Source organism: Hyperolius riggenbachi, chromosome 6 (genome assembly GCF_040937935.1).
Source record: "Hyperolius riggenbachi isolate aHypRig1 chromosome 6, aHypRig1.pri, whole genome shotgun sequence".
In the NCBI taxonomy this organism is placed as follows: domain Eukaryota; kingdom Metazoa; phylum Chordata; class Amphibia; order Anura; family Hyperoliidae; genus Hyperolius; species Hyperolius riggenbachi.
The window spans coordinates 285,010,221-285,254,013 of NC_090651.1; the positions used below are offsets into that span (position 1 = coordinate 285,010,221).

The 243,793-nt window shown below is 44.0% G+C and overlaps 1 protein-coding gene across 1 annotated transcript; it reads left to right on the top strand.

The window, feature by feature from the left end:
* The first annotated feature begins 114,307 nt into the window (after positions 1-114,307).
* Positions 114,308-238,790, top strand: MCAM (melanoma cell adhesion molecule). The gene is made up of 16 exons (XM_068240969.1): positions 114,308-114,407; positions 167,730-167,851; positions 169,052-169,268; positions 184,902-184,966; positions 186,479-186,566; positions 189,660-189,839; positions 193,279-193,400; positions 201,123-201,255; positions 203,511-203,626; positions 204,070-204,211; positions 212,158-212,282; positions 214,824-214,983; positions 219,651-219,689; positions 222,066-222,207; positions 225,211-225,322; positions 235,040-238,790. Exons 1-16 carry the CDS (start codon positions 114,362-114,364, stop codon positions 235,064-235,066), a joined length of 1,836 nt encoding a protein of 611 aa, XP_068097070.1. The 5' UTR covers positions 114,308-114,361; the 3' UTR covers positions 235,067-238,790.
* The last annotated feature ends 5,003 nt before the right edge of the window (positions 238,791-243,793 follow it).

Here is a 243,793-nt window from a genome sequence, read left to right on the forward strand (position 1 = left end):
AGAGAATAGCTTCTTTTCTCTCCGGAGTATTGTAAGCGATTTCCTGTGGAACAGTATAATACAGGCTTTGCAGGACATCTTTTGTTCATTTTCAGGATACTTCTGCAGCTGCTTAGAACTTGGGTCGTCAAAAGAGAAAAAGCAGTTCAGTTATCTTGTGTACAAGATATGTGATGGAGGCAGTTGAATGGCACAGTGCCACGGATCAACTGTCACTGAGCTTCTGTTTAATGCAACTGAATTGGGGTGTCCACATGTTTAATTAGGGCTAGTGATAATTGACACATAGTTAAAGGGGCACTACAGTGAAACATTTTAAAATTTAAAATATGTGCAAACATATACAAATAAGAAGTACACTTTTTCCAGAATAAAATGAGCCATAAATTACTTTTCTCCTATGTTGGTGTCACTTACAGTAGGTTGTAGAAATCTGACAAGTGACAGGTTTTGGACTAGTCGTGCAGAGTGTGGTTGAGGATGACAGCCTTGTGGTAGCTTGAATAAGGCTGTTCCACCTCTCGATCTGGTTGAAAACCTCTGTCAGGAACTGCCTCTGCACTGCAGGCTTGCTGTGGGGACGGTTCCTGACATTACTATTGCAGTATAAGGCCAATTTTTGAGGGGAGCCAATGAACCTATCTATATGTTTCCGGGATGGGGAAGGAAACCAGCATCGTATTGAATAGGTTGCCGTGAGTATACCTGTAGTAATGAATGAATTAATAATGAATACATTTTCCAGCTCTCACATTCAATAAAATGCTCACATTTGATGTAAAAACAATCACAATTAATCAATCATTCTTAATTTGTCAGTTTGTTTTTGCACAGGAGCGATCCTTTTATTAAATCCTAATGGCCAGGCCATTGACAGATTGTGATTGAAACATGCGTAGCCAGCATTTCTGTCCAATCAGACCTCCTCCCAGGGTGAGGGGTCTTCTTTAAATAGCCTGTACTTATGGGTTATGCAAATATTTCCTTTTTGTTGGCAGCATTAGCTGGATTTTGTAAAGCATCCTTTAAAATATGGGCAATGATGTCTGTTCTTAATATGGCAGTTTTCAGAGTTTTCTTTTCTTTCTTTTTTTTTTTTTTTTTTTTTTTTTTTGGAGCACTACAGTCTTCATTTCTGTCAGGCACTTATTTAACTATCCCATAGTCAGATTAAAAGTCAGACTATTATTGGATTCTGTATGTTAGATAGTACAGTTCAGTGCATTCAGTATGCACATTAGTTAAGGACTTGTGCTGCAACAGAACAACTGGGCAGGAGGGCAGACTCCTAGCCAGCTGTGTGAGGACAACTTAGAATGGGAATTTCATCTCACGGAGGGGAACTGCGTTCTAAATGAAGCAACTCTTAACCCTGAAATAGAACTCCGAACCCTGAGAAAAAGTCCAGGGCTCATGAGAAGAGTCGTAGCTTCACGGAGAGAGGGTGCACGACCCCTCCCATCATTTCCCACCTTCCTCTGGGGATTCAGAGGCAAGTGCTTCTCTGGGAAACAAGGACTTCAGTTTCCAGATTGCTGAGTGACAAAAGCAGCTGCAGAGGCTTCAGTGAGGAGATGCAGGAAGAAGGGCGAGGGGGTGACCTGGTTTACACTAAGAAAAAAGAAAGAGGAAATGGGGGAGGAATTGAACTTGATATCACATTGTAAGTCAAAGCCTAGTGGGGGAAAAATGTTATCATAAATGTTCCTATGAAAACCACATTAAATTCACTAGATAATGCTTAGTAAACATACGGCTATTGACAGGGCCGGCGCTACCATTAAGGCAAAGTAGGCAGCTGCCCCAGGGCCCCAGAGCTTGTAGGGGCCCCCAGTAGCTACAAGAGGAAAAACATTTTTTCAAATTGGCCTTATAGTTTTTGAGAAAATCGATTTTAAAGTTTCAAAGGAAAAAAAAATACACATTTAAAAACCTGCCGACTTTAATGGTTAATAGCAAATCCACCTTAAATGCTAGAAACCCTAAATTTGCAGGATATGTTAAGGAGATCATTAGGAATAAGAGGAAAAAACAATTTTTCAAAAAGACCTTATAGTTTTTGAGAAAATCGATTTTAAAGTTTCGAAGGAAAAAAGTATAGTTTTAAATGCGGTAAATGTTACTTTTAGTAGCAAACCTAACGGTAGTGTAATTTTACATGCATCAAACGAAAGCGCAATAAATTTCCTGACGGGGTTTCCAGGGGGTCTATACGCAGCCGCAGCGCTTTGGCCAGGGATCGCTATACAGCCGCAATATGGCTGTATGAAGATCCCTGGCATTTTTTCCTATTTTCCCAATTTTTTTTTTATGTTTAGAGTGTGGGAATTTTTTTTTTTTTTTAAATTATGTGGGGTCCCCCATCCTGAAACTTTTTAACCCCTTGTACCCCATGCAGGCTGGGATAGCCAGAATGTGGAGCTCCGACCGATTGGGACTTCACACCCTGACTATACCAGCTGCAAAAAAGGTCCCCTAACGCCGATTTTTGTTCCGGGGTATATGTTGGGGGGGCCCCCAGGTTTATTTTGCCCTGGGGCCCCACTGTTGCTTAAACCGGCCCTGGCTATTGAGAAAATATATGTCAATTAGAAATATAAAACTCAGGGGCAGTTCACACTTTGTGAACCTGCGTGCAACTTTTGGGATTTGTGTGTATCGTGCAGAATTGCAATTTCCCGTTTATCGCATCTAATTTATTTTCAATGGCATCGCATTTGATCCACATTTTTCTTACTTTTTTTTTAGCATTTTGTGATTTTTCTGCATTTTTAAATAGCGCTGCAGTGATACTTTTTTTCTGTGTGTGAAGTACAGCAACGTTTGCTGATTGGAGCTGTAAGCTGGGTGCACACATAACATAGCGTGACAGGCTATGTTTTATGTTAATGTTGTGTGGATTTTTTGTGCATTTTTACTGCATTTTTTGTGCATTTTTACTGCTTTTTTCAAGCGTTTTGTGTGTGTTTTAATGCATTTGCGGTTCGCATATACAAAACGTATATACGTTTTCCATGCATTTTTATATGTCCATTTATGCAAATCACTAGGAAGACAATAGGAAGCTGAAATACAGCAAACAAATATATTTTTTGGGAAAACTCATATAAAAATGCATGAAAAAACGCATACCATTGCATTCCCATCGACTTTCATTATGTGCGTTTTTGCTGCGTCTATGAATACAGGTAGTCCTCGGGTTACGGACGCCCGCGTTATGAACGCCCCGCTGATACGAACAGCCCGCCAATAGCTCCACCCCATCGATGACGTCACCCCGAGTGCGGAATTGCGGCGATTTAAATGTTTTTAAAGTACATTTACATTGATCAAAAGACGCCATGTGTTTGTAGGGAGGTGAGCAGATACATACCCACACATCTCCCATGTCCTGGCGTCACCCTCCGCCTCTGCAAAACACCTCCGTGTCATTAAACAGATCCGTGCCCTCTGCCGCAGGCCAGGAGGCGACCTGGCATACTGCGCATGCGCAGCGCAGTACAGTATCCGGGTCAGAGGGCGCGGATCTGTTTAATGACACGGAGGTGTTTTGCAGAGGCAGAGGGTGACACCAGGACATGGGAGGTGTGCGGTATGTATCTGTTCACCTCCCCACACACACATGGCATCTTTAGATTAATATAAATGTACTTTAAAAAATTTAAATTGCAGCAATCCGGCGCTCCCTGTGCACTGTTTCGACTTAAGTACAGATTCAGGTTAAGAACGAGCCTACAGTCCCTATCTCGTTCGTTAACTGAGGACTACCTGTATTATGCAACAAAACCAGCGTTTTGGTTTTTTTTTAACGCAGGTTAGAAAATGCATATAAAACGCTTACGCATTTTTTAAATGCATTTTTTCCTGCAGCCCATAGACTTCCATTAGCAGCAAAACCGCAGCATTTTATGCAATGGTAGCGTTTGTGATATGTGTGCACCCAGCCTCACGGAGGATATGCTGGGATATCATTAGCTCAGCTTTCCTATAAGGGAAGTATCTTCTGTTCTCTTTGTAAGAGTTTGCCATCAATGTGATGTATGCACAAAAATATTGCATACAGTAAAATGCAGAATCACAGTGGGAAAAAATCAAAGGACAAATCCGAAAGATCACAATTGCAGAATCAGACGTGTGATCACTGCCAGAGTTTTCATTTTTTTTCCCCTGTGTGCATGATGTGTGGTATTAATTTACAAAGATTGCCAACAGGCGATATGCATGCTGCTCTGGTGTCTAATAGAATGCGCGCCGAGCTAGTGTAAAGATCTGTATTAGGTTTTCATGGCCAGTGTGTATCCCGCCAACGTCATGTGGTATAGGTTGCCAGGGAGACGCCTGGACACATTGTCTGTTGTCAAGTGCTATTACACCAGATAATTAAAGAAATACTGTAGGGGGGTCGGGGGAAAATGAGTTGAACTTACCCGTGGCTTGTAATGGTCCCCCGCAGACATCCTGTGCCCGCGCAGCCACTCACCGATGCTCCGGCCCCGCCTCTGGCTCACTTCTGGAATTTCCGACTTTAAAGTCAGAAAACCGCTGCGCCTGCGTTGCCGTGTCCTCGTTCCCGCTGATGTCACCAGTAGTGTATAGCAAAAGCCCAGTATGGTCTGTGCTTGCGCAGTACGCTCCTGGTGACATCAGGGGAAGCGAGGACACGGCAACGCAGGCGCAGGGGTTTTCTGACTTTAAAGTCAGAAATTACAGAAGTGAACCGGAGGCGGGGCCGGAGCATCAGTGAGCGGCTGCGCGGGCACAGGATGTCTGCGGGGGACCATTAGAAGCCCTGGGTAAGTTCAACTCATTTTCCCCCGACCCCCCTACAGTATCCCTTTAAGCATGTAGTTTCCCTCATTATTCCTAATACGCAATGCATGTACGGGGCAGGTGTTATTTCAACCGCTGTTTTCTATTTAACTTTTTTTTACAATGGCACATGCAAGAGATGATGTGGCTGGACATTCTATCCATTCTATCTATGCATGATGCAAACGTATAGGCATGAAGTATTACTCTGCTATGATAGGAGATTGATGTTGATTTGCTAACTATTGTGAAGTATTTTGCTTTTTCTGCATATGCATTGTTGTTGTGATATGTTAGAGTTGCTGCACTACTTTCTAATCCTAATCCTAACATTTGTATAGTACTTTTCAATATTATGAATGAAGAAAGAGGAGCGCTGGAAATATTTATTTAATAAAAGGTTAGATCTTTATGCCCCTCCACGCACCCTCCGCTCTGCCAACAAAATGAAGCTGGTTATTCCCAGGATACACTTAACATTTGGTGCTCGGGCCTTTTCCTGTGCAGCCCCTACTCTATGGAACTCACTTCCACAATCAGTATGAGAGGCTCCTTCTCTGGACAGCTTTAAAGGACCACTATCGCGAAAAAAGTAGGCAGTTAAAAAATGTGACAGATGACACGTTTTGGGCCAGTCCATCTTTTTAAGGGGGATTCTCAGATCTTTCTTTGTTTTCAACAGCATTTCCTGAACAACAGTTGCAAAATCTAACTGAAATAATAGTGTGCAAGTGATTAGGGAGGCCGGCTGGTATCTTGCTATTTTGGCAGTTAAACTGCTGTTCAGGAAATGCTGCTGAAAACAAAGAAAGCCCTGAGAATCCCCCTTAAAAAGATGGACTGGCCCAAAACCTGTCATCTGTCACATTTTTTAACTGCCTACGTTTTTCGCGATAGTGGTCCTTTAAAAAAAGGCTAAAAACTCACCTCTTTTTCCTAGCCTTTGAGACTGCATAATGCAGGGTCACAGCGCTTTGAGTCCCCAGGGAGAAAAGCGCTATATAAATATTATTGTTATTGTTATCTTTATTGATAATAAGTCACAGTATTAAGCAAATTAAGTGAGTACAAGCACACTTCCATACATACTCCACATACACAAGTAGCTTCCTGGTTCTCCCTTAAAAAAGATAAAATTGTGGTTAAAAAAATGAAAAAATGGGAAATCAATAAAATGGAGAGAAATACTCCTAAAAAGATCTCCGTATGTTTACGGTATATGATATATATTCAAAAATGACCCATTTTCTTATAACACCAGTTGTAAGTATAATATTTGCACACTTAGTAGTTCCTATGCATAAGCCAGCTATTGCCAGAGATATACTGTATATCTCAATTGCCTTATTTTTCAGGTGATTTTAGTTAGCTAAGTATGGGACATCTTTAGTGTGTTGTATTTTCCCATTCTCGTACTTGGCTACATAAAAACACCTGAATAAGGCAATGTGTTGACTAACAACTTTCCTATGTTCAGAGGGACAGAATGAACACCCCAGACCCAAGAGCAGGAAATACACGTAAATCAAATATCCATTGGTATTCCCGTTGTTTCAAAAGTCGATTGGGTTGCCCCCCGTAATAGATCTGTGGATCCCTTGCAGACTCACGAAGCACATACTGTATCTCTATACTCACCACCTTGGGCAACTCTAAAAAAAAGTAAAAGAGTACAGAAGTAAAAAAAAGAGTACAAAAGTAAAGTAAAAAAGAGTATAAAAGTAAAGTAAAGAAACAGACAGTAGTAGGGCCTAAAGACATGTAAATGCTTCACACATTGTACAATCAATCAACAACACAAGTACAAAAAGTTTATGTGTGGTAGAAAAACTTCCTGCAATATAGGTACATCAGTATTCACCAGAACAGCAAAGACATGAGGTTTTACATGGCATAAAGTTTTGATCAATAAAACATAACCTTTAATGCATAAAATATTAAAATCCAAATGGACAAGTAAGTAAAAATACACAATACATCACGGTAAGATCATTGAGTGCAGCCTGACATGCATTTCGCGACCATGGAAGTTCACTTCACCAGAAGCATACATTACAGATAAAGGTCTCCATGAGTGTATGACACATACGAAGATCCCTTCATAGAAAAGAACAACGAACATCCACCACAGTCAAATAATTTTACAAGGACAATTCCAAAGGGGAAATACCCAGTTATGGATAAATGCATGAATACCACACCACAGGAAGGGATTAATACTTTCATCATCCTCAGGACATGACGTGAAGGTGCAGAGTATGTGGCATGCAGAGGGGGGGGACCATTTGTTGGACGGATCAAAGCCACGTACAGCTACACAGGTTCATGTTAATGGGATAGGACAACGAGGTCCCTGCCCTTCGGAGCTTACAATTTATCTAGGGGATGTTTATTACAAATTGACTCCCAGTGTACTGTAAAAGTGTTTTTACATGTTTGCACACAAGTCAACTTTTTCAAGGACATTAAGTGAAGTAATTAAACTTGTCAACTGAGGGAAAGTTATTGATAAAATTCTGGATTCATATTTTACAAGAATTATAGACTCAGCACAAAGTGTTCTAATGCTGAGGATGCCAGATTCATATTGTCAATATTTATGAACTGTTTTGCTGCACATATTGTTTGCTGCACTATTTGAAGCACAGAAGCAAGTTTTCAAACACTCATATAGTAAATTATTCCTGTGATGTCCCTATATTCCTTATGGGAGGTCGTAATACTCCTATGAATTGTACAGATGAGCTCTGCTGTATGCTTCCCTCATAAAAAGAACTGCCAAAAAGCTAATTAAACTGAATTTAAAATCTTTTGAATACAATTGTGAGGACTGAGTGTCAAACTAGAAAACATTTCAGTATGTATTCTGTGTGCGTACATTTGATTGTAGTTAAAAGTACAGCATACTGTAAAGATTCCACAGTTACACAGGGTCTTTCGTGACCATTTTTGTGTTATAGGGATGCTGCTCGATATCCCACTACCACTACCACTATATTGCTTATAAAGAACAACAATTTGTGTAACAAATCATACAACTGCTTATCTAAAACAACCAAATAGACCAGGCTTTTTCAACCAGGGTTCCTTGAGGACTCTGCAGGGGTTCCTTGGCCTTTCCCCCCATCATGGGAGAAGTATAATTGAGCACATTGTAATAGGCGGTACTGCAAAAAGAAGCACTAAATTGGGGGTCAGAATAATAATGAGCATTTATAAAAAATCACTAGAATAAGGAGGCAGTATAATGAGTGGCAGTTTAAAGACCATGCCTCCTGCAAAATAAATACAGGGATTCCTCAAGATAAAAAAAAATGTTTGCAGGAATTCCTTGAGATCCAAAAGTTATTTGCAGGGTTCCTCCAGGGTAAAAATGTTGAGAAAGGCTGAATTAGACAGTGATAATATCCCGGACAAACCCTCAAAAATGTAATGATGTAGGTGGAAATATCTAGGAATAGTTTACAAGGCAGATTTTCAGTATATATTGTTATACATATTTAAACACATACCTTTAATACTATAGAATGCTATTTCTGAGATTGGTCAAGGAAGTTAAAAAAATGCAGCAAAACAATAAATGCAGGATGAAACTCTGACATAGCATTCAACATTCCTACTTTTATTACCCATACAGTTATCATATTTGCTTCTGTGTACAAGCAATTTCCTTTGTTTACAAATTACAAGTTCCCAAAGTGCAGTTTATCTGCTCTGAAAGCTGCCATTGCATTTTATTGCATAGCTGCTATATTTTTCTATTAAAAGTTTCTAGTGATCATCTCTCTCCTTTTGCAGCTTCTATGAAGCATGCAGCACTGTCAGGGAATTTTACTAATTGTGGCTGATAAAGAAACATAAACAAAAGACAATGTAATCACTTCCTCAGCATAGGTTGATAAGCATCCCATAGAAGAAGAAAGTGCTGTGTTTAACTGTTTGATGCTGTTCTGTTCCCATTTTTTTTCCTATTAGGTTTTATGCAGTTATTCATCTTTTAGAGCATAGAAGAAATGTTCATATCAATTTAACATGATCAAACACATGCACATCATCATATCTCTCTCTTCATTAGTTTAGTTGACTCTTATATCTGACTGTTTAAGAATTGCAGTCCAGGGGGGATAGAGGAGAAACTATACTGGTCATCTTAGCTTGAGTTGTAAAGTAGAGCTGATATTTCCATAAATGTAAACCTCACCTGGTCAGAAACTCTTCTTTACAACCCTGGCAGTAAACTGAAGTTTATATGTTCCTGGATCAGGAGATAGCACCGTCTCATCGCACACCAGACTGTGCGTGCAACAAAGCCGGGTGGCTTCGGAGCAGGAGAGATGATTTATTTTGACATGTGGTCTCATCTCTCTCCAAGTCCTGCAACCCTTAGACCCTTCTACTTTTTTTTATTGTTTCCTGGTTATTGTTTACTGAACCACTTTTCAGGAAATGTATCTAAAAAGTCAACCAAGATTTATTTGAATTATTTGTCAAAACAAGTCAAAATGTATGGGGAAATCATTACAGACTAAGAATAAGAACAACTATTCAAATAGATTTCTCAACAGAAAATGGGTACAATTACTGTATAATGTAGTACATCCAATATAGGGAAATAGTTTATTGTATCATAAAAATTTGGAACTGAAGGGAAAATAATGTCATGAATAAAATTGTTTATTTTTGTTTTCATTATTTATGCCTAAATTATTTAGTCAGTGTTTTCCTGTTGGAACTTTTTTCCGTGATTTACATTCTGAAGTATCAGAGGTGGCGACATCTTTACTGCTGGCAAGGAGCATCACTGTGGAATGGTCGGGTGTTGTGAGTTTTCTCTTAGGAGATAATTTTTCATTGTCTATTTAAAATTAAACTTTCCAACACTTTTTAAATTATAAAGTAACGAAGAGTAGGGGAAAAAGTGCTATCAAAATTATTTTTAGTATTTTCTTACTTTCTGGTGGCTTGAAATGCATTTTATTGACAAGTTTAAAGGATACCAGAAGTGACATGTGACATGATGAGATAGACATGGGTATGTACAGTGCCTAGCATACAAATAACTATGCTGTGTTCCTTTTTTTCTTTCTCTGCCTGAAAGGGTTAAATATCAGGTATGTAAGTGGCTGACTCAGTTGTGACTACAGTGTGACCTTCACTGATAAGAAATTCCCCTTTTTATCTCTTTCTTGCCCTCAGAAGCCATTTTCTGCTAGGAAAGAGTTTTATAGTTGGAATTTCTTATCAGTGAGGGTCACACTGTAGTCACTTCCTGTCTGAGTCAGCCACTTACATACCTGATATTTAACTCTTTAAGGCAGAGAAAGAAAAAAGTTATTTGTTATTTGTGTGCTAGGCACTGTACATACACATGTCTAGCTCATCCTGTCATATGTCCCTTCGGGTATCCTTTAAAAATATCACCTGGGAGAAAACTCAGGAGATAAAGTAAATTGCATATGGGGCTTAGTCTCCCAGAGTTCTGGACATCACTGAGGGGGTTGGGGCTACACGCCAATATGCAACAATATTTAGGTATAGGAAGGGTTTATGGTGCTGAAACCAGGACAATTACCGTAAAAGTGGGTATCCTGAATAATTTACTGTATTCTATGGTGTGTCTATACAGTGCCTCTTTAATGTATAATGCATAGTTTAATTCATAACTGAACTTAATATAACCCACCACTTTATAGTAGAATCCTTGAATTACCCGTATATTCCGGCGTATAAGACGACTGGGTGTATAAGACGACCCCCCAACTTTTCCAGGTAAAATATAGAGTTTGGGATATACTCGCCGTATAAGACTACACCGCTTCCAACGCACAGCAAATTAAAATAAAAATTAAAAAAATCATGTACTGGTGCTGTGCTGTATGTGTTACCCAGTATATAACAGTATATAGGCGATTGACTTGTTGCATTGGTCAACTCTCCTTAAGTAGACTGGTCAGCTCTCCTTGTCTACCTGTTTATCAGAGCGTTATGGAAGAATAGATCTGAGAGGCGGTAACAGGATAGGGCGTATCACCCGGCATCAATGACACCCGGCGTATAAGACGACCCCCAACTTTTCAGAACATTTTCAAGGGTTGAAAAGTAGTCTTATACGCAGGAATATACTGTAGTTATTTTTACAGTGTTAAGATTATAAAGAATTTATCTAAGTTTAAAGGGAACCTCTGAACTTTGTTGTGGCTAAAGGGAAACAATTGGTTATTCATGTCCATCGTGATAGGGGATGGTCTCTTGTAAAAAAAAAAAGTTTAACCACCCTGGCGTTCTATTAAGATCGCCAGGGCGGCTGCGGGAGGGTTTTTTTTAAATAAAAAAAAAACTATTACATGCAGCCAACTGAAAGTTGGCTGCATGAAAGCCCACTAGAGGGCGCTCCTGAAGCATAATTCCGATCGCCTCCGGCGATCAGAATTAACAAGGAAGGCTGCAATGAGCAGCCTTCCTTGTTTTGCTTGCCTCGTCGCCATGGCGACGAGCGGAGTGACATCATGGACGTCAGCCGCCTCCGATCCAGCCCTTAGTGCTGGCCGGAACTATTTGTTCCGGCTGCGCTGGGCTCCGGCGGCTGGGGAGACCCACTTTCGCCGCTGCACGCGGCGGATCGCCGCACTGTAGCGGCGATCAGGTAGCACGCGCGGCTGGCAAAGTGCCGGCTGCGTGTGCTGCTTTTTATTTGAAGAAAATCGGCCCAGCAGGGCCTGAGCGGCAGCCTCCGGCGGTAATGGACGAGCTGAGCTCGTCCATACCGCCAGGATGGTTAAAGTAGTATAAAACCCTGACATAATATTCAATAAAAACATGTTTTCCTACTTTTTATATGCCATACGGTTATCATATTTGCATTTGTGCATAAGTATTATTATTCATTTAGAAATTATAGGTTCCCAAAAGTACAGTTTTTTGCTTTGTAAGCTGACTTTGCATTTTATTAATAACTGGGTTTATTCATTATGTATTGAATTCAGAAATGCTTTGAGTCTCTGTCAGTTAGAGAATGTGTCACATTCCTCACTTGATACATTTAAGTAAACACAAGATAACATAATCTACACTTCGGATGCGTCCACATTTAGAGCACTGAACTTTCCAGCCCTGTGTGTAACCCTTTGAATGCTGGTCTAGTAAAAAAAAAATGCTGGTTGTATATAATATGCTGTAAATAATTTTTTAGAGCAAAGAAGAAATACTGGGTTTTATTCCGCTTTAACCAGTTAATGGCATCCTGACTTATTAAAACGTCCCGTTTGAGCCTGTTAACGGCAACAGGACGTTTTAATAAGGACGTTTTCCCGCCGCTGCTCCGCATGTGTGCGCACCGTTCCGTCGGGATTCCATGTTCAGTGATTGGGGAAGAGGACCGAGGGGTCCTCTACCCTATTGCAATGCCTGGAATGAATGGACTTGACCGTGATCAGCGGCCACATCCATTCATTAAACAGGAAGCCATCACAGTGTAGTTAAAAGAAACAAAAAAGTGATCACTTCCTATCAAACGGGAAAGTGTTCGCTAGCACCACCTTGTGGCCAAAAAGTTTAATTACACATACAGACACTACAGACACATACATACACAGTATTAATAAAATTAATAACTTACACTTCCAAAGCCCCCCCCCCCCCCTCCAAAAAAAAGACACTTGGAAAAAAATACATAAATAGTTGCCTTAGGGACTCAGCTTTTTTAATCTATATTTTATGAGGTAATATTACTATTACTTTACTACATAGGGGCTTATAATTATGGACCAGACCAAAAAAAAAAACAGAAAAATAACACCTATATTTCCAAATAATATAATGGCCTCAATTCACTAAGCTTATCTCCTGTCTTTAATAACTCTTCTAGAGTTGTTACCATGGTGATAAGGCATGTAGTATTCAGGAAACATTTTACCTCAGGCAAACCTAAAGTTAACTCTTCTGTCTTTAAGTTAACGTTTTAATCCTTAAAATAACTCCAGAGTTAAAGACAGGCTGTTCATTAACTGCGTGTGAAAATAACTACAGAGGAGGTAACTTAACTACAGAGGAGGTAAATTAACTACAGAGGAGGTAAATTTACTACAGAAGAGGTAACGTAAGGAATGAAGAGATAAGATAACTCTCTCACTGTGTGGAGGTAAGTTTTCTCTTGCCTTATTATCTCCAGCATGATCTTAGTGAATTGAGGCCATTGTCGCCATACATTGTGATAGGGACATAATTTAAACAGTTTAATAATCGGGTCAACTGGGCAAATAAAATGTGTCAGTTTTATCCACAGGAGAACGTTTAATTTTAAAACGGCCGAAAACTGAGAAATAATTAATTTTTTCCCATTATTTTCCTTTTTTTCCCATTAAAAAGCATTTAGAATAAAACAATTCTTAGCAAATATGTACTATCCACAGAAAGTCTAATTGGTGGCGAGAAAAACAAGGTATGGATCATTTTGTTGTGATAAGTAGTAATAAAGTTATTGGGGAATAAAAGGGAGGAGCACTGACAGGTGAAAATTGCTCTGGTCTGTTAGCGTAAAAACCCTTGAGGGTGAACTGGTTAAAAATCTTCAGCCTCTTGCAAAGCACCATTGTACTAATGTTATAGAGGAGCTGTCAGTCATACTATCTCAGAAAAAAACCCCACATATATAAGTAGATAAATACTTGCTCTTACATAACATACCGGTATGTATTGCACTGTCCATGTATTGATTTAAGTGTCTTTTATATAGTAAAAAAAGAGAAAATCCTCTCCCTGATAGTGTATGCATTGCCGCCCTCCTCCCAGTCTTCAGACACTCCCACCCAGATGTGTAGTAGGAAGTTTATTGTCATAAATCATTATTGTGTGACTCTGCAGAGCTGGTTTATTTGTATGGGTTGGATTTCAGCAGCTGCTGCAGGGGGTTAGTCATTTTCTCAGCATGGGAATTTTTGGCCAATCAGAAAGGTACAGTGGTGTAGGAAAGGAAAACGGGAGGGAAAGAGGCTTCAGCCAATCAGGCTGCATTAGTTATTTCTGAGGGGAAAAGAGGAGGAAAGTAAAGAAGAAAAAAAATAGCATGCACTGCAACTTCCTTTGTCCATCTGTGTACCAAGTAAGAGCCAGGGGACCTGGGGAATGATGTTCTATGTAGAAGAAAAGTAAGATTGATTTTTAACTTTTGGATTGCCTGGTTAGCATCCTTACTACTTGATTACCAGATAAAAATAGATAATATATTTTTGATTTTATGCCTGACAGTTACTTTTTAAGTACAATTGGCTATTCCCTACACCTAGTGGCCAGGAGATGACAGTAATACAATGAAAGGGGTTATGGTGCTATCTTGTCACCTCCTTAATAAAATAGCCACACCCGTTCAGGTCAATGGGTATTAGAGGTCATTTCTGACCTTCTGCTTGTTTACTACAATGGACTAAACAGCAAAAAAAATCCTAACGAAACAATCACACTTGGCATTATAAAACCTTTATTAAAATCCAGCACTTCAATCCACACTTATTTTCCAAATACGGTACTTGTTCTCCTGTTCTTCACCTGTGTTCTCCTGTTCTTGGTTCAATTTCCATGTAGAATACCGCCCTGTCATCTGCACTCACTGCATCCCCACTTTGCAGTTACTGGGAACCCCAGCACTGGAATGTTTCCTGCTTCATTATCAGTACTTTAGAAAAAGGACAGGTGAGACTTTATCAACTATGGAGGCATTTCACTGCAGGAACAAATTATGCAAGAATACTTGAGGCAGAGAAGGCTAAGAGCTAATGTCAACCACTCTTCAAATATGCACATTGTGGTTTTAGGCCCAGCAGGAGTACTCTAAATCAGACTTTTTCTTTACTTTTGGACAAGTTGCTGAAAAAGTAACTAAATATAATGAAACTAACCACATATTTGTTTAATTGACCTTAAAAAGTCTTCCGAAGACATGTAAGCATGGAAGACCTTGGAAGACCTTGGAAGGCAGACATGTCAAAGCAAGGTCAATAGAAGCTTCTGCGGGAAACTGAAAAAGGACAGCTGCACTCATTCACTTACAAAAGATGACACCTAAAAGATTGCAATGTATTCTGTACTCTTTACATCTCACAAACATACTAACAAGTTTGTTTGGCTCCCCGAAGACTATGGTAGAAAGTAGATGGGGAGCAACAAGGTTCACGCAGTATCCATTGTGTTATGTTATAATGCTTATTGTGTCCCAGCTATCGCACTGGCCATATGATAGCCCACCTACAAATTTTTCTAAATAAATGTGCGGGGCCTGGCAATGCCATGTCCTGCAATCTCACTTTCCACACCACTCTCCCCATGGGTGCCTCTAAGCATTGTGTCAAAAGTGGAAGCAGGAAATTTGGGCGCATGAGGCAGGTGGACAAAAAGGGCGCCGCCATTCACTCCCATAATAAATATCGTTTAATCGGCGCCCAACAGGAAAAAACGGCGCCGGAGAAAAATAACGTTTTAAAAGCGGCGCCCGGAGACTTTAAATGTTTTATAACTGTTTCTCATGATTACACATTATTTAATGATTTATAATTTTTTAAACATTATTTTTAAACGAAAAACAGTACAATATTTTTTTTAAAACATTACTTTTAAACAAAAAACCGTACAATTTTTTTTTTTTTTTTACATTTTTAAACGAAAAACCGCACCATATTTTTTAAAAACGTTATTAATGCTTATCACAGGGGGGTCTTAGGTTTAGGCACCACCAGGGGGGTCTTAGGTTTAGGCACCAACAGGGGGGTCTTAGGTTTAGGCACCAACAGGGGGGTCTTAGGGTTAGGCACCACCAGGGGGGTCTTAGGTTTAGGCACCAACAGGGGGGTCTTAGGGTTAGGCACCACCAGGGGGGTCTTAGGTTTAGGCACCAACAGGGGGGTCTTAGGGTTAGGCACCACCAGGGGGGTCTTAGGTTTAGGCACCAACAGGGGGGTCTTAGGGTTAGGCACCACCAGGGGGGTCTTAGGGTTAGGCACCAACAGGGGGGTCTAGGGGTTAGGGATAGGTACAGGGAGGGTTCTGTGTGAGAGTAGGGTTAGGTATAGCTTTAGGAAAATTTCGTATTAATGTTTTATAAAACGTTATTATAAATTTCAATTTTTAAACAGGGAAGATTAACGTTTTTAAAATTGCCGATTTTATACACATTATTTAATGATTTATAACTTTATAAAACATTATTTTTAAACGACATATAACACAAATTTTTTTTAAACGTTATTCATGATTATCTTTTAAAACCCTGCGCCCTTTTTTCCCGGCGCCCTTTTTTAACGTACGCGTCAAAAGTAGGCCTTTTAAAATAAAAAATAGCATGCTTTATTCTAGCCCCATTCAAGTCATTTTTTCCATGCAGCTAGGAAAAACACAGAGACTGCAAAGCCCACAGGTGTCCCCCCCAAACACACATGATCCATACTATTTGGGTGGTGCAACCTTAAAACAAAACCACACATAAGCATTCTCCCTTTGCAAATTGCTCTTGTATTGCTAATGGGTACTCCCCATTTTATGCAAGAGGAGGTGGGGTAGCTACGACCATGCATGTGAACGTAGGCCATAGAAGGAGCTTATGTAAAGATCTGGGAGCCCCTTTAATAATAACAGATATTTAAGACAAATATTAATAAGCACTCCGTAGTTTAAATGTAAAGGTTCGTACACACGCTTGACTAAAGTCGGCTGAGGCAGCTGATAACGACCATCACAGCTGATAATCAAGCATGTGTATGGCAGCCCCCAACCCACGAGCAATCTACCCAGTGGATCAACTCACCCAACCAATGGCCTAACCCCATTGTTCACGCCACTCCCTCACGTGATGTCACGCACTCACCACTCCATTGTCCCTCCGCCCCTCCCGCATAGCAACAGAATGCATCGTCAACTACATAGCTGACACACGTCTGCACTGGTCAGCCCAGCGATGTCACCCAACGGAATCGGGTTCCAAACCCTGATGGGCTAGGCAGCGTACACAATGCTTTATATAGTAATGGAGTGACTGAGCGTTGGTGCACTACAGATCCCAGCTATATATACACTGATTGGCAGCGTACACAATGCTTTATATAGTAATGGAGTGACTGAGCGTTGGTGTACTACAGATCCCAGTAATATATATACACTGATTGGCAGCGTACACAATGCTTTATATAGTAATGGAGTGACTGAGCGTTGGTGCACTACAGATCCCAGCTATATATACACTGATTGGCAGCGTACACAATGCTTTATATAGTAATGGAGTGACTGAGCGTTGGTGTACTACAGATCCCAGTAATATATATACACTGATTGGCAGCGTACACAATGCTTTATATAGTAATGAAGTGACTGAGCGTTGGTGCACTACAGATCGCAGCAATATATACACTGATTGGCAGAGTACAGAATGTTAAATAGCAATGGGGTGACTGAGCGTTGGTGTACTACAGATCCCAGCTATATATACACTGATTGGCAGAGTACAGAATGCTAAATAGTAATGGGGTGACTGAGCGCCGGTGTACTACAGATCGCAGCAATATAACACTGATTGGCAGAGTACAGAATGCTAAATAGTAATGGGGTGACTGAGCGTCGGTGTACTACTGAACGCAGCAGCACACACACTGACTGGGGGGGACCCTGGCTAGCCTGGCTGGAGAGCGAGAGAGACTCTATCTAACCTGCCTGCCTACCCAAAGCTAATCCCACAGACAAATGACAGGGAAATGACGCGGATCGGGTATTTATTTACCCGACCCACGTGACCCGTTCGGCCAATCAGAGCGCGTTCGGGCCGAACCACGTAACCCATTCGGCCAATCACAGTGCTAGCCAAATGTTCGGGGGACCGTTCGGCCATGCGCTCGCAGTTCGGCAATATGGCCGAGCTTTTGCCCGAACACCATGAGGTGTTCGGCCGAGCCCGAACGGTGCCCGAACACCAAAATGTCCGTGCAAATCCGAACAGTGGCGAACACTGTTCGCCCAACACTAGTCAAAGGTGTGTACGCACCTTAAGATATTTTATTTAAGTGTAAGAAGTTTTATTGATTCAACCCTTTTTTCAAGGTAAATATAAACTAGGTGCATATTTCACCCTTGCTTAAAAGGACCCTGAGCAGACGCCTATTTGGTAAAGTGGAGACACTCACCAGCCCCTTATTTAAGCGCTCCTACTCCCGGGTTGGCCCCTATGAATTTCATTGGATCGCCAACTCTGACATAAAGTCGCGCTGTGACCAGGAATAGGAAGCCTGCTGGTCCTCTCTGCGCATGCACAAGCTTCCTGACTTTCTCCCCTCCGCACGGGAACCACTACATGACGCGCGGCAAAGGGAGGAGGAAGAAGCCAGGACGCCTGCGTGTGCGCAGAGAGGACCTGCAGGTTTCCTATTCCAGGTCACTGTGAAACTTTATGTTAAAGGCGCTGATCCAATGTAGTTTATAGCGGCTAGCCCGGGAGCAGGAGAGTTTACATAAGGGGCCAGTGAGTATATCCAAATAGATGTGGGTATGCATATATACATACCCATGGCGTCTTCTCTGGGTCCCTTTAATCTCACATTCATGTTCAGGGCACTGTGTATGATTTTACTGCAATTTCATGAATATGGCCTTTAGTTCTAAATCCCACCAAGTCATGCTGATGGATACAACAGTTCTCTGGCTTTAATACAAAGTTTCTCCGGGGATTCTTTATTCTTCAGAAGATAGGATTTATTGTAAGTTTAATATCTTTAATGGGTTTTGGTTTTCAACTCTAGTTTTCTTGGTATTTTGACTTCTTTCCCCTGTTAAAAATAATGGTTGCTGTCCGTTCCAGCTTTTTTTCTAAAAGTGGAATCAATAAGTTCCTTCCTCATTTTTTCTTTTGGCAGTGATATAGTCTAGGATTGACTTTTCCTTCCTTGCTGGTTTTTTTTCCTGCATTTCTGTGCCTGTGGGATTTGTGTATTTGCAGTAGCCAAATTGTTTGCTGCACACAATTGCACTTTTCTTTCTACATTGCCATTGCTGTCTTTATCCTCTTCAAACTTTGACTCAATATATATTTTTTACTTGCCTGCATTCTCACTCTTACAATAGATTATGTCAGAAGTGATTGTTTCATTGAACTATTCCTGTTATTTTTCTAAGAATTGGGTCCTAGCATTGACATTATCTGAATCTTGGACAGAGTGTTACATTTCTACTTGTAAAAATCATCATTTTTTGTATTAACCTCCCTGGCGTTCTATTAAGATCGCCAGGGAGGCTGCGCAGCAGTATTTTTGGGAATTTTTGGGGGAAAATCATGAAGCTAGCCTAGCGCTAGCTACATGATTCCCCCCTCCCTGCCGCATCCTTCCCACCCCTCTGATCGCCGCCGGTGCGCTTGCCCATAAGGAAATCCCATTCTGAACGGGATTTCCTTTAGGGCTTCCCCTGTCGCCATAGCGACGAGCGAAATGACGTCATCGACAGGGAGTCCCGATCTACCCCTCAGCGCTGCCTGGCACTGATTGGCCAGGCTGCGCACGGGGTCTCGGGGGGGGGGGCCCTGTTACGCGTCGGGTAGCGGCGGATTGGCGGTGAGCGTTCCTAACACGCAGCAAGCAAAGTGCTTTCTGCGTTTTTAAAAAAAAATATGAAAATCGCCCCAGCGGGGCTTGAGCGGTGCCCTCCGGCGGTCATGGACGAGCTGAGCTCGTCCATACCGCCAAGAAGGTTAACAACATACACTGTTCCTGCCTTTAAAGGACAACTGAAGTGAGAAATATATGGAGGCTGCCATATTTATTTCCTTTTATACAATACTAGTTGCCTGGCAGTCTTGCTGGTCTATTGGGATGCAGTAGTGTCTGAATGATGCCAGAATCAAGCATGAAGCTAATCTATCAGATCTGACAATGATGTCAGAAACACCCGATCTGCTACATGCTTGTTCAGGGTCTATGGCTAAACATATTAGAGGCAGAGGATAAACAGGATAGCCAAACAACTGGTATTGCTTAAAAGGAAATAAATATGGCAGCCTCCATATCCCTCTCGCTTCAGTTGCCCTTTAAGAGTCTTTTAAATTTATCGCTACAAACCCACACCACATTTTACACACAGAGAAAGTGCTACAGTCAGTGGCCTAAAAAAGCTAATAAATCAACCACAGAAATAACCAATGAATAATTGCATCATGTGCTATTCCCAGTGTGCTATTTCTCGGTGTGTAGCCGTGAATATTGTGAATTTTATAGTTCAAGCATGCTTGAACTACATTTAACATTAAACCCACATCACATTTAACTCAATGGGCCCAATCCAATTCACTTTTTCTCCTAAGTTATCTATTTTCACATCTTATCAATAAAATACCTTTAAAACACCAGCAAGCAAGAAATTAGTCTGAATAATTTTGACTACTTTTTCACTTGATTTTTCAATTGCAGAGTGCGGAAAAGTTAGTTTAAACAGAAGATGAAAATTATTATTAGGAGAAAATTATTAGAAGAAAACAGAGGAGAAAAAGTGAATTGGGTCAGACTCAATGGGCCTGATTCACAAAGCGGTGCTAACAGTTAGCACGCTGGTGAAAAGCCCTTTATCACACCTAAACTGGCTTTTCACCAGAGTGGTGCAATGGTTATCATGCCTAAAGTCTCTAACTGGGTTAGCACCGCTTTGTGAATCAAGCCCAAGGTGTGATAAGTTTAGGCATGATAAGTTTAGGTGTGATAAGTTTAGGCATGATAAGTTTAAGCACCAACTGCGTTAGCACCGCAGTGCACAGCTGATCAAAAGTTTTGCGCTAGCAAAGTCTGGTGCACTTCGTATAGAATTTAATGGCGCTGCTTTGCGTGCGGGACTTTGCACACTATCTACACTTATCTAAACTTAGCATGCCTAAACTTATCACACCTAAACTTATCACACCTAAACTGGCTTTTCACCAGTGTGGTGCAAAGGTTATCATGCCTAAAGTCTTTTAGGTGTGATAACTGAGTTATCACCGCTTTGTGAATCGGGCCCAATGTGTTTTTGACAAAACAGAATAGAAAACAGTGGCGTAGCAATAGGGGTTGCAGAGGTAGCGACCGCATCGGGGCCCCTGGGCCAGAGGGGCCCCATGGGGCTCTTCCTCAACCAAAATATTAGCTCTTTATTGGTCCTGTGGTGGTAATAACAGTGGCGCAGCAATAGGGGTTGCAGAGGGTGCGACCGCATCAGGGCCCTTGGGCCAGAGGGACCCCAAGGGGCCCTCCCTGAACTGCATTATTAGCTCTCTATTGGTCCTGTGCTCGTAATAATCACTTCTATAGATGCTTTGAATAGTAGTAATCATTAACAAACTGTTCCCCATCCACCTCTGATACTGTAGTTGCCATTGGCAGGTTTCGGTGCACTGTATAAATTGATGTGTATAGAGTGCTTGGGGTGACCTAGTGTAAAACTTGCATCGGGGCCCACAGCTCCTTAGCTACACCACTGATAGAAAAGAAAATGGTTTCTAACTAACTCCATATTAGGAATGGTCAATGGGATGCAGATACTTTTGAGTTGATGCAACACTATACAAATTTTGTATGCAAATGTATGCAGCTTGAAATTGAACTAATCAAATCCTGCTGAGGTACAATTTGATTGGTCCATTTTCAAGCTACATACATTTGCATACACAATTTGCATAATCCTCCATCAACTCAAAATTATTTGCATCTCATTGACCTTGTACTACACACGGCTTTGGCCCTTCTTTTTTTGCTTCAGTGACTGCAAGTATTTTCGCTCTTTAAAATCCCAACACTAATATATGCCCCTAACATCCCATGTCCCATATTTTAATATAATTTTTTTTCCAATCCAGGTAACATCCAGTGAAATAAATATTTTTGCTTCTTGATTATTACTGTTTGTGAATATATATAATGCATTGATGCACACTGGACTTGATTTTGAGTCTTTGGCCCATATGCAATTCACTATTTCTCCTGAGTTTTCTCCTAGATGATATTTCACAACTAAAATGCCTTTTAAACCACCAGCAAAACAAAAATTTGCTTTCCTAAAACAGAAAGAATTTGCGATAATTCAGGTTGGAGTGAGCTCAAGATTTCTCTCAGAGCACCACTGCTGAATATATGCAAATTAACCATTGTACCCTTAGAAGCTAAACACACCTCCAGAACCGCTGGAATGCAATGATGTGTCAGCTTGTTAAATTGTACAGAGCCATAATAATCCAACATGCATACAGACTGTTTCGGATTGTTTGATCCTCATCAGTGCATGGCATGGATTAATTTGGCTGTATGGAGTAGGGCTTGTAAACCGAGAGGTACAGACTAACCAGCAAGCTCATGGTGACCCAGAACTCATTGGAGTGTGTAAGGGACTACAATGGTCCTAAAAGCCCCCTTAGGACCATTTGTAGTCCCTTACACACTCCAATGAGTTCTGGGTCACCATGAGCTTGCTGGTTAGTCTAAACCACCAGCAAGCAAGACAATACTCATAATAGTTAAGATAGTACTTTTTCCCTTACTTTTGGTGCTTTTTAAGAAGTTATTTTACAGAGAAGATGAAAAATTATCTCCTTGGAGAGAACTCAGGAGAGAAAGTGAATTGCGTATGACCCTGTGTATCCTTGTAATGTTTGGAGAATGCTAGTATGACACAGGTCAATGTAAAGTATATGTTTACCTGTTAAGCATTGAGAGTTCCTCAGCCTATTAAAGTTTCCTAGTTTGAAGATCATTTTGTGAGTTCACACAGGATAATTCATCCTGCTCTTAATCTGTATCAAATTCCTGATTCCCTGGTTTCTGACTAATAGTTTGTTCTCAACTCCACATCATGATGATCCTTGGTACTTCCCTGACCTTGTGGTCTTGCCTTCTGGCTATGCATCATTCTAATCCTTGCTACTTCAATGATCCTGTGTTCCAGTCCCTCTTGCTTCTTACTCCTGGCTTTTTTCTTATTGTGCATTGTCCTAATCCTAGGGGCTCTGCTCATCCTGTTTCCTGATCCTGATCTGGCTTCTTCTACCAGCTTAACCTCTATTGATAACTTCCACTGTGTTTGCTATTACTGTAAATAGGTAACCACATAGGCCTTACTGTATTTACATTACCTTTATATTACTTGTGGGGAGTCCAGGATGACCAGGCCTAACCCAACATAAAACAGCAGATCAATTGTTTTTGGGAGTTTGAAATTGATTAAAATTTATATCTATTACCATATATTGTGGTGGTTTATTTTTTGTAGGGAAGGCAAATCCACCAGTGCCACCTACATTTTATTTGGTTTTAATTGGCATCATTTTTATCCTGTTGGCGCCTCTGTTTTTCATAACCCAACATAATGATCTAGAGACACATTAATCCCCAAAGATCTCCAGCAGCCAGTCTTCCTGCTTTGGGTTTTGGGAATTCAGCAATCCTGCTTCAGCGTTTCCAACATTGAGGTCCTCCTGTTTCAGAGTTCCAGCATCCCAGTTCATCTGCTTCTACGTTCTGGCACACCACTCCTCCAGCTTAAGAGAGCCATCATATCACACTTCAGCATTCAAGTTTCTACATTATAGCCCAGCAACCTTCTGTATTTCAAAATGTACAAGCTACGTGGGGTTGCAGCCCAACAAACAATCCATAATGAGTACATATTAAAACAGTCTGTATTTTAAAAGGAAAATATTTCCCAGTGCATCAATACAGAATTCCAGATATGAAAATACTAAAAGAAGATGGAAGCATATGGAAGAAGATAATGTTACAGGGATCAAATACAACAACAACAAATAACATTTGTAAAGTGCTTTTCTCCCATAGGACTCAAAGCGCATAAGCACGGCTCAGGCCAGAAATTGGTTGAATGGTAAATTTTGGTACAGAGGTAGACTTCTACAAGTCAGCAAATGCCAGGCTAAACAGGTGGCTTTTCAGTCTGGATTTAAATAACTCCAGGGATAGGACTGTATTTACTGCGTGTGGTAGGCAGTTCCAAAAGGTAGGGGCAGCATGACAGAAAACTCTGGCTCTAAAGGTTTTGAGGTGCACTGTGGGAGTGACCAAGATTCCTTGGATCCTGCTACAGATAAAGACAGAAAGTTGCAGAAGAGATTGCACCAGAGCTGGATCAACCACAAGGCAAACAATGTTCCTAAAGATCCACAGACTGCTCCACACCTTACCAAGAATGCCAGGTGACAAGCTGGAGAAACCAAAGCTTGTGTTTTGCTGGACCAGAGGTTTAAGAAGATGGATGAACTAGATATTATGATTAGGGATGGTTGGAGCAATTAAGCGGAATAACCTTTTCCGAGTTTTTGATCAGAAATTGTCTTTCCGCAGCGGTAATCAGTCTTAAGCTCAACGCACACCATACAATCTTGGTTGTACAAATTTACCAAATCTATGTAGTATAAGGGCCAACAGATTAAAAATACCTTGAATGATTGATTGGATAAGCTCTTATACTACATGGTGGTAAGATTGAACAACCAATATTGTATGGTGTGAGTTGAGCCTTAGAGTCGGTATTCCACAGAAATTTCACATTACCGCAACTCAGAAATTTTAGCCCAATCACAGGATGCAGAATTTTTCTGCGGAAATCGTAATACTGCAGAAATTGTAGACCAGACACAATACTCGAATACTATCACATTTTACTGAGTTTGGTGATCGGCCTAAAATTTCTGTGGTATTCCGATTTCCATGGTAAACCTCCACATTCTCTGATTGGTCCAATACACCAAGTAATTCTGAATTCTGACTCTTATGATTGGCCTAAAATCAGAAATTTTAGGCCAATCACAAGGCTCCGAAATAGTCAGTAGTATTGGACCAATCAGAAAATGCAGAAGTTTACCTCGGAAATCGGAATACCACAGAGATTTTAGGCCAATCCCTAACACCGTAAACCTCGGAAGTATCCGAGTCTTCTGATTGGTCTAAACTTTCTGCGGTATCCAGATTTCCGCTGCAAACTTTTGCATTCTCAGATTGGTCCACTACTTCTGACTTGGAAGTATTGTTCCAGTTAGAGAATTCGGTAGTGTATTGAGGATGTCTGCATGATTGTGGACATCTGCTATATTTTAGCAGATTCCTCAAGAACAACTTTTTTTTTTTTTTTAAATTACATAGTTTTATTCTAGATTTGATATCAAAATGGCAAACACTTTACGTGGAAATCAGTAATCGGCATTTCTGCGGAATCGGAAATCGCAAGTTTCGACCATCCCTAATAATGATTTCCCTTTAGTGACAGCTATGCAGATAGGGTACGTCTTTCATCCACCCTAAAAAAGATGTTAATGTGGTCAAAATATACATATGGTACACAACTATAGCACCTTCTATCATTTGCAGTGGGAAGCCATTGTTTAATTTACGTGAAATGTTTTCCCATCTTGCCCTATTATAAACTCTTTGCTGTGCTTTCAGAAGCTTGTTACGCTCGTTTCACTACACTACACACAATACTGATAGTACTTGTTTGTATGTACTCAAAAACTTGTAAAAAAAAAAAAAAAAAGTGCCGTTGTGGGGTACTTACCTTGGGAGGCGGAAGCTTCTGGATCCTAAAGATGCTTCCCCCTTCCTCCTCAGTAGAGGGGATCCAGCACTGGGACCCCCAAGGATCTTTTTGTCAGCCTTTTGTCAGCATGCACACATGTGCAGTGGCTGTTCTCCGCTCGGGCTGCAGCTGAAATGGCAGAGCCCAATCCGGTCTGCTCTACTGCACAGGCACATATGGCTTGTGTCTGCACAGTATAGCAGACCCGATGTGGCTCAGCTATTTCTGATGCGAGACTGTTCAGGGAAGCCAGCACTGCAGCCGCTGCCTGAAGAGGACTGAAGAAGCCTCATTAGGATCCAGAGGCCAGAAGCTTCCCCCACCTGAGGTAAGAACCCCCCACAGGCACTTTTTTTTCTTACAGGGGTTTAAAAAGAAAAACATGAAAGATGGTTTTCACTGGAGACTGCTTAGAAATTCACCCTGGCAGAGGCGCACCTAGAAATCCCCAGGCCCCCCTGCAAAAAAAAAAAAAAATCCGGGCCCCCCCCCCCCAGGGCCCGCTCAGGGACTTTTGGGGGGCAGGAGGGGTCGCAGCATAAGAGGAGAGTGTGGCAGATCGGTGGGGAGGGGGGACATTCCCCCCCCCCCCTCCCTCACCTCGGGCTCTCCTCTCAGCGCTCCCCCTTCTGCAATCATTGGTGGCAGCGGGCAGCAGCGGCGGTGGCGGCAGGATAACACATTACCTCCTTGTCACTGGAGGTCTTCCGTTCTCTAAGTGCTTCATGCAACTTCCTGTGTAAACAGGAAGTTGCTCTTAGAGAAGGAAGACCTCCGGCGAGAAGGAGGTAATGAGTTATCCTGCCGCCACCACCGCTACTGCCTGCTGCCACCAATGATTGCAGGAGGGGGAGCGCTGAGAGGAGAGCCCGAGGTGAGAGAGGGGGGGGGAATGTCCCCCCTCCCCACCGATCTGCCACACTCTCCTCTTATGCTGCGACCCCTCCTGCCCCCCAAAAGTCCCTGAGCGGGCCCTAGGGGGGTCCCGGGCCCCCCCTGCGATGGCAGGGGTCGCTCCCCTATTGTTACGCCAGTGCATCCTGGCTGTATTATGCTGTATGGTCCTGCTCTGATGGGGCTGTTAGTATTATCAGAGAGGAGCAGCAATAGGGAGAGAAGAAGCCAGAACTAACCACCAAGTCTTGTCAAGCCAGGGTCACTTGAGGTCATCCTCACTTGCTGCAGCACTTCACAGCCAGGCCGTTGTTACATACAAGCAATATCAGATTACAAGCAGAGCCTGAAATGCGAGCTGACTTCCTTGGCTGCATTTTCAGCCAGTTATGGAACTCTTTTACATAATGCAAAAACAAACATCTGAATGGCTGAATATCCCTATCTGTGATGGCGCATTCCAGTCTGGCAGACAGCTTTCCAGGCAGTTCATACTATATTGCAACATACTGAAATGATGCATAAATTGAGAGAGAGCATTTTAGAGAGTGCAATCCAAGACAAATTTAAGTACTCTGAAATAAATGATGGGAACATATGCAAATCAAAATCACAACTGGGACCCTGGGGTACAGTGTGTCCAATTTATACAAAAAACTTGTCTCAATGAAGTGATGAGAAACTGGAAACTGGAAGGTTTAGCTGTTTATTGTGTACAGCAAAGAGTATCTGTGTTGGACTCCTCTATCCCTGGCCTTCTGTGTGGTCTCACCCACATGAAGCAGGCCACCAGGGCTTCGCAATATGTGAGAGCAGAGCCCTAACATCAAATCAGCAGGTACAAGATCAAAGCCTCAGATTCACTGCAATGGACCTCATACGCCCCTTTCCCTACACACCTAGGTGCATGTGGCAAAAGCTCTGAGTTTTATCCTTGCCATGACTTCCAAGCAGACGGCTGAACTGCTCAACAAGTGCGCAGTTCACCCGTCCGTCTGAAAAATGCATAAGTGGAATCATGAATTGGCACATCAGGGTAATGATAGTTGATGCTTCAAGCATCAAGAGCTGGTTAGGTAATCCAACTGGTGGCCATATATTTTATGACTATGCAATTATATCTATTATACACGTAGGGTTCTCTCTCCACCTCGCCAATGCGGCACTGTGTCTTCCTTACGCTTGTCACAATGCACCGGCATGAGACCCATGTCGCTGCAGCATACAGACATTCCTCAGTGGTGCAGCACACCATTATTACATTATACTTAGCCTTCAATGGTTTTCTAAAAAGAGGAACTTTACTGAATACATCTTAGGTAGGCTCCTGAGAGGTAAATCCGGGCTTGCCTGGCAGACTCAACGCGCCAGAGCTGCAGCCACTAGGCAGTAGCAGTGTTAGAGAGACTTGCCCAAGGTCTCCTCACTTAATAGGTGCTGGCTTACTGAACAGGAAGAGCCAAGATTCAAACCCAGGTCACCTGAGTCAGAGCACTTAACCAGTACATTATCCACTTTTTCATGTGTTGCTCCCCATTTTCAGCCTCCTCTTTCATATGTAGGGACCCCACTTTCATGTCCAAATGCCCCCTTGGGCTGCAGCCGCCCAAGTCCCGGGCCTCTGCGGCCTTTCCAGAAATCGGGCCCTGTCGCTCACACTATAAATATTGTGTTAGACAGTAACACAATGTGTTATTACATGTGAACACACTGCCCATGCAAGCGCATGTTCACATCTCTGCATTGTAATGGATCAGATTAACCTAACGCACTGGTGACACTGCATTTCTGGATAACATGTGCGAAAACATGGCGTTCTATAGCAACTGACAAGACTATGAGGTTAGGTGTGCAGTTTAATGTGCACCGTATGCACATTTTAGTTTGCACAGTTTGCATAGAGCATTATGTGTGCATTATAAAGCGTGTGTTACGCTAAGTAATTATGGTGAATGCAGCATAACTAATCCTGCAGCAAGGTCAGAGTTTCTGGAAAGACTCGTAGCAGCTGTACTCCTAAAAAAAATAAGTAAACAGAGTACTGTGTCTGCAAAGAAGAGCGCAGCCTGAGCTTACTGCCATTATATAAATAATGAATGTTTATAGCATGGGAAATCAGAACAGGTGCATCTGGATTACGCTTGTTTTAATCACTTCACAAATCCACCACAGATGCATTAATGAACCAATCTCCCCACTGTTCTTTCCAGCACAGACACATCATTGAAAGCTTTAACAACATAAAAGACCACGTATAGAATATCCTTCCCGCAGATTCCCAACGGAAAATACAATGCGAAATCTTTGAAGTTCAATTAAGTACTGAGCTATGCTGCTGCGCAATGAATCGGCGGTTTTTAAGTCACTGCACATCGGAGTATACTTACAGTATTACTATTGTCAGTTTTGTTATTTACACTTTTTAGAAAAATGAAATACACTTGTCACATCTGGGAGACTAAAAACTATTTGTACATGTCTGGGAAATAACCCCATGATTAGATCTACTGAAGCCAAGTAGAGCTTTACCTTCAAAAGCTTTAAAGGCCTCGTTGACAAGGAGGAGCTTCATCCTGTCCTGACACTGCTCTAGTTGCTCCTTATTGTATCTTTGTCTGAGGAAGCGGGTTTACAGGCCCGCAAAATGCGTTGCATGATTTATTGGAGTAAAAAATAAACGATTATACATCTTAATTGAAATCATACTAACCCGCCATTTTTAAACTGGTTTTAAAACATTTTATACTCTACTGGCGCTTCTGTTTTTTCCCAAATAATCATTGACAGGGATGGCTGACTTGCAGTACATCCACCACCTGTTAGCTGCTGGACCCATTGGATGGTAACAAGCACTTAGCACAGGCAGTAGGGTGATGTCCTTCAAGAGTAACTGTCAGGCTGCAGAAGCTAATTTAAACCTCTATTCTCCTGTGTTAAACAGTTTAGAAGGAAGCCCAAAAGCAATTAGTGAAGATAAAAATCTCAGTTACCTTTGATGTGTGCTTATCAGCAAGTCTGTTATTCTTAAGAAGACGCAAGCCGCATACCATACTGCAAAGCATTCTGGGGCTCTCCCCTCGGCTGCTAATGAGACGTTACAGCAGCTTGTAATCGCGTAGCACTGATAAATCTCGGGCAGAGTACACTGCAGGAGTCAGCTATTGTTCCTAGCCACATGGCTCATTAATATTCACTGCACACTGTGTTGTTCAAGTACGAGCTTATCTGTGATCAGGAAGCAGGCAGGACATGACGACACATTTGACAGAAAAACATGGAGCCTGCCATGAGCTGTCAGGAGCATCTATCTCTGCATATACTATATACAAATTCTGTGAAATCCAAACGTGGACAGTGAAATGCATATGTAATGTAAGTACAGCCAATCTTTAGCTACTGATATATGTGTTTATTTTCTCTGAGACCTTATACCTAACAGCTCCTCTTTCAGCAATCACGAGGTGGTTTTCTGCTACTTTGTAACCGTACCTTGTGTCAACCACTGGCACACACATGGTTATAAATTCTGATGTTTATTTGCATTAAATTGCTGCCAGAAGCAATTGAACAGTACAGCCGACCAATAGAAAACATGCTTTGTTTCATGAGATCATATGCTTTTGAGACCAAACAGGTGAAATATCTGCCGCTTTGAAACTTTTCGTTTTTTGTATACTTTCTAACAGTTATATTTATTCAATGACAGTAATGTGTGATCAGTCTAAATTGCAGAATTTTTCAGGCCTTAGTTAATGGGCAATTTGAGGTTTTGTACATCTGTCATCTCCACTGCATCAGGCAAATAGAATATTAGAGATTTAAAAATAAGAAAAAAATATATCTAATTGCTATATTTCTATTTTGGTTCCCTAAAATCAAAATGACATCATCACAGCAGTGGTTAGAAAATGTCTATGTGGGAGTGTGCAATTTCTCTTACCAGAAATACACATTAACTATTGATTGTACTAATGAAAGGATTTTATCATTTGTGATTTTGCCCAAATTAACCATTGCAAGCTATGGTTTTAAGTAGAATTAGATTTTATTTCTGACCATAGCTTCTGATGGAAGATATTTCACCAGGACCTGCATTGGTCTAGGATAGTAGCCAAGTGGTATACATTAAGTGGGCCTTATTTAATTAATCATAGCATCTTTCCCTTCCAGATAAATTGGTTTATAATGGATTGAAAGTTGTTTACAAAAGTAGCAGGTAAAGAGACCTACTGCATGAATATCACAAAGAATAGTTCATAGTAAAAATAGGTCTTTGTACAATATATTTCACCCACAAATAACGATAATAATAATTCTAAAGACATAGAAATTAGCATTAGTTATTTATAAAATGGCAGCATCACAGGTGTCTGAAGACAGAAGGGTCACTTGCTATTATCTGTTAACTCCACCTCAGTCACTTGTCCTACTCCGCACAACTACGTGCTACTATGCTGCTGCCTGTTACACCGAGTTCTCATTAGACTTTACCAGCGGATCCGGCCGTACAGTTCCATTGTCCATACCGCTGAATGGACAAAACAATGCTGCAGGCACAGGGAGAGCCAACAAACATATCCATGGGTCCTTGGGGACCGTGATGTCTGTCTGGGCTCTAATGAGCTGGATAACCTTGTCCTAAAAAAGTTGAATTTCAGGGCAAGTCCAGAATAAGAGATGCATAGACCCTTGGTCTCCACATTGTCTTCACCATGCCGGGGGATTGAGGGGATCCACTTATGTAGACGCACTGGCGTTTTGTACCACAATAAGATTTTATATATGTTCTCTTTTGTGTGTTTGCATTAAGATGTTTTAGCATAGGTGCCAAGCTTGCAGACTTGGACTAAACAGATACTCAACTAATTCGCTTGAGGAAGTGGGTTTGTTCCTGCGAAACGCGCCGCACCTGGAGTTATTGTCAAAAGTGAATTAAGAGTTGTTTTTTGAACTTTGACTCATCAAGTCTATCTTCATAGGGGTAAGTCCACGACTACCTCCTTTTTTAATTGGTTTTAGTACATTTTATTCTTTGTTGGTGCCTCTGCTCCTCCATATTGCACATATCGCAATCCCAAATCAGCTGATTTCGGCGCGTGGCTCCGAGAGCCGAGCGCCAAAACTGGGCGCCCCATAGCAGCAATGCTATGCTGCAAGGGACGCGTAGCGGTAATTCGGGCTTCGGCGGCTGCCAGACCCCGAATTACAACTCCCTCCGAGTTGCGACAACTCGGAGGGGGAATAGTATTTAAAGCTGCCTCGGAGTTTAGCGGCAGCGGTGAGAGCCATCATTCGGCTCTCACCGCGCCGAACTGAGCGGCGCCAAATTAATATGCACCCTTGCAATCCACCCTTGGTGAAGGAGTGCTTCCCCTGGTTTTTCAACACTACAGAGAGCAACTTCTTAAGCCTGAGTGGGCGCAGGTCATAACTCCCCCACCTGCATGTTTAGTGGTTGCCTGGGTGGTAAACCTTGTTTGTAAGGATTACACTTTTCAAGTTTGTTCAAGTTTGTTCAAAATCACCAATTCTGCACTTAATGCATTATATTGGGCTCTTGGTATTTACCTCTGTTTTGTTTTACTAAATGGTCCTTCACATGGGGGGCTGCGCTGCAAGAGAGAGAAAGAAATGCCCACCTTACCTCTCAGACGACCCTCATCCTGTTAAGGACAAAAGACTTACCTAACCTTGGTGCCTAGGAGGATGTTGGGATACATCCTGGTGCAACTTATTGTGTAAATCGGGAGATCCCTTTAATAAGAAGTGTGCATAGGGGTACATTAGTACCCCTTAACCATTCCTGCAAAGAGCTAAAACTACAAAAACAGACCCGGACAACCTAAAAAACACTTTAATTAAAACAAAAGAAAAAAACGATTGATATATTTCCAATGAAAATTGTTCCTGACGATTCTCTATGATAATTTCAGTCGGGCTTTACATCGGATTCAAACATATAGTTTGCTTTTACTGCATGATATTGAAGTAGACTCAGCAGAAGCAATAGAAATTGGCCGTCAATATATTTAAAATAGTATCTTAAAGTTTAAGTCAAATACGTTAATGCACCATTATTATTATTATTTATTTGATTTATAAAGCGCCAGCATATTACACACCGCTGGCCAATAAATACACACAAAGACACAAAGGATGACAGACGTAACAAGGTTATACAACATGGGACAAGGTTATACAAGGCAAACGGTACAAAATACATGGTCATGTGATTTTATGCTGGTTAGGTAGACCCAGTAATACAAGTAAGAGACGGTCATAGGAAAGGAGCACAATGATGGGGGAACACCATCATGTAGAATACACTAGGGAAGGGAGGACCCTGACAAAGGCTTACAATCTAAGCCACAAATATTATTATTATTATGAATTTATGTAGCGCCATTATCTTCCGTGGCACTGTACAGAGTAAGAATAAACAAGAGTATATAAAGATACAGGCAATGTTGTACATAAAATTATAGACATTGGTATAAAATATAAAAATTGTAGACAATAAATAATAAGCTATAGTGACAATGTACAACCACCTACGAGACAGAAAAGGGAGAAAATACAGATTAGTATCTGCCCCAGGATGGTAAACATTACAATGGGCCATTCTTGTTGTTTTTTGTTTTGTTTTTTTAATAGATGGTAGAGATACCTTTTAGGTGTTCTTTTGATGTTTTTTATAAGTTGAGATGATGTAAAAATCAAAGAAATGTCTTCTTTGAAGTGGATGTATGATTAAAACTCTAGTTTGAGGTTATGATAATGTAAGAGCCGATAATAGGCACTAGACTCATTTGCAATACTCTGTGGATTAATTACTTTGTTACCTTCAGCATCTAATAGATAAGCAATTTTGCTTTTTTTTTTGCATTATGCTTCTTAAGCTGTTTAACTGGTAATTCCTCGACTCTACTGCTTTGAGAATAAGAATCCCGTCCGACCCTCTTCAAGGTTCTTTCAAATTGCTGAAAGAAATAGCTGCATTTCTTAAAGAACAAGCGACACCCATGCTAACCTAGAAATAAAAACACATGTATAAGTAGATAAATACTTGTTCTACTTACATAACAGATGTATTGTGCTATCCACGTAATGATTCCTGTGAATTTTAGAAAGGAAAAGCAGAAAATCCTTTTAGGCAGTGGCCATCTTGCCAAGCTAATGCTGACATCATATCCTCCCTGACTCTTGTCCCCCCCCCTCCCTTCTCTTGCTCATTGTGTATTCATTAGCTGCCCTCCTCCCAGAGTAGACACTCCCACTGAGATGTATACTAGGAACTGCACTGTCTTATCCTCCAATTGCTGAGTCACCTCAGCCTTGCTTGTAAACACAAGTGAGCAGAGGTGTTTTAGATAAGAAAACTAGGCAGGGAAATAAATGGAAGAGGAGGAATATATTGTAGAAAAAAATAACTCCCAGCATTCAACTCTTTGGCACTGTTTGGCACTAGGGCCAGTGCTCATAAAGTATGTGATAACTCCAAACCATAACAGCAGAAAAAGTTTTGCAAGTTTTGAATGCAGGATTAGCATCTTTATCACTTAATACACTCAGACCAGTTGCTGTTGAAATTTGATTTTTATGGTGACAATACCGCTTTAAATCAAAAGCTCATTATAATCACCCTTTCACTTATCATTTGTTTCTTTGTGAAATGTGTGTTTAAACAGCTTCCATGTGTTATTTGATTTCTTGACTTCATTTTGTGCTATCTGCATGGTCAGTAATTTCTGGATGAACAATGCATTTATTTAGGGAGGCTTACAGGGGTGTGACACTATGCTTGTTTCAGTTATTATTACAGTGGGAGTGTGACTTGGTCGGAGTTACCTCATTAGCTACACCTATCTAAACACCGTTTGTATTTCCTGTGTCTGAGCAAAACTGGCATTAGTCCAGTCATGAGTGTGTTTGTCTGACAAGCAGATACTTGTTAAGCCAGACATACACTTTTAAAACATTGTAAATAAATGCTATGTACAGTACCTAATCACAATCCTTTACCACCTTGCACTGCTTATTAGTAGAACAGATCTCAGCAGAAATCTGACCTAGTATCATGACTATTTACCTGTCATTTGTATTGCTTGATGTTGCACTGGTACCACTTTGCTTGTGGCCCACACTCCTGGCCATATTAACCACTTCACCACTGAGGGGTTTTACCCCCTGACCACCAGAGCAATTTTCACCTTTCAGCGCTCCGTCCATTCATTCGTCTATAACTTTATTATTACTTATCGCAATGAAATGAACTATATCTTGTTTTTTCCGCCACCAATTAGGCTTTCTTTAGGTGGGACATTATGCCAAGAATTATTTTATTCTAAATGTGTTTTAATGGGGAAAATAGGAAAAAATGTGGGAAAAAATTATTATTTTCAGTTTTCGGCCATTATAGTTTTTAAATAATGCATGCTACTGTGATTAAAACTCATGAAATTTATTTGCCCATTATTCCCGATTATAAAACCGTTTAAATTATGTCCCTATCACAATGTTTGGCCCCAATATTTTATTTGGAAATAAAGGTGCATTTTTTTCAGTTTTGCGTCCATCCCTAATTACAAGCCCGTAGTTTATAAAGTAACAGTGTTATACCCTCTTGACATAAATATTTAAAAAGTTCAGTCCCTAAGGTAACTATTTATGTTTTTTTTTTATTGTATATATATTTTTTTTTTTTAAATTACAAAAAAAAAATTTGAGGAGTGTGGGAGGTAATGAGTTAATTTATTATGTAAAACAATTTATTTGTATGTGTAAAATGCATTAGGGTGTAGTTTACTATTTGGACACAAGATGGCCACAGTGAGTATGTTTACATGCGACCTGTAAGCGACCGGAAGGACGCTTACAGGAAGCAGTAGGAGGCTGGGAGACTCACAATGATCGCGCTGTTTCTGAAAGAAGCAGCAGATCATTGCGGGGGCTTAGATCAACGAACGGGAATGGATTTTCCCGTTCATTAATCTCCGGGCAAGCGGGCGGCGGCGTGCACGAGCGGCGGGTGCGCGCGCACGAGCGGCGGTAGCGCGGACAGCGGCAGGAGCGCGGAAGGTACAGATTTCTCCGTCCCTGGTTAAAGATTAAGCATAACGAGCGGGGGGGGGGGGGGCTGGTTATTCTTTTTTGATCTATCTTCTTGAGTGGTTTAAGAGGAAACATTTAAATGTGTTGGAATGGCCTAGTCAAAGTCCAGACCTCAATCCAATAGAGAATATGTGTGTAGACTTGAAGATTGCTGTTCTCAAGCGAAAACTATCCAACATGAAGGAGCTGGAGCAGTTTTGCCTCGAAGAATGGGCAAGCTCATAGAGACTTATCCAAAGTGACTTACAGCTGTAATAGCTGCAAAAGGTGGCTTCACAAAGTACTGACTTTAGGGGTGTGAATAGTTATGTACGTTGAAGTGTTTAGTTATTTTGCCCTACTTGTTGTTTGCGTCGCAGTATACCAAATAAAACAAAAATCTTGAAAGTTGTATGCATGTTCCATAAATGAAATGGTGCAGACTCTCAAACAATCCATTGTAATACATACACTAATACACAATACATACATAGACATGACTATGGTAGGGATTAGATTCTGAAATCTTGCACCCTGAGCGGAGGTAAATAAAGCAAATCTGGACTTACCTAGGGCTTCCACCAGCCCCCCCTCCCCCCAGTAACCCTTGAGGTCTTTCGGTGTCTGTTGGGTCCCCTCCGTGTTCCCAGTGGTGGCTCCGTAAACCTGGTGACTTTGGCTGAAGTTGCGCTTGCCCAGGCATCATTACTCCCATTGCCATAAGGGTCTAGCACATGCACGGTTCCGTCTTTCGAGTACTGCACATGCACAGGTCCGTGACGGGCGCAATGATACGCCAGGTGCCTGGACAGGTGAATTTAGCCTAAGTTCCCAGGTTTACAGAGCCGCCAGCAGGTCCACAGAGGGGACCCAGAGGACACCAAGGGAGCTACGGGGGCTGGAGGAAGCCCCAGCTAAGTCCAAATTTGCTTTATTTACCTCTGCTCAGGGTTCCTTTAAAGATCCAAGACTTCAGATCTTCAAAAGAGTAATGGCAGAATGCATTGTTCTCCTTATTTCAACTGCTGAAAATTGCTATGTCATTGCACTGCGCAGTCATCCCCCTTTCTCTCTCCATACGCTTCACTCAGCTGTAACCTAGCAACGCATCTGTACAGCACTCCAAGCTGTCGCTTGTGGCACTGACAGTCATTCTGATTGTTATTGTGAAGATGGAAGAAAATCAAGAAATACAGCTCACACAGGTCATAGCAGCTCAAAACTGAGGAAATGAAAATAAATGGTTTCCTGAATAAATGCTTCTTTCATCTATGCATGATTCCAAATTGATACAACAGTTACAGGGTATGTAGGTGTTGATACAGTACTGGGGGCACAGAAAAAGCAAAAACATGATCATAAACCAAAACACAGCACAAGACTACACCCCATTCCTGCCCGAACAATGCCTCTTCATATCAACAACACACTAGGAAATAAGGAAGGGTGGTGTAATGTTTCCTTTTATACAGTGGTGACCAAACAGTGCTCAATATCTCTCATTAGCTACTGGGAAGGGCACTGGGAATTAAGGAAGTCTGGAAAGTCTACCAGACAAAAAAAAACATGAACTGGAGAGGGAAATGTTGAAATGTAAATCTTCAAATGTAAACTACTATAATACAAAAAGAATCCAGGCCTTTGAAATTTTGAGGTTTTATTCTTCTAGATCACAAGTGTCGAACTCCAGGCCTGGAGGGCCAGATCCATGCCAGTGTTTAGGATGGGCTGAGAAAGAGAGGAATGTGTTCTACCTGATGGACCACACCTTTCCTAATTCAGACCCATCAATTAATTTGAGCTGTGTCAAAAATGTGTTAGGATCTGGACCCTCATTGGACCGGTTTGACATACCTGTTCTAGAACATTGAAACGGAAGACACCCCCATTTCAGAATTTCTTGAATCATTTAATGTAGAGTAATTAATGACATGCCATGGGAGTCCCCACCCATCAGGTGTGTAACAATAGCCCCTGCAACCCCCGTCCGGGGTGGCACTCCTGTACCTAATGCAGAAAAGCTTTATACATTACCTAGGCTAAAATACAGATTTACTTACCTGGGGCTTCCTCCAGCCCCGTAGATGTCTCAGTGCCCCTTGGCACAGTTCCGCTGTCAGCCACTCCTCAGGGTTCCCCTCCATAGTGGGTGCCGGCCCAACCAGATCGGTGGCATCTGCGCATGTGCGAGTTTGCTCTCACTCCGCTGGCGGTTGTGCTCCCATAGCCAGGAGCATTCTGCGCAGGTGCAGGAGCAGAACGGCCACTGGATCATGAGAGGAACTAGGGCAGAACTGCGGTGAGGGACACACATAGACTTCTAGGGGCTAGAGGAGGTAAATGTGCAGTCATTTTTTTGCCTCATGTATCCTATGTATGTACAGGAGCAGGCTCCTCTAAACCCCTCTTCCCCCGTTATGGAGGTTAGCTAAATTGGGGGGGGGGGGGGGGGGAGGAAAGTCCTTTGCGACAGCGTAGTTATGCCCCTGCCACCCATTCCAGAATATGGAAGTGGGGCTTGAGAGTCTGTAATCAGCAAAACGCAGGCTCAATGTCTACTACAGAGTCCCAGGAATATACCAGACCAATGTAAAAATTACAATGTTATAATATATACAGTATCAGTTGTTTCTGACATTGTTTATTGAGCTGGACTACAATTAAATCAGTGATTATGAATTGGGAAAAACAATATGTCACAGATGTAAATAAAGAAAGTTACTTGATTAACAAAAAGGCATTTTTTTACACATTTTTTACACAGTTCTGTATGTCCCCCAATATCTAAAAGCTTGTGACATGCCTTCTCACTGTCAGGTTCTCTCTGGCTTCAGCAGTCTTCGGAAGCAATCGAGCTACCGAAGATGGGCCGCTCCGTACTGCGCACAGTACAGAGCTGAATGTCTTTGGAAGCCCGAGTGCTTCCTAAGACTGACGACATCTACCACGGCGGGAGACTTAAACCGTGAAGCCTACGGGTAAACGATGAAAGTTTTGCAGGGTGGCCCAGTGCTTTCTAGTTACGCCCCTGTTCCCTCTCCTTAGGTATCTGTTTTATATTTTAAAATAGCCTTCAGATTCTCTTCAAAAGGCCACCAAGAAGGGCCTTTTTATACTCGGTAAATGGCTGAAATTGGCAACTAAGGTTCATTACATTTTTTTAATGGGGTTTGGTTACAATCATTAATGGAGCCTACCAGATATAGTGAACAGCCCAGTACAGATGCCCCATGCCAGTTTTGTTGTAATTGTTTGTAGCAGCAGCTCAGCTGCACTGATTCACATGTGCCCTCCTAATTTCTTCTCACCTTTGCAACCAAGGCTGATACCTCTCTTGCCTCTGTCTAGGTCCGATTGTGCAGAAAGGTGGAGCATAATCACCTGTGTAACCTCAGGCCTATCTCGGGATGGTCATAAGGAAGGAAATACTGTGCTTGTTTTTAGTGCATCCAAGCTTCCATATACATCAGCAAAAATGCTGATCACAGTCTGCTCTGATATGTTTTTCACCCATGGCAAAATAATCTAAAAATCATTTTTGTCACAAAACATTTGTAAATACAGTGACTTCAATTCATAAAGGCCTGTTCGATAAAAAAAAATAAATCAGGTTGTTTAAATACCGCATTTGGGGCTTGATTCACAAAGCGGTGCTAACTGTTAGCACGCCTATGAAAACCCCCTCTAGCACGTCTAAACGAGCTTTTTGCGCGCAAAACTTTATGCGCAGGGCGCTCCACGCGAAGTGCCCATTAAAGCCTAACCTACTTAGCACCCTGGTTAGCGCGCCTAAAGACTTTAGACGTGCTAAGTAGGTTAGCACCGCATAGTGAATCAAGCCCTTGGCATTTTAGACTTTTTTTCCCCAAATTCTTAAAGATTTTCACAGTTGCAATAAAAGTTGTGTAATTTACCGAAAAACATGGTTTCAATTCACAAAGACATTCCGTAAACAGCAGAAAAGCTGTGGAGTAGGTCTCTGTTCTCCCACTTCTGTGCAGTGACCGCTTTACAATAAATAGTAAGAGGCATCCCTGCTATCCCTTTTAGATCCACATGTCCCCTTCTAGTCCCTCTGAATATGTCTATTAATGTCTAAAGGGCTGCAGGGAAACCTCTACTGTGCTGGCTCTCTTCTCTGCTGCCTGAGAGGGATAGAAACGTGTCCCGTCCTAGCAGGGGCGTAACAAGGTCCCACTGCAGAAATACTGAGCGGGCCCCTCCCCCCCTGGGGCCCACTTGGGGCCGTTTTGGAGGGCTGGAGGGGTCGCAGCATGAGGGGAAAGCCATGCTGCACTTCGGCCGGGAAGGGGGAACAGTCCCCCCTCCCTCACCTCGGGCTCTCCCCTCTGCGCTCCCCTCCAGCGTTGAATAGTTTGTGTATGCAGGCGGCGAGCAGCGGCAGATACAAACCTTCCGTGCGCTCCAGTGCGGATGTTTCTCCCTCTAGTGTCTGACGCGACAGGGGCAGAGGCTGCAGGTCTTATTGTTACGCCAGTGCGTCCGAGAGTAAATCAGCACCAATTGAGGGAGTAGCAGGAGGGGGAGGCTCTTCCTATTGCCTCTCTGCTTTAGTCTGTCATATGTTATCACATGCTGATAGCTAGTTTCCAACAGATCAGAACTGGTCTTAAATATTGAACATTTTATTGGGCTTTACCGTATGCTCTAATGTTTGTGAATTGACATTTACTGACATGTGTTGAGGTATTTATCGCACAAGTCGGTAATTTACCTCACTGGTCGGTAATTTCAGCTTGCCATGCAGTAACAGCCTTTCTGAATGGACATTTTACTATGTTTGGTAAAATAAGCTGTTTTCTGCATCACTGCTTAAATTAGAGAAATAGCGCCACTCATGTCTTCCAGCAATGCTTCCTGTTTCTCATTCCCCACCACAAACAAAAAACTTGCTCTGCAAATATCATATTTTTGTCAATTAGCATGTAAAAAGGTTTTCAGTTTTTCCTCTTAAATTTTTGTAAAACTTAATTCATGTGTTTCACTCATCTTCTCCAATAAACACAGACTGCTGTAGTCATGGCTAGTAATCCATTTATAGAAAGACAAGACTTTCCATCTGCTCTGAGAATGACTCACTCTCTGCATATCTGAAAGCCTCTAGTGACACTTCAAAGGGTAAATGTCTTTCACTATTTATTTCAAATATGTAAGTATGAGTATATTTATTCTTCACAGATCTTTTATCATGAATCATATCAATACTAAACAATTACCTTTCTTTATGGAGCTGGGGGAAAAAAAATATTTTTTGCAGGCCTAGCACTTGTTAATCAAGGTGCTTGCATTGCTACAGGGATCATATTACAGCACACTGACTTCCTAGAGCAGTGATGGTGAGCCTTTCAGAGACCAAGTGCCCGAATAGCAACCCAAAACCCACTTATTTATTACTGGGCAATTTATACTGAATTTTGGAGTTTTAGTTTTGAAAAAAAAAAACCTGTCTGATTGCTGAGTTTGTATTTGAGCTATATAAGCGGTGCATATGAGGTGATGAGTAATTCAGTTGCAGCCCATGTTGGTGAGCGCTTGCTTTGTTTTCTGCTGTGTGTATTGAATGTAAGTTACACATTTTAGCGTAGCTGCTCCCAAGGGTAAAGACATTTGCTTTTAACTTAGGTTAGTTAGTGTTAGGACATCTGCTCTGGAGATTTACCTCAACGTTGGTGCAGATGATCAGTATATTATATTTTTGCATGCAAGACTATGATGGAAGCTAAAATTTCTCCATAGACCAGTATTGCATTGTTTGGATGCGGGCGTACATTTCAGTCCAGGGGGGGGCGGTGTGCGCCACAGCGATTAACCATTCAATTGTACAGTATTGGATCAGGGATGCGCAGCCTTCTACCTTTACTTTGTTTCCATAATTCTGTAACTACCAGGCTAGCAGCACCAATTGTGCTATCCTGTTTTGCATGGTACGTATTTAGTTATGCATATGTTTTGCATCTGTCTGATTGTTGAGTGTGTATTTGAGCTATATAAGCGGTGCATATGAGGTGATGAGCCATTCAGTTGCAGCCCATGTTGTTGAGCGCTTGCTTTGTTTTCTGCTGTCTGTATTGAATGTAAGATACACATTTAAGCGTAGCTGCTCCCAGGGTAAAGACATTTGCTTTTAACTTAGGTTAGTTAGTGTTAGGACATCTGCTCTGGAGATTTACCTCAACGTTGGTGCAGATGTCCAGTATATTATATTTTTGCATGCAAAACTATGATGGAAGCTAAAACTTCTCCATAGACCAGTATTGCATTGTTTGGATGCGGGCGTACATTTCAGTCCAGGGAGGGGGGGGGTGTACGCCACAGCGATTAACCATTCAATTGTACAGTATTGGGTCAGGGATGCGCAGCCTTCTACCTTTACTTTGAAAAAAAAACCCTCATACATTAAAGGACACTGTAAATTTAACATTCTGCGGTTACCCCACATTTGGAATGCAGCATTCACCCCACATTTGAATTACAGCAATTACCCTACATTTGAAATGCAGCAACCACTCCACATATGCATACCAACAATTACTCCCGCAAATGAAATGCAGCAATTACCCTCCTACAGGTAGTTGGCCTAATACCTCGTGCAATATGCACGGCACCTCTCTGCAATCTGTGCTTTAAAGTGGTGGTGGCTGGCAGCACATGTGCCCATAGAGAGGGCTTTGAGTGCCACCTCTAGCACACATGCCATCGGTTTGCCACCACTGTCCTAGATAATATAATATGCAGTATTTCTATTGGCTGGCAATTGGAATCCTTATTTTTGCAATAATGGCACCCAGTTAGTCTTAGTTATTCTTACTGTAACCCTCTCCAATCCTTTGATTCAATCACCCCTGTTTCCCCAAGAAATTAATTTATTCTGGTGTGCTGGTGGGTGTGGGGAGGGGGGTGGGCGTGGTGATCTGGAGAGTATGTAACTCCTTGCACTACAGCGTTAGTGATGGGGCCAGCACCAGCTGGTGTGCTGTAACTCCGCCCCCTTGCACACGCACCAGGTTCATTTTGTTATTATTATGCGGCGCTGTGTGCTGCTGGAGAGGATCGTGTAATCACAGAGGAAGCGATTCCCCTAGTGATTGGGCCACAGGCACCCACATAATATATGCATTATGTAGTGCAGTGCCACGGAAAGGGGCCTGGGGCAATCATAGTGTTGAACATAGTCTGAAGAGGACGACGATGTTCTGTGTTTTCTCTGGCAATGGTGCCATCTTGTGGCATCCCCCCGCCCGATTGCTTTTTCATTGCCATTATCCAGGGTTTGTGTAAAATTCATCAAGTGTAACTTATCTTATTTGTTTGAAGCACAATGCCACCCCCTTCCTCCCTAATTCTTAATGGGCAATTAAGTCTAATTAGAATAATCTTTATCTGCCTTCCATTTTCTGTGGCTTGTGGACTGAGGAAGTAGAGGAAGTAGAAGAATACTGCCTGTAATTAACCCTTAAAGGACATCCAAGGTGAAAATAAACTAATAAGCTAAACAATTGTATCTATCCCCCTCCTCCTAAAAATGACTTTTTTTTAATCTATCTACAGTTTTATTTTATATTTAAATCTACTTTTTAAGTGTTACTGTTTCATTGTCTCTGCTCAATTACACATGAAGCCATTTTCTGCCAGGAAAGTGTTTTATGGCTGTAATTCCTTATTAGCAAGGGTTACGCTATATTCCGACCCAGTCCCGACCCAGTCCCGACCCAGTCCCGACCCAGACAAAAACTGTCACTTGCATACCTATTTTGTAACTCTTTCAGGCAGAGAAAGAAAAAAAGGAACACAGCTTAATTATTTGTGTGCTTGGCACTGTACATACACATGTCTATCTATCAGTCAAAATCAGTCTTATCAGTCTGACGACAGCCTGTACTCACGTGGAACTGTCGTCAGAATGACCACCCCGGGGGCGGGTCTGACGACCCGTAGTTTGAAAAAGTCTGGTGTGTGTACGCGTCTTTAGCTTAATGCCACCATAGAGAGATAACTATCCTTCTACGAATCAGTTCATCTTGGTGCACGATTCTGAAAGCAATGCTATGATGTGCGCCATGCGCAGCGGTAATTCGGTGGATGCCACACCCCGAATTACATCTCCCTCCGAGTTGCAACAACTTGGAGGGGAAATAGTATTTAATGCCACCTCAGAGTTTAGCGGCAGCAGGGAATGCCAAACTCATATGTACCCATCCTTCTATCCTGCTAGAGATTCCAAGAGAAAACAGAGGAATCCTCTTTGTGCTGAACATTCGCTTCCAGAGCCACACCCACAGGAACTTCATCATTATGACCTTTTTTTCTGTCATAAATTGAAGAAGGGAGATAAAATCACATGACAATACCACTGTTTTAAAACCATGTGCATAGCACAAGTCAGACATTACATAAAGTGATGAAAGCAGAATTCAACACTTCAAGGAAAAATATGTGATTTAGTAACAGCCATCCTTTCAAATGTTGTTGTAACTAGCTTACAGGCACACTTGTGGTTGTCACACTTCTATGCAATATATGTAAAGCATGGTGGTTACACTTGTTATGTAAGGGACTATGACAACTGCACTTGATATATGGTAGATATAAGACCTGTACTTGCTATATAGGGGCATGGAGACATTCCGAATGCCTTAAAGCTTGTACTGTTATGTCCTATGGGAGAAAAGCACTTTACACTTTATTGTATTGAATTGTACTTGGTTTATGGATAGTGTGTTACATCTGTTATACAGGGAATATTACAGCTGCACTTGTTATACAGGTATATTATGGGAGCTCACATTTTAGGGGAAACACAATGATCGCACTTGTGTGGGTGGCATTATCTCTGTATTGTTGTTTAGCTCACATTATGGCAGCACATATTTTAGAGGGGACATACGGTAATGGTTGCACTTGTTCTGTGGGGCACTGGTGCACGGAAGGGGGTGTTCCGGGTGTCTGGAACCACCCCCTCGCACCGAGACCGGAAGTGCCTCCTGAATCTGAGCAGCGGCAGCCACGGATGTTATAGCGCAGCTGCCGCCTGCTCATATGTGTGCGCCGGGGATGCAACTCCATCGGCCGCAGGGGGGCCCGGGGCCCGCCAGCCGTGTGTGAGGGGAGTGCTGACGCCCTTCTGATTGCGGGACCCCCCAGCCAGGTGTAGAACTTCTTTCCTGCAGCCTGCACTCTCCCGGAGGCACAGTAGGGCTACGGCAAGATGACTGCCGAAGCCCTGCACTGGAGACTATTTGTGTCTCCAGTACAGGGCTTCGGGAGCCATCTTGTCATAGTCCTGCACTCTGCCTGTCAGCGCAGGAAATGTGCTGCAGGAGGATCGTCGGGGAGCTGCGTGCCAGATGCCGGGAGAGGAGACTTCTGTCAGGTGAGTGATTTGTTTTTTTTCACAGGTGCATTTTTTTCCTGGTGCCTGCTGCCCACATTGCAATTTTCTGGTGACTGCTGCCCACATTGCCATTTTCTGGTGTCTGCTGCCCACATTACGATTTTCTGGTGACTGCTGCCCACATTGCAATTTTCTGGTGTCTGCTGCCCACATTACGATTTTCTGGTGACTGCTGCCCACATTGCGATTTTCTGGTGCCTGCTGCCCACATTGCGATTTTCTGGTGACTGCTGCCCACTTTACGATTATTTTCTGATGACTGCTGCCCACATTACGATTACTTACTGATGGCTGCTGCTCACATTGCGATTATTATCTGATGGCTGCTTCCCACATTACAATTATTTTCTGATGACTGCTGCCCACATTACGATTATTTTCTGGTGACTGCTGCCCACTTTACGATTATTTTATGGTGAAATGCTGCCCACTTTACGATTATTTTCTGGTGAAATGCTGCTCAATTTATGATTTTCTGGTGAAATGCTGCTCAATTTATGATTAATTTCTGGTGAAATGCTGCCCAATTTACGATTAATTTCTGGTGAAATGCTGCCCACTTTACAATCATTTTATCGTGAAACGCTGCCCAATTTACGATTCATTTCTGGTGAAACATTGCTGCATTAGGATTATTTTATAGTGAAACATTGCTGCATTAGGATTATTTTATAGTGAAACGCTGCCCCATTACGATTATTTGGTGCCTATGTGGAGGGCCCCATCCTCATTTTCGCAGGGGGACCCAGTGATTTCTAGTTACGTCCCTGGGGGAGGGTCTCTCTAACTGGCGGTATGAGAGCGGGGGTACTAGGGGGGCAGCGCAGAGATACATTACCTTTCTCGGCGGCGGTGATGGCGTCCCAGGTCTCCATGGCTAGTTGGCTACCTTTTAATCCTGGCTCTAACGTGACGTCACCACGCCATCGAGCCGCAGCGGCTGCGCTCCTCCCCCTGAAGGCCATTGGACATCAGAGTATGCGTCCATGGAGAGAGAAGTACTGCTGCTGGATGAGCTGGAGTCTGGATAAGGCAAGTGCAGCCAGGGCTCACTGAGAGGCAGGGCGGGGTGATGTTTGGAAGCCAGCCAGCCAGCCATTCCATGATCCACCATATGTAAGAGGGAGAGAGGAGGGGGTTCATCCGGCTAAATATACAGGGGGGATCTGACTATATACACTGGCTATATGCAGGGGGATCTGACTATATACACTGGCTATATGCAGGGGGATCTGGCTATATACACTATCTATATGCAGGGGGCTCTGGCTATATACACTGGCTATATGCACAGGGATCTGGCTTTATACACTGGCTATATGCAGGGGGATCTGGCTATATACACTGGCTATATGCAGGGGGATCTGGCTATATACACTGGCTATATGCAGGGGGATCTGGCTATATACACTGGCTAAATGCAAGGGGATCTGGCTATATACACTGGCTGTATGCAGGAGGATCTGGCTATATACACTGGCTATATGCAGGGGGAGGCATCTGGCTACATACAGTGGGTATATGGCTATATACAGGGGGGGATCTCTGGCTATATATACAGGGGATCTGACTATATACACTGGCTATATATACAAGGGGGATCTGGCGAAATACAAGGGGGAATGTACTGAACGGGGAGTCATCTGGCTATATACTATAAATGGGGATCATGTGGTTACCTACCCTAACTAGGGGGGGGGCCTCATCTGGCTACCTGTGTGATAAATGGGGGTCATCTGGTTACCTATACTAAAGAGGGGTGGGGTACTTTCGTTATCCATAATAAAGAGGGGTTATCTGGCTACTTAATCACTGCCACATTATATATATTTTAGCGAAACACTACTGCATCATGTGTATTTTGTAGGGAAACACTGAACATTGTGTGTATTTTGTGGATAAATGCTGTGCATCATGTGGATTTTGTGGGCAAACGCATGCACGGTAGTGTGTGGCTTGCCAAAAGAGACCTATCAGGAATCCCCCCCCTTGAAAATCCTGGATTTGCCCCTGTCACTCTCACTGGCGCACGGAAGGGGGTGTTCCGGGTGTCTGGAACCACCCCCTCGCACCGACACCGGAAGTGCCTCCTGAATCTGAGCAGCGGCAGCCACGGATGTTATAGCGCAGCTACCGCCTGCTCATGTGTGTGCGCCGGGGATGCAACCCCATCGGCCGCAGGAGGGCCCGGGGCCTGCCAGCCATGTGTGGGAGGAGCGCTGACGCCCTCCCGATTGCGGGACCCCCCCAGCCAGGTGTAGAACTTCTTTCCTGCAGCCTGCACTCTCCCGGGAGGCAGAGCAGGGCTACGGCAAGATGGCTGCCGAAGCCCTGCACTGGAGACTATTTGTGTCTCCAGTATAGGGCTTCGGGAGCCATCTTGTCATAGCCCTGCATTCTGCCTGTTAGCGCGGGAGATGTGCTGCAGGAGGATCGTCGGGGAGCTGCGTGCCAGATGCCGGGAGAGGAGACTTCTGTCAGGTGAGTGATTTGGTTTTTTTCACAGGTGCATTTTTTTTTCTGGTGCCTGCTGCCCACATTGCAATTTTCTGGTGACTGCTGCCCACATTGCCATTTTCTGGTGTCTGCTGCCCACATTACGATTTTCTGGTGACTGCTGCCCACATTGCAATTTTCTGGTGTCTGCTGCCCACATTACGATTTTCTGGTGACTGCTGCCCACATTGCGATTTTCTGGTGCCTGCTGCCCACATTGCGATTTTCTGGTGACTGCTGCCCACTTTACGATTATTTTCTGGTGACTCCTGCCCACATTACGATTATTTTCTGATGACTGCTGGCTGCTGCCCACATTACAATTACTTTCTGATGGCTGCTGCCCACATTACGATTATTTTCTGATGACTGCTGCACACATTACGATTATTTTCTGCTGACTGCTGCCCACATTACGATTATTTTCTGGTGACTGCTGCCCACTTTACGATTATTTTATGGTGAAATGCTGCCCACTTTACGATTATTTTATAGGTAAATGCTGCCCAATTTACAATTAATTTCTGGTGAAATGCTGCCCAATTTACGATTAATTTCTGGTGAAATGCTGCCCAATTTACGATTATTTTATGGTGAAATGCTGCTCAATTTATGATTAATTTCTGGTGAAATGCTGCTCAATTTATGATTAATTTCTGGTGAAATGCTGGCCAATTTACGATTAATTTCTGGTGAAATGCTGCTCAATTTATGATTAATTTCTAGTGAAATGCTGCCCACTTTACGATCATTTTATGGTGAAATGCTGCCCATTTTACGATTCATTTCCGGTGAAACGCTGCCCAATTTACGATTCATTTCTGGTAAAACATTGCTGCATTAGGATTATTTTCTAGTGAAACATTGCTGCATTAGGATTATTTTCTAGTGAAACATTGCTGCATTAGGATTATTTTATAGTGAAACGCTGCCCCATTACGATTATTTGGTGCCTATGGGGAGGGCCCCATCCTCATTTTTGCAGGGGGACCCAGTGATTTCTAGTTACGCCCCTGGGGGAGGGTCTCTCTGACTGGTGGTATGAGAGCGGGGGTACTAGGGGGGCGGCGCAGAGATACATTACCTTTCTCGGCGGCGGTGATGGCTTCCCAGGTCTCCATGGCTAGTTGGCTACCTTTAATCCTGGCTCTAACATGATGTCACCACGCCATCGAGCCGCAGCGGCTGCGCTCCTCCCCCTGAAGGCCATTGGACATCAGAGAATGCATCCATGGAGAGAGAAGTACTGCTGCTGGATGAGTTGGAGTCTGGATAAGGCAAGTGCAGCCAGGGCTCACTGAGAGGCAGGGCGGGGTGATGTTTGGAAGCCAGCCAGCCATTCCATGATAACCCATATGTGAGAGGGAGAGAGGGGGGGGGTCATCTGGCTATATATACAGGGGGATCTGACTATATACACTGGCTATATGCAGGGAGATCTGGCTATATACACTGGCTATATGCAGGGGGATCTGGCTATATACACTGGCTATATGCAGGGGGATCTGGCTATATACACTGGCTATATGCAGGGGGATCTGGCTATATACACTGGCTATATATGCAGGGGGATCTGGCTATATACACTGGCTATATGCAGGGGGATCTGGCTATACACTGGCTATATGCAGGGGGATCTGGCTATATACACTGGCTGTATGCAGGAGGATCTGGCTATATACACTGGCTATATGCAGGGGGAGGCATCTGGCTACATACAGTGGGTATATGGCTATATACGGGGGGGGGGATCTCTGGCTATATATACAGGGGATCTGACTATATACACTGGCTATATATACAAGGGGGATCTGGCGAAATACAAGGGGGAATGTACTGAACGGGGAGTCATCTGGCTATATACTATAAATGGGGATCATGTGGTTACCTATCCTAACTGGGGGGGGGGGGCTCATCTGGCTACCTGTGTGATAAATGGGGGTCATCTGTTCACCTATACTAAAGAGGGGTGGGGTAATTTCGTTATCCATAATACAGGAGGGTTATCTGGCTACTTAATCACTGCCACATTATATATATTTTAGCGAAACACTACTGCATCATGCGTATTTTGTAGGGAAACACTACGCATTGTGTGTATTTTGTGGAGAAATGCTGTGCATCATGTGGATTTTGTGGGCAAACGCATGCACGGTAGTGTGTGGCTTGCCAAAAGAGACCTATCAGGAATCCCCCCCCTTGAAAATCCTGGATTTGCCCCTGGTGGGGGATAACATTGCTGCATATATTATATGATAGACATTATAGCTGTACTTATAAAATGGGGTATAATGCACTTCTTTTATGGGGAGCATTATGACTGCAATAGCAATAGAGGCATCATGAAAGCTTCAGTTATAGGTAGGACATTATGGGATACTGTTACAAGGAGGGCATAGTGGATGCTCTTGCTAAATGGTACACAAAACTGCTGCACCAGGGCGGATATTATGGGTGCTCTTGGTATATAGAGAACACTATGATTACATTTTTATATGTTGGTCATCTGCATTATATGAACTTTTTATAGAGGTGGCATAATGCTGACACTTGTTATATGGAAGATATGAAAGTTGTATGGAGACATGATGGCTTAACCACTTCACTTCTAAGGCCTTTTTTAAACACCAGAGCAATTTTCATATTTCAGCGCTGTGTCTATTCATTTGGCAATAACTTCATCGCTACTTATCACACTGAAATTATCTATACATAGTTTTTTTTTGCTACAAATTCGTCTTTCTTTGTGTGGTAGTTTTTGCTAAGAATTATTTTATTTTAATGCATTTTAAAGTGAATAATAAGAATAAAAAATTTAAAAAATCATTATTTCTCAGTTTTCAGCTAATGTAGTTTTAAAATAAAACATACTACCGTTAAAACCTATATATTTAATTTGCCCATTTGTCCCAGTTATTACACTGTTTAAATTCACTGTTTAAATTATGTCCCTAGTATGACAACAATATTCTATTTGGAAATAAAGGGGTATTTTTTCCATTACATGATTTTGGGTATTCTGTCAATATTGTAAGCCCTTATTTGCAAAAATAACAGTAATACACCCTCCTAGTATACATATTTCAAAAGCTGAGTCCCTACTGTAACAATTTATGTATTGGCTTTTAAATTCCGTCACTTTATTTTTTTTTTTGTTTTTTTTTACAATTGTGTTATATGTGGGCAGGGAGGGAGCATAATTAATTAATGGGCTTGTTATAGGGATATGAAATGTATATATATATATTTTATTTTAATATTCTTTTTGGCCACTACATGTCCCCACACATTTTTCTGTCTAGTTAGAACGCAGGTCAATCTGCATTCCAGCCAACAGGAAACAACAGTAACTGTCATTTACAATGAATTGATTACTGTTGCTCATTGCAACACTAATCATTTCAACTCTAAACACTTAAATTAGGTTTGGGAATATACAGTGCTGCCGATAATTATTCATATCCCTGGCAAATTTAGACTTAAAGCTACCTTTATTCAACCAGCAAGTCATTTTTTGACGGGTAATGAGATAGGTGTCTCCCAAAAGATATTAAGTTGATGTACAAGAGGCATAATGAAAAAAAAGCAATATATGAGGATTCTCAACGACAACACCTGGTGGTCTGCAGTGAGCATTTCAGCATGACAATGACCCAAAACACATAGCAAAAGTGGTGAAGAAATGGTTAGCAGACAACATCATTATTCATTAACGTTTTGGAGTGGCCCAGCGAGAGTCCTGACTTGTGTCCAATTGAGAATCTGTGGAGGGAGCTAGAGATCAGGGTGATGGCAAGAAGACCCTCCAACCTGAAAGATTTGGAGCTCATTGCTAAAGATGAATGGGAAAAAATACCCTTGGAGACATGCAAAAGCTGGTCTGCAATTATAGGAAGTGTTTGATTGTGGTAATAGCCAATAAAGGTTTTTCTATTGATTATTCAGAAGGGTATGAATAATTTTGGACTGGACACTTTTTGCTCAAATGTAAATAAAAGCTGAGAAATGTGTTTTTTCCCCCCACAATAATGCTTCTTGTACATTGTCTTATTATCTTTTGGGAGACACTTATGTCCTTTCCCATCAAAAAGTTACTTGCCAGGGGTATGAATAATTATGGGCAGCACTGTATGTTCTATTTCACCAATCTGTGCACTACCGCGGAGGGCCTCGGGCATGCTACAGGAGCAAACAGACAAGGATGAGCTTAAGTGAGATTTTCAGGGACGTAGATACTTGTCCCAGAGGTGGGTAACTGGTTAAATTGTTATAGGAGGGACAATATGTGTACTCTTGTTATATGAAAGGCCTGACTGCTCTTGTTCCATAGGGAATATTAGGGCTGATTCACAAAGCTTTTTTGTTGACTTATCTCACTTTACTTATTAACTCACAATTTACCTCACCTTAAATGACTTAACTCATGAGTTATCTCCCCTTTTCTAACTTGACTCATAATTTATTTCTCATTAACTGCTTAACTGACTTAACTCATGGTTTATCACTTCTTACTTGTTTAGCTCATGCATACACCTTGGTTGTATTGGGGAGTATGAGAACTGCATTGGCTTCATTTTAAGCTCCAATGACATAAATACACATTTGTAGCCAAGTGCAGCAGAGCAAACCTAAACAGCATTCCTCTTGATCAGCACACTGCTTTTGTATTTTTCATTATGGAGAATGCAGCATTCCAGTATAAGTAACTTCCTATGTATGGCTAAGCAGTCCAGGATCTGCTTTGAGTAATGTGTTTATTCCAGCTTTGAGTAATAAGGTAGCCAGTGTCATAGCTTCTGCCGCGTTCTGTCTTCTACCAGACAAAGCACACCCCACACAGAAGGTAAACTAGCCTGTTTCCTAATGACATCTCTGCATGAGACTTCTCTTCACACAAAGCAGATACCAGGTTGCTCAGCTGCACAGAGCAAGCTTTTTCAACAAGAAATTATGCCAAGTACATATTTTGTCTTCTTTTTTTTCTGAGCACAAGGATATAAATGCAGGTTGATCTAAAATTATGTAAAGACCAATCAAAGAAATTCCCAAGAAGGCTAGAAACACATCATGTTGGAGTTCAATTTAGTGGGTATTCTAGCACAGAGCGCTTACATGCATGTCTAACCAACATCTATCATCCATTTTTATCTGCAAGATCCATATGAAAATACCAGTGTCCCACTCTACAGTCTCCTACACCCAACCTAGTCCCCAAGAAAACCAACATGCTATGATTTGGTTTGGACTTCTTATCGTTTCAGCTCTCTAGTTTCCCCAAATATAACTCAGATTTTTTTGTTTGAAATACCACTCTGTGTTTTGTATTGTTGACATTACTGTAAGAATCTTTTAGGTGTGTTTTTTTTTTTGTCTTTTTCAGTGTTCAAACTTTCTAAAGGCAACAAATACCCTAATATGTCCTTGTTTATAGCAGATGTAGGTGGATCAGGTGAGAGATAGTGTTTAGGTATAGCTTTCTCTGTGGCCAGCAAGATCATGTGATCAAACCCAGAAAATGAACTACTATATTTGTCTTCCAATGAATGCGGGCTGTGAAATAGACATACACTTGTGATTCATTTTCCCCAAAATTTCGAACAATCAAATAAAAATTTAAGTTTTTATATTTTTCAACCACAACCGATCAGATGTTTATCGCAAAAAAAAAAAAAGAAAAATCAAGTTTTCTCTTGGTTGAATTTTTTTTCCTCAATTTCTCTTATACAATTGATCGTTTTTGATGAAAAAACTGGAAAAGCTATCGATTTACTTGTATTGTGTAGGTTAGATACCCTGTCAATAAGGAGAATTTTAATTGTATGTTTTGCCACACATTGTGGTTCTGTACTGCAGCTGCTATAATTTTTTTTTTTTAAAAACATTCTTGGAACTATGGTAACATAGCTTGGAGTTAAAACATCCAGAATTCCCCTCCCTTTTTGTTCATACAATCTATTTTCACTAAAAAAACCTCATCCGAGACCATCAATTTGAAGAGGGTAACCTTTACAAATGTTTCTTTAATGTTGTACAATTTCTGCTCTCTTGAGATATTCCTCCTGCAAAATGAAGACCGCATCGGCAGGTTAGAAAATATATACAACATTGAGGGCTGGAACCCACAGGAGCGCTTTTGGCAGCGTTTTGGCAGCGCTGCGATACGCTAGCACTTTGCCAAAACACTGGGCTAATGTTAATGGATGGGGCAACTTCCACAGGAGCGTTTGCATTTCCCAGAAACGCAAACGCAGGACCTGCAGCATTTTGGGAGCGTTAGCGCTTCAATGTAAAGTATTGAAACGCTAGCGGAAACGCTCAGCAAAACCTAAACTGAGCGGTTTTGCTAGCGTTTTGCGGTTCAGCACACTGTAACAAAATGAAAAATAATTCACAGGACCAATCAGGATAAAAACGCGAAACGCGAAACGCTACGCAACCGCTGAGCAAACAAATACAATGTTGCAAAACGTGACCGAAAACGCGCATGAATCCGCTTGCAAACCGCTCAGACAAAACGCTAGCGGTAGCGTTTCGCGTTTGCTGATTTCAGTGGGTTCCAGGCCATAAAGTGACACAAGTTATGTGGTTGTGGATTTCAGGTTCCTCACCTGCTCTGATTGTGTTGAAGATAGTTTATTGGTCTGTGAGATACATACAGCTTATGGAGCATCTAATTACCTTGCTTGAAGTGTTTTTGTAGTGTTTTTGCGTTGTTTTGTCTTTATACCTAAATAAATATATGTTAATATATACTAGCAATGAGAAATAAAGCAGTGATACATACAGGGGAAACTCCAAAAATTTGAATATCATGCAAAAGTCATTTTTTTTCAGTAATTCAACTTAAAAGGTGAAACTAATATAATCCAAAATACTTTGCAGGCGTTTTGATTCATTAACTTATTAGAGTCTGACACTTTGAGCATCGAATATTACACATTTTCACAATATTCTAATGGTCTGAGATTTTGATTTTGGGGTTTTCATAAGCTGTAAGCCATAATTATCAAAATTGCAACAAATAAAGGCTTGAAATGTTTTGCATGTAATGAGTAGAGATGTGGCGAACGGTTCCCGAACCGTTCGCCGGCGAACATCTCTAAATCCATGGGCCTCTTACTACTTCCGGTTTGCAATGACCCGGAGTAGTACGCCTGCGCTGCCCAGCGGAGCGCGTCCTAGATCGCGCTCCCGTTGCCGGGCACTCTCTGCGCATGTGCGTGACGTCATGAGTGACGTCACGCTCATGCGCAGAGAGTGCCCGGCAACAGGAGCGCGATCTAGGACGCGCTCCGCCGGGCAGCGCAGGCGTACTACTCCGGGTCATTGCGACCCGGAAGTAGTAAGAGGCCCAGAGAGGTTCGCCAGGCGAACTGTTCGGCCCAACACTAGTAATGAGTCTATTTTCTACATTAGTTTCACCTTTTAAGTTGAATTACAGAAATAAATGGACTTTTGCGTGATATTCTAATTTTTCAAGTTTCAACTGTATTTATCAATGCATTATTTATATTCTTGCCATTCAGACAACTCAGTTGCAATGAGCTCTTCCTGCCATATTTATTTTCTTTTAAACAATGCAAGTTGCCTGGCTGTCCCCTGACCCTGTGTCTCTCATACTTTTAGCCATAGGCCCTGAACAAGCATGCGGTCTGACTCAAGTGTGAAGGGATTAGCCATGTGCTTATTTCAGGATTGTGACATTACTGATGAAGATCAACAGGACTGCCAGGAAACTGGTGTTGTTTTAAAGGAAATAAATATGGAAGGGTTCACTTTAACAATGCTGAAAACAACAGATATCCATTTCTTGTTCTAAATGTTGTTTCTGCTTGGATTTGGCTTTTAGGAAAACACAGATATAACTGAACTGTGTCTTCCTCATATAGTGAGGTGGTTTGCTAATTGCTGATTGCTTGGTGGGAGTGTCAAAGTATGAAGCTGCACTGAGGTCTTGTAAGAGACAGTACCAGAGCCAGGTCATCCTCAAAGGAACCTGAGCAACTGCCCATCACCTGGCAGGTGCCCAAACTCCTCTATGGCTCTGCTCCAGCTCATCTTTTCAAGAAGGGGGGTTGAAGCCAAAATGTCTGTTATGTATTGCCCCGTTTTACCTTAAAGGCAAGGGCATAGCAATAGCCATAGCAGCCATGGGGCCCTGGAGCACAGGGAGCCCAGGTGGTACTTAGTGTCTTCACCGCTAAAGTGGATCCGAGGTGAACTTTTACTCATTGCATAATTGTGTTCCTTTCCTGTTGTTTATAGGGCATACCTCAAGCCAAATACTTTTTTGTTTTAATACTCTAATTCCCTATAAATTAAATAAACCACGTCCTCAGGTTTTCAGTGAGCCTTGGCAGTAGCAAGGGCTCATGGGAGCTCAGTCTGGGCAGGAGGAGGAGGTGTTACTAGCCAGAGATTTCAGAGGCAGAGGGGAGCAGGGAGGAGGGGGATTAGGTTTTTTTTTCACAGGCTGAGTGCTCAAGATAAAGATAAGCCTGCCTCTGTGTAATGTTTACAAACAACATGGCTGCTGTCATTGTATTACAGGAAGAAATAATCATGTTCTATTAAAGCTGTTTGCAGCAGGACTGGCCCACCCATGAGGCCGGGTGAAACTTTTGCCTCAGGCGGCACTTCTGGGGGGGTGGCACCCGCCCGTCCGTGGGTGTGGGAGGCCGCCCGAGCTGGAGGGGATAGCAGGCAGGAAGGGGGTATTGGGCCTAGCGGCGGGGAGGGGGGTCGGACCCCCCCTCCCTCGCCTGGGTCCCCCGTCCTCCACTCCCCTCCAGCTTTAAAAAGTGACGTCGCTGGCTGCAGCTATAAGAGGCAACGGGAGGGGATCACTCACCTCTTCCTCGTTCCAGCATGCGCTCCACTGACGTCACTTCCTGCGGCGTAGCAGGAAGTGACATCAGTGGAGTGCAGGCTGGAACGAGGAAGAGGTGAGTGATCCTCGCCCGTTGCCTCTTATAGCTGCAGCCAGCGACATCACTTTTTAAAGCTGGAGGGGAGCGGAGGACGGGGGACCCAGGCGAGGGAGGGGGGGGTCTGACCCCCCCTCCCCGCCGCTAGGCCCAAATACCCCCTTCCTGCCCGCTATCCCCTCCAGCTCGGGCGCCCCCCCACACCCACGGCTTGAGGGGGGGGTGGCGATTTCTTTAAAGCTTGCCTCAGGCGGCAAAAAGTCTAGGGCCGGGCCTGGTTTGCAGCTAGATTTGCTGTGTAAACTATCTAAACTTTAGATAAGATATATAGACAAGTTACTTGTTATAGTTAATTTTTCATCTCGGATCCACTTTAACTTTCTAGTGTTTCTCCGTCCTATGACTTTGTCTTAGTGCCCATGAACTATGTGCAGTGTTTATTGCATGGAAATGTAAATTGCCCAATAAAGTTATATCCATAGGGTAGGGGCAGGTGGCATTGTTTAAGAGTGCCTATATCCAAGGGCCCCATGAAAGATTTGCTATGGAGCCCCATGATCTCTAGCTACACCACTGCTTAAAGGAAAACTGTAACCAATAAAAACAAAAAAGTTAGATACTCACCTAAGAGAAGGGAAGGCTTTAGATCCCTTAGAGCCTTGCGCGCTCCCCTCTGTGTCCCCCTGCATCTTTAAGCCTCCTCAGAAGTACTAGGGTCTCAAAGTACTTCCAAAGACAATCGGCTCTGTACTGCACATGCCCGAGTCCTTGCTCATGTGTGTGCAGAGTGGAGCCGCTCAACTTCGGAAGGATGTAGAGAACTGAGTACTTCTATGGCCTCTTGAGGAGACCTGAATGCCTCTTCAACATCATAGTCAAAGGCAGGAATGGGGGGGTCAGCGGTGGGGGGATGTAGAGAGGAACGGGAAGGCTCTACAGGTGACCATACATCAGGCGACATGACGGCCGATCGACCATCCAATTAGATTGTTATAATGGAATTGGATTAAAATTGGTGCCGCCAAGTGCATGGCCAACCCAAAAAGCGACCAATTTGGGGATGGAAATTGGTCACATCGTGGATCGTGCATGCTGCAAGATGTCGAGCCGAAATTGGTTGGTTGGGTGTGCGGCCAAAACGGCGTTTAATTTCTAGACGATCTATGAAACCATTCGCTGCCTCGCCGCTGTGTAATGTAATTTCCCCCCGTGCCCCGTGCTAAAGTATACGTTACCTGCCCATGGCCTCCACTTGTCCCCAGGAGGCTTCCAAGATTCCTCTTCCGCATATACGGACGCCCCATGTGGTTTCCTGGTAAGGGTGTGCGTGTGACATCACACACGTGAGCCCTTACTAGGAAACCACGTGGGGCGCACGTGTATGTGGAAGAGGAATCATGTAAGCCTGTGGGGGACAAGTGGAGGCTGCGGAGAGGTAATGAATACACTTTGGCACTGGGGGGACATTACTTTAGGAGGGCACATTGGCAAGGTGGCACACGGGCGATTCTGGACCGATTTTTATGCTGAAATTGTTTGGGAATCGGCCTGTGGTGAGCTGACAGATCTTTCTCTTATTAGATTCGATAAGAAAGAGATTTTTCTCTTGGTCGAATCTGCCCATACATCGCTAGATCTATGAGCTGTGAAGAAACGCGGAAAAGCCGCCGCAAGTGTTCAGGGTGAGGCGGCTGTTTCCCCGTCCAACATGGCGGCACAACGCGAAGAAACCGACGCATGCCGCATAGGCAGAGCGGTGGAGTCCACGTTGGACGCGGCGGTTTGTACGCATAACGATACCCCTGACATGGTGGTTGGACGCGGGGAGTCCGCTGCTTGCTTGGAAAGCGGTGCGGCCGCTCCCGCGCCCGAATCAGCTGATACTTTGCAAAACATGTCTGGGGTGGCTGGGACTGCTAGTCCACACAGGTTCAGAAGGACGCGCGCTGAGAGGCAGAGCTTATATGACAGCCAGAGAAGAGTCAGCTGACCAAGCTGGTCAGCTGACATTTTCACCATCCTCCATTGGTCCAGCACTTAGGGGTGGCGCTGGAGAGCGCTGTGGTATATATACTGGGTGCTGGTCATTTCTCTGGTGTCTGGCGTTGCAATCACTACGTGGTAGCACTTAGTGTTGGGCGAACAGTGTTCGCCACTGTTCGGGTTCTGCAGAACATCACCCTGTTCGGGTGATGTTCGAGTTCGGCCGAACACCTGGTGGTGTTCGGCCAAACTGTTCGGGTTCGCCCGAACGGCTCAATGCCTGGCCGAACAGGGCCCCTGTTCGGCCGAATACGGCCCCCCTATGGGGTCGCAGGCATAAGGGGGGAGCATGCCCCGATCGCGGGGGGGGTCGGAAATTCCCCCCACCCCCTCCGCTAGCGCTCCCCCCTCTGCCCGCTTCCCCATACAAAAGTTTAAGGAAAGTAAAATAGTACCGGTGGTAGTGGCTGGCAGTGGCACTGTGAAGTGAGTGAGGAGGAGGAGTCCGGAGAGTGACGCGTTGAGGGAGGCCGGGCAGCGGGCGGTTCAGCGGTAGTACCCTTGTGGTACTTCCGCCCTTTCTCTGACCTCACGTCCTCTGCGTGATGACGCATACGAGGGTACGCGTGATGCGTACCCTCGTATGCAGAGGACGTGAGGTCAGAGAAAGGGCGGAAGTACCACAAGGGTACTACCGCTGAACCGCCCGCTGCCCGGCCTCCCTCAACGCGTCACTCTCCGGACTCCTCCTCCTCACTCACTTCACAGTGCCACTGCCAGCCACTACCACCGGTACTATTTTACTTTCCTTAAACTTTTGTATGGGGAAGCGGGCAGCGCTAGCGGAGGGGGTGGGGGGAATTTCCAACCCCCCCCCCCCGCGATCGGGGCATGCTCCCCCATTATGCCTGCAACCCCATAGGGCCCCCAAAAGCGGGATGTTCGGGGAGTTCGGGGTTCGGCCCGAACATGCCGAACATCGCGGCCATGTTCGGCGAACGTTCCCGAACCCGAACATCCAGGTGTTCGCCCAACACTAGTAGCACTCAGACCTTGTCTGTATCTGTGTTCTAGCATAGTTTCCAATATTGAACTGTATTATTTGTTATGATCTTCTGCCTGCCTGACTATCCCTCTGAACTCTGATTCTGTACCTTGCTATTTCTGATATCCTGTTGCCAAACTCTGCTCGTTCCTGGACTCTGTACCTGCCTCCTGATTCTGTACCTCGTTATTCTGATACTCCGTTGCCTAACCCTGCCTGTCCATTGGATTCCGAATCAGTCTCCTGAATCTGTACCTTATCTGTCTGTGTGTTAACGACCTGGCTTGCCCGACCCCGAGAACTGACCTTACTGTTAGAGGCAGTTCCTAGACCTGTTAGTGACACCATCCCTGGTGTCACTCACACTCTGTCCTTCCTACTCTTAGTCTAGCTCCTCCCCCTGGAGAGTCTAGACCAGGGATCCCTAAACGTTTTGGGTCGAGGGCCAGGTCAACATACTTCAGACTGCTGGGGGGCCGGAGTTATATAAAATGATGTCTTTGCGGGCCAGACAGTGAAGCATACCCAGGTGACAACATGAAGTCCAATTGGACAGCAGTGTCACCTGATTTGATTGGAAACCAGCGAATGACTGCTTTCTGGCTTCCATGTGGATGGGTGGTGCCAGCACTGCTATTCTATTTGTGGACCACTAATATTTAAAGATTAGCTGACCGCATCTATAAGTAATATATTTTGTGTGTTGGGGGCCAGTAAAAAAGCCTCAGGGGGCCGCATTCGGCCCGCGGGCCTTAGTTTGAGGACCACTGGTCTAGACCTTCGGAAGGAACATAGTTCTGTGCAGTACTCAAAGTATCGCTGTTGCACTTAAAGAGAACCCGAGGTGTGTTTAAAGAATATTATCTGCATACAGAGGCTGGATCTGCCTATACAGCCCAGCCTCTGTTGCTAGCCCAAACCCCACTAAGGTTCCCCTGCAGTCTGCAATCCCTCATAAATCACAGCCATGCTGTGAGGCTGTGTTTACATCTGTAGTGTCAGTCTCAGCTGCTCCCCCGCCTCCTGCATAGCTCTGGTCCCTGCCCCCGTCCCTTCCCTCCAATCAGCAGGGAGGGAAGGGATGCAGGCGGGGACTGGAGTTCTGCAGGAGGCGGGGAGAGCATCAGACTGACACTATAGAGATAAACACAGCCAACTCTGACAAGCTGTTTGTCAGCAGCACGGCTGTGATTTATGAGGGATTGCAGAGTGCAGGGGGACCTTAGGGGGGTTTGGGATAGTAACAGAGGCTGGGCTGTATAGGCAGATCCAGCCTCTGTATGCAGATAATATTCTTCAAACTCACCTCGGGTTCTCTTTAACACTCACTTACTCGTTATCTCAGGTGTCCAGAGGTTAGTGGGTATATCTGATTATCGGTGATACTGCAGATCATCGATAATCGGGTATATTCTGTATTCTCGGTGATACTGCAGTTCACCGATAATCAGACCCACTCTGTGTTACACCGATTGTTACAGAACACCAGACCAAAATACAAATGGACGCACACTCTGACCGTCTGGGTGCACTTGCCACTTCGGTGGACAACATCAATCAAGTGCTGGGTAGTCACAAGACTATGATTGAAGCCTTGTCTGGTTCCTTACAAACCCTCCAGACAGCAGTGGATGAGGTGCGATCCCCTCCTAGCTCTGACATGCGTTTGCCTGTACCTGCGAAATTTTCTGGTCACAGATCAGACTTCCGAAATTTTAGAAGTAGAGTGTTATCTTACTTTGAGTTGAAACCCCGATCTTCGGGAACTGTGGCCCAAAGGGTCACATTTATTAAGACTTTGTTATCAGGCGATTCTCAGACGTGGGCGTACAGTTTGCCCACCAGAGACTTAGCCCTCACCTCAGTGGATGAATTTTTTAAAGCTATGGCAGTAATTTACGACAACCCAGACCTTGCTGCGACTTCTGAGCGGAAGCTCAAGCTTTTGCGTCAAGGCAAGGGTCTGGTCGAGGATTACGCAGCCGAATTTAGGAGGTGGTCAGTTTCAGCCAGGTGGGACACCTATGCCCTCTTAGATTGTTTCTAATCAGGGTTGTCAGATGAGGTCTCAGATCTCATGTTAGGTCTGCCTGAACCTAAAACAGTCGATGAGGCCATTTCATCGGCCATTCGAGTCGACCGCAGGCTGCGTTACCAGAAACAGACCCGGGGTAGTAACCGTGTAAGAATGGTGTCCTACGCTGCGCCTCCAGTAACTCCACCTCCTCCCGTCTCGCCTCCACCGGAACCAATGCAAATTGGTCGGTCGAAACTATCTCAAGTGGAGCGAAGACGAAGGATGTCTGAGCAGCTGTGTCTTTACTGCACAGAGGGGGGTCATAGAGTACGTAATTGCCCTAACAAGTCGGGAAACGCTACCGCCTAGGAGTTGTAGGGGGTAACACCCTAGGCACGCGACTTTTACCCCTAGAAGATAAACGATTACTTCTTTCTTGTACAGTTACATGGGAAGATAAAACTGAGGTTTCTGAGGCTTTTGTTGATTCAGGCTCTGCAGCTAATTTTATGGATTTCGAATTTGCTAAGAGATTGGGTATTCCGCTCACCCCGGTGAAACCACCCATTCAGGTTACGGCAGTAGATGATTCCTCCCTGCAAAGTGATCATCCACTGTCTCAGACACCCGAGGTGGAGGTCACTATAGGGGTGTTGCATACAGAGAGACTGCAGTTTTTTGTGTAACACATGACCACCTCCACAGTCATCCTTGGCATGACATGGTTGCGCCTTCACTCCCCACAGATCAATTGGGATACTGGTCAGCTAACTAGCTGGTCAAATCATTGTTTTCAGCAGTGTTTGGGGAGGGTGACACTGAGCCAGGCCAGGATTCATTTGGAAGGGGTACCAGTACAATATGCTGAATATTCTGATGTGTTCTGTCCCAAGGCTGCTGATAAATTACCTCCACATCGCCCGTTTGATTGCCCCATCAATCTCCGATCTGGTTGTATGCCCCTGAGGGGTCACCTCTACAATCTGTCTGGGCCAGAGAAAGTGGCCATGCAGGAGTACATTTGTGAAAACTTAGCCAAGGGATTCACTCGTCCTTCCCGGTCGCCCGCTGGCGCAGGGTTTTTTTTTGTTAAGAAAAAAGACGGAGGCCTGCGGCCATGTATTGATTACCGGGGCCTGAATAAAATCACAGTGAAGAATCGCTACCCTTTGCCCCTGATAGATGACTTGTTTACACAGGTTACCGACGCTAAGATCTTTAGAAAGTTGGATTTACGGGGTGCATACAACCTGGTGCGGATTAGAAAGGGCGATGAATGGAAGACGGCCTTTAACACGCCCGATGGGCATTACGAGTACCTGGTGATGCCCTTCGGGGCTGTGTAACGCCCCGGCCGTCTTCCAAGAACTAATTAATGAGGTATTCAGGGAGGTGTTGGGCAAATTCGTGTTAGTATACCTAGATGATATACTTATTTTTTCAAACAACCTCTCTGAGCACAGGACACACGTCAGATTTGTATTGGACAAACTAAGGCAGAACATGCTTTACGCTAAATTGGAGAAGTGCATTTTCGAGGTAACATCTGTCACCTTTTTAGGGTACATAATTTCCACCTCAGGCCTGTCTGTGGATCCTGCCAAAGTCTCGGCCGTGTTGGAATGGCCTCAACCAGTGGGGTTAAAATCTCTGCAGAGATTTTTAGGCTTTGCCAATTACTATAGAAGGTTCATAAAGGGGTACTCCACTGTCATTGCACCCCTCACCAGTCTCACTAAAAAAGGGGCAGATACTACCCACTGGTCTCCAGAAGCTCTGCATGCATTCTCCACCTTGAAAGACTTGTTTTGCTCTGCACCCATCTTAAGACACGTTGACACCTCCTATCCCTTTATTGTTGAGGTAGATGCCTCGGAGGTCGGGGTAGGGGCTGTGCTGTCCCAGCGGTCAGGGTTGCAGGGTAGATTGCACCCATGTGCCTATTTTTCTCGTAGGTTCTCTCCAGCAGAGAGGAACTACGATATAGGCAACAGGGAGTTCCTGGCCATCAATTTGGCCTTTGAAGAATGGCGTCATTGGTTGGAAGGAGCAGAACACACAATTACAGTTTACACTGATCACAAAAATTTAGAATACATCGAGGGAGCCAAGAGATTAAGCCCCCGTCAGGCTCGATGGTCAATATTCTTCTCGAGGTTCAGATTTATAATTACGTATACTCCAGGTAGCAAAAACATTAAGGCAGATGCCCTGTCCAGATGCTTTGAACCGGAGACAGCACAGCCCTCCGCCCCAGAGACCATTGTCCCACAAAAACTGGTACTAGCAACAACTGAGACTTGGGAAGACTGGATAGTGACTTTAAGCCCCTTCCAGCAGGACGTCCCGGAGGGGAAGCCCGAGGGGGTTATGTTTATACCACTACCATTCCGTCTTCAGATATTGCAAATGTTCCACTCACACAAGAATGCGGGACATCCTGGGGCCTCCAGAACACAGGATCTGGTTGCCAGGTGTGCTTGGTGGCCGTCTTTGGCAACAGACTGTAAGGAGTATGTTAGGGAATGTGGGGTGTGTGCGAAAAGTAAGCCCTCCCGGCTGGCACCTGTGGGAACGTTGCAGCCCTTGCCCACCCCGAGTTAACCGTGGACCCACTTGTCCATGGATTTTGTGGGTGAGCTTCCCAGGTCTGAGGGCATGTCGGTCATTTGGGTGGTAGTCGACCGCTTTAGTAAAATGGCCCATTTTGTGCCCTTGAAAGGACTCCCCTCAGTCCAGGAGTTGGCCGATTTGTTCATCAGCCACGTTTTCCGATTGCATGGCATCCCGGAAAACATAGTGTCAGATCGGGGGGTCCAATTTGTTTCGAGATTTTGGAGGGCATTTTGTCACCAAATGGGCATGGAACTGTCATTTTCGTCGGGCTACCACCCACAGACCAATGGTCAGACCGAAAGGGTCAATCAATCATTGGAGCAGTTTTTGAGGTGTTACGTTGCAGAAGCACAGAATGATTGGGTCAAGTTTTTGCCCTTCGCGGAATTCGCGTACAATAATTTGAAAAGTTCTTCCTCGGGATTTTGTCCATTTCAGATAGTGACCGGGAAGTTGCCCAAATTCTCCCCATTGCCAGTCGCCTCCACTCTGTTTCCAGCTCTGGAGGCCTGGCAAAGGTCATTTAAAGACATGTGGTGGATCGTGAAAAATTATTTGGAGAAGGCATTTCAAAGTCAGAAAAGTCAAGCTGACAAAAGACGTTCCTTGGAGTGGAGGTTTCAACCAGGAGACTTAGTCTGGGTATCCACACTTCACTTGACTTTGAAACAGCCCTCAGCCAAGTTGGGGCCCAGGTTTGTGGGTCCATTTCCAGTAACTAGAAGGATCAACAATGTTACTTATGCCATTGATCTTCCTGCCAGCATGCGGGGTGTAAGATCCTTTCACGTGTCCCTGCTTAAACCAGCAGTCCATGTGGGTCCCACTCCTCCTCCTCCCGTGATGATAGATGACCAACCTGAGTACGAAGTAGAGAAAATTTTAGACTCACGTATAGTTCAGAACTCAGTACAGTATCTGGTTCATTGGAAGGGGTATGGTATTGAGGAGAGATCATGGGTACCTGAATGTCGCATGCATGCGGATAAATTGAGAAGGGAGTTCCACGCATTGCATCCTGAGAAGCCTGGTAGGAGCTGTCCGGAGTCCACTCCTCAGGGGGGGGGGGTACTGTGAAGAAACGCGGAAAAGCCGCCGCAAGTGTTCAGGGTGAGGCGGCTGTTTCCGCGTCCAACATGGCGGCACAACGCGAAGAAACCACCGCATGCCGCATAGGCAGAGCGGTGGAGTCCGTGTTGGTCGCAGCGGTTTGTACGCATAACGATACCTCTGACATGGTGGTTGGACGCGGGGAGTCCGCTGCTTGCTTGGAAAGCGGTGCGGCGGCTCCCGCGCCCGAATCAGCTGATACTTTGCAAAACATGTCTGGGGTGGCTGGGACTGCTAGTCCACACAGGTTCAGAAGGACGCGCGTGCGCGCTGAGAGGCAGAGCTTATATGACAGCCAGAGAAGAGTCAACTGACCAAGCTGGTCAGCTGACATTTTCACCATCCTCCATTGGTCCAGCACTTAGGGGTGGCGTTGCAATCACTACGTGGTAGCATTTAGACCTTGTCTGTATCTGTGTTCTAGCATAGTTTCCAAAGGTGTTGACGATCAAGGAACTCACACCTTAGCGTCAGGAATATTGAACTGTATTATTTGTTATGATCTTCTGCCTGCCTGACTATCCCTCTGAACTCTGATTCTGTACCTTGCTATTTCTGATATCCTGTTGCCAAACTCTGCTCGTTCCTGGACTCTGTACCTGCTTTTGTACCTCGTTATTCTGATACTCCGTTGCCTAACCCTGCCTGTCCATTGGATTCCGAATCAGTCTCCTGAATTTGTACCTTATCTGTCTGTGTGTTAACGACCTGGCCTGCCCGACCTCGAGAACTGACCTTACTGTTAGAGGCAGTTCCCAGACCTGTTAGTGACACCATCTCTGGTGTCACTCACACTCTGTCCTTCCTACTGTTAGTCTAGCTCCTCCCCCTGGAGAGTCTAGACCTTTGGAAGGAACATACTTCTGTGCAGTACTCAAAGTATCGCAGTTGCACTTAACACTCACTTACTCGTTATCTCAGGTGTCCAGAGGTTAGTAGGTATATCTGATTATCGGTGATACTGCAGATCATCGATAATCGGGTATATTCTGTATTCTCGGTGATACTGCAGTTCACCGATAATCAGACCCTCTCTGTATTACACCGATTGTTACATGAGCACCTTAAGAGATCCAGAGCCTTCCCTTCTCTTAGGTTAGTGTCTAATTTTTTTTTATTGCTTACGTTTGTTCTCCAATTCATCTTTGGTCTGGACTATGAAGTCCAGGCATGCACACTGGTCTCATTATACACAAGATCCTTCTTTACCACTACATGGAATGGATGGTCAGGTTGAGTAGAGGGTGTGCATTGAGGGGAGCAGTTAACAAAATTAGTTCTCTTCAGATGATGTGCTGGTGCTTTACAAACCAAAGACACGCAAAGAGATATCCTGAGGCAGCGCCAATCAAGAGAAAAGTTTATTCTAATATCAACCTTTATTGAACATTGGTTCACATATAATATAGTAAATACAGTAAGTATTCAATGATAAATATCAATAACCCACAATTAAGAAAGAAACCTACCACATAGGGTGGAATCTGTCTATCAGAATGAAAACACATAACAAAATGAGGTCTCTTCAGGCAATGATGCTTTATTCTCATGCAGCAATACAGGCCTCTATTAATAGCTACTAGCAGACACAGCTATGTGTGATTAACACCGTCCCAATGATTAGTGATCAGCTATAAATCAAATGAGATGTAAGTGTTGCAACAGAGCTGATAATTATATCCATTTGCTTTAGCCCTTAAAGTGTAACTTCATCGTCATTAAAAATAGATATAACATGTATCAGTATTACACAAGTCAATTTATAATTGAATTGTATTTAAAAAATACCTTTCCATTTCAGTCTGCAGCTGTTGTAACGTGATACTAGCAAGAATTTCTACTAAGCCTGCTTGAAGCCATGGCAACAGTATATGATCTTTTATACATATGGACCCCAAAGTATTCTCACTGCTCTGTTTAAGTTATGAGTCACACAGAAGAGTCACACAGAAGTCACCAGAAATCAGGAACTAACATTCCCAGCACCTAATTGTCTCTGCATTTACTACAGTGACCAATGCACTACAATGGGAAGGAAAGGATGTCCTATTTTCGGTACTCACCAGCCATTTCCACGCACTAGTACATGGTCAGCTTCATAGCACAACAAGCAAACATGTATTTCAATGTAACACAGTATGTTAAAATGCGGTACTTGTAATACATAGAATCTCGCCAAAGGACCAGCACCACTCGATGTATTTTGAAGCTCTTTATAACTTTATTGGCATCAATATGATAGCAATGACAGACGCTGTTTCGGCCCCCATGGGCCTTTATCAAGTTGCACAGGATCATCAACTTGATAAAGGCCCATGGGGGCCGAAACAGCGTCTGTCGTTGCTATCATATTGATGCCAATAAAGTTATAAAGAGCTTCTAAATACATCGAGTGGTGCCGCTCCTTTGGCGAGATTCTATGTTGTGACCCCTTGGTACTGGGGTGAGGACCTAGGCACACTTTCCTGCATTAAAGCCACTGTGAGTGCTCCTGGGCACTTGGAAGGTACTTGTAATACATGTAACCGCTCTGCTGAGTTGATTCACAAAACTCTCCCTTCTGTGTGTCAACCTCAAAAGAAGCACCAGCGTGCAAAACAACCGTCAGGCTTCCGTCTTGTGCAGCGCCCACTGCCATTACCTTGATTTGCTTGTACGGAAGGACCGAAGTTTGCTGTGTATCCTTCCTATCTGTATGCAATGAATTATGCATCACATGAATAAATACAGAGTGGGCCATTTGTATGGATACACCTTAATAAAATGGGAATGGTTGGTGATAATAACTTCCTGTTTGTGGCACATTAGTATATGTTAGGGGGGGGGGGGACTTTTCAAGATGGGTGGGGACCATGGCAGCCATTTTGAAGTCGGCCATTTTGAATCCAACTTTTGTTTTTTCAATAGGTAGAGGGTCATGTGACACATCAAACTTATTGGGAATTTCACAAGAAAAACAATGGTGGTTTTAATTTAACTTTATTCTTTCATGAGTTATTTACAAGTTTCTGACCACTTATAAAATGTGTTCAATGTGCTGCCCATTGTGTTGGATTGTCAATGCAACCCTCTTCTCCCACTCTTCACACACTGATAGCAACACCGGAGGAGAAATGCTAGCACAGGCTTCCAGTATCCGTAGTTTCAGGTGCTGCAGCTGCACATCTCGTATCTTCACAGCATAGACAATTGCCTTCAGAAGACCCCAAAGATAAAAGTCTAAGGGGTTCAGATCAGGAGACCTTGGGGGCCATTCACCTGGCCCATGAGGACCAATCCACTTTTCAGGAAACTGTTACATAGTTACATAGTTACATAGTTATTTTGGTTGAAAAAAGACATACGTCCATCGAGTTCAACCAGTATAAAGTACAACACCAGCCTGCTCCCTCACATATCCCTGTTGATCCAGAGGAAGGCGAAAAAACCCTTACAAGGCATGGTCCAATTAGCCCCTAAAGGGAAAAATTCCTTCCCGACTCCAGATGGCAATCAGATAAAATCCCTGGATCAACATCATTAGGCATTACCTAGTAATTGTAGCCATGGATGTCTTTCAACGCAAGGAAAGCATCTAAGCCCCCTTTAAATGCAGGTATAGAGTTTGCCATAACGACTTCCTGTGGCAATGCATTCCACATCTTAATCACTCTTACTGTAAAGAACCCTTTCCTAAATAAATGGTTAAAACGTTTTTCCTCCATGCGCAGATCATGTCCTCTAGTCCTTTGAGAAGGCCTAGGGACAAAAAGCTCATCCGCCAAGCTATTATATTGCCCTCTGATGTATTTATACATGTTAATTAGATCCCCTCTAAGGCGTCTTTTCTCTAGACTAAATAAACCCAGTTTATCTAACCTTTCTTGGTAAGTGAGACCTTCCATCCCACGTATCAATTTTGTAGCTCGTCTCTGCACCTGCTCTAAAACTGCAATATCTTTTTTGTAATGTGGTGCCCAGAAATGAATTCCATATTCCAGATGTGGCCTTACTAGAGAGTTAAACAGGGGCAATATTATGCTAGCATCTCGAGTTTTTATTTCCCTTTTAATGCATCCCAAAATTTTGTTAGCTTTAGCTGCAGCTGCTTGGCATTGAGTACGATTATTTAACTTGTTGTCAATGAGTACTCCTAAGTCCTTCTCCAAGTTTGATGTCCCCAACTGTATCCCATTTATTTTGTATGGTGCAAGACCATTAGTACGTCCAAAATGCATGACCTTACATTTGTCAACATTGAATTTCATCTGCCATGTATGTGCCCATATAGCCATCCTATCCAGATCCTGTTGCAATATGACACTATCTTCCTGAGAGTTGATGATTCTGCACAATTTTGTATCATCTGCAAAAATAGCAACATTGCTCACTACTGCATCTACTAGGTCATTAATAAATAAACTGAAGAGCACTGGACCCAGAACAGACCCCTGTGGGACCCCACTGCTAACAGTCTCCCATTTTGAGTACGATCCATTGACCACAACTCTTTGTTTTCTGTCCATTAGCCAGTTCCCTATCCATGAACACAGACTCTTCCCCAGTCCTTGCATCCTCAACTTTTGCACCAGACTTTTGTGGGGAACAGTGTCGAAGGCCTTTGCAAAGTCCAAGTATATCATAGTATGTTCATCTAGGAATGCTCGGACCTGACACCCAAGTGGGTGCACCACCACATTATGGGTGTCAGGTTGTAATGTGCCACAAACAGGAAGTTAATATCCCCAACCATTCCCATTTTATTAAGGTGTATCCATATAAATGGCCCACTCTGTACATGCACACTGCAGTGCCGCACTGAATTACTGTTCATGTCTTTCGAGGTTTGATATTACCAGGCCAGGATTTACTGAGGAATTTCTTGCCTGCTCGTCGCTTAAAAGGAAATTTATTGATAAGATGTAAAATATCATCTAGGAGAAAACTTTGGAGAAAAAGTGATTTGGATTAGATCCCTTATTTGTTTATCTCAGGGATTATCCCTCCCTCACAGTCAGCGGACACATGGCAGCCAATCAGCTAGCACCCCTACCTGGACCACCCACCACCCTACTAAAAAGCAGTTGCGGTGGCCATATTGGATTCATTCTCTGCTGGCTGCTGACTGTTAGTGAGAGCAGAGTCAGACTTGCTGCAGATAACGAAAGCATTAGCTAGGCCTGTGTTCTTGTTCCTCACTTGCTGTGAAAGTACCCCAAACAGCCCTTTTGAGGACTAGTACATCAGTCTCCTGTGGTTTTTTTTTTGTGTGTGACGCTCCACAGCCCACTGACACCCAGAACTGTGTGCCCACTACTGCTGTTGCTACATTAAGCTGCAGGCACAGAACCACTTGATTGCATTATTATTTCACTATATTCTGATAGTTCTATGGCATTTCTCTGTGTGTGATACTCCACAGCCCACTGACACCCAGAGCTGTGCACAGTACTAATGCTATTGTTGCTACATTAAGTTGCAAGCACATCACCACTCTAGTGCATTATTTGTAGGAATGTAATGTGATTTCTGCCCTTTAGGGATTAAAACCCGACTTTGCGTCATGGATCCCCCTCCATCACTTTTGTGGCCAGAAACAGTCTTTGTAGGTTTTAAAATGTGCCCGCCCATTGAAGTCTATAGTGGTTCACCGTGTTCGCATGTTCTCAAACATTTGCGGAAGTTCGCATTCGCTGTTCGTGAACAGAAAATTTGATGTTCGCAACATCTCAACTGTTCTTCAGAGAGACTCACAATCTAATCCCTGCCATAGTCATATGTCTATATCATGTAGTGTATGTATTGCAGTCTAGGGCCAAATGTTAGGGGGGAGCCAATTAACGTATCTGTATTTATTGATGTGGGAGGAAACCACATTGTCTAGAGGAAACCCACACAGACACGGGGAGAACATAAAAACTCCTTACAGATAGTGCCCCAGCTGGGATTGGAACCGAGGACCCAGCACTGCAAGACGAAAGCGCTAACCACTACGCCACCATGCTGCCCTTATCTGTTTATCTCATTCATTTTCTCTCTTTACAGCTAAGGTGAAAATTAGGGTGAGATAATTCTTGAAGTCTTGTGAAACATTTTGGTAATGCTTTATTTTTCTTTTTAATAAGAAATGTGGAGTTACACTTTAAAAGTCATTAGCAAGCTCTGTAACCTCATTGCACTCACAAGCTATGGAAACGATTCAATAATGCCATTAAGATATTGTTGATGAACAAGAGGCTCAAAGGAAATGTACTTCCATGCATTGAGGCACAGTGGAAATAATCTAATGAAAAACATGTCACTCAAGACTTTGCTTGAAGAACAGTCACAGAGAATGAGAGTCTGTGCCATTACATCAGTCACTGGTTAATCAGTGCTTGCAGCATCACACCGTAATGTGATTTGCTATGGAAGCACTTCAGTTTAACAGTGGGTCTGGCAACTGAGGCATTGTTCAAATTAGCGAGGCCTCGTTCAGACTATACGCGCTGCCGTGCGCATTTTTGCAGCGTGTATAGTGTGCGATGCGCAAGAACGGTAGAAGGGCATAGACAGCCCTTCTACCGTTCCCATCATATGCGCTGAGCAGCAGCGCGATTGCGCTATCGCGTGCTGCACGCATTTTTGGGAATCGCAGCGCAGATCCCATTCATTGTATTGAATGGGATCTGCAGCGCAGCGCACAGTAGCGCAGATGGCGTGCGATCGGTCGCGTTGCGTTCTGATCGCACAGCCATCTGCGCTAAATGATGTGAACGAGGCCTTAAACTGTGTGCGCTGTTTTCCAGTGCATGAAACATGAACAGCGGCATGTCCAAAGTTAATTAATGGGCACATAAGGGCCCATTCATTAGGGCTCATTCAAACTAGTGCGCTTCTGTCCGTTTCTGTCCACTTTTCAGCAACATGTATCAATCTGTAACACCGATGTGCTGAAAAACAGCAGATAGAAGTAGACGAAGTGTGAATGAGGCCTTAGTCCTTAATCAATTCTGAAATTGATGCACTGTGTGTGTGCATAGGCTTACCACACCTCCCGTGTCCCGGCGCCAGCATTCGTTCATCTGTAACCAGCCTAGTTCCAAGGACCTGGTTGGCGGGGTCGGCCCAGGCTCAGTACGCATACTCCTGCGGGAAGATGTAGCCAGCGCATGCCTTCTGACCCGCATTTGCACTCCGACCCTGCCAACCAGGGCTTTGGAACGGGCTGGATACAGATGAACAGAGGTAGATACCAGGCCATGGGAGGTGCAGTAAGCCTATGCGCACCTCCCCATACACACAAAGGGTGTCAATTTCTGAATTGATTAAGGAGTAAGGTATCCTTTAAAATGGGTTACTTTTTCTGTAAGTAGAATATCGCAAAATGTACTGATATACTACTATCACTTTACCCTAGCTTAACTCTCACATTACCCCTCCCCTTCCTATGCCTAACACTACCCCCTCTACCTATGCCTAACACTAAACCCTTTCCCAGCCTACACCGAACACTAACCTTTGTGCTATAGCCACAATTTTACCATCACCCAAATTATCACCCCGGTGTCACTCCTGCTTCAAAATGTTATCGTATAGTGGGACTCCAGCACCCACCATAGCTGCAATTTACCAATGCCTGATTTAGCAGCAATTAACCTGGTGCCCAAATTACCCCCTTCTCCTGGCACCAGCTTCAGCTGCTAAATTTCAACTCTGAAGTTCTGATCAAGTGGAGTGGAACTACCTGCTGTAGCAAGCAAGAAAATACTTTTGATAGTACTTTTACATCTGCTTTTTGGTACTTTTTCAATTGCAAAGTGCTGTAAAGTTATTCTAAATAGAAGATGAAAAATTATCTCCTAGGAGAAAACTCAGAGAAAAAAGTTAATTGCATATGGGATAGGGAGTCTCCCGCCAGGTCCAGATTAGAACACAAGAACCCCCAGGGCCAAAACACAACCTTCTCATTTTATGAAATATGCAGAGGAAAGGTCAGAAGGAACCCAGGTAAAGTGAAAATAACATCCTATACAATAAAATCCCTGTGTTGCTGCGTCCAGCTGTCCCTGTTTTTTGCTACTGCGCATGTGCGCAGTAACGAACAGCTGGACGGGACCAGGGAGCTAGGCGGGTGGGCGAGGTGGGCGAAGCGGAATGGTGCGGGCGCGCGTGCGGCGGGCACGCGCATGCGCACTGGCGGCGGCGGCAAAAAACAAGACCTAGAGCCCGTTTTTAAACGGGTTTGGGTCTACTAGTAGTAATAATAATAGTGAAAATAGGTCTCCATTATCTTGAAAATGCACCCATTGAGCCAAATTTATAAAAATGTTATGGATATTGTCCTTTTTTGTGGTTCAAATAGCCATTGAATAGAGGTGATCCACCATTCTCATCCATTGTTTAACAGTTGGTATTCTGGGAGATTTCCACCATTGACATTTTAAGTTATTCTAGCCTTATTGGAAACAATGACACTTTACAATGCTACCACTAGTTTTAGGCCCAGTGCACACCGAAATCCTCTAGCAGATCCGCAAAACGCTAGAGGTTTTTGAAGCAGATTTTCAGAGCAATTATAGGCATGTTTAGGGAGATTTTCTAAACATTCCTAGCGTTTTTTGGAACGTTTTTGTGTAGCAGATTTTATATATTGAAAAAAAGAAGGGAACACCGAGAGCCCAATATAGTGTAGTATCTACAGTAATGGTTAATAAGAGGTATATAAATGAATATACTCCCAAGGACTTTACGCCAATCGGTGTTAGGCAATCCTGGGGCTATTTTACTATGCCCCATCTGCTGCACCCGCCTGGCACAAACTGTGACAAATCTCACATGCCCTAGCAGAGTAGCAGTGACTCTCTTTTCTGCATCCTCATGGGCTGGCACCACTCTGCTCATTGTCCTATCCCACACAAATGGAATGCAGCAAACATTCCCCAACACAGTGAAGAAAAACTAGCCCCACATATGAAATTCAGCAAACATTACCCCCACATTTGAAATGCAGCAAACGTTACCTCACATGTGAAATGCAGCAAACATTTCCCTACATATTTAATGCAGCATACAGACCCCCATATATGTAATGCAGAAAACTTTACCTCACATATGAAGTGCAACAAATATTCCCCCTCATATGTAATGCTGAAAACGATCCTCCACTTATGATATGCAGAAAATATTCCTCCCACATATTAAATGCAGCAAAAATTCCCCCACATATGAAATTAAGCAAATGTTACCCATCATACTAAATGCAGAAAATATTACCTCACATGAAATGCAGCAAACGTTTCCTTACATATGAAATGCAGCAAATGTTACCTCCATATGAAATGCAGTAAACATTCCACACATATGAAATGCAGCAAATTTTACCTCACGTATAAAATGCAGCAAACACTACCCCACATAGGAAATACTACAAATGTTACTGTGATGATTCGCCATTCATAGATTCGCCGTTTGCCCGCAAGTAGTGCTCAAAGACTTTCCAGAGTTCCTTAAAGAAAACCTGAACTGAAAATTAAAAGTCAAAATAAGCATACACAAGTCATACTTACCTTCCATGTAGTCTACTCCTCAATCTCTTTCTCCTTTCCCGCGTCCTGTTTGTTCACTGTGATCAAGGGAATTTTCCGTCCTCCATTTTGAAAATGGCCCTTACCCATAACAGCTTTCTGGTCAGCACACAGTTAAACTGTAACAACGCCCACTTGAGCCATAGGGAAACATGGACATTACTTGGTACATCAGTTTTCCTCTCAGCTATAACTGACAGCAACTGATATTTTACTGACAGCAACTGACATATTTCAGATCTGACAAAATATTGTCAGAACTGGAAGGGATTATTGTCAGAAGAAAATGGTGAACTTCTAGTGAGCTTCTGAAAGGAACTGATGACAAGGTAACTATGTAATGTTCATTTGAAGTTACCTCATGTGTTTATTTTAAATATTTTTACTCAGTACAGGTTCTCTTTAAGTTTGAGCTTTATGTAGAAAGAGGGTATACTGTATCTGCCAGGGATGACATCCCAGAGCTTTCTATAAGAAGTGTTTTATTTTACCAGAAAGGTGACAATCAAGTCATAAAAACCTAACAAAGCCAACTAAGCCATATCCTGGAGCCTAGCTGGCATCTCTGATATGGGGATCACAGAGAACACTGATAAGGTAGATTCCAGAGCTGTAAATCTCCATCAAACAGCTTCAAAGAGAGTAGCTAATAGATGCCAAAGGGGGACAAAGGGAGAGAGGATTTAATGTTGGTTTTAAACAACCTAGGAATAAACAATATACATTTCTATTGTTTATCCATGCTTTGATTAATGCCAGTCATATGAAAATTAGCAAGATTGACGCTGGACACAACATGAATGTGTTGGGGGATATAAATGTCATTCTAGCACATTCTCCCACAGACATATGGGTCTCTCTTATTATGCAACATACTAATTATTTAGAAAAACAAAAATTTGCTTTCCTAAAACAGAAAGAATTTGCGATAATTCAGGTTGGAGTGAGCTCGAGATGTCTCCCAGAGCACCACTGCTGAATATATGCAAATTAACCATTGTAATTATTTAGTGTTTGGTATCTATGAACACCAGAGAACCGGATTAATGCACAATTATTATCATCTCCACGGTCTGATGAACTGTTACAGAAATATGATATTTCCAGATATTTCATATCTCTTTCTGCTCTAAAGAGGAAGGTAGAACTGGATCATGTTTCAGAGTCTGCCCATCTCTCATTACAATCTCCACCTCAATAGAAAGAGGGTTAAAAGTATGTGCTGCAGATTCACAAGTGTCCTTCTATGCTGATCCATCACGGGACCATCTACTAGCCCAATTGAACCTGGGCTGTTTACTTTGGACTAACAAAGAACTTTCTACCAACATTCTTGGACTACAAATGCCAAAGAACACAATATTTCCATAGACTTCTTCATTTTTTTTGTAATATTTTACCATATCAATATGTTTAACCATGGTTTAACAGGTACTCTGTGTTTTTGAACAGTTTTGTCTACACCTTTCTTAAAGTTATAACTAAAACAATAGCAAGAAGTTTGAAATATGTTGTGTTAAGTCTATCTGCATCCATACTGGCTATCTCCTTGTCTTCTACAGATATTCCGACAACAACCACAGCTGTCAGATATATCACAAAAGACCATGTACTTTGCAAGGAAACACATAGAGATAAAAGTGTTTGCCTAAAACAGTCCTAATATCAATGATTTTGCATCTGCCAAGTCAGTTTGCCAAGTCACTGTGCCAAAAGTTACATTTTAATGTGTATGTTTCAGTTTTGTTTTGGTACACTGTATTGAATATTTTCCTTCTGCTGATAAAAGAGGAAACACAGTAGCTGTTAAATAGATAACAGCTTAGCATTTTTACTCTTATCTGCTTATAATAACAGCAATCCTGTCTTTGTATTGAAAATGGGAACATGTGAGCAAAAGTGTGCTCATCCGAATACAGTATAACTGTATAACTTTATAAAATACCTTGAAAATTGTACAGGAAAAAACACAAAAATTGTTTCAGTCCCATCATACTAGGGAGAATATTGCACCATGCCAAAATGCTTTTTTGAACTTGCGAGCAGTGGCGATGTGTAGCAATAGCAGATGCAGAGGTTGTGACCACACCAGGGCTATTGGGCCAGAGGGGCCCTCTTGCAACTGCAGTATTAATTCATTGTTGGTCCTGTGCTGGTAATAATCACTTCTATAGATGCTTTGAATAGTAGCAATCATTAACAAAAAGTTCCCCACCCCCTTCTTGCTCCTCTGACACTGGTTGTCTTTGGCTGGTTTATGCGCCGTATCAATTGTTATGTATGGAGTGCCTGGCGGCCCCAATGTAAGATTCGCACTGAGGCCCATAGCTCCTTAGCTATGCCACCGCTTATGAGAACGTTTCCAGTTCCAGCCAGGTATGTTTTCATTTTTTTTTTTTTGTTTTACTAATATTTATTAAGAAAATTTTCATAACAGAAAGAAAGGAAAATCAAAGAAAATACAAAGAAAATACTCAGTGTTGAGCGTACATATTAATCATGTCAGGGGTTAACAGCGCCTGTCAGGACAGGTTCATGTACTGTAGGAATGTCCAAGGTCAGCTCATCTCTCAGGCTTTGGTCCAGCTTGGATAGAAATCTGACGTTTTGGGGCTATGAAGAGACTATTTCCACTCATTGCTAATAATAAAATATATTCTTAGTCATCTTGTACATCCAATTCAGAAAGGTAACGGAAATTATATAAAACAAAATAGCTGACATAGGTAAAAAATATACACTGACTCTGTTAGTCTAGACAACACTGAAACTGGGGGAATAACAATAACAATATGTGGGGTCACACCAAAGATTAATGGCTACTGTGGGGAAGGCCTATGAGTGGGAAGTGGGAGAGGAATACTAGTGGCCTTCCATTGGGACTGCGGATGTAGGTTGTATTTATGTATGCAAGGGCTTAAAGATACATATTTGAGTATTTGACTCTTTAGTGATAGGAAATTCCTGGCCGGTTCATGTTTTGTGGGGAGATTCTATGAACCGGAATAATGAGTATAATTCAGGGGGGCCGTAGGTCAGGAGAGGATAGGGACCAGGGGCTCCAGACTTTATGGAAGATTGATTCATTGTCTCTTAGTGATGCTGTCATTTTTTCCATCTCTTTGGTCCATTCAATTTTATGTTTGACCTCTGCCAAAGTCGGGGGAGCAATGTTTTTCCAGGATGAGGCAATTGATAGACGAGTGGCTGTTAAAATGTGGGTGATTAAGCGTACTGTGTGTTTGGGGGTGTCTGGGGGGGGTTTACCAAGGACCATATATATGGGGTCAAGAGGGATTAATATCCCAGTTTTTGATTGGATGAGGTGTTGCACTTTAGACCATAGTGGGGAGATCTTTGGGCAAAACCAAAAGATATGTTCCAGGCTACCCTTTTCATTGCAACCTCTCCAGCAGAACTGAGAGGCTTCTGGATAAATTTTTGATAGCTTAGTTGGTGTAAGGTACCACCGGAACATAATTTTGTAAATATTTTCTCTTATCTGTATGCACATAGAAGAGTGCTTGGCGTTTTCCCATATCTCCTCCCAGTCCTCCAATTGTATAGTTTGAGATAGAGCGGATTCCCATTTGGACATATATGTGTGGGCAGGAGTGGCTAGCCCTGATTTGGTGTGTAACAGAGTATAAATCTGGGAAATCAGACCTTTTTGGTAACCCTTAGAGTCACATATATGTTCAAATGGTGTTAGGGGGGGGATAGAGGCGGAGGGAGAGTGTCGCAGTAGGGAGAGGAGAAAATGCTTTGTTTGGGTGTACTCTAGTATGTTTTGGGATGAGAATGGTAGTTTATCTTTTAGGGAGGCCCTAGTATGTAGAAGGCCAGTGAGAGGGTCTTTCCAGTTTAGCAGGTTAAAGAAGTTGAGATTATACCATCTGGACATGAAGTCTCTAGACAATCCAGGGGGGAAGGCAGGGTTGCCCAGTATAGGTGTTAGTGGGGAGGGAGAAGTTCTCAGGTTAGCTGATGTAGCTGTAGATCTCCAGACTTGTACTGTGAATTTTATAGTGGGGAGTAGTTGAGATAGGGATATTTTGGGTGGTTGGTTGGGCCAAATCAGGGCCGCCAGGGATATTGGGAGTAAAGTGAGTGCCTCAATAAGGCCCCATTTGGTATAAACTTTAAGGTTGGTCCATTCACGCAGTTGACGGAGGTGTGCAGCTTGGTAATAGAATCTAAGGTGGGGTAGTCCCAAGCCCCCTTGCTCTCTAGGAGATAAAAGGGTTGAGGCTCGTATTCTTGGTCGTTTATGATTCCAGACAAACTTAGCAAAGGCTGCTTGTAACATTGACAACTGAGAGGATGGGACCAAGACTGGCAGGGTTTCAAAAAGGTATAAAAGTCTAGGGAGTATGTTCATTTTTAAAGTATAGATCCTTCCTATCCAGGAGATCTTATAGGCGGTCCACTTGTGAAGGTCTTTAAGTATTTGTTGGATGAGAGAGGGGTAGTTGTGTTTATATAGGGTAGAGTATGTGGGCGTGAGATGTATGCCTAGATATTTTAGGGATTGGGTTTGCCATTTGTACTGATAATTTTGTTTTAGTATGTTTAGTAGATCGGGTGTGATTTTAATGGGTAATGCCTCTGTTTTATCCTGATTTAAGCGGAAGCTTGAGAGTGATTCATAGGCGGAAATGGTGTCATGTAGATTTGGCAAAGAAATAAGGGGGTTTGTGATGGTGAGCAGGATATCGTCCGCGAATAGAGAGATCTTGAATTCATGTTTATCTATCTGGACACCTGAAATGTTCGTATTTAGTCGTATGGCGCTGGCTAGAGGTTCAATGCTGAGGGCAAAAAGCAGAGGGGAGAGGGGGCAGCCCTGTCTTGTGCCATTACGAATCTGGAAGGGAGTATGTGGGGCCATGGGGAGTTTTATGTTAGCTGAAGGAGAGGAGTATAGAAAATGAATAATATTCAGGAAGGGTCCATCAAATCCTTGATATTGGAGGACATGGAAGAGAAACGGCCATGAGAGACGGTCAAATGCCTTCTCTGCATCTAGGCTAAGAAGCAGAGAAGGCCTACCTGAGCGGGTCATAATGGAGATAAGATCTATGGCTCGTCGGGTGTTGTCCCCTGCTTGTCTATTTAAGATGAATCCCACTTGGTCATTATTTATTAACCTTGGTAGTATGGCGTTTAGTCGACAGGCTAGTGTTTTGGTGATAATTTTAAGGTCTGAGTTTAGAAGTGAAATAGGCCTATAGCTCTGTGGAAGCTGTGGGTCCTTTCCTTCCTTGGGAATTACTGTTAATAGGGAGTTTAGGAAAGTGGAGGGGGGAAATTCACCTGTCATGATTTTATTTGCTAGAGATGTCAGATAAGGAACCAAGACCATTTGGAAGTTCTTATAATAAGAATAGGGAAGGCCGTCCGGGCCTGGTGACTTAGAGGAAGGAAGAGATTTGAGTGTTTCTAGAATTTCTTTGCTAGAAATTGGAGCGTTTAATGTTGTGCGTTCTTCATCTGTCAATTTAGGGAGTTTCAGATTTTCTAAAAAAGAGGAAACTCTGTCTGTGTATGTGGGGTCCGTTGAGGGGTCAGGTAAATTATACAGCTGCTCGTAATATGAGGTGAAGAGTTGTGCTATTTTAGATGGGTTATAGTGAGTGGTGCCTTCAGTATCTTTCATGGCGTGGACTCCCTGAGAAGATCCCCTGGGATTAAGTTTACGAGCAAGTATAGTGTGGGGTTTATTTCCCCGTTCAAAAAACAGCTGCCTGGTCCATTTCAAGCTTTTCTCTAGCTGTGTGGTCTGAAGGGACCTAATATCAAGCTTTAATTTTTGGATATTAGAGAAGAGGTCTTGAGATGGAGATTGTTTATATAGGATATATGCTTCTTTGAGGGCCTTCGTGAGCTCGGTCAATTTCCGTGAGGAGATCTGTTTGCGTTTGGAGCCCTCAGCAATAAAGTGACCCCTAACAAAGGCTTTGTGTGCTTCCCAGGCCATCCCCAGTGAAGAGACAGAAGGGATATTGGTGGTAAAGAAGGACTGGATTTCTTCTGACATTTTGGTGTGAAATGTTTTGTCCCTTAGTAGAGATTCGTTAAGTCTCCACTGCATAGGTTTGTGAGGCGTGTGTAGCCAATCAAGTTCAATTAGGACAGCATGATGATCTGACCAAGCAGTGGGGGAAATGTCTGCTGTGATCAAGGATGGCAGAGTAGGCATTTTGGCAAAGAAATAATCTATGCGGGAGTGTGTTGCATGGGGGGGTGAGAAAAAGGTATAATCCCTGTCTGTGGGGTTCGCAATTCTCCATAAATCTAGGAGGCTATATTTACGGATCAGGGCCCTGAATTTCCTGGAAAGACGGTCATGTGAGGGGTATGATGGTGCGTCTAGGGATATTGATCTGTCATTAACAGAGGAGAAAGCTAGGTTAAAATCCCCCCCTAAGATAAGGGTCCCATTAGTCACTTTAAAAAGTTTAACGAGAAAGCTTGTCAGGAAGGGAATTTGGTTGGAATTTGGTGCATATACATTGGCCAATGTTATAGGTCTACCCGATAGTGTGCCCAGCAAGATCAAATAGTGACCTTTTGGATCTTTGATGATTTTGGTTATTTGTAGCGGGAGGCCTTTTTTATATACAATTGCTACCCCCGCCTTTTTTTTGGGTCCCGATGCTAGATACACTTCCGGGTAAGCTTTATTGTAGAGACGCACGGAGTCCTGTGAGGATATATGTGTCTCTTGCAAAAATGCGATATCACTCGCCAGTCTCCGCAGGTCCCGCAACAAAGAGTTTCTTTTTTGAGGTAGATTTAAGCCCTTGCAATTTAAAGTAAGTATCTTAACCATTGTCTATGTGAAATCTGTAACTATCTAAACAAACATTAATCATTTGGCGTGAAACAGTAGAATAAAACAGAAGGAAGGAACATAAGATCAGATAAACATTTGCGTAGTATGGGAGGAGTGCAAGTAGGTAGCATAAGCCACTGGATGTAACGTGGCTACATATTGCAGCAACTAAAAGTAGTTGCACTATCAAGAGTCGAGTGAGAGTTCCTGGTTCCTCCCGGGACCAGATGGCCTCAGGGTCGACTCTCCTGAGGAGCATGAGGGCGAAACAATTAGGTCGGCACATGACTCAAGACTGGGTGCCCGTAATGTTAAATAGCGTGGAGAATGAAAGGTTAGTCCGGGATCCTCTATTCTGGCCTGTGGCCTTTACTCACAATTGACGAGTAGCGTATATGCATCAATGGGATTTTCAAGATGATTGGGAATCCATTCTTTCCAGTGGGTCAGGGTAGGTAAGGCTTCGGGTGGGTGCATTTGTTGAGTGAGAAATATGGCGCACCTTTCTGGGTGGAGAATTATCAGAGAGAGAGCGTAAGTATTCAGTGGTAGTGTTACTTGGGGGTGGGCGGATTCCCATCTGCTTCAAGAACATGGGGGCATCATCAATGTCCGAGAGCGTGAAAAAGGATCCATTCCTGTTTACCATTAAGCGGAAAGGGAAGCCCCACCTGTAGTCGATTCTCGCATCTCTTAGGAGTTGGGTGATAGGCTTGAAAGCCCTGCGTTTTGCCAGGGTGATGAGAGATAAGTCTGTAAAGATGGAGAGGTCATCCCCTTTAAATGACAGCGGGGACGCTTTGCGGGCTGCTTTTAGAAGGGCCTCTTTTGCTTCATAGTAATGCATGCGGATTATTACATCTTTAGGCCTTTGTGAAGCAGTCTGTCTCTCTCCTAGTGAGCGGTGAGCTCGGTCCATTCTCCAGAGTTCAGTTGGAATGTCAGGTGCTAATGTTTTAAAGAGATCAGTCAGATAGTGGCTTAGCTGGTCCGGATTAACAGACATAGATATACCTTTAATTCTCAGGTTTTGTCTCCTATCACGATTTTCCTGGTCTTCTTGTGCGTTTCTTAAGAATTTAATGTCAGACTGCATCAGTTTCTGATCTTCTTCTAAGTCCTTGTGTTTTATAGTAAGTGCGTCCATTTTCCCCTCTACTGTACTGGTTCGCTCCCCTAGGCTATTCATGTCCCTTTTTAGGTCATTTACTGCTGTGAGGATTACCTGTTGGAGGGAGTCATGGAGGGAGCGGTAGTGTCTCTCTAGAGTGGCCTCCAGAAGATCAGCCGTCAGGGGAGCCGAGGATGGGAACTGTGGGGCCTGTGAGGCCTGCTGTGAGAGAGCTGCGTCAGGCTGTTCAGCGTGGCCGGCGCCATCTTGGCTGTCTGGGGTGCGGAGGTAGCGTTCCATGGCGCCTGTCTGCGGGGCCGTTTTGGAGCCCGTTTTCGCTGCCATCCGGCTGCCTGTGTGTTCGGAGGGGGATCCCGGGTCTGTGCCGCGCTATTGAGGCGGAGAGGAAGCTGTGGGCGGCGGTAAGTGAGCTGCGTGGGACCGGAGCTCCGGGTCTATGCGGCCATCTTGTTGTTGCCGCGCATGTGTCCTTATGTTTTCATTTTTTAATTAAGTTAATTCCCCCTTTCCCCCCATCCTCAACGGAGCTAACAATGTACCCCCCGCTCCCCTTACCCGAGCCCCCACCTTCCAGCCCACATACTCACCTACAGAGCTCACCTCAGAGCCACTTGGCCTGAACTGTCCTGCAAAACAAGGGAAAGTGATGCCCTTCCTTTTGAATACTGTTGTTTTCTGGGGTGTTTTGGTTTTTTAAAGGGGTTCTGTAGGGGGGGGGGGTAAAAACCGCCACTTACCTGGGGCTTATATCAGCCCCCTGTAGCAGTAAAGTCCCACAGAATCCTCCTCTGATCCGGCATTCCACGCCGCTGCCACCGGGCAATTATTCGGCTGACAAGACGAATAATGCGCACTGCTGCTCGCGTCATCGGAAGCTTGCTGCGCAGGTGCAGTACGAAGTTTTCTTGTACTGCGCCTGCGCAGTAAGCTTCCAATGACGCGGGTGGGAGCGAGGAAGCCACAGTTGGAAGGCATGCCGCGCTAGACCGGGGCCAGGGGCGGAGAACGGCGGATCGGAGGAGGACGGCGTGGGACTTTACTGCTACAGGGAGCTGATAGCTGCTACAGGGGGCTGTTTTTTTTCCTCAGCACCCACCCACAGAACTCCTTTAAACTTAATTGAATGACAAATATATTCATTGCATATTGCCTGCCAGAGTTGGTTTGTGATATCATTTATAACTACATACAGTAGCTAGAGACAAAATTATAAACTGACACTTACTTCTGCTCTATAAATATGCTCCTTGGGGGTTTTGTTTATAAAAGTGCAGAAAAGACAGAGGCTGCTGGGTTAGCATTTTCTGTGTGCTCTGTGTTCTAAAGCTCACTGCTGTTTCCCCACTAAAGTTTTCCTCCGGCCTAGTCAATGCAAATCACGGGGAGAAGCGATCAACTGCTCTCCTACATCACAGACACTTTTTCATATTTTCCCTTTATTTTCACTGCTTTTAAAACTATTGTTCTAACAATTTTTTTCTTTTTGCTGTTCATCTCTTAATAATACATTTTAATTTGTTTCAAAGTAGGATGAGTTTATAAAACCAGTGTCAGGCCTGGAACCCACTAGAGCGTTTTTTTTTTTTTAGCATTTAGGGAGCGCTTTGAATCGCTAGCGATTTCCCTAAACTCTCTGCATATGTAAATGGATGGGACATATGGGGGAGGTAGGGGGGAAAGCACTAAATACTAGGGAACTGTATAGGGGAGGGTGGGGGACACTAGACACCAGGGAACTGTATAGGGGAGCGAGGGAGGACCACTCCGGGGAACTGTATAGTGGAGGGAGAAGAACCATTAGACACCGGAGAACTGTATAGGCATTGAAGGGGAACCATTAGACACCAGGGAAACTTATAAAGGAAGTAAGGCGGCTATTAGTCATTGAGGTTGGTCCGTGACTTGGTCCCAGTGTTCGATTTCGGCCCACTTTGTATTTGATTTTGACACTCCTGCACTAGAGCGATTGCGATTAAGCAAATTGCAATCGCAGGACATGCAGTATTTTGGAAGCATTTCTATTCCCATTCATTGTATAGGAGCAGGGAAATGGCTCCCAAAATCGCTAGCTATTGCGATAGCGCTTTCTAGTGGGTTCCAGGCCTTACAGGTAACCTGAAGCTAGAGGGTTATGGAGGCTGCAATATTTATTTCCGTCTAAACATTACCTGTTGCCTGGCAGTCCTGCTAATTTGGCCTCAGCAATGTTTGAATCACACACCTGAAATAAGCATGCAGCTTATCTTGTCAGCTTTTTGTCAGAAACATCTGATCTGCATGCTTGTTCAGGGTCTATAGCTAAAAGTATTAGAGATCAGCAGGACTGCCAGGCAACTGGTACCTGCTTCATAAGTAGACCAAGGGCTTGCTTCCATTAGACCAGCTTTGATCAGATTTCTGAAGTGTTCCCCTTTTGCTGCCCATACAATTTATTTTGATAATTTAAACTGTAGTAGTGCTCTGCTTGCACTAGTATGGTGTGATTTCTATGGAATCACAAACGCAGTACATGCTGCATATTTGGTGTGATTCCATTTCTCTCGCGTTCATTACAACTGAATGGAACATTGCAACTGCAACAAGATAATGTAACAAATACAGAGAAAAAATGCATGCATTTGTGTTTGTAAACTGGCCCTTGAAGTGTAACTGGCGGGCATAAAATCAAAAATCAATTCTTTGTTTTTTTCTGGTATACAAGTAATAAAGATGCTAATCAGGCAATCCAAAAGTTAAAATTACTATTACTTTTCTTGTTGATAAATGATCATTCCCCAGTTTACCTGACTCTTATTTGGTACACACAAAATTTGGTACACAAAAAGGAGGTTGCAGGGCATGCTGGGTTGTCCTTTTTTGCTTCTCTACTTCCCCTCAGACTTAAAGGGGAACTGAAGCAAGAGGTATACGGAGGCTGCCATATTTATTTCCTTTTAATCAATACCAGTTGCCTGGCAGCCCTGCTGGTCTATTTCTCTGCAGTACTATCTGGATAACACCAGAAACAAGCATGCAGCTAGTCTTGTCAGCTCTGACTTTAAAGTCTGAAACACCTGATCTGCTGCATGTTTGTTCAGGGGCTATGCAGGGCCGGCCCTAGACTTTTTGCCGCCTGAGGCAAATTTTTTAAAAAATTATTGCCGCCGCCCCCCATACCCCCCCCCCCCCCCGTGGGGGGGGGGGGGGGCGGCGCCGCCGAGCTGGAGGGGTAGCGGGCAGGACGGGGGTATTGGGCCTAGCGGCGGGGAGGGGGGTCGGACCCCCCCCCCCCTCCCTCGCCTGGGTCCCCGTCCTCCGCTCCCCTCCAGCCTTAAATACATCAGAACTAGCGCAACTCATAAGAGGCAGTGGGCGGGGAGGACTCACCTCTTCCTCGCTCGATCCAGCGTGCGCTCCACTGACGTCCCTTCCTGCAGCGCCGTCCATTTACAATACAGTGGGCGGCGTGCAGGAAGGGACGTCAGTGGAGCGCACGCTGGATCGAGCGAGGAAGAGGTGAGTCCTCCCCGCCCACTGCCTCTTACGAGTTGCGCTAGTTCTGATGTATTTAAGGCTGGAGGGGAGCGGAGGACATGGACCCAGGCGAGGGAGGGGGGGGTCCGACCCCCCTCCCCGCCGCTAGGCCCAATACCCCCGTCCTGCCCGCTACCCCTCCAGCTGGGCGGCCGGCTCCCCGCACCCTCCGACGGGCGGATGCCGCCCCTAGAAATTTGCCGCCTGAGGCAAAAGTTTCACCCCGCCTCATGAGCGGGCCGGCCCTGGGTCCGACCCCCCTCCCCGCCGCTAGGCCCAATACCCCCGTCCTGCCCGCTACCCCTCCAGCTGGGCGGCCGGCTCCCCGCACCCTCCGACGGGCGGATGCCGCCCCTAGAAATTTGCCGCCTGAGGCAAAAGTTTCACCCCGCCTCATGAGCGGGCCGGCCCTGGGGCTATGGCTAATAGTATTAGAGGCAGGGGATCAGCAGGGCTGCCAGGCAACTGGTATTGCTTAAACATGGCAGCCTCTATATACCTCTCTCTTCAGTTCCCCTTTAACTAATGCAGTCTGATTGGCTATAGCCTATTTCCCTCCTATTTTCCCCTCCCATACCTCTGTTCCTCTCTGACTGGCCAATATTTCTCATATAGTGAAGGGTGGGCAAATCAGGCAGAGGAAAGTATAGAAGAAATGACATCGGGATTGGCTTCAAAATAGCCACAGTTAAAATGGGAAATGCTAAGAAGGAATTTCTTTTTTTTTTACTGTAGAAAAAACACTAAAATCAAAACATGGACAGTGCAATACATATGTTATGTAAGTAGAGCAAGTATATATCTACTTATATATGTGTTGGTTTTTTCTGAGATAGTATGGCTGACAGCTCCTCTTTAAAGAAAACCTGAACTAAAAAATTAAAAGTTAAAATAAACAAACACATAGGGGCCTGATTCACAAAGCGGTGATAACTCAGTTATCACGCCTAAAAGACTTTAGGCGTGATAACCTTTGCACTAGCAAAGTTATCACCGCTTTGCGCTCTAACTCGCGCGAAGCTACCGCGCGTACGCGCGTACGTGCGCGCGCAAAGTCCCATAGGGCTTAATGGGCGCTTCACGCGAAGTGCGGTGCGCTGCGCGCGGGAGTTCGCGCGAATTCCTTCAGATCACGCCTAAACTAAGTTTAGGCGTGATAAAGGGCTTTTCACAGGCGTGCAAAGTGTTTGCACCGCTTTGTGAATCAGGCCCATAGTCATATTTTCCTCCCGCATAGTCTGCTTATCAGTCTCTTTCTCCTCTCCCATGTCCTGTTTTTCACTGTGATTGATGGAATTAATGGAGTGATTGATGACCCCATAGCAGCTTCCTGGTCAGCACACTGTTAATCTGTAATATTGCCCACTTGAGCAATAGGGAAACATGGACATTTCCTTGCTCATCAGTTGTCCTTTTAGTTAACTGGCAGCAACTGATATATTTCAGCTCTGACAAAATCTTGTTAGAACTGGAAGAAAACATTGTTGGAAGAAAATTGTGAACTTCTGAAAGGAACTGATGTGCGGTAAGAACAGTATGTAATATTCATTTGCAGTTACAGCACATGTTTAATATCAATGATTTTCCTCGGTTCAAGTTCCCTTTAAGGACTTGGTGTGAAAATGGAAAGTCTTTGGTTGATAGTGAGCTGCTTCTGGCTTCAGATGAAGGCTATCACAGTGTCATTTTATGTTAGACACTGTGGCCGAACACAATACAATAAAATGTTTGATTTTCCCATTTTTTCAATATTTTTCAATTGGCCATGGTGGAAAACTGGTCATATTTTTAGAAAATTAAATTGTGTAGGATAGATTGTAAATTTCTTGATATATGGTCTTAAAGAGACTCTGTAACATTAAAAAGATCCCCTGGGGGGTACTCACCTCGGGTGGGGGAAGCCTCCGGATCCTAATGAGGCTTCCCACGCCGTCCTCTGTCCCACGGGGGTCTCGCCGCAGCCCTCCGAACAGCCGGCGACTGTGCCGACTGTCAGTTCAATATTTACCTTTGCTGGCTCCAGCGGGGGCGCTGTGGCGACTTTCTGCACGGAAATAGACGGAAATACCCGATCTCCGTCGGGTCCGCTCTACTGCGCAGGCGCCGGAACCGTGATCGGGTATTTCCGCCTACTTCGGCGCCGAGAGGCATCAGAGCGCCTGCGCAGGAGCCAGGAAGGTAAATATTGCGTCACGGCTGTACGGAGGGCTACAGCGAGACCCCCGAGGGACGCAGAACGGCCTGGGAAGCCTCATTAGGATCCTGAGGCTTCCCCCACCCGAGGTGAGTACCCCCCAGGGGCCGTTTTGTCGTTACAGTTCCTCTTTAAAGTGGTCTGACACTCTGACATAACATTCCATAAAAATGTGTTTTTCTCCTTTGTATTATTCATACAGTTATCATATTTGCTTTTGTGCATAAGTAATACTGTCTGTCTACAAATTACAAGTTTCCGAAGTGTAATTTTTCTTGCCCTGAAAACTGTTGTTGCATTTTATTCCAACTGCTTTTTATTATATCTTAAAATCTTCTAATAAATTGTTCTGAGCTCTGTGTGTGCCTGAAGCAGAGACAGCTTCTCAGAAAGTGTTTTTTACTTGTTACAGACAAATGTATCAACACTGGAATGTAAACAAATATATATCCAGTTTGGTGCGGATTTGAAGCTGAATAGCAGGACAAAGTGCTTTGTTTAACCATTTCAGGGATGTTCTGCTAAAAAAAATTCTGGGATAGTAGCTTTCAAGCTGTGGGGAATCTTTTAGAGAAAAGTAGAAAGGCTGACTTTCAGACCACTTTAAGCAATAATTCTTTAACAGTGGGGAAAATTGAACAAACGTGTCATACATTGGTCATATTTTTTTACATTTACAATCAATCAAAAAAAAAAAAATATAACACATAATTCTCTAAATGAAAAAATATAAAATGTTGTATCATGTGTGACACACGTTATAAGTCCCAAAGGCTATAAAGACCAAGCTAAAGGAAGCACACCTGCAAACATATTTTTGTGACAATTGCCTAGTGGGATCAACACAACAACATTGTTTTTACTGTTAAGGTGGCCACACATGATACCATTTTTTATTTTTTATTTTTTTATTTGAAGATTATAATTTATTTTTTTCTGACTTAATGCAACTTCTAAAAAATATAACTGATATACAGTATTACATACATGTTTGTTCCACTTTTCTCCGGTTATGATAAAAAATATCGAAAAACTCCCCAAAGATTGGTTGGATGTATACATTGAGAAATTTACAATCCATCCTATACCTTTCAACTTTCTGAAAAAATGATCAGAAGTTTCCACCATGGCCAATCTAAAAATATTGAAAATTTGATTACATTGCTTGAGCAAAAATAATAAAATAAACAAATTGTTTTTATTGAAAAGATGGGAAAATTGAAGGCTATGATTGTATTGGGTGTGGCCACCTTCAGGGCTTAAACTAGCATTTTTCTCCTGGTTACATTTACCATGCATAGACTTGTATTCACTGTCTCTGCATGCCCACTTACCCGAGAGAGATGACATCATACCTCTCAAACGTTCCTATGCTGACCTCAATACAGTTTCTCTATTATTATTATTAATTGGATTTATATAGTGCCAACATATTACGCAGCACTGTACAATAAATTAGGTTACAGACATTGATAATAGGGGTGAATGACAACACAATACAGGTAATAAGCAGTAAGACACACAATGCCAGATCATACACTGGAGTAGTAGTCCAAGTAATGCAAGTTCATGTTAATCCATGAGCAGGATGCATGATCAGGTAGGATACACAAGGAGGGAGGGCCCTACCAAAAGCTTACAATCTATAGGAAGGGGGTGTGACCTGATAGGGGGACTGCATTGAGATTCCATGATGGTCTGTCTAGGCTGGGATGGTGTTTAGCAATCAAACCGAGGTTATCAGAGGAAGTTACCTTGAGGCTTCTTTCACACTAAGACGTTGCGTTGCTATGTTAAGGTCGCATAACGTGCACCTAACGCAACGCATGGTGGTGGTGGCAGAGGACGTTAGCAAAGAGCCGCGTTAAGCGGCTCTTTGATGTGTCCGTGATGCGTACTATAGTACGCATGTGCTGGTGGAGACCACGTGAGCGGAACACTCCGCACCACGTTGTCCCACCAGTGACGTCAGCACAGTGCAGTGAACATTAATTAGCCATGTGGCTAATCACTGCGCCTGTGCAAGCAGGCTAACGCAGCAAAGCCGCTCTAACGCCGTAGCATGCTGCACTTTAGATTGATGTGTAGCGTTACAATGTAACGCAACGTGGGCACTGTGAACAGCCCATTGCAGTTACATTGCTGTGCGTTGGGGAGCGTTACAGGCTGCACTAACGTGCGCCTGTAACGTCTTACTGTGAAAGCAGCCTGAGTGTATTTCAGAATTGTGTTGAATTGCTGGTGAATTATGGTTCATTTTATTGTTCCACCCTTAAAAATGCGACCCTTTAAAAAGCGCACCCAGCTGACACGTGACGTCACCCAAAAGCTGACGAGAGGCCTTTCTTATCTAGTCAGCCAAAGCAATGTCTAATGCCTAGGCAAAGCTCTCTGATGGAACTGCTCAGAAACCCTCTTACTGAAGAAACATTTTTTTTTGTGCAAAAAGAAAATGTTTAGTTTATATTGTGATGCATTTCGTCTATGCAGACTTGTGGGTTTCTCAACATTTTATTGGTATGTACCCCGTTAAAACCCTGTACTCACCAAGTACCCCCTAGCCTAGTAAACATTATCACAAGTACCCCTTCACAAATATATATTTAATTGTAGTACATGATAATTGGTTCTAAACAATTTCCAAACATTTACTATTGCTTCTACTAAACTAAAATACTTCTTTGGTGTTGTTTATATAAGATTTATTGTTTTCTAAAACTCTAAATTTGTTATTCTTGGTTTAGTATATCAAGCATGAGTACCCCCTGGATCCATCAGAAGTACCCCCTTGGGTACACGTACCACACGTTGAGAACCTAGGAGTGATATCTCTGTTTTAAGTTGATAAGTAAAATCACTATATCTGGAAATGTACAGCATTATTTGACAAATAAGGTTGTGACTCACACCAGTCCACACACAATGCACACCTCTGGAATTTGACACTCATGACATCTTCATTTGTTTTTTTTTGTGTGTTTTTTTTCAATGTTGGAACAAATCAATAGGTTTCCTATCCTAAAGATGAAGGAAATGGGACAATATGCACAAATAACTTTGGGTATGTCTTACGTGTAAATCTTGTGTGCCGTTAAGGCATCATGCTATTGACATTTCCTTCCTGAAACAATTGTTCTTCTGAGTGAAGGAAGGAACTTTTGTTTAATCTTTCCAAAAATCTCCTTAAAAGGTGCTACTGGAAAGCATTGTAATGTCAAGTTTCCTAAGCTCATTTAAACTTTGTTTCTATACAACAAAGAATTTCATGTTGACCTCATTTTTAAAAAAAAATAATGACTCATCCATCATGAGGCATGGTCAAAATATTGTCCTAAATGGGACTTTGTTTGTGATACTTTATAAAGGAGACATATCACAGCACGGAAAACAATATCTCCAGAAAAGTCCACTTAAAATACGCTTCCTTTAAGAAGTTAACGATCAGTGATCATGCAGGAGACTTCGGCGAGGAAAGTCCCCAATAACTGCACATTTTTGGAGGACACTGTGATTTCTCCCATTCTTTTTGAAGTGGAAGGTTTACTAATCGCAGCCAGAAGGGCTGTCAGGGTTTTGATAGCAGTCCAACTTTGCTCTGAAAGGGTGTTAATCCTAAACAGGAATGAGCATGGCAATTTTGCAGTCTCAATTTTTCAGTGATGCCAGTCATTGTAGGCACAGTGTTCACTATAAAGTTTTTGGTAATTATTTTCTCCTGTGAATTCCATTATTGGGGTTTGGTGTTACCCTTTCCCAGTGATCAAAGTACTGAGTGAAACATAGGAACGAGCATTCAGGGCTTACCGTACTTCTATGTTACTTGGTTTTATTTGATTTATTAAAAAAATGTATTGTCTTGACTAGAGATGGCCCGAAAGGTTCGCCGGCAAACTTCCAGGGGTTCGCGATCGCAGAGAACCACAAACTTTTCCGGAAGGTCGATTCGCCCCCATAGTGCATCATTAGGGTCAACTTTGACCCTCTACTTCACAGTCAGCAGGCACATTGTAGCCAATCAGGCTACACTCCCTCCTAGAGCCCCCCCCCCCCCTTATAAAAGGCAGGCAGCGTCAGGCAGTTCACTCACTCGTGGGCCTGCAGTAATTAGAGAAAGGAGAGCGGCTGCAGAGATATAGAGAAAGCTTAGTTAGGCTCTTGTAGGCTTGTTAGCTTGCTCTTTTCTGATTCTTATTGCTAAAAAAGCACCCCTCAACCGCTCTTTTGAGAGCTAATCTTGTTCTTGTGATTTATTTATTTTTGTTTTGTGTGGCCCACTTGCATTATATACAGCCCGGTCATTTGCAGCTGGTCTTTGGCCCCTTGGTGGTAATTCCTACTGTGCCACTGCCAGGCCCAGCACATTCAGTGACTACCTGTGTGTCTGACAGGCAGCTGTACATTTGTAATCCCAAACACTGCACCTGTTCACTGTTCAGCGCACCTACCTACCTACGTGAGTGCATGCATTGTTAATACCACCAGTCATTGCACCTGTTCACAGCACCTGTGTGTGACAGGTGCACATTTGTAATTCCAATCAATGCAGTGCATATCTGTAACCTGTTCAGTGCACCTACGTGAGCGCAAGCGGTGTAATATACCACCAGTCATTGCACCTATTCATGGTACCTGTGTGTGACAGCTGCACATTTGTAATTCCAATCACTGCACCTGTTCACTGTTCAGTGCACCTACCTACCTACCTACGTGAGCGCAAGCAGTGTAATATACCACAAGTCATTGCACCTGTTCACGGTACCTGTGTGTGACAAGTACACATTTGTAATTCCAATCACTGCAGTGCATACCTGTAACCTGTTCAGTGCACCTACGTGAGCGCAAGCAGTGTAATATACCACCAGTCATTGCACCTGCTCACAGTACCTGTGTGTGACAGCTGCACATTTGTAACACCAATCCCTGCATACCTGTTCACTGCACCTGTGTGACTGCACACTGTTTAGTATACCAGTTCGTGCATACCTGTTAACTGCACCGGTGTGACAGCTGCACATTGTGTTGTAATATCAGTCACTGCTACCTTTCACATTGTATTAGTCAAGTCAGTGCATACCTTTCACTTCAACACCAACCTCCCCCCCCCCCCTCCCGATAAGGACAAAACAACAGGCAAAGGCAGAGGCAGACCCAGAGGCAGGCCACCCGGCAGGTCTGTTCGAGGTCGTGCTGACATGATTTCGTGCGGCCCTATACCAAAGTACAGTGCTTAGAAGAAGGTACGTCCCAACAACTCCCACTGGCAGTGTCCGGCGCAGTGTCCGGCGCCATGTATCGCCACCTATGGACAGCCAGCCAACATGCCCTTCAACATCAGCTGCTGACGCCACCATAGTGCCCACACCCCAGGGTGGCTCAGCGGTGTGGAAATTTTTTAGTGTGTATGCCAAAGATCAGAGCAATGCCATCTGTACTCTCTGCCACCAAAAATTGAGCCGTGGAAAGGCCAACACCTACGTAGGGACAACTGCCTTACGAAGGCACATGCAGAAAAGGCACAAACTGCAATGGGAAGACCACCTGAGGAAAAGCAGCGCAAAAAAGCAAAGCCACCCTCCTTCTCCTCTTCCTCCTTCAGGTGCATCATCTTCAGCCGCTTTCTCCCTTGCACCTTCACAATCACAGCCACCCTCCTCCACTCTGCCTCTCACCTTGAGTGGTTCCTGCTCCTATGCCCACAGCAGCAGCCAGGTGTCCGTGAGGGCAATCTTTGAGCATAAGAAGCCAATGTCTGCCAGTCACCCCCTTGCCTGGTGTCTCACAGTTGGTTTGGCGGAACTGTTAGCTCACCAGCTGTTACCATAGCCAGCTGGTGGACTCTGAGGCCTTCCAAAAATGTGTGGCCATTGGGCACCGCAGTGGAAGATACCAGGCCGCAATTATTTCTCCAAAAAGGCGATACCCAAACTGTACCATGAAGCTAAGAGGCAAGTGGTGTCATCTCTGGCACACAGCGTTGGGTCAAGGGTCCATCTGACCACGGATGCCTGGTCTGCCAAGCACGGTCAGGGCAGGTACATTACTTACACAGTCCATTGGGTCAACTTGGTGACCGCTGGCAAGCAGGGAGTACATGGCTGTGCAGCGGACCTAGTGACACCTCCACGGCTTGCAGGCAGGCCTGCTGCCACCTCCTCTCCTCCTGCTACATCCTCTTCGCTGTCGTCCTCCTCCTCCTCATTGGCTGAGTGGCAGTTCAACTCTACTGGTGCTGCGATCTCCTCTCCAGCTACACAGCCCCAGCTCCCCAGGGCCTATGCTGCATACCAGGTACGACGGTGTCACGCCATCTTAGACATGTCTTGCCTCAAAGCGGAGATTCACACTGGAGCAGCTCTTCTGGCTGCTCTGAACAAACAGGTGGATCAGTGGCTGACCCCGCACCAACTGGAGATCAGCAACGTGGTGTGTGACAACGGCAGCAATCTCATTTCTGCTTTGAATTTGGGAAAGTTGACACATGTACCCTGCATGGCACATGTGCTCAATCTCGTAATTCAGAGATTTGTGTCTAAGTACCCAGGCTTACAGGACATCCTAAAGCAGTCCAGGAAGGTGTGTGGACATTTCAGGCGGTCTTACACGGCCATGGCACGCTTTGCCAATATTCAGCGGAGAAACAACTTGCCGGTAAGACGCTTGATTTGCGATAGCCCGACTAGCTGGAATTCGACCCTCCTGATGTTTGACCACCTGCTACAACAGGAGAAAGCCGTCAAACAGTATCTCTACAACTACAGTCAAAGGATACAGTCTGGGGAGATGGGGATGTTCTGGCCGAAGTACTGGACACTGATGCAAAATGCCTGCAGGCTCATGCGGCCGTTTGAGGAGGTGACAAACCTGGTGAGTCGCAGTGAAGGCGCCATCAGCGACTTTATCCCATATGCTTTCTTCCTGGAGCGTGCCGTGCGTAGAGTGGTGGATCAAGCTGTGGAGGAGTGTGAACAGGAACAGGAGGAAGAGTTGTGGGATCAATTCTCAACAGAAGCAGATGATTCCTCAACACCTGCAGCCGCACAGAGGGGGGAGGAGGAGAAAGAATCGTGTGGGGAAGAGGAGTCAGATGATGAGGAAGGTGTTGTTTTGGAGGAGGAGGAGGCGGAAGAACAACCACAGCAGGAGTTGCAGAGGGCTTATGCTGCTCAATTTTCCCGTGGTATTGTTCGTGGCTGGGGGGAGATGGAGAACTTAGCTGACATCACTGAGGAAGAGCAAGAGGAGAAGGATAGTACGTCTGCATCCAACTTTGTGCAGATGGTGTCTTTCATGCTGTCCAGCCTGTTGAGGGACCCCCGTATAAAAAAACTCAAGGGGAATGAGCTGTACTGGGTGGCCACGCTACTAGACCCTCGGTATAGGCACAAAGTGGCAGAGATGTTTCCAAATCATCAGAAGGCAGAAAGGATGCAGCACTTGCAGAACAAGCTGGCAACTATGCTTTACAATGCGTTTAAGGGTGATGTCACAGCACAACGGAATAAAGGTACCACTGCCAGTAATCCTTCTGACATGTCCACGCAGTCAAGGACAGGACACTCCAGCGATCTCATGGTGATGTTGGACATGCGGACATTCTTTAGTCCAACGCCTCGCCTTAGCGCTTCCGGATCCACCCTCCACCAACGACCTCGACTGGCAGGTAGCCGACTACCTGGCCTTAAGTATGGATGTAGACACTGTGAGCTGCGATTAACCCTTGGACTACTGTATGCGCAGGCTTGACCTGAGGCCAGAGCTGTCACAATTTGCCATCCAACTTCTGTCTCGCCCTGCCTCAAGTATCCTATCAGAAAGGACCTTCAGCGCAGCTGGAGGCATTGTCACTGAGAAGAGAAGTCGCCTAAGTCAAAAAAGTGTTCAGTACCTCACCTTTATCGGGCTACTGCCCGACCGAAGACTAAGTCAGTCCCTGCACACAGCATCTCTGCCTGCATGTACGGTGGCGTAGAGGTTAGCTCACTCGCCTTGCAGCGCTGGGTCCCCGGTTCGAATCCCAGCCGGGGCACTATCTGCAAAGAGTTTGTATGTTCTCTCCGTGTCTGCGTGGGTTTCCTCCGGGCACTCCGGTTTCCTCCCACATTCCAAAAACATACAGATAAGTTAATTGGCTCCCTCTAAAAAAAAAAAAAAAAAAAAATTGGCCCTAGACTACAGTACTACACTACATAATATTGACATATGGTAATGGTAGGGATTAGATTGTGAGCTCCTTTGAGGGACAGTTAGTGACAAGATATATATATATACACTGTACAGCGCTGCGTAATATGTCGGCGCTATATAAATACTAAATAATAATAATAATAATAATGCCGTGTGACTGCCTGCCCCATGACTAAGTCGCTCCCCACACAGCATCTCTGCCTGCAGGCCGCTTGACTGCCACCACCAACAGGGTCCACTAGGACTCCAGGCAGATTCCTGAATTTTTAAAGCCGCCGCTATAATAATTTTTCTGATGCGTGTACATGCCTGCCTCATTTTTCTGGCTGCACTGCAGCTGCAACAACAAAACAAAAGGCATGTACATGTGTCAATTCCCCTTCATGATCGTTACCTTGCTGCGGTGGAGGGGCTTGCGTATCACAATGAAGCAATGACCAGCTAAATGAGTGTGCTGGGGTTGGGGGACACACCTGACCCAAGAAGATAGATAATAAGGTCGTTGCTTCATTGTGGACAGACCAAATTCGATCAGCTGGACACTCAGTCACTGTTGTTCTGTCATTCAGCCACCTCAGCCCGACCATATGGGCTTGAAAGCCGCCACGGCCTGCACTCTCGCCATGGTGCGCACCAGTCCAGCACAGCCGTCACAACACAAACAGCTGTTTGCGGTGCGTTACACAGTGAGTTTGGTCTGTCAGTGTGAAGCAGTACTCTAATTACACTCCCTGATTGATGTATACACATGCAAGATGTTTTAAAGCACTTTAGGCCTACAATTTAGCATTCAATGTGATTTCTGCCCTTAAAACGCTGCTTTGCGTCAAATCCAGATTTTTCCCGGGACTTTTGGCATCTATCCCACTCCGCCATGCCCCCCTCTAGGTGTTAGACCCCTTGAAACATCTTTTCCATCACTTTTGTGGCCAGCATAAATGTTTCTAGTTTTCAAAGTTCCCCTCCCCATTGAAGTCCATTGCGGTTCGTGGTAAAGTTTTAATTCTCAGGCTAAAATTGAAAAAAGATATATAATCTGGTCTTTAGCAGGTACTAAAATTATTTAAGGCTTACCTTAGCTGTAAAAGTAACATGCTACAGATACTATTGCATGGTTATTTATTTAACAAAAAATAATCCAAAATTAAGAGAACATAAGATTAAAAACACCTCAGAAGCTTGTCTCTTACATCAATGTCATTCCTATAGTGTGGTGCTCAAAACTGTATCCCATGCTCCAAATGTAAGCTCACAGCTAATTTATACAGAGGGGGTACAGCATGCTAGTATCATGGGATTTTATCCCCTATTTTCTGCATCCCAGATTTTTGGTTGGCTTTAGGTGCTGCTGCTTGACACTGAATACAGTTGGCACTATGGTGAACAACTGTAAAATGTAAAATTCATATGAGAAGTACATTTGTCCCTGAGTAAATGCACTATATATATTTTTTTATTTTATGAAGCTGTCACCTACAGCAGGTATTATAATCTATTAACTCAGAACCTCTTACCAACAGGTTTTAGACTAGTCCATCTTCTGATTGGGGAGTCTCCGGATTTCTTGTATTTTTAAAGGTACTCCTTACATGATGGTGGTGACATTGTCCTCTGGTGTCCATGTCATGTCCACCAGAACGTGTGTCTGTTCCTCTGCCATCTGGCTTTTTCCTGCAGTTTGAACTTTGTCCTGCAGTTTGAACCTCTTACCGACAGGTTTTAGACTAGGCCATCTCCTTATGGGGATCCTCAGGATTTCTATTGTTATCAAAGGCCCTCCTTGAATGGCAGTGGTGCCATTGTCCTCTTATGCCCACTGGCACCTGTGCCTGTTCTTCTGCCAGCTGGATTTGTCCTGCAGTTTGGCTTGTCTCTATTCTTTTATCGGATTCAGTATTAAAATCTTAGAAAGAAAGAAGCCATAGCAGTTACAATCTTTGGTACTGAGCCTGTATTTGTGTGTTCAACACCTGCTGCAAGGCCCCCAGCTTGTTTGACACATGAGATGAAATTCCAATAACTGTCAGAGCATCATTCTAGGGTACATGCTGCTCCACAGTACGCTGTTATTTGCAAGTTCCTGACCTGTTTAGTGATGTACAGCTCTAATATCACTGTCTTTAGTAACATGCAAGGAGCAATTTCCTATCAAGATGAATGTTTTTAATCTAAATTTAGTCAAGGTATGTAATAAAAAACCGCAATGAAAGGTGTAGACACTTTCCTACTATCATCAATGGCCGTGAACTGCTGATGATGGTTATGATGTAGTAATTATTACATTACAGGTCACACGATCACACCCATCTTTTCCCTATGTTGAAGCAGATTACTGTAACTTTTTGTGGCCAGCTACAGTTCTCCCCTGCTCAGTGTGCAGTAAATCTTCCACAGTTGAGTTAGCACCATCAGAAGTGTATATAAAGCTCTTTTATTGATATCAACTTACACAGCTTGAAAAAGGTATGGTGACCGAAACAGCGGAGCTGTCACTGCTGGACAGATGATGATCATGCTGCTTTTAAATCAATAAAAGAGCTTTATATACGCTGCTGATGGTGCTGACTCAACTGTGGAGGACGTTCTGGAGTGTCTGAGTGTGCAGAGACACTGGGAGTCATAGCACATCACACATCCCCTGCTTGGGTGCTTGCTATACACTGAAGATTCAGTGTGCAGTAAAGAATTTTATCCTCCCTTCACCTTCCCCAGTTTGTCTATTAAAGCCATGTTTACCTCTCACCATGCAGCCCTATCCTGAATAGCAAATCATTTCTCACCATGCTATCATTTAATCCTTTTATAAAGTTGCTCCGGAGTGCGTGGAAAGCTTTGTGTTTTTTTGTTTTTTTTACAGGCATCTGTAGTGGTGCAGTACTGGCCACAAAGAGTTAATCTCTTAGGAAAAAGAGGAGGTGGTCTGTGGACACAGGATAGACTGGCTGTTGGTTTGGACAGTTGCCTCTGGAATACAATTGCAGTGCCACCTCAGCAGAAAGTGAGCTAAAAGGGCCAGCAGCCAAGTATTTGGACCTGATTTGCTAATAAATGATTATTTACTGTCAAATGATTAAAAATAGGGCCTTAACACTGACCAGAAGGCTTCTTTTAGATTTCTTATACTCTGCTCTACTCTGAGACTTGGTATGCTGAGCCAAACTCAGTAAATCCTTAAAAATGTACGTTTTAGGTTAGCCTTAGCTGTGTTACACAGTGACAGGCATAGGCAGTGATGGGTACCTTTGCATGTAGCTTGGAATAGGGCCAATCAAACACATTTCCTGCTGATTTTGATTGGCCCAATAATAAGCTGCACTCAATGCAAAGCTGGAGGTTTTTTTTTTGTATCTCAGTGACAAGCTACTGCTTGTGTGTGCCATGGGGATGTGCTGTGTGTGACCTCAGCAGCCAGAAAGTGTCTGTGCAGCTGCAGCCAAGATAGCAATCAGCACTAGAACAGCAGTTGGAAGCTGCCATCAATAGTCTCAGTCAACAAGCTTTGAAGGTATTCCTTCCTCCCTGTTAACACCCACAGCCAGCCAGGACCTTTACTGCTGATAAGGTCAGCAAGGAACTTGCCATGCCCAGAATTCTAAGCTAGTGTACACTATAAACCATAGCTCCCAACTGTCCCTCTTTTGGAGGGACAGTCCCTCTTTGGGAGCCCTGTCCCTCTTTCCTCCTCATTTGCCCCTCTTTCAGGACTTTGTCCCTTTTCTATGTATATATAGAAATATATCTATTTCTCTACTAAAAATCTGTTTGACTCTAAACTTTATTCCCATCCTTTAAATTGTTATATTACTAATTTTAAAATGTTAATACGAAGGAAAAAGAACCAGGATAGAAAGGACCAGTGTGGTTTGAATTATAAAACAACGTACTTTTCTTATGAAATCTTTATGGCATGACTAGGGGTGTGACGGGGGCAAGATCAGGGGTGTGTGTCCCTTTTTCTCAACTCAAAAAGTTGGGAGGTATGTATAAACCAAACTACATAGTATATTCAAAATATGCAGTGTATGCATTTATTTACAATTTATTTAACAAACGATGGTTAATGATCTTCAATTTAGGATTATTTAGCTAAAGGTGGCCATACATCTAGCAATGTATGGAGATAGATCTGTCAGCTGCCTATGCACCGCAGGCTGATTCCCGATCAATGTCATGCTGAAATCGACCCGGAATCCGCCTTGTGCGCCGCATCCACTGCCTTGCTGCCCCGACGCTGTGCCCCCTAATCTAAATGTTCCCCGTGCCCAGTGTAAAGTATACATCACCTGTCCGCGGCCTCCGTTTCTCCCCCACTGGCTTCCGGGATATCTCCCCTGCATACATGTGCACCCCGCCGTGGTTTCCTTGTAAGGGCGCACATGTGTGACGTCACACGCACACCCTTACCAGGAAACCACGTGGGATGTGCGTGTATGGAGAGAGGAATTCGCCTGGAGCAGCGGAGGGACAAGTGCAGGCCATGGACAGGTAATGTATACTTTACATGGGGCACCGGGGGGGGGTCATTTACATTAGGGGGGCAAAGCGTCAGGTGTTTTGTCGATCGTCAGGCAATTGCACACACCCAATCGAGCAAGTCGGCCCAACATCTTGCAGCATGCGCGATCGAGAATGCGACCATTTTAGTCCTGACATTGGTCGAATTGGCGGTCGGGCATGCACTTGGCAGCACCGATTTTCATCCAATTCACGCTTCACTGTTAAACGGGGCCATATTAGTATTTTTCAACAGATCAGCACATTTTTTTAAATGAGTAATCAGCTCTTCCTTGAGATTGCAACTTTAAAACTGGAGAACGCTATTGACTTCAGATCGAAAAGATTTTTTTGAAACACCCTTTTGCCACTTTTGCTGCGGATCATCAATTCTAAGCAAATGAATGTGGCCATTTATAGCTGAGAATCAGGATGATTGCCACTTCCAATCAAGGGCTCTATGTAAGTGGATCACCACTTTAGGGTAGTTAAAGTAGACGATCAAAGCGCTGAATGCAGCCATAACTCAGCAGGTCATACCTTTATTAAGCAATCTTAAGAACTGAACGAAAATCAATCGAAAAAAAGATAAAAAATCGTTAAAAATTCAGATTGGACATGTTGGAAATGATCAATCTGGCAGGTAAATCTGCCAGGAAATTGTATGGTGTGTACCTAACATGAGGGCATGTACACACTGAATATCGTCAAGCGCAATCGCAAATGCAATGCAATTTTAAAATTCATATGGTACAATTTAGAATTGCATGCTTGCGTTTTTGCAATGCATTTACTTTTTTTGCTCGTGTTTTTCAATGCTTTTGTGTTTTATCATGTGATTGGTAATTGGCTATAAGTCCTTCAACAGGAAGTTGCAAGGTCTCCTGGGATTTGACCTTGAAAGAATACAATGCAATCACATTGCATTTTGTGTGCGATGTTTCAAACGCAGCACTCAAAAAGCGCTGCAGCCATTGCGATTTTCTAAATCCGCATCGCACCACCAAGTACATTCCATCATGATTTTCATTATTTTTTGAAAAGCTTTGCAGTTGAAAAAACACGTGATTATAAAAAACGCAACGCAGCCACTGTATACAGGCCCTAAGGTAGGGAATAGACCGTGAGCTCTGAGGGACAGTTAGTATCATAAATTGTTTAAAGTATTTTGTAAAGCACTGCAAAGAATGTCAGTTCTATATAAATAAAATGATTGTGTATTTCTGTAGCACTGACATCCTCCTCAGCACTTTAGTGAGTATGTAGTTGTGTCACTAAGGGCTAGTTCACAGTGCTCAGAATAATTCTGCATGCCAACTAACTCCCCATACAATACTATGGGCCTGTTCACAGTACTGAGTTGTAATGGATCGCACTATTCTAACTTGCTGCATGCAGGCTTTGAAATTAAAGTCTATCCATTGCAGTTCACATTCACTATAACGCGTGCATTATGCAACTGACCACTGTGAATCCAAGAGATCACTGTCTAATCTCCCATATCCATAGTCTAGTGTTCCTACTAGACGAGTAACTAAGGAGCTCGGGGCCCCAGTGTGAGTTTTACATGGGGCCTCAAGCACTCTATTGATATGGAACCCCAAAACCTACCAAGGACAGCTGCAGTTTATTTAGAGTAATAATAATAACCCGAACATTTGTATAGCGCTTTTCTTCTGTCGGACTCAAAGCACTCAAGACCTGCAGCCACTGGGACACTCTCAAGAGTCCACCCTGCAGTGTTAGGGAGTCTTGCCTTGAACTCCTTCCTGAATAGATACTGACCCTAGCCAGGACTTGAACTCTGGTCTCCCATGTCAAACCAGTACACTACCCAGCCACTTCTAAGGAGTAAGGAGTTTGTGAAGAATTACCACTATGCAATACATATATAGAGGTGTTCATTTCCAGCACAGCACCAATGAAAAGCTAATAAGATGGATAAAGAAGGGCCCCTACTAGGCCCCTCTGGTCTAGGGGTCCCAGTGAGGTTGCAATCTCTGCATCCCCTATTGCTACGCCACTGAGTGTCTCTATTGAAGCCGGCAGATTTGGGGCTCGGGTACAGATTATGGGGAGAGGACACAGCAGGTAATTATAACTTTTCCTTTATGGAGACCCGTAGAATGTGCAATTTTCACTGGAGGTCTGCTTTAATTTGGAAGCCTAAAAAGGCTGAAAGTCAATATAAACAGCAGAGCTAGTGTTCACTAGCTCAGCACTGCCCTTTATGCCACAACTGCCAGACTGCCTATTTACCGTAATGTTTTGTTATGCAGCCTCCTTCCCCGGGTGCCTGTTTCTCTAATCAGAGCTCAGAGGAAAGTAGCTCTTCTGCTGCTTCTGGCTGGCCAGGGGCTGGGCTGCCACCCATTAAAGCTAGGTGCAGGGCCGGATTTCTGGCAAGGCCGCATAGGCCATGGCCTAGGGCACCAGAAGTTTAGGGGCGGCTCAGTGAGTGGCAGTAAAGCTGTTCTATGCAGCCATCCCTATCTACAAGGACAGATTTAACCTTTGAACTCTCTGTCCTGTACTTGTGTTGTCCCTGCAAGATATGTAAGCTCTATCCTGCACGTACACATCAGCCTAACTCTCATGGTGACACATTGGGTCCATCATTAACGAGATGGCAAGCATACCATAACATACTATAACATATAATCTATACGCATATTACTAAAATAGCTATTGTCTGTGACACCAATGATTGATGGAAAGTAAGGATAATTCACGTTGGGGCACACAGAGCTAACAACCATACAAACAATATAGTTGGCCTTGGGCGGTAAAAAGTACAAATCCGGCCCTGGCTAGGTGGTGTGTGCATGTGTGCGCCACCTAGTGTTAACTCACAGTGGAAATCGTAGAGGAGCTGCAGTCTGAGCTCTGGTATGTGAGGCAAGCACAAATGCACTATGGGAAATAGCATGTCTCACAAACAAGCAGGGCAGTGCTGTACAAATCAGCACTGATCCTGCTGCTTCCTTTCTTCTTTGAGCCGTTATTTGTGTTTAACAGCTAGATAAACAAGTGAGCAGTGTGCAGCAACCAGTGAATCACAGTAACTACAGATAAGTAGGAACTAATCTAGCACTCATGAGCTTTTGCTGGCAAACGCTAGAAATCGACAGCTGTCTTCACATCTTCACAAGTCTGTGGTCTGTTCTAACTCCACTGACAACTGTCCGCTCTAATTGTGCCTGGAAACGAACATTATCCTCAGCAGGGCCTCCAGCCTATGCCAGCCTTCACTTGAGCTGCAGAAGCATTGTCAGTGTTTACATCCTGGCACCATATTCCTTGCAACAGGAGCTCCTGCTGTATGTCACTGTCTGAGGGAGAGCAGGTGCTGCGTCACCAGTCCTTTTACCCCCAAGCCTTACATATTCACCAGTAAACAAGGACAGATTAATACTTCTTGTGCCCCAAGGCCAAGTAATTTGTGACTCCACTTTCTTGTGCCGCAGTGCCCCTCCCATTCCATGTGCAGCCCCCTCTTCCATGTGTATCATCCATGTACAGCTGCCCCTCTCTTTCATTAACAGCTCCCTTGAGCATCAGTTCGATTTTTCATGTGTTACTCCCCATTTTCACATGTGGCAACCCCTCTTTCATGTTCAGGTGCCCCTTGCCCTGCAGCCGCCTAAGGCCCAGGCCTTTGCGGCCTTTCCAGAAATCCGGCCCTGCCAGTAAACCCCTGATTTTCAAAAGAATCATAAATCATCATATATAATAAAAGACCCCGGACACCAAAACCATTACCTACGTGCGAAAGCCACCTGCGGCCAAAGCCTGCATGCACACACCACAACTGCCGCCAACAACGCGAAGGCCACCTGCGTCCAAAGCCTTCTGGCGCACAACATAACCACTGTCTACAACGTGAGTGCCACCGCCACCCAAGGCTTGCACGCGCACCCATCACAACTGCTGCTGTGCATCCATGCATAATTACAACCTTCATTCACTATATAGGATTCCTGGCAGGTCAGCTGTTGAATGAGTAGTTGCTGTTTGTTTAAGGTAGCCACTAAAGGTCTTACCGAAGAATTGCTAGAACAATTAGATGAATGCGATCAGAAATAACATTTCGTAATAGGTCGATTATTTCACTATCAACAAACCAATTTGTACTTCCTAGCCATCACAACTGACAGTAAAACACGTTTTCCAATTGACAAATTTAATTTTGAGCGATTGCTTTGAAGAGAAACTGTAACCAAGAATTGAACTTCCTCCCAATCAGTAGATGATACCCCATTTGCCATGAGAAATCTTTTTCTTTTCTCAAACGGATCATGTATGGTATGGCTCTGTATGGCTGATATTGTGGTAAAACCTCTACCATAGTGTGATGTCAGGACCATGGTCCTGACAGTTTCCTGTCTGTGAGCCTTGTTGCATTGTGGTAAATAACAGCTGTTTACAGCTGTTTCCAACTGCCAAAAAAGCCAGCAGCATCTCCATCCACTGACATCACCTGCCAGCAGTAAAAATGTCACCATGTGATAAATGTCAGAATGTAAATCAGGGAGAGGAAAGATTTTACAATGGACAAACACTGACTAAATCATTTATACATAATTATTTTAAAAATGAAGAACTTTTTATTACATTATTTTCACTGGAGTTCCTCTTTAAGAATCATTTGGAGACTATTGGGAACATCAACAGAATTTATTTTCTGCCAGAATACAATTGCTTGAATGCTGAAAATTGGACAGTTAGTGGCCACTTTAACTGTGCAGTTGAACTGTGGACTGGTCACAGTGTATCCATGCCATGCATAATTACAACTGCATATCAGTATATGGGCCCGTTTCCACTAGTGAATGGGAGCCGAAGGGATGCGATGCGACTAGGCATCACTTCCGCTCCCATTCGCGTCACTTCTGCATCAAAAGGTGCGGAAGTGTATAGGAAGAGATGTCTGGCGCGTACAGCTGTGCAAGAATTTGCAGCATGCTGCAGATTCTCTGATCACTCCGCCCGCTCCACAAAACCAGCATGCAATAGAAACTGTTCCCTTGCCAAGCATTGGTTACAGTACAGCCACGGTGCAATGTGTCTATGTAGCCGTATTGCACCGCATTTAATGGAAACGGGCCCTAAACTATACCAACTGCTGTCAAGTCTGACTCTGGAGATGGCCATCTGCAACATTTGGTGAAAAATAAAGTGTAACTGTGATGTGAAAAGGTGAGAGAAATTAATGCAAGCAACGTATCAGGACTGGTGACCTTTCCTCTTACAGTCTCTGAGCACCAATGCATGCTGCACATTTAATATAGCAGAAGGAGTGAGACTTTGTTGTGCAGAAGCCAGGAATTAAATTGTGGAGATCCTGTTAATGAAGTCACTTGTATCTGAAAATAATGAATCATTACTGAGAAGTACATAAGAAGAGTACCGGGAAGGCGGGAACCGATAAGCGCATGCCTAGAAAGGTGATTATGTGCGACTCTCCATACAGATGCTTTTTGTAGTATTATCTGATTTTCTACTTTAACACATTCCGCTATACTGTGTCAGGTCACATGACCAATTGTTTCATCTCTATTTTCGCTGCAGAAGCGTCTTTTGCTGAAAAGATAACCCTGGGACACCCTGATTACAACGTACTAAGCCATCAGATGATATATTTAGATGTGAATCCTTGATATTCCAGTATCAATTACATGACTAATGCCCAGGCATCTGGAGAGGAAGTGGGGCAAACTGCCCAGCATCCATGTCATACCAAGACTTTCATTTCCCTTCTGTCCTAAAAGGACCCGTCGCTGGGATAGGAAGAGCTAAGGAAGTCTTCATGACTGTGACACCGACAGTCACACACCTTGAGATGCGATCATACAACCAAACTATTGTTTACAAAAACAAAAACCTGTTGCATCTATGCAACTTAAAGGGGAACTGAAGTAAGAGGTATACGGAGGCTGCCATATTTATTTCCTTTTAATCAATACCAGTTGCCTGGCAGCCCTGCTGGTCTATTTCTCTGCAGTAGTATCTGAATAACACCAGAAACAAGCATGCAGCTAGTCTTGTCAGATCTGACTTTAAAGTCTGAAACACCTGATCTGCTGCATGCTTGTTCAGGAGCTATGGCTAATAGTATTAGAGGGAGAGGATCAGCAGCTCTGCCAGGCAACTGGTATTGCTTAAAAGGAAATAAACATGCCAACCTCCATATATCTCTCTCTTCAGTTCCCCTTGAAGTATACATGTTAGAACACAAAATAATTATGATTTTTTTTAAGTGACAGCAATCACGTGATTGAACAACAGAACCAAAACATGTCAAATGATTGCATAGAATCTTGTAAAAGTATCACATTAAAGCAAACTGAGTAGTGCAAAAACAAACCTCCCCATGAAGGAGGTCCATAATGGTGTGTGCCATTGGAGGTTTCGGCAGTTGGGGTTGCGGCGGTACTTACTGACAGTGTGCTGCTTGTATAGCGCCGGCATTTGTAATTCCCGGTGCAATCACACGTGTGTGGGAGATGTAGTACCTGAATACAGCTCTGTACTTGCATCTTCCAGACTACATCTCCCAGTATGCATTGCGGCGTGCCCGTGACTGTGTGGGAAATTATAAATGCCAGCCTAAGCTGATGGTCAGTTGAAGAAAGTGATGCATGTTCTGTGCTCTCATCCCTTCCCTCCCAACGGCATACACCAAACAAACTTCCCTTACAGGGAGGTTCATTTTTTTGTTTTGTTTTTAAATCCACTGCTCAGTTATGTTTAAAGCCCTTGACCACCCGCCTACATTTTTCACTGTTAGTAAAGATAGATAGGGAACATGTTATTAGTCACATAACCTGCCAAAAAAATTCCTCTAGAAAAGACAGTCATGTGACCCAGGATTGTTAAAGTGAACCAAAACTAAAACAAAACAAACAAAAAAAAAAAAAAAAAACCCCAACTTTAACTTACCTGGGGCTTCTACCAGACCCCTGTAGCCACCCTGTGCCCGTGCCATCACTGAACGATCCTCCGGTTTCCCGCAGTGCCCTACTTTCTTCTGGTTATGTGGCCCCTATCCTCCTGATCGCACTCACGTGGAGTGGAGCACTCTGTGCATGCGCAGTATGAAAAATTCTCTACTGCGCATGCGCAGAACGCTCCCGGCTGGCAGGAACGTGATCAAGGACATGCGCGGCCACAGCTGTCCCTGCGCAGTAACCCGTTGATTCGCCAGTCAGCCGTCCGGAAGAGGGTCACTGTGAGGGTGGCACTGGTGAAACATTGAGCGACATCCCGGGCACTGGGTGGCTGCAGGCGGCTAATAGAAGCCCCAGGTAAGTTAAACTTGTTTTTTTTTATTTATTTCATTTTAGGTTTTCTTTAACACACTGGTAGATGCTGAGCATTCCCCAGCTAGGAAGCAGCCCTCATTTTTCTGCTAAGAGCCATTGACTGACCCACCAACCTCCTCCCTCTGTTGTTTACAGGTTACCTGTTTGTGGTGAGCACTGCAGCTCAGCTTAGTCTCATCCTCTTCCTGCCCATGTCCTCCCTGGTCAGTTTGTAATAAAACATTGAACATTTTTTCACATCCTTCCCAGTGTGTTTATAAAAGCCATGTGTACCTCTCATCACCATTTGAAACATAACAACCATTTTTTCGCTGCTCTTTTATTTGACCTATTTTAAAAGGCACTGTATAGGATAGGGAAGTGTTAAATGCTGAGCAGGTATCAGGAAAATAAATACTCTGCTGAGCTGTAGCTGCAGGGCAGGCTCCAAAGAGTTAATCTCACTCTCAGCAGCAGAGGGAAGAGGTGGGAGGATTCAGGTCATCAGCTCTGTGCTCCTAGGGAGAGACTAGCTGGTGCCCCTCCAATCTTTTCCCTGACAACTTTGCCCAGGTGATGATGAAGAAGTGAAGTAAATAGCAATAAAACTGATTGTCGTCTGAACAGGGAAAGGAACTACAGGACTCTGCCAGATACTTTTTACTACAAAAAGTACAGATAATACAATTCACAAAACTTTGTTCATTGCTATTTGCTAATTAATGCAAATCTACAATCATATGCATTAAAAAATGGGAGCCTGTACTAGTGCTTTCAAGTGTATCCGAGGCGATATGTGAAATGATGAGAGAAGCATGTGTATGCAAGTACAAAACATATTAATAACCAGGCTGTTTCGTTTGCCTGAAAGAGTTAATTTTCTAGGCATGGAAGTGACAGTTTCTGTCTTGTCCTTACCATGTTGGGAATATATTAAAAGTCACTGATAAGCAAATTACAGCATGTCACAGGGCCCCTAGTGGCCGGACCGCAAAATGCCTTCCAATCGATTTCAGCACACAGACCATGCAAGCTGTGGTCGCAATCGGTGCACAGAAACCGCTGGAATTTTGGCAGCAGACCGACTAGAAGGGAGCCTGTGAGTTACGGTAATTACAAATTACACACTATTTCAGGGTATAACTGCCACCACCTCTGTTACTATGGGGCAGAGGAGCCCACTGACTGGCTGAGTCTAGACCTGCAAATAAAAGCGGTTAAACACACTCTATTCTGTCTAGCTAGCGACAATAGTAGCGACTCTTCAGAGACCAGGGTTCAGTTTGTGCGGCTGAATAGCAGGGTAACTGGATAACTAAAGGACGTTTAGCATCGTTTATTAAAACGCAATATAAATAATTAATATATACAGAAAATCATTAAAATCAACAATTATAGAAACATTAATAGCCAGTATGAAAATAGAAGGGAGGAAATACTTAGAGTTTGTGGAAATATGTCCTTCTGGGAAAACTCATAAAGTTCTTGGTTTCAGTTCAGTTCAGTTCAGTAGCAAAGTCCAAACAAACCAGGTGCCAGCAAGTCCTCAAGCTGGCAAGAATGTAATCAGGATGATGTTCAAAGTGGAGGACTAAAGCCCGTCTGCTAGCAATGTGCTTTTGATGAAGCTGGTTTGGGGGTGTGGCAACGCCTGCCCCCTCTGAACTACAAACCAATCACAGTTCATTCCCTCTGAGAGAGATTTAGGTTTAAAGAGACACTGAAGCGAAAAAAAAAATATGATATAGTAAATTGGTTGTGTACTATGAATAATTACTAGAAGATTAGCAGCAAAGAAAATATTCTCATATTTTTATTTTCAGGTATATAGTGTATTTTCTAACATTGCATCATTCTATAATATGTGCAGATTACACAACACTCAGCATTCAAAATGATTCTTTCAGAGCAGTCTGTGAACTAATGACCTCTCCACTGGCAGAGAAAAAGTAAATAGTTCAGGAACAGTTGAGATAATAAAAGTCAGAAAACAGCCCTCTCCACGACTTTGAAAGTCGTAGAGCTTAATGGCTTTTTTGTATAGAGATAACAACTGGAGTTTCTTAACTCTTCCTGTACTGGAAACAATTACACTGATGTATCTGATCTTAATGTTTTATTTCTTAGCTGTACTACACATACAAATCATAATATCATAATTTTTTTTCGCTTCAGTGTCTCTTTAAACCTATAAAACACTGTAATTCAAAACCGATAAATGCCAAATTGGCGCTGATAACAGATTAATATTCCTCAGATGATGACAATTCCTATAACATCAGACTTGATTAGGGTCGTGGGTCCAGTTCCTAAGAAGTTTAATAACTTGGTTGTAGGGGCCCCTGGCCCCTCTAGACTGGTATCAAGAGATTCAGCACGACTCTACAAATCCAATGATACTGCTCTCATAACTATCCTATTTACGGTATTCCGTAAATATGCAAAAAATCATTTAACTCATGCATCTGAATCTGCCCCTAGCGGTGCCGCACTGGCTAGCTCGTCCAGGCCACCTGAGCAGCTAGGTTGCTGGCTTCCTTTCAGGCAGCCATATGGCTGAGCAATTGACACCTCTGTTAAGGCCCAGATTCCAGTCATATGCAAATTACAAATCACAGGCATCCTGTACCTTAGGTTACTGAACTATTTCTCTGCTGAGAGGAGGAGAGATCACAGACAGCCAATTCAGATTTTATCTTAATCGCAATCGGTGCAGAAAATCGATTGCGATCGTATTTTGTCACGGGCGGTTCACGGACGTCGTCTGCAGCCACGCAACCGTCCGTGACACAGCAATAAAAGTTTTTTTGCAGAATACAACTTCTGAGGGCAGGGAGAGATAAAATACATGAACTATTGGCCTTTATCTAACTCTGGGACACTTAACCTTCCTGGCGGTAAGTCGCGCAGGAGGCGTTCTCAGGCCCTGCTGGACCAATTTGCATAATTTTTTTTTGCAACACGCAGATAGCACTTTGCTAGCTGCCTGTGCACTCTGATCACCGCCGCTCCGTGCCGATTACCCACCGCTCGCCGCGCCGTGCCGCCCCCTTCAGACCCCGTGCGCTTCCTGGCCAATCAGTGCCAGGCAGTGCTGAGGGATGGATAGGGACTCCCAATGACGTCACGGTGTCGATAATGTCGGTGACGTCATCCCGCCCGTCGCCATGGCGACGGGGGAAGCCCTCCAGGAAATTCCGTTCTTTGAACGGGATTTCCTGATCGGAGATCGGCGGAGGCGATCGAAGCGGGTGGGGGGATGCCGCTGCACAGCGGCTATCATGTAGCAAGCCCGGGGCTCGCTACATGATTTAAAAAAAAATTTTTTAAAAACCTGCTGCGCTGCCCCCTGGCGGTTTTTAATAGACCGCCAGGAGGGTTAATAGGCTGTCACTGATTAGCGACAGTAAAACATTCAACCTACTTTGTAAATGTTTTAGAAAATCATGGGATACTTAACGACTTAAGGACCAGGGCTTTCTGCAGTGATCGGTGCTGCATGGGCTCCCCAGCCCGCAGCACCGATCAGGATTGAGCCTTGGCGATCAGACTTCCCCCCTTTTTCCCCACTAGGGGGATGTCCTGCTGGGGGGGGGTCTGATCGCCGCCGACTGTTTGTGATCTGCGGGTGGGCGCTTCAAAGCCCCCCTCCGCAGCATTTTCGGCGCTCCCTGCCTTCCCGTCCCTCCCTCTCCCTCCATGGGCTGCGCAGGACGGATATCCGTCCTGCGCATTGAAGGATAGGCTTCAGCCTATCATATGCCGACGATCCCCAGCCAATCAGAGCAGCGCCGTATGATGTAAACAGCGGGGATTTCTTCCCCGTGTGTTTACATTCCGCTGGTGAGCCGCGATCGGCGGCTCTCCGGCTGTTCACGGAGAAAGCCTCCGTGAACTGGCATGAAAAGGCCGCTCGATCGAGCGGTTGTTTCCATGCTATACCACTAACGACCCGCCGACGCCTATCGGCGTTAGGCGGTCGTTAAGTGGTTAAACTACTCAGACATAACAAAGTGAAATATAATCTGAGATAAAATCCCAATAAAATTACTTTGATGTGCGATCAGGGGCGTGCCTGGTTAATTTAGAGCCTATGGCAAACATTGAAATTGCGCCCTTCTCCCCTCTCGTGTACATGTTATGGTTGCCTGTGTTTTTTTGTTTTTTTTTAGGCTTGAGATATTGCTGACGTTATTTTTTGGGAAATATCTCTGCTTATTCCCTCTCTGCCATCTATCCTAACAAATATGCCAAGCATGAACTACATACATAAGTTAAGAAGCCATGTTCCCCAGATAACATAAATAATCTGGCCTAAGGTCTGAGTGATAGGGGTGCAGCACAGGGGCAAGCATGGAGCCCATGTTGCTGTGGCGCCTATGGCACCTATGGCATGAGCCATGCCTGTACCCCTCTAGATACGCCTCTGTGTGCGATTGTGTGTGTTCTGATCATGTACAGTGAATATTTTGTAGAGGTCATTCAATACATTTCTGCTTCAAAGAAAAATTATTTCCTGATGCCAAATCATGCAGAAAGTACCAAATGCTCGATTATTAATTATGTATACCTTTCAGTCTCATATCAGTAGCACATCACTGTGCCTTATTTTAGTGTAGTCCAGTGGCAACCCAGGCAGGAATGACAGGTTCTCAGACTTTTCCCCATAAATTAGAGGTAGAGGTCCACTTTAAAACATTAGCATTATACATTATCCATGAGCCTTTGTTTCTCACTAAAAGCTATCAGGCAGCACTTCAGAGCAGATATATATTTACATTACTAAATAGCGGTTGTACTGTGTCCTCAGTAGGAAGCAGTGACGCATCTCAGAACTGCTTTACACCAATTTGGTGTCCAGCTATCTTCCCACCACAGTCAGTACTATTCCATCTACAGTTGGGGGTCTACTTATGAAAAAGGGGAGAAGACAAAAAAAAGCAATTTTTTGTTGTCTACTTATTAAATATGATTGCCACTTTCTTTTACCCTATTTATAAAATAATCACATTTTGATAATTGGCAATCTGAGTCTGATTAGCTATCTAATACGGCATCCCTACAGTATATTGGGGGGCCAATTCTGGCTGCCTAAATACTGTGGTTTCCTCTGGCTACCTATAGTGGAGGGGTAGTTTAGAATGTAGAAAAGGGTGGCGTTGGGGCCACCTACTATGCAAACTGCTTTTACAAATAGCAAGTGTGAAGCCCTAGGGTTGGGGGGGTCTTTAGGGTTTGGCGCCGTTGGGGGGTCCTTAGATTTCGGCACCACCAGGGGGGTGGGGGGTTAGGGTTAGGCAGCACCAGGAGGAATTGGTTAGTGTTATGCATCGAGAGGGAGGGCTAGTGAGAGGGTAAGGTTAGAGTAAAATATTGGTAAAGATTAACAATGTTTTATTAACAGAATGAATTGGTAAAATATTGGTTATTATTTATTCTATTACCGATGCCCTGTTTGCTGGGGGCCTTTTTCACAAGTACATGGGGCATGTGGGGTGGAGGTGGCTACCTATACAGAATCACATCTGGCCACCTCTGGGAACTTCACATCATCCTCTGGGAACCCCTGGCTACTACATTGCAACAGTGTTCCCAAATCTGTTTGGGGGGGGGGGGGGTAAATTACACACCTGCCCTGCCCCTGAGAGCTACCCCTAGCCTAGAAACTGTCCGGCATAAGAATATGACAATGGTAGTGATTAGACTGCAAGCTCTTTTGAGGGACAGTTTAGTAACATGACTATGCTGCAGATGTCACTAATAATAATAATACAATTGGCCTAAACAATAATAATAATTATTATTATTATTTAAAATGTATTCTTTTAAACTGACTGCCACTGACTGGTGATATAAAAAGTACCTCCATTTTTGCATTTATAACACCTTTTTTTACCCCCAGCAAACTGCCTGCGGCTGCCCATCCCTTCATAAATATCCCCCTATTATAGTTTATTAAAGAACGGAAGCTGAGGGAAATGATCAACAACTGCAGTTTATATTAACAAAGGCAGCAGCAGCAGCAGCTCGAAGCTCGCAGGGTCACATCTACCTCCAGTCTCTTTCATCAACACCACCCCCTCTGTCACTGTCTTCCCACTCACACCCTCTTCCCTCCCTCTTCACCTGACGTCAGCTGCCTCCTTCTCTCAGTCTTTTGCAGCCTCTGCAGGGTGCTGTGCACTGTAACAGGACCATGTCTATCCTGATTCTGCTTTCCCTGTGCCTGCTCAGCTGGAGAGGTAATTCATACACATTTTATTTCTACCAGGAATTCAGACCCTGCCTTTTGCTATTTATACCTCTCCTCATAAGTGCCTAGCTGTTATAGTGGATGATAAACATGTTTATACTATACTAGACTATACACAAATGACAGATGGCTAATATGTTCATTTCTGCTTAGCAAGCTAAAGAAGGCATGTGCTTGTTTGCTGTCCTTATAATGTATATAGGTGTATGTGTGTGATTTAAACCCACATTTTATATTAAGCAGCGAATTCAGAATTGGGGATGAATGAATGAGGTGTTGCTGTTATTGACTTGTGCTAAACTTTTGAAAGTTATATCCGTAATCCAGTTGAATATCATTATAAAGGCATATAGAAATGGTATACCTTATAACCCATACAGTTATATATCAGCGCAAATCGTTAAATATTAAATGCCATGTTCAAAGCTTTCCAACATGTATCTATACTCATTTCTTGTCAATTTTTTTCTTTTTGTATGTATTAATTCTCTGCTTACATTTATTCCCACTTGCTTTAGATAAGTTGACAAGCTCCATGCTCATGATAAACTAGACCCCACTTTTAAAGCTGAGTGAAATATAGTGTTACATCCAGAGAGCAAAGAATCCAGCAATAGCAGGCATGAATATTTACCTTATTTAGTAAAGTCTGCAAAGAGCTCATTCTAAACAATTGAAAAATCTTATGCAAGCATTTTAAACATGTGGATCTGTTAAGACTAATTATGGGACGCTTTAGTGTGATATATGATCATGTGGCTGTTACAGATATATATATATATATATATATATAAATTGCAGAGGTTTTTTTAGGCTTTTATTGAGTCTGTGTGATTTTCTGGTAGATTGCAGTAGATGGGTGTGTATGAATTTGAGAGGCTATGTAGAATGAATGCATCTGTCACTGTACTAGTGATGGTAGTCAAGGAACGACCCTAAAAATGTCCCCTCAACCTCTGCTTATGCTCTGTGTAAACACCACAAGGCGAGCCTGGCTCCATGGATTCCTGCTAGGAAACCCCCAAAGTGGGTATCCCATTCATACAAAAAAATGAGCACTGACCCCCTAACCCCGCTATCGTCATACCAGCCAAGCTTATGGGATTTAATGAGGTCAGTCTTCCCACCATCTTCAGGAAATTTGTGTAAAACAATAGATACTTGTTGAGACCCCATAATGCACTTATTAACACAGAACTGTATATATTGAATGAATAAGTTAGGCAAGGAATTCCAGTAATCCACAGTTAAGATGAAGTAGAAATCGGGTGAATTGTGTCTGCCTCTTGAAAACGCTTTTTAAACTTCTGTTAAAAAAGAAAATGAGATTAGAAATAACAGACGGAGGATAATTCAGATCTGGTGCTGCGTAGATGCTACTGTTTGGCAGATATGGAAGCACTGGTTTTGAGAAAAGGATGGAAAACCAGTGTTATGTGTCTTTCATAATGGACAAAATGGAATAAACAGACACCTGTTTAGGAGACAGTTACAATGTTCAGTGATTTCAGTTAAAGTAGTACTCCACCCTCTTGTTCAGTTTAGGGCAGAATGAGAAGACTGTACATCCTACAGCAGGTTTTTATTACCTTCTGTGTCTGGACTGGCTAGAATTTCCCTACGTTCCAGTTCCAGTGACCCTCTGTTATAGGGCAGAAAGTGGAATTTCTTTGAAAAAGATCAATATATTCCTCAGAGAGTTGCTAACTCTCCACATAAAGTAAAAGTGTGTCTTTTTACGTCTATGTCCAGATTGGTCTCACTTTTTGTTGTCATGGCCATCTATCACTAGAGAGGAAGGGTGGGTCTGCTGTGGAGACAGGGCTGGCCCTGGACTTTTTGCCGCCTGAGGCAAATTTTGAAAAAATTGTCGCCCCTCCCCCCCTCCCCCCCCGCCGCCAAGCTGGAGGGGTAGCGGGAAGGACGGGGGTATTGGGCCAAGTGGTGGGGAGGGGAGTCGGATCCCCCCTCCCTCGCCTGGGTCCCCCGATCTGCGCTCCCCTCCAGCTTTAAATAGCGAGTAAGCAGCCGTCCAGCCGACAGTAAGAGGCACGGGCGGGTGATCACTCACCTTCCTCGTTATAACGTGCGCTCCACTAATGTCACTTCCTGCAACGCCGGCCACGTACAATACAGTGGGCGGCGTTGCAGGAAGTGATGTCAGTGGAGCGCACGCTGGAACAAGGAAGAGGTGAGTGATCCCTCGCCCGTGCCTATTACTGTCGGCTGCTTACTCGCTATTTAAGCTGGAGGGGAGCGCAGTTCGGGGGACCCAGGCGAGGGAGGGGGGGATCCGCCCCCCCTCCCCACCGCTAGGCCCAATACCCCCGTCCTGCCCGCTACCCCTCCAGCTCGGCGGCCGCCCCCCCTCCCCCCGCATCTCCCCCTACCCCCCCCTCCCGCACCCACGGACGGGCGGATGCCGCCCCTAGAAGTTTGCCGCCTGAGGCAAAAGTTTCACCCCGCCTCATGAGCGGGCCGGCCCTGTGTGGAGATATGGATACCCGTAAAAACGTGACAGAGGTTTTACCTCTTACCCACTCTAGTAAGAAAAGTGTTTTTATTGCTGACTGTGTTCACACAATACTCACGTTTTCTCCTTGTGGCTACCTGGCAATGGAACTGGAGGTAGGAAAACCCACTGGTGCAGGACATGAAGAGAAAATGTGCAACAGGCCAACAGACAGCAATACCAAGAAAAATCTGACCAGAGATTACTCTAACCACAACTGTATTTATTTTAAATGAAATGAGCTACAATGACATTTAGGTTTTTATTTCTTTCTGCGTCCCTGCTTGTTTTCTTCCAGCCACTTGATGCCAACTCTTGATCAGGGACATATAAAACAGTAGAATAGACAGCATTTATAAAGATTGCATAAGTCATTAATCTACTATTTCTGTAGTTTTTTTTTCTGCTTTATGTTTGTAAAGGAGTGGTTACTTACTGGTTGGTAGTTAGTGTTGATTTACTATTTGGTGGTGAGTGATGGCCTACTGTTTGGTGATCGGGGACTAACTAATGGTGAGTGGTGACTTACTAACTGATAGTGAGTGATGACAAATTAACTGATGGTGAGTGGTGATCTAGTAATTGGTAAAGAGTGGCGACTTACTGACTGATAAAGAGTGGTGATGAACAAACTGATGATGAGTGCGACCTACTAATTGGTGTTGAGGGGCGACTTACTAATTGCTTTTGAGTGGCAACTTACTTATTGGTGGTGAATGGCAACTTACTAATTGGAGGTGGGGGGTGAATGACTAATTTGTGGTGACTTACTTATTGCTGGTGAGTACTGACTTCCTAATTGATAGTGAACAGCATCTTTCTAATTACTGGTAAATGGTGAATTATTAATTAAGGTGGCTGCACTCTTTACCATCAGATTAGCTTGCCTATATTCAATGACTTCACCGATACGTTTAATACAGTGAAAATTTGTTGTCTGTATAGTGTCTCATTAACTGCATTACATGAAAGGCAATACAGTCAGTGGATATCAGTGGTGTGTGTCATCTTCCAGTGTATTCTTATGTTATACACTCTCAATGAACTCACACAGGCTTTTTTTTAATTCACTTGAATTGGGGTTGGACTTTTAGCCAGAGTTGTTACCGTTATATTGCTTCATCATTGCATTAGGAAGCATGGCCAAAGTCCCACAGGAAGGAGTCCTACATCCGCCTAAGCCTTCAGCTCCAGCATTTTTGGACCAGTGGAAGACAGAGCACCACACAGAGCTGTCTAATATTGCCACACATGTTCTGCAATAGATGTGTGCTTTCTAGTCACGTTTATGAGGGTCGTACAGAAACCACTTGGACCACTGAGGATACTCTTCAGCCTCTTTCACCTACTTGCTCTGGAATCCAGTTTACAATTGCCATCTCTGCAACAAACGTGCAAATTGCTTGAGGAAACCAATGTTGAGGGGTGCTACACATCCACTCCCTGACAGGTGCTTGTAGGGCATTACTGCATAGGAGCTGCTCATTGCAAGGTGATAGCCTTGCTTTCCCACATGAACATAATGGGATATCATTGGAATGTGAAAGAAGGCCAGGTGGTTTTTTTTAGGGGAATATTGACTAATTAAACATTAATGGAGATCATGAGTCAGGTCACTTGTCCATAATTAAAATGCTTAAACTTTATTGAAAATTTAAATTTATTGACATTAGGCAATAATAGCCAGGATATCATAAAACCAATGCGACACAGCACACTTTCCCATCAGCATAATTAAGTAAAGAATTCATAATTCTGTCATAAATGTAATGCAGAACATTTCTGGATTGGCCCCGTTTAATAATGTGATCCATCAAGCCCAATCTTGTGTGGCCACAGTTAGGAGTCAGTACCTGTAGTAGAATATTACAATTGCAATAAGACAGTGATCTGCAAACTTGGCTCTCCAGCTGTTAAGGAACTACAAGTCCCACAATGCATTTGCCTTTATGAATCATGACTGTGGCTGTCAGACTCCCGTGATGCATTGTGGGACTTGTAGTTCCTTAACAGCTGGAGAGCCAAGTTTGCAGATCACTGCAATAAGATATCAATATATTGCAAAAACCGCCATTGAAACTATAATGACTGGAGCATATAGATCGGAAAGGGCCATCCGCTGTAGGTCTTCTGCTAGGAGCGTAACTAGGGTGGAGCAGTCCTTGCAACTGCAGGGGGGCCCAGAGGTGTGGGAGGGGCCCCAACTACTAACCTTCTATTTCTCTAATACTCCAGATTAGGTGTTTTTGTGTCTACACATGTTATGGGTGTGAATATTACTTTGTACATCGCCACTGAATATGTTGGCACTTTATAAATCAATAATAATAATAATGATAAACTGATGGCCACACTTACTTTATGACCTTGCAAGATTGGCCCCCAGGCTGTGAAGATCACCGGGGTAGGCAAGGGAAGGGCTGTAAACCTTAAAGGGATACTGTAGGGGGGTCGGGGGAAAATGAGCTGAACTTACCCGGGGCTTCTAATGGTCCCCCGCAGACATCCTGTGTTGGCGCAGCCACTCACCGATACTCCGGCCCCGCCCCCAGTTCACTTCTGGAATTTCTGACTTTAAAGTCAGAAAACCACTTCGCCTGCGTTGCCGTGTCCTCGCTCCCGCCGATGTCACCAGGAGTGTATAGCAGAAGCCCAGTATGGTCTGTGCCTGCGCAGTACGCTCCTGGTGACATCAGCGGGATCGAGGACACGGCAACGCAGGCGGAGTGGTTTTCTGACTTTAAAGTCAGAAATTCCAGAAGTGAACCGGAGGCGGGGCCGGAGCATCGGTGAGTGGCTGCACGGGCACAGGATGTCTGCGGGGGACCATTAGAAGCCCCGGGTAAGTTCAGCTCATTTTCCCCCGACCCCCCTACAGTATCCCTTTAAGGGGGTCCCATCAAAGGTGGGGGGGCATGATTTCTAGTTACGCCCCTGTTTGCTGCTTAGCAGAATGTCGGCTATGTAGAGTCTCAGTGTGGGTGTGTAATGGGATATCATCACCACATACTCAGACCCCTATGAATGGAATATGTCTGGCATTATCTCCCATCTTCCACAGGAACCATGCAGTTTACTTTTGTCCATTGTACTGAGGTACTAGGAACCTAGATAGTGCCTCAGTCAGCCCAGTGCTTGCCAGTTTGGCACCGCTCTATGAGTAAGCATCCTTCACTATACATCTTTCATTTGCAGTGACTTTCCTTGTGGTCCCACTTACAGTGCTAGAATACCAAGCTCACTCTAATCATTTCTGTAAGCTCCTGTTAAATAGTGGCGTAACTAAGGATCCAAGGGCCCCAGTGTGAGTTGTAGATGGGGCCCCCAAGCACTTTATTAGTATAAAGTCGTAAAATGTTCCAAGGACATCTTTAGTGTAAGAGGTACAATCTGAGGAGGGAATCCATTTGTTTGGGCCCTTTTCCACTAGCAATCTCAATCACAAATCACAAACGCTAGCGATTGCGATATTTCATTAATTTTGTTATGCGATTGCAATATTTATTTTGCATTGCATTATCACTCTTAAAGCGGAACTGTAATTTCACAAAAAACAAACAGTTTCACCTACCTGGGGCTTCCCCAAGCCCCCAGCAGCCGTCCTGTCTTGCACGTTCCTCCATTCTCCCGCTGCGGTTTCATTACTCGACGGCAACTGCGCCTGCGCGGCCCGGGGTACGCAAAGCTTTCTTCGCTTTCCAGCCCGCAATAGCGACCTGCGCTAATAGCGGGCAGGATGCTATAGCGGGTGGGAACGCAAACAAAGCTACGCGTAGGCCGTGCAGGCGCAGTTGCCGTCCACTTACAAGCCGTTGGTGATGAAACTGCACCGCAGCACGAGAACAGAGGATCATTTAGGACCGGCACAGGACACGACGGCTGTTTGTTTTTTTTGCAAAATTACAGTTTTGCTTTAAAATCACTCCAGAAAGCAATTGCAATTGGCGATTTGCAAATCAGATCACCATAGTGGAAAATACTTCTCATGATTTCTATGATAAAGTAGCCACCCTAGCGATTTAAAAATCAGTAGCGATTTGCTATTTTGCGATTCAGCTGTGCAGTGAAAAAGGGCCCTCAATGATGATACCACTATTCCGAGCACATATAGAGGTGATCAGTGCCAGAAAAGCACCAATGAAAAACTGAAAAAGATGGATGAAGAAGGGCTCCTAGTGGTCCCCTCTGGTCCAAGGGTCCCGGTGCGGCTGCAACCTCTTCAACCCCTATTGCTATGCCACTGCTAGTAAATGCTCAGGACATGTTCTATGCATATCTAAGTATGTACATTTTGCTCGCTTTCACAGGCATAAACTTTTTACTGTAGAAATCAGTGGCTCCATAAATACACAGAGTGCAATGAAATCTGAAACGGAGATCAGTTCATGTACCATAAAGCCTCAATTATAGTGATGGAGAAATTGTTTTTCCTCCATACCTTTATTCATTATCTGGAACTAAAACGACCATTTGCAGAGCCTTTTATACTGACCTTGAATGTCTTAAAGGGAACCTGAAGCGAGTAAAATTATTGAAAATAAACACGACGTAGCTGCAAATGAATATTACATAATAACGGCACCGTCAGTTCCTCTCAGAAGCTCGCCATTTTCTTCTTACAGGGATCCTTTCCACTTCTGAAAATATTTTGTCAGAACTGAAATATACCAGATGCTGTCAGTTATATATCAGCAGCTGTCAGTTACAACTGAATGTGCAAGGTAATGTCCATGTTTCCCTATGGCTCAAGTGGGGGATATTGCAGTTTAACGGTCTGCTGACCAGGAAGCTGTTATGGGGTAATGGCCATTTTCAAAATGGAGGACAGAGAATTCCATCGATCACAGTGGACAAACAGGATGCAGGAGAGGAGAAAGAGATTGATGAGTAGACTACATGGGAGGTAAGTATGACCTGTGTATTATTATTTTGACTTTTTATTTTCAGTTCAGGTTCTCTTTAATAGTGCATATTACAATCTAATCACGCTCAGTTTTTCCATCCTTGTGTTGTATCTGAGACCTTCCATTGGCCTTTCCAGCCCTTGTAAATCCATTACATCCTCTTTATTGTGCAGTGCCAAAAGCTGTCCTCTGTATTAAGAACATGGCGTTTCAAGTGATTTATGAATGGGAATTTCTTGTGTCATTTCTTTTTATTCCATCATATTTGCTTTGGGCAAAGAGTAGGGCTGCTCAGCTTATTGGTGACCAATTTTTGAATGTTCCTCTCTTCTGCAGATTATGACCCAGAGGCCTTCAGGGTCTTTTCACTGTGTTGCGTCTCATTGCAGAGCACAAATAGGATGCAACCTGACGCAAAACCAATGATAGTCCTATGCGCCGATCACATTGATTGCAACGTGGCCTTGCACGATAATGCAAGGCATATTTTTATTGTATTTTATGCCTCACTGTTCACCGAACCATTTGCATGCAGTGCGACTTTTTGGGAATGCTGTGTTGCAATTGAAGAACAATCACATCCCGATGGAATGTTTAAATAAGTATAAAAGGGGCCTTAAAGGATACCTTAGCTTTCCTCAATTTTCAAAATGGATCAGCGAGAGTTGGGGAGCAGCGCACAGGTGCTGCCTGGCGATGCACAACCTTGGTCACGCCCCTGTGGCCATGAGTGCGATGCACATGCACATTACAGCAATGAAAGAAAGAAAGACTGGCACTAGTTGCGGGTAGGGAGGTCATGGGTTTAACCGGATTGAGTACTCCATCTTGCAGCGTGCACTCAGAAACAAACAATAGTAATATGTAGCAGAGAAAGCCGAGGCACTGTTGCAATAGAAAAAGAGGTACCTTTAATCCACGGTATGAAGACACAGCGGGGGCACAATATTGTGCCTCTGAAGAAGCTTTCTTAGCGAAACAGCTGTCAGGCATCCCCTCACCCCCACTGTATACCCCGCTGTGTCTTCATACCGTGGATTAAAGGTACCTCTTTTTCTATTGCAACAGTGCCTCGGCTTTCTCTGCTACATAGCACATGCACATTACATAGTCACAACTACGTAGTAGACATGTGCCACTGGGCAGCGCCTGCGCACTGCTCATTGACACTGGCCGACCCATAAGTAGTTTCAGACGGCCTTTACAAGATAACGAAGCAGGGCGGAGAAGAACGAGGGGAGCAGTCGGCATTAGGACCAGTTGCTGCACATGCCTGCTCCCCCTGTTAAGGTATCCTTTAACATAGCATGAAAAGCTACTTGCCCAAAATCAGTGATGTCTGGGACAGCCAGTGGCTGGATGCCAGTACTGTCACACTGAACTTCCACTGAGGTGAGGAGCACAACTTCCTGTGGGACTAGATCTATGAACATATGGGTATGTGAGTATATCTGGCTCCAGGAATATACTGTACATAGCCTTGTATAACCCACCCAAACCTCAGTCAGTCTGACCTTTATCAGGCTAAGCGCCAAATACTGGCATCACTTAAAAACCTTAAAAACCTTAGTCAGGCTGAGCACCAAATACTGGCATCACTGGAATCTTTTTGTGTATGCTTAATCAATACCTTTTGGGAGACAATCTGTGCAATTTGTCCCTTGAGTGGCATTTCAGTTTAATGACCCAGTTATTAAAAAAAAACTTTTTCACAAGTTTTCCTTTTTTATCTTTTGTTCACACCCTTTTGTAATAAGCTAAAAATAAGGCAATATAAGTAATAGCAAAAAGTACATGAATAGAATCCCAGATATTTCTGCCACAGCTGGAAGCGGGAAAAAAGGGCGCAGGCCGCTAGTGGACAAAAAGGGCGCCGCCATTCACTCTCATAATAAATAACGTTTAATGGGCGCCGAGCAGGAAAAAAGGGCGCCAGGAGATTTTTAATGATTTATAAGTGTGCTTGTGGTGATTTACGTTTATAAAATGCACCCATGCAGAATAACGTTTATAAAAATACTAAACATATTTATCTTATTTAACTAATTAAAACATTATTTAAAGTTTTATCCCTTACTGTTTCGAAAACATTATTATTCACAAAATAAAGCGATCAGTACCTAACGTAAATTGCTAAATATTTTTTGCATCCACAATTAGTAAAACATTATTATCCACATAATAAAGGGGGGTCTTAGGTTTAGGCACCACCAGGGGGGTCTTAGGTTTAGGCACCAACAGGGGGGTCTTAGGTTTAGGCACCAACAGGGGGGTCTTAGGTTTAGGCACCAACAGAGGGGTCTTAGGTTTAGGCACCAACAGGGGGGTCTAGGGGTTAGGGATAGGTACAGGGTTCTGTGTAAGAGTAGGCTTAGGTATAGTTTTAGTAAAATTTTAGTAATAATTACTAATGTTTTACAACACTTATTACGAACGTAGTTATATTTATATCATCGTTATAAAGAATATTTTCAGATTTTATTATAAGAACAAACCATAAATGAAGGTTATTCACAATAATATACAATTATAACAATTAAACATATATTATTGTTTTTTTAATAAACGTAATTATAAGTTTAACATTTGAAACAGGGAAGATTAACGTTTTCACAATTTCCGATTTCATAAACATTATTTAATGATTTATAAATTTGTTAAACATTATTTGTAAACGAAATATAGCACACTATTTTTATAAACGCTATTAAAAATTAATTGTTAATTAGCGTTTACACCCCGCGCCCTTTTTGTCCAGGCGCCCTTTTTGTACGTACGCGCCACAGCTTCCCTCCCCTATTACATTGGGGAAACTAAGTATATTTAAGAGAAAATAATCTAAATACTCCACTGTTGCCCTAAAAATCACAATTGCATGAGTTCAGTGGATTTTGCAAAGTGTCTGTGTGGGAGTATACTCTTTCTTCTCTCTTCCTCCCAGTTGTGTCCTGTAAGCTCTTTTCACACTACATCCATTGTGTTGCGGTGCATCAGACAATATAATCGCATCAAAACACAATGCAGTTATATTTCAATGGGGGCTTTCACATTGCTACTTTTGCGGGCGGTGCTGAACTGTACATCACACTTACATTGCAATTCTATTTTTCAGGATGCGCAACACAAGGTATATAGGGTGAAAGGAGCCTAAGGGCTTATTTCAACTAGGTGCAAATTAGTTTTTTTTTTTCAGCACACAAAATCACACAGCAATGAAATGCTATGGGCCTGTTTCCATTAGATGTGAAAATTGCATCCAGAAAAAATAAATGACAACCATGGTGCTGTTTTTCAGATGTCACATAAAGGAAAATCAGGTGCGATGCAATTTTTCGTGTGCGTTTTGTATATGCAATCAGTAATAATAAAAGGACTTCCTTATTTGTAAAAATCGAATTTTCATGTAAAAATCACATTTGTAAAGATATATATGTTATTTCCATGCTTCTACTGGAAACTCAAGCGCAGCAGATAAGAGGCAGAGAAAGATGTTAAAGTGAACCTTAAGCCAGAAAAAAAAATGAGTTTTACTCACCTGGGGCTTCTACCAGCCCCCTGCAGGGGTCCTGTGCCCTCGCAGCCACTCACTAATCCTCTGGTCCCCCACTGCCAGCTAGTGTTGTTTTTGCCGACAGGCCCGTCAGGACTGGCCACGCGTAGCTTTTTCCGCATTCCTGATTGTAATTAGCGCTATTGCGGGCCGCAACGCGTACAAAAATACGCGTTGCCGCATATCTATGCGTTCGTAATGCGGCAACGCGTATTTTTGCAATAGCGCTAATTACAGTCGGGAATGCGGAAAAAGCTACGCGTGGCCAGTCCTGACGGGCCTGTCGGCAAAAACGAAACTAGCTGGCAGCGGGGGACCAGTGGATTAGTAAGTGGCTGTGAGGGCACAGGACTGTTGCAGAGGGCTGGTAGAAGCCCCAGGTGAGTAAAACTAATTTTTTTTTCTGACTTAAGTGTCTCTTTAAGACAAGAGTCAGGCTAGGTTCACAGTGAGGCGTTGCATTGTGATGCGACGTTAAAGTCACAATGCATCATTACAACGCAACAAAAAAGTGGTAACACGCATTAATGCTGCACTGCAGCGGTGCATTACCATAACGCTACACGTTACAATGCGACTCTAACGTCACACTGTGAATGTTGCATAAAGTTTTAATAGCATTGCGGTAAGCTGCATTATAAGACTTTGGCCTCACTGGCCCATATGCAATTAACTTTTCACCTGAGCTACCTCCTAGGAGATAATTTTTATATTCTCTTTTAAAGTAACTTTTCAGCATTTTTCAATTGAAAAAGTACCCAAAAATTGGTGAAAAAGTACTATTAAATTTATTGTATTTCCTTGCTTGCTGGTGGCTTAAAGGGCATTTTCTGACAAGGTGTGAAAATATTACCTAAGACAGTGATGGCTAACCTTGGCACTCCAGCTGTGGTGGAACTACAAGCCCCATGAGGCACTGCAATACTCTGACAGCTCTAAGCATAACTCGGGGAGGCAGAGGTGTGATGGGATTTGTAGTTTTGTCACAGTTGGAGTGCCCAGGCTAGCCATCACTGACCTAGGAGAAAGCTCAGGAGATAAAGGGAATTGCATATGGGTCCATATACAGTGTATAGAGATAGATGTACCCTTATAAATAGACAATACAAGTCTTCTGTCCTTTGAAGGTTCTGTTTTGTTAATTTGACATTTACAGTATGTTAGGAAGAGTTCTAGAACTTACACAGGTGTATATTCTTTTGTGTGAAATATATTTCATGTGGGTAGATATATTGATATTGGTTACAATTCTGAGTTGATGCAAATTTTATGTTATTCTTGTACAAAACTGTGCAGCTTGGAATAAAATGCAGTAGCATTTATTGGTGCAATTTTAAGCTGCATATATTTGCATAAAATTAACATAACATGTAAATTGGCTCAAAATGATTAGCATCTCTACAGATAAGAATACATTCTCCTCACATGCAGAGCTCCACTGACCCATGAAATGGAAACCATGACAATTGCTTAGCCATATATTCATAGCCGCATAGATCCTTTTCTCAAGACGTCATAAGTGACAGGCAGCGAGCTTTGATAAAGGGATCCAGGCAGCTAAATCATTGGCTGAGTTATTAATTGCAATAAATGTTCCTGCTTTGCTGCATAGCCGAATTCCTGGTTCCTCATTTCCTGGATATGCTGGTTTACTTTTGATAGGTGACCATAATCTGCTGGGTACGTTTATTGAACAACCTTGACAGATTTCTATGGTCTATGATTATCCATTTACAGTCTTCTCCAATGGGACAGCTGTAATGAAGCAGCTAGAATTGGTAAACTCCGCCCACACCATTTAAAATTTTAAAGCGGTTTAAAACCCTGACATAATAGTCAATAAAAAACATGTTTTTCTACTTTTTATATGCCATACGGTTATCATATTTGCATTTGTGCATAGGTATTATTATTCATTTAGAAATTATAGGTTCCCAAAAGTACAGTTTTTTTGCTTTGTGACCTGACTTTGCATTTTATTAATAACTGGTTTTATTCATTATGTATTGAAGGCAGACATGTTTTCTGTGTCTCTCTGTCTCCAGCTGCTTCTGCACAGTCAGAGAATGTGTCACATTCCTCACTTGATACATTTAAGTAAACACAAGATAACATAATCTACAAATTCGGATGCGTCCACATTTCACTGTACTGAACTTTTTAAGCTCTGTGTGTAACCCTTTGAATGCTGGTCTAGTAAAAAAAAAAGCTGGTTGCATATACCGGTAATATGCTGTAAATAATGTTTTAGAGCAAAGATGAAATGCTGGGTTATATTCCGCTTTAAGTAGTTGGAGTTTGCTTGAACCCTTTCCTGTCTCGGGGCAGTAAATTAATTCCTCATGTTGCAGGAAAGATAACTTGCTAAGCCTGTTTTGTGTGGCTGTTTATTCTGGTGTGGGCAACTATTTATAGGACTGTATTGCAGTTTACAGCCTCAGCACCTGTAGAGTGATTAAAGACTAATGATTGTGGTCTCTGATCATGTGATGACCAGTATCACCAAGATTTCCCCTTTGAATTTCGAGGTGCACATGGTGGGAAAATGTGTACATACTCATATTCTAAAATGCATCTGAACTAAGTAAAATTATTGAAAATAAACACATGATGTACCTGCAAATGAATATTACATACTTACCTCACCATCAGTTCCTCACAGAAGCTCAGTAATGTCTTCTAACAATTATTCCTTCTGCATATATACTGTATATATATTGCACTCAGTTTGGGCTGCAGCATTAAAGACTTTGATTAATTAACTCTTGGTCCAAGTGGATAATGTTATGATTGATTCAGTTTCTATTCAATCTAGCCTATTGCCGGGAGCTATTGGATCATTGTGAGCGCTGATTTTAAAGCTGTATATTAACGATTCCTTCTAACCAGATCCTCTGATATATACTATATGTTCATTTTCAGCTCAGGTGTCAGACAGCTTTTTTTCCTCCACATATAGCTTCAGTTCACAAAGCTTTACCGCATTTGGTAAAGCAGAAAACAGCTGATTTTACAAAACGTATTATTATTATTTATTGTATTTATACAGCACCAACACATTACACAGCACTGTACAATAAATAAGATTTCAGACAATGATAACGGGTGACAGACAACACAATACAGGTAATAAGCAATAAAATACACAATGGGGTGACACAAAAGGAGGGGCGCTGGATTGAGAGGTTCTCGGCAGAGAGAGTTGGAGCAGCAGTGAGGTGGGGTAGGCCTCCGTGAAGAGGTGAGTTTTATGAGCTTGTTTGAAGATGTTGAAAGAGGGGGTAAGTCTGATGGGCAGTGGGAGAGAGTTCCACAGGATGGTGGCAGCTCTAGTGAAGTCCTGTAGTCGTGCATGGGAGTGCGGGATGCGTGGGGTGGCTAGGAGGAGGAGGAGGTTGTTGTTGGAGTGAAGTGGATGGCCAGGTGTGTATCTGCTGACCATGTCAGAGATGTAGGTCGGGGAGAACTTGTGTATAGATTTATATGTCAAACATAAGATCTTGATGCTGATTCTGAAGTGTATCGGGAGCCAGTGACATTTCAAAAAATATTTTGTGAAATGTCAGTTCACTTAGGCTTTTATGGCATGAAAAACTAAAATTACCGTCTAGTGTGGTAAGTTACCAACTTGTGAGGTATGTAACTCAATAAATGGCAATTTACAAAGATTAAAGCATGTGGTAAAACCAAGTGAGATGTTTGGTATTTATCTGAGCCTGGAGCTGCCGGTAACAGCCATTCAGTAAGGTGATAGAAGGGAGGAAACAGAGCACAGGCGAAGATTAAAGCCTTGCATTCTTCCAAGACTTTCTACTGGAATAACTCACACGAACCACCAGGGATGGAGGGAAGTTTGAAAGATGAATGATTCCCTATATAATGTGGCACCGAAGTGCACTGCCGTTGTTTCAACTATTTGAATACCTTTCTGAGGATTGGTTAGTAGCACTCTCTTGGTGTGTGGTCGCTGTCCAGTGCATCAGTTATTCCCCTGCCGAACTGTATATCAATGAGGTAAAAATAGCTTGTCATGTAATTTTTTATTACCAAACTATTGCCGCATGTGTGAAAATCTTTTTTTCAATTTGAGTGACTTTGGAGAAAAAGTCTAAAATACCACATGAGGTTAATTACTGAACATGACATTTTTTACCAAACGTGTCTGTGAAATGGAGCCATTTTGAGTTGAGTTGCTTCAGCAGAAACCTCCAGTCCAAGGAACTCTTGCTTAATTTCACTCATTTTCTACATGCACTATAGCAATAATCTATACAATAAACTATACTACTAGACTACTGTCCTCTAATTGTAATCTGAGCATGGTGAGATAATTTTGTACTACAATAAAAATACAGTCAAAAAAATAAATGTTCATGATTAAAGCACAAGACCTAATCAGATTGCTACATTATATTTCTACAACTACGGACGTCCTAGGAAACATCCACTGCCTACTAATGTAAATACAGAATTTATAAAATTGATATCTGCATAGACATAGACACACCCCTCTGCTTGTTACAGTAAAACTCCCATTATCCGACACCAACAGGGATTGGTGGATGCCCTATAAGTGTAGTTTCTGTTTGCTTGAGAGTCAATGTTTATAATAGGCCTAGCTAAAAAAATACTATACTCCACACTGTTTAATTACCTCAAAAAATCTGTATTAATGTTGAAATAAAGTAATTAAAAACAAATTAGGCCAAAGGACAGACTTAACTTAAAGAGAACCCGAGGCGGCATTTTCAAATCTTAATAGGACACAGAGGCATGTCCTGTGCACAATGACATGCCTCTGTGACATTGTGCTGCAGCCGTGCAGGTAAATAGCAGGCTAACAACAAGCAGATTGTTGCTAGGCTGGGTCGCGGCTTAGTTTTCGATTGGAGGAAGCTAAGGAGACACGGGGGGAGCCTGTAATGAGTGACAAGCGCAGGTAAATAGCAGGCTAGGGACAAGCAGATTGTTGCTTGCCTAGCGATATTTTGCTGGTTGGGACAGCAGAGCCCGGGAAAGGGGGGGGGGGGGAGGGGGGGCTGGCAAAGAGGCATTTCATTGTGCACAGGATATGCCTCTATGTCCTATTAAGGTTTGAAAATGCCCCCTCGGGTTCTCTTTAATGTTACAGAGGTTAATTCATGTATAAAGAAGTGTAAAAGTAGATTTATGCATCCTGCAAGGCCAATTTTTTTTCTGGTTGCTTGAGACTCCTGGTTAACTAAGTTCTTGATACCGGAGCTGTTACCGTATTTGACAGGGCTTAGGGTTCAAACCCACTAGCTGCCTTTTTTAAGTGCTAGTGATTTGAAAAGTTCTTGCTAATGTAATGCTATAGGGGATTTTTATAAAATCACTTCGCTCAAGTGGGAGCGCACCCATAGCATTACATTAGCAAGAGCTTTTCAAATCACAAGAAACTTGTGATTTGTGTATAAATGGCTTAGTAATGTACTGCTGGTGGTTTCCAGGCCTTAGGCCTCAAAGGTATCTCAAGCAGTCAAGGCAAAGAGACTAGGGCCCATATTCAGTTAACTTTTTCTCCTGAGTTTTAGCCTATGTGATATTTTTACATCTTGTCAATAAATGCCTTTTAAGGGAACCCGAGGCAAACTTATGGTAAAAAAAGACGAAAAAGAGGGAAGCCTGTGGATGCTGTAGAAGCTTTACATGTCCTCCTTGCCGCTGCTGTCAGGAGCCTTCAGAAGCTCCAGACTGTGCTTTTCTTCCGGCACGAGCGCAGCGTTCGAATGCCCGACGACCGACGCAATACAGCGGAGATACATTACCTGCTCCGCCGGCGCGAGTCACCGCTGTCACCTCCCGCCTCCCGGCTGGCATCTTTTCCGCATCACGGCATCCGGCATAACTTCCTGTGCCACTGCAGTGACAGCGGAAGTACAAATAGAGGGCGCTCTATTTGAACTTCCGCTGTCAGTGGAGTGACAGAAAATTATACGCGGATGCCGGATGTGTGATGCGGAAGGTGATAGGAGAAGATGCCGGGACTAGGCGGAGAAGAAGACATCGCGGACCAGGAGACTCGCGCCGGCCGGAACAGGTAATGTATGCGTGTGGGGGGGGCATTAGCAGCGGCAGCTCCACAGACTGTGATCGGTTTCAGGCTGAAATCGATTCACAATCTGTTTGCAGTAAGGTAGGCCATACGATCCCTCTCTGATCAGATTCGATCAGAGAGGGATCTATCTTTTGGTCGAATCTGATGGCAAATTGACCAGTGTATGGCCACCTTAAGTCTACAAAATTTGCTGAAGAAATTCACATCTGTGTTTGTGTTGGCAGATCAAAGTGTCCTAATATGTTCTTATCAGCAAATGTAGATAGACTGTAGGAGAGATCTGTGTAGGCAGCTCTCAATACAGTAAACACTGAGGCTTAGCCCTTTCAGTGCTCTCCTCTAAGGCGAAACCATTTAAAACTGAAGGTTTTTTTTTTAGGATTTCTATAAATTCTAATGATTTTTTTTTCCATAAAGGTTATCATGCTGTGGCTAATCTTTTAGAGCAGAGAAGAAGTTCTGAGTTTAGTTTCACTTTAATTCAAGTTCAGGTCCGTACACCTCAGGGAGGAATGGCAAGCCTTATACTCGTTTGCTTCCAAGTTTGCATAGAAAACCAAGCCATACCACAGAATTCTTAACAGAGATAGCAATATGGGAGTGTCCAATTTTGCTTCCAGTCAGTCTGGGATAAATGAGCAACAAGTTCCTCATCTGGGCAGCTAATGACTTACTAGGCAGAAAGATGAGCAGTTTCTAGGCTGTCCGAATTCCGCAGAAGATGTACAGTTTCCAGGCCTGTAAATAAAATTATTACAAGCCTGGAAACTGTACTCAGGATAGTCCAGAGGCCCCTCCTACAGCCCTCCATTCCAGCACAGACTCCCTCTATACCTAATCGACAAATTTGTTGAATAGGTTTCTTCTGAAAAAAAACATGCACACGCGGATTCGTTCCACCAGGCATGCACAGGCCTTATTTGCACATGCCCCATCTGGGAGTGCTTGTCCATGGTCAAGAACAGGAGGGATCCTGTGCTGGAACGGTAGTCTTTATAAGTGTAAGGAACTTATCTGTGTCTGGTGCTGATTGCGCTGAGAGCCGGGCTGAGAACTTCACTTCCGGGTCTCGGCGCTTGTTCCCCGCTGATGACGTGCAGGCTGGGACACAGGCTGCACTTCCTGATAGGCGAAGGACGCGTTCTGAATACGCCCTCCGCAAAGGTAACCAGTAGTCAGCTGACTGCGGTCAGCTGACAGCGCGGTGTCAGCTGATCTTACAGCTGACACTTAGGCAGGGTGAATTGCTGTTTTATTGGATGTGCGGATTGTGGCCAACTACTGATTGGATGAGAGTTGTATTTAAACGTTGTGAGTGCTCCCAGTCATCGCCCGTGATAGCATAGCTGTGGATATTTGCTGAGTGTGCACTCTTAATAATATTGCGGTTATCTGGAATTGACCCTTGGCTTGTTATTGACCATTCTTGTCTGCTGCCTGGACCGACCCTTGCTTGTTACCTGGATACTCTTGCCTGCTGCCTGGACCGACCCTTGCTTGTTATCTGGATACTCTGGCTTGGTGCCTGGACTGACCCTTGCCTGTTACTTGAATCCTCTGACACACTGCTGCCTGTCACCATTGTGGGCCTTATCCTTATCAGCAAGGTATTGCGACAGTTTGATACTAGTGAATGGTTGAACTCTGTTGATACTTGCCTCATTGGGGCTCTGGGGGGTTATTGTCCACTCTACTTCAGTCTGTGTGCCTTGCAGGTTAAGACCCGGGGGTAACCATAGTCAGGAGACAAATAAGTGTCCTGTTCACGCGGGGACTTGTCTATAGGTGAAGACCGTGGGCCAGACTCAGAGTCACGGCGTTAGATTAGGGCATAGGGAATGATTGTGGACAATACCCGTCAAGCTCTACAATAAGCCTCTGGATCACACAGTGAGGTAAATATATAACCCCCCCCCCCCCCCCCCACACACACACACACACACACACACAAACCACACACCACACACACACACACTTACATAAAAGTAGTGGTGATTTGAACTTTTTCCAAATCTCCTCTCCTTCTCAGTGTATGTCTACTGTTCCTAATAATATTTCTAACCAGCACTTCCCCAAATAATGAAAGCTATAGCAGACTTAGCTTATGAGGAGTAATAAGAATTGTGTAGGCAGGAAATAACAATAAGAGCTTAGATAACCATTCCTGCAACTCATGCCAAAATCCAGTTACAAGAAGTAAAAAAGCCAAGTTGAAATGTGGCCCAAGGCAAGATGCTAGCCACACAAATGGGTTTGAATGCCAATAGGGGGCCCCATGGTAATTTTGCTGAGAGGTCCCATGGGTTGTTGCTGCACTCCACCTCAAACTGGCAATGTTTGAATTACAAACTGTCACAGGCGTGCTCCTCTGGATGGGAAGGCAGTGTGCAGTTCTTTTACTGCTTACAATGATGAACATTTGAAGCTTTGGAGGGCAACAGAAAATGGCAGAGAGGGCCGCATTTGCCCCGCTGGCCTTGCGTTTGACACCTGTGCCCTAGAGGATCCAGAGCCTTTCTCCATTCCTCTCCATCGCATCGTTCTAGTGATGGGATCCCCAGGGCCGGATTTGTACTTTTTACCGCCCAAGGCCAACTATACCGTCTGTATGGTTGTTATCTCTGTGTGCCCCAATGAGAATTCTACTTACTTTCCATCATTGGATGTCACAGACAATAACTATTTCAGTAATACCAGTATAGATTATTAGTTATGTTTTCCTTAAGAACTTTTATGTTATGTTTGCCAGAGGCGCCAGGCTATGTACCGGACCGCATTGGTGATATGCTCCTATTTATTGCCTCAGGAAGTGGGATATACCCGCGAAACGCGTTGCACCTTGTTTGGAGTATGTAAATAAACTGATTTTTGCTTAAAACAGCAATTTTTGTGTCTGTTTTGGAGGGGTAAGTCCACCGCTACCTACTTCATTTTATCCATTTTCAAGAAATATTGTTTTTACCCTGTTGGCGCCTCTGTACTACTTTTGCATCTCAATAATGATGGACCCATTGTTTCACCATGAGAGTTAGGCTGACGTGTACCTGCAGGATAGAGCTTACAGGTCTTGCAGGGACGACACAAGTACAGGACAGAGAGTTCAAAGGATAAAGCTGTCCTTGTAGATAGGGATGGCTGCATAAAACAGCTTTACTGCCCCTCACTGAGCTGCCCCTAAATTTCTGGTGCCCTAGGCCATGGCCTATGTGGCCTTGCCAGAAATCCGGCCCTGGGGATCCCCCAAACCTCTTCCATAAGGGCTTGTTGAAGAATGTGAGTGGCCCCTCTCCCATCCGTGAACGGGTGTGTCCGCACTGCATAGGACTCCTGTGCAGTCGATCGGAGCCGCTTGGGCTTTGGCTTGGCCTTTTCTGCCGAATTCAAGCAGCTCCATGCAACTGTGCAGGCGTGAGCTGTCCTGGGCCTGTGCAGTGCGGCTACGTTTGTTCACATACGGAAGCGTGACTGCGTAGCTTCAGATGGTTCCAGCCAGAAATGGTGGTCTGGAGGAGGAAGTGGGAAGCTTCTGTAGGACCCAGAGGCTTCCTTCTAATGAGGTAAGTATGTGATTTTTCTCCAGATCAAACTCACAGGTTTGTTTGATATGAGTGATATGAAGCTGCTGCAGAAGTATTTTCAGTATAAGGGAATCTAAGCCAGCAGTGGGTCCAGAAAGCATAAACGTACTTTGCTATGACGTGCTGCACCATCCATCATATAATCTGATTGTTTTTTCTGCTATAGACTGTTAAAGAACACAGAGCTGCTCGCCATTCATTAGGGAAGACCAGCTCTGGGAAATCAGGGCAGGTCTGTAGTTATCTGCTGCCAATTTGTAAACACAGTGAACTGCTGGCAACCACCACTCATGCAGATGCTGCATTATTGAAAAAAATCTATACGTGAGAGTATCTGAGCTGAGATTATAGTAGAGTTCCTGCCCTCTATTCCCAGTGTATAGAGCTATGGTGTTTGCAGATCAGCAGCTGATAGCTACAGACCAGCCTGACTTCCCAGCAGTCATCCTCACTAATGGATGACATAAGCAGTCCTTGACATAAGCAGCCTATAAGAGGAGCACAACGATCGCCTCCACATAATGAACACAGCCAGCACCAGGAAAAGGCATGTTTCCATGCTGTGCCCATAACTGCTGCTTGCTGTGCTTGTATTATGCATAGCAGCTTCTCATGCCTAACTGTACCTGCACAGCAATGGTTTGAAAAGCAGTCACAATGACGTCACTGCGCTTCCAATTATCTGCCACTCCTGACACTTAGAAGCCTGTTATAAAGCGGTGTGAAAATTCTACTTTACATATTGCCCCGGCTTCAGCACATTTCACCGATGCACGAGTGACAGCTTATTTTTCTACAGAGTCTCTGTTATTTCCAATAACAGTAAAACATTTGATAGCTTATATTAAATACCTCAGTTTGACTATATCACTTCTCACAAAGTGAAGAGACCTGTATATGCTCTAGATTTCTGTCCAGAATGATGAGCAATGACTGTTTCGCCTAAGGAAAATATCAAGTGGATATGTAGTCTTAATTATTGTATCTGTGAGCCACTCCCACAGGCATCTTCTGTACTCATAATGAGACGCTATCGTGACTACAAATGTGATAATCTACAGGTAGCTCCAGGCAGAGGGTGGGGGAGTGGTTACAGTGGATGTGCTTTGGCCTGGGGCCCACTGTAGGTAGCACCTTGCACTAGTGCTTTGTTTAGAGTTTTTGCTGGGTTTTCTGGCGTGATTTTCAGATAAAGTGCCAGCGATTTGTACAGTGCTTACAATTTGAATTCCTCTGTGTCCACCATCTTCTGGCAAGTAGCTCCGCCCCCTTGCAGAAAAGGTCAACAAAGCGCCAGTCACCTTTTCGGCAAGGGATACGCACAAACCGGCGGACATGGAGCTTGGAGAGGGAATAGAGACCAGCGGCAGGTAGTTAAAAAATTATTTTGAAGATGATGATTGCTTTTGTAAAGCGATTCAAAAGCAAATTTGCAGGGTTGCTATACTTTGTATTGGAGCGCAAATACTGCAAAAATGCTGCAGGATGCATTCATTAGCGCACAGCTTTTTTGAAAACACCAGCGATTCCAAGGCTCAGCTGAAATCACTCCGGTGGGCCCCAGGCTGAAATTTTGCTGCCCTCCTGCCCACCCTTATTAGTGTTGCAGTAGTATTCCTTCATGTAATTTGCGCTCTGGGGGCTCAGGCCCAGTGCTTGCCTCCTCCTTTTGAGATAGTGATCAGTGTTCTCCCCAAAATTTTTTTCCAGCCGGGTGGCATGAAAAAATAGCCAGGTGGGGCACGATTAGAGAATGCAGGCCTGGCACTACTCTGTGCAACTCTGCTTACCGCAGAGGAGGATGTAAGCTGATGACAGCCGGGTGCTCACCAAACTAGCCAGGGTGGAGCTCCCAGCTAAAAGAGCCTGAAGAAAACACTGGCCAATGTGGCCATAAATGGCACCCACCTTCTCCTTACTGGTCCATCAGTTTAAAAGGTGAGAGTTGGCTGGCAAGATTTGTCACTTGGAAGGAGGAGGATGCCTCTTCATCCAGGTCTGCCCCTAGCAACCTGCCACATGGTGGGACAGGAGCTATAATACCAGAGGCTATAGTGTGGCAGTACTACTGAGGATGAGGCCAGGAATTTTACAGATCATAAGTTTGCCCCTGTACCGTTTATGGTAAATGCAGGGTACCTTAAATGACAAATGAACATGCATATATACAGTAGTTCAGTTGTAGCTCTGATTGGAATGGTTTATAATCTATTTGTTTGAGGGGCAGAAGCAGGTAAGGTAAGCTGGCAGCACTGAGCGGTGCTTGGTGTCAGACAGGGGTGACTAAACTTTTTAGGTCAAGGGCCATATAACCTTTCTTGAGAGTGCTGGGGGCTGAACTAGCAAAACTGAACACAATTCTTGCTGTTAGGTACACTGTGCCTTTGACATTTTGTAAAATAAAACATTTCCATGGGAAATAATGTGTGCAGTTAGGACAGTGACAGCAGTGGCTGTTACTGCTGCTGGCATAGTGGGTGCTAATACTACAGTGGTGACTGAGGAGGAGTGGCAAGAGAAGGTGACCCCTGCATGCAGAACCAAAGCTATGGTCTGTGGGCCACATCGAATTAACAACCGAAGAGTGCTTTGAGGGCCACCAAGAAAGGCTTGGCGGGCCACATTTGTCTCCCGGGCCAGACTTTGGACATGCCTGGCGTAAGTGTACAACAGCTACTAGCAGTAGGAAAATAGAGAAACACATATAAACAACAGGAAGCCATATGGCCCCTTCACAGTTCAAACTTGTTAATACATTATTGTTGCATTGTTGATCATTGTGCTAATTGGGACTAATTTAGGATTTAGCATTTTTAGCAGTGCTTATCCTTTAAAGGGACACTTGAGTCAAACAAAAAAAAATGAGTTTTACTCACCTGGGGCTTCCAATAGCCCCCTGCAGCTGTTCGGTGCCCTCGCCGTCTCCCTCCGATCCTCCTGGCCCCGCCGGCAGCCACTTCCTGTTTCGGTGACAGGAGCTGACAGGCTGGGGACGCGAGTGATTCTTCGCGTTACTGGCCACAATAGCGCCATCTATGCTGCTATAGCATATATCATATACCATATAGCAGCATAGAGGGTGCTAATGTGTCTGGGAACGCGAAGAATCACTCGCGTCCCCAGCCTGTCAGCTCCTGTCACCGAAACAGGAAGTGGCTGCTGGCGGGGCCTGGAGGATTGGAGGGAGACGGCGAGGGTACCGGAAGCCCTAGGTGAGTAAAACTCATTTTTTTGTTTGACTTAAGTGTCCCTTTAAGCTATATAACCTATATGTTTGCAAATAGATCCATCTGAAAATAGCGCCTGTGAATAATGGTGCACGGTGTTGTCGCTAATCCGTTTGTCGCTTATCGCTATTTGACGTTAAAGCCTTATCGTTATTTAGCATTAAAGCCTTATCGTTATTTAGTGTTAACACACAGAACCCTCTCTGTACCTATCCCTAGCCCCTAAAGCCCCCCTGGTGGTGCCTAACCCTAACCAACCCCCTGGTGGTTCCTAACCCTAACCACCCCCCTGGTGGTGCCTAACCCTAACCACCCCCTGGTGGTGCCTAACCCTAACCACCCCCCTGCAGGTGCCTAACCCTAACCACCCCCCTGGAGGTGCCTAACCCTAACCACCCCCCTGGAGGTGCCTAACCCTAAGACCCCCCTGGTGGTGCCTAACCCTAAGACCCCCTGGTGGTGCCTAACCCTAACCACCCCCCTAGAGGTGCCTAACCCTAACCACCCCTCTGGAGGTGCCTAACCCTAACCACCCCCTGGTGGTGCCTAACCCTAAAACCTCCCTGGTGGTGCCTAACCCTAAATCTCCCCTGGTGGGGCCTAACCCTAACCTTGACAGTGTTACATTAAATCCATTCACCGTTTTGCAGTTAAATAACGTCTGCAGTTTGGCTTATTTAGGATGCTATTGGTAAATAACGTTACTGTGCGCAATAACGTCTGCTGTTTGGCACATGAACGGCGCTGTTGATAAATAACGTTAGTGTGTGCCGTTTTTCTTCTCTTTTCCCTGTGCGCCATTATTATGCAGTACTAACGATAAATAGCGATAAGCATATCTATTTAATGTGGTGCCATTTTTATGCATAGGCTCTGTGCGTCATTATTCACTGATCCGTTGCAAACACATGAATTGCTCACTCACACCATGCAAAGCAAGTGGCTATGCATTATACCAAATCATACTTGCAATGCATTGCTGACCCTATTGAGTACACTGAAGCATACAAAAATGCATATTGCAGTGTTTGCCTGCTACATGCTATGGTACAGGACATACATGGGAATGGCCTCTGTGAATACGTACATTCTACAGCTATCATCTTGCTTGCTATATGTATATTGCTGCCTAAAGTAACATAATGTAACCATGGTGAAATATATTTTATCTTACACTTCCTCTGCTAGGAAGTGTCTCCTTAAATTCTGTGCTAATTGTAGATTATTAATTTAGTAACCCATTTGGAGGTTTACAGAACACCCGCCTGCTTCATTCTCAATCATCTGAAATGGAATGATGTTTTGCAGAGTACTGGATGACTCAGCCAGGCTTAGAGCAAGCAAAATATGCAGTGTATATGCCCAATTCAAGACATTGTCACTCCAGAAAAAAATAGGTGATAGATACTGTTTAAGCCAAGACAAGACATAACCCAAGACATTGTATATGGCATGCATCTTGCAAGACCCGATGCCAGGAAAGATGTGATGTCAGACTAGGGGGATTTAAATGCGTGTTGTGTTTAAAGAGAAACCGTAACCAAGAATTGAACTTCATCCCAATCAGTAGCTGATACCCCCTTTCCCATGAGAAATCTATTCCTTTTCACAAACGGATCATCAAGGTGCTCTGTATGGCTGTGTATGGCTGATATTGTGGTGAAACTCCTCCCACAGTGTGATGTCTGGACCATGGTGTGGAACCTTGTTGCATTGTGGGAAATAACAGCTGTTTCCAACTCCCAAAAAAGCAAGCAGCATCTCCTTCCACTGACATCACCTGCCAGCAGTAAAAATGTCACCATGTGATAAATGCCAGAATATAAATCAGGGAGAGGAAATATTTAAAAAAAAAAAAAACAAGTTTTATTGGTAGTACAAGTCATGGAATGGAAAACAGTATAATAGCTATTAATATAGTCCGCAATGAACATAGTGTATTTTCTAAGAATTTTTTAAAATATATATATATATAATCTAATTCTCCATTTCTATCAAACTTCTCAAAATACATGTATTTTCAAGGGACACTTTAGATGGAAGTTGTGTCCGGTAGATATATGGTGAGAGTGGGGTCAAATGTCTTCAATACAAGATTTTTTATTATAAACGGGGGAAATATAAGGGTAGATGGGAGGGGAGAGGATAGATTTTACAATGGGCAAACACTGACTAAATCATTTATACATAAGTATTGTAAAAATGAAGCACTTTTTTTTATTACATTACATTGGAGTTCTTCTTTAAATGCACCAGGCCTTCCCATGCTCCCATTCAAATCAGATAGTAGCCTATTGATTTCAACAGGCTACGTTTCCTCATCCAAATTTGTGTACCAGGTTTAAGGAGAGGAGAATGGACAATGTACAGAGGTATGTGGATCCAACATGAGCATACCTGTGTATTTAGCTTATGTAACTTTGCCTTGGGTCAGGCGTGCTTTATGGGGGCAATTAAATGTCCAATCGTGAAGAATCGCACACCTGTATGGGAGTATGACTGCAATGGTGCTGTATCCTCAAGCAACCTTAAAGAACAGTTGAAGGAAGGGTCCGCACACAGGCTGAATGCAGGAACAGTGTAAGTTTATTGTCCCATCAGGCACACATGCAAAGACATCTGACCGTTTACTGATGATCATTTCGGGCCACTGGAATCCCTTTTCACAAGGCAGATAAACGTGCATGATTGTTCTTTATGGAGGTTAGACACTGAGAGCTGGAAGCCCTGTGTAGAGATGTCGTGAACATAGAATTTTCCATTCGCGAACAGCAAACTTCCGCAAATATTCACGAATATGTGAACAGCCATAGACTTCAATGGGCAGGTGAATTTTAAAACCCACAAAGACGGAATGGAATGATGGAAAAGTTGTTTCAAGGGGTCTACCACCTGGACTGTGGCATGACGGAGGGGGATCCATACCAAAAGTCCCACTCAAAATTACGGAGTTGACGCAAAGTGGTCATATGAGAACTTCCGATTTTGAACACTCTCCAGATCTCATAATACCCCCCACGACCTAGGGGGCACTCCTGCTGTAATTTGCAGAGTAGGTGCAGTAGAGCTTTATATTTTACTTATTTCCATTAGCCAGACAGGTCCTCCTTACGGCTCCTATCTGCATGTCATGTCACATCAGATATAGTCTGCATGGCGGTCTCATTACGCCCCTGCTTCCCATTGTATTCTGAAAACTGTACCCGACGTTTCTACAGTAGCCTTACATGTCATTTATATTAGTACTTGTACAGTTTGTTTTTATTTTACAAGATATTATTTGCTTTTCATTGTGTTGCTTTGCATTTACTTATCTTAGCTTTTTCAGCTCTGTTTTTGTGTTTTCTAATTAACACAGAGAAAGCTTTGACTGTGGCCTTGCTGCCTACTGTGTATTCAGATGTGGTCTTACAAATTATATAAAGGAACAGTAGAATATGTGCAAATTTTGTTCTTTTTTATATAACCCAATATTTTAAATGCTTTCTGCTTATTGTATAAAACATTGCTATTGTTATAAGACCATTTTTCCAAATCTCTTTCAATGTGAACTCTTCCTCTCTCACTCTCCTCCCTGCATGTAGTTCCGTACGGCTCAGCCTCTGGGCCTCTGCTCTTTTTCTACACATGTTCCTGTGGCAAACTAACATCTCCTTGACCTTCAATACCATTTTTATGTAGATGACACCCAGATTTTCCTGCTCACCTCCACGTCACTCTGTGTGCTAAATATGGTTTTATACTTTATTCTGAACAGCTGATGAATACCTAAAAATCAAGGTTGTTAAAACTGAACCTTCCGTAAGCGCCATTCCCCCAATAACCTTTATAAACCTCCAACTGTCGCCTCTCTATCTGTACATAACAGTATTTTTCCCAAGCCAACAAGTATGATATCTTGGTGTCACCTTTGACCCAGCACGTTCCTTCTATCCCCACATCTTAGGGCACATCTTTTGAAGGAAGTGGCAGGTCAAGTGTTCGGGATGTGTGCCCAGGTTAAAATAACATAACAATGCCACTGAGTGTAAGAATGATTCACCTAGAATAATGGATCTCTTTCAGTTAAGGTTCAGTTAAGGTTTTTTTTTTGGTACTTTTCAGAGTTTTGATATTGAATGCCAGTTGTAGGGAAGGAGTGGGAGCTTTTTTTCTTATTTTCTTTTAATTCATATTGTATTAGGGCTGGGGCCTACAAAATGTAATTGCTTAAGTGCTTTTTGTAGTGATTTTAGCGGTTTCTGGAGCAATTTCTGGTGATGTAAAGCGCTTTCGATTGTAAGCTCACAAGGGAAGGGGTCTCTCACCTTTTTGTGTCTTGAAATTTCTTGTGATTTGTTATACATTTTATTCATCTTGTTACATTTGTCACTGTAATGATCAATTCTGTATTTTGTACCACTGTCTATATTTGGTGTACGCCATTGTCTAGATTATTATGTACCCCATGTTTGCTTCTTACTTTGTACAGCGCCACGGAATATGTTGCCACGATTGGGATCTGGGGAAATCGCAATTCCATCCAAAGGGACAAAATTTAAAGAGAAGAAAAGAACCTGGTTGAACCCCTCCCTTAACGGGATGTACAAATGTGGCAAATGCAAAGCTTGCACCAATGTGCATAAATGCAAGGATTTTATGGCCCCCAAAAACAACAGGATTTATAAATTATTGGACTTCTTTAATTGCGATACGGAAGGAGTAATCTATGCATTAACGTGCCCGTGCCCCCTTGTATATGTGGGGGAAACTACAAGAGCTGTGAAGACCAGAATAATGGAACATTTAGGTGATATCAAACATAAAAGAAATACACCGGTAGCAAGACACTTCGTAGAAAAACATGGAGGGGATGTGACCCTCCTTAGATACTGGGTAATACAGCAATGGAAACTGGGCCCTCGTGGGGGCAATCTGGATCTCAAACTTAGACAATTAGAGGCGAAATGGATCTACAGACTTGGTACTTTATCTCCAACAGGCCTAAATGAAGGGTTTACGTTCACCCCGTTTCTATAGAGATAAGAAAAAATCAGCAGTGATAAGAATATCAGAGTCGTAGATCCTAAAAGATTTAGGTTGCTATGTAATACATACCCCATTGTGAGTAGTTGAACAGGATGGTATAACCAGTAATGACAGGATCAATCGCAACATTACAGTGTAAAAAAATCCCCCCAAAAAATCAGTCAAACATACTAAGTTTATTGAAAATCAGGAGAAAGAATTTTAGTGCTTTTAATATGAAGCAATAATCCTTAAATATCTGTGGGAAGAACATATGATATAGAAGACTTTGGTTGTCAATGAAGAGTTTACTAGGCATAAAGAGCTGGGTTTTTTATAAGCTGCCGGGTGACTCCTTGTGTGCGAGCCGAGCGGCTGTATACAAAATGAGTCGACTCTTTCCAGTCTAAAGACAGCTGAATGTGGATCCTTAAGATGAGCCGTGCGGAAAGGTACAGCGCGGCAAAAATGATTCACTTAGAATGAGTCACTGTTTGTGACTCCTTCACAAGAGGCTCTAAATGATTCAGTGCAGAGTGGGATTGATTCAGTTCCCACCCCACCGCCCTACGCCAGCACAGAGGACTGACCTGATTGGCAGACCTGTTGCGGAGGCAGCAGAGCTGTTTGCGGATTGGCTGGGCGGATAGTAGCAAGTTTTGGCTGACCCTGACCAATCGGATGCCTGGATTCTCGGCGTTTTCGTAAAGTGGATATAAGCAACGCCGCTGAGTCAGTATTAAGGAGATAGGTCTATACTGTATGTAAGCGTACACGGTTTCTGTAAGTCTGGGGATACAGTGATGTTTAGAAAGTGAATATTGAGAAACTATGGAAGTATATGGAGATCTTCTGGGATTGGCCACATGGGGAAACTGACACTATGGCCAACGAATCACAGGCCAGTTCAGTGATACGGGGGTGGATCTGTGACACACCCCCAGACATGTGACACCATACGAGTATAAAAAGACTCCATTCTAGCCAGTCTTATTTTGACTGCTGTCATGAGCAGACATGCTCTATGACTCTCTGTTGTATTGTCTGATGTAATTGCACCTTAGCACTCTGCACTATGCACTTATGCACAGCACTTTATTCCCTTGAAAAAGCTTCCGCAAGGAAGTGAAACATGTCGGGTTTTTGTTTTGGTGGGGGGTATTTGTAATTACTACAATTTATACTAGACTCAAGGGGAGGAGATTTTCTCTGATATGACTCACTAATTACCCCGAGTTTAAGTAAAATGAGAAAATATATATATTGACAGTCAGTCTATTGTACATTGCTCTATTTTAGAGGAAAATATTAAAAGTTATATTTTAATACTACCTATGTAGGAAGTAAAATTGTTGAATCTAATTGTTGCTCAGGTTTTGTGTTAGAAATCGCAATTGCGCTTGTGAAATCACCTCCATTGACTTTCACTAGCGCTTTTGGAATTGCCAGCGATTCCAAATAATGGCTGAAACAGCTCCTGTGGGTCTTGGCCCTTCGTGTTATTAAAACAACACAATATCAGTCATACACAAGTTATTATTTTTAAATATTTATATAGTGACGACATAATCCTGCAGTGCTGTGCAGAGTACATTGTCTTGTCACTTAACTGTCCCTCAGAAGGGCTCACAATCTAATCCCTACCATAGTCATATGTCTATATATGTCATATATCATGTAGTGCATGTATTATAGTCTAGGGCCAATTTAGGGGGAAGCCAATTAACTCATCTGTATGTTTTTGGGATGTGTGAGGAAGCAGAGTGTCCAGAGGAAACCCACACAGACACTGGGAGAACATACAAACTCTGTGCAGATAGTGCCCTGGCTGGGATTTGAACCAGGGACCCAGCACTGCAAGGCAAGAGAGCTATTCAATACTCTACCGTGCTGCCCCTAGGATTTAGGATCTCATCAGTCTAAAAAAGAAGACAAGAAACATAGTAAAATGAATTGATAAACTCGAAGCCTATATTTGGGAAAGAGACTAAAATGACAATCCTCCTTCCAATTCACTACTGTTTAGCAGCAAGAAACTCTCCTAAAGGGCAAGTTCAGCAAACCACAAGTGAATCCCAATAAACAAATTATTATGTGAGGCGAAAATGACCCCAACTTGTCCTTTTTGTGTAGTTTTTTGTACAGCAGCCACAGCCCATTTCATAGCCAACCTTTCCTCAATCTTTGTTGAATGGTTCTCAGTCCCCTGTCCTGCCTCTGAATATTAGAAAACACAGATATCTGACAGGAGGGGATAAAGCTCTCCTAAAAGAGCGTCACCTAATGTTAAGCTGCATTCCCTACATATTACACAGTTACTTTGAATTTGTGGTTACAGATGAGATACACCACATAGGAGTTTGTGTGACAGGCTGTGGGTTTGTTCGATTAATAAATATTAATAAAGCATTTCAAAAGAGATTTACTGGTAAACAGCAGAGACTCAGTCAGGGTCCATATTAGAGATTTTGGTGGGTCTGTGTGTTGGGTCGGCGTCTCCACCCTCTCACATGGAACATTTTGGGGGCTCTCTACAAAATGAGGCTGAGATACAGTAGATAAAGCTCTGTTGTGCCATGTTAAATACTTCTTGTTGTAAAGCACTGCAGCAGCTGGAAGGATTCTGAGAGGAATTGCTGCTGAATACAGGACTTGTTTTATACTAGATGGATGGGGAGGAGGGGAGAGAGCAGAATGAATGGGAGTGAAAGATGAGAGACCGATGTGTGAGGGAACAGTATGTTTGACACACTAACAGTGGACAGACATGGAAAAAGGAACACTTTTGGAAAATGTATTAGTTAGGAAATGCAGTAAATATATAATGAGAATATATAATAGAGTTCTGCAAATAAAAACATAAGCTACAAAAAATATTTGAATCCATTTCCACAAAAACATTATTTTTAAGAATGCCCTAACCTGCTGGTGACAGGTATAACTATTTTGTCATATCTGTAATGCTAAATACACACAATGCAATTTTGTGTTTTTCAACATGTCCGATCTGTTTCTGATCAATAATAGGATCGATTTTGTCAAGTTGTCATCGATTAATCGTTCCTGTTATTGATTGGGAGCAGTTTTGACTTGTACACATACACATTATACAACTTCCTGTCAGACTACCCGTCGTTCAGATGGGAAATTGAATCACATGTACCCAGCGTAAGAGGGTCTGAGGTGGACTTTTACCTTTGTAGATCACCACCTTCTTTCTTTTGTAATATGTTCATGGTGCGATCGTACAAATAGTTTTCACAATACAGGCAGCCTGGGGGATGGAGCCATTGCTATTTACAGGAATGCACTGCTGCAAACTAGACCCCAGCAGTATAGGCTAGTAGGTCAGCAGGACCAGAAGTGCTGCCTGCTGCATGGCTGCCCCGTGAGGGAAGTTAACGAGGCACTGAAATAACATATAGCAGAATGCAGTCAATTATTCAGTATACCCACTTTTACGGTCATTTTCCTGGTGTCAGCATTAGAAACATGCCAATATACAGCTATATATTGAATATAGCCCTGTTCTCCCAGTGCTGCTTAGCCTAGACTGAATAGATATGCAGATTCCCCCCTTCCCCCCATGCATTCTGGGAGACCAGGTATATTTTTGTACTGGCATTGGAATTCTCAGTAATCAAACATTCCGCAGAGAACACCTGCTAGGACTAAAGATGTCGCCACTTGTGATGCATTTTAGAATGTAGATCAGGGTGAGGAGAGGTTATACAATGAGCAAACACTGACTAAATAATTAATAAATACTGTACAAAAATAACCAATTTCATTTATTACTTTATTTTCACTAAAGTTTCTCTTTAAAGGAATCACACATAGTTTTCATAGCTGTGTTTTGCTTACATTTTACATTGATCTGCTGAGCTGGTCAGTGCTACCTGACTGCTCCCACTCACCTGAACTCACACCACTGCACTGTGCTGTGCATGGGTGGCTGTGCCTGCATATGGATGCAGTACTTTCCACCATTGCGGTATATGACTATACGATCCCTTGCTAGTTTAGAGCAGAGGAGTGAATTTCACGTAATTTTGCAGGGTTGCGAGTTTTCAATTGCGGGCGTGGTCAGGGCTTCGTGGGTTGCGTGAAGTTTCGAGTAGTCATGGCTGAGTCATTACGCTTATCACTAAGTGCAGGCGATTGACTGGTTGGATTGGTCCGCTCTGCCTGCCTCTGGGTGTGGTGTTTGACTCTCCCGGTCTCCGTTTGTCGGAGTAGGTGGGGAGGCAGATTGTGCTGTACTCGTAGGGGCACCTCCTTCTCCCATCTGTCCCACCCATGTATCCTATCTGTCTCCTTCTCTACCTCTTGGGTCACGCATATGTGCGCCTGGGCCACTTTACTGCAGGCCTTGGCTGCGGGATCTGAGGAAAGTGGTGACGGGGTTGGGCAAATAGAGGAGGCGGTTTTTGTGGGTGCGGCGCAATGTCCTTCTTCCATGCCCTGGGCCTTCCAGACCTAGTGGCCTGGGTGGTGGGCTCCTTCACGGTGCATGCGGTGACTGACGAGTTCCTACAATCTGTGTCTGGACATCGGTGTGTCGTGTTCACATATCGGAGTCGTGGAGACTTCAGCATGTCACGTACGGGCATTGTGTGTTGGCGTTACGTGCCATCCGACATCAATGACGCCTGGCGTGTGGTAGGGCTCCAACTTTTTATAGGATTCCAGGGTTTGTTGGGCCGTCTTGTACACCGGAAGATATGGTACTTTCTCCTTCTCTGAAGGCAGCTCTCCCTTTGGTCTGTTTCTCTTCTCCCTCTCTTTTCCCTTTCTTTATTTTTTCCTATGTAATATTTAAATTTGATTGGCAAATTCTGATTGGCAAACATGTGGAGACTTTATGCCCAACACCAGGAATGTGGTGATGAAGCCTATCAATATGGTTGGGCTTTCATAAACTGTGGCTAAACTCTGAGCTAAGCAGAAAAAAAAGAATTAACAGCAGCATTAGCACTGGGAGCCACTAAAGGGTGTTTCCCCCTCATATTTACTTCAGTAGGAATTGATTTTACAGTGTCTCCAACCAGAAGTACTAGAATTTCACTTAATTTCGTCTTTTTTCAAACAGAAGTTATTTGCAAATTTGCAATTATTCAGTTTCACGTAGGCAAGAGAGTACTTCCTACAATGCATCACTTCCCTGCAGTGAGGGACTATGCAAATCATTCCTTTCCTGTAACCTGTTAATGTTACATACTCATGTAATCCAGCTTCCAGATAGTTGTTTCAGGCTAGTTGTGCCTTCATCAGTGGAAGATATAGATTGATGTATAGTTTGCTATGGCTCTATGGGTAAGACTTGGGGATAATTGCAAATAATTCTTAAGCTCTAAGAAAGCAAAATTATATTTAGTAGTGATGAATGTAATTAAACTACCTGTGGTGTAACATACTAACGGAGGCAAACTAACATTATAGGTAGATCACTCATTCTGTAGAAAAGAGCAAACCTTAAATAAACCCCTACTGTTCCTTATACACTGAAAAGAGCACAGAGAGTGTTCAGAACTGGTGAAACAAGCAGTGTTACATGTCTTTGTTGCTACTCACACAAACCTCAGGGTTTCATTTTTGTATGGACCCCTCATATGTATGATGCAGCATGTATGGAGATGGCTTAGAACTGTAGACTCTTCAGTACTTTTGCTACACCTTCCACGTCACGGCTGACAACAGACACACGGGGGAAGGGGGGGAGGGGTGAAACAGGCTGGAAGTGCAGTCACATGTAGGGAGTCAGCAAAGGCAAGCAGTACTCCTGGGGTGGGCACTTCCATGGCAGCATGAAGACATGGGGCGGAGCCTAGTAAACAAAAATATATTGCAATTTAAGCTGACTCAAACCAAACATTTTTTAATTCAAAATATTGAGTTGCACCACTCTGACACATACAAAGATAAATAAACACTCCTTCAAGCCTATGAGCATTTCAGTGCATGCTTTTCACCCTTCTCTTTTCATAACTAGGGTTATACAGGTGGCAGTCCTTACTTCTGAGCTTAGTAGGAGGTTTTAGATCATGGGTGTGTTTGTCATTAGCTACCTTCCCTCACAGGGGTATCGTCTATGTGAAATCTCACACAAGCTGAGATCACCTCCCCTGTGACATCATCAGTAGCAGCCTGTGTTTTGTTTTTTATCTCCTCCACCAGTCTGCCGGATTCTATCCCGGCAATATGAAAGGTAGGGAGGGGTTTCTTCAAGAAATGTAAAATATTTTATATTTGTCATCATGCAGCTGAAAAAAGGCTGCTATTTATTATTATAAGTTAGAAAATACATTTTATTTCTGAAATCTTGTATTTTCAATTTGGGTCCACTTTAAGCTGAAGACATCAAAGTGTTTAAATAGTTAAGAACAATATACATAAAACTTCTTATAAACAATCATCTAAAGATGCATACATATGAATTAACATGGATGCTACAATATTCATATAACAATAAATGAGCATTTAATAGCTTCCTCCTTTTGGGTTTTTGGATGGTGATCTTCACCATGAAAACATCATCTTCAATCTGTATTGTTCTTCTAAGTGGTCATGTGTCTGTCCTATGTATGAGAACAACCACTACTAAAGCCATAGTGGCTGATTGTAGTCTGGCTCCTTTCTTGCCAATTGCAGGCATCTCACTGTGTTGATTGAAGTCTTCAGAATTTATGGAGGAGGTCTATTCTCATAGGACTCAACTGACTTTATGTTGCTAGTACTGCTTCTATTTATAGACTTAACTTGGGTTAGTGGGTAGGGGACGCAGCTGATCTGATCAGACACGGCTGGAAATTCAAAATAGCGTTATGTGGGTTTTTTCATTGCCATTCAGGCCAGCTCACCACCATGGCATGGCACAATTCAAACACAATTGTGGCATAAAATGTAACATATACAGTGCTATAAACCTACATGAAAAATATTGGTGTAGTTTCCGTGCTTTTGGGTCCCCTGTTCCGCCAGTCTCCAGACTTGTTTTGACTGAAACCTAGTCTACAGTCTACAGGTGTTTCCCACAGCTGTAGAGGAGCTTATTTGAACTGGGCATGCACGAGTTCTTAAACCGTACCCCAGTAAAAGAAATAACTCATGTTTAGCGCTTCATTTTACTGGGCAAGTGCAGTTCATGAACAGTGATGATCGTAATTAGCTAATTATGATTATGCAAAATCTTTTGTAAATGTTTGCAATTACGCCTGTATATAACTACAAGTTGTTAATTCAATCGATTTAGTATAATCATTCGTAATTTCACATTAATTATGCGTGTAATTTTTGCATTATTTCATGCCAATGTTGGCAGTAAATAGCAAAGCCCTCATACAAGCTATTGTCACCATTTCCTTGCAGTTTTTGAGAAAATCAATTTTAAAGAAAAATGGTTTTTAAACTCAGAAAAATGGCAGTATATAAACCACTTTTCTTTGCATTTGTAAAATCGATTTTCTCAAAAACTACAAGGTGTTTAAAAAAAAAAAAAATTGGGAACTTGTACCCACTATTCTCCTTAACACATGTAGCAATTTTGGTGTCAATAGCTTGTATGAGGGCTTTTCTATTAACCACTAAACTCGGCATAAAATTTAGCAAAAATTACGTGAAATTACAAATTACACATAAAATTAGTTATGATTTTCCCTGAAATTTTGCATTACGATTACCATGTGTAATTGCGAATTACGGTGCAAAATTATGCATAGGCGTAGTTTCTGCTCATCACTATTCATGAACTTTTGCATGCCCAGTTTAGATGAGCTTGTTCATGTACACAGAGCATGTGCAGTTTGGGAATTGTGTGCACATGCGCTTATCCACAGCCAGTCGGAATAATAAATGGGGGGCCCTGGAGCAGGGAAACCACACGGATAATTTTATGTACTGCAAGGTTTTATAGCACATGATACACTATTTACATTACATTTTCCCCCATCCCAGCTACCCTTTAACTGACTGCCATCTAAATGTCCACTACACTTCAGCAAAGTCAAGTTGTGAAGAAAGGGTGGGAGAAAACATGGCTTTTTTATGGCATAATGGATGAGAGAGTAAAATGTCATCCTATTTGAGCTAGCAGAGCATTTTTTACAGTCCCCAGAGGAACTCTGCATGGACCAGTTCTCAGACTTCACCCAAGGAGAAGTACACACCGAAGAGGAACAAAAATACTATATTTTGCTGTTTGAGCTGTAAAACTGCAAGCTGCATTGTGGTTTCGTCATGCACAGATACAAAGATAATACTCCTTCCCTTAATATCCACTCTATGAATCAATAGTGATGAAAGGCTCGGTAGTGGAGGTTATGACCTTAGTTTCTAAAAAGCAGAACAAGCCTATACCTATTTAGAGATTTCCTTATTTGTTTAACTCAGTGCAAAGATCTGGTTCAGCTCAACCCGTGCTAATTCCAGTAATTGTAGAGCTATAAAAAAAACAAACAAACAAACAAACAACCTGGCCAAATACACAGAAAACCATGCAGTAGGCCTCCAGCTATACTGGATTTATAAAGCTCATCTAGCTTAGACACTCTACTGATCTTTGGAATTTTCCTATCATAAAGTTATCTTCATCTATGTCATGCTCCACCTGATTCTCTAAAGGTGGCCACTAACAGTCCAATTTCTAGCGAAAAATCGCTATCGCGATCAGAAATTCGGATTGGTTGTAAATTATCTCCATTAATGGGCACAATCTATTACAAACGATTATAAAAATAGTCGTCCGAGTGGATTTTCAATTGGACCAAAAAGCGTCATTAGAGGCCCTTTGTTGCAGCTAAATTTCCCTCCTGGGCCCCTGAGCTGGCTGCTGACCCTCCCCGAATCACCTCCCAACTTAACTGACTCTGCAGAGTCCCTGGGGAGCAACAGTTAAAATGGGGGAGGGACAACTTGGGGGCCCCTACAGGCTCTGGGGCCCTGGGGCAATTGCCCATTTTTTTCCTATGGTAGCTCCAGCCCTGCATTAGTGGCCACTTTAAGTCAGTTCACTTACAGTAAATTCTGAATGACATGCTGCATTTAAAGGGAACCTAAACTGAGAGGGATATAGATGTTTCCTTTTAAACAATACCAGTTACTTGGCAGTCCTGCTGATCTCTTTGGCTGCAGTAGTGGCGAAATCACATACCTGAAACAAGCATGCAGCTAATCCAGTCTAACTTTCCGTCTCAGTTTAGTTTCCCTTTAAAGTGAACCGAGCATCATTTTTAACACCCAGTGCAGCTCTATAGCAAATTAAAAATGCATTCTAAAAATGTGGTTTATTATTAAAAAAAACGTTTGTTTTACCTCATCTTTTTACATTTAAGGGTTAAAATACACACTTCTTGCGTCCATGAAAGGACCTGCGGACGGAGATCAACAGATGATGGAAGGCTGATAAGAAATCACCTCATTAGACTTAATTGACCACAAACAAACCCTGAGCCTTCCCCATTGTACTTCAAACAGAAAACATAAGACGCACTTGAAGAATTTCACACCTAGCCTGGATAAGACATTGTAAAAGAAGCAGGAGTTTTTGAACTCCTGAAACATGGCAGTCCTTTCAGCTATTTGAAGCCAGGAGCTGCTTAGATCACTTTGAAAAGGCAATTGTTAGATATGTCACAGAACGGCCGCGAGGAACGAGAACGCAATCGCAATCGGTTTATTGCACTGATTGCCATTGACGTGCTAGACCTAGATTGGTTGTGTAGTCATTGCAGCGAGCAGAACGGGCATTCCTGTTTTTTAAAATACAAGTTTTTCTGCTCTGCCCTAATTTTGGTGCAGGATGTCTTTTGATTTGTTAATTAAGCTTGGGCCCTGCTTGTCCCCAAGGGAATGTTTACTTTTAATACCTCAGGCAGATGTCAATTGTCCACCCTTTGGTGAGCCTTTTCATACAGGATGAGCCCACAGCTTCACACCTAAATGTGAATTGACTAGCAAATGGGGCTTCCTCCTGCTCACCAGACAAACTGTCTCCAGGGGTTAAAATGATGAAGCATGGGAATTATGATTTCTGCTTATTAAAGGAAAACCGAGTATCACCCAGAGGTGGGAGGAGTGTATTCGGATCCGTTGAAATTGGACCAACTTCTCGGTATACAAATCATAATCATACCTTGTTCGGTTAAGGAGTTATGGGCCCCTCGGTAACCATACGCCCTAAGACTGGCATCCAAGGTATCATATTAATCGGTAGGTTCTGAGGATCGATAATATGTAATTATTATTTGTGTGCCGGCCGCGCAGGTCGGCCTAGAGAAAATGTCAGGGTTATGGGGCTGGTGAAAGTTCCTGCCCAGATGTGATTACCATAATCCGGCCCGGGGGCCGACATCTGTATGAGAGCCTGTCTGCTGCCAGCCAGAGGACACATGGTTGGCGGCCATCTTGTCTGAACTTTGCTCTGATCTGAAACAAAGAATTTTGCTGAAACTGAGCCAAGAACTCTATAATTTTCCCAGAATGGACATATTTCCACAAACCCTAAGTACTTTCTCCCTTTTTATTTCATATTGGCTATTAATGTTTCAATAATTGTTGATTTCAATGATTGTCTGTATATATTAATTATTTATATTGCCTTAATAAACGACGTTCAAACGTCCTTTGTTTATTCAGCTACCCTGCTATTCAGCCACACAAACTGAATCCAGACTTGACGCTACTTTTGTTGTTAGCTAGACAGAATAGAGTGTGTTTAACCGTTTTCTTTGTAGGTCTAGAACTAGCTAGTCAGTGGGTGCTTCTGGCCCAGGAAAGCAGAAGTGGTGGCAGTTATACCCTGAAATAGTGTGTAAAGTGTATTTCCGTAACCCACAGGCTCCCTTCTGGTTTGTCTGCGGCCAATTCCCTACGGTTTCTTCGCGTTGACTGCGACAACAGTTTGCACGATCTGTGCGCTGGAACCGTTTGGAAGGCATTTCGCGTTCCAGCCACCAGGGCTCCTGTGACAGATGGGCCTGTACAAAAAAAGATAAACTTTGGTATTTGACATTGTTCCATTAGGCAGTCCATCCATCCACCAGGGATCCCAGTCTAGGCCCCAATTCTTAGTAATGTAACAGTCTGATTTAAAACAAACTTGAACTGAAAATAAATTCTAGTAATAATTAATTATACTGTGGGTGTAGTAGCAATGGTATATAGAACTCCCTGGCGTCTCACACTGTTATTTTTCATCACATAAGTTAATTGTGTGCACAGCAGCCATGTTTGTGTAATGTAAAATCTGGATTGTAAGCTCCCATCAAAAAGAACTAATGAGCTTTAAGGCTTTTACACACGTCAGATTTTTCCAAACGACCGGTCGTTTCGACGTTTGAACGTCTGGTTGGTCAAATCCAGTCTTAATAGCTGAACGACTGATCGTACACACGCCCGATTTGGCGCCCAAACAACCGGACATTCAAACGTCCAGACGACCGCCTGTTCAGAAAAATCCGACGTGTGTATGTATCTTTAGAGCACTCTCTTCTTATCAAGATTGTTTGCACAGCGAGATAAAAGTGGAGTGAATCTATTGTCTTCTCATTTACATACATAAAGCACTGGTTACATACATAAAGCACTGGTGTAATGCTGGGAATACACAGGTCGATTCTGAGCTGATAAGATGGTTAGGTAGATAATTTCTGACATGTCCAATCTCCGTTTGAATGTTTTGCTTGCTGCTCGATTTGTCATTGAAGTAGATTGAAAAGAGATAAGAAAAACGAGTGAAAGATAAGAGAATTGAGCGGACAAAACGATCGGGCGCAGAATCGAGCGCCAGCATCGACCTGTCTATTCCCAGCATAATAACTAACTCTTTCAGTTAAAATAAAAAAATGAATAATAAGGGAACACTGGGAAACTCTGAGTACTATGATTACCCATGTTTATCTCCCTATGTTACATGTCAGTTCAAGCCAAGTTCACAGCAGTGTGTTGTAACGGCAGCTTTGTAATGCGGCTTACAGCATTAGAAAGCATCACCTATGTGTCATTCACAGTGTGGTAGGTGTGTTGCAGTATAATGGATTGCAGTATGGTAACGCATGCTAAGCGCACACGCTTTAACCACTTGAGGACTGTGGGCTTTACCACCCTTAAGGACCAGGCACTTTTTTTCCATTCAGACCACTGCAGCTTTCACTGTTTATTGCTCGGTCATACAACCTACCACCTAAATGAATTTTAGCTCCTTTTCTTGTCACTAATAAAGCTTTCTTTTGGTGCTATTTGATTGCTGCTGCGATTTTTACTTTTTATTATATTCATCAAAAAAGACATGAATTTTGTCAAAAAAATGATTTTTTTAACTTTCTGTGCTGACATTTTTCAAATAAAGTAAAATTTCTGTATACATGCAGCGCGAAAAATGTGGACAAACATGTTTTTGATTAAAAAAAAAAAAACATTCAGCCTATATTTATTGGTTTGGGTAAAAGTTATAGCATTTACAAACTATGGTGCAAAAAGTGAATTTTCCCATTTTCCAGCATCTCTGACTTTTCTGAGGGGCTAGAATTCCAGGATAGTATAAATACCCCCCAAATGACCCCATTTTGGAAAGAAGACATCCCAAAGTATTCACTGAGAGGCATAGTGAGTTCATAGAAAGATATTATTTTTTGTCACAAGTAAGCGGAAAATGACACTTTGTGCCAAAAAAAAAGAGTTTCCATTTCTTCTAACTTGCGACAAAAAAAAAAGAAATCTGCCACGGACTCACCATGCCACTCTCTGAATACCTTGAAGTGTCTACTTTCCAAAATGGGGTCATTTGTGGGGTGTGTTCACTGTCCTGACATTTTGGGGGGTGCTAAATTGTAAGCACCCATGTAAAGCCTAAAGGTGCTCATTGGACTTTGGGCCCCTTAGCGCAGTTAGGCTGCAAAAAAGTGCCACACATGTGGTATTGCGGTACTCAGGAGAAGTAGTATAATGTGTTTTGGGGTGTATTTTTACACATACCCATACTGGGTGGGGGAAATATCTCTGTAAATGACAATTGTTTGATTTTTTTTTTTACACACAATTGTCCATTTACAGAGATAAAGTCCAATGAGTACCTTTAGGATTTCACAGGTCATTTTTGTTTCAAGACTACTCCTCACGGTTTAGGGCCCCTAAAATGCCAGGGCAGTATAGGAACCCCACTAATGACCCCATTTTATAAAGAAGACACCCCAAGGTATTCCGTTAGAAGTATGGTGAGTTCATAGAAGATTTATTTTTTTTGTCACAAGTTAGCGGAAATTGATTTTAATTGTTTTTTTTTTCACAAAGTGTCATTTTCCGCTAACTTGTGACAAAAAATAAAATCTTCTATGAACTCACCATATTCCTAACGGAATACCTTTGTGTGTCTTCTTTCTAGAATGGGGTCATTTGGGGGGTTCCTATACTGCCCTGGCATTTTAGGGGCCCTAAACCGTGAGGAGTAGTCTTGAAACCAAATGTCGTAAAATGACCTGTGAAATCCTAAAGGTACTCATTGGACTTTGGGCCCCTTAGCGTACTTAGGGTGTAAAAAAGTGCCACACATGTGGTACCTCCGTACTCAGGAGAAGTAGTATAATGTGTTTTGGGTGTATTTTTACACATACCCATGCTGGGTGGGAGAAATATCTCTGTAAATGACAATTGTTTGATTTTTTTTACACACAATTGTCCAATTACAGAGAGATTTCTCCCACCCAGCATGGGTATGTGTAGAAATACACCCCAAAACACATTATACTACTTTTCCAGAGTACGGTGGTACCACATGTGTGACACTTTTTTGCAGCCTAGGTGTGCTAAGGGGCCCAACGTCCTATTCACAGGTCATTTTGCGACATTTGTTTTCTAGACTACTCCTCACGGTTTAGGGCCCCTAAAATGCCAGGGCAGTATAGGAACCCCACAAGTGACCCCATTTTAGAAAGAAGACACCCCAAGGTATTCCGTTAGGTGTATGGCGAGTTCATAGAAGATTTTATTTTTTGGTTAGTGAAAAATGACACTTTGTGAAAAAAAACCAATAAAAATCAATTTCCGCTAACTTTTGACAAAAAATAAAATCTTCTATGCACTCGTCATACACCTAACAGAATACCTTGGGGTGTCTTTTTTCTAAAATGGGGTCACTTGTGGGGTTCCTATACCGCCCTGGCATTTTACGGGCCCAAAACCGTGAGTAGTCTGGAAACCAAATGTCTCAAAATGACTGTTCAGGGGTATAAGCATCTGCAAATTTTTATTGACAGGTGGTCTATGAGGGGGCGAATTTTGTGGAACCGGTCATAAGCAGGGTGGCCTTTTAGATGACAGGTTGGATTGGGCCTGATCTGATGGATAGGAATGCTAGGGGGTGACAGGAGGTGATTGATGGGTGTCTCAAGGTGTGATTAGAGGGGGGAATAGATGCAAGCAATGCACTGGCGAGGTGATCAGGGCTGGGGTCTGAGGGCGTTTTGAGGGTGTGGGCGGGTGATTGAGTGCCCTAGGGGCAGATAGGGGTCTAATCTGATAGGTAGCAGTGACAGGGGGTGATTGATGGGTAATTAGTGGATGTTTAGGGTAGAGAACAGATGTAAACAATGCACTTGGGAGGTGATCTGACGTCGGATCTGCGGGCGATCTATTGGTGTGGGTGGGTGATCAGATTGCCCGCAAGGGGCAGGTTAGGGGCTGATTGATGGGTGGCAGTGACAGGGGGTGATTGATGGGTGGCAGTGACAGGGGGTGATTGATGGGTGATTGACAGGTGAACAGTGGGTTATTACAGGGAAGAACAGATGTAAATATTGCGCTGGCGAATTGATAAGGGGGGGTCTGAGGGCAATCTGAGCGTGTAGGCGGGTGATTGGGTGCCCGCAAGGGGCAGATTAGGGTCTTATCTGATGGGTAACAGTGAGAGGTGGTGATAGGGGGTGATTGATGGGTGATTGATGGGTAATTAGTGGGTGTTTAGGGTAGAGAACAGATGTAAACACTGCACTTGGGAGGTGATCTGACGTCGGATCTGCGGGCGATCTATTGGTGTGGGTAGGTGATCAGATTGCCCGCAAGGGGCAGGTTAGGGGCTGATTGATGGGTGGCAGTGACAGGGGGTGATTGATGGGTGATTGACAGGTGATTGACAGGTGATCAGTGGGTTATTACAGGGAAGATCAGATGTAAATATTGCGCTGGTGAATTGATAAGGGGGGGGTCTGAGGGCAATCTGAGCGTGTAGGCGGGTGATTGGGTGCCCGCAAGGGGCAGATTAGGGTCTGATCTGATGGGTAACAGTGACAGGTGGTGATAGGGGGTGATTGATGGGTGATTGATGGGTAATTAGTGGGTGTTTAGGGTAGAGAACAGATGTAAACACTGCACTTGGGAGGATATCTGACGTCGGATCTGCGGGTGATCTATTGGTGTGGGTGGGTGATCAGATTGCCCGCAAGGGGCAGGTTAGGGGCTGATTGATGGGTGGCAGTGACAGGGGGTGATTGATGGGTGATTGACAGGTGATTGACAGGTGATCAGTGGGATAGATGCATACAGTACATGGGGGGGGGGTCTGGGGAGAATCTGAGGGGTGGGGGGTGATCAGGAGAGAGCAGGGGGCAGTTTAGGGCATAAAGAAAAAAATAGCGTTGACAGATAGTAACAGGGAGTGATTGATGGGTGATTAGGGGGGTGATTGGGTGCAAACAGGGGTCTGGGGGGTGGGCAGGGGGGGGGTCTGAGGGGTGCTGTGGGCGATCAGGGGGCAGGGGGGGGGAAATCAGTGTGCTTGGGTGCAGACTAGGGTGGCTGCAGCTTGCCCTGGTGGTCCCTCGGACACTGGGACCACCAGGGCAGGAGGCAGTCTGTATAATACACTTTGTATACATTACAAAGTGTATTTTACACTTTGTATGCGGCAATCCGGGTGCTAGTAACCCGCCCATGCCCGTAAAAGGACCGCCGCCATTTGTCAATACGGCGGTCCTTGCGGGGTCCACTTCCCGGCCGCCAATTGTCTATACGGCGGTCGGAAAGTGGTTAACAATAAAAGTAAAGCATACTTTTTATTGGCTGTATACTTCACTGTACCCGACGTAAAGTAAGTATAATGTGCTGCGCTGCTGTCCTGATTTGATGCGTTACGTTCCTGCTGTCACAGTGAACTCAACGGCCAATGTGAACATGGCCTTTGGTGCACTTTAAAGTGTTGCCAGGCAACTGGTATTGTTTAGAAGGAAATAAATAAGGCAGCCTCCATATTCCTCTCACTTCAGTTGTCCTTTAAATATTGCAATTCATCTCAAAAAGTAATTCTCATTCTTGAATTGAAAAGAAAACTGCATTGTGTGTGGTCATCTTAAGATGTCCAATAATTAAATGGGTATCAACCTGTCTTCTAGCAATGACTTTGATTATGAATGCTTATGAGTCTCCCTACACTTTTTCACTGTCTTCACTGTGTTCACATTCTGTCTGCGCAGTAAATAATAAAAAAGAGAACAGCAGTCATTTTTTTCTGCAAGCAAAAAAACAAAAAAAGGAGTTAGATGAAAACAGCCTATTGACCTAAGTGACTTGGGTAGTCAGATCTAATGCTGTTTTGCATGCAGAAAAAAGCTGACAGGTACATGTAGTAGAATAGAATCTTTACTTTTGAGTATGGGGTATGTGTTAGGCAAAAAAAATGGGAAATGTCTATATAGATACAGTATGTCTTGAATATGGTTCTCCTCATATGTTATAGTAAAAATAACAACAGCAGAATCAGTAATGCAATGTGTGTACATTATTCATTAAGGGTACTTTTGAAGCTTTCTTTGAAGATTTCAAGGTTTAGAAGAGTCCCATTATGCTTTTACAGAGGAAATGATGCAAGACAGACAGACAGAAAATGTCCTCCTACAAAGCAATTACTATGGCTTCTCCATGAATGTGGTGCTGTCTTTTAGGCAGAGAGCAGAGAGGGGGAAGCTAAAATAACAAGGGGTACAGAGGCGCCTCAGATACAAGGAGTGACCAACAAAACAAAAAGTCTTCAAATATAAGTAGAAAATATTCATGTGGATGTGGTAACCCTGTATGCCCTATTATCCATTGTGAAAAGGATGAAAATAAATCATTTACCTCAAGTAAAGTTTATTTGTTTTGTTCTTGAGAAGGCAACGGACCCTTTGGTACAGCTCCATATACTGTATTGTAAGGTGTAAAGGCATTTATCATTTTAGCTGGCTTACCTTGTTTTTCGTGCATTAGAAACATAGACATTCCAGACTATTCCCATTAGAAGCTCAGCTGTGAATATCAAAGCTAGCTGCTAATCACTGGATTAAGCCAGGTGTTCAAAATGAAATTAAAATGAGTAACACAGGCTTCTGTTCTGTGCAACTAATTACTCTACTGCATGTAGATGGGAAGTTCCGGGAAATTTGTACTCCAAAGTGATTTAGCAGGAAATGGCAATTTGAAATGATAGTCAGTTCTGGAAATTCAAAGCTGTAAACAAACTGAAATGGAAAGATATTTGTAACAGCTTTAAAGTGTACCTAAGGCAATATGTGATATGAGATAAACATGTGTATGCACAGTACAAAACATTATAACCAGGCTGTTTTACTTGTTTTATTTTGCTGCCTGAAAGAGTTAATTTCTAGACATGGAAGTGGCAGCTTCTGTCTTGTTGGTAGCTTGTCGGGAATATAATAAAGATAATTACAGCTATTAAAGCTTTCCTGGCAGAATACATCTTCTGAGGCCAGGGAGAGATAAAATACATGAACTATTGACCCTTTTCTAATACTGGGACGTTTGATAGGCTGCCACTGACAGTAAAACATTTAACCTACTTTGTAAATGTTTAAATATAAAATAAACCCATGATAAAGCAGTGTTCTCCCCAGAAACTTTTTCCAGCTGGGTGATATGAAAAAGTAGCCGGGTGGGGCAAGCTGAGTGAATGCAGGGCAGGTGCTTCTCTGCACAATTCTGCTTACAGCAGAGCAGGAGGTGAGCTGATGACAGCCGGGTGCTCACCAAAACTAGCTGGGTGGAGCACCCGGCTAAAAGAGCCTGGGGAGGACACTGTAAAGATATCTAAAAAAAAAAGTCATTTTTAGGAGTAGGAGGCTACATATAATTGTTAATCTCTCACTTTATTTTCACCTCAGGTTCACTTTAAATTTCAAAAGACTTGGTCAGTACAGACAAACGAACGCCATTTTTTCAAATATTATGAATTTAGTTGCAAAAAAATAAAGTTAAGAACAACCAGTTGCACATTATTTGCAAAGAGTTTTAAAGGGTATCTGAAGTGAAAATAAACGTATGATATAATGAATTGTATGTGTAGTACAGCTAAGAAATTAAGAAATAGAACATTAGTAGCAAAGATATGAGTCTCATATTGTTTCCAGTACAGAAAGAGTTAAGACATTTCACTTGTTATCTATGTAAAATAACTTCTCTGAGCCCTCCTTCTAATTTAGTCAGAGAGCAGTGTTATTTTCTGAAGCATTTACGGTATACATTAACCATTAAGGATTCCTCCTGTGGCGTTCTGGCTTGTCAGCCTGCATTCGCTTGTGTATTTGCAATGAGTCACATTGTCGTTTGCAATTGCTCTGCAGTTCTGAGCAGCTCAGAATGCTGTCATCATTCCACCAATGGCTTACTACAGCTGAACTGCAGTCAGATAGCCCTGGATTTCCTGCATGCATGTTGTTGCATAGGACTACATGCATTGGTACAGATAGTCTTTCAGCTAGCAAATGGTAACCAAGCCAGCTCAGGACTGAATGATTACCATTCATCTGTGTGGAGATTTGCATGCTTGCATCCATTGGCTGATGCCAGCATAAAAGTCTGCCTCCCCTTTTAGACCTCGCCCGTCATAGTTTTAGCTCTGTCTAAGCTGTTACTGGGTCCCTTGATTTTGTAAAATATATTCCTTGTCTTAGTTCAGTTATCTTGTGGAGCTACGATTATGTATTTCCCACGAGGACATATATACGTACTCCTTCTAGTGCAAAGAATTTGTATTGTTTGTATTGTCTAGTTTAGTTCGCTGTATTGCTACAGTCCAGATCTAGCTAGACTCCTTGCTTATGTTATATACAGTGGTGTAAAAAACTATTTGCCCCCTTCCTGATTTCTTATTCTTTTGCATGTTTGTCACACTTAAATGTTTCTGTTCATCAAAAACCGTTAACTATTAGTCAAAGATAACATAATTGAACACAAAATGCAGTTTTAAATGATGGTTTTTAATATTTAGGGCTCGTTCCCACTATCGCGAATCCGCATGCGTCCAACGCATGCGGATTCGCACATGTAATGTGAGTGGATGGGGCTGTTTCCACTCCTGCGGTGGCGTTGTGTGTTTTTTGTTGCGGAGAAAAAACGCACAAAAGAGGCAACGATTTCGCCTGCGTCGGGAATCCGTGCGAATCGCCGCTAATGTATTTAATAGTAAAAACGCATGCGGTTTTTACATGCGTTTTTACCCGCGATTTCGCACCTTTTCCAATTTTATTTTGCCCTGGCAGTGTCATGGTTAATTTCGAATGGCACCCTGCCATGCGAAATCGCACGCGAAATCGCGGGTAAAAACGCATGCAGAAACGCATCCGCATGCGTTTTTACAAGCGTCGGAATGCCGGCGAATCGCGTCGCAACAGTGGAAACAAGCCCTTAGTGAGGAAAAAAAACTTAAAACCTACATGGCCCTGTGTGAAAAAGTGATTGCCCCCCCTTGTTATAAAATAACTGTGGTTTATCACACCTGAGTTCAATTTCTGTAGTCACCCCCAGGCCCGATTACTGCCACACCTGTTTCAATCAAGAAATCACTTAAATAGGAGCTATCTGACACAGAGAAGTAGGCCAAAAGCTCCTCAAAAGCTAGACATCATGCCAAGATCCAAAGAAATTCAGGAACAAATGAGAACAAAAGTACTGTAACTGAGATCTATCAGTCTGGTAAAGGTTATAAAGCCATTTCTAAAGCTTTGGGACTCCAGCGAACCACAGTGAGAGCCATTATCCACAAATGGCAAAAACATGGAACAGTGATGAACCTTCCCAGGAGTGGCTGGCCGACCAAAATTACCCCAAAAGCGCAGAGAAAACTCATCCGAGAGGCCACAAAAGCCCCCAGGACAACATCTAAAGAACTGCAGGCCTCACTTGCCTCAATTAAGGTCAGTGTTCACAACTCCACCATAAGAAAGAGACTGGGCGAAAACGGCCTGCATGGCAGATATCCAAGGCGCAAACCACTTTTAAGCAAAAAGAACATTAAGGCTCGTCTCAATTTTGCTAAAAAAAACATCTCAATGATTGCCAAGACTTGTGGGAAAATACCTTGTGGACCGCCGAGACAAAAGCTGAACTTTTTGGAAGGTGCGTGTCCTGTTAAATCTGTCGTAGAAGTAACACAGCATTTCAGCAAAAGAACATCATACCAGCAGTAAAATATGGTGGTGGTAGTGTGATGGTCTGGGGTTGTTTTGCTGCTTCAGGACCTGGAAGGCTTGCTGTGATAGATGGAACCATGAATTCTACTGTCTACCAAAAAATCCTGACGGAGAATGTCCGGCCATCTGTTCATCAACTCAAGCTGAAGCGATCTTGGGTGCTGCAGCAGGACAATGACCCAAAAGACACCAGCAAATCCACCTCTGAATGGCTGAAGAAAAACAAAATGAAGACTTTGGAGTGGCCTAGTCAAAGCCCTGACCTGAATCCTATTGAGATGTTGTGGCATGACCTTAAAAAGGCAGTTCATGCTAGAAAACCCTCAAATAAAGATGAATTACAACAATTCTGCAAAGATGAGTGCGCCAAAATTCCTCCAGAGCGCCGTAAAAGACTTGTTGCAAGTTATCGCAAACGCTTGATTGCAGTTATTGCTGCTAAGGGTGGCCCAACCAGTTATTAGGTTCAGGGGGCAATCTCTTTTTCACACAGGGCCATGTAGGTTTTGAGTTTTTTTTCTCACTAAATAATAAAAACCATCATTTAAAACTGCATTTTGTGTTCAATTACGTTATCTTTAACTAATGGTTAACGGTTTTTGATGAGCAGAAACATTTAAGTGTGACAAACATGCAAAAGAATAAGAAATCAGGAAGGGGGCAAATAGTTTTTCACACCACTGTATTGGTTCATCGCCAATATATACAAATTCTAGTCAGCGTTTGTTATTTTCCTTGTATTTGTGTTACGGTGATATATCAGTGCCGCTGATATATATGTACTTGAACTGTTGATATCCTGTGTTCAGCTAGTCAGTTTTTAGCATGTTTCTATAGGTTGCGCTTAACATGACCACCCGTGCTTAGCTAGCATAGTCCTGTCCTTGCGAGGTAGCCATTGCTGCGGTTGCTATTGGTTACCTCACTCTTGTCTTTGTGAATGCTTGCTGTCACTGAGGCAGTGACTAGATTAGCAAGCATTCATTCTGTCAGCCTCTGTCCTCCTAGTCCTGTCCTTGCGAGGTAGCCATTGCTGCGGTTGCTATTGGCTACCTCACTTCAGTCTGTCTAGTATCTGTCTGAATGTTTGCTATCGCAAGAGCAGCGAAACATCGCACTGCGCTGCCATTGCGTCTTATCAGAAGCCCAGAGCTGCAGTTGCTCTGGGCAGCCTGTGTAGCTTCTTCCATTATCCAGCTCTTAGCCTTGTTGTGCTGGGTAGTCAGAGAGTATGACCCCCCAGCATTACAACCACTTTATGCATCCGAGCAACTTTCACCTCCCATTTATTCGCAGATAACTTTATCACTAATTATCACATTGAAATGATCTACTGTATACAGGGCCGGATTTCTGGCAAGGCCAAATAGGCCATGGCCTAGGGCACCAGAAATTTAGGGGCGGCTCAGTGAGGGGCAGTAAAGCTGTTTTATGCAGCCATCCCTATCTACAAAGACCGCTTTATCCTTTGAACTCTCTGTCCTGTACTTGTGTCGTCCCTGCAAGACCTGAAAGCTCTATCCTGCAGGTACACATCACCCTAACTCTCATGGTGACACAATGGTTCCATCATTAATGAGATGGCAAACATCACATAAAAGTTCTTAAGGAAAACATAACTAATAATCTATACACGTATTACTAAAATAGTTATTGTCTGTGACATCCAATGATGCAAAGTAAGTAGAATTCTCATTGGGGCACACAGAGATAACCATACAGACGGTATAGTTGGCCTTGTGCAGTAAAAAGTACAAATCCGGCCCTGACTGTATATCTTGTTTTTTTCCGCCACCATTTAGGCTTTCTTTGAGTGGTGCATTTTGCTAAGAATTATTTTATACTAAATCCATTTTAACAGGAAGATTAAGAAAGAAATGGAAAAAAAAATCATTATTTTTCAGTTTTTGGCCATTATAGTTTGAAATTAATACATGCTACCGTAATTAAAACCCATGTATTTTATTTACCCATTTGTCCCGGTTATTACACCGTTTAAATTATGTCCCTATCTCAATTTATGGCACCGATATTTTATTTGGAAATAAAGGTTCATTTTTTCAATTTGCGTCCATCAGTATTTACAAGCTTATAATTTAAAAAAATTATATCAATATACTCTCTTGACATGCATATTTAAAAAGTTCAGACCCTTAGGTATTAGGTATTTTTGTTGTTTGTTTGTTTTTTTAATTGTAGTTTTTTTTTTTTTTTATTAAAAATTTTATTTGGGTAGTTTTTGGTGTGGGAAGTAAACAGCTAATTTTAAAAGTAATATAATGTAATTATTTAATAAAAAATGTATGTGGGTGTAGCGAACGATCTCGCTTCCAGGAAGCCTTAGGAGGACAGAAACTTTTTTCTCTGCAGAAAGACCGCTGCCTCTGATAAGAGGCCGTCGGTTTTTCTGCGGGGGACTTAGATCGATAAATGGGAACTATATTCCCATTCATTAATCTGGGGGCTAACGGCAGGTGGCAGGAGCGCGTGCTGGAGCACGCACGATCGTGCGCGGCAGGCAGCAGCAGCACAGTGTATCTGGATGGATAAATCCGTCCAGATAGACTTAAAGAGACACTGAAGCGATAAAAAAATTATGATATAATGAATTGGTTGTGTAATAAGGATAATTACTAGAACTTTAGTAGCAAAGAAAATATTCTAATATTTTTATTTTCAGTTATATAGTCTTTTTTTATAACATTGCATCATTGTCTAATATTTACAGTTTAGACACTACTCAGCATTCTAAATGGGTTCAAAAGTTCACTAGCCTGCTCTGGAAAATCTTCCCTGCAGAGGGAAAAAAAGATACATTGGCCTCAATTCACTAAGCTTATCTCCTGTCTTTAATAACGTTTCTAGAGTTATCACCATGGTGATAAGGCATACCGTATTCAGAAAACATTTTACCTCAGGCAAACCTAAAGTGAACTCTTCAATCCTTAAAATAACTCCAGAATTCTAAAGTTTAAGACAGGTTGTTCATTAGCTGCTTGTGAAAATAACTACAGAGGAGGTAACTTAACTACAGAGGAGGTAACTTAAGGAATGAAGTGATAAGATAACTCTCTCACTGTGGTGGCAAGTTTTCTCTTGCCTTATTATCTCCAGCATGATCTTAGTGAATTAAGGCCAGTGTCTTTTAAAGCTTATTATCTAAAGTGTCTGGCAGAGTTCTCTGCGACTTTGAAAGTCATGGAGCTCAATGGCTAATTTGCATAGATAACAACTGGAGTTTCTTAGCTCTTCCTTTACTGGAAACAATATTAAGCCGCATCTACACGCGTAGATGAGGCTCCGATCCGGCGGCTCGATTAGCTGCCAGATCGCCTTTTCCGCGTTCCCACTTGCCCGCGCGTGCGCCGGATTCGATACCCGCTCATCCCCGCGCCGCGACTCTTATCTTCCACTCGATTCCCTGCCATTGTCCCCTCGCGGGGAACGAGCAGGGAATCGGCCGTAGCAAGATCCGACCTGTCGGATCTTATCAATCGAGCCGCATCAGCGGCTCGATTGATAAGCCACATCGCTGCCTCATCTACGCGTGTAGATGAGGCTTTAGACTTGTGTCTCTGCTCCTAATGTTTTATTTCTTAGCTGTACTACACATACAAATCATTTGATCATAATTTTTTTTTTTTTTGCTTCAGTGTCTCTTTAAGTGGTTAAAGAAACAGTGAAAGACAAGATAAGGTTTTACTGCAGTGAAGTTCATAGGGTCATTAGCGCTGCTCTGTTTCATAGTTTAAAATGCAGAGTGTAGTTTGTAATTGCAAATATTAGAGAATGATGTAATGTTATAAAAAAAAACCTATATAATTGAAAATGAAAATATGAGAATCTTCTCTTTGCAACTAATGCCATCTTTGTTTTATATACAGTAGTTCTTTGAATCAACCATGCACCTGTATTATTGTTTTTTTCAAATGGGTTATTGCTTTTGTGTACTCTTTATATGCCCTTCAATACCTGCATTGTATGAATTGTGGTTTCTTTTCTTGTAGGAACACTGGGGCAACATGGCCAGGAGGACAATACAGAAATAAGGAAGGCAAACCTTGATGAACGAGTGGTGCTCCCATGTGCAGTGTTCAGTAGCAATGCCACAGTGGTGCAGTGGCTGTATGTAAGTGTCAGCAGCGGATTATGAAGCTTACTTTGTAAATCACAGAAGTACTATTACATATGGTAGTAGTAATAGCTTGATGACAAATGTGATTTGTTTTCTCTTAGTATTTCATAATTAAAATTAATGATGTAATGAAAACTAATTATAACATTATAGGTATCTTTAAAATGAAAATATCAGCTTGAATTAATGAACATTTTGTTGCCTTTAGATATTATTAATTTTTTTTAAGATTCCCTCTCTGATTATAAGATTAGCAGATCCTTTAAGAATGGGCGCCTCCACCCCTGTTTTAAGTGTCTTGTTATACCTCTTTTAGAGGTGATAGTTTTTTAGTTGTCCTAAAGAACTTCCGGAGTGCGACCACCCAGTTCCTGTCACAGATCTGGAAAACCGAGCGGGGACGGTTAATTTCCCGCCTGCTCTGACGGTGGTTGCAAGGATTTTCAACCCACCTTTGTGAATATATACATCCTTAGCAATTTGCTTTCCTGAATCTTACACGATTCTGCAACATTGGGCTCCTGGTCTCCTTTTTTCTTTTAGATGAACCTGGGGTTGTTCTAATCACAGGAACTATCGACATAAGCTATCAATGCACTTCAGGGCTGTAGCTACTTAGGGCATGCTCCACGGGCGACCAGGATCATTAGGGAGCCTTGCCCAAGGACACCTTACTGATTTACATTCTGGCTTAAGCCAGGATTCCAACCCTTGCGAAGCTCAAACCCTACATGAAAGACAACAGCTATAACAAGTACACTACCCAGCTGACCCATTATAACTTTTTTTTTTCGAACTCAGCTTAGCCTTGCCCTTGCCAGACCTTAACTCGGGCTTCATTGAGACACTCCTTGCGTCTGGCTTTTAGTTTGCATCATAGTTCGATAACTTCAGCTATCCTTTATTTAACCAACCGAGTAAACCAAATTAGTAACGTAGGATATCCTACTAGGGCTGAGTACACTATGAGCCCCAAAAGAAAAACCTTCCCTCCCATTATAACTTTATAGAAGAAAATGATATATGACATGTTTATTTTTTTTACTTTATAGTCTCTTTAATATGCACATAATAACTATTAATGCCTCACTATGATATCCAAAAAATGCCTGGGATTCAGCTTTAAGATAGTGACTTTAAAAAAAACAAGCAGATAGTAACAGACTTGTCTCTATTCATATCTTTGGGAAACAGATTAAAGACCAAGCAGGAGATGCCATAAAGATTTATACGTCTGGACCAGGGGCACCAGTGAAGGAGGATTCTAACATGAAAAGCACGGTTGACTTTGGAGAAGATGCTAAGTTGGTGATAGATAAAGTACAAGTTCAGCATAACAAGACATTTGTTTGTCGTGTGGAGCATGAGAATGGCGTGAAGGAGGAAAGCAGGATACAGCTGAGAGTCTACAGTGAGTGAAACCTCAGGCCGTGCATTGCACCTGTTTACAGAAGATTCAAACAATAACAATTCATATCACATGAATATATAGATTAATTAATTAATCTAAAAGAATGCATGTTCTCTACCTGTAAAGGTGCCCATAAATCAGAAGATGTACGGGCAGATCGACCAAGAGACAGATCTCTCTCTTATTGATTCTGATCAGAGAGAGCTCACTCGGCTGCCCAAACCCCACAGGCCGATTCCTGATCAATTTCAGCTTGAAATCTCTAGGGAATGATGCATCCGCTACCTTGCCGACCCCGCGATCTCCCCCAGTGTAAAATGCCCCCTCCGTTCGCATACACGTGCCTCACATGGTGTGTGTGATGTAATATTTACGCCGTTACCTCTGCGCACCCGATCTTGCAAGCCGACCCTACATCCTGCAGCATGTCCGATCAATACCTGCAACCAATTTGGCCCTGAAATTGGTTGCATCATCGATTGGGCATGCTCTAGGCGGCACGGATTTTCATCTGATCCAATTATAATAATGGGATGGTTGATCGGCTGCCAAGTCGCCTGATGTAAGGCAACCTTAATGTGTGTTGTTGTTCATCTGAGGTTGTAGTTACCTAAATTTAAAATGCCCTGAGGATGAGATGATGGCCCATATGCAATTCACTTTTTCTCCTGAGTTTTCTCCTAGGTGATATTTTTAAAATTTGTCAATAAAATGCCCTTTAAGCCACCAGAAAGCAAGAAAAGACTCAAAATAAATGTAATAATACTTTTTCATTTACTTTTTGGTACTTTTTTAGTTCAAAAGTGCTGGAAAGTTATTTTAAAAAGAAGATGAAAAATTATCTCCTAGGAGAAAACTTGGGTGAAAAAGTGAATTGCATATGACCCGATCCTGAGTTTTTTCTTATGAGATCATTTTTCATCTTCTATTTAAAATAACTTTTCAGCACTTTGCAACTGAATTGTAATGATCTGCGGGCGATTTCCAGTCAGCGCACACCATGTGCGCTGAAGCAGAAGGAAATCGCCACAATCAAAAGAGCAAAGTACCCAGTATAAGTTTGTAGAGGAGAATTCCAACGAGCAGATGGAGCTGTGGAGTACAGAGGGATAAGTCCTCTGTACAGCCACAGATGCCAGATTGGAATTATACGATTAAGCAAGACTAGGCAACAAAGTAGCAACTCAGAAGAAAGCAAGAACAGAGACAGACTATGTGAATGTCTACCAATCTAGTCGCCACCCAGCGACGGTAGACATATCACATCAGAACAGACCAGAGTAAGAAAGCTATCAGCAACACAAGACTGAGTAAAGACAGAGCGTGAACTGAGTAAGGAAGACACAGCAAATCACCACAATCTGAACGCCAATGAAAATAACAAACTAACTACCTAAACGCGGGCCCCGCACGATATGCGCAACAGAGACAAAACACGTTAACGGTACGGCCACCGCACGTTAAGCGCAACAGTGGCAAAACGTACCAACCCTGACTAACATATGAACACGGAGAAAGAAAACAAACAGATAACGCGAACGCTTGCTAATCGGTTGCCTCACACCAGACAACAGCAAGCGTTCGTTCCAGACAAGACAGACAGAAGGAGTAACCAGTAGCAACCGCAGCTAAGGTTATACTCCAAGGTTCAGACAAGAAAGATCCACCGCCTCTAACGCTAGGGCGAATGCGATCTAAGAACAGGACAGAATGATTCACTGTCAGCCACCGCTGGCGACAGTACAATCACACAGACAAGACAGACAGGAGTAACCAGTAGCAACCGCAGCTAAGGTTATACTCCAAGGTTCAGACAAGAGAGGAACGCTTGCTAATCGGTTACCTCACACCAGGCAACAGCAAGCGTTCGTTCCAGACAAGACAGACAGAATAGGCAGTACAAATTATACACAACCTGACTGCACTAATAGGAATGCAAGGAGCACTCCCCAGGAATTAACTACACTAGAATATAGTAACAAGATGCTGAGGCTCTAAGGTAAGTTTCCCTACAGAGGAACTATGTCGAGCAAGGAATTCTGGGAGGAAATGGCATTTATACTAGAAACCTTCAAAGGAAGCAGATAAGCAATTTGCATGACAAGTGGATGCAAATCAGTCAGTTTCAAACTGATAGAAATGACTTTTCCCTGCACTAAACTATGCAAGCTGCATAGGAAACAAAGCAGTCCAGGGAAACAAGTCCAGCAGAGCGGATTCTGACATGAATAAGTAGTAAAAAGTAGGTGAACAAGTACTATCAAAATTATTTGGCCTATTTTTTTGCTTGCTGTCTGATTTCTACTGCCTACTGTAAGGGATAGCAACATAGGAGAAAGTAATTTATGGCTAATTTTACTCTGGAAAAAATTTACTTCTTATTTGTATATGTTTGCACATATTTTAAGTTTTACAATTTTTCGCTGTAGTGCCCCTTTAAATACCTAAATGACTCCTTATACAGGAATTGTTGATTCTAATACACAATTATTCCCGCACATGATTCATGCACAGCACAATAATAAAGGAAATCAGTACTGATACGCCAGTGCCTAAGAACAGTTGAAAAGTGATATGCCAGTTCATGGTAACAGATAACTAGTGACAGAAGAACACTCTAGAATAGATATCAAATGTGACACATAAACGCATGATATCATAGATCAGCAGTGATACAAATCAGCATTCAGCAATTGCACACAGGCACTTAGAAACTTACAAGCCTGCGACATAGAACCACAGAACATTCCGTACTCCTCTCACAGTAGTGGACAATACCAACTGCAATTGTACTGGATTACTGGTTCTAATTTAACATAATACAGCAGAGCCTCTGTTATCTGGTACCGATGGGCAACGGCTGATGCTGGTTCAGTGTGCTTTCTGGTTGCTTGAGACTCAATGTTATAAAGAGGCCCAGCTTAGGCCCGGTTCACACTAGCGTTCCAGGTCCGGTTTCCCCGGATTGGAACGCACCGTATACTGTACAAACGGACCCGGATGTGACTGGATACATTGTTAATCAATGTATCCATTCACACCCGTCCGTCTGTCAGGATCCGGATCCGGGTCCGGGCTGCGGTCAGGATTTTTCCAACATGTAGCATTTTTCCGGAACGCAGCTCCGGCCGCCGCACCTGACCCTGAACCTGACCATTTTCCCCGCACCATAGGAAGTGATGAGAAATGGAAGTTTCTCATCACACTGGCAATAGGAACGGGTGGGGGTCCAGGCATGGACAGATAGGGGCCCCCACTCTCCCCATGCCTGTCTCTGCTGCTGCACCTGTTTAAAGTACAGTATCGGCAATCCGGAAGTGTTACTTTCCGGATGCCGAACTGATACTTTTTTGTTTGCAACCTGACCGGATCCTGAGGGATGCGTACGGCCCCCCGGACCCGGACGTACGGCCCGGTTTCACACAAAACGCTAGTGTGAACCGGGCCTAATACAGTACAATACCCCACTCTATATACAGTGGCTTGCAAAAGTATTTGGCCCCCTTGAAGTTTTCCACATTTTGTCACATTACTGCCACAAACATGAATCAATTTTATTGAAATTCCACATGAAAGACCAATACAAAGTGGTGTACACGTGAGAAGTGGAACGAAAATCATACATGATTCCTAACATTTTTTACAAATCAATAGCTGCAAAGTGGGGTGTGCGTAATTATTCAGCCCCCTGAGTCAATACTTTGTAGAACCACCTTTTGCTGCAATTACAGCTGCCAGTCTTTTAGGGTATTTCTCTACCAGCTTTGCACATCTAGAGACTGAAATCCTTGCCCATTCTTCTTTGCAAAACAGCTCAAGCTCAGTCAGATTAGATGGACAGCGTTTGTGAACAGCAGTTTTCAGATCTTGCCACAGATTCTCGATTGGATTTAGATCTGGACTTTGATTGGGCCATTCTAACACATGGATATGTTTTGTTTTAAACCATTCCATTCTTGCCCTGGCTTTATCTTTAGGGTCGTTGTCCTGCTGGAATGTGAACCTCCACCCCAGTCTCAAGTCTTTTGCAGACTCCAAGAGGTTTTCTTCCAAGATTGCCCTGTATTTGGCTCTATACATCTTCCCATCAACTCTGACCAGCTTCCCTGTCCCTGATGAAGAGACCCCCCCAGAGCATGATGGTGCCACCACCATATTTGACAGTGGGGATGGTGTGTTCTGAGTGATGTGCAGTGTTAGTTTACCGCCACACATAGCGTTTTGCATTTTGGCCAAAAAGTTCCATTTTGGTCTCATCTGACCAGAGCACCTTCTTCCACATGGTTGCTGTGTCCCCCACATGGCTTGTGGCAAACTGCAAACAGGATTTCCTATGCTTTTCTGTTCACAATTGCTTTCTTCTTACCACTCTTCCATAAAGGCCAACTTTGTGCAGTGCACGACTAATAGTTGTCCTATGGACAGATTCCCCCACCTGAGCGGTAGATTTCTGCAGCTCATCCAGAGTCACCATGGGCCTCTTGACTGCATTTCTGATCAGCGCTCTCCTTGTTCGACCTGTGAGTTTAGGTGGACGGCCTTGTCTTGGTAGGTTTACAGTTGTGGCATACTCCTTCCATTTCTGAATGATCGCTTGAACAGTGCTCCGTGGGATGTTCAAGGCTTTGGAAATCTTTTAGTAGCCTAAGCCTGCTTTAAATTTCTCAATAACTTTATCCCTGACCTATCTGGTGTGCAGAGCCGGGACAAGGTCCTCTAGCACCCAAGGCTGAGACACCAAAGTGCGCCCCTCCATCCCTCCACCCCAGCTGTCACACACTGATTGCTATTAGACTAAGAGGTACCCCAGGGCCCCCAACACCTTAATCTCTAGTTATCTGGCTTGTAGTCACTTCCATGTATATCCTTTTATTATTTCTTTCTGCTTCAAACATAATTAGGAATGACAGCTGAATGAATTGTGCGCCCCCTCCTACACTGCGCCCTGAGGCTGGAGCCTCTCCAGCCTATGCCTCGGCCCGGCCCTGCTGGTGTGTTCTTTGGACTTCATGGTGTTGTTGCACCCAAGATTCTCTTAGACAACCTCTGAGGCCGTCACAGAGCAGCTGTATTTGTACTGACATTAGATTACACACAGGTGTACTCTATTTAGTCATTAGCACTCATCAGGCAATGTCTATGGGCAACTGACTGCACTCATACCAAAGGGGGCTGAATAATTACGCACACCCCACTTTGCAGTTGCTGATTTGTAAAAAAAATGTTTGGAATCATGTATGATTTTCGTTCCACTTCTCACGTGTACACCACTTTGTATTGGTCTTTCACGTGGAATTCCAATAAATTTGATTCATGTTTGTGGCAGTAATGTGACACAATGTGGAAAACTTCAAGGGGGCCGAATACTTTTGCAAGCCACTGTACATACCATGAACTCTGTATTAAATGTTAAAATGCAGTAGTTGAAAGTACCATATTTACTTGACTACAAGTCTAGAAATGTAGGTCTGACATACTAAATAAAAGTATAGGGGTCGGCTTATGCACAAGGCACGAGCAACACTGAGTAATGTGTGCGCTATTAGTGACATTACCATATGCAGCAATTTACCTAGTGGTAAGTGACACTTTCGGTAATGCCAAGAAAACACAGGTCTAAAAGTCCTGGCCACAACAGATAAGGGAACCTAAACTGAGAAGGATATGGGGTTTTCCTTTTAAAATAATACCAGTTGCCCGACTCTCCAGCTGATCCTGTATCTCTAATACTTTTAGCCACAGCCCCTGAACAAGCATGCAGATCAGGTGCTCTGATTGAAGTTAGACTGGATTAGCTGCATGCTTGTTTCAGGTGTGTGATTCAGCCACTACTGCAGCCAAAGAGATCAGTAGAACTGACAAGCAACTGGTATTGTTTAAAAGGAAACATCCATATCGTTCTCAGTTAAGGTTCCCTTTAACAAGGAAAGGGGCAGAGGAAAGATACTGGGCTACAGGAAGGGGAGTGAATAATTGCTGCACTTGGGGCCTGGAGGGGTTATTGGTTGCACTTATTGGCTAGGAAGATTTAATGGCTCCAATAATGTATTAACATTAACTTTGCGGAGTAGTTGTATATTTGACTCAATATAAAATTACAGCTTAAGAGGATCAAATACTGTATTGGAGACGACTTATACACAAGGTCGACTTATACTCAAGGAAATACTGGCATATTAACCTTGGCTGAGCAATGAAAACAGACTTTAGGCACAGCATAGCCCACAAACAGCCTAATTTGGCCTTCACTACTGTGAGAATTGCCGGCGATTGGTGCTGGTTGGTTAAGACTGTTGTTTAGTTGAGCTCCGGATAACTGGGACTCTACTGTATGATTTAATCCACTATTAGGACTAAATACTGACTTTGCATCAGTTTTTCAGCTTAAACTATGACTTTGCATTTACATCATTTAAATTTAAATCTGAAAAATTATCATCGTTCTTCTCATGTGTCAATATTTCCGGACTACTTGGGGTAAAGGAGGGCAGGGTATCTGACTCCTAAAACTCCTCCCAGCAGTCTAATGTTCATATAAACAAAAGCGCCAGAAGGATAAAAGTAGCTAAAAGTTTTAAAATAGAGGAGGCAGTGGTGGACTTACCTCTTCCAAGTAGACACAAGATATTATTGATGTTGTTTTAACAAAACAATTTTATTTAAATACTCCAGGTTCAGTACAATGCGTTTCGCAGGATCGACCCCGCTTCCTCAGGCAATAAAGTGGAGCATATAACAAATGCAGGTCTAAATCAAAGCCAAACGCCTGATAAGTTAAGACATAGACATATGACTATGGTAGAGATTAGATTGTGAGCCCCTCTGAGGGACAGTTAAGTGACAAGACAGTATATTCTGTATCGCGGTGCACCATTCATTTTTTTGGTAGACCAAACTTTTTCAGCTGCCGTAGGTGGTACATCCTCTGATGTGCTTTCTTGATGATAGTAACAGTATTGTTGTCCCATTTTAGGTTGTTTGAGATTGTGGGCCCAAGAAAGTTCAATGACTCTACCTGAGTTATTGTAGATGCATTTATGGTTAGGGAGAGGTTTTGGGGGTGGGGAGGGGGGGGATCTTCTAAAGTCTATTATCATCTCCATGGTTTCAAGAGCATTTAGCTACAAGTTGTTGCTGCTGCACCAGGAGGAAAGCTGTCTCACTATATGCCTGTATACAGACTCGTCCCCATTTTGTATGAGACCAACTACTGTTGTGTCATCTGTAAACTTCAGAACCTTTACAGATGGATCTGTGGAGATGCAGTCATTGGTGTACAGTGAATAGAGCAGCAGGGAAAACACACAGCTCTGGGGTGCACCAGTACTGACGGTCAACAAGCTTGATGTGTGTTTCCCAAGTCTAACCTGCTGTTTCCTGTCGGTTAAGAAAATGGTTATCCATTTGCCGATGGATTCAGGTATGTGTAGTTGGTAGAGCTTGCTGTGTAGCAGCGACGGTATTATGGTATTAAATGCAGAGCTGAAATCTATGAGTAAAATTCTGGTGTAGGTTCCTGATGGGTCTAGATCAGGCTTTCTCAACCAGGAACCCCAGAGTTCCTTGAATACTCTTCAGGGGTTCCTTGGCTCTTTTCGCCATTGTTATGGGGGGAAGAATGATAGAGCACATTATAAAAAGGTGTACTGTAAAAAGAACTAAATTGGGGGCTAGAATATAAATGAACACATTAATAAAAAGCACTAGAATAAGAAGACACTGTAATAGGGGGGTTGTGAAATGAACAGCCACACCTACTTTTAAAGTCTATGCCTCCTGCAAAATAAATGCAGTGGTTCCTCGAGATCAAAAAATGATTTGCAGGGTTCCTCCAGGGTAAAAAGGTTGAGAACGGCTGGTCTAGATGCTCTAGTACATAGTGCATACACATGTTTACAGCGTCATCTACGGATCTATTTAGACCTGTATGCAAATTGCAGAGAGTCTAGCAGGGGATCTGTAATGGATTTCAGACAGCGGCGTCGCTAGCGCTATCTGTTCGTGGCCCGTGCCACGAACATGGCTTTGGGTGCCCCTGATGTTATCAACTGGGGTGCCCAACGCGTGTGCCCCGAATAAGCGCAGCCGCCGTTTGCTTGATACGGCGGCCGCCATGATGTAGGCAGTGTTTTTAGCGCGTCAACGAGTGCTTCCGGCTGCCGACATACGCCCCCTGCCCAATCCCACGGAGCACTTGGCAGGGGGCATGGGCTGCCATTCAAAAGGCAGGGGGCTTGAGAGAGAGCGTGTGTAGCTCTGCCACCTGCATGCGTAGGCTGCTCAGCGTGCTGTGTCCGGCTGCTGACCCCGGGCAGCCGGACATGGCGTCAAATTGGCGTCCTGCTGCTACCCGCCGCCACATCTGTTCTATGACCCCAGCAGTCACCCCACAGTCGTCAGGCCCACCACAGACCGCGCTCCACATGCCTGCAGCCGCCAGATTCGGGCAGACCGATCACCTCGCCATCTGCACCTGGGACAAGGTACCTGCACCCTGCAGCCAGCCTGACAGATGCCAGAGACCACCATGCAGCAGCAGCCAACAGGAGATCCAAAACCATTCACAATCACAGTAAGTACTGTGGCAGCCAGCCCAGTAGTCAACTGCAAGTGGTGGGGGGTTGGGGGACACTGGACAGAGAGTGCAGCTAGCCACACAGCTAGGCAGCCCAGTAGTCAACTGCAAGTGGTGGGCCACACAGCTAGGCAGCCCAGTAGTCAACTGCAAGTGGTGGGGGGCTGGGGGACACTGGACAGAGAGTGCAGCTAGCCACACAGCTAGGCAGCCCAGTAGTCAACTGCAAGTGGTGGGGGCTGAGGGACACTGGACAGAGAGTGCAGCTAGCCACACAGCCCAGTAGTCAACTGCAAGTGGTGGGGGCTGTGGGACACTGGACAGAGAGTGCAGATAGCCACACAGCCCAGTAATCAACTACAAGTGGTGGGGGACACTGGACAGAGAGTGTAGCTAGTCACACAGCCAGCCAGCCCAGTAGTCAACTGCAAGTGGTGGGGGACTGGGGGACAATGGGCAGTGAGTGCAGCTAGTCACACAGCCAGCAAGCCCAGTAGTCAACTGCAAGTGGTGGGGGACTGGGGGACACTGGACAGTGAGTGCAGCTAGCCACACAGCCAGCAAGCCCAGTAGTCAACTGCAAGTGGTGGGGGACTGGGGGACACTGGACAGTGAGTGCAGCTAGCCACACAGCCAGCAAGCCCAGTAGTCAACTGCAAGTGGTGGGGGACTGGGGGACACTGGACAGTGAGTGCAGCTAGCCACACAGCCAGCAAGCCCAGTAGTCAACTGCAAGTGGTGGGGGACTGGGGGACACTGGACAGTGAGTGCAGCTAGCCACACAGCCAGCCAGCCCAGTAGTACTAGCCACCCACTAGCCAAACAGCACCTGGGACTGGCTGGGCCTGTCTGCTGTACTGTCTGCCTGTCTCACACTGTCATGTTTTCAGTAATAAGCAGCTGCATTACCATCCATCACTATTCACTGGTACTAGTACAGCAGATTTATTGGATGCCTTAGCACTTGAATTACAAAGTTATGCTGTGTGTGTGGTGAGGTGCACATAGGCTTACTGATCACCTCCCATGGCTCGGTGTCGTCCTTGGTTTGCCTGTCCTGGTTGACATGCGCAGTATTTCCTTGTGGGCTGCTGGGGACCAATATACTGTGTGCCAGTGTGTGAGGATGTACCGGTTGCATGCACTGAAAGCTTATACTGCATATGGTAAGCCTATGTGCACCTCCCTAGTCCCCACACATGGCACTAATTTGAAATGTAAATGAGTGCTAAGGTATCCTCTAAAAGGATACCAGAGGAATAAACTAGCTGCAGTGTGCTGGTCTCTGCTGCCTCCAGTATGTACAGTATAAGCTGTTACTCTGTGCCTGTACTGATAGTAAACTAGCTGCAGCGTGTGCTGATCTCTACTACCCCCAGTATGTACAGTATAAGCTGTTACTCTGTGCCTGGACTGATAGTAAACTAGCTGCAGTGTGTTCTGATCTCTGCTACCGCCAGTATGTACAGTATAAGCTGTTACTCTGTGCCTGTACTGATAGTTAACTAGCTGCAGTGTGTGCTGATCTATGCTACCTCCAGTATGTACAGGATAAGCTGTTACTCTGTGCCTGTAGTGATAGTAAAATAGCTGCAGTGTGTGCTGATCTCTGCTACGTTCAGTATGTACAGCGTAAGCTGTTACTCTGTGCCTGTACTAATAGTAAATTTGCTGCAGTGTTTGTTGATCCCTGCTACCTTTTGTATGTACAGCATTAGCTGTTATTCTGTGCCTATACTTAACTTGCTGTAGTATGTGCTGTTCATTTCTAACACAAATATGTACAGTATAAGCTGTTACTCTGTGCTTGTACTGATAGTAAACTAGCTGCAGTGTGTGCTGATCTCTGTTGCCTCTAGTATGTACATTATATGCTGTTATGCCTGGTACACACCATGCAATTTTCCATCAGCTAGATGGGTCGACAAATATTTTCCGACAGATCCGCTCAGATTTCTGACTGACTTTCTGATCACTTCTATTGAAATTGATCAGAAAAAGTATCGGAAATCAGATCGGACCTGTCGGAAATTATCTATTTGACCCATCTATCTGATGGGAAATTGCATGGTGTGTACCAGGCTTTACTTTGTGCCTTTACTGATTGTAAACCAGCTGTATTGTATGTACAGTATTATCTGTAAAGCCTTGTACACACATACAATTTTGATTAGCCAATTTTACTACTTCTAGGTATTATGAGAGTTCAGCTCTGTTCATAGTATTTAAAATCTGTTGGCTCTCATACTACATGGAGGTAGTAAAATTGGTCAGTGATTGACCAATCAAAACTAAATGTGTGTATGCATCTTTTCTCTACGCCTATACTAATAGTAAACTATCTAATTAAAGCATAGAGGGCTCCATCCAACATTTTGCTGGGCAGGCCCTTTATCTTTAAATTAGTCTGCTGCTAAGTTCATGTACTTTTGGCCCCACCCACGAACACACCCACTTTCTGAATGGCCACGCCCATATCTTTACTTGGTGCCCCATGGGTGCCACGGATCTCCTAGGACCCTAGCAACGCCCCTGATTTCAGATAAGCCTTTATCAGTTTTTCAAATGCTTTTATGACCAATGATGTCATGGCAACAGGCCTATAATCGTTTAGTCTTGTAGGTTTTGATTTTTTAGGAACTGGGACAATGGTTGAGCTGAGCGTTTAATACAGGCAGGGACACTTGAGAGTTCCAGAGATGATTTGAATATGTCTAAAAATACAGGGGCTAGCTGGTTGGCAAAGAATTTGTAATATTTCACAGACACAAAAGTGGTTTGGGGATTCTTCACAAAAATAACAAGGTTTCCAAGAAAACTGTGGTGCATTAAACATCATTAAAGGAGTTGTCAGGCAAAAAGTTAGAAAATAAGCTCTACTTACCGGGGGGCTTCCTCCAGCCCCAAGCTCCCAGCACGTCCCTCGCCGCAGCTCTCCCCGCAGCCGTTCGCCGGAGCTCCGACCTGGTTCCCGGCGATGACGTCAGAGTGACCTGGAGGTCGCTCTGTACCGCGCCTGCGCGATCGGCGCTGTCAATCACCGCCACGTGGGCCGGATCGCTCTGACGTCATCGCCGGGGACCGGGTCGGAGCTCCAGCGAACGGCTGCGGGGAGAGCTGCGGGGAGGGACGTGCTGGGAGCTTGGGGCTGGAAGAAGCCCCCGGTAAGTATTTTCTAACTTTTTGCTGACAACTCCTTTAACCACTTGCCGACCGCCCACAGCCGATGGGCGGCGGCAAAGTGGACGGCGAAAGGACCGCAATACGCCCAAGGGTGACTGGTGACGCGCGCTTCCCCCGGCAACTGGCTCCGCCCACCCGCGACAACTACCCGCCAGCCGTTCGGAAGCACCGGCGGGCTGTTAACCCCACGATCGCCGCATACAAAGTGTATAATACACTTTGTAATGTATACAAAGTGTATTATACAGGCTGCCTCCTGCCCTGGTGGTCCCAGTGTCCGAGGGACCACCAGGGCAGGCTGCAGCCACCCTAGTCTGCACCAAACACACTGATCCTGCCCCCCCTTCCCTCTGATCGCCCACAGCACCCCTCAGACCCCCCCTGCCCACCCCTCAGACCCCTGTTTACACCCAATCACTCCCCTAATCACCCATCAATCACTCCCTATCTGTCAACGCTATTTTTTTTAGTTTAGGTCCTAACTGCCCCCTGGGGGCTCCTGATCACCCCCCCCCACCCCTCAGATTCTCCCCAGACCCCCCCGTGTACTGTATGCATCTCTCCCCCCTGTAATAACCCACTGATCACCTGTCAATCACCCATCAATCACCCCCTGTCACTGCCACCCATCAATCAGCCCCTAACCTGCCTTTTGCGGCCAATCTGATCACCCCCCCCCCACACACCATCAGATCGCCCGCAGACCCGACGTCAGATCACCTCCCAAGTGCATTGTCATCAAAATTTGCAGATGCTTATACCCCTGAACAGTCATTTTGAGGCATTTGGTTTCCAGACTCCTCCTCACGGTTTTGAGCCCCTAAAATGCCAGGGCAGTATAGGAACCCCACAAGTAACCCCATTTTTATAAAAAAAAACACCCCAAGGTATTCCGTTAGGTGTATGACGAGTTCATAGAAGATTTTATTTTTTGTCAAAAGTTAGTGGAAATTGATTTTTATTGTTTTTTTCACAAAGTGTCATTTTCCACTAACTTGTGACAAAAAATAAAACCTTCTATGAACTCACCATACACCTAACGGAATAACTTGGGGTGTCTTCTTTCTAAAATGGGGTCACTTTTGGGGTTCCTATACTGCCCTGGCATTTTAGGGGCCCTAAACCGTGAGTAGTCTAGAAACCAAATGCCTCAAAATGACCCGTGAATAGGACGTTGGGCCCCTTAGCGCACCTAGACTGCAAAAAAGTGTCACACATGTGGTATCGCCATACTCAGGAGAAGTAGTATAATGTGTTTTGGGGTGTAGTTTTACACATACCCATGCTAGGTGGGAGAAATATCTCTGTAAATAACAATTTTTTTTTATTTTTTTACACACAATTGTCCATTTACAGAGATATTTCTCCCACCTAGCATGGGTATGTGTAAAACTACACCCCAAAACACATTATACTACTTCTCCTGAGTATGGCGATACCACATGTGTGACACTTTTTTGCAGTCTAGGTGCGCTAAGGGGCCCAACGTCCTATTCACAGGTCATTTTGAGGCATTTGCTTTCCAGACTACTCCTCACGGTTTAGGGCCCCTAAAATGCCAGGGCAGTGTAGGTACCCCACAAGTGACCCCATTTTAGAAACAAGACACCCCAAGGTATTCTGTTAGTAGTATGGTGAGTTCATAGAAGTTTTTATTTTTTTTGTCACAAGTTAGTGGAAAATGACACTTTGTGAAAAAAAAAAACTATTTCCGCTAACTTGTGACAAAAAATAAAATCTTCTATAAACTCACCATACTACTAACGGAATACCTTGGGGTGTCTTCTTTCTAAAATGGGGTCACTTGTGGGGTTCCTATACTGCCCTGGCATTTTAGGGGCCCTAAACCGTGAGGAGTAGTCTAGAAACCAAATGCCTCTAAATGACCTGTGAAATCCTAAAGGTACTCATTTAGGGTGCAAAAAAGTGCCACACATGTGGTATCGCCATACTCAGGAGACGTAGTATAATGTGTTTTGTGGTGTATTTTTACACGTACCCATGCTGGGTGGGAGAAATATCTCTGTAAATAGACAATTGTGTGTAAAAAAATGAAAAACAAAATTGTCATTTACAGAGATATTTTCTCCCACCCAGCATGGGTATATGTAAAAATACACCACAAAACACATTATACTACTTCTCCTGAGTACGGCGGTACCACATGTGTGGCAATTTTTTGCACCCTAAGTGCGCTAAGGGACCTTTGAGTACCTTTAGGATTTCACAAGTAATTTTGAGAAATTTGGTTTCAAGACTACTCCTCACGGTTTAGGGCCCCTAAAATGCCAGGGAAGTATAGGAACCCCACAAGTGACCCCATTTTAGAAAGAAGACACCCCAAGGTATTCCGTTAGGGGTATGGTGAGTTCATAGAAGATTTTATTTTTGTCACAATTTAGCGGAAATTTATTTTTTTATTGTTTTTTTTTCACTAAGTGTTAATTTCCGCTAACTTGTGACAAAAAAAAATCTTCTATGAACTCACCATACTCCTAACAGAATACCTTGTGGGGTTCCTAAACTGCCCTGGCATTTTTGGGGCCCTAAACCGTGAGGCGTAGTCTTGAAACCAAATGTCTCAAAACGACCTGTGAAATCCTAAAGGTACTCATTGGACTTTGGGCCCCTTAGCGCAGTTAGGGTGCAAAAAAGTGCCACACATGTGGTATCGCTGTACTCAGGAGAAGTAGTATAATGTGTTTTGGGGTGTATTTTTACACATACCCATGCTGGGTGGGAGAAATCTCTCTGTAAATCGACAATTGTGTGTAAAAAAAATCAAAACATTGTCATTTACAGAGATATTTCTCCCACCCAGCATGGGTATGTGTAAAAATACACCACCAAACACATTCTACTACTTCTCCTGAGTACGGCGGTACCACATGTGTGGCACTTTTTTGCATTCTAACTGCGCTAAGCGGCCCAAAGTCCAATGAGCACCTTTAGGCTTTACAGGGGCGCTTACAATTTAGCACCCCCCAAAATGCCAGGACAGTAAACACACCCCACAAATGACCCCATTTTGGAAAGTAGACACTTCAAGGTATTCAGAGAGGAGCATAGTGAGTCCGTGGCAGATTTCATTTTTTTTTGTTGCAAGTTAGAAGAAATTGAAACTTTTTTTTCTTCTTTTTTTTGTCACAAAGTGTCATTTTCCGCTAACTTGTGACAGAAAATAAAATCTTCTATGAACTCACCATGCCTCTCAGTGAATACTTTGGGATGTCTTCTTTCCAAAATGGGGTCATTTGGGGGGTATTTATACTATCCTGGAATTTTAGCACCTCATGAAACATGACAGGTGCTCAGAAAAGTCGGAGATGCTTCAAAATGGGAAAATTCACTTTTTGCACCATAGTTTGTACACTCTATAACTTTTACCCAAACCAATAAATATACACTGAATGTTTTTTTTTTTTTATCAAAGGCATGTAGCACAATAAATTTGGACAAAAATGTAGACAGAAATTTTACTTTATTTGACAAATGTTATCACAGAAAGTTAAAAAAAAAATCATTTTTCTGACAAAATTCATGTCTTTTTTGATGAATATAATAAAAACTAAAAATCGCAGCAGCAATCAAATAGCACCAAAAGAAAGCTGTATTAGTGACAAGAAAAGGAGGGAAAATTCATTTAGATAGTAGGTTGTATAACCGAGCAATAAACCGTTAAATCTGCAGTGGTCTGAATGGAAAAAAAGGCTCTGGTCCTTAAGGGGTAGAAAGACTGTGATCCTAAAGTGGTTAAGCAAGTTCTATCCTTAGCATACTACTTTATCTATGGTATTGGCTAACCTTATTTGAAAGTCATGTTAAATGAATGTTCCCTCATATATCTCACTTTATACCTTTATTTCTATATTTAGAGAAACCATCAAGGCCCGAAATCACAATGGAACGTGATCTATCAGTAACCAACGATCCAACCAAGGTACACATAAAATGATTGCTTATTCATAGTACATGTATGATATGGTTCAAATATTGCATATTGTATACAGTACCCTGCAAGACTATTCCAAACTTTCCCCAGTTTTCTTCTTTTAAAGCAGGATTGTCAAACTCAAACGCAAAGTGGGGTGAAATTGAACACTGAGACCAAGTTGCGGACCAACCTCAATGTCTTGTGGTCACCTCTCTCCCTTATATGGTTCCCTGGTGTCTATTGTCTCTTGCCTGATGTCTATCAGTCCTCCTTCCCTCCCCTAGACATTTGCCTTGGGTCTAGCGGTCCCCTTCCCCTATACAGTTCCTGGTGTGTGCTGGCCCCCTCCCTCCCCTATACTATTCTGAGGTGTCTAATGGACCCCTCCCTCCCCAATACAGTTCCCTGGTTTTTAGTGGCCCCCTCCCTTTCCTATAAAGTTCTTGGGTGTCTAGTGACCTTCCCTCTTTCCCCTATTCAGTTCCCTGGTGTCTAGTGGTCCCGCTCTCACCCCTGAGCAGTTCCCTGGTGTCTAGTGATTCTTCCTCACTCTGATAAGACGTGCTAACTCTGATAAGGCAGGCTATTTGTCTTAGTGAATCAAGCCGTAGTCATAAGTGGCAATAATGTTATTGCTGAATCAATAGGGACACATTATTAACTGGTAAATCTCCTGTGGTCCATAAAGTAAAAAACAATGTCTAGTTAAAACTTCTTCATAGGAGTTCCAAGCATCTTTCAGTTACTTTATCAAAGGGCCGTAATTAGGAATCGCCGGGCCCCCTGCAGAAATTCTGTGCGGGCCCCCCCCCCCCCCCCGGACCTGCTCAGGGCCGCTTTTGGGGGCTGGAGGGGTCGCAGCATGAGGGGGAGAGCTTAATAGCACGTCGGCTTAATAGCACCTCACCATCCCCCCCTCACCTCGGGATCTCCCCTCTGCGCTCCCCTCCAGTATTTAATAGTGTTTGTGTCTAGGCGGCGGGCAGTGGTAAATGCATACCTTCCTTGCGTTCCAACAATGTTCCTCTCTCTAGCTTCTGACGCTACTTCCTGTATAGACAGGAAGTAGCGTCAGACACTACAGGGAGAAACATCTGCTCTGGAACGCAAGGAAGGTATGTGGATCTGCCGCTGCCAGCCGCCTAGACACAAACACTATTCAATGCTGGAGGGGAGTGCAGAGGGCAGAGCCCGAGGTGAGGGAGGGGGACCATCCCCCCTCCCTGCCAACGTGCTACCAAGCTCTCCCCTTCATGCTGCGACCCCTCCAGCCCCCCAAAACCCCGGGGCCCGGGTCCCCCCGCGAGAGCAGGGGCTGCCTCCCCTATTGTTACGCCCATGCTTTATCATATATTTTTTTTGGAGGGTTGTTTGGATTGAGATTGATACTTCCATTTTTTATAAGTTTCAAATATGTAGTATTTCTTTTATCTGACCATTTAGTCTGTTAGTTTCAATGTAGTTCACACATGACCTTGCAAATGTCACACTATATATAAATATTATTTATCACTACAGATCAGCACCTGTGAAAGTAAGAATGGTTTCCCAGCTCCCATCTTCAAGTGGTATAAGAATGGTCACCCCCTGCGAGAAGGAGAAAATAGTGCGTATTACAATTTAATTTTTGATGCAAGAGTTTGTAAAGTACTTAGCATCAGTGATAAATATATGTAATATCTTAAAGGAACTTTTGATTTGCCTTCTTCTGGTTCAGAGCTGAAGGAGTTGTGTGAGGTGAACGTGATGTGGTTATTTTTTCAACCTGTATAATTATGCAGCATAGTAGACTATGGATGTGTCTTGGGTGGCTGGCCTGTAATGTGTAAAGAAGGCACCCTTATGCTGGTAGTTTTTAAGCAAACTTTTGAGATTGTAAGAGAGAAATTCAGATACTTACTTCAGTAGAGGGAAGCCTCTGGATGTTCCTGAGGCTTCTCACCTTCTCCTCCCAATGTTGGGACCCCCTGGAATTTCGAGACCATGCTTCAGTCCATGGATGAGTGCGGACACACTGCACAGGCACAGGACGTCTTGTGCCAGTGTAGCAGCATGAAGCCCTCTCAGGGGCTCAGCAGGGAAAGCTAAGGGCCATTTGGCTCTGTGCTATTGCACAGGCACAAGACATGCAGCAAAGTAATTGGCAGCACTCCTATTCAGTCTACAACTGAAGTGATTACCAACAGACGTGTGCAACGCCCCCCAGAGACTCAAATACACACCTTGAGTTCAAAACAGATGCAAACTATGCACTAGACCCTAAAACTAGATACAATGGAATGCAAACCTATACACAAGAATGTAGCTAGCCATGGGTAGACTTACATTTTTGTACAACAGAAGGAGAGGGCAGCGCGCTTCCCAATGCAGGCTGCACCCGAATTGACTAGCTGCATAGATGTATAGAGCCCATATAAGGACAGATTACACAACTTGCATTCAAAACAGATGCAACAAATGGAGGATGTTAGCTTCCAATAAACAGTTTGCGCGTGCAATAAACAGTATCCCCCTTGGGGGCAGGGGAGGACTGGGACCTTTTGGCCTGGGGGGACAACACAAACTAGAGGCCCGTTTCACGGCATCCCCAGCCCAAAGCCATATCTTTCTTGTGTGCAAATCTTTAAATTGTGATGACGCACGCACGCACGCACGCACGCACGCACGCACACACACACACACACACACACACACACACACACACACACACACTGTACCTGATGCCTAACCCCATTTCTCCGCACAATCTACCTGTCTGTGTCTGATGCCTAACCTTAAAGGAGTTATCGGGCTTTTTTTTTTATGAAAATAAGTGCTACTTACCCAGGGCTCCTCCAGCTCCAAGCTCCCAGCATGTCCCTTGCCGCAGCTCTGCAGTCAGCTGTTCGCTGCCGCTGCCTCCCAGCCCCCGGCGATGACGTCAGGCCGACTGCGCCTGTGCGAGCGGCGCTGTCAATCACCGCCACATGGACCAAAGCGTACTGTGCAGACGCAGAACTACTGCGCCTGCGCAGTACACTCCGGTCCACGTGGCGGTGATTGACAGTGCTGCTCGCACAGGCGCAGTACAGGCCGACATCCAGGTCGGACTGGTGCCATCGCCGGGGACTGGGAGGCAGCGGCAGCGAATGGCTGACTGCAGAGCTGTGGTGAGGGACATGCTGGGAGCGTGGGGCTGGAGGAAGCTCCGGGTAAGTAGCACTTATTTCATTAAAAATGCCTGATAACTCCTTTAAACAACCCCCCCCCCCCACACACACACACACACACACACAAACCTACCTACCTGGTGATGCCTAACCCCACTCCTGCCCACCCACCATACAAACTACTTGTCTGACACCTACCCCCCCCTCCAACTACCTGTTTGACAGTGCCTAACTGCCTGCCTCCCCCCTCCCCTGCCGCCAATCACACCACAAGAAGAAAAAACGTTCCCCCTCAGGCCAGGGTCAGAATGGAGATGATTGTCACACAAAAAAAAACTCAGAGGGCACTGGCCTGGGCAGAGAATTGAAGTTGACAGCAGTAGCAGGCAGGCAGCAAAGTGTGAGTAACTCAGTAACAAGAAGGGAGAAGAAGTACAGAAACAAAATTTATAAAAACCACCTTCTCCTCTGGCAACCTGGACCTAACCTCCTCTATCCTCCTGTCTCCTCAGTCCTACACCTCCTCCTCCTCCACAGCAGCAAGCAGCTATAGGTGGCATCTCCGACTCCCAGCCCCCAGAGTGTCCGACTCCTCCAGCCAGGACAGCCAGCCAGCCACTCGTAGCCGCCGCTCCAGGCCCCCAGCCCCCCCAGCACAGAAAGCTGAAGAGTGAGACAGCTCACTCCGACGACACCTCAGGCACAGCAGCACAGGAGAGGACTGTGCCCGACTCCTCCAGCCAGCCACTCATAGCCACAGCTCCAGGCCCCCAGCCCCTCCAGCACAGAAAGCTGAAGAGTGAGACAGCTCACTCCGATGAAACCGCAGGCACAGCAGCACGTTGCGGGCGGCAATGGCTCCAGGCGGGGGGCGGAGTCAAGCAGGGTCAACCCACCGGGCCGGAGAGGACCTAAGCTATTTGTGTCCTTGTGCCGCTCACATCCACTGCAGGCGCAGCCACGCACAAGGGCACACCATGGCCGGCCGCCTCAGCCCCTTCTTTGATTGGATACTTCAACTTGCCGGGAAATATCGCGCGAGGTTGCGATCCCCACTGCGAACCTGTCACCTGTGGTATGTCTGCGGCCGCTGCGTATAGCAGCGGCCGGCCCTAATTACTTAAGATTCGGGCAGCCCGGGGGGCGATTGCCCCCCGTCCCCCTGGGCCAGTCCTCCCCTGCTTGGGGGATACTTACCTCGGGAGGGGGAAGCCTCTGGATCCTAATGAGGCTTCCCCCACCCCCCTCTGCCCCTCAGTTCAAGCGCTGGCTGGATGGGGGAAGCCTCATTAGGATCCAGATACTTCCAGCTTCCGAGGTAAGTATTCCCCAGGCCCAGGGGATATTTTTTGTTTTTACAGATCCTCTTTAAATGTGACAATGATAAATAATGTAGTTATATTGAATTGTTAAACAAGGCTCCCGTTTGAACTAAAAGCAGTTGCAGCAGTTTCACATTGATGTTCAGTAGAAAGTATTTAGAGAGTATTTATGAATGATTTGCATTAGGTGACTAATGTAACCTTATTTATTTATTTATTTTTCCAAAGATGTGAAAATCAGCACCCAAGTCACCACAGAATCCAACAATCTGATTACAGTTAGAAGTACGCTGTCTGCACCCGTCCAAAAGTCTGATGCTTCAGCCGTTTTTTACTGTGCAGTCTCATATGATCTAAAAGCTGGACGCCATATGCAGGAGTCTTCAAGAGAAAATATTACGGTCTATTGTAAGTTTGTATGAAGTACACTAGAATTTATCTCAGGTTGACAGAGGGGCACAAGAAATAAGTACATGTTATAAAATATTCTGTGATAATAGTGCAGATTCCTATAATCAATGTCATTTAAAGTACCACTGAACTTAGATGGGGTTCAATTACACAAGGTGCCATTGTGTGAATGGTGCTGTGACATATGTCACAGTGTCCCCAGGGGTCCGCCGCAAGTAAATCCTACGCCGCACTTGTGGCTGCCTAACTCTGATGCTGGATAGGATTTATGCCACCTGCCATTTCCGCTCCCGACGCGATCGTGCGCACCTGAGAGGGGGGATTAAGCTGTCATATGACAGCTGACATCTCCCCTCAGTGATCAGGAGCCATCGCGATTGGCTCCTGATCACGTCATCACTACGATTGCTGGCTGATCATAATGATCTCTGTTAGCAGCGGTGGTCTGAGGGGAAGAAGAGGACGGAGACTCACCTTCCTGAAGTTCCCCCGACGATCGTCGCTCCCGTCCACTCTGGTCGACATCCCCGCTTGCTCTGCCTTAAGTGTCGGGTCCCGGCTTGATGACGTCATCAAGCTGCGACATGGAACTTAGCGGCAGTGCGAGCGGGGATGCCGGACAGAGTGAAGGGGGCTAGAGCCTGGGAGGTGAGTAAAGGCTGCCGGCAATACGTGGGACAACTGGCTACACTGGGGACACCATGCCTAGCTAACTACACTGAGGATCCGGCTGCCTGACCCCCCCAAACACTCCCCCCCCCGCATGTAAAATGGCCTGGTCCTTAAGGGGGGTTAGGCAGCCGGTCCCCGGAGGGTTAAAGCTCCGATAGTGCATTGTGGTCCGAAGCAGATGCATTTCCACCATAGATTTCTATGGGAAATGCATCCGCTGGTCCAAAAATCCAATGGATCTGTTGCAAGTTTAAACAGATCCTATTTATAACATCTGTAGACTGTCAGTTTTGTGATCCATCAAAAAGGACAAAAACATTTCTGTTTTACACTGCAGTGTGAACCGAGCTTGACAGTCAAAACAATCACAAATGATGAGGCTTTTTTCACACTTACCGTGCTTCCTTACATCAAAGTACTCTCCCCTGCCGCATCTTGTCATGTGGGTAATGTAAGTCCATGGGGACTTACACACTATGGTGATGCGGTGAGACGGAAGTAGTGAAATTGACTCAAGTGTGCTGCAAACTCTGCAGTGTATTGCTGCATAATCTGTACCTACCACACAGATTATGCAGCATTGTAAGTATGTGTGAACGATCGATTGCGGTTGTGGCGTGCAGGTGCATAGCTTTAGTGGCCTACTTCCTGTGAAGCAGGGAGCACGTCACCTGGTGGGAGGCGGAGCTATGCATGTTACCCTGTCGGTGCACTCTGCCACAGGGTAGTATGCAAGAGGCATACAATATGTAGAAGAAGGCACTCCACAGGCTTCAAACTTGCATTTGGCTTCTTTATTGAGCAACTGCACACTACATGTTACGGGTGCACTGACCCTTCCTCAGGTGTGAACACCACCCACAAAACCACCCTGACTTTTTATCCGGTATGGGGATGGGAAATGAATTCCCCTTTTATTTAGACCTAGAGGTGGATGGTATAGTAGTTCCCTGTATTAGAACGTAGATACAACAGAAACTGTTTTATGTCTATCACTGTATGGTAATGCACTTGGGTTAGACTTCCTGTGGGTGGTCCTATATAAGGGGTGGTTTTGTGGGTGGTGTTCACACCTAAGGAAGGGTCAGTGTATCCGCAACATGTAGTGTGTGCAGTTCCTCAATAAAGAAGCCAAACGCAAGTTTAAAACCTGTGGAGTGCCTCCTTCTACATATTGTATGGCTCTGGTTTGCAGGATTGGCGTACCTGCAGAAAAGGAGCACCAGCTGCTGCTATCCAGCTAAGGTTAGCATAGCTGAGACTGAAGGTGAACAATTGGAGTGTAATATGCAAGAGGACATGGTGCAGTACGATCCTCCTGCCCCAGGCTCTCGTGCCGCAGGACAATTGCACCGCATCATGGGTAAAAGTAGCCTGATTTTGTCTCATGTCTGTATGCACCTTAAGTTGCACAACCATATCTTATAACTGCACACTGGTGTAGCTACTGAATAAGGAGAAAAGGCTACCAGCAGATTAAAACCTTTGCTTGGGAATTCGTGTTGGTGAAAACAGAGTCACGTGGATTTTTCTTAAGCCTTGTACACACGTCTGACTTAAAGGGAACCTGAAACGAGTAAAATTATTTAAAACAAACACATGATGTACCTGCAAATAAATATTGCATACTCACCTCACCATCAATTCCTCTCAAAAGCTAACCATTTGCTTCTAACAATGATTCCTTCCAGTTCTTACAAGATTTTGTCAGAACTGAAATGCATCGGTTGCTGCCAATTATAACTGAAAGAAAAACTGATGTGCAAGCTAATGTCCATGTTTCCCTATTGTTCAAGTGGGTGATATTACAATTCAAGAGTGTACTGACCCAGAAGCTGTTACAGGGTTAAATGCCATTTTTGAAATGGAGGATGGAGAATTCCGTCGATCACAGTAGATAAACAGGACACGGGAGAGGAGAAAGAAATTGTTAAGTAGACTAAACGGGAGGTAAGTATAATTATGCATATGTTTATTTTGACTTTTCATTCTCAGTTCAGGTTTTCGGCATTCGGTTGCCGATAACGACCACCTCAGCTGATAATCAGGCATGTGTACGGCAGCCGGTGACCCCGAACCTGCGAGCGATCTGCCAGGCGGATCTACACACCCCCAGCGACGCCAATCCCATTGTTCACGCTGATCCCCGTCGCCCGTGTGATGCCAGGCATGCGCCGCTCTTCGTCCTACCGTCCCTGCCCCCCCTGCATAGCAACACAGCGCATTGTGATTTGCACACGCAGCCAGGCCCAGCAATGTCACACAGGGAATCAGGTACTGGTGACATCCGTCAAAGGCGTGTACGCACCTTTAGCAATTGGGTCTCCTGATAACAAAGTTGCATGAATGAGTGCTTTGCTTGCCTCTTGTACCAGCAATAGCTGAAATTGAATCAGGCCCATTGTGTACAGTGACATAGCTAAGGGGCTTTGGGCCAGTTTTACAATGGGCCCCCCAAGCATCCTATACATAACAATTCATATGGCGCAACAAAACCTGCCAAGGACATCTATAGTGTTAGAGGTGTAAGCAGAGGAGGGGAACAGTTTGTTTAAGATCACCACTATTCAAAATACATGTAGAAGTGATCATTACCAGCATAACACCATTAAACACTGTGGTTGAAGTAGGGGCCCCGGTGCGGTCGCATCCTCTGCATCTCCTAGTGCTACACCACTGCAGGTTTATAACAAATAAATGATAAGCATACAATGTTTCAGTGAATAGGTATATTTGATTCTGACATTGATTTTTCAACTTACAGACCCAAATACTGAAATCAGGGTATATATGAAAGGTCCATCCAAGATGATAAAGGAAGGGGATCTCGTAAGGCTGGTATGTGAAGGTGATGGGAATCCACAACCTGAAACTAGTATCTACAAGGTAAGCAGAGTTTTATCTTTCTAAACATAACATCATCTTACGTTTTGCTTGGTAATAATACATTATTGGAGGTTGTGTTTGTAAAGATAGCTGTTTACTTGTGCACATCTGTAAGTTGAGGACACCAAGGACTCACACTTGCAACCTTTGGCTTCATTTCAGCTGTTATAAAAATGCAGGTCAACTGCAATTTTATCAGTTTGTTTTCAGGTTAAGTTCATATGTGTTTGAGGCTAGAGGCACACTAGGCAGAATCGCATATGCATTTGCCATAGCACATAGTGGAAAACACATATGCGATTCTGCCTAGAGTGTTCCTACCCTGAGATCAGTTTCCCACTAACTTAGATCTAGGATAAATTAATCTTAGTCTTAAAGAGAACCTGAACTGAAAATAAAAAGTCAAAATAACCATACACAGATCATACTTACCTCCTGTGTAGTACTAGTCTACTCCTCAATCTCTCAATGTCCACAGTGATCAATGGAATTCTCCGTCCTCCATTTAAAAAATGGCCATTACCCCATAACAGCTTCCTGGTCAGCACACTGTTAAACTGTAATATCACCCACTTGAGCCATAGGGAAACGTGGGCATTAGCTTGCACATTCAGTTATAACTGACAGCTGCTGATATATAACTGACAGCAACTGGTATATTTCAGTTCTGACAAAATCTTGTCAGAACTGGAAAGGATCACTGTAAGAAGAAATGGTGAGCTTCTGAGAAGAACTGACGGTGAGGTAAGTATGTAATATTCATTTGCAGCTATGTCATGTGTTTATTTTAAATAATTTGACTCACTTCAGGTTCCCTTTAAAGTGCTTAGCATTAAAGTGCAAATCAAATAAATAAAAATAAAAAAGAGGGGAGCCTCTAAATACTGCAGAGCTTTCCCAAGTCCTCCTGGCCCCCACTGTTGCCATACGCTCATCTTCATGCACAAGTGTCACACGCTCCCTAGTGGCCGGACCGCACAATGCCTTCCAATCAATTTCGGATGTATGGAGACAAAGTGGGAGAAAGCGCACTCAGTGTGTGAATTATGAAAAGTGGCCAGCCGACCGTAGAATGATCTCACCTCAGTGTAGTGCTGGTTAGCCCATATAGGTGTACCAGCTCGCAGGCTTTGTCACTTTAAGCCAGGTACCAGGCTCCTGGCAACCGGGATTCCTTTGTACCTCTCCCCTCGCAGCTGTGGAAAGCACCACTCGCCTTGCAGTCACCAGCGTTCTGCACTATGCAGGTGCTCAGTGGCCATGGCGGGCGCCAATTGTATGAGTAGAATACCTTTTGTAGAGGGATCGGTGTGCAAGCTGTCTTCCATCTTCCAGCACAAGCGTTACCTGCACTCTGCAGGCGCTTGTTAGCTGGTAGTGTATAATGGAGTTGGCCGGGTTGAGGTGCCAGTCTGTGCAAACAACAATACATGGGGAAGACGTGTAATGTAAAGATCTGTTTCCAATCAATTTCAGCACACAGACCATGCAATCTGTGGTAGCAATTGGTGCACAGAAACCGCTGGAATTTTGGCAGCAGACAGACCAGAGGGAGGTGTGTGATCTATTAAACACAAAATACTAGGCTGCCACCATCTCTGTTACCATGGGACAGAGAATCCCACTGACTGGCTGACTCTAGACCTGCAAATAAAACGGTTAAAACACACTCTAGTTTATCTAGCTATCAACAGTAGTAGCGACTCTTCAGAAGCTAAAATTCGATTTGTGCGGCTGAATAGCAGGGGTAGCTGAACAAATAAATGACTTTGTAGAAGTCTGTATTATAAATGCAATATAAATAATTAATATATACAGAAAATCATTAAAATCAACAATTATAGAGACGATAATAGCGCAGTATGAAAATAAAAATAAGGGAAGAAATAAACGGACACTTAAGCCAGGTGAAAATATGTCCTGTTTGGGAAATCTGAGCAAATGGAAAATGTCCTTTGTTTCAGTTCAAGCAAATGGCCACCAGCCACATGGTCCCCTGGCTGGCTTGATCAGGTGATGGTACACAGGGGAGGACTGCCTCTCTTTGTATGCATCCTGGTTTTATGGAAGTTAGTTTTGGGGTGGGACCAAGCCTGCCCCTCTGGTTGACAAACCAATCACAGTTCAAGTCCTTGGAGAGAGATTTAGGTTTAAACGTATAAAACGCTGTAATTCAAAACCAATAAATGCCACATTTGCGCTGATAGCAGATTAATACACAGTGGATTCGGGGAATCATACAGAGACCAAGAACCCTGAGTCTAGCCCAAGTGGTCGCACCAAAATTAATAACTCTGCTTAGGAATGGGCTACGAACTCCCACAATCTCTTAAAGCGTGCACAATTTCAACTGCGCCTAAAGGTATTATTTTAGTAGAGATAGTCAGTGGCATTCTGCTACAATCTTACCTAAAAATGACTGGCTATATTTTCACTTTGGGCTGTCCAAACGACAAAGTAGTTGCTGACGTTCTGTCTATGGGACTGCAGTTTCTGAATAGGCCCCCTTCTGTGGGTTTTCCTGACTATTCCTGTGTATGCTGTCGTTCACAGGTAACTGTGATGAGGTTAATTACCTGGTCAGAGTTGTGACAGGTATGTGTGAACTGTCTTCTGGGCTTTCTGCACTCTAAAGTAGGTTAGGCCAAATATTGCTGAAACACTCAATCAACGAGATGAGGGACATAGAAGGTCCACCTCCTTACGTGATGCGGGGCAGTGTAGAAGGACAGTGCTGGGTTGCGTAAAGAAAGGATACTAAGATAATGACCATTCTGTGGTTCTGTTTACAGGATTGTGTTAAAGATTAGGATTAGGGTTAGTAATTTAGGGTTATCACTTTACTTCAGGATCTCATTTATTTGCCATAAATATCATACACAAGGGCCGAGGTCCTGGAGTTGGGCATCACTGATTTATACTATATCACCAATATTAGATACAGGTCATGAGTCAGAATGTCATGTTTCAAAACATTTTATTCCAAAGCTCTGTATCAGCTGCATTTATAGCAGAAATTAATAATGATTCACCCTGTATAAACATGGAGCTCCCGGTAATGGTAACAGCTTCCGGTGATGGCCACGCAGAGAGGTGCAGGGAAACGGGTAGCTACCTGTCTCTACACACACTGCACATTTTTTCACCTCCTAAAGGTGGTAGGAGGATTGGATGGTCGATCAGGTTACTTGGTGGCCGATCGACCATTCGATTTGATGATTATTCAATCAGATGGGCTGCCAAGAGCATGTCCAAACAACAATGCGACCAACATGGTTGCCGACGTAAGGTGTGGCGGGTGAAAAATGGCCTGGTGTTTAGGGGGGTTCAAGCCCGTGGTCCTTAACCACTTAAGGACTGCAGTCTTAAAACCCCTTAAGGACCAGACGCTTTTTTCCATTCAGACCACTGCTGAGCATGGGCTATGCCGCCGGAAGGCACCGCTCAGGCCCCGCTGGGCCGATTTGTATAATTTTTGCTAGCTGCGTGTGCAATGCGATCGCCGCCGCTACCCGCCGATCCGCCTCTATTCGTCGCGCCGCGGCCGCCCCCCCCCCCCGGCCCCGTGCGCTGCCTGGCCAATCAGGGACTGTGGGGTGGATCGGAGTCCCCTTTGACGTCACGACGTCGATGATGTCATCCCACCCGTCGCCATGGCGACGGGGGAAGCCCTCCAGGAGATCCTGTCCTTTGAACGGGATCTCCTGATCTCCGATCGCCGGAGGCGATCGGAGGGGCTGGGGGGATGCCGCTGAGCAGCGGCTATCATGTAGCGAGACCTTGTCTCGCTACATGAAAAAGAAAAAAACATTTTTTAAAAACGGATTTGCTGCTCCCTAGCGGATTTTTAGCAAACCGCCAGGAGGGTTAACGGTTTATTGCTCGGTCATACAACCTACCACCTAAATGAATTTTACCTCCTTTTCTTGTCACTAATACAGCTTTCTTTTGGTGATTGATGGGTGATTAGGGGGGTCATTGAGTGCAAACAATGGTCTGAGGGGGTGATCAGGGGGGTCTGAGGGGTGCTGTGGGCGATCAGGGGGCAGGGGGGGCAGGATCAGTGTTTGTGTGTGCTTACTAGGGAAGCTGCCTTCTGCCCTTGTGGTCCCTCGATCACTGGGACCACCAGGGCAGGAGTCAGCCTGGATAATACGCTTTGTATACATTACAAAGCGTATTATACGCTTTGAACGCAGCAGATCGTGGGCTAACAACCCGCCGGCGCTGCTAATTGGCTAGCGGGTTGACGTTGTGGGTGGGCGGAGCCTATTGCCAGCAGATGCGCGCAATCCCCGGCATTTCACTCCCCCAGGTACCACCGCCGATCAACGTTACACGGTCCTGGGGGTGCCACTGTGCCGCCGCCCATAGGTACTGGGTGGTCGGCAAGTGGTTAAGTGCTTAACCACTTGCCGACCGCGCACTCATACCGCGCGTCGGCAAAGTGGCAGCTGCAGGACCAGCGACGCAGTACTGCGTCGCCAGCTGCAGGCTGATTAATTAGGAAGCAGCCGCTCGCGCGAGCGGCTGCTTCCTGTCAAATCACGGCGGGGGGCTCCGTGAATAGCCTGCGGGCCGCCGATCGCGGCTCGCGGGCTAAATGTAAACACAAGCGGAAATAATCCGCTTTGTTTACATTGTACGGCGCTGCTGCGCAGCAGCGCCGTAAGGCAGATCGGCGATCCCCGGCCAATCAGCGGCCGGGGATCGCCTCCATGTGACAGGGGACGTCCTGTCACTGGCTGCACAGGACGGATAGCGTCCTGTGCAGCCCGGATCACCGGGAGGGAGAGGTAGGAGAGGGAGGGGGAGAATGTCGCCGCGGAGGGGGGCTTTGAGGTGCCCCCCCCCGCAACTAGCCTGCACGCAGGAGCGATCAGACCCCCCCTGCACATCATCCCCATAGGGGGGAAAAAAGGGGGGCGATCTGATCGCTCTGCGTGCCCTCTGATCTGTGCTGGGGGCTGCAGAGCCCACCCAGCACAGATCCCTTCAAACAGCGCTGGTCCTTAAGGGGGGGTAAAGGGTGGGTCCTCAAGTGGTTAAAGAGACACTGAAGCCAAAAAAAATTATGATTAATGAATTGGTTGTGTAGTACGGATAATTACTAGAAGATTAGTAGCAAAGAAAATATTCTCATATTTTTATTTTCAGTTATATAGTGGATGCGCCCGGCTAACGGAAAACTACATGTTTTTTTATAACATTACATCATTCTCTAAAATTTAGCAGTTTACACACTACTCAGCATTCTAAATGTTTTTACAGAGCAGGCTAGTGAACCATTGACCTGTCCTCTGGAGAGAAAAAGAAAATACAGTGACTGACAGTTGAGATAATAAGCTTCAGAAGACAGAGCTCTCTGCGACTTTGAAAGTCATGAAGTTCAATGGCTTTTTTGCATAGATAACAGCTGGAGTTTCTTAACTCTTCCTGTACTGAAAACAATATTAGACTTATGTCTCTGCTCCTAATGTTTTATTTCTTAGCTGTACTACACATGCAAATCATATCATATTTTTTTTTTTTTTTTGCTTCAGTGTCTCTTTAAGGATTTTTTTTCGGCAATCATTTTGGACATAAGCTTTCCACTAATACTAGTGATAAAAGTCCCAACACACCATTTTTTCAATTGCCCCTTTTGGCAACGCTAATGGAGACTTCAGTTCTCTGCGATCAATGCCCCCCTTATAGGCTTATTAGTGGAAATCTTATTCCCTAATAAGCCTTATACACTATTAGCGATGCCTAAATGTCTGCAGGCACAGCTGACTGCGGCAAGGAGTGCATTAGGCTTATTAATGGATACGCTTTCCACAAATACTTTAGCACTATGGGTGGGGCTGATCATGGAGAACTGAAAGGACTAATGTAGGGGGAAAAAGAGTTGAACTTACCAGGGGCTTCTAATAGTCCCCTGCAGACGTCCTGTCATGTGCCTCTGGTTCACTTCTGGAATTTCCGACTTTAAAGTCGGAAAACCATTGCACCTCCATTACCCCTGTCAGCAGCCCCCAAATTTCTCATCTCCCCTACCGCTATGAGGGCAGTTGCATTAATGGAGAACTGAAGTCTCCGTTACAGCAATAAGCGGTGTCCAAATTTCTCTGCTCCCTGCTGCAATCGGCAATAGAGAAAATGGTATGTTGGGGCTTCTGTTGCTAAATGGGGTTAACAGGAAATTTTGAGTGTCAGTCGCAAAATGAAATATAAGCCGTTGTCTGGAGACCTCAAGCCACTAGAAAGTTACTGTGCTTTTAAATTTCCTTCTGTGTGCCTGTTAATTGCAATTAACTATTGAAGTAATAGCATCACCCTTTTTCCAAATTAGTGTGTGCGCCCAAATTTCCTGCTTCAGTTTTATTGACTTGAAGAAGCAGGTAAGGCCCGTGAAATGCATTGTCATCTGTGTCCGATAAAATACTTTTTATTAAGCCACTCCTCCTCTGAGGTAAGATCATTTTTTAAAGAGAACCCGAGGTGGGTTTGAAGAATGTTATCTGCATACAGAGGCTGGATCTGCCTATACAGCCCAGCCTCTGTTGCTATCCCAAACCCCCCTAAGGTCCCCCTGCACTCTGCAATCCCTCATAAATCACAGCCACGTTGCTGACAAACAGCTGTCAGAGCTGGCTGTGTTTATCTCTATAGTGTCAGTCTGCTGCTCTCCCCGTCTCCTGCAGAGCTGAGCTCCAGTCCCCGCCTGCATCCCTTCCCTCCCTGCTGATTGGAGGGAAGGGATGGGGGCAGGGACCGGAGCTATGCAGGAGGCGGGGGAGCAGCCGAGACTGACACTACAGATGTAAACACAGCCTCACAGCACGGCTGTGATTTATGGGGGATTGCAGAGTGCAGGGGGACCTTAGGGGGGTTTGGGATAGCAACAGAGGCTGGGCTGTATAGGCAGATCCAGCCTCTGTATGCAGATAACATTCTTCAAACCCACCTCGGGTTCTCTTTAAAATCTTAATAGCCTAACTTACTCCTTAAGGTGCCTCCTCCCATCCTGTCTATGGCATTATAAGGATAAGTATGGCTATACAGGAGCAGACTGATATTACAGGGAGGGACATGGCTATACGGGGAGACATGGTTATGTTTTGGTGACATGACTATATTCTAAGTTCACGGAAGCAGGCACCACCTGTAGTAGCTGTTTATTCAAAAAATTGTTAAAATGACATTCAGCAAAAAATGGCTATGGCGATAGCCCGCCTATTAAAGCTTCTCCGCTCGTTCTCAAGCCGTTATGCCAAATACACCATATGGAATATGGCACAACAGCTTCAGAAAGAGCGTAGAGGCTTGAATCGCCATAGCCTTTTTTTTACTGAATGTCATTTTAACAGTTTTTTGAATAAAGAGCTATATTTTACTACAGGTGGTGCCTGCCTCCGTGGACTTTGATGCTGGTAGGCCACATAGTACTGTGGCCCTAGGCAGCGGCACACCACGGGACCTTTGCTCATTGTTGCTCCCTCTCTCTGTTTGGATCTACATGGCTATATTCTAGAGACTTGGTTATTGCTATGGGGAAGAATGATGGGGTGTCATGGTCCCCACACTTTTTATTGGTGGCCATGCTTGTTATATGACCTGTTGTGGGGGCCACCACAGCATGGGACTGAGACCCCATGATTCAAACGGTAGTTATGATTATTTGCTTCGTATTTGACATTACTTTAGAAAATGTATTTTATTACTCCTTTTTCTTGACAGAAAGGGATTGATTCTGAACTGGAAGAAACTTCTTGGAATGTTTCCCGTGGAGATTCTGGTGAATATGTTTGTAGAGCATTTGATACATCTACTGGGGAGGATCTTCAAAACGAGACTACGCTCGTCGTCCACTGTAAGTCATTGATCTGCCATGCTACCTTTTGCTTTGAAGATTTTGTATCCTTGAGTCTTTTCAATACATGAGCTGTATTTTTTTTTTAAGTACCGTAATCCCTTCAAATATATTACTCTTGCACTACTCCACTGAACCCGGTGCTTGAATTTATGGTTTAGTAGAATAAGCTACACTTTTTCTCAATCCTTCAATCATCATTCAGCCGCACAGCCATATTAACCTCTTTGGCGTTCAGTTTCTGCTGGATTTCTGTGCAGAAAGTGATCCAATTAATTTTCATAACCTTTCTTCCTGTAACTTACCAAAATGTGTCAAGCAAGGGTCTAGTATACATTTTGAGTCCAATAAAAGCTTGAAAACACAAAATCAAATAAAAACTAAACTAAAAACTAAATTTCAAAATTACTCCCCAAAATCTCTGATCATTTACATTTCCGAGCTGCAGCTGGCAGCTGCTCTACCTGCACTAATACAAATGTAAAGGTAGCCATACATTTAACATTGATGGGCATATTCGACCAAGAACACATTTTTCTCTAATCAAATCTGATTAGAGAGAGATCTGTCAGCTGCCCATACACCGCAGGCTGATTCCCGATCGATTTCAGAATGAAATCTCTCAGGAATTGGCCGTGTCCGCCGCCTTGCCACTGCCCCCCAGTGTATAAATGTACTCCTGTGTGTGCATTTATACATTACCTGTCCTGCCCCCCACAGTTTATTGTATTCAATACAAAAAAATAAATAGATTAGTTTGCTAGATGTTGATGACACTGCGTGACCCTGGCATCATCAACACTGATCGCCGGGGAACATGTCACTATCGGAGGTACACGGCGAGGGATCAGCACGCCAATGGTGAGTATAAGTGGTCCCAGTATAGGTAGCCAAGTATAGGTGTGCCCAGTATAGTATAGGTAAGCCAGCTATAGGTGCCCCAGTACAGGTTAGCCAGCTATAGGTGCACCAGTACAGGTTAGCCAGATATAGGTGCCCCCAGTATAGGTAGCCAAGTATAGGTGCCCCCAGTATAGGTAGCCAGGTATAGGTGCCACCATTATAGGCATCCAGGTATAGGTCCTCCCAGTATAGGTAGACAAGTATATGTGCCCCCAATATAGGTAGCCAGGTATAGGTGCCACAGTAAAGGTTCCCATATATAGCTACCTATACTGGAGCACCATGTATAGGTGCTCCAGTATAGGTAGCTAAGTATAGGTAACCAGGTATAGGTGCCACCAAAACCAGTATCCAGGTATAGGTCCCCCCAGTATAGGTAGCCAGGTATATGTGCCACCAATATAGGTAGCCATGTATAGGTGCTTCAGTATAGGTAGCTAAGTATAGGTGCCACCAATAAAGGTATTCAGGTATAAGCCCCCCAGTGTAGGTAGCCAGGTATATGTGCCACCAATATAGGTAGCCAGATATAAGTTAGCAACTTATAGGTGTAACCCAGCCTAAATGAGCAATCTTTAGGTGTCCCCCAGACCCTGAACCTCCCCCTGCAGAAAACCCCAGCACAATTACTCACCAAGCTTCTCACCCGCAACCCGCATGTATGAAGCAGGTGTCATGACCTCATCAACATCATACGCTCAGTACAGAGGCGGGGATGCAGCGATCAGAGCTGCTGCGATCGCCGCGGGTGAGAGGCTTGGTGAGATAGATACCTTTAACAGGGACAGCTATAGATTGCTAACTTAGGCTGAGGGGAGAGAAAGTAACAGAAATCCTCCTTAGCAGCATGCCCGACACTGTGTCGGGCATACCGATTTTAGCTTTTTTTTCTTGCCCGATGCAGTGTCGGCATACTGCTAAGGAGGTTAAAAAAGTGTCCTCCTCTCACTGAAACTGTTCAGCACTGTGGACTTTGGAATGTTTTTAGAATTTATTTGCTCCCTTTGCAGCGGTTTGTACTAAATCCTGCAGCAGAACAGTGGGAGAAGGGGGTATTGGGTGGGCACTGCTGTGTGTCTACACTATAGTTTATGGTAGTAGCAATAGGGTATTGTACCATGTTAGCATCAGTAAAAGCAAGAATTTTTGAATTTGAAGCCCGACGAAGGCTATACAGCCGAAAGCTTGCTTACTCTTGGTGTGGACAGGCACCATTCAGCTGGAATGTACTATGGGGGGCATTACAAAAAATGCACAAATGTTGGGTCCACCTGGCACCAACTGAAAAATAACAATAACTTGATCCCATAAATTTTTATGGTAGTTTTAACATGGCTGTTTTTTATTTCTAGTCATGGACCCACCTGTAATTTCTCATACAACCCCTGTTACTATGGAACTTCAAACTAACCTGATGGTTATGTGTGAAGCTACTGCATCAATTCCGCCAGAGATTCACTGGGAACAAGTGAGTGACTGAAAGGCCACCTGATGCATTAAGCACAAGTAGTCCCCGGTTAACCAACGAGATAAGTACTGTAGGCTTGTTCTTAACCTGAATCCGTTCTTAATCTGGCACACTGTGCCATCTCTGTCCCGTGTACCTCCTCTGTGTCCCCCCTGTGCCTCTAGTGCCCCTCTCTGTGTCACCTCTCTTCCCCTGTGCCTTCAGTGTTCTCCTCTGAGCCACCTGTGCTCCCCCACACACGCACACTGTGTCCCTGTGCCTCCACTGTACCACCCCTGCCCCCCTTTGTGCCTCCTTCTGCCCTAGTGATGATCTAATGTACTAATTTCGCTTACGCTAAATTGTACGTAAAATGTTGCTATTACAATTACTGTACTCCATTTACAAGTCTTGATTAATTTACACATCAGAACAATTGACTATTCATCTTATCTCTCTATTAGGATGGAAGAACCATTGCTAATGGGTCTGTGTTAATCCTGGATTCTGTAGACTACAGTGATATGGGACTTTACACATGTGTTGCTGAGCTTCCTGGTTTATCAGGACTGATTGAGCGGGCAGATATGCAAGTCATTGTAAGAGGTAATATGGCCATTTGTATACATTTTATATACACATGGATTTATTTAAAGGACAACTGAAGTTAGAGGAACACGGAGGCTACCATATTTACTTCCTTTTAAACAATACCTGTTGCCTGGCAGCCCTGCTGATCCATTCGGCTCAGTAGTGTCTGAATTACACCAGAAACCAGCATGCAGCTAATCTTGTCAGGTCTGACAATAATGTCAGAAACACCTGATCTGCTGCATGCTTGTTCAGGTTCTATGGCTAAAAGTATGAGAGGCAGCGGGTCAGCAGGACTGCCAGGCAACTGGTATTGTTTAAAAGGAAATAAATATGGCAGCCTCCATATCCCTCTCACTTCAGTTGTCCTTTAAACTCCGAACTCCTCTCTGCTCTAAAAATTAGGTACTGCACAATAACCTTTAGGGGGGGGGGGGGGAGGGAAATCTTTATTACAATTTATGGAAATCCTAAAAAAAAATTGAAGTTTTAACTGGATTAATGCTCAGGAGGCAAAGAAAGGGTTAACGCCTTAGCCTTTTCCTGTACATGCAAATCCTCAGCTCTCATTTACAGCTACTAATAAGGGTAATTACACTCTGGTGTAGCTAAAAACACATAGCTCAGAACAGTGGCGTTATACAGCATTTATTTGTGGAGTGAAAACTTTTCATTGTGTGCTGTGCAAGAGTTTGGTCCAGTTTAAAAATGGTACACTTTCCTAGTTATAACTGACACTGCAAAGCAGAGATGAAAAAAAAAAAGTAATCTTATCTTTGGAACTACTGCAAACCCAGAAAATCTCTGATTACTGAGCATGGGTGACTTAAAAAGCAACTCCTACTTCAAAGCAGTTCTTTAGGACACATTTGTCTCGGATTAAGTTGGCAATACAGTATTTTGTAGTTAGACTGGTCACACGAATCCCAAGACTGCCTTTACTCTTTTTCCTCCTAACTTCAGGAGAGGATTGCTGCCTCCACTGGTAGACAAACTACCATGAAGCACCTAATGGAAGAGAGTATGGCCCAAACTGTCATGCCTAGATCTTGCTGAGTAGTGTACAGAAGTCATTGGTATAAATCTGGTGAAATGCAATGCAATAACCTACTCTGATGGCTAATGTACACACACACACGCACGCACACACACGCGCACACGCACACACAGACACACACACACACACACACAGACTCTCTCTCTCTCTCTCTCTCTCTCATCACCCAGAGAAGAGATGCAGTTTATTTCTTTTAAGACACCAGGAAGAAGAATATTGGTAGGTGTACAGAGGCGCCAGAAGGATAAAAGTACATAAAATTTTTAAAAAATTGCTGGGAGGAAGTGGTGGACTCGCCTCCGTTAAAGCAGACACCAAGGACTGTAAATATATAGATATACACATTTATTGAAAATACCCCAAAGATGCAACCCGTTTCGTTCAGTTATAGCAAGCAGAGCACAAACAGAGGTGCTCTGCTTGCTATAACTGAATTGCTGTTGTTTATCCCCTGCTTATTGCCTGAAGAAGTGGGCTGTGCCCGCGAAACGCGTTGCATCTTTGGGGTATTTTCAATTTTCTTAATCCTGAGTGAGGACAGGTCTAATCTCCTCGCCTGCCTAATGAGTGGTTACCTAGATGGTAACCCGTGTTTGTGAGTATTACCATCTCACTGTTTCATTTATCCAATCAATTTTGACATACTACACCATATTGGGCTCTCGATTTCTCTTCAACTTTAGTTACCAGGAAGAAGAAGGTTATGTCACTGTTTTTCCTTCCTTCACCTCACGTTGCATCACAGAACTAGGGGTGGTCAACAAGATACACATAATATTGGCTTGCAAGCAACTTTAATGTTTATAATACATTATACACTAGGGGGGGACAGCGTCGGGGTTCAGTCGCATTTGTCGCACCCCATCAAGCATGGTGGCCCGACATCTTGCAGCATGTCCAATCGATTCATGCAACCAATTTCGAAATTGGTTGCATTGTCGATTGGGCATGTTCTTGGTGGCACTGAATATCATACAGTTTGACTATAATAATTGAATCCGATGGTCAATCGGCTGCCAAGTCACCTGATGTCACCTTGATACTTGGGCTTTCTGCAACTTCGAATATAAGGCTGCCAGCACCTTGCAACAAAAGATATTCAAATAAATCAGTTCCAAACATTATGGTTAGGTAAGGGGGACATCTAGTGGCAAAAACCTGTAATATCCTATGTACAACTCAATGGGAATATTACTATTAATGTGATATAATTTTTTTTGTCATAAAGTTAGGCACAGCATACATGCCCCACTCCAGTTTTAGGAGTTTTTTTTATATGGAACACATGTTGGTAATCATATTTTAAATGAATTGCAGAATGGATGCTTACTATGAATTTTACAGTATTTTTGCGTAAGCTCACCACAATTAAGTTACCTGTACATAAAATCAGTATCACTGCTCATAGTCATGTTGACAATCTGCCAATACAGGCAGGAAACATTATTCATGCTTCTTTTAGTACCTTGTCAGATCTGATTGGATATAAATTAAGCCACAGGGATGCATTTTTAGACTATACATATGGCTGGGCCGCAGGGCCGGAGCTACCATAGAAAAAAATGGGCAATTGCCCCAGGGCCCCAGAGCCTGTAGGGGCCCCCAAGTTGTCCCTCCTCCATCTTAACTGTTGCTCCCCAGGGACTTTGCAGAATCTGTTAAGTTGGGAGGTGACTGGGGGAGGGTCAGCAGCCAGCTCAGGGGCCCAGGAGGGAAGTTTAATTGCGACAAAGAGCCTCTAATGACGTTTTTTGGTCGGGGGGGGGGGGGGGGGTCTGTTGGGGACCCCCAGGCTAATTTTGCCCTAGGGCCCAATTGTTAGTTGAACCGGCCCTGCTGGGCCGAATTTAACAAGCGCTTCCTGAGCTGCAGAACACTGGGGAAAGTTTTGGGCAGATTTCTTTTCAAGCTTACATGTGCACTGATTTGTAAAATAACTTCCTCCTCTCTAAATAACACCCATAATAACAAAACACCAATCAAAATCCACCCCAAGCACCGATCACATGATGGTCAAACAACAGAGGGTATTGGAGATGCAATTTTACAAAATGGCCACCAAAACAGGAAGTAGGTTGATGTACAGTATGTCCACACATAGAAAATACATCCATACACAAGCAGGCTGTATACAGCCTTCCTTTTGAATCTCAAGAGATCATTTGTGTGTTTCTTTCCCCCTGTTCTCATGCACTGAAGTTTCAGGCTGCTTGTTTCTTCCTGCAAACAGCTTTGCCCTTGTCTGTAATTCTTCAGTATGTGAAAGCCCAGCCAGCTCAGAGGACGATTTATCCAGCTTGTAAAAGATAAGAGAGAAGCTGCTCTAATCCTAAATAACACACAGGCAGTGTTCATAGAGGGGCCTGGAAGGGGGAGTTCATAGCAGAACCACAACACTGAAGAACTTGGCAGCCTTCCAGACACAGGCCGACAAGTCTGACAAGGGAAAGATACATTGATTTATTACAGAGACAGTGATAGTATAAAGTGCTGCAGTAAGCCAGAACTCATTAGAATAGCTTTTTGAACTTGTAGGATGATAAAAAACAGGATGCAATTTTTGTTACGGAGTCTCTTTAAGCAAAAAAACCCTGTGGTGCTGAAGTGGTTAAACAAATAACATGTATTTGTTACAGCTGATACAAATCCTAAAATAAATCTGCATTGTTTCTACTTCCTGATTCATGGAAGCAAACATAATGTTAGCAGCCTGTGCTTTCAAAATGGGCGTATCTACCACGGCAGTCATGTGACACAGGGGAGAGATCAGATTACAACTTGTGATTAGACAAACATACATACATGTGATACATACACGGTGCAGTTCTCTATGTTTTCTTTCAGAGGTGGCCTTAGAGTATGCGGGGCCTGGGGCGAGTGTCATATGCGGGGCCTAGAGACATATGCTGTGGATACACACGTTGTGGAAGCACACACTCTGTATAGGTTAGATAGGTAGGTGCCCCGCAGTATAGATTAGATAGGTAGGTAGGTACCCCACAGTATATATTAGATAGGTGCCTGCAGTATAGATTAGACAGGTAGGTGCCCCGCAGTACAGATTAGTTAGGAAGGTGCCTGCAGTATAGATTAGTTAGGTAGGTACCCCGCAGTATATATTAGATAGGTGCCTGCAGTATAGATTAGGTAGGGTGGTGCCCTGCAGTACAGATTAGATAGGTGCCCTGCAGTATAGATTAGATAGATAGGTGCCAGCCTGCAGTATAGATAGATAGGTGCCAGCCTGCAGTATAGATTAGATAGATAGGTGCCAGCCTGCAGTATAGGTTAGATAGGTGCCTGCAGTATAGATTAGATAAGTGCCAGCCTGCAGTATAGATTAGATAAGTGCCAGCCTGCAGTATAGGTTAGAAAGGTGCCTGCAGTATAGGTTAGATAGGTGCCAGCCTGCAGTATAGATTAGATAGGTGCCAGCCTGCAGTATAGATTAGATAAGTGCCAGCCTGCAGTATAGGTTAGAAAGGTGCCTGCAGTATAGGTTAGATAGGTGCCAGCCTGCAGTATAGATTAGATAGGTGCCAGCCTGCAGTATAGGTTAGATAGGTGCCAGCCTGCAGTATAGATTAGATAGGTGCCAGCCTGCAGTATAGATTAGATAGGTGCCTGTAGTATAGATTAGATAGGCGCCAGCCTGCAGTATAGGTTAGATAGGTGCCAGCCTGCAGTATAGGTTAGATAGGTGCCTGTAGTATAGATTAGATAGGTGCCAGCCTGCAGTATAGGATAGATAGGTGTCAGCCCGCAGTATAGGTTAGATAGGTGCCAGCCTGCAGTATAGATTAGATAGGTGCCAGCCTGCAGTATAGGATAGATAGGTGCCAGCCTGCAGTATAGGTTAGATAGGTGCCTGTAGTATAGATTAGATAGGTGCCAGCCTGCAGTATAGGATAGATAGGTGTCAGCCCGCAGTATAGGTTAGATAGGTGCCAGCCTGCAGTATAGATTAGATAGGTGCCAGCCTGCAGTATAGGATAGATAGGTGTCAGCCCGCAGTATAGGTTAGATAGGTGCCAGCCTGCAGTATAGATTAGATAGGTGCCAGCCTGCAGTATAGGTTAGATAGGTGCCAGCCTGCAGTATAGGTTAGATAGGTGCCTGTAGTATAGATTAGATAGGTGCCAGCCTGCAGTATAGGATAGATAGGTGTCAGCCCGCAGTATAGGTTAGATAGGTGCCAGCCTGCAGTATAGATTAGATAGGTGCCAGCCTGCAGTATAGATTAGATAGGTGCCAGCCTGCAGTATAGGATAGATAGGTGCCAGCCTGCAGTATAGGTTAGATAGGTAGGTGCCCCGCAGTATAGATTATATAGGTAGATGCCCTGCAGTATAGGATAGATAGGTGTCAGCCCGCAGTATAGGTTAGATAGGTGCCAGCCTGCAGTATAGATTAGATAGGTGCCAGCCTGCAGTATAGATTAGATAGGTGCCTGCAGTATAGGATAGATAGGTGCCAGCCTGCAGTATAGGTTAGATAGGTGCCTGCAGTATAGATTAGATGGGTAGGTGCCTGCAGTATAGGTTAGATAGGTGCCAGCCTGCAGTATAGATTAGATAGGTGCCAGCCTGCAGTATAGGATAGATAGGTGCCAGCCTGCAGTATAGGTTAGATAGGTGCCAGCCTGCAGTATAGATTAGATAGGTGCCTGCAGTATATGTTAGATAGGTGCCAGCCTGCAGTATAGGATAGATAGGTGCCTGCAGTATAGGATAGATAGGTGCCTGCAGTATAGATTAGATAGGTGCCAGCCTGCAGTATAGGTTAGATAGGTAGGTGCCCTGCAGTATAGATTATATAGGTAGATGCCCTGCAGTATAGATTAGATAGGTAGGTGCCCTGCAGTACAGGTTAGATAATGTGGCTGCAGTGCTGGGGAGAGCGGGCATAGTTGTTAAAACTCACATGTCTTCACCGATGCTCCAGCTACCATCTAGTTCCTCTCCCAGCATCTGTGTATTGGTAACAGCGCCCCCCTGTGGTGACATGCGGTCACGTCATCATAGGGGGCGCTTTTACCAATACACAGATGCTGAGAGAGGAAATAGATGGTAGCTGGAGCATCGGTGAAGACACATGAGTTTTAACTATGCCCGCTCTCCCCAGCACTGCAGAGGGTGCGGGGCCTCCTCAGGCGCGGGGCCTGGGGCGATTGCCCCACTTGCCACCCCCAAAGGCCGGCTCTGTTTTCTTTCTTTCCTGTGCAAGAGTTCAGGTCCACTTTAACCACTTGCCGACCGCGCACTCATACCGCGCGTCGGCAAAGTGGCAGCTGCAGGACCAGCGACGCCAGATGCAGGCTGATTAATCAGGAAGCAGCCGCTCGGGCGAGCGGCTGCTTCCTGTCAATTCACGGCGGGGGGGCTCCGTGAATAGCCTGCGGGCCGCCGATGGCGGCTCGCAGGCTAAATGTAAACACAAGCGGAAATAATCCGCTTTGTTTACATTTGTACGGCGCTGCTGCGCAGCAGCGCCGTAAGGCAGATCGGCGATCCCCGGCCAATCAGCGGCCGGGGATCGCCGCCATGTGACAGGGGACGTCCCGTCACTGGCTGCACAGGACGGATAGCGTCCTGTGCAGCCCTGATCTCCGGGGGGGGAGCAGGTAGGAGAGGGAGGGGGGAATTTCGCCGCGGAGGGGGGCTTTGAGCTGCCCCCCCCCGCCAGCCACATGCAGGCATGAGAGATCGGACCCCCCCAGCACATCATCCCCCTAGTGGGGAAAAAAGGGGGGTGATCTGATCTCTCTGCCTGCTACATGATCTGTGCTGGGGGCTGCAGAGCCCACCCAGCACAGATCACTCAGCACAGCGCTGGTCCTTAAGGGGGGGTAAAGGGTGGGTCCTCAAATGGTTAATGTACTGAAAAATAAAACAAAAAAGGTTACATTAAAACATTCTAAGGCGGGTAAGGGCATCTGAAAAAGGAGAGAGAAGAGAGTGCCTCTATGGTGCAATACCTTTAATTCAGTTTGCAAATTGCGACGTCGCCCGTGGACAGCGGGGGACCTCAACAAGGGTCCGTGGTAGGTCTGGAGTCCAGGCAAGCTCCATGTGCCGGGTTAAAATGACGACGCGTTTCGACACGCCAGTGTGTCTTTGTCAAGATCCTGTCTTGACAAAGACACACTGGCGTGTCGAAAACGTATCGTCATTATGGCCACGGTCGACGTCCGAGGAGTGCAGTATTGAGCATGTGAGATATGCTTGCGAATGTATGCAATCTTGTACGTGCATTTATTTTTGCAATTTGCAAACTGAATTAAAGGTATTGCACCATAGAGGCGTTCTCATCTCTCTCCTTTTTCTGATACAGATACTTGTCAAATCCCACCGCTGTGAGAGCTGCACTGGATGCTACCTTTCCTCCTTTCATTGTCGGACACTGGCATTGGAGAACTGATTCACTTTGGACATAATATCCTGTAGTCCTGGTTGTAACACGCAGCGCGCATATATTTGTCTATTGGGTGAGGGCATCTGACTGCAATCACACAAAAACCTGTCCGCTGCCTTCACTATTGTGTGATATGAAGAGTTCAGAATTTTGCAACCTAAAAGCAGATCATTAAAGCAAACCTAAAGTGAAAATCAATGTATGAGATGATGAATTGCAGCACAGCTAAGAAATAGAACATTAGTAACAAAGAATGTTCCATTCGTTATCCGTATTACACATACAATTCGGTACATCATACGTTTTATCACTTTAAGTTTGCTTTAAGCATATTTTACATACTGAATTTGTAAGGCCATAGTGTTCACCTCAGGTGAACATAAAACGATCAGGCCTGCAGGCTCATGGTTGCTTTCAGGCACCGCCTCTTTTTCCACTTGCACAAATCTGCTTGTCTCATAAGTTTCTGCCTCTTTTCCCTTTCTTGCAGGAAGTCCTCAGGCATTTGTGACTTCATCGGTTTTAGATGTGCGAGAAGGTGAAACAGTGACTGCAAACTGTAATGCCAATGGCTATCCTTTGTCACAGATTACTTGGTACATTAATGGCACGGAGGTAAAGGAACAATTCTTGACTTTACATTTTGTTTGTTATATGTTTCAAATGTAATTACTTACCTGGGGCTTCCTCCAGCCGACTGGCGGGGTCGCAGGGGTGATTGTTACACTTATGGTCTAGTATGAAATCTTTTGCATGCAAACTATTTTGGGAAATGAACATCTTCCATAAGGCTTATTGCACACAGGGACGTTACAGGCGCACGTTAGTGCAGCCTGTAATGCTCCCCCAACGCACAGAAATGTAACACTTGTAACGCAGCAAAGTGCTGCATGCTGTGCGTTAGACTGTTTGCGCATGCTCAGTCATGTTGTGGAGGAGGGGAGAGCGGCTGGGCACATGGCTAAATAATATTCACTGCACTCAGTGATGTGCAGTGTTTACTTCCTGGAGCGGCCGCTCTGTGCGGCGATTGGCCGGGCGGGACCACGTGATGCCTGCATGCGTCCAAGAGTACACATCACGGCATCACGGACGCCAGAGTGAGCTGCACAACGCGGCTCACTCCGACGTCCACACCAGAGAGCACCAGGCGTTGCGTTAGGGGCACGTTATGTGCCCTATAACGTCCCCTAAATGCAACGTCCTGGTGTGTAACTAGCCTAAGTGTATGTTTGTAGCACCTGTCCCAGCTGTAACGAGCACAGTTGTGTCTTTAAGAGGCTTTGCGGCTCTATGCAGTTAGTGTCAGGGCTCATTTCCACTTGTGCGGTGCGAATCGTCGCAGTAAAAATTTGCATGCGGATGCGAATTTCGCATTTGGGTGTATGAGTGCCTGTGTGCTTTTCCATTGATTCCATGCGAATTCGCATGAAAATTCGCATACACCCGCATAGCGGTATGCGGTATGTGAATTCTGATGGCTCTGCCATGCGGATTTTTCACGCAGACGAAAACACTCAGAAATCCTGACAAGTGGAAACAGTCCCATCCACTTGTATTGGCTATGTGAATTTGCATGCGGCAAACGCATGCGAATTCGCGATAGTGGAAACGGGCCCTCAATCATGTGCAGCTTGGTTTTAGATGCGCTGCCATTTCTTTCTACTAATTTGCAGGTGTTACCAGCATTTTAGCAGAGAGCTAGTAAGGGCTCGTTTCCACTATTGCGTTGTGAAATCGCTGCGGCAAAATTCGCATGCGGATGCGAATTTCGCATGCGTGTGCATGCGAATTTTCATGCGAATTCGCATGAAAATTCACAAGGGTGACGATGTATGCAATATTTAACCATGGCAATGCGGTGTGCTTTTCCATTGATTTCATGCGAATTCGCATGAAAATTCGCATACCAAAACAGCATGCGAATTTCCTATTAAATACATTAGCGGCGATTCGCATGCATTCCACTCGCAGGCGAATTCTGCGGCTCTTTTGTGCGTTTTTTCACCGCTGAAAAAAATCGCACCTCAACAACACTACAGTGGAAACAGGCCCATCCACTTGCATTACATGTGCGAATCCGCATGCGTTGGACGCATGCGGATTCGTGATAGTGGAAACGAGCCCTCAGTGTAGAGTCCGTTTACAACAGTAGAAGCTGTAGAAAGTGTTTCAAAGGACATTTTTCAATCAGAGATCAGGAGCACATACTGAAGACAGTTCACAGCAGTTTTTGCCCACCACTGGTGGTCACCTGGCTTTTTTTTTAGTAAGATTTGTTGGGTGCTAGCATCCATCAGGTCCCTAGACTCTCCCCAGACCCTAGGAAACTGCCTAGGATTGCCTTGTCATAGCTCCCAACTGTTCCTCTTTTTGAGGGAGAGTCCCTCTTTGGGAATTCTGTCCCTCCTTCTTCCTTATTTGTCCCTCTTTCCGGACTGATGTACTGCCGCCGGTTCACTTCCGGAATTTGCGACTTGAAAGTCAGAACACCACACGCCCTCGCTCACGTCATCAGGAGTGCATTGCGCAGGCCCAGTACAGCCTGCGCCTGCGCAGTCCGCTCCTGGTGATGTCAGCGTCAGTGGTTTTCTGACTTTACAGTCGGAAATTCCAGAAGTGAACCGGAGGCGGGGCCAGAGCATTGGGGAGTGGCTTCGCGGGCACAGGATGTCTGCAGGGGACCATTAGAAGCCCCGGGTAAGTTCAACTCTTTTTTTTCCCTCTACCCCCCTACATTAGTCCTTTAATATGTAGGAAATGAACCAAGATCAGGATAGAAAGGACCAGTATGGTTTTCAATTATAAAAAAAATATTTTTCTTATTAAATCTCTATGGTATGCATGCAGAACTAGGGGTGTGCTGGGGGTGTGATTAGTGGTGTGGCTTATTTAAAAAATTGGGAGGTATGCCTTGTGGATGATCTGCGTCTGATCCAGCCTTACAGTCTGCTGTGGTCAGGGCAAACTGGCAGCCCTAAGGTAGTGGGAGCATTTATATACCCAGAGTCCAGCTTTAAAAGAAAGTGTCTAAAATGCTAAAGATATGAAAAGTCAGTGCTGCATGTGTATTTATGTCATATGGTTGGTGCCTCTCTAAATGCTGTTGTGTTTCCTGCTGTGCTAATCACTGGCTTCTTGTTGTGTGTCTGACAGGTAACATCTCAGGCTGTCACTTCTAACATCAGTGACTATGAAGTAAGCAGTGAACTCAGCCTGTTGGTGGAAAAAGACTTTGTCAACAAAAGTCTCAAATGTATGGTCCAAAATATGTTCAACAGCAGCACAGCTTTTATTCTGCTCCTGGAGATGGAGAGTAAGTCAATGTGTGTTTTGTATGAGTTTTTTTACACTGCCTCTGCTTGAAAAAGAAAAAATAGTGCTGTTGGTTATACATTCTACAGTGAATCAGATGCTGTGTTCAGTTATGGTGCACTGAGTCACCTACTGGAGTCAGGAAGTCATTTTCAAATGTCTGCATAGTGTTTGAAGTTCACAGACAGGTGAATGTGTGCACAGTGCTTACATGCTCATAAACAAGTGAATGTATGTACAGTGCTTACATGCTCACAAACAAGTGAATGTGTGCACAGTGCTTACATGCTCACAAACAAGTGAATGTATGTACAGTGCTTACATGCTCACAAACAAGTGAATGTATGTACAGTGCTTACATGCTCACACACAAGTGAATGTGTGCACAGTGCTTACATGCTCACAAACAAGTGAATGTGTGCACAGTACTTACATGCTCACACACAAGTGAATGTATGTACAGTGCTTACATGCTCACAAACAAGTGAATGTGTGCACAGTACTTACATGCTCACACACAAGTGAATGTATGCAAAGTGCTTACATGCTCACAAACAAGTGAATGTGTGCACAGTACTTACATGCTCACACACAAGTGAATGTATGCACAGTGCTTACATGCTCACAAACAAGTGAATGTGTGCACTGTGCTTACATGCTCACACACAAGTGAATGTATGTACAGTGCTTACATGCTCACAAACAAGTTAATGTGTGCACAGTGCTTACATGCTCACAAACAAGTGAATGTATGTACAGTGCTTACATGCTCACAAACAAGTGAATGTGTGCACAGTGCTTACATGCTCACAAACAAGTGAATGCGTGCACAGTGCTTACATGCTCACAAACAAGTGAATGTGTGCACAGTGCTTACATGCTCACACACAAGTGAATGTATGTACAGTGCTTACATGCTCACAAACAAGTGAATGTATGTACAGTGCTTACATGCTCACACACAAGTGAATGTATGTACAGTGCTTACATGCTCACACACAAGTGAATGTATGCACAGTGCTTACATGCTCACAAACAAGTGAATGTGTGCACAGTGCTTACATGCTCACAAACAAGTGAATGTATGTACAGTGCTTACATGCTCACACACAAGTGAATGTATGCACAGTGCTTACATGCTCACAAACAAGTAAATGTGTGCACAGTACTTACATGCTCACAAACAAGTGAATGTATGCACAGTGCTTACATGCTCACAAACAAGTGAATGTATGTACAGTGCTTACATGCTCACAAACAATTGAATGTATGCACAGTGCTTACATGCTCACAAACAAGTGAATGTGTGCACAGTACTTACATGCTCACAAACAAGTGAATGTGTGCACAGTGCTTACAGGCTCACAAACAAGTGAATGGGTGCACAGTGCTTACATGCTCACAAACAAGTGAATGTGTGCACAGTGCTTACATGCTCACAAACAAGTGAATGTGTGTACAGTGCTTACATGCTCACAAACAAGTGAATGTGTGCACAGTGCTTACAGGCTCACAAAAAAGTGAATGGTTGCACAGTGCTTACATGCTCACAAACAAGTGAATGTGTGCACAGTGCTTACATGCTCACAAACAAGTGAATGTGTGCACAGTGCTTACATGCTCACAAACAAGTGAATGTGTGCACAGTGCTTACATGCTCACAAACAAGTGAATGTGTGCACATTGCTTACATACAAACAATTGAACGTGTGAATAGTGTTTGAAGTTCTGCCAAGACTACAGTAAACTATCACATAGCACCTTCCAAATGTGAGTATAAATTGGCAGCATTTGTGTTCCTTCTTCCCTAAGGCCGGATCCACACTATAAGTGCTTTTCTGAGCACTTCGCGATTGATTAGCGCTTTTTAAAAATGTCTCCCATTCAGTTTCATTAAAATCACTGTACAAATTGCCTATAAATTGCTGCGATTTTTTTCGCATACGCGATCGCGGCGATTCTTACGTATTTTTTACCGCAATTTTTATGAAAGTAAATAGGAGAAATTTTTAAAAAGCGCTCAGAAAGCGCTAATCTATCACAAAGCGCTCAGAAAAGCGCGGATCTGGCCTCACTGTACTTATTCTATCAAAAACAAACAAAAAAAGGAATTGTTGACAGTAGTTCGGTTTTATGCTAGGTACACACGATACAATTTCCTGTTAGATTTACCTGCCAGATCCATTTTGTCCAACATGTCCGATTTTAATTTCAATCGATTTCCATAAAAGTGAACTCCATTAGACTCCATTCTTACTTCTAAAGAAAACTTACCTGTTCGGTACATCAAGCCCAGAAACAGCACTACACTTACTAACTAAAATATGAAGACATTTTATTAAGTCATTTAACACTATAACCAGGAATAAAAACATTAAAGAAAGATCATAATACCTACGGCACTCATGTCAATAAACATATAAATATTCACGTGATAGCACCAAATAGTAATAAATTATAATACCAGCATTTTTATACTATCACCTGAGGTGCTCATGAAATAGAGCCCCCTCAGGGATTGAACACAGGTTCAGTATATAACGGTGACTAAAGTGTAAAAATAGTGCAGTAGTGTGTGGCATCCAGGACAAGTAAAACCTGGTGTGAGGAAGAAACAGTGCATATAAATACAGATAGCAATTGCAAACAGTCAAATCTTGTGCGGTACGTTTTCTGCAGCGCAGAACATGCAAACCGATCTAATGTTAAAAATGGTTTGTGCTTCCACTTGCTATTTTTAACAGATCCGTATGCTGCATTGCAGTACATGTATCGCTGATATATCTGCTACTTGGTTTCCTAGTCTACTTGCGTAAATAACAGTCCTTGGTTGTAATCAAGTTATTTATTGTTCTTCCAAATTAAAGAAAAATATAACAAAGTAGACAGCAAAGTTACAAGATAAGGCGCTCCTCTAGTCCTATCTACTAATTGCGTATCAATGCAGGCACTCTATATCTTAATCAAGATGGCTGCTGCTTACATCAAAATGGAGGCTTGTTGTCTCTCTATGCTGCTGGTCTTAAGCTGCTGCTGCTCCTTCTGTTGCTGCTGTTGCTATTGCTGCCTCTTAAAAACTCTCACTGAAACTCATTCATTCACATACACACACCCACACAACCACCCCTAGCTCAGGTATCATTCCGCCTCCTTTTGGTCTCCTCCTCAGTTACGTCTTGGATCACTAGATGGTGTTATCCCCTCACTCATGAAGTCCTGTGATGTTGGTTATCTGTCCACCAGGGGGCACCCTGATCATACAGGTGTTTGGGGTCCGGACCATAAACAATGATCTCTGTTGAAACAATAGGTTTCCTGTTGACAAGATAAGCAAGAAGCCGGGAAAGGACAATATAACACCCCAGCAGGAGGTCGGTCCTTTAATGCATCAAAGGACCGACCTCCTGCTGGGGTGTTATATTGTCCTTTCCCGGCTTCTTGCTTATCTTGTCAACAGGAAACCTATTGTTTCAACAGAGGTCATTGTTTATGGAGCCAGGTGGTGTTTGGATCTGATGGCCCAGAGGGCATCCCTAACAGGAAGCCTATTGATTTAACCAAGATCATTGTTTATGGAGCCAGGTGGCGTTTGGATCTGATGGACAAGAGGGCATCCCTAACAGGAAGCCTATTGTGTATTATGCTTTAAGGGTCCCCTTCTTTGACCACCAGTTCATCCTTAAGGCTAACACCACCAGATCTGCAAGAGAGTCTCACTCTTTGATCTTGGTTTCTTGTAGACACCACAAGCTGTTTTTATAGTTCATTCACCTGGTCCATTGCATGTTCCATATTTCCCAACAAAATAATATCCAACAATCGCAAGGTCCAAACCTGCTGCATTCTTCCAGATTGCAGTATGTTTCCTGTAGAGACCGTATGGGAGTCTGTGGTGGTGCCCAAACTTCCACAGCTCAATAGTGCCCAGATTTCATGTTTCTGTCCTAAAGTATTAACCCTTACTGTGAAAAAAAGAAAAAGACAATAAAGGCAACTTGCGAGTGGAATTGGTACTATACGAGTTCAGGTTTAACACATCACGCTATCACTTTAACTGCACTTTTAGGTGAATTTGTCACAATGAAAGTTGCTAGGATTTCCCCTGCCCAGTGTCCCAGGAAAAGGGAGGCCTACGACCCACTAGCAGTGCTTTAGTAGCGTTTGCTAATCGCCGGCGACCAGCAAAGAGCTACAGCAGTGGAACCCTATGAGGGTGGTTCCACCACAGCTCTTGTTGTTTTTGCTCAGTGATCGGGCTGCAGCATTTTGTGGAACGATCCCGGAGCGATGGCACTAATGGGATGCAGGGTCAAATTGCAATCGCTCACGGAATTGCGGTAAAATCGCAAACTTATGTAAATCAGCATCTCTTTGGGATCCGACACAAAGTGCTGCCAGTGGGTGTCAGGTCGGGAAAATGATGCATGCCCCATAGCAACCAGTAAAAGCTGACGCTCAGAAAGTGGCTGCACCAACATTGCAGTCCAATCATAGTTCACACTTTGGCAGAGTGGGCAAGAACAAATTGTGTTTTCACCGGAGATCAAGCTTCTTTAAAGGAAACCTTTAGAAAGAACAGGCAGGAATGCGGTACATCACTTCTTTCCATAGCCCCACTTTAAAACTTACCTTTGTGAATTTAATTAGGATTTTCATTTTCTTTTGCAGCGCCGGTAGAGAAAACCGTTGAACCTCCCCGTAAGCCAGGTAAACAAATTTAAATTTTAAAGCAAAACTGCATCAAAAATGAGCATAATAACCTGAATACATGTATAGATATAAATGATAAGGACTTGTCTGTTATATGGAGATATGACTGGTTGTTAAAGAGGAGCTGTCAGCCATACCAATCCAATCCAATCCAATCCAAAAAAGATTTATTGGCAGGACCAAATACATTTAGCATTGCCAAAGCAAAACAAAACATTAACATGGGGAGGGGAGATTGTGGGAATAAGGGAAGGATATAGGGGGTTGGGGTATATAGTCCATAGGTGTGTGGAGGATGTAAGGGACAGCATGGGGGACTGGGATATACAGTCCATAGGGGGGTATTGGGGGGAATACAGTCCATGTGGTATCATGTTCCTCTCAGTTGGTGGAAGGCTGTGACATATCGGGCAGCTATTTGCACGGTTGTTTCCTCCTCCCCCAGTAGGATGTAGAGTTTCCTCTCTTCATCTGTGGAGGTAAAATCCTGGATGTGGGCGGAGAGTCTCTGGAAGTGGGCGGTCCTCACAGGTGTGTATTTGCTGCAGTGTAGCAGGAATCGGGCCTCATCCTCCAAGACCTCCTGGTCGCATTGTCTGCACAGTCTCTCCTCCCGGGGCTTCCATGTCTGTCTGTGCCGCCCTTTCTCTACCTCCAGGTTGTGGGCGCTCAGACGGTACAGGCTCAGGGTCTGTCTGTCTTTGTGGTGGTGTAGCCTCTCCAGATATGGAGCCATTGTGTACTCCCTCTGTAGTGATTGATAGACAGCGAGTCTCAGAAAAAAAACCACATATATAAGTAGATAAATACTTGCTCTACTTACATAACATATGTATTGCATTGTCCAAGTTTTGATTCTAGTGATTTTTCTACATTAAAAAAAGAGAAAAACCTTCTTAATATTTCTCATTTTAACTGTGGCTATTTTGAAGCCAATCCTGATGTAATTTCCTCCCTTACTCTCCTCTGCCTGATTGTGTATGCATAGTCTACCCTTAACTATAGAAAGTGCATTGTCTTAGCATGAGAAATATTGGCCAGAGAGGAACAGAGATGTAGGAGAGGAAAACAGGAGGGAAAGAGGCTTCAGCCAATCAGGCTGCATTAGTTAAGTCTGAGGGGAAGTAGAGAAGCAAAAAAGGACAACCCAGCATGTTCTGCAACTTCCTTTTTGTGTACCAAATAAGAGTCAGGTAAACTGAGGAATGATCATTTATCAACAAGTTAAGTAATAGTGATTTTAACTTTTGGATTGCCTGGTTAGCATCCTTATTACTTGTTTTCCAGATAAAAATAAAGAAATGATTTTTGATTTTATGCCTGACAGTTACACTTTAAGGGAAACACGTACATATGCTTCCTATACATGGGACCTTGGAGTACAGTTTATCTCAGGAACAGGAAACAAAAAAGCTGTTCTACTCTAACCGACCAATGTCCATTCATCCTGTCACTAATATCACATGACCAGATATGAAGACAATTGTCCAATAGTAGCAGTTTAGTTAGGCTGGAAAGGGTGGGCACAATTTAAGATTCTGTTATGCAGTCACACAGCCAGAGCTCCAGCGTTGCATCTGGCTCTTCCAGAAGCCAACCCAGTCAGCCTCCTCTTTGGACCCACACAGCATTTCCAGTGCCCTTACAGTTGGGCACACACCCATTTGATGAATTCCCGCGGCAGTGCTAACAGCTTCAGGGGAATTCAGATTAGCTATTAGTGAGTGGCCGGTTAGCCATTGTTATTTTGTGGGCCTATGAGCTTGTTTCCCCACCTGATTGATCCCAGCCTCAATAAAGCGCTGGCCCGTCTGTCAAAGCGGTTAGTTGCTTGTGTGCTAAGCTGCTGGTGTGCGACCTTGTTTTGGATTCCTGTCTGTGTCGACCTCTGCTTGTACTGACATAGAAGATCAGTCAGCCAGGCGGATAAACCACGGATGAGACAAGAGTGACCAAGAAACCACTCTTGTCTCATCCGTGGTTTATCCGCCTGCCTGACTGATCTTCTTATGTAGGACCGTTGGCTGGTTCCTGACCTTGAATTTGCCTATCCCTTGAATTGCTAGTCATCTGACCTCCTGTGTTTGACCTTCAGCCTTCTCCTTGGACTTGAAATCCAATTTAAAAATATTTATTATTACACATAATAAATAGCCTGATTTTCCTGAGGAGGCGAGGTGACACGCGAAACAGCTGTTGACACAGGTGGTCGGTTTTAACCTGTTGTAATTTTGTACCGTGGTAAATAAGTGTTCCTGAATCGAATGCCGGAATCTGTTCTGCTTCCTTGATGATTTATTATGACGCAAGTAGAAAAAAACAAGAAACATGTAACTAGTAATATGCTGAGTTTTATATTTTTTGTTTCTGCAGAAGGCCACGGTGATAAAAGTTATGGTGTATTGATTGTAATTGTCATTATCTGTATCCTTGCCCTGGCTGTTCTGGGGGCTGTGCTGTACTTTCTCTACAAAAAGGGACAAATTCCATGTGGACGCTCTGGTAAAAAAGAAATGTAAGTAACATTTGATTTGTTATATAGACTAAAGTTCCTCTTTAAAGTGGATCCGAGATGAAAAACTAACTATTACAAGTAACTTGTCTATATATCTTATCTAAAGTTTAGATAGTTTACACAGAAAATCTAGCTGCAAACAGCTTCAATAGTTTACGATTATTTATTCCTGTGATACAATGAGGGCAGCCATGTTCTGCTTGTCACAGGCTGAGGGCTGGAGATGCTATCATCTTGCCTGTGTGTAATATGACAAATTCAGTCCCCTCTCCTCCTCACTCCTCCCCTCTGCCTCTGAAATCTCTGGCTAGTAACCTCCTCTTTCTCCTGCCCAGACTGAGCTCCCATAAACCATTGCTACAGTGCCAAGGCACTCTAAAAAGCTGTGGGCGAGGCTTGTTTAGTTTATAGGGAATTAGAGTATTAAAACAAAAAAGTATTTGACTTGAGGAATGCCCTATAAACTATATGAAAGGAACACAATTATGCAATGTGTAAAAGTTTATCTCGGATCCACTTTAAATATTACCATATTGCTCTTTATCATCATCTATAATGTATAAAAAACTACGACCGAGAATATCATTTATGAACATGTAGGGGAGAGGGGTGTTACTATAGGGGAGCAGCGCCTGCAGTTGTAGGGGGAACCAGAGCTGTGGGGGGCCCCCAACTACTAACCTTCCCTTCCTCTGATACAGGGGGTTACACTTCAGATCAGGTGTTTTTGTGGCTACACTTGTTATGGGTGTGAAGATCACGATGGCCACACTTGCTCCATGACCATTGTGAGATGGGCCTAAAGGCCATGAAGGGCACCAAGGGGAGGCAAGGGAAGGGTTGAGTTCATTGGTGGGAGAGAGCGAGCTATCAACATTTTGCTGGGGGGAGGGAGCATGAATTGTAGTTACCATTGGACAATTCCTTCCGGGCAAGGCAGTTGAATCACTTCCCTGGATTTAATTTGTCACAGTATCACTTAGTTTTCTGTTGAAAGAAATGTTTGTAAGACCTTTGATGAATTCATTTATTTTATTTTACCAATACTATCTCCTCCTATAGGGCATTCCACAACTTAACTACCAGAACGCTGCAGAGTTCAGACAGAGCTGACAGGCTTGATTTACACTTGCTGTTTACTTGCAGATTATGGAAAATCAAACAAGCTGTTCGCTGTAAACACACACAGGGTGAATTTCTCTGTGTTTACCTTTTCTCCTGTGCAAGAGTTTAAAGAGAACCTGTAACAAATAAAAGTTACCCTTTGGGGGTACTTACCTAATGAGGGGGAAGCCTCAGGGTGCCAATGAGGCTTCCCCCTCCCCTGCAGCTGCAGGCAATCCAGCGCTGGCTCCCCGAAGTGTCCCGGAATCCTCCCTCGACAAGCCTGACAAGTGCTTATAAGCGCTGATTTATTTACCTTTCCTGGCTCCAGCGGGGGCGCTGTTGCGGCTCTCCTCACGGAGATAGGAAAAAATAGCCAATCTGTGTCGGGTCCACTCTACTACGCAGGCGCAGAAGACTTGCGTCTGTGCAGTAGAGCTGCCCGACAGCGATCGGCTATTTCTGCCTGTCTCCGAACGGAGAGCCGATACTGCGTCTGCGCTGGGAAGGTAAATATTTACATCCCCGCTGTTCGGGGAGCTTTATCGCCACCATCGTGGGACCGAGGAGGACGGGGGAAGTCTCAATAGGATCCGGAGGCTTCCCTCACCTGAGGCGAGTGCCCCCCCAGGGGAGTTTTTCTGGTTACAGGTTTTCTTTAATTCTGCTTTAAAATCTTAGTGTGGGTTTTACCTTATCACACCCAAGGTCAGCTTTAGGAGATTATATTCATGACATGACATGCTTGAGTTATTAAAGTGATACTGAAGTGAAAATTTATAAAAAGGTTGATACTCACCTATGGAGAGGGAAGGCTCTTGTGCCTTCACTGCGCCCTCATTCCAGTGTTGTCACCCCCGTTGTATGTATTCAACCAACTGGTCAAATATGCCTTTAGGGACCTTCAGAGGCATTTGTTTCTCCGAGAGCTCCCAAGGACAGTCAGCTGCGTACTGCGTATGCGTGAGCGCGCACTTCTTTGTGCATGCACAGTATATGTCCTCTACCCTTCCTTTCCTTGAGCATTGCACTAATGAAATGCTACCTTGCATTGTACATAGAAATACAGATGGTAGTAGAGTAGCAAAGGAGTCCCAATAGCAAATTCTTCCATATATATTTCACTGTATTATACTGTATTATGCATTAATATAGCACTGACATTTTTCCCCAGTGCACTTCACGTAGTATGTGAAGTACTATACCTTGCGCAGTATCACGAAGCTTCACTCGACCAAAGTAAGTATATTCATGTTCTCCTGGGGATCTCACAGGGTTAAGATGGCCATACACTTATAGATTTGCAGCAGATTCAACCATCAGATTTCAGTCAGATGCCTGTCAGGTCGAATCTGACAGGAATCTATCCGATGTGTGCCACATACTAGGAACAGATTTCCAATAGATTTCAGAATGAAATCTATTGGAAATCGATCTAAATGCATTATTGGACCACTAGATCCATTGCAACTCTATGGGCCATCGATCTGCTGCCATCCTGTCAGATAATCGAAAATCGGCCACAAATCGTTTGCTATATAGTTTTGATAGAATCGATTTCTGATCGATCAATCAATTCTATAGAATGGATTGATCAATCGATGGCCAAAATCGACCAGTGTATGGGCCCCTTTACTTTAATGCAGTTTAGTGCATATGTCCCTTGGAGTTGCCCCATCTTTGGAAGCACTTGGGTTTCCAGGGGCTACTGGCGGCGGCGTATCCTTACTGGGGGACAGAGCAGGAAGGAGCGGACCAACACGGGATACGGAAGGCTCAATAGATCCAGAGCCTTCCCTCTCCATAATTAAATATCTGTTTTTTATTTTTTTTTTTACTACAGATTAGCTTTCAATCTCTGCTTCTTAAACATTCCTTTTTTTCTAAATATGTTTATAGAACCAAGCCTGGAAGTAAAGGGCAGATAGTTGTGGAAATGAAGCCAGACTCTCCAGCAGAAGAGTCTGTTTTGCTCCCAGGATCTCAAGACAAGCTGCCCCTAGGAGATCAGGTAAGTTATTCTCACCATTCTTACACATAAGTGTTTATTAGATATAGAGGATGTACAGTGGGATGCAAAAGTTTGGACAACCTTGTTAATCGTCATGATTTTCCTGTATAAATCTTTGGTTGTTACGATAAAAAATGTCAGTTAAATATATCATATAGGAGACACACACAGTGATATTTGAGAAGTGAAATGAAGTTTATTGGATTTACAGAAAGTGTGCAATAATTGTTTAACCTCCCTGGCGGTAAGCCCCTGAGCACGGGCTATGCCGCCGGGAGGCACCGCTCAGGCCCCGCGGCGCCGATTTGCATAATTTTTTATGCTAGCTGCGTGCAGTGCCCGATCGCCGCCACTACCCGCCGATCCGTTGCGCTGTGGTGTGGATCGGAGTCCCCCTTGACGTCACGACATCGATGACGACGGTGACGTCATACCGCCCCGTCGCCATGGCGACGGGGGAAGCCCTCCAGGAGATCCCGTTCTTTGAACGGGATCGCCTGATCTCCGATCGCCGGAGGCGATCGGAGGGGCTGGGGGGATGCCGCTGAGCAGCGGCTATCATATAGCGAGACTTTGTCTCGCTACATGAAAAAAAAAAAATTTTTAAAAACCGCATTTGCTGCCCCCTGGCGGATTTTTAGCAAACCGCCAGGAGGGTTAAAGAAATTTAGGCAGGTGCATAAATTTGGGAAAAAAAATGAAATCAATATTTAGTAGATCCTCCTTTTGCAGAAATTAAAGCATCTAAACGCTTCCTGTAGGTGAGAGTTTTGATGAAGGTATTTTGGACCATTCCTCTTTACAAAACATCTCTAAGAACTCGAGTTCATTTAGGTTTGATGGCTTCCGAGCATGGACAGCTCTCTAACTCACACCACAGATTTTCAATTATATTCAGGTCTGGGGACTGAGATGGCCATTCCAGAACGTTGTACTTGTTCCTCTGCATGAATGCCATAGTGGATTTTGATCAGTGTTTAGGGTCGTTATCTTGTTGAAAGATCCAGCCCCGGCGCTGCTTCAGCTTTGTCACTAATTCCAGGACAATGGTCTCCAGAATCTGCTGATACTGAGTGGAATCCATGCCTCCCTCAACTTTGACATGATTCCCAGTCCCTGCACTAGTCACGCAGTCCCACAGCATGATGGAACCACCACCATATTTTACTGTAGGTAGCAGGTGTTTTTCTTAGAATGATGTGTTCTTTTTCCTCCATGCATAACGCCCCTTGCTATGCCCAAATAACTCAATTTTAGTTTCAGTCCACAGGAACTTATTCCAAAATGAAGCTGGCTTGTCCAAATGTGCTTTAGTGTTTCTCAACATGTTATTGGTATGTACCCCCTTTAAAACCCTGTACTCACCAAGTACCTCCTAGCATAGTAAACATCACAAGTACCCCTTGACAAATATATATTTAATCCTAGTACATAATTGGTTCTAAACAATTTCCAAGCATTTACTATTGCTTTTAATTAGCTAAAATACTAACTTGGTATTGTTTGAATAAGATTTATTATTTTCTAAAACTCTATATTTGTTATTCTTGGTTAAAGTGGACCCAAACCAAACATTTTTTTAATTCAAAATATTGAGTTGCACCACTCTGACACATACAAAGATAAATAAACACTCATTCAAGCCTATGAGCATTTCAGTGCATGCTTTTCACCCTTCTGTTTTCATAACTAGGGTTATACAGGTGGCAGCCATTAGCAATTCCTCCTTTGCCGGACACCATCTATTCCACCATCTGTGATTTGTGTACAATCGGGTCATACCCACTTTTTCTTCCATCTCACCTTTTTTTTTTGATACATCTATTCCACCAGTCTGCCGGATTCTGTCCCGGAAATATGAAAGGAAGGGATGGGTTCCTCCAATAAATGTAAAATATTTTTTATTTGTCATCATGCAGCTGAAAAAAGGCTGCTATTTATTATTATAATTTAGAAAATAGATTTTATTTCTGAAATCTTGTATTTTTAATTTGGGTCCACTTTAAGTATATCAAGCCCGAGTACCCCCTGGAACCCTCAGAAGTACCCCCTGGGGTACGCGTACCACACGTTGAGAACCTATGCTTTAGCATACCTAAAGCGGCTCTGTTTGTGCTGTGGGCGGAGAAAAGGCTCCCTCTGCATCACTTTCGCATACAGCCTCTCTTTGTGGAAAGTGCACCAAATAGTTGAATGATGCACAGTGACTCCATCTGCCGCAAGATAATGTTGTAGGTGTTTGGTGCTGGTCTGTGGGTTGACACCATTCGTCACTTCTGTCAATCCGAGATTTTTCTTGGTCTGCCACTTCGAGCCTTAACTTGAACTGAGCCTGTGGTCTTCCATTTCCTCAATATGTTCCTAACTTTGGAAAGAGCTGAAATCTCTGAGACAGCTTTCTGTATCCTTCCCCTAAACCATGATGGTGCACAGTCTTTGTCTTTAGGTCATTTGAGGGTTGTTTTGAGACACTTGCTACTCTTCAGAGAAAATTTTAAAGAGGAGGGAAACTTACAAGTGACCCCCTTAACCACTTAAGGACCAGAGGTGTTTTGTTAGATCTGTGCTGCGTGGGCTCTCCAGCCAGCAGCACAGATCGTGATTTAGCTAGGGCGATCAGACTTCCCCCCCCCCTTTTTTTCCCAACTAGGGGGATGTCCTGCTGGTGGGGTCTGATCGCCGCCGCTCTGTTGTGCCTTGCGGGGGGGCTCCTCAAAGCCCCCCTCCAAAGCGATTTCCGCCCTCCCTCTTCTTCCCTCCCTCTCGCTGTGGGCGGCACAGGACGGAGATCAGCCTATCAGATGCCGGCGATCCCCGGCCAATCAGAGGCGATCTCCTTTACGGCGCTGTTGCGCGGCAGCACTGTATGATGTAAACAGCGGGGATTTCTTCCCCGCGTGTTTACATTTAGCCTGTGAGCCGCGATCGGAGGCTCGCGGGCAGTTCACAGAGACACCCTCCATGGAAACCCACAAACGATCAGCCACCGCCTATCAGCGTTGGCTGGTCTTTAAGTGGTTAAATACTCTTTCTCATGAGTGGATTCACCTGTGTATGTAGGTCAGGAGTCACTGAGCTTACCAAGCCAATTTAAGTTCCAATAATTAGTTCTAAAGGTTTTGGAATCAATAAAATGACAACAGTGCCCAAATGTATGCACCTGCCTAATTTTGTTTAAACAATTATTGCATACTTTCTGTAAATCCAATAAACTTCATTTCACTTCTCAAATATCACTGTGTGTGTCTCCTATATGATATATTTAACTGACATTTTTATCGTAACAACCAACGATTTATACAGGAAAATTATGACGATTAACAAGGTTGCCCAAACTTTCGCATCCCACTATTATATTAGGGGTGCCTTTCATTTAGTGTCCCTGGCCTTTCATTTTCTTGTGCAATGTGCTAATAATATGCTGCCTTGTACTGAACAATTAAAAATGTAATGTGAATAAAACAACTGAGAAAGACAAATAGTAGTAGTGTAAAAAAGAAGTCCAATAACAGATTGTGGGGACAAACCAATTCATGTATTCTTATGATTTTTTTTTAACATGTGTAAGGAAACCAGACTGTGTGTAGTAAACCCATGCAAACGGATCGATTCAATTCAAGTTTTCTCCTACCGGTAGAAGTTAATTGCTCCACTCTGTTTTAAATAACTTTTCAGACCTCTGCAACTGAAAAAGTACTAAAAAGTAGGTGGAAAAAGCACTGTCAAAATTATTCTGAGTACCGTATATACTCGTATATATGCCGGATTTTTGACACTCAAAAAGTGGCCCAAAAGTGGGGGTCTCGGCATATATGCGAGTCATGATGGATGATGCTAAAGTGACCCCCCCATCGCTCTGGTATGTGCCCCCTCCGCTGGAGCGGTATATGTAAAAACTGGTTTCCCCCCTGCGGTATCTGCCTCCTCTCTGACTGGAGCGGATTCCTCCCCGAATCTCTTTCCTGTGATTTTCAGAGCTTCCTGCACTTACTTGTCCAGTCTTGAGCCCCCGTAATGGTGTAGAGGGGTGCAGAGTGCCAGCGTCACATGTCCGGGGCGCCGTGATGCTGTCTGCGGTTAGAGCAGAGCTGAGTATCAGCATCATGTGTCAGGGGATTCCCTTCTTCTCTGACACTCTCACTGTGTCTCATATCTATGACGCCATCTAGTGGCGTCTTGAGACACAGTGAAGAAGGGAATCCCCGGACATGTGATGCTGATACTCAGCTCTCCTCTACCCGCAGACAGCTTACGGGGCTCCGGACATGTGATGCTGGCACTCGGCACCCCTCTACACCATTATGGGGGCTCAGGACTGGACAAGTAAGAGCAGAAAGCTTTGCAAATCACGGGGGTAGGGGGCAGAGACTCGGGCAGGAAACAATTATATGCATATACCATTCCAGCAGGGAGGGGCACGGACATAGCGGGGGTACATCATTTTTAAATAGCCACAGAGGTACTAGGGTGAGAGGGGGTGCATGGGCACAGTTGGGGGGGGGAAATCACATTGAAGAGAATCATTCTGATCCCTATTGTTTTAAATAGCAAGGGAGGCACCATTGCTGTTCTCAGTCTGCTGTAACAAATATATTCTTGTGACAAGTTTGTTGGACCTGCTTGTCTTTGCATAGCAGGTCACTACTAAATACTCTGATCACAATGTGGGAAGGGGGTCTGCCTAGCATTGTTGGGCACACATGGCTGTGGGGAATGGGACTGCCTAGTATTGGGGTCACATCTGGCTAATTATACTAGGGGTGGGCTTATTTGCGAGTCAATTACTTTTTCCTGCTTCCTGGAGTAAAACTTGGGGGGTCGGCTTATATGCGAGTATATATGGTATTTTCTTGGTTGCTGGTGGCTTAAAAGATTCCAGAGCCAAAAGGATCTGGTAAAAAAGTGAAGCTGTAGTGGGTAGGGGGCATAATCAAATACTTACCACGCCTCCTGTTCCCCTCCACTCAATCAGATTCTCTTCGGCGACTTCGGCTACTCCAAACCTGGACATACTGCACCGCGCATGCACAGTATTTCTGTTCTGCTCCCCTATTGCGGCGCAGTGATGTCACAGGACAGAATTGTACTCGCTCCTGTGCTCCAGTGTGCATGCTGATTGGAGACGCGGGAGGAGCGAGCGTGCTCCTATCCTGTGGCATCACTTTGCATGGCCACAGGGGAGCAGAACAGACATACTGTACATGCGAGGTGTAGTATGTCCAAGTCGGCAAGAACGGGATTGAGAGGAGTAGAACGGCGAGTGTCGGAGGTAAACAGGATGCGCTGGTATCGGCTCTGGTATCCTTTAAAAGGCATTTTTGATAAGATGTGAAAATATCATCTAGGAGAAAACTTAGTAGAAATGGCTGGAACCTCAGATTTTCGGTTCGCGAACCTCGAACACGAATTTACGCAAAAGTTCGAGTTAGCCCGAACCGCAATAGACTTCATTGGGCAGGCGAACTTGAAAAACTACAAACATTGTTTCTGACCACAAAAGTGATGGAAAAGATGTTTCAAGGGGTCTAACACCTGCAGGGTGACTGTGACTACAAGAGGAATTTTTTTTTTTAAAAAGACCTTATACTTTTTGAGAAAATCAATTTTAAAGATCTCGTACTGAGTGTGGGAAATGTTCCAACCGCCGCCGACTTTAACGGTTAATAGCAAAGCCACCTTAAATGCCATAAACACCAAATTTGCATGGGAATGTTAAGAACAGTGGGAACAATAGGAAAAAAAGACCTTATATTTTTTGAGAAAATTGATTTTAAAACTTCAAAGAAAAATAGTATACATTTAAATGTGTAAATGACAGTTCTTGACCATTTGTCTCCCATGCAGGCTGGGATAGCCAGAATGCGGAGCCCCGGCCGACTGAGGGGGGGGTTCATGGTGGCATCTGGGAGTCCCCTTTAAGAAGGCTAGGTGAGGGTGACAGGTGAAGGCAGGTGGGGAGAGACAGCGGAAGCTGACAGCTATGCGTCTTTTTAATGAATTGAATCGAATGAAAACTGATTCATTTGATTCAATTCATTAAAAAGAACCGGATCATGATGAACCAGTTAGTATAGCTGTGAATGCGTCCGTCTTGTAGTCACTGCCCCCCTCCATGTACTCTGCAAATTTGGTGTTTCTACTATGTAAGGGGACTTTGCTATTAACCGCTAAAGTCGGCGGGCGTTTAATTTTCCCACGGTCAGAAGGAGAATTTTAAAATCGATTTTCTCAAAAACTCAACACACACAAGCAATAGAACACAGCAGTACATGCATCCAGCTACATTTGAAATTGGTCAGCAGGTGCTCGTCAGCCAATCAGGATGCACTGTCATACACCCTTTACCTGCCATACCACATCTAGCAGCCATTAGCATTCAGGTGGGAGGCTTCAGTTGGACGCCATCGCAAGATTGCGTCGCTAGCAGGACCGCCCCGTGCAGGCATCCCTCCCACAGGGGTCCCTCCCTAACCGCTCACCTGTCCGCCATGTCCTAGAGCTGAAAGGGTGTATGACAGTGCATCCTGATTGGCTGACGAGCACCTGCTGACCAATTTCAAATGTAGCTGGATGCATGTACTGCTGTGTTCTATTGCTTGTGTGTGTTGAATTTAGCATTCAGTATGGAGGCAGTGTTGGTGGGTTTTCTGGATGTGAGAGGTCCAGAGCCTGGGTGTGAGAGGTCCAGGCCCACCTGCACTCCCCTCCAGGTATCATGTGTTGGCCTTGGGGCCCCGGCCAGTGAGAGATGTCCGGGGCCCCTGGCCATCGTGTGAACCAATCGTGTGTTTTTAAAAAAAAAATTCTCAAAAACTATAAGGTCTTTTTGAAAAAAAAATGTTCCTCATATACCCACTGTCCCTATTAACATACCCTGCAAAGTTGGTGTTTATAGCATGTAATGAGGCTTGGCTATTAAGTCGGCGCCATTAAAGTCTATGGGAAAAATACGAACACAAACTTTTTTGAAAAAAAAGTGCATTTCGCGCTGAACGCGAACCGCTGAGAGTAGCGCAAACAAGTTCGCCGGCGAACCGTTTAGGCCAGGGCTGCCCAATACGTCGATCGCGATCTACCGGTAGATCGCGACCGCCTTCTTGGTAGATCGCGGCCTCTTGGCCGCGTCTCTTTAAATTTTGCGGCCAGCAGCATGTTTAGCTGCCGGCCAATAACAATGCAGGGGAGAAGAGTCAGAAGACGCGGCGAGCAGAGAGGGAGGAGAAAGGCGGCGCGGCCGCTACGTCATGGCTGGGAGTGGCGCCGGGCAGCCTGCAACGTGCGTGCTTGTAACATGCCCGGCGCCGCCCCCAGCCATGACGTAGCGGCTGCGCCGCCTCTCTCCTCGCCGCGTCTTGCCGTCCTCTCCCCGACATTCTTATTGGTGAGGGGCCTGCCTGCCGGAGGTTCCAAGAGTCCAGAGGACCCTGGCTAACCTACGCTGCAGGTACCTATACCTGGCTAAGCTACACTGGGGACCCCTATACCTGGCTAACCTACACTGGGGACCCCTATGCCTGGCTAAGCTTACACTGGGGGCCCCTATGCCTGGCTAACCTACACTGGGGGCCCCTATGCCAGGCTAACCTACACTGGGGGCCCCTATGCCAGGCTAACCTACACTGGGGGCCCCTATGCCAGGCTAACCTACACTGGGGGCCCCTATGCCAGGCTAACCTACACTGGGGGCCCCTATGCCAGGCTAACCTACACTGGGGGCCCCTATGCCTGGCTAACCTATACTGAGGGCCCATATACCAGGCTAACTTATACTGAGGGCCTGTAACCTATGCTGCAGGCACATATACCTGGCTAACCTACGCCGGAGGGGGGGGGGGGGCGTTCTTAGCATTTAGGTCGCTGGTAGATCTCCTGGCCTAGGCAAATTTAAAAGTAGCTCGCGAGCCGAAAAAGTGTGGGCACCCCTGGTTTAGGCCATCTCTACTTAGGAGAAAAAGTGAATTGGATTACACCCAGGGATTCAAACCTGCAAGACGGAATGTCAACAAAAGCTTAGCATGCATGGATAGGATTAAGAAGAAGCCACTGCTACCAAAACTTTGCACACAGATGCAAAATAACCCAACCTGGTTTTAGCGAGTGTAGAATGACAAAAGTCCACAAATAGAAGCAGTGTTGGTCACATAATTTATCACCATCAGTTTACATTTTCAGTGTTTGCAAACAAGCTTAATTTGTGTTTTTAACCACTTTGTCCTCCTTGATGTATAAAAACGTCAAGGAGGACAGGCGCGCTCCCGCGGCCGATCGCGCGCGTGCACGCGCACTCCCGGCCGCGGAGTCGGTAGCCACGGAATCAATGTATCGGACTATGGAGCCCGATCATTGATTCCTCTCCCCCGCTGAAAAAGCGACAGCTTCTCTCGGAAGCTTCGCTCTTTCTGAAGCGGTGTCCCTCTAAGCGTACATTGTACGCTTAGAGTGACGTCATGTAAAAAAAAATCGAGATTGCCATCTTGTGGCCAAAAAGTAAAACTACAAGTAAATGCCCAAAAACATTACAATACACCAATATTTCCCCAAATAAAACACTTTTATATCCCACCCTCCCAAAAATGCCCACATAAAATGTTTAATAAAAAAAAACAAAAAAAAACATTACTATAAAAAAAAAAAAACACATAAATATTTACCTAAGGGTCTAAACTTTTTAAATATCTATGTAAAGATGAAATATTTCTCTCTATTTTTTTTTTATAAGCTTGTAAATAGTGATGTATGCAAAACGGAAAAAATGCTCTTTTATTTCCAAATAAAATATTGTCGCGATACATTGTGATAGGGACATAATTTAAATGGTGAAATAACCGTGACAAATGGGCAATAACAATACGTGGGTTTTAATTATGGAGGCATGTATTATTTTAAAACTATAATGGCCGAAAACTGACAAATAATGAATTTTTTCATTTTTTTTCTTATTCTTCCTGTTAAAATGCATTTACAGTAAAGTGGCTCTTAGCAAAATGTACCCCCCAAAGAAAGCCTAATTGGTGGCGGAAAAAACAAGATATAGATCAGTTCATTGTGATAAGTAGTGATAAAGTTATAGGCTAATGAATGGCAGGTGAACATTGCTCGGATGCATAAGCTGAAAATGACTGAGATGTTAAAGAGGATCTGTAACCTCAAAAAATCCCCTGGGGGGTACTCACCTCGGGTGGGGGAAGCCTCCGGATCCTAATGAGGCTTCCCACGCCGTCCTCTGTCCCACGGGGGTCTCGCTGCAGCCCTCCGTGCAGCCGTGACGTAATATTTACCTTCCTGGCTCCTGCGCAGGCGCTCTGACGGCTGTCGGCTCCGAACTACACGGAAATACCCGATCACCGTCGGGTCTGCTCTACTGCGCAGGCGCAAGTTTCCGGCGCCTGCGCAGTAGAGCGGACCCGACTGAGATCGGGTATTTCCGTGTAGTTCGGAGAGGAAAGCAGCCACAGCGCCCCCGCTGGAGCCAGCAAAGGTAAATATTGAACTGACAGTCGGCACAGTCGCCGGCTGTTCGGAGGGCTGCAGCGAGACCCCCGTGGGACAGAGGACGGCGTGGGAAGCCTCATTAGGATCCGGAGGCTTCCCCCACCCGAGGTGAGTACCCCCCAGGGGATGTTTTTCATGTTACAGAGTCTCTTTAAGTGGTTAATATCATTTAGTGTCTTATTTACATTGTGTGATTTTTTTTTTTTTGTTAAATTTTATTTAAAGGAAAAATATATGGACTTAAGAAACTGATGGACAAGAAGTTTTGGAATGAATCCCAGACTTGATGTCACAGAGATGAAAGCTACCAGAGCCCTGCCTTACTTATTGAAATGCTGAAACCATAAATCCAACTGGCACAATGTGGACACTGTAGATCTGTCTGTTTCATAGGCTTCAAATGGGGATTATCTTACTCCGTAAGGTTTTTGACACAGTATGGATCTCTACCAACCTGGTTACTGGACCATAAAACCTAAAACGTTGCCTTAAATGAAAAACAAATTATTATATAGGATTTCTATGTATTTGTTTAGATGTTTGTGGCGCAGAGTGAAGCATACCTGAGAAAAACTGCATTCAGAGACAATCCACCCATACATATTAATCGTATCTATGAAAATATTCATCCATGTATCGGCATTTTGTGAAGATCCAGTTGAAAACAATTAGGGAGATTAGAACATTTTGGATGGGAGTTAAATTAAGCACATCCAATATAAAGATATCATAATTAACATTTGTACTTTCAGCCTTAATTTTCCGTTTTAATGTTGGATTAGAAATACTGGTTTTTGATGGGCACAAGTTCGATATTTTATTCTGATGCAACCTAATTGAAATGATGGTTGAGACTTTATTTTTTATTATTATGATCTTTAAATAATATTTAAACTTCTTTATTGTGCAAGAATGCCAACAAATTGTTTGTATCCCAACTTAAAAAACAACCTCAAAAATGCCCATAGATGATTTTTCAAAAATATTTTTTCATGGATCTGCTCAGATTTTTAATACACAGTTATTAGTAATCCCATAGAAGGACGTTACACTCATCACCAAACAGCCAAATAAAAAACAACAAAAAGATAGACCCCAGCTACTAATCGTTTGCACTCCTCTTTGTCAACACATAGAAAACAAACCAAGAATATGTATGTATAATAATTATAATGCATATTCTATACAGGGCTTCTTTTATATATTTATTGACCCTTGTGCTATAAATATGACCACTAGTGGTGTCATGTTGTTAGGGTCATTGAATTGCATAAATTGCCCACAATAATCAGGCTAGACAATTGTGTGTGTATGACCGGCTGCCATGGGCAACCCATAATCTCATGTTCTACAAGGGTAACATGGTTTATACACCATCTTTTGTAGGCAATCACTGGCTTTAACTTGTGCCCTGACACATGCTGTATAGCCATGGATTTCGATGATAAGGCACAAGTCCCACCATATGGGAAGGCATCAATACGGACAGATCCCACGAGGGAGAACTACGAGGTATTTTTATAGCACCATCTCTAGCTCTTTTTTAGAGCAAACACTAACATCAACACCTTCATTAAATATCATGATGACTGCCATTCTAATGGATGGCTTGCCACTGAAAATGAAGCACAAAACACACTACTGCCTAAGACTCAGCTGGCCATTTTATTGAGCAACACCTATTTATTTTAAAAAGCTAATATCTACCAAACAACTTGTTTCTCTTTGTTTGGAATTTCTCAGTCAGATTTCAACTTCAGCTGATGAGCAAAGCTCTTTGCCAATAAAGACGACCCCCAGAAATTGGCCAATCCACTGCATATATCTATTTGCTGTGGATCATTTCACAATCATTGGGGTGTATGCACTAAACTGCGTCAAGCAGAATAATGTGCGTAAACTCTTACACACAATCAGTAGAGCATTATGCATTGTATTTTGTAGGTAGAAGGTAGGCAGCATCCAACCAATAAGGAGTGACGTGCTTGTGGTCATTGTCCGCCTCGAGGGGCAAAAACCTGAACCAACGAAGAAATGGACCCAGCACTGTCTTCTATTAGCAATCAAGGATCTCTCATTCAGGCTTCTTCAAAGTACAATAGTAGAGTAAAATTAGCTAATTTTACTCTATTATACTTTTAAGAGGCCTGAATAAAAGAACCTTGATCGCTAATAGAAGATGGTACTGGGTCCATTTCATCACTCGTTATGCATTGCATGTAATGTATAGCACAGAGTAGGGACACCAAGAGCCAAATTTAGTGAAGTATGAAAGAGTAATAAGCTATACTCACAAAGCAGGGTTACCTCAAAGGCAACCATTGTATAGGCAGGTGGGAAGATTAGACCTGACCCCACTCAGGATTAGGAAGTCGCTCTTCGTAGCTGAGGAAAAAAGGGAGTAACACCTCTTCACCAGGGGTGGACTTAATATAGCGTAGTATGGATACAGAGGCGCCAAAAGGATACAAGAAAAACAAAACAAAGCATTGTCCCCCGGAGTATGTAAATAAACTTGTATTTGACAAACACATTGGCAATTTTTGTGTCTGCTTGGAGGAGGTAAGTCCACCACTGCCTCCTCATGTTTTGAACTTTTTAGATTCTTTTATCCTTTTGGCACCTCTGTATCCATACTACGCTATGTAATGTATGGCATTCTCATGCAGTAAGACTATATGCACGTAATTCTGCTTGAAGTCTACCTGAAGGGATAAGACGTACCCCAAATGAACACTTACCTCAGCAGTAGAGGAAAGCCTTTGGATAATCCTTTCCCTCTTTCCTCCACCAATCTAGTGTTGGGAGTCCTGGGACAACCGGAACCTGCTCAACAAGGTCTTTGTCCTATTTCTGAATTATTGCGGCCATACTGGGCAGGTGCAGGACCCCTTGCACTTGATCAGTAGCATGGAGCTGCTTGGTCTCAGCTTTTTCTGCTGAGCCTGAGTGTCTCTGTGCTATTGCACAGGCGTGAGGCATCCTGCATCTGTGCAGAGGTGGTTGGGAGGAGGACATCAGAAGCCTCTGGAGGGTGTAGAGGCTTCCCTCTACCGAGGTAAGTAGATTTTTCTCATGGGGTTCTCACAGGTTTGCTGTAACACAGTTTAGTGCATACAACCCCTTGTCGCACTGTTACCAGAAACACCATGCAACGGGTCCTACAGTCAATGAGTGGAAATTGTTCTGTTAATACCACCCTTTTATTAGAGAGGGAAGGGAATGTTTTAGGATCCTTGTCCTGTCATTATAACATAATATATCATTCTAACATGGGAGGAGCCCTCAAAGCTTCACACCCACTTTTGTAGAAAGCTTCCCAGATTGTAAAATTTCTACCCGCTTGCTTAATGGACTGAAGACAAGCTTATAATGGACATAGAGGTGGGCTTATAGCAGGGAAAGGATCAGCTGAACCGCTGGTATTGCTGGTGAAAACCGGTGTTTCTTTCCATCCATATTGAGATAATTGCACTGTTGGGCTTATTTAATAAGGCAGTGCAAAGATGATGTGCAGAAGCCCGTATAAGACAATCAAAATTCAGTTTACGGTCATAAAAATGAGACAGATCAGCTGATTTGTAGTGTAATGGTTCTGCATAGCGGCTGCACTGGCTTATTAAATAAGTCTCAGTAAATCTCTAATGAATATTATCATAGCTCAAAGGACAGTCTTGTTGTACTCTGTTCCCTCTGCACTACTTAAACTTTCATATCAATTAATATGAAGTATTGTTTCCCAAAGAACTGCATATGCATGAACCTCAGGGTAAAAGGGGGCTTATTTCACGTTACTACTAAATACTCATCCCTCTATATTATAAGGTCTTGTCTTATACATAAATGTAAAGCTCCTTGACAACCGCACATGCTGAAAGACATTCTGTATCTATATATTTGCATCTGTTTCTGTGTAAAGTTAAGCGGTCAGATATTTTGGTGCCAGTTTTTTTTAAGGATGTGAAAAAAAATAAATGTTTAAAAAAATCAATTCTTGCACTGTGTGATTTGCAACTATACCATAGGGTGCATACACATCCAATTTTGATTGGTCAATTTTACCACTTCCTTGAAGCATGTGAGCCAACAGGTACTATGAACAGAATTGAAGGTAAGTTCTTATAATACATAATAATATATGATATTATAATACATGGAAGTGGTATAATTGGCCCATAAAAATGTGATGTGTGTTCGAACCATTACAGCGCTGTGCCTATAGATCTGCTCAATTAGGATTCCAGGGTGGTGAGTTTATAGGCCACAGTGGTACGGTGTTAGATGGTAACATGCCTTAAGCCTGATACACACTTTCAATGATGATTGCTCAATTTCTGACCAATTTTACTACCTCCATGTAGTATGAGGGTTACCTCCATGTCTTGACCCTCATACTACATGGAGGTGGTAAAATTGGTCAGTGATTGGCCAACCATAAGTGAAAGTGTGTACCACCAGGCTTTACGATCTGATTGTATGATCTTTATGCAATCTTCCCAACAACTGCATATTGTAAGTAGCTTTGCCAGTTCTTCAGGTCCATAGTTGGATGTTCACTACTGTCAGCAGAGACCAGCAGCCACACATGCTGCATAGTTATGACCTCCAGTCAGTGCTAACAGCAAGTCTTCACTCCTGCTCTCTACACTCATGTCATGTGACTATGAAGACACACCCACCCAGGGGCCAGAAGCCTGCCCTTCAGTCCACACCAGAAGCAAGAGGAGCGCAACTCAGCTGATGAACTATGCACCAAGCATGCTTACCTGCTAAACTTTGCAGCTCAGGGGAGCCACAGGCTGCACATGGTGAAGAATCACTACTGTTCAGTTTTCTAGGGGCAAAAAGTGACCATCCTAAGGCAAGGACCACACTTGTCAGTAGAGAAAACAAACACACTTTCCTACATGTGATTTTTTTTTTCAGACGCTATGTGTGTGTCTGCATTTAAGCACACACATTAATCCACAATAGTTAATGATTGTCAGTATGAAAATGCACACGATGTGCAATATTATTTGCAAGATATACATTTTGTTCCCACCTGCAAAATTTGCATTCAAACTATGACTGGCTAAATATTACTTTTTAGATGTAATGCGGTTTGCAGGCAGGAAAACGCATGTGATTGTGACAAGTGTGGCTCCTGACTTAGGACTCTTTTCCCTGAGCACCTGTGACCTGAAGGTGTTGAATTCACCACCTGCTAGCTGATCCCATCCACCAGCCAGGCACTTGCTTGCGCTCGGCAGGGCAGTGGACAGGTGGGTCCCAACCATGAAGTCACAACTGAGCACGGCAGTTGCTGCGGGGAGTCTCTGCTGTAGCCAGTGACTCAAAGAAGCTCCAGTCCTGACCAGATACTTTCAAAGGCAAAGGCCTTTGGCGTCACCTAGTGGTAAGAGGTCATACTGCAAGCCAAGGTATGTTCCAGTACTGATGCTGCTGTACACCTACTGAGGATGTCTTGAACAGTGCACATCTGGACTGTATATGCTGTTATCCAGCACCATCATTGTAAAGTAGGTGCTCTGCTTCTGTTCAGGCTCCCTATATCTGTGGCCATTTTTAGCTGTAGACACCTTCAAGCCTGGGATCCTTCTGCACCACTCTGCTCTTCTCTGCTGCAGGACTAGGCCACTCCCCCTTCCATTGTGTCCACATGGGAAAAGAAAAGCATGGCAGGAGATTTGGAAGGAAGAACAGCAGTAGGCCAGTGAAAAGACAGAGGTGCTGCTGGTCACCGAGTGACCCTATTCCATGGATTATAAGTGACTTGGATGTAGGATGGTGAGAAACCAGGAAGGGAGGAATACTGCAGCAGAGACCTTAAAGGGACACTTAAGTCAAACAAAAAAAATAAGTTTTACTCACCTGGGGCTTCCAATAGCCCCCTGCAGCTGTCCGGTGCCCTCGCCGTCTCCCTCCGATCCTCCTGGCCACGCCGGCAGCCACTTCCTGTTTCGGTGACAGGAGCTGACAGGCTGGGGACGCGAGTGATTCTTCGCGTTCCTGGCCACAATAGCGCCATCTATGCTGCTATAGCATATATCATATACCATATAGCAGCATAGAGGGTGCTAATATGTCTGGGAACGCGAAGAATCACTCGCGTCCCCAGCCTGTCAGCTCCTGTCACCGAAACAGGAAGTGGCTGCTGGTGGGGCCAGGAGGATCGGAGGGAGACGGCGAGGGCACCGGACAGCTGCAGGGGGCTATTGGAAGCCCTAGGTGAGTAAAGCTCATTTTTTTTGTTTGACTTAAGTGTCCCTTTAAGGTGCCCATTAAGGATACTCTTTTTAGTCCAATCTTACTACATCTATGTATTAGAAGGGTAAACTGAGTGAATATACTTTGAATGGATACTTTCAGTAGTCCCTCACATTACATAGAAATGGTAAGATTGGACAAAACATGATTGGTTGCCAGGACCACATGTGAACAAGTGTCTACAGGTGTGCACTGGCCTTTGTGACCTTCCACCTGTGCCTGGCGGGTCCACCTCACACCGGTTCTGTCACCAACAGCTAATGTGTCTAAGTTGCCGGAGTACACTTTGTTGCACCACGCTGCATCAATAAACTATGGCTATCTGGACTGTGCCCCACTCCTCCTTTGCTGTTCCCATAACTGTCGATTTGATCTATCACAGCACATGAGCACATCCTGCCAAGCAGCTTCAGCAACAGTGGTGAGCCTTTCATATTAATGCCATCATTCCTAAGTGGAAGTGCCATACATCTTTCCCACTTTGCTGCATAATCATGCATAAATTCAGAATTATTTTCATCTCATTGACCATCCCTAGAGGTGACCTATAGTCTGATGCAGTACAAAGCTATGAATCCCCGTGGAAGATTTAAAGGGACCCTGCGGAGTGCCAGAAATTAAAAGATTACATTTACCTGGCGCTTTTTCCAGCCCACCGCAAGCGGCGAGGTCCCCCGTCGTCCTCCTGGCTCCTCTCCATATGCCTCCGTCGACCTCCATTACCGGAAACACCTGGGACAGCTCTTCCTGGTTCCTGACAAACATCAAACTGGCCGCTTTGCGTCATCACGGCGGCTGGCGGGACAGGTCTGCACATGCGCCTTTTTCCACGCATGCACAGACCTGTCACGCCGGGCGCCGTGATGGAGACGATGCAGCAGTAGACTATTCAAAAAATGTGGCAGTGGCAGAAAATATTTTTCTTTCAGGCAGGGCGTACACTCCCAAATAATCACCAGAAACAACTATTAATTGTGATAATCGTATCAAAATTTATTGATCCAAAACATATTCCTATGTATAGTGAAATAATAAAAAACACATGGGATGGCCACCCCGTCACGCTACATCCACCTCACTCACCACTCATCTCAGCATGCACACGCCGGCATCTAAAGCTAGATAGAATAAGCATTGATGCACTCCAGCAGTGTTAGCAGAAGCTTGAATATAAATGTTGCAATTGCCATGCAGCAAGCAGGTCACCATTAAGAGAGCAATATGGCACAGAGCATAGCACAGAGGCAGGGAAAACAGTCCAGCGATCCACGTCTCAACATTGATTCCACTGGTAAATACTGTTAACTGTTGTGTTAGACAGCCTGGATATCACACGCACACTACTGCCTTCGAATCAGCTTGAAAATCTCACCCAAATGCTACCAACAGTGACTGCATGGATTCCTCGTCTCCATCACATCATCCCTCAGAGGGTGTATTCAACATAGAACAGTTCATCTCACCATGCTTCTGGGTAAAGGGTGAAGTGCTGGTCCTGGCGTCAGGCTGTCCCACAAATTCCACAGTGTATGTCCTGCGTGAGTCTCCTGTGAGTGCTGGGGCATCCCCAAAGATCTCCTTCCCCTGCTCCCTGTGTGAAGTGGCAGGCGGTGCCGCTGGGGGAGACTGATGGCAAAAGTCTCAGAGTGATGCCTGGGTGGAGAGCGGGGCGGCGTGGCGTCCCATGCAGGCGGGTAGTTTCCCCGACGTTTCGCCGGCTTCCGGCTTTCTCAGGGGGCGTGGCTACCTTCGCCTACAACTTCCTCTAATATCTGCCCTTGCGGCCAATCACACGCACGTACGCTTCCGCCCATTCATGTCATCAATGCGTACGTACGTGCGCATGGGCACTGGGAGGCGAATATACGGCAGAGTGGACCATTGCAAGGTAAGGGGAGGAAAGGAAGCAGAAGGGGACGGAAAGGGGGGAGGAGAGCCCGGCGGACTCCGCTCAACACGGAGATAAACCAAAAACTAGATAATAAGGGCCACAAAGAGGTGCACAGCGCGTCACTACGCAAGTGCCTCCACATGTAGCCAATACAGCAATACTTACTGTACACCGGGCTCCACCCCCAAAATCGCCCCAATCGCACCCACCACCCATAGCCCACCGCACCGTACTAAGAATTACCCAGTTACCCATACGCACGGACACATAAAGCACATATATAACAGTACAGCTAACTGGTATTATCAAAAATTGTGACAATAAACACGTCCAAAATGAAAGCTTACTCAAAGTGTCGACGCGGAGAAAAGATATCCGTGAAGACACCATAAGGGTACATAACCCAATCAACCCTCAATAAATTATATAAGGCAACTATGATCGAGGACTGCCAAGAAGTAGTCTGGTAGGGAGCGGCAGGCAGCAGGGAACCTGCAAACAAAAGTTAAGAAGAAAGAAGGCAAAAAAAAAAAAAGTACAGAATAAGGGAGCATACAGTTGAAAATACTGGAAGAAAGAAGCATACAGATGAAAATGCTTTAAATAATAGACTGTAGGTATGGCTCTCATACTACATACTACAGTAGTCTCATACTACATGGAAGGTGGTAAAATTGGCCTTCGATCTTTCATTTTCCAAAGACTTCTCGTGTGTACCCAGCTTTAGGGCCCATTCACACTCGGGTAATTAGCTGGCATTTACCCCTAATCGCCCAAGATCACTAGCACTTTTTAAAGCGCTAGTGCAATAAAAAGTA

Excerpts from the sequence above, each read along its gene's own strand:
- MCAM (XM_068240969.1), top strand. The coding sequence starts at position 114,362 with ATGTCTATCCTGATTCTGCTTTCCCTGTGCCTGCTCAGCTGGAGAG. Across the intron at positions 201,256-203,510 it reads GACTACGCTCGTCGTCCACT|TCATGGACCCACCTGTAATT; the intron begins GTAAGTCATTGA and ends TTTTATTTCTAG. Across the intron at positions 204,212-212,157 it reads TATGCAAGTCATTGTAAGAG|GAAGTCCTCAGGCATTTGTG; the intron begins GTAATATGGCCA and ends CCTTTCTTGCAG.